The sequence below is a fragment of the Microchirus variegatus genome, assembly GCF_963457635.1.
Source record: "Microchirus variegatus genome assembly, chromosome: 4".
Lineage (NCBI taxonomy): Eukaryota > Metazoa > Chordata > Actinopteri > Pleuronectiformes > Soleidae > Microchirus > Microchirus variegatus.
In genome coordinates this window covers 7950175-8238532 of record NC_139805.1, presented here as the reverse complement: position 1 = coordinate 8238532, position 288358 = coordinate 7950175, and the positions used below count along the sequence as shown (strand labels likewise).

Sequence of the window (288358 nt, the reverse complement as noted above, 5' to 3'; positions counted from 1 at the left end):
GAAATATACACCCATAAAAGCGCGTCATCGTGCGTACAGATAAACATGCACACATAGAAGTACACTGTACACAGAAACAAGCGCGCACACACACACACACACACACACACGCGCATACGCAGATTGATGGTTGGCAGGAAACCATATAGATTAGGAAATATATATTTGGAACTTTGTAGGGAAGTTAATGAGGAACAAATTCCAGTGGGGGCAGTAAGTGCATGCACGCACGCACACACACACTAACCCCTAACCCACACACATACACTGCAGTCGTCTCCATTGGCTTCCATTCAGTTGGATGACATAAGCAAAGCATTATCCCCTACCTTAACCATCGCCAGTTAATGCCTAACCCTATCTGTAACCTAACCACAATTCACATCGTACCTCTCAACTTAACTAGTCCCTCAGAAATGATGTTCTGCCTCATTAGGACCAGGTTTTGGCTCCCATGAGGACTACTGACAAGGTCAGTATTTGTGCCAGAAGTGGTCCTAAAGCTGGAACACACACACAGTTTTAATTGGCATGACAAATGTCGAGCTTAAATAACATATCAGACCTTGTGGCCTAGAAAAGCCCCCCCCCCCCCCCAAAAAAAGTTTTCTAAATAATTAGTTCTGTCTTCATCTTTATCTGTGTCTCCTTATCTTCCTCCCTCCTCAATGTCCATTGGGACTTTTACTGTTACCATGGGCCTTTAATAGCATAAAGGGGATCAAGAGGATGTCATGTAGCCTTAAAAACCTTAAGTAGTGTATGTCATTCTTAAATCACTTGGCTGAACACTCTCTCTGTAAATCAGAAATATAGTTCCTGAAAAGTGCAAATTCTTTTGAAGACCTTTTGCACAACTCTGTGGAACTGTTTATGAATTTCCCTCTTTATCTCTGGCCTGGCCTTGTAAGGATTCCCATTAGTTCTTTCATTGACAGTGAGTCTTCCAAGAGTCCTCCTCCCACTCTTTTTCCTCTCTCATAGGTAACCTTTCAGATTATTCCAGGAGGCATCGCGCTCTGAGCCGCTGAGTCTGGCATTTGAAGGTCAGTCTTACAGAAGCACAGAGGAATCTTGAACCACTGATCAGACTAAAGAGCAATCGGAAATGGAAATTAATGCAAACACTTAACATGTGTGTCTCAGCATTACAAGGAAAGGAGTCACATTTAATGGTGAAAAAAAAACACACAACTTTTTCTTAAACTACTTTCTTCTCCCGTGGGTGATCCAATAATCTTCTACTTCAGAGAAGCATGATAAGATTTCAAATTGCAATTTCATTTCAAATGTATCCCCTCATGGCCGGTGACTCAATGAAAAGACTGCTCGTTCCCCAGTCACTTGCAGTTCCACTTTGATGAGCAATAAGCTGCAGTTTAGAAACAAGAAGAATTGTCTGAGTGACGAGGGCGTAAACTGTTTTCACTGTTTTCAAGTTAATCCCAAACTGAGCTCCAAAATGCAACCAAACCTTCATCTTCCAGGTTAAGCATCTAAAACCCCCCAAATCTGTATGTTAAGGACCATTTGGATTGTGAAGATAAATGATGAAATTTGTATTGATCATAGGGTAATGCTTTAAAACCTAACAACACAACCAGTTACATACAGTTGTCATGATGTGGTGTCTTTTTTTAATCACAAGAATAATAGAATCACAAGAAAAACAGTTATTGTTAATGTTTAATATATTTTGAAGTCATTCACAGTGGAACGACTTCAAAACTCTCACTCAGTTTTGACTCATGGTCAAATAAGTGGTAAAACAGTAGATCAATAAATGAGCAGGATCTGTTTTGGTTGATTGAACTTGACAGAAATGTCATCTTCTTATCAGCATGGTACTATTGCTTCATTTTTCATCAGTCTGTTCTGAAAAATGGACTTCTGTGTTTGGATAATAGTCAACTTAAACGCCTATAATGTCCTCTTGCATCTCAAATAATCTTCTATCTTCTTGTTGCAACTTTTCCTCACGTTGGTTGTTTGTCCAGAACTATCATACATCTGCTGTCTGTTTGACACTGATCCGGAGTATGGCATGTGTGCCACTGACTGGGATAATTAATTTCCCTCTTATTTTTCCCCCCTCTCCTTTCTTTTCATTCCTCAGGACACTCCTCCTCCGTTCCTGTCTTCTTTCATTTATGTCCCGTTATGTTCCTTTCCTCTTACCCTGCTGTTTACGCATGGTTCCTCTCCCTGCTTATTCCTGCCTGCGTGACTAATTCAAAGCAAACATGAGCCCTTTTACCTCAACTGATGCATGATGTACAATTGTTCAACTGTTGCAGAGGTGGAAAGTAACAAAATACATTTACTCAAGTTTTTTTGTGTATTTTGTATTTTTTAAGTACAATTTAAAATCAGGATTTTGTATTTTACTTGAGTATGTATTGACTCAAGTATTCTACTTAGTTACTTTATACATACAATACTTTTATACAGCACAATGAAGACCTACAGTGGGGAAAATATACACCAGAACCAGACGAATGATGATGTGATTAGCACCAGCACTGGTGCGTGAACATAGAGGGCGCGCGCCAAAAGTGACGTAATATCCCGTGTCGCGCCGGGTGCGTGAGCTCCATAATTTTGTGGGATTTCTGACCCCTTGTCATATTTCTACTACCCTCACACCCCACGCAAAGTAACTAAGTAACTTTTACTTAATGGTGAAGTAAGTAGTTTATAGTGCCATCTAGAGGAGAGGCTGAAATTTACAACAAAGACCTGCTGCTCTGCTCACCCCCTCCCTTCCCTGAGCGCTATGGTTTCCTCAGACGGTCAAATGTCGTCCTCGTCGTCTTTCTCCGTGTCAGCAGATGAGGTTCGTGAGGTGAGGGAGAGTAGCAGACGAAGCGGAGAGAGAGGAGGCGGGACCTCTGCTACAAGTAAAGAGACGCTTGATTTGTTCTCTCGCGTTTGTCCTTACAGGCTCCGGTAGAAACATGGCGTCTCGCTGCTAACAGTGGCTATGCAACCGCGGCCCGCGACCATGTTATTTTACATGACTTTTTGAAACACTACGAAATGAAACAAAAACTATTATACAGCGACTAGACAATGCAGGAGCACATGATATGTATAAAAGAGTGGATTTTGGGTCATATAAACCCATAAATACTACACATTGTCCCTTTAAAGTTCATTTCAAATGAACTACTTTTTACTTCTGCTCGAGTACATTTTCAGATGACTACTTTTACTTCTACTTGAGTAACATTTCATCAAAGTATGGGCACTTTTACTTTTGAGTACAATATTTTAGTACTTTTTCCACCTCTGAACTGTTGTCAGTAGTTTGTTGACGACAGTTTGGTGCGACGTCGTTGACGTGCGAAACTAATATAAGGGAGCATGGAGAAATGAAGTGAGGCGATATAAGGTTAAAACTCTTTTTTGTACTTACTGAGACTGCTACAGGGTCCAGGAGACTGATTGTCACTATTAAACACATTACATGCTGCTGCTTTGCTGTGGCGCTGAGAGGATATTTCATGTAATCTCCCTCTCTCTCACTCTATTTCTCTCTTCCATTTCCACCTCCTGCCCTCACAGCAACAATAAGCTTTGTCCACTAGACTGCATTTCACTCCAATCCATCAGTTCACAACAATTGCTCAACCTCTTCATTGACTTTGTGTCGTGCATGCTGCCTAATAGTTATCTTAATTGAAATCGATAGAGGGATAAAGGATTGGCTGTGGCCAGGAGGGACAGGGTGGTGGCGCCTTTTGTATTTCCTGTTCCATTACTGCTTTCTTTGCGCCTGTATATCTCACAGTAAGTATTATCCCCAATCTATCTGTCTGTGTGTGTGTCTGTCTGTCAATTAATCTCAGACAAAAACAACACCTCTGATTGTAAGATAATATGAAGAAATGGTGGTTGTGGTATTGCTGTTATTCAGCTCCTCTGCACTTGTTTTTCTCTCGGTGTTTCTGTTCTCGTTGGTAACTGACAGAAGAGACAGACAGGAAAGATGGCAGGGAGGCGTGATGACATGCGGCAAAGGTTGTATGCCAGATTGGTGGGTACACAGTATGTGTCTGATTCATCTGAGCTGCTACGACACAATCACACCCCATGGATTAAAAGCACTGGATGCAGCTTCAAGATGGAAAAAAATCATTCGGTGAGGTGTTGGAGATGCATATCGCCGCACCTCTTTTTTTGTACAGACACGATAACTTTTTTTTCACTTTAAAGTCTCCATGACTTCAAAAATCATTTTACATTTTAGTGCTTTCATCTCATATATGCCCCGCACACAACTTACAATAACATCGAAAGTGCTGTTTTTTCCAATACTGCTAATTGATTTTAGAGGAAGCAATGCTCTACTTTGAGACATTTAAAGGTGCCATATGTAAGAATGTGGCCAAAAACGGTTACTACATTCAAATTCAAAATACCAAGGTCTTTTAGGTTTTGTTTTTTGACGTAACTGGCAACCTGTGATTGCTACTGACTGCAATGATTGATAGACGGCGGTAGGTGGCACCACATGCCAAAACATAAACATGATTTGCAGTCTGCAAAATATATTTTTTTAATGCAAATATTTTGTCTGTACTGTTGTTGTTGGTGAGTTCAGTTTGTTATATGAACATAACTCCTGAGTCTCTGTGACACATTAGGAGGATTTTATGGCCAGTTGCTTTAGATTTATTACATAATGCACCTTTAATGACTTAGCTCCAATCAGGAGTTGTATGTTCCATTCGATGCCATGCCCAAACCTGATATAACTTTCCAATGTATCATCTTTATCATTCTATTAGTCTCTCCTTCCTCAGCAGTACCTCTGCATCACATATTGGTCCAAATATATCATCCTCATCTCCCTCAGAAACGTCTCTCTCAGCTTCTACACGAGTTAAAAACACACGTATAAGTGACGGGAGTGACGAGCGGTCCTCAAAACAGAGCGTAGGCTGTCTTCCATGTTTAGCTATGTCATCATGCTGCATCGTTGTTGTTACACCCATTCAGTGATATAGAGACGTCACATGGCTGTGTTCGTTTACACGCCATGGTGGCAGAGAAAGCTTTTGCATAAATGAACAGCTCTAGTGGTATACTTTGAAGCCGTCAGAGCTCACTGCGCTCTTAAAATCCACAGAGATTGAGCAATATATCGCAAAACCTGTCAGACTGAACATATCTAACCCTTGTTGTGCCCCCACAATGCTTTTCACAAGTCTGTCTGATAAACGTTCCCTTATCCTACTCTGGACACTTAGACGTTGCAATAAAAGCATGTCAAATAAACACGATATTAAAGCTAAGTGTTTGATTCTGTTCCTGAAAAGACGCGATACCTACACAAGCTGAATTCATTGCCTGGGGATTTCTATTTCGCTGTCATTTTATGGCAGTGATCCAGCTCTGTCGTCTCTCCGGATCCTCGGGGATCCTGAAAAACGCTCTCCCTGTTGCTTGTCCCCAGCTGTTTTCTTATCTCCGGGGCACAACAGCGAGCCGTCATCTTCACTTTGGTATGAGTACAGGTGGCAAAGACCCAAGTTGCTTGACAAATTGGCTGGTATTGGTTGTTGCCTAGCATACACGTCTATGGATTTGAACCGTGTGGCTTCCTGCCAAGATGGTTTTCCAACTGTTGCATTAAGGGTTTGCATGCTGTCATCTACCAGAGCTCTCTAGGCCACTCTAAACACCCGTCCTCATGGCTCATTCATCAAGTACTTTTAAGTTGTTGAATCTACAGCATTTGCTCTGATGTAAGTGCCACTTATTAGCTTCTGGCTACTCAAACCACAACTGCTGGGAGCCGCTGTTTGCATTAAGACTTGACTAATTACCCCGTCATTGGAAATTACGAGTTGCTATACCGTGTAGTACCTGATTATTTCATAAATGCATGCAGAATATTTATTATTTTAAACCCCTTAATGTCGACAGTCGCTCAGACAACTTACCTTATTTTAATCCTGGGAGAATTGCAAGCAGGGTGATTTTTCACCCTGTGTTTGTGTGATTATCCTGGTCCTAGTGATGGCCTTTATTGTCTTTTGCTTTTTAACAGTATTATGCAGTGTTTGCTTGTAGGACAAGTAAATGCATGGTTAAACCAATTAAAACAGACGAGACAAAATTAAAGTTAAACAGAGAGGACATGTATGCTTGTGTGTGGGACACTGCAGAGTCATTTAGTGTCTGCTGCTCTGTAGAAGGTGTTAATGACTGTGCAGGGTGGTAGCTCCCTGGCAGCAGGCTGAAGGCATCTGGAAGACAGGCTGAGTGATGATAATGGGCTGAACAGTTAAGCAATCATGACAACACTTTTTTTTCCCCCTCTCAGACCTGCCGCAGAGAAGTCAGTGCCAGCCTAGCATCCAGGTTGTGCACTACGCGTATATGTAGTAGAGACTTATTAATCCAGATCGTTACTGGAAGGAGTTTGGTTGACATGTGTGAAATGAAGTGTGAAATCCCTGCCGATGATGGGGCTGTTGATGGAATTTTTTTCCATCATGGACTTACAGTACATACCCTGATGCAAGTTAAACAGCATTTGCTAAACGTTGATACTTATAGTACATGCAGTGTGCAAAACACAGGTAAGTAATATGAGATGTGGGCCTTGGATGCTATGAGATTCTGAAGGAAGAAAATAGGGATAGGTCAAAATATGGATTTTGGTGATATATCGTTGTCTGTCCTGGTGCAATATGATAAATGATACACAAGGGCAAATATCAATATTTTAATAAATAAATGAAGGCGCTCTAAAGTAAATAGTCCCTGCCAGTTTCACTCACCGGGCATCGCTACCTATGTCACCAAGTTCTCTCTTTCTCTCTGTCTCTCGCTCACTCGCTCGCACTGTATGTCACCGCATGGGTCTTCACACAACGTCAGGGAAATTTGCATTCTTTGTGAGTAGTGACGCAGGAAGTCTCCGGGATTTAGTTGATGTAAATTTGCGGGGAGGCGTCATTACCAGTATGAGGTGTGTGTGTGTGTGTGTGTGTGTGTGTGCTGCTCCATTTGAAAGAACGCATGCACGCGCTCACACTGTAGCACACTTTAATAAGATTACTGCCAGAGCAGGCATGTCTTGTGAATTCTGCTCAGATTATAGGGCGACATATTTTAGTGAGTGTTTACTTGGTTTTTAACGTGTTAGAAAATGTAGCTGCTGTAAAACCATGAGCACGAATAAAAGGAACGATTCGCTTCGCTTCACGTGTCAGTTGGGATCTTTAGACAAACTAACGCACTGCATCTAATTTTTACTAATTTCCAGATCCTGGTTTAGCAGATTAGGGATCAGCTGCTGGACCCACTACATTAAAATGTATTCACTTAAGTTTATAGTGGGACATACATTAGTTTAGTGTAGTGTACATTTCTATACACAGTATGTGTATGAACAAACCAGCTCTGCTTATTACCTGTTTTCACAGATGACTTTCTTTCTAAATAATATTGACGGTCTATAAAAGAGTCAGAATTAAGGCTTGCATATCAAGTGATTTGATATTACACTGGCTGGTGATTTTTTCCCTTTCATTTGTGTCATAAAATGCAGTGATTACACTTTTAAAGTTGAATCATAACACTTTATATTAAGAGGTAAACTGGTGTCTGATTGTTGCAGCCACGTCACAACATGTTTAGATCAGGGCAATCAGCGCGTGCACATGCAATACATGTGCCTCTTTATGAATATGCATTCACTGGTGTATTTGTGTAGGACATTGTGTGTACAAGTGTGTATGTGTCTGCCCGGTAATGAGGCGTAAAATCAGACACGGCTGGTTCGGAGTGGCCATGTGTGGAGACTTGTTTGCAGCACATACAGCCTTCTATAGACTGTTCATTCTGTCACTGAGGTGTGTGTGAATGATATGTTATGTTCTCTCTAAATTCTCTCTTTTTATGCCTTTTTAAAATCTTGTCAACGGAAAATAATAAAAAAATAAAATAAAACCTACCTTATAGGTTAACTTGGCCTCATTTAATTCGCATATTTGCTCTCTGATGGTGGCTGTTTTCGTTTAAGAAATATGGACTATGCCAAAATCAGACAGGTCAGACATATTTGTAATATATAAATCTTTATAGATTTCAAATATCAAGTGTATATCAAATATCATGGAATGAGACCTTGTTTTTTCCCCGCAACGGTGCTCCCTCACTCTGCCATTAGTCACTGTCTCTGTGCAACAGGTGAGATGCAGTGGTGTGTAATCAACAGGGAATCTGGCGGGTGATGGGATGAAGGTGAGAAGACAGATTCAGTTTCACCTCCGTTCACAATCCTCCTCGTGACCTTCTTGGCTGCTCACGGAGTAATCATTGAACAGCAGCATTTTCTGTGTTTGTGCGACAACAAACTTCATCGTGTGTTCTGTGCAGGCAACAGATGGCAGATGCATTTGCATGTGTGCTGTGCGCGTGTGTGCCTGTACAAGGGTGAAATGCCAAGGGAGGGACCGTCTCCTTTTTAATTCTGTCCACGGAGATGGCTACTGCTCTATCTCCATGGTAACGTAGGGAGCAGGAACCATTGGTTTTATTGCGTATGTGGGGGTGATATGGTCGAAATGGATGGAGGTTAGCATGAGATGTGTCATGATAACAAGTTGCCAGGTATAATTTAAATTTCTCTCGACTTCTATTTCCTGCTGCACTTCGACCATCGCCACTGTCATCAATCTCCAATTTAGGTCTGTGAAGGTTCTCAATCATCCAGGTCATAGTCATCTTCAGGAGTTACCTGCAGGACAACCTCCAAATCAGTTCACACATACTTAGATAAACCCCTAAAATTATCCGTCAACATAAGTGAGTGTCCTCCTGTTCTTCCACATTTCATTATGATGTTGATAGTTTCCTTCATTTTCAATGTAATTCATTCTTTGAAAATCAATGTTCAGTTCGTGTGTCCCATCCATCTGCTTTAGGCTTTGCTCCAGCCTGAGCTGTATCTGCTCTCCTAAGAAGAAGCTTTAGAGTTTGATTACATACCTGACACATCTCCACTGAATTATCTCCGCAGTGCAGAATTAAATTGTTTTTTGCACAACAAACATTGCACGACACACTTACGTATGTCACTCTAGGAAGAAGCAAATAAGCATTAAAAATGCACAAAGAAAAACTTAGTTATTGTTATGTGACAAAACGGAGTAACTACCCAAAAATAACAGTACAACTTAATCAATAAAGTGGCTTTAATTTGCGAGCATTAGGATCAATCAAACAAAAGTCCTCAAGTAATGGCAGGAAGAACACAATGGGGGTTGATGTATTTTATGAACTGGATAGAGCACCGGCCCTTTGGGTCCGTTCATTCCTATCAAGCTGTTCGCCCAGCGCATATGCCCAAAAAGTTTTTGACTTCCGTGTTTATTTCCGGGTTATGGGGCCCATAGAGCGCAGTACTGTCACTACCATAATGCCTCTCGGCTAAGTGAACGATTAATACATCGATAATAAGTTTGAAAATAAATGCGATGAATAAATAACTAAAACCTGCTTATATTTTTAAAAATGTAAACGAAACCCCCTTATTGTCTTAATTTATTCACGTTTCTCGTAAAAAATGTTCATGTTGTGCGGTCCACTGACAGTAGCCGCTCCCGAGACGCCACATGACCGCGTTTTGCTGTGCTCGTAGCTGTTTTCCCTTCATTCTGGGAAATATGATTTGTCTGGGCTTTCTATGACCTTTAGGGATGTTTTTCAAATATGAAACTCCATGATTTAAACATTTTGATTATAAAGATCTATAAAAGCCAGTGTCCATGTCTCGAGGTGTCCTGTTGACACTTTTACAGGAGGCTCTTTTACTATTGTGCTCAATGGGAAAATAGGGCCCCATGGGATTTTTTGTTGCAGTACCCACAGTGGCCACCATGTAAAAATTGTCTTCAAGGCAGAGGGGGCGGTGCTTCATATAATACATCCATGGGTCGATGATCCAAGTTCACAAACTTCAATAACGTGCGTGTCCACCATTAGCCTCACGCAGAGCGGTACACCGGCGACGCATGGACATCACCAGGTTGTCGATCGTGGCCTGGGGGATGTTGTCCCATTCCTCCTGCAGAACCACTTGAAGTTGTTTGGCCGTTCTGAACCCGGTTGGCTGTTGTTCTAGTCTCTCTGAAATGAGTCCACAGGTGGCTGACAGTGGAATGATGCACATTCAGTTGTGTTGCCACAGCTGTAACGCTCAACCCAGCACTCAGCATGCCAATGGCACGCTCCCTCGTCATTTGTGACATCTGTGGCATATTGAAATTGAAATTGACAAAAGTCCACATTTTGGTGTGCCCTTTTATTGACCAGACCATAAGGAGTGTCTGTGTACTGGTCACACATATTGACCACCACTCTGCCATGCTCCATGAGTTGAAATACTCAATCTGAGATTGTAGTCAATAGGAGTGGCCAAGTGACACTGGACTACTGGGTTTGAGCAAAACAAATCATTCCATAAACAAATGCATCAAGAATCTGAGCAAATGTCATGACATTCTATTTCTGTTCACCATTTCAAGTTTGTACGTTTACATTTTTGTTGAATATAATAAGCGCTATTTATAGAAGAGCTCTGCGTGTGAATTGTAGATGTCACTCGTTGTGTAAGTAGTTTTAGTGGCCATTGTGACCAGAATAGCTCTGAATAAATGCAGTCCATTAGCAAGCTTCTAAGCCATCACAAGTGAATACTTAAGGTATAGTTCAAGTTCAGTTGTATGAGGTATTGATTGACACATAATCAACACTGGAATTGCCAAGCTTCACCGCTGTTTCCCCGGGAACCAGCCTAGAACCAAGACACTGGCTCTCACTCAACAGTGCGTTTACATGCACAGTTTAATCAAGCTAAGGCGGTCTAACTAAGCTGTAGTCTGACTAAGACTAACAGTTGTCCAATGGCCTGTGTGAAGCTTATAGAAATGGCAGTGTAATCAGTGTCATTCTCAGCAAAGTCTATAATATGTTAAAAGTGAGCTTTTACAATTTCACCCCTTAACACTTACTGGAGAAGTACAGTGAGTTCCCACTTTTCAGCCCCCAAAACTGTTTTGAAGCATATATCCACACACAATTTCCCCCTTTCCCTCAAAAGCAGGTTTCCAACGCTTAGATTATCAGAGGAAATTTAATTGGCTCTTGGCTGTTTGGCTCTTGTACCCTGAGACTAAATAAAACGATTCTGTTTCCAGAGCAAAAAAAAAAGATCAGCTTGACATCATTAGTGGCCATTTCATGTCAAATCTTAAACACATTTCCCCAATCATAAAATGATATAAAATGAATCATAAAAACATATTTTTTTTGCTTTTACATACATTTCAAAGCTATAGTTGCCCTTTGATGATTACTAAATATGTTCAGTTTTACAATAACACACCAGTCATCCGTGATAATATATGTTGAAGAGTATCATATATGATAACCTGTTTTCATTTATATTCCGGGTCGACTTTTTCCAGGCTTTATAATATTTTGACCTACATGCGGAAATTATTTATCTTGTGAATAAGAGTTGGGGAACTAGCCCATGATTCACTTTCCTGTAGAGTTTGAAATGAATTAACTCAAACTAAGTAGTACTCCTCATCTCTCTTCCTCCATTCACTCCTGGGGGATCATAGACTCCACTTTTAAAAAAGAATGGCCTAGAAAAGTCACAGAATAAGTTATGATACTGCAAATGTTTGCAACCTCACACACTGGCCTGCCAATATATGCATGTGTAGTAAACAGTCTGTTTACATCCATGTTAAAAGTCCAATTTTAGTTAGACTAAGAAAATTATTTGGTTTTCTTAATGTCGTGTAAACATGTTAGTCTGACTAACATCCAACTAGTCTAAAGGCCACATTATACTTCTCCGACTGCGTAATGCGTTATCTGTCTGCGTCACCACGTAGACCACTCGAGCCTTTATACTTCTGCGTCGTGGTGATGAATAGGTGCTGCAATTTCACGCCCGATCAGTAGGGGTCGCTGCGCAAGGTTGTTGTGCTTTTGGCTACAGTGAGCAATGGCGTCCGAGGGAGAAAGACTGTTGTTGTTGAAACAGCGGCCGTTTGTCACTTTTCTGTGTCCCGGAACGCAGTTTTAAGATAATTTGAGGCGAGAAATTGGCCATTTTGAGTCTAAACATGTGGTGTGTGTGTTAAGATATGACGTATTTATAGTTCGGCAGCGACGAAGTCGGCGGTCTTCAGCTCCGCCCTCTGTGGACGCTCGCTGCTCACTGTGAGCCGGCACAGAGCAGCTTCGCTCGGCCTGTCCTGAGGACCAATCGCAGCTCTTGCCGTCTCCGTTGTCCCTTGACGGAGTGACGGACACTTAAAAAATATTCCGTGCACCCGGAGACAACGCAGAGGCTATTCGACAGGTTCTGCGTCGACGCAGAGGACTCTGCGTAGCCTACGCAGAGCACTTTACGCAGGAGTATTAATTGGGCTTTAGTCGAACTACTATATCTGGATAATGCTATTTATAGTCCGATTACTCCAGCACATCAGACTGCCGGAATAATGCGACGGCGGCATCTCAGACAACACAGCAACCAAAGGAGCCATGCTCCATCTAATTTGTACCACAGCACGATCCATCTCACCATCCATCTCTCTGTTCACTCTTTGTTTTTCTGTGACGTAAAGGTCAACAGGAAACTGATTCAACACGCACTAACTTATAGAGAGATACAGCACCACCTACGAAGGCAGAGTCAGACGGCATCTAAATAGATTTTCTCACCCCTTATCTTAGTCAGACTATAGCCTTAGCTTGATTAAACTGTATGTAAACATGCTGACTGTCTGCCTGTATATAAAGTAAGTGCTCCTGTGATGTGGGTGTTTAAAGGTGACCAGTCTGCCAGCGACTTGTGTGAAGTATGGCCTAAAGAGCCTCCTCTGTGGTAGTGTTAAGCAGTATGTATGGCAATGTGGTGCAAGCCCCTGCCAGCGCTCACCATCTGCCTCCTCACCAGCCCCCCCTTGTGTTGAGTCCAATCTTAAACATGCAGGAGGGAAAAAGAAAAAACAAGACTCCTCTGGAACACGAGCACGCACAAAGCGAGTCAACTCACGACTCTTACTCATCAACATGCAAGCACTGTTGATGGAACTGGTGAGGATGAAGATGATAAATGCCAGTGACTCTGATCAGCCTTAATGGTCTAATGATGGCTAATAATAATGACTATGACAATAAATTCGGTGAGGTCAGTGAAGAGGGTCATGGCAGTAAGTGTGATGCAAGTGGATCATTGCCATTTTGCTTTAACAAAAAAAAAAACTGTAGATTTTCGTTTAATGGTCTTGTCTGTAATGTTAAGAAGGATTTATTTAGTGACACTGACTACTCTACAGTTAAGTATGGAAGTATAATCGCTTTAAAATAAAAGTTATTTGGCTATCATAGCCTTAGAATAAGCTTTTCATGTGTACTTTATCTTCTACTGCCATGTTTCGACAGAACAGACAAATCAGCCAGAGTGGGCATTTTGTGTTTTGAATCCGTAGATTACTACATAGAAAATCCATCATAATAAACATAAACAATCATCCTCTCTGGTATGTGAAGACCACTGTTGTTCCCAGGGGTGGTTTTAGCATCAAACGTCACTAGTTCTCACACACTGGACCCTTAAGTGATGACACTGTGAAGTCTGCATAACATAGAAGACAAGCACTAATCAGCATGACGGAATCTCAGTAGACATGGACGTGAAGCGCAGCAGAGAAATTTAGCACATCTGCCGGTGCATTAAGGAGCAGGAGACTTCCTCTCAGCTGCTCTGAGTAGCTGGAAATGTTAGTGGCTCTGAAGCTCTTAGGGTAAATCATCCTGACTCGTGGAGAAAACAATCCACTTCCTGCCACCAGGGATAGAAAAAGAGATGAGCTTTTAATTACAGACTTGTTTACTGTTGTCATTTCTATCACCTAAATGTGTCTCGGAGGGGTTATCTGCCTGCCTCTCTCTGTGTCTCTCTGTGTCCCTGACTTCATTTGTCTTCACAAACCACTCAGCCTCGCTGGGCACCGTGTTTTGCTAGAGCCACAGACATGAGTGTATCCACTTGCCTCTGGCTCATGTTTTCCAGTCCATGTTGGTGCAGTAATGTTTCTGATGAAAAAGGTGACAAATGTATAAGAGGGAATCTGGTGAGCAGTGAAGATGACAGACAGTGAGACCGTCTGTGCTGGTGCCTGTGTCCTTTATGCTCATCTACCAAGTCTCCGTCTCTGTCTGATTTTCATGAGTTTGAAGAAGGCTGTTGACCAGCTGCAGGCGCAATGACTCATGCATCGTATCCTTGACACGACAGACTTTTCATCTGAAGAAGACACTGACATGATATGCTTCTAAATGCATGCATGGGTCGCATACTTTCAATACGATCTCACAAGATTGGATGTACTTTTAAAGATATAGCACACACTTGTGCTGTACACAGATTTTCTTTCCCAGTTTCCTGCAATGTTCTTGGCGTCTGATCGCATTACGCAACAATTACTGTCGCTTTTCACGAGAACATGTCCCCCCCCCCCCCCTTTGACGGGCAGCTTTTGTTACACGTGGCTTTTCAGAACAACTGTTAACACTTATGATTTCTGACGAGCACGCGATGCAGCACGTCACATAAAACAACTTTTTTTTTTTTCGAGTGTACTGATACGAAGGAGGGATGGCAATGACGGAGGGCTAAGAGAGGAAGTATGATCTGCAGTAATCTTGAAGGAGAATAAAGAAAACGACATTTCACTTGTACCCAAATGTGTCTGAATATATGTATAAAACATTCAATTATACGTTATAAAATCATAACAGTTTATAGTGATTTACATTTAGTCACATAGAGTTCCAATTTGTCACTATTAAATTTAATGGATTAATGCTGGATCTTGCACACAACACAACATATGTAATCAGAGATCCACAATCAGATGATCAGTTCAAACACCTCCAGTGTAGATGAGACAATGAAACCAATTTCAACCTGTGGTCCTTTTATTGTCTGGTGTAATGGTGGTGGGGGGGGTGAAGGACTCCTTCCCAAAGAAAGGGTTTTTCAAGGGTTCTTGGTAAAACTAATGGTTCTAGTAAGAACCATTTTGATCCAGAACCCTTTAAAACTCCTTTCATGAATAAAGGCCATATTATACTTCTCCGACTGCGCAATGCTTTATCCGCCTGCGTCACCACGTAGACCACTTGAGCCTTTATGCTTCTAGGTTAGGATAGGCGCTGCAATTTCCCGCCCGATCAGTAGGGGTCGCTGCGCAAGGTTGTTGTGCTTTTGGCTACAGTGAGCAATGGCGTCCGAGGGAGAAAGACTGTTGTTGTTGAAACAGCGGCCGTTTGTCACTTTTCTGTGTCCCGGAACGCAGTTTTAAGATAATTTGAGGCGAGAAATTGGCCATTTAGAGTCTAAACATGTGGTGTGTGTGTTAAGATATGACGTATTTATAGTTCGGCAGCGACGAAGTCGGCGGTGTTCAGCCCCGCCCTCTGTGGACGCTCGCTGCTCACTGTGAGCCGGCACAGAGCAGCTTCACTCGGCCTGTCCTGAGGACCAATCGCAGCTCTTGCCGTCTCCGTTGTCCCTTGATGGAGTGACGGACACTTAAAAAATATTCCGTGCAGCCTGAGACGACGCAGAGGCTCTTCGACAGGTTCTGCGTCGACGCAGAGGACTCTGCGTAGCCTACGCAGAGCACTTTACGCAGGAGTATAAATTGGGCTTAAAGGGTTTCAAAAGGGTTCTAGGTGGAACCTTTATAAAAAGGTTCTACCTGGAGCCAAACAGGGTTCTCCTATGAGGACAAGCCAAATAACCTTATATGGTTCTACTTAGCACTTTTATTTGTGTAGAGCAGTGTTTTTCAACCTTTTTTGAGCGAAGGTAAATTTTTTTCATTGAAAAAATCACGGGGCAAACCACAAAAATGTTTAAAAAATGATAATCTGTAGCCTATATTAACAATTTAGTCATTCTTATCAAAGTGTCTTGAACATTTATATCCATATTATTTGCAAATAATTATTTGTTTTCAAAAAATGTTTTTAGACCAAATTAGGTGAAATTGGATAATTTCCCACGGCACACCTGACAATCTCTCACGGCACACTAGTGTGCCACGGCACACTGGTTGAAAAACACTGGTGTAGAGTGTAGTGAAGCAAACCAGGCACGGCGAGAGCTTGATTTGTAGTGTTTAGGCTTAGTACTGTACTGTGGGTAGTGCCATTAGTATGTGGTTACTAGTGTTCAATTTTACTTGTCTTTACACACCACACGAGTCCCATGGTAAACGTTTTAGTGTTGTGGCCGTGTTTGATAGCGCTTCTTCATCTCTAAGGCTCATTTAAGCTCAGAGGCTTCGGGAACGGAGCCCTCGTTTAAATAGCTTTTATGTCAAACTGTTTCTGCTGCATTACAGTACAAATGGGTCTGAGCATTATACTGTCCACACCACTGCACCATGGGTTTTAAGGGACAAGTGCAAACATTCAGCCTTATACTGAAGCAGCTATTGTGCTAAACTAAGTACTGACATAGGTATTATCACTCAGTGTGTGTGTGTGTGTGTGTGTGTGTGTGTGTGTATGAGAGAGAAAGTTAATTTCAGCTCTTGTCATCATCAGATGAAGAGATAAAGTCACAAGTCATTTGTGTCTCTCAAGCCTCGGAGCTTTGTATATATTAGCAGGTGGAAATTGTGTAACTAGTATGTTGACTAGATCAGACCTGATGAGGATCTTTAGTTCTCCCTCATCCATGTGCTTTATAATATCTGATACATTGGAAATCACTGTTTCAATCAAAGAGAAAAAAACATACAATCTGATACATTCCAAAAGCTCTCAACATCATGTAAATGGTTCATTAAGCACGGGCTATAAAGTGATGAACACCAACACCTTGTAAAAAAAGTGAGTGAGAAATGAGGTAATCATGTGGATATGATAAGTACATTTGTAAAAAGAATGTATCAGACAGATTTTAGTATCAGTAATAACGTATGAAATCATCTCTAATCATTGAGACCCCAGAGATGACATTTGAAAAACTAAACCAAAAGTGTTTGGAGGCTGTAGAAACCTCTTAGATGTTGAGATGTACAGGAGTTGTGTACAGCAGACAGTGAGAATCTCAGTTCAGTGTTTTTTAACTGACAATTAGAACCCTAAAAAGAAACATTATTTTAATAACTCAACTCAAAGTTTGTGTACTGGCCATCAAATGGAGCTTAGAAGTCTGGCCTGCTCATCTGTGCAGCGTGCCGATGTAGTATGTCGCATTAGCATGTGCGTGCAATCTGCAACGGTGTCAATGTTGGCTTAATAGTGTCTGTGCCATCCTCACAGGTACTGTAGCGACTGTGACTGTGTTTGCTGCTTGATAATTTATCAAAGGCTGCGCTGTGAAACGAACGCAGGGCAGTCCAGAGGTGGCTCAGCTCTGCGGTCGCTCTGCAGTGCATGACTCAGCTGGACCAGTTTCTGGAAGATGATACACGGTCTTTCTGTTTCTTCTTTGATCCTCTGAATGCTTCAGATCTGTTGAGACTGTTGCTCTATTCTTGTCTGCATGCATTCTTTTGTCTTAACTACGACCTGCCAAGCCACGGTGTCTCTTGTCATGTAGGGCTAAAGACACTGGTGAAGGCTGTGTTTTGTCACAGAGTTGAGCAGATCCCATTGCAAAGTATACAGACATGAAGTCAGCAGCAAACGATACTCTAATGCCGACATTAAGCTGAGCATCCTCTCTTTCTCAGCCTCCCCTTGTTTGCAGGACTGTTTACGGGTATGCTGAAATGCAGCATGCATGTGACACCTGTGTCGTGCTGCAGTGTGAGTGTGTTTAACCATGATGAGAGCCAACAGGTCAAGGGTGACACCAGTCTTATTTAACAAGACACAACAGTGTCTCTTTCTGCATCCGTAGTTTCTAACTTTCAGTCGGACTGTTGCCGAAAAGTTGCGTGCACAACAAGCCGCCCTCCTTATTGAATAATACAGCAGGAGAAATCCTGGAAGCTGGTAAGCTGAGAGGACGGAATGGATGATTAAGTGACAGGGGAGCAATAAGAAGAGTGGATGAGAGTGCAGGAGAAATCGAGAGGTTGAGGGTGAAAGAAAAGAAAAGCTGTCTGTTCTTCTGTGAGATGATGCTGCTAAAAGGACTGACTGCTCTTTGTTATTTGAAAACCAGTATGACGTAGGTTTCCTTCCAGTCTGCTCCCATGTGGTGCTGGTGTCATATAAATTATATGGTTCTCTGTCAGTGCTTCTCAGGCTTATTGTGGAATAGAGGCCTCTGTGTGTGTGTGTGTGTGTGTGTGTGTGTGTGTGTGATAGGGTAACAGGGTACATAGTGTTTGTGTGTGTGGATAGGTTGAAATCTGATTACTAGAGTCAGGTTCCAGACAGTACTGTGTGTGTGTGTGTGTATGTGAGCCTTCATACCCTGACGGCTTTGTGGGGCCAAGCGTGTAGAAACAGGAGCCCCTGGAAGCCCCAGGAAGTACCTTATTACAAACACACATAGGTCGCTTAACATTCGAGTCACCACTGACGTCACTGGTCCATGGGTCCATGACACAGGATAACTTGGCATCTCCAGGTTTGGTGCTTGGCCAGAGCCCGCAGCTTCTAATTGTATCCTCTGGCCTCAAGTCTTGTAGGTTAATGTACGCTTCTGCTCCTCTTGTCTGCATTTAGTAAATTGTGGAAACACAATAGCCCGTTGGTGTGGACACACTTCCTGGTGCGAATGTCAAACAGCAGTTTTATGTATGAGCCTTCCCTGCCGGCATTGGGTTAGAATGGAAGTACATAGTTGTGCTTGAGCACTGAAGTGTCCTTGAAATGGACTTACCTGCTTAACTTCACCCAGTGGGCCTGTTACACAGCAGCCATTTTGTCAGACGGGTTCACAGTCGGGAAATCCCAGATGAAACTCAGCAAATTAATGATTACCGAGTTCCATTTGTCTTCCTCACTTTCAGGGTGCATGTTTGTTCACTGTCACACTGTCCAGACTCGCACAAACTGAACAGAGCCATTGTCTAGTTGATCAGCAACACATGTTAAAATGGCTGCTGTGGAAAAGAGCCCAGATACTTCTGTGCATGTCACTTTTAATAGTGTGGAAACACTAGGTGCAGTTAGTTTAGGAGGTGCACTTTGCCTTCTGCATGAATTCAGTTTGCACATGGGTCCGTGGAAGTATACCAGGGTCTTTACACAGGACATGCTGGGATTGCCCCTCTACATCTTAGTGCAGAATAATGAAAAGATTATTAAAGAGGGGGATGCATGTTAGAGCCAAGATGGAGCAAAGGAAAGAGGCAGGTGAGTCCAGTGGATAATGTGAAAATGCCCAATAATGTAATCTGAATATGACACTCAAAGTGCTGTTTGTCAATTCAAACAGACTGAACAACATGTCAAAGAAAGATTCCTGCGAGATGCAACAGCATCCAAATAAACTCAGACAAGACAAACACACAAAGAGGTTGGAAGCCATCACATAATATGCTACATTGTTCACTTCAGACACAAATATAGACACAGTTAGGAGTACTCAAATAGGAATGTTGATATAAAAATAGGTAATGGCATGGCATGACACTGTAAGTACTGAAATGAAAATGGGAGGGAAACTAGAGATAAACATCATTTAGTTCTCAAAAGTAAAGATGAAAGGCTGGAAAAGAAGAAGGGATAACAGAAAAGAGAACAGCGGAGGGCGAGTGATCAGGTCAAGACAAAAGCTGTTTCAAAACTGGAGCATGGAGGGAAAGCAGCAAGGGAAGAGAAAAAGACTGAGGGGAAAAAGGGGGGAGACAGAGATGGGAAGGAGATACAGGAAGCTATTTGAAGCGTGGCTTTGTTGAAATTGTCGGCCTTGGCAACCAGACCCCGTTTGCTCGTAACTATGTGCGTCATGCTGTCACACGCTGTTGTAGTGTATGCACACAGTTTGTGAGAACACACACAAGTCTTCGTACGCACCAGACTCGCACAGGCACAGATGGACAGACACACAAACACACACACACACACACACACACACACTCGGTCTGTAATATGTGCAGAGACCTGCGCACATGTTAGAGATGCACAAACACACAGATAGTATATGTTAGGTGAGACGAGGGCAGAGCCCCCTGGGGCCTTTGTGATAATTAAATTAAACACGGTCTTGCGAGGTGTGGTGATGTAAGTGGTGGCCTTGGTGGCATTTTGTTTTGTACTTCGGATCTGTGGCTTATGTCGTGTTTGTATGTCAAGGACATAAAGCTTCGGGTCCAGATTGTAATTATGTTTACAAGCTGTCTGCGATTTTGTTTTGCAAACAATTGAAACCCTCCATAAATACACCTCAGCATCACACAAAGGAGAAACATATTTGTTTTGTTTTTTATTGTTGTATCTATCATGTATTTATTTTATATAATATTGACTGACTCAGGTAGTAGGTGTACAAATTGTGGCTAAAAGTTGTGTGTCAATCCCCTGCCAAGCGTGAAGCCAGTGAGAGCGAGAGCAGCTCAATGCAGCCCCTGATGAGCAGCCGTGAAGTAATGGAGCCCACAGGTCAGTGCCAGGGTGGTGCCGGTGAGTCATGAGGTGCACCACTCCACAGTGGTGGACTGGTGGTGGGTGCAGGAAATGGAGCAGCGTATTTTTATCCTTTTATGCAGGTGTCTGACCTGCCAACAGTAATACAGATTCCTTTCAACGCAACTCATGTCGTGACAGTTAAGATAAGGATAATACATAATTAACCTGCATTTCCACATTATGTGAATGTACAATATAGAAAGAAATTCACAATATCAAAGTTAAAGGTGCCATATGTAATAATGTGGCCAAAACGGTTACTACATTCAAATTCATAAAAATACCTGACGTAACTGGCAACCCGTGGTTGCTCGACAGCTGAGACTCTACTGACTGCAATGATTGGTAGACGGCGGTAGGTGGCGCCACATGCCAAAACATGATTTCAAAACACAAACATGATTTGCAGTCTGCAAAATATTTTTTAATGCAAATATTTTGTCTGTACTGTTGTTGTTGGTGAGTTCAGTTTGTTATATGAACATTATTCCTGAGTCTCTGTGACATATTAGGAGGATTTTATGGCCAGTTGCTTTAGATTAATGCACCTTTAAAATAGAAAGTACATTATAGACAGTTACCAGATTATTTACTGTATGGACTTTCTATTTACAGTATAAATAAGGATTGAACATAATATCTTCTTATTTAAAGTATTTTTTTAATATATATATGTATATATATATACATATATATATGTATATATATATGTATATATATATGTATATATATATGTATATATATATGTATATATATATGTATGTATATATATATGTATGTATATGTATATATATATCTATATATGTATGTATATGTATATATATATCTATATATGTATGTATATATATATATATATATATATGTATATGTATATATATATATATATATGCATATATATATATATATATATATGTGTATATATATATATATATATATATATATATACATACATAAATATATATATATATAAATATATATATATATATATATATATATATATATATATATATATATATTTTGCAGGTGGGATGAGTAACCTGTTACATGTGGTCCACTGAGAGCAGCGCTTGTTGTAACAGTTGCAGGGAGGAACAAACTGCGTTGACGCTCCTTCAGACATTTAGGATGTTGTTGGAATTCCACTTGATTTATTCAGCAATTTCATTCACATTTGAAGATTGTTTCTCATGCTATATACTTTTTTTTTTTCCACAAATTTAGAAAACTGGTGTATCATTCATTTCTGACTCCCATAGTGCGTTAAAGATTACACACTAAGATTAGCTGTTGATAAATGTGTTTGTACAATAGTGACCCAAAGTCTGATGAACATCTATTTGAATGAATTTAGTTACGTTGTAAACAAGTTGCCACATAGAAAATGCATTCCCCACAAGCACCATGAGGTCGGTACTTATTTGTAGAGAGGCACATTTGGTCGTGTGTTAATGTCAGTTGGAATTGAATTTGCCTTCTTGCAAGCAATCATCTTTTTTTTTTTTTACATTTTAACACAAGCGACAGTTACATACTGTCAATTTCATTCCACCACCTGCACAAAAAAAACACTTGAGATGTTATTGAAAAAATCAGTGTTCTTTGGGTCATACACCAACTTCATTCTACTGTCAGACAAAAAGGACTGCACTGAAATCAATGCCAGGACAACAAATGAACAAAAAACTCAAACTAACCCCCTGTTGTATTGCTGTTCTGACTGGCTTTGTTTACCATTAACCATTCATGCCAAGCATCATTTCCTCAGCATCTAATCCCACTTCACAGCATGCTCCCTTGTTTGTCTTTACCACACAAACTACACTCCACTTACACTTTCTCATGACCGGCAGACACACACTCTCAATACGCCTCATTCAAATCATCAGACCAACTTACTGTGCCTGCTGTCGAGATTCTTTTTAAAGTTAGTGTGTGATACGACAAGGCTGACATGCCCCTGTGAAGTTATTGTCTCGGGTGTGTTATGAATCCTTTGGCTTACTCTAAGGTCAGAGCTTATTTGCGGAGTCAGGCTTACTAGTATGGTTGCCATGGAAATGTCTCACCTCAGTGATTTTGTCTCTGCTCCCTCCCCTCATGTTTGTGAAAAACAATCCCATCTGAAGGATGTTTTCAAGACAGCGCGTGTGTGTTTTGTGTGCATAATGTTTGGTTGTAGATATTCAGACTTAGTCACATTTGTGTCAGTAATACTAATGGCTGGTCTTTGTTTCAAGATAAGTCGTCGCCGCCTGGTTTTAACAGTGTCCGCGTGTGAGACTACATGTGCGCATATGAGTTAGCTGAACTTTGAATCACACTCCATCTGTGAGGGTTTTTATTTTTTTCACCAGTAAACAGGAGGTGCAGTTTTCTGCTAGGACAGGGAAAAAAAACAAGCCCACAGCATTTTGTTTATAATGTTGAGTGTCGTGTTAGTTTGTTATAAAAGATGAGACATCTAGTCATTGTTGAATTACAAGTCAGAAGTTGGCGTTGGCTAGTATTTACCTAAGAAGGGAGAGTATACAAAAACACATGCGGAATAGGGAACTTTGCTTGTAACCAGAGGGTTGCCAGTTTGAGTTCGGGTTGTCCTTTCAGACCCCACAAGGTGAGATGGCTGAGCAAGGTAGCTAACCAGCATTGCTCCCAGACATGCTCAATGGTAAATGGTTTTGTATTTATATAGCGCTTTTCCAGTCTTGATGACCACTCAAAGCTGCTTTACACTACAGTTCCCATTTACCCTTTCATACCCACTCACACGTTACGTGGGGTTAAGTGTCTTACCCAAGGACACCTTGGGGGTCACCAGTCGCCAGTCCCTCACAGGGACACACGGAGACGAACAACCATTCTAGAGTGTCCAATTTACCTAATATCCACACACACACGGAGAGAACATGCAAACTCCATGCAGAAAGGCCCTCGTTCCGACTGGGTCGCGAACCCGAGTCTTCTTGCTGCAGACCAAACCAACTGTGCGGCCCTATGTTAAAATATAGTTTTAGGTTCATTATTGTCTTGCTTTATACACATCTTATTCTACAGACTGAAGAGAACATCTTTGTTTCTCACAGATCTGCACACATTTCACACAGCAATCATTTTAATTATGTTTTTTGAATGAAAGGGAGAAGAATGATGTTAAAATGACCATTCCCTCTAATATTGCCAATCATATCGCAATAATCGTGAATTTGGCCCTAGTTTGTGGAGAGGACGGATTGAATGCAGAGAAGAAATTTCCCTACAGGGATGAATAAAAAGTACACACATACAGTAATATTCAGTCATTTCTAAATATACCACTGTCTACTTTTTTCAATCATAATCCTCTTATTGAAGCCATGTCTTTATTTGTAATTCATGAATTAATCATACATAAAAAGAACTGCTCCAGTCATTTGACTGACACTTGACCATTTGATTGTTTCACACTTTTTTTATACCGGAGAAAAATGCTTTTGTCATTACATCAATGGAATTAGTGCACTATAAATGATATTTGATCCATTAGTGAGTTTCTCCAATGGAAAGGTCGTCCTGTTCTGACGGTAGCAACCACACACACACACACACACTGACTCACTCAGTTTTTCAAAAGCCAACAATGGCCCACCATGAACCACGAGTCAAATCCCTCTGAACCCACATGTTGCCAGGCAGTTTCACGTGCTGCATTGTGAAGGTTTCTTTGAACGGACAAATGAGGCAAAAAGTGGGCATTGGTGCAAAAACAGATTCAGCTGCAGTTGTTTGTTTGCTTGATGCCCTTCGATACATGCCGTCTCAAGTGTCAAGGCACACATCAGTACTTTACGTCCACGCGGCTCTCAATAGTAAGGATTGTGTGTCTGTGTTGTTGCTGTATAGTATTGTCCTAATTGCTTTGTACCATGTGCTGCTGCTGCAGGAAAACCAAAGATAATGTGATGTTTTTTTTTACTTTTTGCAAGTGGATCCCAATGGATATGAAAAACCACAACTGTGAGAAAAACATTTTACACTGCTAAGGAGCGGATGACGTGATATTCACAGGTTTCACAGAAGGCTGTGGTGAGATACAGTAGATGCTGTAGTTGAAGGTCTATAGTGTTGAAGCTAGTTAAAAATGGATGAGACCTTCTTGTTAATTCAAAGCAACGACTAAGGAAATGTCCCACATCCGCTTGTACTGTAACCATCAGTGATGTGCAACAATGGAACTCTTGTGAATTTTGTTCTCAGTTAAAGTTGTTGTTTAACCTAAACCTTACTTGGAGTTCCTTTAACGACCAGGATGAGACCGTACAAAAGTCATGAACACATGGACGGTGACAAAAAAAGACAAAGATGAAAATCTAAATGGAGTCGTAGACTTGAAAAAAATCCCCTGTGCCATAGTTGGTACTTTATTACAGGGTTGTAGTTTATGTTCTGGCTACCTGGGAGTCCTCTCATTGACTTACATTACAGTATTTGGATTGCATGCATCTTTTCACACCTTAACCTCATGATTCCTGTTTTGTCTTTGTCATAAACATGCACCAAAACCTAGTTTGAATCTAGTTTGGATGTTTGCCCGCTCATTCCCGACTGAAAGAAGACATTCAAGTCAATTAAAGTTCATGGGGTTAAGTATTTCTTTCATTCAGAGCTCAATCAAAAATATTCTTTAATAAAAAACCTAAGCCTGAATAATTTGACCAGTGGATGTTATTCTTGTTGTCAATGTAGCACAATTGTTTATGAGCTGTTATGGTGGCCCGTGTACATATATATATACTTTGTTTACTTGGGGCTGGGGGATGAAATGTGACCTGTATGGTCCAGTAGACCTGAACTGAGACAGAGACAGAGGAACAGCATCAATGTCGGCAGAACAGCCACAGACAGAGATGTGCTTCATGGCTCTGGAACAGAAAACTGTCATGGAACAGATGTCATGTTCATCACTGTGGCTTATGAGCATTTGCACATATGGGACACTTGTTTTCATTTGATCTGATTGTTCTGTTCTCGTCTGGACGCAGGATGGTTTTTGGCAGTGCTGCTGATTTTCTGCTCTCTTCTGAACAACACACTGAGGATTGTTTTTTTAATTGGCTGAAACCCACTTTTTGTCTCATCTTGTCTGCTGAAAATGGCTGACGTGCTGTAACCTCGAAGGTGACTGTCATGAGCATGAAGAGTGATTTTCTCTGGGCCAGTCTGAGCCGGTGAAACTCAGGGTAGTTTTCTAGTGACACATGCAGAGATGGCACATTTTCTCAAACTGTCCTAAGATGGATGACACTGGGATGCAACATCTGTTTGTTGGCGACTTCTTAAACAGATTGCTGTGGTCATAACCAGTCCTAACACTTTCCTCATTGATGAATCAAAACAAGTAAGTTAGTGACTTGGGACTTGCAGAGAACAAATGGGATACATTTTTCCCAACACAGTCAAGGTCTGGAAGGTCCCGTCAACCCGTTCTGTTAGCGCCATCACTCCTGGGTTTGGTATGTGAAGAAAAGAAAAAGTTGTGACCCAGTTTTGTTACCACTGATCAGCCTCAACATGAATACAACTGTTGCAACTCCAGCTCCAATAAATTGTTTATATATTATTAAAGCGGAACTAGACCGGAAGTTCCTATTATCGCTGTTTTTTTTGGTGTGTATCTGCGTCATTACCTTGTTTATGAAGCCTGACGGTTCGAAACAAACAGTTCAGCCATTGCTGAGAACGTTGTGTTTTATTGTAATCTAGGGGCTCAACGAGATCACTGAAAATCCCTTAATAGTTACGTAAGCAGCGGTTCTCCTGAACAACCGATCGTCCTGCTCCGGGGCGGTAGTCCGGGCACATCCGGTTGCGTACATTGAACCGCAGAAGAAGAATAACGTCCGTTGTGGAGGTGTTTCACGAGCGACAGTGTCTTCTGACTCTGGGTCTGACTCCGGTTTAAAGTCATAAAAGGGACTGCGGCGGGGAGTCGTGAAGAAGCTATTTTTAAACACTGTTAAAACAATGTTTTGATAATGAGGAGCAGTGCATCCGCCGTTCCAGAGGGGGGCGCTGCGCTTCTGAGAACGGATGTGCTGGATAGTACTGGCCAATCACAAGACTCTGTCTTCTGGGGGTGAAAGTTCACTCTGAAACATCGCGGCTGAAAAACACTGTCAGAAAAGAGGATTTATATCTGCTAGTTTACAGCAACTAGGAGGTTTTTGACCATAAAAACAAGTTAATATATGTAAGTAGACCTCCATAACTAACATATATGTGCAACAGGACCACTCTATGTGACCTTTAAATGATTTCCCCCTAATTGCGTTGTGTGGCGACAAACTTAATTGCTGCCTGAATTATGTGCAGAGGTAACATTTTTCTTCTTGAATTAAGTGCTATATACATGATTTATATGCCATCCATATACGAGAGTGATGTTTGCATATGTGGATGTGTTTTACTGCAATGTAGTCGAGATTAATGTCGTGATTTAGTTTAGTCACTGTAGACTCTCTATTAAAGCAGACTACAGTCTTGTACTAACCTGATTTAAGTGCCTGAAACACACAGTCGTTTGACTGATATATTCAGTATGGACATTTCTTGTAAATTACCAGATGCATTTGTATTGGTGATGTTCCCAAATTACCCGTGCAGAGATTGTAATCAGGGCAGCATTGTGTTTTCCTTCAAAGGTATAAATTGTGTTGTATATGGATGTCATTTCTAGGAGACGGGGTTGTCTATTCAGACTATTCAACCTGTGCTGATGTCTGTGAGAGTGTGCAGTTTTGCATATGAATATAATTGCTGTTGGGACACAGCATGTCATTCTCATTAAACTCCTCTTTCCTTTTGTAGTGTCAGCTCAGTGGTTTACTCTGTGTTCGACCACAGCTGGAAATACTCTGTCTCCCATTTCCCTGTCGTCGTATTCACTTACAGCCATGTCGGCTCACGAATGTGCATATCTGTACTCAATCGCTGCAACGTCTCTGCACACTCGTGTTTACATTGTGTAATGGGGGTATTTATTAGACATTTAAGGAGTGATACTCTTAGCTGAGATGGTTTCTGCTTCTCATGTTATTTTACAAGTGTAATGTGATGTTTACAAGAGAAGCATGTCCTTTTCAGGGGTTTCAGTCATTTTATGCGAAAAAGGCTCATCCTGTAAGAGTATTATGTTTTTGATTATTTCTTGTGCAGCAAATCCCAGAAACATAATTATGTTCCGATTAATCATATCTACAACCCAAGTTCAGTTTATGTGGTGATTCAGAGCTGCAGTGGAGCCTCTCATATGTTCAGAACAAATTAAGTGTTTTCAAAACTCGTTGAGTGATGAACATTTTCCTTTTTTCCATTCTCCTTGACCTATGAACCTAAAGTGAATCAGTGTTTTTGAACCACTTTATGGATCACACTCCTACAGATCCTCTAGCCTGACCAGTACAGAGCTGTGCACCTGATAAAAACAGTAAATAAAAACTTTCACATGTAGATATTTTAACTCAATGATTCCCAGTGTCAGTCCCTTTTACACCAAACATCTTGTTCCACATGACATGTACATAAGATTATTCACATGTGGACTTATGGGTTGCAAGCATCCAAGATCATCAAGGTGTTCAGTTCACTATGATTGCACATTGTTCAAGTACTTGTAGTCAAGCTGCAGCATGTTAAACTGTGGATCCATTGGCAGCATTTGTTTTTTTGGTGGGTTTTACCGCAGTGCTTTCTGCTTAAAATTCCCACATTTTGTTTGAGTATGGCCTGCGGCTATCACAGTGTGAGTGCTGTTGACGTCAAATATGGTATGATGTTGGCACTGAATGGAGACCAACTCTGTGACTTGGGATTAGGTTAATCACAGGGGAACTGGCATTGCCCTGTTTTTCAGAGAGAATTAGATTTACGAATGGAGGGGGAGGGAGAGGGGAGAGGGGGGTGGGCGATAAAGCTATGCTGTGTCAGAACCAGCAAGACAGACACCTGCTGATTTTACATTCTCCCATAATCTGAAAATCAAATGTAGCAGCTTGTGGATAAGCGTTTGTTTTGCCGTGCTATCTTCCCATTTCAATTTCTTTTCCATTTTCTTGAATGCATGAGCATTGAGGTTGTTGGTTTTTTTTTTGTCTCAGATTATATTTTTCCCTCTCTCTTCACTCTCCAATATGAGGTTTCACTGCCTCATCTCAATAATCACAGAACTTTGAATTCTTTTACATGACTTTAAACTAATCCAGACTGTGCAAGCTGTGATTTTAATGATTCTTAAGCGACAAAGCCACTTTTATAGACATGACAAACCCTAACCTGCTGCTCGCAGTACTTAACTCATGCAACAACACTCATTTTTGCTGCTAAACTATTGACTCATCAAATTACCTCAAGATTTATTATAACCCTGAGAAGTACTCATGACAGCAGTGTAGAGGGAAACAAATGAGGGAATGAAGCATTACAAAAAAATTGTAATTTATGCCAAATAAAAATGATTTCACCTACATTTTACCACGGCGATCACCATCCATAGCAACCAACCAATCAGGCCTTGTTTACTAATCTTGTTGTATCAATTGCCTTTTATTCAAATCCAACAGATTAGTGGTTCTCAGTTTGAGTGGCAAAACAAACCGGTGTTTACATTTCAAAGAACACAGCTACTTATATGGAGAGAAAGAATATCATCACATCCCCGATACTCACAGTACATAACACCTGGAAAGCAGCAGTGTGACCACTGGCTTTTAAATTAACTGTTGCATTATGGGTCGTGTCTTGACTTGATGCTGAGTATATTCCAGTTTAATTTGAACTAGAGCTGCAACTTAATGATCATTTTTTCATAATCTATTAATCCATCGGTTACTTTTGCGATTAATCTAGTAATTGGTTGGTCCATAAAATGTCAGAAAATGTCGATCAGTGTTTGTTAAACCGGGAAATGATGTTCTCAAATGTCTTGCGTTTTTCCATAAACCAAAATGATTCCGTTTTAATGATTTATTTGCTATGTGGAGCAAAGAAACCAGAAAATATTCACATTTAAGAAGCTGAAACAATCAGAAATCTTGTTTTAAAACTGAAAAAAGCTTCAAAACGATGAATCGATGATCAAAATAGTTTACAATTAATTTTGTGATCCATTAATAATCGAGTAACTGTTTCAGCTCTAATCTGAGCAGGAGTATCTGAACAGTGGAAACAAATGTCTTTGCAGCTGAAATGAACAAGGGAGGAAAACTGTGAAACAGCCTACATTTAAATCTTTCACACAGGATGAGCTCAAAAACATAGTCTAAAAATATCCACATAATGCATTGAGGGGGAATTGTAGTGAGAGAATGAGTATAGCTTCAGAAACTAAGCCAGCTGAGCACAGGCCACTGAGAAAGTGAGCTGTCTGTCTGTTGACTTGGTTTCTGTGGGACATTGAACCCTTCCTTCAGGGTCAGAGGTCAGAGCAGTGAAGTCTGCTGTGAGGTCAGGAGACGTCAAAATCTCTCTCTCATTTTGACTCCATTGTGGACTCCCAGCATTATTTTTTTTATTGACGCACCACGTTCAGATAGAGAGCATATTTTTTATTCGCTAAGCGCAGTGAATTTGTCAAATTTGTGCTGTATTCTTTCTATTGTTATCTTTGTATTTCTTTCATATCCTTCCCTCCATTTATCTCCCACCAACGCGATGAACTCCTTTTATCCGTCTGCCCTTCTGAAGTCTGTCCTGTTATTCTCACAGTTGTTATTTTAAAGGCTTTCAGGATTACGCCTCGCGTTTGATCCTGATTTAACGTGATTGTGTGTATATTTGAGAGAGCGCTTACACGTCAAAGGCGATGTGCCCGTCGAGTTTTGTCAACCACATCTGAAATTCTATTTGCAGTCTTTGTATTGGGCTCACTGAGACACCTTCCCACCCCCCCTCTAGTTTCTTTAAATGGAATGATTCAAATCAAAAAGACATGCTACAAGACAGGAGCTGCAGTGTGCCACTGGCTATGTGACAGGCTACACTTAAGCCATCAAGAGCAAGTCAGATCGATGTATAATTACAGTTTCTGTTTCTTTGTGACACCCTGTGCAAGCTATACATTCACAGAATGTTTTAGTATTATCCTGGTGTATATGTTTCAGGAGTTTTTTTGTTTTTCAATTTTTTTTTCCCATCCCACACATAAGAGATTACTGTAATTAAGAGTTTCCAATTATGAAATGACTTAACCCCACATCCCCTTAACTTGGTATTCAAATGATATTTGTTGGTTTTAATTTGTAAGTGCTGTACCATGGTGAATGAATTAACATTTGAAGGAACAGTGTCGGTCTGTTTAATAACCACATCTGACTGCTTCACACAGGGCAGAGCTTATCTTTCATGACATGTCCTGTGAGCTTCATGTCCACTGTCAGTCACGGGACAATGCTAAACGGTTGCATGCTGCCACCTTGTGGATGTGAGCTTGAACAAACTTATCATTTTTATGTGAAAGGCAATTGTGCCCTCTGGTGTTTGCAGAGTGATCCTACAGTACCAACATTTCTTTTAGATCTTGTACAGGTGCCCTGCCCATGAGTGAATAGTTTCAGTGGGTGGCTGTGATGGTGGTGGTGGTGGTTAGGTTTCACCAACAGGTTTTTCAAAATAACAAAGGCTTCTGTTAACACGACACAGCAGTTAGAGCCAGTGCTGTTTTCATCACGTCACAAGGGTTTTGTTTTTACTGCCCTGCCAGTCTGTCTTCAAATAGTGTTTATATTACATCTGATGGACAATTGAAACACAGGAGGACCTGACCTTATAAACACAATCCTTGTTGTCATCCTCCAGTTTACAGTGTTGTTCACTGTTTACTCAGCTGCTCCTGTTGACCTCATTTTCTGTTGCATCAGCATGATGTAAATCATGAATTTGATTTACCTAAGCATTATTTAACAACAAAATGTCCCTTACCACATTACCCCTTTTCCTTAGGAATTCATGAATAATGATGATAATCTTAAAGGTGCCATATGTTAGAATGTGGCCAAAGACGGTTACTACATCCAAATTCAAAATACCGAGGTCTTTTTGGCTTCGTTTTCTGACGCAACTGGCAACCCGTGGTTGCTCAGCAGCTGAGACTCTGCTGACTGCAATGATTGGTAGACGGCGGTAGGTGGCGCCACATGCCAAAGCATGATTTCAAAACATAAACATGATTTCAAAACACAAACATGATTTGCAGTCTGCAAAATATTGTATTTAATGCAAATATTTTGTCTGTACTGTTGTTGTTGGTGAGTTCAGTTTGTTATATGAACATTATTCCTGAGTCTCTGTGACATATTAGGAGGATTTTATGGCCAGTTGCTTTAGATTTATGACACAATGCATCTTTAACTATTTTCACATTTGCACTACCGTTCTAAAGTTTGGGGTTACCCTATACAATTTGTTTGTGTTTTCCATTAAAACTCACACTTTTATTCATCAAAAGAGTTGCAAAGTGAATAGAAAATATAGTCAGGACATTAGGAATTTCTTTCATTAGACAAGATTAGAAATAATTATTTTTATTCTAAATAATAATTTTGCCCTTCAAACTTTGCTTTTGTCAAAGAACCAGCAAAAAACAGCAAAACTGTGCTAACATCATTGCACAAGGGTTTTCTAATCATCCAACAGCCTTCTAACGTCATTAGCAAACACAATGTACCATTAGAACACTCTATACACCTATGTACATATTCCATTAAAAACCAGACGTTTGCAGCTAGAATAGTCGTTTACCACAATTTAACAATGTATAGAGTGTATTTCTGATTCATTTAATGTTATATTCATTTAAAAAAAAGAGCTTCCCTTCAAAAATAAGGACATTTCTAAGTGACCCCAAACTTTCGAACGGTAGTGTACACTGATGAATATCATATTACTGTAGTTCAGGGAGGAGCTACATGTTGTTGTTCTGCAGTTCACCCTCAGGAGGTCATATAGAAGGGGAGGCCATTGCCATTGTTGTGAAGGACACGTACACGTACCACGTCTTCCACTTCTCCCATTTCTCATCTTTGTGTCTATTGTGATGCGGTGGGCTGAGCCGCAGAGTGCAAGCACAGTAGTAGTGATTCGCTTCTGTGATCCTCCTCCTCCTCCTCCTCCTCTCATGTGTCTTTCATGTGTCGGTGTAACGTGTCGTCTCACTGAATCGTGTCCAAGTCAGTGACGACAGAGCTCACTTGTATCGTCCTCACCGCGTTACATAGAAGCTCCTTCCTTCTGTCTCAAAATGACTAAAGGAAATCCTGAGGAAAAAGGGCAGAGTTACCCACACTTCCAGTATCCTCCTTTTTTACAAACATCCCCTAGTCAAATTACATTAGTTCCTGAAGACTAATAGAAATGCTGTGTTGCTTAATTGCTTCAAAGGTGTATATTATGGAAATTATAACATTAAAAGATTAAAAGAAGTTATGCATTATTGCAGTTAAATCAAATAATATCAATTACATGATTAAACAAGATGGATAAATGAGATGGTTGAATTATTATTACTTATTTATTTTAATGCACAAGTAAAGCTAAGTACATATTTGTATTAAAGCTCACATAGAGTGGTCCTATCGCACATATATGTTAGTTATGGAGGTCTACTTACATACATTAACTTGTTTTTATGGTCATAAACCCCCTAGTTGCTGTAAATGAGTCGATAGAAATCTCTCCTTACTGAAGCTCTCGTCAGCATGGATGTATAATAAATCCTGGATAGAGCACCGCCCCTTTGCTTCCGTTCATTCCTCTGAAGCTACTCACCCAGCGCATATGCCAAAAAAGTTTTTGAATTCCGCGTTTATTTCCGGGTTCCGGGCCCATAGAGCATGCGCAGTAGTGTCACTACCATAATTCCGCTCAGTTATGTGAACAAGCCGTCCACGTTATCGACTTGCTCGGCGCGTACATGAACAGCGAAAGGCATGATGGGAGTACGCTAATGACGCGCGCTATAGCGGATTTCATAAATACCAACGTGAAAACCATGGATTTGTAAATAAATGCAAAACCAACGATAGTGAAGTGAATACAGTAAGCTGAAAAGTACAATGTGCGCAACCGGTTGTGCCCGGACCAGGAGGATCCGCTGTTCAGGAGAACCGCTGTTTATGTAACCGGACTGTTTTTTTTTTTGAATCCCGCTGAGCCTGAGATTACAATAAAACACAGCAATCTCAACAGTGGCTGAACTGTTTGTTTCAAACCTTCAGGGCTTCATAAACAAGGTAATGGCGCAGAAAATAAAAAGGTTTTACCTGGAGCCAAAAAGGGTTCTCCTATGATTACAAGCCGAAGAACCTTATAGGGTTCTACTTAGCACTTTTATTTCTAAGAGTGTATTACATAGTTGATGGTAATTAGATAAAGATGAAGTGTATTGACACTGTTTGCACTTCCTCCTATATGTGCAATCATTTCTTACAAAACTGTCACCTCAGTTGTTGTGATTTAAGCGCTTGGAATGAGATCCATCACACGGATTGTGCTGCACAGAGTCATCTGGCACGCTGGCATCCTGTGATGGTGCCAGATGGCACCTTCTCCTCCCACTGACTCACACTAACACTTAAGGTAGTCCTGCATTTCCACTGAATCCACACTCGCATGTTTCTGTTTGCTGTAACAAAACTCATTTCATAAACTTTGAAGCAGCTCTATGCAATACTACTTGAATATTTTGTGTAAATAAAGTAGGTTTTTAGAAGGCAGTTTTTATTGGAAATTAAAGTTATGATCATATGTTAATCATGCACTATACTTACTTAATTTCTTAATTATTACATTGTTAGTATTTAATAGATATTGGTATACATTGTATAAGGTAAGGCATATATTTGTATAGCACTATTCTTACACAGGGAAACTCAAAGTGCTTTATGTTGAAGGGCATCGAAATACATTAAAGGAATACTTTAGATACTAGAATAGCAGAAGTATTTAAAACAAAATCTGTTTTCCCTTCTCCAAATTTGCCCTACTGTGAGTCGAATGATGCGGAAATCACAGATAAACACAATAAAAGCAAGACATTGAAATTAAAAACCAATTAAAAAGTCCAATAATTGGTTCACAATCAAATATCTATTGTCCACATCAAAAATGTAAACTTATTTTGCAGTGTCTCTGCACTGGAATATTCTGTTCTTAAATCCACTTACTGTTTTCTGTGTGCTCTTGTGTCTTGTTTTCCACAGAAACCGTAGTGATAAAAGTTCACTAAACGCTGACTCTAAATGATGAATGACTTAGTACTCCACTCCAGTGACTCCATTCCACAGCTTTCGTGTTCCTCCTTATACTCTGCTGGGCTGTGCTGAAGGGAACAGGGCGCGCGCACGCACACACACACACACACACACACACACACACACACACACACACACACACACACACACACACACACACACACACACACACACACACACACACACACACACACACACACCAATGGGAGGAAGTATAGCCTGTGACGAAGAGACAAACCTGAATAGAAAGCACAGTGAGAGAGCCACTGAGTAGAGAGAGAGAGAGAGAGAGAGAGAGAGGGAGGGAGTGAACAAGGGTTTGAGGAGTTCTTGATGTGACGCATGGACGCGTGTTGTTGTCATAGTTGTTTGTGATTTGATATCAAGTGTGTTTGGATACATGTCTGCTGCTTTTGGAGGGAGAGAGAGAAGTCTGATGGAGAATCTGCTGAGTAACTTTTAAACAGAGCGTTTAGGTAACAGTCATGTAAATGTATGACTGTGACAGCTGAGTGACTTGAATGTGTGTGTGTGTGTGTGTGTGTGTGTGTGTGTATGATGGTGCTTTTTTAATTTAATAATAGTAGTAAAACATCTTTTAAGGGGTTTTGCTTGTGTGTCTGAGTCGCATGCACTTATCACAAATGCTGCTGACTTGATATGATGTTGTGTCATTCACACGTTGGTCAGTGTGTGTGTGTGTGTGTGTGTGTGTGTGTGAAATGCTGTGCTTTCGATACTAACACTCAGGGTGTGTTCTACTCGAGGCGTTTGTTTTTGTGGTAACACATGCGACAGTGTGTGTGTGTGAGTCGGGTAGTGTGTGCATGCTTGTGTCGGGGCGATGTACCGGCATTCACCTTGTGCCAGAGGAAGGGTTCATTTCGACTTCAGTGAGGAAGTCATCAGGAGGCTCCATGCTGCCAACCACCGCCATGCTCACAGGTTTGGACCCTCGGATAACTACACACACACACACAACAATCAGAGACTGGTTGTCATTTGACATATTTCCTGACTTCACAGCTGATGAACACCTTGTTTCTCAGTCCCTGTAAACTCCTCTTGTTCTATAGTTTGCTTCCTTATTTTAATAAATGAAGCACTTCTCATGGGCCTATCATCATTATAGTAATTATTATATGCTAAATTATGGCTACATGCATTGTAGACTGGGTGACAAAATATGTTGTTTTTTGAGTGCAGCAGTTGTGTAGAGAAAGAGAGAGATCTGCTTTATTATTTTGCATGACAAAAGAGTCAAGTAGCCTTTAGTGGTCTGAAGGTATGATTCATTTGTACATTATCACAAGATTATCACGTCATTTATAGTTAACCGTTAGAACACAGAGCATTTCAGCTGCTTTTTTCCATTACTATGTTAAAACATAGTATTTACAGAGATTATAGGAATGTGTAATATAGATTGTCTTATATCCTTTTTTAAAACCACAACCTGAGCAATCTGATGTTTGTTTTTATGAACAAGAAGAAAAATGGTGTCATTTTTTGACGTCTGCACAATTATTGCTACTTTATATCACTACTGAAATTGCAATATAAAGTTAATCCTAACTTTGACTCAACAAGACGTAAGAATATGCAAAAAAAACACATTTTTTATTAAAGCCTGAATATGTGACCTATAAAAACACACCCCCGTGATGTCCATATAAGGAGTTGTGTATTATTCCCACGGCAATTTGCCACGGGTGCACCTGCGGCACAGATCAGTGCCGCTAATGGTTAAGAGACTTTGTGGCTCCAATGATAGCCAGACAAGCCGTAGGATGTGTCTTAAAAAAAAACTAAACAAAAAAAAACCGTGACATTGAACAGTCTGGAATCATCCCAGCCTTTAGCAACTCTTCATGTTGTTAATTTTGACTCTGTTGCAAAGCAGGGCTTCATGTCTGAGCATAATGCATTTGGTTTTTAACCACCAGTGACACCACGTTTCATTAGTTTCTACATCATAAATCATAGATCAGGGCCTCAAATATATACTTGTTAAGTTTCTCAATGATTTACAAGAGAAAAGAAGAAAACAGTCTTTGCCATGTTCTTGTTAATTACTGGAGAAATCTTAAATCATACTTGTATCATGTCCCTACCCACATCACAAATGAAACATCAACAAACCAATGCTTATAGCGTGACCCAATAATAATAATAACAGCTTTTTAACCCATGCATAAAACCCATCATTCAGATAATGTCAGGTCAGTAGGCTGGACCATAGCCAGCTGAACATACAGACTCCCGGAGACCCCGACCCTTAGTTGCTGTATTTTTCTTTGTAGGTTCACATGATTGACTATTTTCAGCAGCATGTATATTTAATTAAATGATCAGAATTCATCAGAAAAGTAGCTCAAAGGACAAATATGCAGAAATGTACTTGAATTTACCCAATTACTGGTGCACTTTTCTAAATATTGTACAGGACAATTACATTTTATTTATCAGTGAATCAACAATACATTATATATACAGTACTGCAATATAGTAATAGTAATATGACAGTAGATATTCTCTTATGTGATGATTTTTGATGGTACTTTATTGTCTTTCCGACGGGAATTTGGAACTCAAGGCCTGGAGAAACACAACAAATAAATAGAATAAAGAGAATAAATAGACACAAAAGAAACATGTAGTACATACACGCACATTTACTCCGAGAAAAAGAAGTTGAGTTTGAGAAGCCGCTGCGCTGCTGTGCGCCACCATAATCTACTGGGAGTGATGTCACCCCCCCGAGTTCAGAAGTCAGAATTGACAAATACTGTACATATAGACTGCTCACACTGTCAGTGTGTTGCAATGTTGCTTGAAATACAGTCCAGGATACAGTCGCCGTAATGATGATGTGTGCTAGAATTTGAATCAAGTAAACTATGAAGTGACAATGTGAGTGGATATAGTGTCACTACTTATTAAGTCCTGGTACATCGACCTGAAAAAGAGGACACGCGCACACACACACACACACACACCTGTTTGTTCACATGTCGTGTTGTGGCTGTTGGTTATGGATGTAAGAGCATCGACTGTCCTCAATCCTGCACGATTGTTAACAAGTTGAACCACTTGGGTTACTATAACACACAAAAGTGTGTGTGTGTGTGTGTGTGTGTGTGTGTGTGTGTGTGTGTGTGTGTGTGTGTGTGTGTGTACTTGCTTATTTTTTACCTCTGGATCTGGTTAGGTTCAGGTCTAAGATTTGAATTGTGGTTAGGTTAAGATTGGAGATTATCTGGTTTTGGTTAAGGTTAAGGGTAACACTTTGTTTAGGCAGTCAATGCAGAGTTTATACATAAGAACAGCAGCCCAACAGCATTAAATCATCAAAGTTACTTTTGAGAATTAGGTGTGATACTTACTGTCATGTATTAGTTGTTTTCTCATCGTGCCTTATGCTGAGTTTTTATTTCTGTAATTATAAAATATCCCGTGGGACGCAGACTTAGTTGTAATCATGGAAGCCTGGAGACGTTGAAAGGTCAAGAGTCGCCAGGCGTTCACCTCTGGCTGAGGTTGGGTCCAGCCTCTGTGACTGAGGCTTTCCTGTGGAAAGTACTGGACTCTGGTGAAGAAAGCAGATGTAAACACACAGATGGAGCACTGTACTGTGCGGCATGTCTGAATCATTAGACAGGTGGATGAGACTAACGAGAGTGCTGGGGGGTTAATTACTCCATGACCTCTTCCTTAACCCTGGTGTGTGCGTGGTTTTGTACATGTACATACTGGTGTGCTGCTCCATTGATGGTTTCTGGGTTGTGAATGAAACAATACACTTTGTGTGTCCCATGCAAAAAGTTTTGTTTTGTTGGATCAGATAATCTAGAGATTTGCTTAACCAAATATAGTGACCTGGATTCCTATGGCATAATAATAACAAAGCTAATTCCGTTTATTTTTCCAGTCTTTTCTGTCACATCGAATGCAGACGAGTGTAATTTTCAAGACTGTAAACTTCATTAAATGGGACAGTGGTATTTATACATATCCATGTTATTTTGTACACTAGTTGAGACTTCAGTAAATCCCACGTGACTTGCAGCTTCTTCACGCTCCTGTCAGACTATTATGTGGAGCCTTTCATCTTAGAAAAGAGCAGCAATTCGTGCAATACGGCTTGAATCGGTAATTGAACCTAAACCACCTCCGAATGCTACCCACATCTGCTTCAGTCCAACAAAAAGTATGACAAAAATGAAGCAAACTAACACTGGGCTGCTGTTTCATCCTCGTCTTATGTTTTGTTAAATGTTAAAAAGTCCGTCAGCGTTTTCAAAACCAGGTTTCTCTTCAATTTGCTGACCCGTTTTTTCTTTCCAGGACTTTGAAAAAACAGCGTTGTGTTTTTGCATGCCCATGGGTGGGGTGCGTCACAGCGTCTGTGGCTCACTGGTCATTTATTTGCAGTACAATTTACCTATAATGTAACATGGTGTTATGGAGATGGAAACACATAGAACTGTGGCAACGACTCCTTTCGTCTGTTTTGATTATGTGGTTGCGGCTTTTGATTGGTGGGTGTTTTGCCAGCGCTGAGATTCAAACCGCAGCGGCCGCCGTCACTGTGTGTTTGATGATGATAATGGTGATTATGTCAGTTGAGATAATGACTTTAAGATATAGATAAGAATGATAAGAATGCTGGTGGTGTGAGGGTCGCTCAAGGCAATGATGATGACGATGATGATGATGATGATGATGGTTAGGGTTGGGATTATAGTGCCAAGCATGACAAACATGTGAGAACAAGCATTCAAACTTATGAAAGTGTAAAGTGTACAATGTAGTTATAAGATAACTGGTAATATATAACATTGTTACAACTAATACAGATGTATCAACACTTAAGAGGCGTTTTACTCTTGTGACTTGTCGAGGATTAGCTGGATTAAACGGATTTGTTGTGTTATTCCAGTGACTTCCAGTGTCAGGACATGAATGGGTGAAGAGAAAAAAAAGTATAAAACCATGATCTAATGTTTGTAGTTATTGTGTTCACTTCATCATTTAGATATGAGCAGCTGAAAAGAGATAACATCTCATAGATGAGAATAATTTGGGTGAAATATGTAATAGAAAAGAATATAGAATAGTATCGATGTACTTTATTAATCCCAAACTGGGAAATTAGCAGTGTAGCAGCAGCCAGGCACACAATACACATTATATAAAATAAAAATAGTATGCAATGAAATTGTTTGTACACAATGTAAAGAGGAGGAGTGTAATAAATAATACATGTAGTAAGTAAACTGTACATCTCTGAACTTTCTAAGTGCTTAAAAAACACATTTAGGATGACCCTAACTATAATAACAAATAAAAAATAAAGGTTGAACTGCAGCCTTTGTGATTTGATTTCAATAGGTTATAAACCCTTAGTGTAATCCTCAATAATACCTGTCACATAAAATCCTAATCTGAGACCCAACAGTTAACTACAACTGTCAGATTATGGTGCAGTTAAAAAGTAATTTTACAAAAAAGTAAAAGGGGGATTTAAAAGAAAACATGAAATGGAAATATAATCGAAGTACTTCAAAACTGTGTCAGTTTGAGTGAATCTACAAAACTTTCCACTTCTTGTTATCTGTCGGGCTCACCTACAAATTCTATACTAAACAGAAAGTTATAGCTTTAATTCGCATTCACACACACGCACGCACACACACACACACACACACACACACACACACACACACACACACACACACACACACACACACACACACACACACACACACACACACACACACACACACACACACACACACACAGGCTGACTGTACAGACCAGTGAATGTAATGGAAAACACTGCAATTTAAAGTTTCCTAGTCTGGCGTCTTTCAGATAAAATATCTGTAGTTTCAGTTCAAATATGTGGTAATAATCATTCATAAGCGAGCTGTCTGTAGCTGTTGTCCCTTCCTCATAACCATTGTCATCACCTTCGGCCAGTTCTGCTTTGTGTTTCCTCCTGTGTCATAGTGACTACACTGTAAATTATGGTAAATGAGAGCATATTATTGCTAAATGACTCGTGGACATTAAAAACGAGTGTATACTTGTGTACTTGGATTCTGTGACATTTTTATCCTGCTCGCTCAAGGCCAGATGACAAACTGAGGTTCATGTTGTCATCAGTGTGCTTTGCAGGGACAGACTAGATGACAAACCTTTGTATAAAACTTTTTGGGATGATACAGTTTGTTATATCTTCACAATGCATCATCTGAATTGGAGCTCTGTTAAACTGGGTTCAGTGTCATCAGAAGATTTGTTTTTACAGGGATGATGTTTCAGTGTTTCCCCCCTTTTGCCTTCCTACACGTTCACATGTTTCACACTAAACTCTGGCACTTCACCATTTTCCTGCTGCAGATTTATGTAGGGAAAACGTGCTGCTTTCTCTGGAGCGTCTTATCCAGCTTCTATTTTTGCCTGACCTGATGGGACCACTCTGTCAGTTCATCAGTCCTTCTGGGGGCATTTCAGGACTCTGGCACATTTTCAGTGAGCTGGTTTGACAGAATCTCTCGCTCCCTCTTTAGTCCCAAAACATTTTTCAAAAACATTTTTCTCCAACATTATGTGCACATGATGTCAAAGATGTGTTGTTTTTTTAAATCTATATGATTGCCCATGATGTGGAATTTTGCTCTTTTAATAACAACTTCAATTCCAGTGTGCGTCTAAGAAATAGTGTTTAAACTTTGTGCAACACTTGGGACAAACACTAGGTGTTACCAGGGCACTTTTGTTTGCACAACCTGACAGACAAATGGTCACTGGTTTCCCCCTCACCATAACACACAGGACGGAAGAGATTCATTCAGAGTATAACAATATCTTCTCTCCCTGTCTGTGACGCTCCACACTGCTTTCTGCACCTATTTCTTTTGAAACTTCAGGGAGAAGTGAATGATGTTTTTAAAAACACTGACAACAAAGTGATTGAAGATTGAAACATTTACTTTTAATCAACTTTAACTCCTCAGACTTCGTCTGTACCAAAATAGTCTCTCAGAGATGAAGCTATTTCATGGGCATAGGAAAAAAAAATCAACACTAGAATAAAACATGTCAGCTTAACTCTCTACCCTTAAATGAGACAGACCACTTAAATCTCCAGATTAGGTTTGGGTGATATATGTATGACATCTCCTGTCAAATATTTGAATTATTGTGACTTGATTTAGATCTTAAAGCTGTGCTATGTGAGTTCTGCTCTAAACACATACTGCAAGTGCACACATACCAGACACGTCGTATAAGTGAGTGACACGAACTATAAAACAGAGCCGTTGGCCTTAGACTCATGTTTCGACTGGAGACTTCACTTAATTGATTTTAAAATATTTCATGTCAGTTCTTATGTTTACGTTTATGCAGATGAATTCAAAATGAATGGTGCAACACACTTTTCATATTGTTAATATAGTATTTATGTAAAAATATCAACAGCGATTTCAACATCCACTCGTAAGACAAATGAAAACGACTGAAACCATAAAGTAGAGGCAGCCTCTGAAGATGCATCTGTTCTGTTTCATATCAAATTCAATTTCAGCATCAGTAAATCCACCTAAAAAAAGTGTCACTGTCACTGTGTGTGGACATGTTTTCCCCGTCACTGAGCTCAGCAGCAGACAGGATACCCACTTGTCCAGTCTTACCAGTAAATGAGAGCCAGTCTTCACAGCTGCTTACTGCCAACCTGAAACAACACCATTGTCTTAGAACTTTAGGAAGCTGAGCAATTTCCACGGAAAAACAAGGATTCAATATTTGTCACTCACCTTTAGTTCCAGGTTATCTGTGTGGTCTTTCCTCTGTGTTGCTTTTATTATATATATATTCTTACTATCTTCCTATTTGGTTTTATGCATTTTTTTGGAATTGCTAGCTGTGATTTCACTTGGATCATCGTTTACCTGTGGATTTATAGAAATGGTCATCCCAAGTGTATTTTCAAACAATAAAATACAATATTTTTGAATGATTAAATCATTAATTACATTTTATTTGCTTTGTGAAAAGTGTTTTTTTTTATTCAATTTTTTTTAATATTGACACAAATCTAAATCCATACAAAGACACCTGCTGTGGAAACAAAACTGAACCAAATTACAAAGAAAAAAAACAAAAAAAAAACACTGTTAAAGGGGAAATAAGTAGTTTATAGTGCCATCTAGAGGAGAGGCTGAAATTTACAACAAAGACCTGCTGCTCTGCTCACCCCCTCCCTTCCCTGAGCGCTACGGTATCCGCAGCTGGTCAAATGTCGTCCTTGTCGTCTTTCTCCGTGTCAGCAGATGAGGTTCGTGATGTGAGGGAGAGGGCGAGCTACCGCGGCCGTAGCAGACGAAGCGGAGAGAGAGGAGGCGGGACTTCCGCTACAAGTAAAGAGACGCTTGTTTTGTTCTCTCGCGTTTGTCCTTACCAGGCTCCGGTAGAAACATAAAGTCTCGCTGCTAACAGTGGCTATGCAACCGCGGTCCGCGGTCATGTTATTTAACATGACTTTTTGAAACACTACGAAATTGAAACAAAAACTATTATACAGCGACTAGACAATGCAGGAGCACATAATATGTATAAAAAAGTGGATTTTGGGTTTTATAAACCCATAAATACTACACATTGTACCTTTAAGTCAATTGTGTTTATAGTATAGCCCAACATCACAAACACAATGTGCCTCAAAGGACTTTACAGTCTGTACAGCAAGTGACATCCTCTTTCAGTAGACCCTGACATTGAGGGAGGAAAAACATGATACAGGGAATATAAATATGGGAGAACCCTCTGGAAGAGCCACAGAGGAGGGATCCCTCTCCCTCACGTGTAGAGAAACAAGCTGTTATTTGGTCATTTTGTTTTAATCCAAGTGGCTTCTCGCTGTGTTTTCTCTTTGCTTGAGTTTGGTTTGGAGCACGCTGTCGATGTTTCACTTTGATTCTTTTAAAGTGGCAAGAGCAGCAGCAGCAAACAAAAATTGTGGTTTTCCCGAACACCAAACAGTGACCAAACTTCTCGTCCCCTGTCACCGAGTCTGTCATCCTCGTAGCATATTCATCGCGCAGTCAGTCAGTATATGCTCATCCGTGAGACGGACGCATCCGGATCATGGGAAAGGAATGTCATGTCACCAGAGCAAATGATTTCAGGGTCAGAGTGAGGACTTCCTGATTGCTTTAGTGAAACGTAACACCACAGACACGCCTGAATAACCCCTTTATCATTATTATTAGAATTGGCTGGAGACTATGTCCATTATCAAGGATTTTCCTGCGTCCACATCCCCATTGGTTCCCGGTGTCACACGCGTCATAATACCCTCAACACAAATATGTGCGTCAACCCGGTGACGTTTTGACCTTTTTCCACCTCATTCACACAGTGTCGGATTCCTTTAAGTCGAGCCAGTTTGACAGATTTTTTCCTCCCCTAGCTCGGCAGCTCATAATTGCATTAAAGTATTTAGCCTGTGGATGTTTTCATGTCTCGGTAGTTTGGATAAACAGTCGTTGCTCTCACGCTGCATTCAACGAGGAGCCTCTGCTGCTACTTTACAGAGCAATGACTGGAAGTTTTCATCTTGTGTGTGTGTATGTCTGTGACATTGTAAAAAAAAAAAAACTATTAGAGATATGTTGGATCAAAGGGAAAGCATGTGAGAATAGACTCCCAGACAAATACGTTGTAATGCTTATGTTGTAAGCATATCTGGGCTAAAAGACAAAAAAAAAACAATTACAGAGACACAAACTAAATGAAAAGCTCAAACTTCTGTTGGAGGTTGTTGTTGTTGTCATTAATCGTTGACCAGTTAATAGTTTGAAATCACAATTGGAAGTAACATAAGAAGCAAATCACTGCTGCAATGTAATTATTCTGTCTTTGATTGTTCCTTGTTATGATAATTAATTGTAGGCAAAATACAACATGCAATATTTGTCAGAAAAATGTAGTAGCAGTCATCCAAAGGAGTTAGTTTTGGTCACAGGTATTCACAAATAAATGCAGATGCATATGTATATTGACACATATTAAACACAGATTCCAATACATTAAATAGCAGCATTCTGCACATAAAGAAACAGAGTGTAAAGGTGTAGGTGTGAGCTTATTTTGCCTACCCTAAGTACCTCTGTTACCTGTCAGTGTTTGGATTTCTAAAACAAAACCCCTTAGAACCAAAACAGTGTTTTGTAACATGACATGACTCATCTTCAGTTCATTTTGATTTATTGAAATTAGTGTTCAACTTAGTACTGAGGTCACATACTTAATAAACAACAGTTAGGCATCAAAGTGCCTTTTATATTTACAACCGCAAAACGAGTAAGAGCATAATGTGTAATTCAGAAAAAAAAATCAAATGATGGTCTTCTAGCTGTAGATGGTGCTTGAGCTTCAGGATGACAATCTGTGCTTACATAACACAGTAGCCATCACGCTCCTTTGTGTGTGTGTGTGTGTGTTATGACGCAGCTGTCCCTATTTTTCCATTTTGTTCATGTTCTGGTGACACCTGCACTCCTGCTGTTCACTTCATACATGACTCACATGACTGTGTGAGACCGACATGAGGATATGACACAGCTCGTGGTCAGCGGGGAGCTGATGTTGATTTAACAGCAGTTAGTGGCTGTTCATCTAAAAACACATCATACTGATGACAATTCAGTCAGAGCTGTTTTGGGAAGAAAAGAAAAACAATTGTGTTTTTTTGTGGACAGAAAAGGCATTGAGGACATTTCTTGACCTTCTTAAAAACACCTTCCATTTCTGTCCTAAGAGAAAGTTGAGCAAACCAGTTAATTGAAATTATTGATGGACAGAAAACGTGACGACATGAAGTTACCTTAATTACGCAACAGTTTGTGCTATCCAAAAAGGTCTCTGAAAGCTGAGAATTTGCAAGTCAAATTCAACGTGTGGTTATTATGGTATTTTCAATCGTGCTGTTGCAGGCAGACCACGAATTAGTGTCTTTGTCACCAGAGAGGAGAGAGTTGGAAAAACACACCTGTACATAGTTTCCATTTTTTGGCCTATTTCTGAACATTGAGACAAAAACTCAAACAAATGTTATTATAAATATATTTTATACTGTTCATATTTCTACGGAGCCCCCGAAGTGACATGAGAAAAAAATTAATTCAAATACATTTTTTTTTTTTCTTAATTTTTTTTTCTCATGTTACTTCTGGGGCTCGAGATTTCAAAAAAAAAAAAAAGTTTTCATTAATTTTTTTTTTCCTCTGTACATTTCAAATTTAACACACAAAATACGGTGTTCATGTACAACTACAGTGTTTTTCTTCATTTTAAATTGTTAATACACTATCTAAACATGCAGTAAATTGTAAATAACTGCCAGAGATTGAAAGGAAAAATGGCAAAAACACTTACTCACAGGACATTTTATGGCCCTTTTATGGTTAAAATAAGCAAAAATAAAAGTCCAGATGGACATTTCAAGGCTTAGGTGTTAAAGGGTTGACATAATTCAATTACTGTAATATAAATTGTTATTGAAGTATTGCAATTTCCCTAAGTAGCCAAGTATAATTATTTTCCACAGAGGTCTTTTCAGTTGTTAGATGTGTAGTTGACCAGACTCGCCTGCTCTGACTCCAGTATGAGCCGCCCCGACACGTGATGATCTTTACACACAAAGCAGTGGATTGACCTGAGGCCAGAAGAAGCCAAGCATTTAATGTATGTTGCATAGTGCAGGCATGCATGAGAATGCGTGTGTATAACTGGTTTTACACATTTCTTATGCAAGAAAATATACATATATAATAAAATATAATATAATATAATTATCTTTCACAGTTTTCTGTAAAATTTAATTCAGCACAAATTCTTCTTTAAAATAAACGCAGGGGATGTAGCAATGGAGAGTGGTGCAGGCCCTGATGTGTGGACGCTTCAACAAACATTTACACTGTCAGGATTTAGGTCATGTTTTAGCCAGAACGTTATTTGTACAGCTCCCACATTTCTGTTGGTCGATGACAGCAAGGTTTTTTAAAAAAAAAACAACATCACACTGGTTCTCGCTTCTGTCTGTGACACAGTGAACAAAAGTTTAACTTGAAACATTACAAGGAATTACGTGGTGTGGAGGTTTTTTATTCTCTGAAAGTTTTGTTGATCAGGTTTTTATTGCTCCTCGACATTTTTCTCAGCATCTACAGTACATGCAGCTACATAGAAGTCACAAGCGTCTAATATTAGCTTGTTTCCATTGGAATATATTTGCATTTCTTTCCTTATATGTCTCCCTTTTTTTGTAAATGTATTTGAAAGGTCATTGTACATCGTTTATGTCTGTTGAGATGAAAGTGATGGAATTCCTCATAACATAAAAAAAAACAAGACATTAATTTTACCCTGAAATCCAGATGAAAAAAGCGTGCATATTTCCTAAAAATCTAACAATTCCCAAGTGTCCTACAAATACTTGAAAGCAAAAGCCCATGTTACTTGTTTGCCATATTCATAAGAACTGCATTTTAGTCAGAAATCTTTGTACATTGATAGATTGAAGAGAGGTGCAGCACAATATGACTTCAATGAATGTTTGTTTTTGTTTTTGGGTTTGCTGTGTCATCAGGGTTCATGCTGCTGCTGCTGTGTATTTACTATACAGAGCTGAGCAGTGACGTCAGAACAAAGTAGTCAAAGAGAAACCACTCACACCTGACACTGGAAAATCCACAAAAACAATGTTGTGCTTGTTGTTTATTTTGAAAGTGATGTCTGGAAAGATTCAAAAAAAATTTTTTTAAATTAAAATGACCATCATAATGATTCTCCTCTTTCTCCTTAATGATGAGATTCCTTCACTGCCTCCTTCTCATGAAGGAACACTGTGCACTCTCACATGTCACTCTGCCCCTTGTTGCCCGGTCATGCCAACTAGAATTGTGTGTGTGTGTGTGTGTGTGTGTGTGTGTGTGTGTGTGTGTGTGTGGGGGGGGGGGGGGGGGGGGTGTGTGTGTGTGTGTGTTGGATGGATGGATGAATAGAGAGTGGAAAAGACTTCCCTCTTCAGGGGATGTTGGTGCACACAGAATAACTTGCCTTTGCCTTTTCTGATAATGTACACACATATTTTCAGAATGATTTGACAGATTTAAGTTTATTTTGTAAAAGGTCACAGAGGCTGAGGTTTATTGGCCAAAAGCTTTTTGCCGAAATTACAGGAAAAGCCAGTTATTACTGTATCATTTTGAGGTTGTCTTATGATTAAGTCCAGATCTGATGTTTTCCTTTCTGGAGTTCATCTCATTTCTCTCTGATTTATTGTTTTAAACTGCACGCGACTGAAGCGAATGACAGAAAATAATCTCAGACTTTGTTCTGTTTTTTTTTCAGTTTTGATGTGGAGAATGGTCCGTCTGCCAGCTGCAGCCCGCTGGACCCCCAGGCCTCCCCGGGCTCTGGTCTGGTCCTCCACACCAACTTCCCTGGTCATAACCAGCGCAGAGAGTCGTTCCTCTACCGCTCTGACAGTGACTATGATCTGTCACCTAAGTCCATGTCACGGAACTCCTCCATCGCCTCTGAATTGTGAGTAAAAAAAAAACACATGAAAACTCACAGTTTTCACAAGTGTGCATAAGATAGAGATAGACTAAAATTGCTGACAGAAGGATCTGCATTTTTCTATTTCAGTGCACTCTTGCATGAAGTCGGGCCACATAATTACAGTGAGATTATACGTATGAGCTTTGTAATTAAGTAACATGCTAACATGATTATGCTGCTGTGATATAACGATGACGTCCCTAGAGTGCAGTGTTGATGGATTCAGACATTTATTAAATGATCACCACTGTCATTAGATCCCAGATTTATTTTAAGTTTTATATTTTAAGTGTAATTCTATTAGTATTCCTACTTGAACCAGCCTGGGACCAGGACAGTGACTCTCACAGATAGCATGGCTTACAGAATAAATGATGTGTAAATTAAGAAAATATTTCCCACTTTTTCTCACTGTAAGACAGCTTTACCTTTTTTTTACTGGAAAGTCTTTACCAAGGTAACACATTTAACAGACGAGGCAGCAACAGTACAAACATGAGCTGTTGTCTCATCATGAGCAAAACTGACTTAAAAGACTTTGTGGTTAGAATCTCTAAAATTCTTTCTTTTCTCTCCTCTGGCACGTTATCAATAAGAGCGAGTTTCTGGGCCAAAGTTTGGTTCATGGAAACGAAAGGTGTGTTCAGTGAAGTCGGTGTTAACATTGTGCCATCTCACTTTATTATGCCTCACATGGGCAGATTCTATCAAACCAACCAGAGACTTGAGTTTTTGACCCACGCTGACCATCCTCCCACACGCTGCTCTTCCTCTTTAATGTCTCTTTATTTTTGTTGTTGTTGTTCACATTTTTTCTTTCATCGTGACCTCCTGCAGTAGAAGTCAGAATTTACAACAGCTCTAATCTGGTGTCGTTTCAGACATGGTGATGACCTGATCGTAACGCCTTTTGCTCAGGTAAGAGCCTTTTTTTTTCTGAACACTTACTTCTCAGAAGGTGTGTGAGAGAATGCTGAATAACAGAGATTGAAAAAAAAAAATATATATATACCTTCATAATTATATGATCTTGTATTGTATATATAGTTTATAGAAACTTAATAGTTCATATCAGAAAACAAATGATTTTATGGAACAATAAATCCAAAAACTGACTTTGTCTTTTCTAGGTTCTGGCAAGCCTCCGAAGTGTAAGGAATAACTTCACTGTGTTGACCAATGTCCAGTGTGCCTCCAGCAAGTAAGAAAAACAAAACATTCTGATATAGTTTTCCTGTTTACATAATATTTTTTTAGAAAAAAATTGGCAAAACGCTACTGCCTGATGTGAACTTTATATTTTATTACAAATCATGAGGGAGCCTCAAATTGACGTCACCCTGACATTCAATCGTATTTTTTCCCCATGTGACAAACACATAGACACGTAAATATATGAAAAGCAAAACACCGTCAATTTTAGTCATTAATTTAACTCATAAGTCATAAATTTGACTTTTCATAGCTCTTCAAATGCAGTGGGTTGGACGTGATATCTTCTCACTGCAGTACCATTGTTTGAACACAAGATGGCGATGCTGACCTTTAAACAGACTGAGGTGCTGCCACAGCTGAATAGCTGAAGCGACAGACAGAATAGAGACCATAAATACTGTGTGTGTCTATTGAAAGTATTGCATTGCACCTTGTGTTTGTTTGTATATGTTGGCATCGAGATGCTACGAGGTCTGAAATATTTTGTAGATTTTAAATATGATTTACTAGTAAATCTACTACTAGTAAAATATGGTATATTCAGGCAGCTCATGGCCTAGTGGAAAGGGAACTTTGCTTGTAATCAGATGGTTGCTGGTTAGAATCCCGACAGTTTAAGGGCTGGGCTGCCCAATGAAACCCTTGATTTGGTTAACTGGACACTCTAAATTGAACCCAGCCACGGGGCACATCCATTAATCCAAGCCCAGATTAAGGGAAGGGCTTTGTCAGAAAGAGTATTTGTAATAAAATTAAATTAAACATGCATATTATTGCAGGTGATCTGCTGTGGCGACCTCTCAAGAGGGAGACACAGAAAGAAAAAAAGATAATTTATTATAATTTATCAAAGAAAATAACATTAAATGATATTTTTCTGCATGTTTTAGGATGGATTAATCCAATGTTGGAAAACAAAAGAACAAAGCAACTTCCTACTCTCTATACAAATCATGTTGCCATCTTTATTATTAAGAACAATCATACATTGTTGGTGACTTTGTCCTGGAGCAGACTTCTCACAGACTGGCCCTGAAGTCATGAACCTCCAACAAAGCTGTAGATGCACAACATTTATTGACTTCTGAGTTAAAAGAAACATTCATGTGCAACTAAAATGTTAGTGCAAGTGGAGGCTGGATGGACTTGAATGACTAATAACAGCAGTGAGGATGCTGATCTTAGCAAAGGTGAATGTGAACAAATTGAACATCAAACATTTATCAGTACGGCCTCTTGTTTAATGGAGGCTAACATCTGTATCTATGGAACAACATTAACAGTACGATAAATGTACTTGTGCTAGAAAGAACTTGGTTTTACTAAGTGAGTAATAATTTGAGTCTTTGATATTTGAACTCTGCCATGAGAGCAAATGAGTGTGTTCCGTCCACATTTCTCACCCTTTGAGCTGTTACTTTTAATAATTTGCTTTATTTCCCATCAGATATTCTTCATTTTACAACCATGTTCTTTTTTCCTCCTTATTTCAGAAGGTCTCCCGCAGCAACAACTCAACCTCCAATCACCAGAGTTTGTCTCCCAGGTAAGAGTCTTATTACTGCGATGTCCTGGGAACATGTTTGACATCTGTAAAGCTGTTTTTGGTTCAAACATTTGTCCTTGTTGTCACTATTCTCGGCCTCCCTACTGTCCTCGCCTCCCGTGTTTAGTCCTCGTCGACTTGTGTACGTGACGGCGTTCACTTTTTTTCTCTCTCACCATCTCTCTTCACCTCTATGGTTGCAGCCCAGACTGTTATGTCATCGAGCTCATTAGCCTCGTTCAAACACAACCGAACCTCGTTCACACACACATCTCAACCGATGATTCAGACAAAATCTCGCTAAGGCGTGCACATGTGGCCACACACACACACACACACACACACACACACACACAGTCACACACACAATAGACAGCATATGGTCAAATAAAGTAAGTCTTTGAGAAGTAAAAGCAAACTGCTCTTGTATGTTACAGTTACATATTGTTTTACATTCACTTTAATAGTCATTTGAATCTCTGCTATGCATTTCTGGACATTCTGTGTGTTTTGAGGCGTCCTTATGTACGTGCTGAAGAAACAGTTATGAACAGTTGTGATGCAGAATCATATAAAATTGATACTGAAAAGACAGTGTAAAGGAATTTTCTCGAGCACGTTTATGCACAACAAAACTCTTGTGACCTCCTTCATGACGATTGTTGCAAATTCACCTCGAACTGCGAGGTGGAGTATGTGTCCCACTAATGCTGGTTCACGCATATCCCAGGCATGCCAACTATGATCATATTGAAAGCACTTTGCCGCCACCTAGCTGTTGGAGTGTAAACTACACCTGGTGGATTTTGGCTGCTAATTTCGGGAAATTGTCCAAATGTGTTGTGCTAAGACAAATACATACCAGCTTATTGGTTGCTTCTGCTGCTGATATATTGGAATAGACTACACGTTTGTTGTGTTTCACTACATAAGGCACTAATGGCTGTATATGAATGATATCTGGGCCTTGTGTCCAGGAAGGGGAGTCCCTGCCTGGATTGGGTTGGTGTCGCTAATGCACGTGCTATATTCAAATTAACAATCCCCACTTAATGTAGCTGGCCACACGGTTGGTGTAGTAGTTAGCACTCTTGCCTTTGCAGCAAGAAGACCCAGGGTTGTTACCCTGCTTGGAGCAAGGGTCTTTCTGCCTGGAGTTAGCATGTTCTCCCAGTGTGTGCGTGGGTTTTCTCCAGGTTCTCAGGTTCTTCCTCCCACAGTCCAAAAACATGCAATATGGGGATTAGGTGAACTGGACACTCTAAATTGACTGTAGGTGTGAGAGTGAGAGTGAGAGTGGATGGTAGTTGGCAAGTTGTCCAGAATGTGACCCCGTCTATCGCCCTGTGTCAGGTGAGATTGGCACAGTGCCCCCTGTGACCCTCATGTGGAGGATAAAGCAGTAGATGATGGATGGACTTAATGTAGCAGAAACATCTATCTATCTATCTATCTATCTATCTATCTATCTATCTATCTATCTATCTATCTATCTATCTATCTATCTATCTATCTATCTATCTATCTATCTATCTATCTATCTATCTATCTATCTATCTATCTATATAATAGTAAATCATTTTAGGCATTAAGGGGCTAAATCAAATTAATGTAATTGTATTGCATCAAATCATTAAACAAAAAAGAGGTTTGAGAAATAACAAAACATAAAAAGGGACTTTCTAAGTGTGCTTTTATTATTGATGTTTGAATTCATCGCTGTAACAGCCAAGCATGAAAAAGAAACAAGTCGAACAAAAATAGTTTTGTGTTTTTACTGAAAAACATCACTTTCCTACCGTTTGGGTAACGAAACATTGAGGAAACATTTAGCTAAACATGTATTATGTGGATTCATATCTGAAACTGCACATCTGTGGGCAGATGTTCCCACATTCTCTCGACCGCACACAGAAAAACAGTGGCATGTTCGGGGAAGAGAGGACAGAAACGAACAACAAAGACACTTAAGAAGAGTGAGCATGTAACCATCCATTAACCGACATCTTTCACATAGTCAAGTCAATCGTGACTGTGTTATCAAAGAAGCCTATTGGTGTTTTCTTTTGTTTTTTTTCTTCACAAGTTACTGCACGTGTCATCATTTTTCAAGCAAAACACTGCAAAAATAACACCCACAAAAGTTGTATACTCTCCACTGTGCTCTTCACAGATAATCCTCTTACAACTCCAAATAATATAGTTTGTTTGACCGTGTTGTGACCTAGTTAAGCCACTAATTAATCGATTCAACAAGTTACTTTACAATTGAATCTATTATTTGCGTGTGTGTGTGTGTGTCGGTGTGTGAATACAATCATCACGCAACAGCTGACTTTTATGTAATGTAGTATTCCGGTGTGTGATATATTTTTCATTTATTTTCGCTTTGTACAGTTTTGCAATTCTGGATTAAGGTGTTCGCTGTGACTTAGTGTTTATGTGAGTAATGCAAGTGTGTGTGTGTGTTTGAGGGAGTGTGTGTGTGTCACTGTGTGTGTGTGTGTGTGCGCTCTAGGGAGGTGTTCCTGTGGCTCTGATTGACGTCAGCATGCCTGTATGTGGCTTCTGTTGACTTCCTGTCAAAGCAGATGGACCGAGTTTTCACTTCCTTCTTCAGAACCGCAGCTCGTCAGGTGTTTGTGTGTGTGTGCGCGCGCGTGTGTTAGAGTTTAGGAAATAATTGTGAGCGTATCTCGTAAAACCTACTCCGTAATGTGCCTCTAGACGTTTCACTATGAGGGTAAATAGGGTTTTCTCCAAATTATGTGTAACATACGTCAGAACCCTGCGTAAGAACTGACGTGAAATAAGGTCTTTACTTTTAATTCATGTTTAACATAGTGCATCTCTTCGTTTATTTTAAGAGTGTGTTATGTTACAGAGCATGTTTTGACGTCAGAATGAGTAGTTGTTATTGTCGTTGTTAACTTTCATGTCTATTATTTCTCTTAGTATTACATGAGTCATACATAATGAAATAGAAAAATGGAATAGTGTACTCTAGAGGAAACACTGTTATTTCTTATTTCAACAGGAAATCAATCAATACATATATTAATTTTTAAATGTATATATAGATTCTAGAGAAACCGAATGAGATAAAATCTAATTTAAAACTTTGCATTCATACTCAACATGTAAACTAGTTTGGTTTCTGGACTGTTGGTTGTACAAAATAGATGAAATATACCCAAAAAAGGAAGAATTTGTTCCTGTTTTTTTTATATATTTTATCAAATAAGTGCTACAGTATTTTTAGAAAATAAACAAAACGCCAGTCAATAATAAAAGCTATTGTTTTTTGTTGCCCAAACCTATTTATGTAATGTGTGTGTCCCTCAGCACAGACCAGGGGTTTTCACATTTTGAAGGGTCAGGGAGAAACTACAGATTACTGCCATATTAATTTGATGCAGTGTACACTATTTAAAAACAAACAAACAAAAAAAAAAACACAAACATAAATCAACAAAAAACAAGCAAAATTCTTCTGATGTTATTTTTCTTATCCATTGCGTCATGCTGTGAAGCTCAAAGACCTGCACTTGCAAAAGTGTGCAAACACACGCGATTACGTCTTTCACTTCACAAAATTAACTTCAGTCACAGCTGTGTTTGCACGCAGCAATAATCTGAAGGTTTGTAGATTTAAATCCATGTAATGACACCACTCGTTCAGCCCAGTCATTTCTGCTGCACCATTCACACAAATAGTATCTTTCTTCTGAGATGAAAACATCCTGACATCTGAATATATATATATATACATATATCCTCACCTGATGTTTATAGCTGATTTATGTCATGGACCTCACTTTGAGATCCACTAGCACAGACCTATAAAGATCACAAAGGCACGTGATTTATTTGATTGTTCCAAGTCGCAGGGATAAATTATTAGTTTTGGTCTTTCTTGTGGTCTTTTTAGGAGATATGTTGATGATAAAAAGAGGGATAAAAAGAGCCCTTAGAGTGTGTGTGCAAACCTTCACCCAACAGTGTCCATACATAACGTACATACATTCTTGAATCTATGTAACCTGATACAAAAACTAAAAAAGAAACTACCTAGTTTGAATGATATAGGATGTTTTATTTTAAAGTTGGCTACATGTGTGATTATACATATTTGACTTGTGACTGTTTTGTATAAAATCTCTGTGGTTTGGTAGTTGACACCTGTCACAGCTCTCGCAGTCCAACTCTTCCCATGATCTCCGACCACATCCTCACTTACCACACACACACACACACACACTCATACACACACAGCCAGTACCAGCCACAGCTGCCTGTGTCTCACGCTCTTATTCACTTTAGTGATGTTCTCTTTTCCTTCCCATCGGTCTTTACTCTTCCTTTGAATGACTACATTAACGTCTCTCCATCTATCAGAGCTGAAGGAGGAGGAGGCAGGAAGTGCGAGGCAGGAAGAGAAGATCAGACTGTTCCTGTTTTGCTGTCTCTAAACTGTTGTAACTTGAAGGAAGTGTGTAGATGAGGTCTCTCTCTCTCTCTGTGTGTGTGTGTCAGTCCACAGGAGAAAAATAGGATATAGAGAGACAAAGGCCTATTGTCTGTGCTCCACTCGCTGCACAAATATGCACATGCTGACACACTGATATAATACGTAAATGCCAATTTACTCAGCAGTCACACAGGTGAACCTCTTTCACTCGAACCAAAGCAGAACGAGAGACAAAGAAAATAATCCAAAACTACATGTTGCATATTGTGAAAACCATTTATGCAAATAAATATTATTGACACTGTACAGGTGCACACCCTCTGCTAACCATTTTATTTCATATAAGGAGTTACTACGTCCTGTTTTCAAATTCTTTGAACTGCAGTGTGAGGAGAGGCTTTTTCAAGTTTAATTTTCTTGGACTTTTTTTATTGTATACTAGGGGTGAGTCAAGATATTGATTTAGTGATATATCGTCCATCCATCCATCCATCCATCCATCCATCCATCCATTATCTACCGCTTCATCCTCCACCAGAGGGTCGCAGGGGGGGCTGTGCCTATCTCAGCAGACATTGGGCGATAGGCGGGGTACACCCTGGACAGTTCGCCAGTCCATCGCAGGGCCACATATAGAGACAAACAACCATTCACTCACACACTCACACCTACGGTCAATTTAGAGTGACCAATTCACCTAATCCCCATATCGCATGTTTGTTCGGGGCTCGAACCCAGGAACCCGGGTCTTCTTGCTGCAAAGGCAAGAGTGCTAACCACGTGATATATCGTATATATCTATAATATATATCTATATACACCACCATCACAGATGAGTGAAATATTGCTTTCAGTACACAGACCTTAGGGCTAATCTTTAAGTTCCCATCTTGTGCTTTTAGCTTCACCACTGCACAACCGGCTGCCTGACGAGAGCTCGATGACCAGTTTGGCCGAAGCAACAGAGCAAAACTTTGTTATGTGTCAGTGTCTGACAGTGACATCCAATTTAAAGCAGAGTTTAAAATTGGAAAAGCATGTATTGCATGAGAACATAAATGACAAACAGGCTTTTTATAACATCAGGCTTTTAAGCAACAGCAGTTTCCCACAAATAACCAGAATGCACAAAAGCTTGGATGGGAATTTATTTCTAATGACAAACGTCTGGGAGGGATGAGTGCATTTAGGTTTTTTTTTCAAGGCATGCATAGGGAATAAGAGAAAAATTGTAAACCGTCCACCAACTGCATGTTCGTTTTTATTTATTGCCATTAATCACAGACTGAAGTGTTTTGTCGTTGAAGTTATCCAGATATTTGGTGTTTGTTCCTCACAACATTTTCACTCATAGGTGTCAAAATCAGGAATAGAGAAATAGGTGTGGAAACAGTGCCGCGTGGACCTGTGTTTACATTGTGTTATGTAACATCAAGCGTGTCTCAGGTTCCACCCATAACGTATTCTGCTGAGTGATTAATGTAAATGTGTATAGAACAGTGTGTGCTTTGAGTGCACACTGTAATGTTGTCAAATCTATATTTTATTCTTATTCGTGTGCTTTGGAGGAGAACTACAACACAACAGTATTGTTTTTCTCATAAAGGCAGAGGTGGTACAGATACATTTAGATGAATCTACAGTTTAAAAGTGATGAATTATCTCCTGAAAATCCACAAACTGCTCCTCTTAACAGTTGTCAGACACACACACACACACGTGGCAGTGCTGTATGCATGTTATAGACCTGATCACAGTTTGATCCTCAGATTGTGCTCTCTCGCGCGGCTGCAGTGGTTCGAGAGCAACAATGAAAACGGTAAAAGGGCGGCTCATTGTTCCCCGCACATGCGTCGCCGCCGTCACAGTCGCAAACGGGTTAGCGAGGTCTGCTCGCACATGTGCTGAGCATTTCCACATAATAGCGAGCCGCCGACCCACAGCAGCTGTTTTGTGTTGTGGCGTCACAACAGAGCCAGGAAATATTCGGTCCCATTTCCGAAGCGTGGAGCTGTGAGAACCTCACGAAAGGTACGACCTTACTTCCTGGTCAGGTCGACCTCTGTGATGAAACGCTGTCATACAGGATATATGTGAGGCAAAGGGCTCTTGAACTCCGCGACCTTCTTCACATACACTGTGTGTGTGTGTGTGCTTGGCTGTGGGGCAGTGTGGAAAGGTGTTAAAGAGTTTTTAAATCCCATTGTGCCTTTTCCATTGTGTGTGTGTTTTTGCACAAGGTGGACCCCCCCCCCCCCCCTCCCTCTTCTGTGACATTTTCCAGATAAGAAACTGCTGTTTGGTCAACACTAAACAATGAGTGTTTTTAAGCTGCACCTCCGCCGACATTGTGAGCCCTAGAAGCAGCCGCTAGGCATTTAAGGCCAGCGCACGACACGTGTCGATATGGTCTACACCGCACAGTGGCATACAAAAGAAACTCATCTGGATGAAACGGGCAGTTAGTGATGTTTGAAAACACTGTGGCCTTCTACTTTCCAGTTTCCTTTCCACGCCTAACAGAGCTACATTAAAGGTAGGGTTGGTAGATCCTGGAAAAACAGTTCAAGCAGACTGCATTCTGAATTCAAAAGTCACTTTGCAGCCCTTTCTGAGCTTTCAGCTTTCAGCACCGATGTTCACTCGTAGATCGCTCTGCATCAGCCTTTTTTCTGGCAGTAGCTTTCCCCGAAAAACATCTTTCATTTACAACCAACACCAGCATCATAACGTTGCTGCAACTGTCTTGTTGGATTTAGCAAGGTAGCACAAGCTCCCTTGTTGTCTTTTGCGCATGCGCGATTAGTGTGCAATGGGTTAGGGTTACCCTTAAGGCCACATTATACTTTTCCGACTGCGTAATGCGTTATCCGTCTGCGTCACCACGTAGACGACTCAAGCCTTTATACTTCTGAGTCGTGGTGACAGATAGGCGCTGCAATTTACCGCCCGATCAGTAGGGGTCGCTGCGCAAGGTTGTTGTGCTTTTGGCTACAGTGAGCAATGGCGTCCGAGGGAGAAAGACTGTTGTTGTTGAAACAGTGGCCGTTTGTCACTTTTCTGTGTCCTGGAACGCAGTTTTAAGATAATTTGAGGCGAGAAGTTGGCCATTTAGAGTCTAAACATGTGCTGTGTGTGTTAAGATATGACGTATTTATAGTTCGGCCTGTCCTGAGGACCAATCGCAGCATGGGGGGATGGGGGTCACATGGCAGTTTGATCAATGCATCACAATCCAATTCATTATTTAGGGCCGTTCAATATGATTGGATGATGTTTTAACAGGCCTGTCCGCTCCACAGCTGACTGACATTTTAAATGTTTTTGACAATGCATAATTGTTTACTATCAGGGCATTTATATAGTAAAAAATATACTCTCCCATCCCACCTTTAAAGCAGTAAAAGATGTGTTTGGTACAGTGTACATGTCACATCCTCCCTGTGTTGCTCTGTAAAACGTCTCCATATAAACTCTTCCCCAAGACCACAGGACCATGTAATCGTCTCTTCTGTCTTTATAGCATCTTTTTTAACTCGGGGCCTAACTCGCTGCTGGTGTTGTAAATGGTAAACGGTCTGTATTTATGTAGCACTTTTCTAGTCTTGATGACCGCTCAAAGCTGCTTTACACTACATTCACCCATTTACACCCATTTTCTCACACATCTTTCTAGCTCATTCACACGCTGTCGGCACACAGCCCCGCAATCTGGTGTTAAGTGTCCTCCCAAGGACACATGGGGCATGTAGACAAGTGGAGCTGGGAATCAAACCCACAACCATGCAGTTGAAAGACAACTCGCTCTACCTCTGAGTGACTGTCGCCACTGTTGTCATGGCGAGCTGCAGCCAGTAACCAGGCTTCTGGTTCTTCTGGGAACACTGGGTTCCAGTTCATTTTAGAATTGATTTTAAGGCCCCTTTAATTGCTTAAAAAATCCACTTGATGGTCTGGCTCCTCTTTTTACTGGCAACCTTTTATATTCCTGTTTGTACCCAGAGATCTTCTGACAGAAGCCTCTTAACTCTTCCAGATTCTGAGATGAAAACAAAGACACTGCCAGAGGAATTTTGACAGGCAGAGGTTTTGTTTTCCTTTAAATCAAAACTTAAAACATACTTTATATGTTTGTATTTTCAAGTTGAACCTAACTCCAGTTTTTGGTATTAGTTATGGTTGGTTATGCAAATGTTTTTGTGCTTTTATGTCTGAAACAATTTATACAATTGGGGATGATTTTGGAATGAGTATCTTCTTTTTCTGCCAAATGAAAATAATGTAAATTAAATGTTACATGTTGGAATTTAAAGTGTGAAAAGAAGGATACCTTTTTCAAATTAAGTTCAACTTTCAATAATATTAAACAGTGTTGCATACCCAGTTCCTTTCTGTTACACTGGGCTGCAGTTAAGAACGTGTCAATTCATCTTTTCCACATAATTGAATAGAGTCACAGAAAGATGGAGGTGATTTGTGTCAGCTGGACTCCTCTATCTACCTGCAGGAACTTGCAGAGAGTAAAGGGCAATGAATCATGCATACCTCATCAATTCTTTTTTTTTTTTTTTTTGTTAAAGTGCTAGACTTCCCTTCACTCCCTGCAACAAGTACTTGGTCCAGCGTGTGCAGGAATGCACTGAGGAGGTCACAGAGAAGAGGACAGGAGAGGCAGAGCAGTAGGAGGGATGAAATGAGGAGATGAGGAAGGATGAGGTGAGAGGGCAGAGATAAGGGGTTGTCTCCGGAGGGGAGGAAGAATATGCTAGAAGGTTCGAGAGAAGATGCAGGCACACGGGGGGGGAAACAGGAAAGATGGGTATTTTATCAGGCTGGTTTTGCAGAGATGAAAAAATGTGGACTTTAAGTATTTCAATTTTTCTTTTTTACCCCCCCCCAAAGCTTTTGAAAATCATAGACTACAGTATATAACTGTACAAAAGGGATACTGTATTTGTATTTGTATTTGTTATTTCCCCCCACCAGGCTCTCATAATAGGTTGTAATGTGACCCCCCCTGGCCCGACTAAAGTCTGAGGCTTGAGGAGCAATAACTCTTCCACAGCGGTGCACCTGTCTGCTGCTTCTCACTGACGCAGCCTCGTCTCCAAATAGAGACGACGATCTGTCGTGGCGACCACCAGTGTTTTCATCTAACCGTATGTTCACATGCGCACTGATGTTGAAAGGTTTTGCAGTGATGCTGTTCATTTAAAACCTGTTCAAACATGTCATTGTTGTCTAAGTAGAATGGGCTCTCTCGTCTGCTCTCCCTCCGTCTCTGCCGGTACAGGCCGTCTTGGGTCGGTGAGGTAATGCCGGACCAGCGCCAGCCCTGTGCTCTCGATGTGTGGCATTAGCTTAATATGGGATGGTGTGGCTGGTGCTATGCGTGTCTAAATGTCACAGATACTGTATCTGTCAGCGTATCATTCTGCCTCTCGGCTCACACGTCCGCAAAATGCCAACATAAGCTGTTGCCACGACAACGGCTCCCCTCCCTTTCCCAGTAACACTCACTCTAATCTGGTCGAAAGCTCAGTCTGGTCTTTACAAGTCCACTTAACTTCTCCTCTTTCTACATCAGGTGTCCATGTTTCCAGAAACACATATTCTTGGCCTTGTTTCCCCGTGTGTCAGTAGCTAATAGGTCCTGGTATTTCTGTCGCTGGGCGTCTTGTGTTACCTGCCCTGTTTACTGCTTCCCGCACAGGACTATACCTTAATGCCCTCACATGGGGCTGACCCAAAAATACTATGTTTAAATCAACTCTACAGCGTCAAACTTAGTTATTTATGAACATCTGAGGCAGCATTTAAACTGGCTAACCCTTCCCAATATTCTAAGATAACATGACGGATAATATTGAGTTAATAAAACCATAATTTATAATTAAAAAAAACACTGAAAATCTAAGATAGTGGACTGTTTCCAACACAGTTAACACATTTTTATTTGCTAGTACACTATGATAATACTGTCTTATTTCTGCTGCAATTTCCAGGTTGACATTAAAATAATATTACATTAATACCATGTTATTTCCAGTAAAGTAATATCCAGGTAATATCTTTATAAAAGTAAAAGAGCATGTTGTCACTGTGCTTTTCCCATGGTTTGTTATATAACCCTGTAGAAAACCCAACCCCATAATCAAATTGTTCCTTTGCATAATCAAATACTTACATTCCCATGCAAACGATTCACGCAATTGTTATAACTACATCATGTTCTAATTTTGTATAAAGTATAATTATGATGCAGAATTATACTGTTTAGTCACATCACATGTATATAATATTGCATTTGTTTTAGCTATACTGTATAATATTGCACCATAAGATACTTAATGTAATATCAAACCCAGAATCATCGTGCTGCGAGGCAAATCACTGAACCCCATGCATATATTATTATAAAATCAACTGAAACCTAAATTTCAAACACTATATGTTGAGTGATTTACTTACCAGCAGCTGTTTGTATGTGGTGTAATTGAGGTTGAGGTTTTTCTGGTTTGATCTGGGGATACTATTATCAGTAAGTCTGTGTTAATGAGAATCCAATATCACAAAAAAACAACCTCCAGTGAATTTAAATTTACTCTCTGTGACTTTCTGTGAACAAAGAGACGAGAGATGAAGTTAATTTATCCCACAAACGGGGTGATATGCTGCTTCAAGAAGGGTCCAGCTTGACACTTTGGTGTTTTCAAGTTAAATTAAAAGGAACGGCACAGATTTAAATAGTTTCTGCTCTGTTTACGTCAATGTGCTTCACTTATGTCTCCCATGTTGTTTGGTTTTACGCATATCAGATGCTTCTCTAAAGTCCTGACATCCCAGAATGTCTCTATTTTACATGACAGAATGACTTCAACTAGAGGACAGATTTGCGTGTGTGTGTGTGACACCTCTCTGACCATGGAGGGAAGTGCATGCTGGGCAGGATTGTGACACTTATGAGGAAACAGGGCTGTGGGACAACAACAAAAAAAACACACACTGGCCCAGGTGTTAAAAAATCCCCACAGGCCTCGTTTTTTTTTGTTGTTTTTTTTTCTACAACAACTCATCCATCCTTTTTTGCAGGGACAAATTACTTCCTCTGACGTAACAGGGAGAGACAAAGAGCAGACGGGGTCTGACCTGCGTCATAGACCTCAGCATGAAAACACTGCCACTAATACATTCACAACTCTCCCATGGTTTGTTTTACTGGCTGTTTTTTTAACAGTTTGTTGGTTCAGTTCACTTGTGTGTTTTGTCTAAAGGACTGAACATAACACTTAATATACCTGTTGAGACACAATACCATGAACAGTGCTACACATTTGGCACTGTCACTATGAGATGATGCAGCTTGTAGCTCTTATTTTGCATTATTGTTATAATGCACATTGTTAATTAAATTAAAAGAAAAATTAAAATATATCATATATTTTTTGTTTGGCAGATTTTCCAACAAATATTTATTTTTTATAGATTGAAGGGGAAATCCACCGAAACCAGTGTTTTCTATATTGTTTTATTCTTTCTTTTTTAATGCATTTAAGTTTGTATAGCCTAGATTGCATCTTTGATTATAGTGTCTGTATTAATTGTTAGAAAATCTACTGAGGCTCTTGATACATGTAGGTGATCCCATCTCAGTGTGGTATTGTAGGTGTGGTCGAGAATCGCTTCAATATTTGGAAAGTAATTTGGCAAACATTAGACATTAGAGTACTGGAGCAGTGGAAACACTGTTGGTATACTTAGTTAGTACTTAGTAGTGTTTGTTTTTGAATGTGACTCATTGTCCATCTTTACATCAGTAAATATTGTAGAGTACAGAAGGTACAGAATCATGTAGTAAGTAATTGTAGTGTTTTCATTAACTGTACTGTACTTTTTGGCTGTGCGTGTATACAGTATGTATCTAAAGGGAGGTGCACTGTTCCCCTGCTCTGTTTAGCGTCTTGTGTACAGTGTGTCCGTGTATTTTAAAAGGTCTAGGCTGATCAAACACTGCTTTTGTTTTTTGTTTTATTTTCTCCCCAATTAAAGTAAAAACTGGCACAGTAACACATTTCTTTTGTCAGCAATTTGAGTAGAATACATCATGGGAGTAAGTCACACATATGCAAGTCTCAAGTCTTAACCTTCAAGTCTCAAGCAAGTCCCAAGTCATTTTTGTGAGGGTCGAGTCAAGTCACTAGACTCGAGTCCCCCATCTCTGGAATACGTCTGTTGTGTTCCCCTGGACTTTTGTTATGTTATGCAGCATGTTCTGTAGATTTTCTAGAATAAACAGGATCTTGTTTACGAAAAGTAAAGTATATTTTTTTCCTATTTCCATGAGGAATATCTGAAAGAACTTTTTGGTTTATGATGCAAAACGTTATCTGTTTAAAAACAAACTGCGTCTCCGTCCCAGTTTCCCCATCTCGGACAAACCAGCTAAATGTTAGCAGTAGAATAAGTCTGTTGTGGGGCCACCTGGTTGGTGTAGAGTTTAGCACTCTTGCCTTTGCAGCAAGAAGACCCAGGGTTTGATCAAGGGCCTTTCTGCAAGGAGTTTGCATGTTCTCCCTGTGTGTGCATGGGTTTTTTCCGGGTTCTCCGGGTTCCTCCCACAGTCCAATAACATTCAATGGGATAGGGTAAATTGGTCACTCTAAATTGACCATAGGTGTGAGTGTGAGTGTGAGTGTGAGTGTGAGTGTGTGTGCGAGAGTGAATGGTTGTTTGTCAAACTGTCCAGGGTGTAGCCTGCCTGTCGCCCTATGTCAGCTGAGATTGGCTCAGCACGACCCCCCCACGACCCTCACTGAGGATAAAGTGGTAGAAAATGGATGGATGAAGTCTGTTGTGTTTCCCTGGACTTGTCTTATGTTTTTTACTGGAGGGAAAAAATGATGGCAGCATGTTCTGGAGTAATCTGGACATTTTTTGGTCTATGATGCGAACGGATATCTGCGTGTCCGTCTCAATCTCCTAAGCATGTCTGACATAATGGCTTCTTCACTGTACTAAATAGCAGGTGTCAGTATTTGCTGGTCTCTGCATGGGCAGCACTCTGTCTTGTTCAGGAGAGGCACAGTGTCAGACTCATTAAGAGGACTGTAGTTGTTTCCGAGGTGCTTGACCCGGCCTCCTGCATTCTCCTCTCCAGCTTTCTATTCTCTTCATCTGTCTTTCTCACACCCTTGTCATAATGTGTAGTCACAGTCAAAAGGACACTTGCTTTTCACTGATTAGAGGTTTGAATCGGGACAATGGTTCCACTCACAGTTGTGTCCTCGGATAACTCCTCTACACACTTTGGCACAATGCTGCAAAGTGCAGGACTAATTGGGCTTCAGCAAATTGGGCTGCAAAAGAGTGTGAATAGTGAACGGTCACATTTGGTTGATGCATGAGAGACAAACACGCGTAGAGAATTCGATAATGGATCACTGTTGTTTGCAAAGGAATCTGCTGTAGGCTAAGTTAAGAATGTTTTTCTGCACATTATTTTTTATTGTCAGTGCTGACACTCCCTCTCTCCTATTGTTCACATTTGAACAGAATAAATAAACACACTGTAGACTGCAAATGATGCCAAAATCGATTAGCATATTACATTACATGATTGTTACAATTATGTCCAAATGATAATGTTTTCTTCTGACTGTTTATATACATCAGTCATTTAATAATTTGCATATTTGCACCTGAATGCTTTCAGACAAAGGTCAAAAAGTAAGGTTTTAATAAAGCCTGGTTACATTTTTGGTTGTAGTAAATATATTCTAAGTGCCAATGCCTTTTCTTTTAAACTGTTACAAAACGGTGATAAACTATGATAAAACTGAAGCTTGTTTTCCGTGAGTTTTGAAGAAAAGTTCCCTCGTGTTGACCTTGAGATAAAGGCCGGGGGCTGCTGTGCCAAACTGGAATGTGGTTCATTCCCAAACAGTGCTTGATTTATTTTTTTAATAACTCAAGATTTCCATCACACTATGGTAATGAATACTGTATTTATGTTGTGGCATTTTCCATAAATCTGCTTTCAATAGTCCTGGAAACTGATTTGCCTGCTACACTTGATGATTTCACTTGTTTGTCACGATAGTCAGAGCACTTTAATTTAATTCCTCTTTTTTGTTAAATCCTCATTTTTGGCCGGAGCTGTGGCGTGGTGGAATACGTCCTAAAAAATGTTCCTCTGTGAGGGTTTGTTACTGAGCTTGACAGAAGTTGCCTGTGCTTTTTGCCTGTCCATATTTGTTTGTTTGTTTGTTTATTAAGTTGTGATCAGACACCCCAAGTGGACTTAATGTACCCATGTGGAAACATCATCATCTGCGTAGTGTCCATGTAAACAGATAAACCGATGCTATTTGACTCCCAACTTTATTTAAAGACACAGGACTACACTTGATGATTTCACTTGTTTGTCACGATAGTCAGACCACTTTAATCAAATTCCTCTTTTTTGTTAAATCCTCATTTTTGGCCGGAGCTGTGGTGTGGTGGAATACGTCCTAAAAAATGTTCCTCTGTGAGGGTTTGTTACTTAGCTTGACAGAAGTCGCTGTGCTTTTTGTCTGTCCTTGTTTATGTTTGTTTGTTTGTTTATTAAGCTGTGACCAAACACCCCAAGTGGACTTAATGTACCCACGTGGAAACATCATCATCTGAGTAGTGTCCATGTAAACAGAGAAACAGATGCCATTTGACTCCCAACTTTATTTAAAGACACAGTACGTTCTGAATAAAAAAACACCAACTGCTTGGTCATGGAGAAACATGTTGATAATATGTTGTGATTTGTAAGGAGGCTATGTTGTCACAGGTATGGGTTTATATTAGGGCTGTCAAAAGATTAAACATTTTAATCAGATTAATCAAAGGGTAGTTGTGGATTAATCACGGATAATTACCATTCGTAAATATGCCAGAAGAATTCAAATTTTCTCTTTATATTGTAGGAACGGAGAGATAAATAAAGTTGGTGAAAATATAAATGTAAAGAACAACAAAATACTGTAAATAGCTTTTTAAAAAACCTATACAAACTTAAAAAATAAGTATTACATTGTAAAGAACCCACATTATAAGACAATATAAATAAGTAGAAAAAATAAAATACTGTAAATAACGTTAAAAAAAAAAACTTGCACTGTTAATAACTCACATTATAAACAAAATATAATGTATAGAAGTTAAATAGTTCTCTTGGGGGAATTAAACCTACAGCAGGAAATTCCTCATCAGCACCTTTGAACCACTGCTTCTACTAGTTAACGTTAGCATCAGCTAGCATTCTGACGCTAATGTTAGCCGCTGTTCAAGTCAATTCAAGTGTCCCCCTTCAGCTTCATTTAGAACTTGCAGAACGATAACTTGACACAGGTTAAGGTGAGGTGACGTGGGGCCCCTTTAGGGAGGTTTCCTACTGAGATGTCATTGTTGTTTAAGGGGGACGGGGATGCGGCTGCTCACTGAAGCATTTAGGCAACAGCCCTCAGGAGTGTCGGGTGCCCCCTATCGGCTCGGGGCCCCAAGCAGTTGCCTGCCTTGCCTGTTCATAAACTGCACGTCTACCCGTAGCGCAATGAAAGTGAGAAAGTTAAAAGTTAATGCGTTAATTCCACGAATTAATCATCCTGCGTTAACGCGTTATTTTTGTCAGCCCTAGTTCATATGCTTTCTGTCAATGATATATGACGGGTAAAGGTCTGTCTTCTGGATCCAGTCGGTCAAAATGTAAACAATTCAGGTGCCTTTATAACTGTAGGTGAAGTGTTTAAACCCTGGCGGAGGTCTGCGCTCATTATTGACCTGTTTTGTGATGTTCGTTGAATGCACTAAAGAAGCTGAGATGTCTGCAGCAGATCTCTCTCTCCACTGTCCTCTCTTTTTCTTACATTAACCATTTCACATCAACTCTACATTGAGCATTTCCTGCCAGTGACACTGATTTGACACTTCGTGTGTATCCAAGCCTGGCGACGTTGACAAATGCTCACCCCACACTGTTTGTTCACGTCCACAAGTGTGTGTTGGTTTACAAAATCCTTTCTTTTCTTTTTTCTGCTTAAACAGCACCTTGCGTCATCAGGTGAAGTCTACTTGTTTATGTACTGTATGTAAGTGAGAGCTGTCATCTCTCTCCGTGTGTGTGTGTGTGTGTGTGTGTGTGTGTGTGTGTGTGTGTGTGTGTGTGTGTGTGTGTGTGTGTGTGTGTGTGACAGATGTGGACAGCTATATGTTTGCTCTCAGAGAGGAGACGAGGAATATCGCGGCCCTCCTCTAAACCGCCTGCGCTCCCTCTCAGCTCAGATCTGGCCGTTGTTTATATTATCGGACTCTTGGAGACAAGCTGACGTCATGAATAATATTTTCTACCCCGGGCTTCTGTGTCACACAGGCCCCAGTCAGCGTTTGTCTGCGAACGTGTAACAGTGTACGGTGACTGCAATTTCAGCCGTCTTACTCACATCCGCACCTCGTCATTGGAGATAAGAGAGACGTGTTTTGTTTGTTGTGGAGACCATGTTGTTGGGAAAAATCAGTGTGTGTGTGTGTGTGTGTGGGGGGGGGGGGTTTGGACACAAAAACATCAAGTGAGCTCAGGAGGTTGCAGACAGAGCTCAGTTACTCCTTGATCCAATATTCTTTTAATTACATTCAACTGTCTCCATGTTCTCCGTCCACATTATAACACAGGCTTAAAAAATAATCATGAGGGGGCGAATATTCAGGAGACAAAAGATCACATGAAATGTCTAGTTCTACCAAAGTCTCACCCATATTCTGTCAGATGTAATATCTTAAAACCAAATTTAAATAAATATCAGTATAGCCACCCTATGGTTGGAAAGTAGCATGATTATCAACTCCCTCAAACACTACAATGTGATTTTAATGAGCAGGTAGTAATGTACTGTCACTTTAGGATCGATCAATACATCAGTTTTAGTGATATACATTTGAACGTGTGAGTTTACAGTCTGCAAAATTGCTACATTAAAGATGAGTTTTTGAAGTTTAAACTAATATCAATTCATTATTGACAATTTTTTCCCCTATAATCAGTTAAAAGTTCATAAAATGTCAGGATTGGCGGTAGAGGATGGAGAGAGTTGGAGGGAAAATGGGAGGCCCATCCACATTCAAAGAATGTGCACAGCATCTTAACAGAGCTCTGTCTGTTTGTTGAAAAGAAAACACAACGTCGTTCCAGACTGAAAAAAAAATACAACTGCAACAAGAGGCACATAAACGCTTTACTGTTCCTCCGTAATCTATTTTTGTCAGCACACTGCTCATCCATTCATTCCAGATATTAGTCTTTATCTATTTCCTTAATTCTGACAGTTCAGCCTTGATTTTTTAATGAAATGTAAAACTTAAAAAACTCCTCTGCCTCTTTCCGGAGATGTTGTGTCTCTTCTGAGAAAGACTTGAGTAAGGGAAGGACAAGGTAGGGAGGGATGTGTTTGCTTATTTGTATGCTGGAAATTTCTTGCATAAGAGTTCAGCCCATTACCACATTATTATGATGGAAAGACACGCTTGTGTGTCGCTGCCATTGCTAAACTCTCTTTGTCCTTTGAAGCTCCCTCTTGCTCTTATTAGCACTTCTCAGTTTCGCTCCACTTGCTTTTATTGTCATAGTTGGACTAAATAAATAAAAACAAACATTTGTTGCCAGTGAGCCGATCGAAGATGTGTCACTAAAGTCTGAGGGTGTGAAAGTGTCTTATGTTGACCTAAGATCTTTGTTTGGAACATCTGTTTACTGTTGTATGTCACAGAGGCAAGAGTGAAAGGAGCCTACCTTTTGTACATGACTGCTCTCTGCTTTCTGCTTGTGCCGTTTTTTGACCCTCGTTTGATGTTCTGTAAGCGTAATGCTGGGTTTAATAATAGCTGTACAAATGCAAACTAAGACGTGACTTATCTGGGACAAAATGTGGTTTGGATTTGGATTCACAGGGAAACGTTGGTAGCAGGAACTCATCAAGAACAGTTAGCAGAGTAAACATGTAGTTAGTGACAAGCTGTTACACAAAAAGGTTGATGACACGCTAAAGGTTTGTGGAGCCAAAAATTAATCTTGTACACACACACGCACGCACACACACACAGGCATCATCAGAATATTAGGGATGATATAAGCCATGTTTCCATCATGGTACATGTCAGTTTGGTACAGTACAGTATGGTTTGGAAAGGTAAAGCCCTTTACTTGGTAGGCTGGGTGTGCGACATGTCTGCGGAGTATGTTGAGTGACGATAACAAACAACGACATGGAACCTTAAGCCCAATTTATACTCCTGCGTAAAGTGCTCTGCGTAGGTTACGTAGAGCCCTCTGCGTAGACGAGCCTGTCGCAGAGATAAATTTGACGCTGGGTCAAATTTAAGATAATTTGACCCAGCGTCAAATTATCTTAAAACTGCGTTCCGTGACACAGAAAAGTGAGAAACGGCCACTGTTTCAACAACAACAGTCTTTCTCTCTCGGACGCCATTGCTCACTGTAGCCAAAAGCACAACAACCTTGCGCAGCGACCCCTACTGTTCGGGCGGGAAATTGCAGCGCGTATCCGTCCATGACGCAGAAGTATGAAGGCTTGAGGGGTCTCCGTGGTTACGCAGTCGGATAACGCATTACGCTGTCGGAGAAGTATAATGTGGCCTTTACACCACAGACAACAATGTAGGACATCCAGCAGCTCATTTTGTCTGCTTGGTTTGTGGTTGTTTGTCTCAACAAGACATCACACTATGTATGAGAATAGACTGTGGGCGTTGAAGAAACTGCAGTCGCAAAGGGAGTGACACTTTTCTATCGCCCCAGTCAGCTGACTGTCATTTCTAATGGAAACGGAAAAAGAAAATGTGTACCGAACCAAACCGAACCGTGGAAACACTCAGTGGAAACATGTCAATAATCAAAACATAAACATGTTGATATTGTGGGGAGACAGGTGAGCGAAAAGCAGCAGAGACACAGCAAGTGTGAAAACCCCCACACACACGAGCTTGACACAGTAGACGTGGAACACAACCAGTACACTTACAGTTTACCTGCTGTGTTTGCAGAAATTACTAATTACTTAACTGGGCAGAATGTTGTCATCCCCAACACAAATAACTGGCACAACTAGTACTAGTAAACTGGTATTTTTGGGTGAAAAAACAAGGTGCCAGCTGATTGTCATGTCTAGTCTGGTCACTCCATCCCGCTGCCCTCTTGAACTCTTGAAGTGTCAGTCAGGCGTCCGGCACGGGGTTAAAAGGGGGTTTGAGGTTTCCGCTCAAGACTTACTTTCAGCCACTGGTGTGTGAACAGCAATAAGGAATTTATTTCTCTGAAAGTGAGCTCACAAAACCCTCCTGGTGTCTCAAGCACTGGAAAATATCTGATTATAAAAGTCCATCACGAGCTGCTATAATGGTAGTGGTGAGTTCATCGTTTAATTGAAAGTAATCCAAGTGTTAAAGTGGGGTGAGAAATGTCAGGCATGGCTTTGGCTTCACTCATGTCCAGTGTCATAAACACGTCGCGGTTGCCAAGTATTTACCCTACTCACAGCTCTCTCTGTATCAGCTGGCACGGACACTCGTGGCTCCCTGCCAGACCATATCAGCTGAGATTTTGGAAAAGACCTGCTTGCATGTGCATGACGGGATACAGTATGTTTATGTTTTTCTACGTCTGTGAGGATGTACACAAAGGCAGGATGTAGTTGTTGGTGAAGTCATGATGAAGTCACAGGATATGTCACTACTTGTGGTCATTAGTTGCTCATGGGTTGATGATGCAGACAGAAGTTCCAGACTCTGAGTGGATCATATGAAAATATCATTGGTGAATGACAGTAAGAAGGACTTTGGTTCAAACATGGCCTTTATATGTGGATGTTTGACCTGTGTCCAAAGACATGCAGGTTAATCCCAATTTATACTCCTGCGTAAAGTGCTCTGCGTAGGCTACGCAGAGTCCTCTGCGTCGACGCAGAACCTGTCGAAGAGCCTCTGCGTCGTCTCCGGGTGCACGGAATATTTTTTAAGTGTCCGTCACTCTGTCAAGGGACAACGGAGACGGCAAGAGCTGCGATTGGTCCTCAGGACAGGCCGAGCGAAGCTGCTCTGTGCCGGCTCACAGTGAACACCTAGCGTCCACAGAGGGCGGAGCTGATCCCCGCCGACTTCGTCGCTGCCGAACTATAAATACGTCATATCTTAACACACACAGCACATGTTTAGACTCTAAATGGCCAATTTCTCGCCTCAAATTATCTTAAAACTGCGTTCCGGGACACAGAAAAGTGACAAACGGCCACTGTTTCAACAACAACAGTCTTTCTCTCTCGGACGCCATTGCTCACTGTAGCCAAAAGCACAACAACCTTGCGCAGCGACCCCTACTGATCGGGCGGGAAATTGCAGCGCCTATCCGTCACCACGACGCAGAAGTATAAAGGCTCGAGTGGTCTACGTGGTGACGCAGACAGATAACGCATTACCCAGTCGGAGAAGTATAATGTGGCCTTTAGGTTCACTGGAGACCCTAATTTGACCTCATGTGTGAATGTTTGTTTGTCCATGCATTGGTGGCCCTGTGATTAGCACCTGTGTAGGGTGTAACCTCTTGTCCAAAGTCAAATGGGAGTGGCTCCACATCCCCTCCAGACTTCAAAGTGGTCAAGATAATGGATGGATCATTTTTGAATATGATAATACAGCTCACGAGACATGAAAACTATTTTTTTTTTCATCCTTTTTCTCTTGAAATTGCATTTTCCAGCTCCATAACAAACCTTCCAGCAGTATCTCTGTGTCCTCTCAGTGACAACCGCTTGGACTGCGCTCAAGGCCGACCACAAACGAAATGACCACAGATGTCAGTGCAGGTTTTTGTGCAGACTTTTACACAAAGCAGATCGTACAACCGTTGTTGATTAAATTCAACTTCCTGCCGAGGTTTATTCCTCCAATGTAAGAAAATGAATCATACCACATGTCGGAACAGAACTGGAGTCTTCCTAATTCACTGTTATGTCCGAGCACTCGTCGCCTGGTTTTTGTGATTGTTTATATGCGGTTGTTTTGTTAGCTGCCTTGCAAACATTTACATGTATATTTATATTACGTTTTAAATGCACATCCATGTTACTCTCCTGTGTGGAGTCTTGACTGTCAAAGTCTGAACATCCAATCATGTCATCCTCAACGTACTGGTTCAGTGTAAATCACAAGACAAAATCATCCACAGCTGGTGTCTGGACTTGAAAATCTTCACTGTACAGAAGTGTCTTGTATGTTTTTTTTTTTTGTTTTTTTTTGTATTTGGTAATTAAGGTAATTTAAGCTTTTCCGGGCATGTTTTGCTGATTTGTTCACCACAACACACCACCCCCACACACACACGCGCGCACAGACACACACATTTTTTTACGCTAAATCAGTGTCACTTCTCTTTTTTAATAAATGAGAATGACTCTTCACAGAAAGTGGCTTAACCTACTGTTTTGGTTGTGTGTTCTTCTTCCCTTTTCAATCACACAGTCCAAACTATAAATACTGAAACACTTCTTGCAAAGGGAACTTATTTCTCATTGACTAAGTTCACGTTCACAGTCTGTAAGTAAATGTCCAGCAAATTTCCAAAGATGTGTCGATCTGTCAATCGGCTCTGTGAGGGCTGAAAAGCCAGCACATGAACACCATGTGGTTTTTTTTGTGCTATGTAAGCCTTACATGACTCCGCTCCAGTTGTTGTTTGATTATCTTGCTCTCATGGAGTCCTGTTCCATGCCAGGTTTTAGCTTCAGCTTGCCACAGAGAGAGAGAGCAGGTTCAGAAAGCTGGAAGCATGCTCTCTGCAAGTATTTGAATTATGCCATTGACGTCAGCACAGTCATAAAGTAGACTGCTGCTCTTCCCCTGAAGTATTCCCTTGCCAGAAGGCCTGTTTAGCTCAATGCAGATGGATTCAAACGCTCTCTGCTTCACAGACAGGCCCTTTTGTTTGGGTATTTGGGAAGCATTAGGACTCCCACCACCAACAAAAACACCACCACCACCACCGTGCCATCTTTGTGGAACGGGACAGAAAGCAGCTTTCTCAACGGATGACAAAATAGCCCACTTCAATAAAAATCCTCTCGATTATTCACAACCAGAAAACAAAAACAGCCAAATCATGGTTTGGTACTGATTACTCTGTGGTAACATGGCTGATTTTCTGGCATAGATATCTTAGTTTTTTTCTGAAACCACTGTCAATGAATGTCAAACGTCTATTTAGTTGTCATGAGGTTTTATTTAGCCAGTGGACACACACACACACACACAACCAATCTGGTACTCACTACAATGCACACTTGGTTACACACATAAACACATGTACACATGTGTGCTGATGCACTGAAAACCCTCAGAATGCCAACCCATGGTACGGACATGCCATTTAAGGTAATATGATGATTGTTTCAGCTGGTCCTCATATGTTACTGGAGACACTGATCCTTCATCGCACGCAAACCCCCTTCGTCATAGAATCCCTCTGGTGACTTTTTTTCACCCTGCTCATCAAACCTGTTCAGTCCCGACCTCGACTCGTCTAACCTGGCCCCGTTTCAAAGCCGACGCGCCAAACATGGTGAAGATAATGTTAATAAGGCAGCTGGAAAAGTATCGGGTCCAACATTTTTTTTCCCCCCTCTGCTTCCATGTAATGTTACATAAACATCAAAGAAAACCAGAAGAGGCTTGATACACGAACTGAGTCTGTTCTAGTTATTATGTGTGTCTACTGAGGTTGTTTACATTCTAATTATTTGAAATTAGACATGTGAGCCAGTGAGTCCAGGTTTAGGATGCTGATGGAGGCTGTCACATATTCTTCATCATTTCTAGCTGTAAAATAATGGAACAGCCTAAGAGCACTGACATAATTGTAATGCTGTTGTATTGTACATAACTCTGTATCTGTAAGGACCCTGGTTATAGAAAACAAGTGTCTGAGGAACTTCCTCTGGATTCCTCGTGTTCTTTGGCTGGTCTTGTGACGTGCCCGCATGTCATTAAAGTTCTTGCTCCATGTAGGAAACCATTACTCAGAATTCCAAAAAAATTACGCAATTCCTACATTGTAGGTTAATTGAGAACGCAGGTTCTCGTAAACCCTGTCTGCTAAACATATTACAGAAGAATCATGTCCCAGTTAGTCTTTAACTTTTTACATGTTTGTTCCCGGCATTGTTTGTTTGTTTGTTTGCTTCTAATGTTGTTGGCCTAAGAATTTGAGGACTAGTTCTGCACTTTTGGAAATGCACTTACCTTTTTTTTTACTTGCTTGTAGTGTGGTGTATTTGTGCTGTAACTTTATTACATTGACATAATTATTGTAAACCTTGTTATGTAGGCCTTAAAAATCCACCTTTAAATCAGTCAACTGTAATCTCTTTCTAGGAAGAGGTTAGATAATCCTCTGCTGTCTAAAGTCCCAAAATAAAAATAAAAGTATCTTTATTTGTGTGAGCAATATTTCTTTTTTTTATGATAATACTGGTAAACCAACTCTTCATGTGCGCTTGAAAGGAGCAGCACACTGGGCTAAGATGTATGGACTTTTTTGGAAAATAAATCACAGTCCGACAAATCACTATGTTTCAAATTAAGTTTGAGCCCGTCTGTGATCAAACGCTTTCCTTTCTGACTTTATAGAAACTGAGCTGGATCCAGCTGGAACAGCTGCACGCCGGCCTGTTCTGATTATGTAAAAGTTTTTCCTGATGATCGCAGAAATCTCTCATCATCCCTGACATCAGATGTGCCCATGCACCGACAGAAACCTCTGTAATTTTAACTCTAGATGCAGCTTTGAAAACCGAGAAAATCGGCATCAGTGACAGAAGTTTGGCTTCTCTGATCCACGCTCATCAACCCGAGGGGCCGATGCCAGTCAGCGTGACAATGGGGGCCATTCAGTCCACTCACTACCATTGCTACTAGTTTACCTCAGGTACGACAGACAAAGCCTGATCTGTTTCTCTGTTTTACATGTGTGTGGACATGTTTGACTGTATGGGCCAATTCCAATTCCTATCTTAACCCTCAATCTTAACCCTCAAGCTCAACCCTTAATCTTAACTGGCCCTCAAAACCAAGTGTTGAGGGTTATTTTGTCTCTTAGAAATGGGACACCCCTTAAATGCAGATACGTCTTCAGACTGTAGGGGGCAGAATAACGCGAAAGCTGCGTCCAGTCTGTCAAATCCAAAAAAGAAGAAGAAGAAGAACACATTTACGTCAGGATTATTTGTTACGATCCGTTTGTCAGTCAAGTTATTAGGTTGTCAGTTAGTTATAAGATGATACTCATACTGACAGTTACCGCACACCACGGATTATTGAAAAGTAAACGATCACTTCGCTTGTCCGCACCGGCCGGCTATTGACAAAAGATCGCAACAATGACGTCAGTAATCCATAATATGAGCCTAAACTAAGATAATACAATGGTTTTCATAATGTTTATATCTCTATTAACAAAGAAAATACTTAACTTGTAGAGTACCGTTTTCGCTGCTTACGGCGCCATCTTTGTTATGTGAAAACACGCAATGCATTCTGGGAAGCCCTTGCTCCCAAGGGTGGTCTCGGAAAATCTCAATATTGAGGGTGATGCAGCCCTTAAACTCGCCCCTCAACTTAATTTTTCTGAGAATCGGGACAGCACTTGCACTAGAGGGAGCGCGCATTTTTGAGATTGAGGGTTAAGATTGAGGGTTAAGCAAGGAATTGGAATTCACCCTATGTATATAAGCTACTTATCAAGACAGCAGAGAGCGAAAATTTCCCAAAAAGGATATGTGAGTTAATGAGAGAAGGGGCCAAAACAGATGGAGAGCATGAGGGAAGGTGCAGCTCAAGGACAAGGCCTCGTTACACTTACTGGTCCCATGAGCAGACTTATTAGGACAGAGTGACTCAGTGACGCATTAACTTTTTTATCAGAGGGTGAGAGAGAGAGATAGAGCCTGGGAGGAGCGGAACAAAACATTTAAGATTGTTTTATACCACAACATAACAGCTAATAAGATAGATGAGAGTGCTGTATATAAGATGCCTCAGTGGCCCTTCAGACAGTGTGATGTCAGACTGTCTCTCTCAGCTCGTTTACTTTTTACAGTCACTGTGTGTAAAACACTCTGTGTGAAGAGCATTCATGAGCGTGAATAATGTTGACGCTATAGTAGATACAGTGTAAGGCAGGATTTGGTCTCAGAATAATTGGGTTTGTTTCCAAGCACAACATTTTGAAAATATCAAAGGCATCACACACACACACACGTGTCTGCATTGACTTCCGTCTATTTGGAGAGTTTAAAAAATGGTATTATCCCCAGTCATAACCAGTAAATGCCTACGCTTAATCTTAATCTGACCACAATTCAAATCTTAGTCTTAAAGGGGAAATAAGTAGCTTATAGTGCCATCTAGAGGAGAGGCTGAAATTTACAACAAAGACCTGCTGCTCTGCTCACCCCCTCCCTTCCCTGAGCGCTACGGTATCCGCAGCTGGTCAAATGTCGTCCTCGTCGTCTTTCTCCGTGTCAGCAGATGAGGTTCGTGAGGTGAGGGAGAGGGCGAGCTACCGCGGCCGTAGCAGACGAAGCGGAGAGAGAGGAGGCAGGACTTCCGCTACAAGTAAAGAGACGCTTGTTTTGTTCTCTCGCGTTTGTCCTTACAGGCTCCGGTAGAAACATGGCGTCTCGCTGCTAACAGTGGCTATGCAACCGCGGTCCGCGGTCATGTTATTTTACATGACTTTTTGAAACACTACGAAAATGAAACAAATAATATTATACAGCGACTAGACAATGCAGGAGCACATAATATGTATAAAAAAGTGAATTTTTGGTAATATAAACCCATAAATACTACATATTGTCCCTTTAAGTAACCAGTTCTTAAGAAATTAGATTCTGCCTCATTAGGACCAGGTTTGTGTCTTCATGACTTTATCGGCTACTAGTCCTTGTAGGTCCTGAGCACATAAACACTTGTATACACTCATGTTATTACTTACGTACATACATACATAAATATCTAATCAGCCAATCACCTGTCAGCAATGTCATGGGGAAGAAAAGAGACAAAGTGATTTTTTCATGCACAGTCATCTCAAGGGTTCACAGAGAACGGTCAGAAAAAAGAGGCAAATATCCACTGAGCGGCAGATTTCTGGGTGAAAATGCCTTGTTTATGTCGGAGGTTAGAGAAGAATGGCCAGACTGCTTTAAAACCAATGACGGGAAACAGTAACTCTCTGATGCAGATGGCCGACAGTAGCTGCAGACCGTGTCACCCCCGTCTCTTTATTAGGTGTCCCGTGTACCTAATAAAGTGGCTGAATGAGGAGAGATAATATCAACAAATATCCAGCAGTAATCAATAATAATCATTGGTTACAGTCTTGTCCAGCCTCCTCGAGAGTAATGAGTCCTGTGTACGTCGGGTGACTTTATTTATGTTCTTTCAGGCTTCAGTTTTCTCTTTTTTTGTCTGCATTCAGACAGTTTGATTAACACAGGGAACCTTTTTTTTTTTCTTCCTACCAGTACTCCAGTGATCCTGTGGGAGATCTATCCGTGCTGCTGAGATTTATTGCCGACTGTACTTTCCCATTGAGTTCTATAGTAAATCACATAGGAATGTGTTCTTGTGTATGTTATGGGGAGGACAGGGAACACTGTGTCCAAGGAGAGATGGGGGAGAAGAGCAGGCAAGGGCATGGTGGGGGGGGGGGGGGGGGGTTGTCTAACAAACACTCACACACACATGAACACATGCATGGCAATTACATGTGACCCAGTCAAAGCCTTTTTGTTCGAGGTTTTGTGGTCAGAGCTGACTGTATGTCAGTCGGAATGCAAGCAGATGAGCCGGAGTCACATGAATATGACACTGAAGGAACGTCACTTTATATATACGTGAGAATATTTCCTGCTAGTGCTGCATGTAAACAGGTTTTTGGTCTCTCTTACTGTGTTAAAACCTGTCGTTCCACCAAATTAGATACAAAGTCAACACAAAGATGCAATAAATGCATCGTCTTTGCAGAGGTACGAGTTTCGAATAATTCAAATGGGGCCGCAATGACGTCACTGACATCACGATGTTGAGAAGACTGTGGTAGTATGGTGTGTGGTCACTCAGAGATCTAACACACATGAACACTGACGCAGCCTCTACTTTTAATCATCCGAGTTACTTCATGGTTGATGGTAAGAACAAAACAGTCACTCTTCCTGTCATCTCTTTCAGTGGAAATACATAACCTTCTGGTTTTCAAATCAGACTCAATAGACTCAGATTACACAGAGATTATTTTGAGGCATCTGGTTGATTAGCACTCTTGTGAATTAGTGTGTTACAATGTGCAAATAAGCACTTCTTTTTTTTCTTTTTCTTTTTTACCTTGGATGAGGCTCAGCAAGATCAATGATAAGATAAAATAATAACACTGTAGTTACTACACTACAGTGTGTAACTAAAATATGAACAAAAACACAATCAAACCATCGTCACCTGAGTTCTCACAATGCTGATTAAGCCTGTAAGCAAACAAAATTATAATAATACATACAATAAAAGCCCAAATGATCTAACTTAATGTATTTATTGACAGGATTACACTAGAGCTGCAACAAACTCATTATTTTCATAATCTATTCATCTGTCGATTATTTTCTCGATTAATCGAGTACTTGTTTGGCCCATAAAATGTCAGAAAATGTTGATCAGTGTTTCCCGAATTAGTTTTTCAAATGTTTTGTTTTGTCCATAAAGCGAATCAATTATTTATTTTGCTAAATGGAGCAAAGAAGCCAGAAAATATTCATATATAAGAAGCTGAGAAATCAGGAAAAAGTTTGAATTCTTTAAAAAAAACACTCAAGCCAATGAATCCGTTATCAAAATGATTTTGTTTTCATTAAAGGGGAAATAAGTAGTTTATAGTGCCATCTAGAGGAGAGGCTGAAATTTACAACAAAGACCTGCTGCTCTGCTCACCCCCTCCCTTCCCTGAGCGCTACGGTATCCGCAGCTGGTCAAATGTCGTCCTCGTCGTCTTTCTCCGTGTCAGCAGATGAGGTTCGTGAGGTGAGGGAGAGGGCGAGCTACCGCGGCCGTAGCAGACGAAGCGGAGAGAGTGGAGGCGGGACTTCCGCTACAAGTAAAGAGACGCTTGTTTTGTTCTCTCTCGTTTGTCCTTACAGGCTCCGGTAGAAACATGGCGTCTCGCTGCTAACAGTGGCTATGCAACCGCGGCCCGCGGTCATGTTATTTAACATGACTTTTTGAAACACTACGAAAATGAAACAAAAACTATTATACAGCGACTAGACAATGCAGGAGCACATAATATGTATAAAAAAGTGGATTTTGGGTTATATAAACCCATAAATACTACATATTGTACCTTAAAGTTAGCGAGTTAATTGAAATATCGATGAATCAAATAATTGTTTTACTAATTTATTCATTTTAAATATTCAAATGGTATAATTCTATTGTGTATTTCAATGGTCTGTGTGAGCTTGTGTCAAATGTTGTTTTCCTTTTTTAACAGGCCTGATTATAGATATTAGCTTACCCAATGATATCTCCTTTTACCAAAGCTCTTAAGTGGTTCAAAGCAGAAACAATCATGTTTTATTACTTATCAGTTTCTGTTTCTATCTCAGCAAATATCGGGCTTGTAGTTTTCATAGATGAGGCAATTTTGCTTTGGCCTAATTTGCCTCAGTTAAAATGAACAAATCAGAATCCAGAGCATCGCAGTGTCGCAAATTCTGAGAGTTTCCCCTCATGAAGGCGTCACCACCAGTATGTTTTCCTCATACTGTGCCCCAGAGACATAAATTTACCCTTTAAAACTCTGCTGCAAGTTTCGTAGGGTGAGCCCATATGCAAATTCTTCATTACCACAGAATGTCCACTCGTTGTTTCTCTTTCTCTTGTGCTTGTAAATCACAACCGCAGGCTAACAAAATCCCGATGCCCTCTATTAAGACATCATTTATATTCCACCTCCCCGTAAATCGGATAAATCACGCTAACAAAGCGCAGGCCCATGATGTCATTTTGTCACTTCACAGAGCCTGGTTCCGCAGAAATGTTTTAATCAGCCGTCCTTGTAGTGCCACAGAACACGCTCAGAAAACCACAAACTCCACCATCACCCCCTTCTTTTCCTCTTTTTCGTAAAGACTCGTCATTGACTGATTTTGCAATGTTGCTCATGTGAAGTCGTAATTCAGCGTGTCAGAAGTGGCCGGGGCAGCAGTGGAGCAGCCCGCTGCCTCACCACCGTCTCTGGTCTTTGTTAGTGAGCGTTGTGTAACCGCACGGAGGGTTTCTGATCAACTCAAGCTCTGTTTCTTGTAAAGCAAGAGATGCCATTAAAGAATGCCCACCCCCACGCTCTCTTTATTTCTCTGTGTGTGTGTGTGTGTGTCTCTCCGGGACCTGGCAGAGCTGCCAGTCAGCCCCGCATCAAAGTTTGGCTTTCTCTTTATGAGTGTGTGTGTGTGTGGTCTGTTTATGTCAGGTTCACAGGAAATGTGGGACGTCACCCCCCTGAAAAGTCTGGATGTTTACATGATGAGTGCTTGGTCAAAAAAAAAAAAGTGAGTGCAGAAATTAGCATCAGAGGAAAATGAGAGCTTGTTTGCTGCGGTTTGACCTCTTTCACTGTGCGTTTGTAAGTGTGTCTGCCCTTGTGTCTGTAGATCTTCCCGCTATACACTGTAGATGTTGGCAGCTGATAACGCGCTGTAGTCCTCCTCCTGCTCTGTTGCTTCTACCATCATAACAAAGAGTACGAGTGCCTTCAGCTGTTTCACTCGATCACATGTAGGGTCGACTCTTCTGCTCTGATGTCCCGCAGAGTTCACTTGTCCTTAAATTACCACACAGCACCTAACTAAAGAAGTAAATTGGTAGGTTTTCAAGAGGTATGCATTTTATTTCAGCACGGACTCGAAAACAAATACACACAATAAAAAGATATCAGAAAACCAAAACACAGCAAAGGTCGCTCGCGCCTGCAATAAAATCAGTTGATACAATTCCTATCTCCATGTCTTTATCCTTCATTTAATCTGCATATTTACTGGTGTGTAAAACTATAAAGAGATTTCTCGAGGGTGACGATGTGCACCGTTCTTTTACTACCCTTTAATCTGCTCCGTTAAACCTCATGAACTGAACAAAATATTCAATTGAAAGAAAGACGACCACGGTGCTGACCTTTTCCCTCTCCGTGTCCCTTCCTGACATTTTACTGTTGGCTCACCTGGAAATGGCATGTTTGTGTGAGTGGACTCGTGAGAAAATACAGCTGATGTTTACATTTACAGGACATTTGATAAATTGATATTGACGTGTGTCAGACGAGGCCAGGTCTGGACACTGATCACAGAAAGGCCAAGGTGGAAGTGGTGGTGTTGTTTTGGTGGTTCCCTTAGTCATTCAGGGGTCAGGGCTGGAACAGTGAGCAGAGCAATGCATCAAAGACAAATTCATTCTTTTTTTTTAAGTCTTGCAGCATTAAAAATCTACAGCTCAAACAAACAGAGTGAGGCTGTCTAGATTAGGAGGATTAGAAGGAAACTTTTCATGGGCGATTCTTGCCGTCTTTCATACATACTTAAACTGTTTGCAGCCGTCTTGCTTTACCAGAGCTATGTAGCTGTTCTTCTTCAGCCTTCAGTCTGTGACACATCACGCCGTGTGTGCAGCTAAATCCACTGGGCAACACAAAGTCATTGTGTGGAACTCATTTGCCAATGGTTTGAATGTGAAGACATTATATTTAAAATGTTTTAAGACTTTATGGAAGAATTAGTACTAAAAACTAAGCCAATATTAAAATAAAACTATTTCTATAATAGACCTCCAGGCACTTTACATAATGAATCAGAGACCTTACAGTATTTCGGCGATAAGATAAAAAAATCTAAAAGCATATAAGCATTCATATAAGAATTTGGCATCAGTGGAGAGAAAAACCTCTGGCAGACCTGGTATTAACATCTGTCGAGAGTAATGTCATCACAAGAGAACAACCCTGATTGGGGATGCATGTGGCCACTTTTTCTTTTTAATAAAAATAAGGTCAATCCATCCATCAGACAGCTTCTTCTGCTGATGTCTGCTCACCTGCTGTATGCAGTGTAACACGTCTCCACTGTGGTCCCACGTGTTCATTTATTTGCAGCCACAGTTTTTCTAATGGTTCAAATCTTATTTCATTTTAAAACAGTATAGTATTATTACTTTGATTCCTTTTCATTGGTCCAGGACAGACCACTGATGGACAGGATTAGAATGAGCACATTAGAGGGACAGCTCAGGTTGAACAGTTTGGAGATTAAGTAAGAGAGGCAAGGTATAGATGGTAGAGTAGGAAGAGGTGGAAGATGGAGCTCTTGGCCAGGAGGAAAAGAAGAAGACCACAGAAGCATTTGTGGATGTTGTGAAAGAGGACACGAGGACAGTTGGTGTTAATAACAGAGGATGCAAAGGATAGGACAACATGGAGACAGATGATCTGCTGTGGCGAGTAGTAGTGATTTGATTCACACATCTCCTCCCAGCTCTCTTTTTCTCACTCTGGACTGGTCCTTCTACTAGAAACAAAAACACACAAACTTCTCAGTAAGGACAGAAATGATGCAATTGTTGGCCTCTTGTCCTCACCTTAAACCTCACACTAGTACTAATGTGTTTGTTTCTCTACCATAAGTTACCACTAAGGAAAACTCAGGCGCTAGTTCATGTCTAATACTAATGTTGGTTGGCTGGTTGCCTTTTTATCTGCAAATGAAATCAGACATGCTGTGCGTTATGCTTCATTTGCACCCCCCCCCCTTCCTCTGAAATAATTTTTGTATGTATTTATATGTGTATTAAAACACACGGACGTGGGTTTGATGGTTGCTGCAAATATCACGAAACATTGTAAAACAGCTGAGTCAATGCCGAATGCTTCAATGCGTACCACATAAATATATATTTTTTTTCATTTGAATGATGGTGAACAGGATCCAGCCCTGGAGTTAACACTGGTGGGATTGGCTCTGCTTGGCAGCAGGGCAAGGATCAGAGTAAAACTGTTGTACAAGCGTTATAGTTAAGTGGCTCTGGCACCTATACCTAGAGCTTGGATTTAGTGTGTGGGGACCCACAAGGAGCTGGCCTCGAGACTAGTTTTAGGTCCTGACTCGCTAAACCAGAATGCTCTGGACCCATTTATGTGTGTTTTGAAGTCAAAGTCATGAAAGCGGTTAAGAGCTACAACCGTCATTCTGGCAGTTTACTTTTCCTCCTGTTGCAACTTCTTTGCCACACACATAAACAAAGAAAAAACGGGCATATATTATTGTACATGTGGATTGCATCTGCGCACCTTGACCGTGACCTTTTAAAATGGATAATTGTTTGTCTGCTTGGTAGCCAACAGTAAATAAGACAATTCAGTTTGACCCAGACCTCATAATGATTGAATCCAGCTTGTTTACAGTCTTAAAGACATGTTTACTGCCTATGTTTGCCCGTTGTTGCCTTTCATGGACCAATGCCAACCTGCATATCAGTGGAATGATGTCAAACATTAAAGGTGCATTGTGTAATTAATGTAAAGCAACTGGTCATAAAATCCTCCTAATATGTCACAGAGACTCAGGAATAATGTTCATATAACAAACTGAACTCAGCCAAAATATTTGCATTCAAAAAAATATTTTGCAGACTGCAAATCATGTTTATGTTTTGAAATCATGTTTTGGCATGTGGCGCCACCTACCACCGTCTACCTGCAGTCTCAGCTGCAGTTACGTCAGAAAACGAAACCTAAAAGACCTCAGAATTTTGAATTTGAATGTAGTAACCGTTTTTGGCCACATTCTTACATATGGCACCTTTAAATGTTTGAATACATGGTATATGGTATATGGTATTGTGTATGTAAAATTTACATACACAATCTTGAACCTGTGACCTTTAACTATACCATGCATTCTAACATTACAGTCGCACAGTTGCTTAAATGTATGTCCAGTAATCCACAAACTAATCAAAAATGTCTACTTCTCAAAACTTGTATGTCCTGATGGAGTTAATTCTTATGTGTGTGTCTTCCCATTCTCATATGTATACAGCAGAATGACAAAAGAAACATCCTTATCCACATGTTACAGACCAGTGCTGTATTCTGTGCTGATGATTGTTTGTTTTTCAATACTATGCCACAACCTAAAGATATATCTTTTGACATTTTTCTTTGCATAGCGTGACAAAATTGGGAAAACTTATCCTTAGCCAGAACAGTTTCTTGCTGTCTCGGCAGGGTTTAAAGTTCAAATGTGAAAAATGTAACCAGGACAAAGGCTTTTCTGTGCAACTCAAAAAAAAAAAGAAAGAAATGAAATGAAAAAAACGCCTCAAAAGTTTTAGGAATACTGGAAAAAAAAAAAAGTGAATAAGTAAAACCTGTTTCAACATCAAATGCTGTTGGAGTTGGAACTAAACAGATACACACTCCCTGTCTTTTTCTCACAGCCCTCGTCAGCATGAGGGCAGGCTGTGGGCAGAGGGCCAGGTGCCTCTCATGTTTGGGAGAGCAAACAGGCTCGTGTCTTTGATGGTGAGGAGATCAGAGCAAGGGACACATTCTACGTGGCCGTGCTAAGGTCGCCGCAGTGCACACCCCGCTACCATGTTGTGCTCTGCAGCTAGGAGACCTGCAGTACACACAATACTGGAGCGGCAGACGTTTTTTGTGTGTACAGTAATGTGTGTCTTTTGTGTGTTTGTCCGATGCCAACCCCTCTGCTTTCCAACCGAGTCACTTTAACCTTGTCGTACAGTTATTCGGTTGTTCAACAACAGGGCTGAAATTTTGAGTATTTTAGTAGTTGTTACAGCACTGTGTGTTTTTTTGTCATCATCCACATGCTGCAGTGTTGACCAAAATCTAAAAAAAAAATTTTAATCGATAATGTTGACTTGTGGAAATCAAGTTGCTTATTTACAGTATATTATACACTTTGACCCTGTTCAGACCTGGTATTAAGTTCCATCCTCAGGGATCCAATGACGTCAGTACAGGGCTGAACGTGCCCTCGGATCTGATCACAGAAACCACATTCGGAGGTGGTTTGCGAATGCGTGTGCCCACAGTCCTGAGATTTGCCTGCCATTTATCCTCGGGGCACATAAGAGCCTCCTCAGCTGACATTTGCTGCGGTTTCACAGTATTATTACTCTCATCACCACCCGTATGTTGATTTATCCATTATGATTGCATTTATGCTACATTTACATTCTTTGACTATCCAAAGAGACTTACAAGTGATGGCCACAATGTAATTGGAACAGTGTTGGGGAAGTTAAATGTAATATATTAAATATTATTGTTTAGTAATAACGGACATTGCAATATTGCTTTTTTCCAAAGTAACACATGACATTGCTATTGCATTACTTTCATCAAAAGCTCAGGCAGAGGGTGAGGCTGAAGTCAGAGAGGTGAACTACGAGCCAAGTTCTGTGAACTGGCTCTTCTAGCTGGAAGAAAATGCTGAGCATGTAAATCCATCGGTGATTTTTTCAGTTCAGTTCATTTCATAAACAAAATGCATTCATGTGACGACTGTCGACTTTTAAACAGATATTACATTATAATCGCCAATAAAAGATAAAGGGAAATTCAGAAGGTTTGGAGCAAATCAGGGTTGAAAGAATTTTCATGAAACACTGTCTGTAGTACTGAAAATACAGAGACAGTTACAGAAAAACAAGGCCATGAACTCATCGTCCATAGTGTTTTATACTTCTGTTCATACTTGGTTCATTCTCAGGCGAAAAAATATCTACCTGGTTAAATGTAAGAAAATATCGTTGACATCGTTTCACAAGGACACGAATGACGGCGATGCAGGAACATGTTCTGCTTCTATCTGTGATCAAAGCCCTTAAGCGCCTCATATCTGCAGTTCAGCACACAGACAAGGACGGCACATTAAAGTAATATATTACTCTTTTAGCCCCTCGCCTATATCGCCCTATGTCAGCTGATATTGGCAGAGCACCCCCCTTGACCCTCATGTGGAGGATTAAGCAGTGGAAAATGGATGGATAGATGGATGTTGAATAGGATTGAAAACTACTATGTGATCAGAGATATTCTTTTGAGGGACCATGCAGTAAGAAAACATCTGGAGAAAAGAAATACATGCTAGTGAAGTTTAAGAAGGAAAGTAGAGGAGTAGAGAGTGCTTTAGACAAGGAAGGGTTAGTTCGTAAGTGGTGTTGAGAGATTTTAGAGCAAAGATATTCCCGAAAGACACGAGTGCTCAACAGTTTCTTTAAGACAGAGAGAGAATCTGCTGTTTTTGATAGCATTAGAAAGCTTGTTCCACTATCGGGGGGGAAAAAAACCACAAATGAGAACAATCTGGATTGAGATTCCCTTTTGTGCGGGGAGTCTAGAGCGAGACAGTGAGAGGAACTCAGTGGGGAAGAGGGAGCATAAGAGTTCAAGCACATGGGTTCAGACCAAGAAGTCTCTCTGTAGGCAAGACTCAGAATCTGTTACAAAGGATTAGCTGAAGGTGGTGTTCCTTCATTCATGTAGCTACATGTATGTTTGTAAGTCAAGCTGAGGTGTGCACACAAGACTGGAATCATCTGGTGGAAAATGAGAAATAAAGTTCAGCATAGCAGTGGTATGAGAAACCATGAGAATGTATAACTGGACCCAAGTCAGTAGTGTATTAACACTGATCGCCTTTTCATTTTCTTTTTCTAAATGGTTTGACTCTTCATTATTCATGTTACAGCAGCCCGAGCAGCGCTTTTTATCTCTCTGTCTCTCTTTCTGTCATCTGCACTAACACACATATGCAAACAATGCTGACAACAAACACACATCTGTACAGTCAGACACTCATTAAAAACATTATTTTGTTCTTGCAAACAGACATGATCTCAGTGCGTATTTGAATACAGGGTGGAGAAGCCAGGTCCGCTCTCATGTGGCCACGGCAGATGCATCCAGGACGGATGTTAATACCAAGTCTGAACAGGGCCTTTGCAAATGTTTGCTCATGTCTTATACTCATTATTTTCACTCTCGCTGCTCAACTGCCTCTCATGTCACATTGAGTGTGTGACAGAGCGAGCTCAGGTCCAAGTTTTACTTAGCTCTGCTGTGCTGACAGCTGCCAGTCCCACCTGCTGGGTCCACAGTTACATCTCCTCATGATGAAGGAGCACAGCAGTCGTGTGCCACCCCCAGCTTTTCCCCCTGCTCAGCAGCAGGAGCAGCCACAGGCCCCCGGCGTGGGACCCTTGGGTGGTGGATGTTGCCTGGGAGTGGCAGGGCAGCGCTGGGCCTCCATGTGCACCATCTGTTCTGACTGTGTGTCCGTGTGTGCTGGCTGCTTCTTGACAGATGACGCGTACCAGAAGCTGGCCACGGAGACGATGGAGGAGCTGGACTGGTGTCTGGATCAGCTGGAGACGATCCAGACCTACCGCTCTGTCAGTGACATGGCCTCCAATAAGGTAGGATGGGCTGCAACTTTGACAGTTATATATATATAAAATGAAATAACAAGCGAAATCTTGAAACCGACCGAGCATTTTCTTCGCGCAGAAGAGGTTCTGCTCTTTGAGGGAGCGCTCAAAGAATCTAAGCAGCTGCTTGGAGAACTAATATCCCAGCTTATGAACACATGAATGACAGTTTTACAGAATCCAGAGATACTGTAGCTGCATGGCCTGACCTGACCAAAGTTTTTTAGAGTGCAGTGCGAGCATGAGCACTCACAGGATGTTACCCCTAATCTAGTTAGTTATCCTAAATCAATAGAAATTTTCATTAATTCTGTAGTTTTTTTCTTCTCTTTGGTGCAAACTTTGAGAAAAGGCTGTGTGTGTGTTTGTCTCGTCACCTCTTCATCTTTTCCGTCTATCTCATGTCTACTGTACTTTGTGTCTTTGTGTGATATACAGCACACACGCAGACACAATACAGTCGCACAATCGCTTCCCTGGTTTAGTTTAATTTGTGTTTTTATTGTGTCGTTAGGTAGAATTTTAGGTTAACTTTTAGGTTAAATTCAGACATTGACATTGGGATGATGTCAAATAAAATCAAAACTTACCTTCCTGGTCTTAGGGACAGTTTTACAAATAAAATCACATATAGAAATTAAAATAACAATTTTGTCGGAGGAATCCTGGCTTGCAGATGTGTGGTCTGAAGTGATAACACTTCAGGCTGCGGGGGATATTTTGTTGCATTTCCACAAATTGCCACTGGAGGAAACAGGAAGAGCACCTGTTGTAATAAATCCATGCACTGAACGCTTGGCCGTTGTTGTTGTGGATATACCATACTGAATGAATCTGCTCACTGTTGTAGACAAAGTTACTGTGTGAAGTCAAAGTATTGTTTCATAAATTAAAGTGGTTTGTATCATGCTCTGCTCAGCTGCTGGCTGGGTGAGTGGCAGTCTGTAAGTGTGTAAGAGCCTGAAGTGAGCCAAGAGGAAAAGCTTGTTATTTCTCATAAAAGTGGACAACAGGATGCAAGGGCTCCTGCAGTGGGTCAAACACAATAAACTCAAGAGGAAGAGAGCGATTGTGTGTGTGTGTGTGTGTGTGTGTGTTTATGTGTGTGTGCGCGCGACCCCTGGTCAAAGTGACTCTCACTTCCTGTCTCCTTCCTGATCCCCCTGCTCTCTCTCCAGATGACAATAGACATCCCATCATCGCCGTTTGGTTTTGGACGTTTAATGGTCATGTTTATTCATCCCGTTTTCTGTCGTCATGTGAACAAAACATCCAACGCTGACACTCACCGGGTCTGGTTTCAGTTGAGACGAATGAGTCACAGACTCAAAGTGACAGAACGTCTTCAGACAGAAAAGAACAACAAAGCAGTCGGAGAGTAAATAGGAGACGCCGTCTCTAAGTGTGTCCGTTATGATACAGTGAGACTTCAGGCTCTAACCTCACACACACACACACACACACACACAGCCTGAGCTAAAGCGATGAATGGCTAATGAACAGCATTTTTGCCGTCCACTATCCATGTAAATCTAAAATGTTACCTGACTTGTGTAGCCAGTTGTCACGGCACTTTTGACCGCCAAAAAAATCCTGTAATTTCGCTATATATTTTTTTATTTTATTCTGAAAATAGGGATTATGCACAGTCACCAGCTCGGGAATTCCCTCCCTCCCTCCTGACCTCCACAACACTGACTCCCTCCCACATTTCAAATCCATCCATCCATCCATTATCTACCGCTTTATCCTCCACCAGAGGGTCACGGGGGATGCTGTGCCTATCTCAGCAGACATTGGGCGATAGGCGGGGTACTCCCTGGACAGTTCGCCAGTCCATCACAGGGCCACATATAGAGACAAACAACCATTCACTCACACTCTCACACCTACGGTCAATTTAGAGTGACCAATTCACCTAATCCCCATATTGCATGTTTTTGGACTGTGGGAGGAAGCCGGAGAACCCGGAGGAAACCAACGCACTCACGGGGAGAACATGCAAACTCCTTGCAGAAAGGCCCTTGTTCCAAAGATGTTCCAAATGGGGCTCGAACCCAGGAACCCGGGTCTTCTTGCTGCAAAGGCAAGAGTGCTAACCACTACACCAACCGTGGGCCCCACATTTCAAATCCAACCATAAAATCTCACCTATTCAGAATGTTATAATCCCAATGACCACACTGCCCCATCCAATGTCATTGTCTTTTATTATATTTTATTTTTATTTTGTTCTATTTGTAACTTATTATCGGTTTGCTGTGTATATAGGGTGATCTTGAGCGTCAAGAAAGTTGAGTTAATTCAACTTTATTTCTAGAGCACTTAACCGGGGGGGTGTACTGGGGGATTATAGAATAGTAAAATGGTAAAAACTACAGAGAAGTGTAGCAAAATTGACTATTTTTATCCTGAAGTGAAGGCCAAGGAGAAGAGGTGGGTCTTAAAAAGGCTCCAACAAATAAAATGTATTATTATTTGTGTTATTATTATTATTATTGTTGTGTACACTCTGCACACACCCAGATGTTAAGCTCGTGTGCTTTTATTTTGTACATGAGCAGATTTGTTTTTTTTTTGCAGACTCTTACTATCTGGCAAAAGTGTAATAAAATTATAATAGCAAACCACCAAAGTGTCTGTGAACCTGTGTTTCACTCTAACTAGTTTATTGCAGCACACACCCATGATTAATTACAGAGCTAAGTACAACTCATAAGCCTGGCTGATTTTATGTGCTATAAAATAAGCTCCTGTATGAAAAACGTGATTAAGCTCATTTTGTTAGCTTACAGGTCAAATTCTACTCATCTCGCTCCAGAGTGTGATTTTAGCACTTTCACAATCACGGACAAAAAAATATATTGAGCCAAAAGCTGTCTGCAGGTGGTGATTGATTATAGGAGCCTCCAGCTGTGAGAAATTCCAAACTGTCTTAACTGTGGAACAAAGAAAGAAAGAAAAGTTTTACTTTGCTTTTTCCAGGAAAAACACAGTGATGTCAACATGACTTAATCCTTTATCATCTTTGGATTATTAGAAAGCCTATTTATCTTCAGCAGATCAATGTTGATAAGGTTTCACATTAGATAATTGGAGGAGAATTCTCTCCTTAAAAAGTTCATTTAAATCTATACGTGTGATGTAGTGAAGACTGGATTAGCAGGACGTGACCATCGAGCAGTGTGTGCTACGTCAGGTGGCACAATGCGCTTTTTGTGTGTGTGTCTTATGACACTTCGCTGATGTGACGATGGCAGCGGGACGTCCTGACACGTAACCGTCTGTGGATCAGATCTGATAAGCAATCGTCTCACACACACACACACACACACACACACACACACGTGCGTCTTGCATACAGTCTGTGTCTCCCTGTGTTTGTGGCTGTGTACATATCAACAGTAGGTTAATCCCACTGACATATTAATGATCTTATTTCTCAGCTTGTTTATGCAACAAACCAAAAACTGTCATCCCTTTGTCTGGTGGACACCCACACATACTTTACCAGATTTTAGTGGGGATGTCGTGACCCTCGAGTACCTGTTGTTTTTAGGACAGAAAAAAAAAATGTTATTCAAGCCACGGGCAGAGTGTGAAACCTGAGTATGAGGGAGGTGAAACGGGAGAAGTCGCTGCTATGGCTTCAAGGTGAAGTGCATCGGAGGCATTGCAGTCTCAGACCTATAGTACGTGACTGTTCTGTTTGTGTGTGTGTGTGTGTGTGTTGTACTTGCGACCAGTGAGGGTTTTTAACCAACGAAATGAGGTCATTTACACGGAGTGAGGACATTTTGGCCGGTCCTCACTTTGTTTTCATTGAAATCACTTCCTTAGGTTGCTATAACATGCTATACTCAATTTGTTAAAAAAAAAAAAAAAAAAAATTTGGACGACAAAGTGTAGTGTGACTTTTTGTCAAATTTTGGACCAACATTTTTTGGCAAAGATTTTTTCAAATTTTGGACATTTTTGAGTATAGTATGACTTTTTGTCAAATTTTGGACCAACATTTTTTGGCAAAGATTTTTTCAAATTTTGGACGACATAGTATAGTATGACGTTTTTATAAAATTTTGGACCAAAATTTTGGGTCAATTTTCTTTTTCAAATTTTGGACCAAAAATTTTTTGGCAAAGATTTTTTTTTTTTTCTTGGACGACATAGTATAATATGACGTTTTCGTCAAAATTTTGACCAAACATTCTGGGTCAATTTTTTTTTTTCAAATTTTGTACCAAAAATTCAAAAAAATCTTTACAAAAAATCCAGCCCTTTTTGCTCTGGGGCTCCACCTACAGACATTTTATGGTACTACACCCAGTAGTTCTTTATAGATGTCATTCATTAAATAGATATTTGTAATTGCGTTGATTTATAAAGTGGAAATGATGGTCCTCACTTTGTCAGCAACCCAGTCCTCAGTATGCAGCAAGTACAAGAGTGTGTGTATGTGTGTACCTACAGACTCCGTGTGAAGTCTGTCTGTCTTTTGTTATTTGAGCCTGTACACTGTGTTCTCAAAAGACACCGCAAATTAACTTAATTATCGGACACTTTAAATTGTATTTTTGCAGGTTTTCAGGTCTCTCAGTTCAACACAACATCACGATTGTATAAGACTATACTACTCTACCAGTAGAAGTTTCACATAAACATAAATCTGTTGAAAAGAATATACAAGTTTGAAATAAATATAAGGAAGAAGAGCAGTTTAATCCAGGACAGTGATGGAAATGGTCGAGTTTAAAGCCAGACATGTTGTTTGTGTTGTACTGAGAACATTATATGAGATAGTGTAAATATGTAAATATTTGGTGATGGAATAAAGTAGTCGTATAATCGTATAGTCAGTATAAATTGAGTTGTGTGTAATAGGAATGGGGGACAGGTACATATATGTTTATACTTCTGCCGATGAATTGGAGCTTGAAACTAGCCTCTATAATAATAAGATTTTCAGCCCCCCCCCCCTTATTTATTACACTATAATATATTCCATCAATATATTAATATATATATAATATTTTCATCAAATATCAAACCTGCAGATGAAAACATCCAAACTTTTACAGTTACAAGTTTACATAGCAAGTAAAGCAACATATTCTCAATATTTATTCTTTTTTTTGCTTCAAAAATTAATCAAAATGATAACTAATTTTAGAAAATAACTGTTTGTTGCAGCCGTATTTGAAACCCAGAGTTTTTAACACTGAACTCTTTGTGTGAATCAAACAAAAATATCACCGTTTGTTTACAGAGTGATGCTTTTTGCAGTGACCATATTCAGTCCTCTCTTCCTTGAGGGCTTATTATATTGACTCTATAGTTTCACTAAATAGTTGATTTACTAAAAAAGCAGCTCAGTGTAATACTTTGCTTCCACAGCGTTCTGCTGTGAAACTTTTTCGTGAACTCTTCTCAACCACATTTGGCTTTACATTTACCTACACACGTTTTAAATGTCAGGAGAGAAAAAAAAATCAATTCTGAAGTTAGAGGAAATCCACCACGTTCATTGTAACAGGAAGCTTTCTAGTCATCAAAACTATTGACAGTGTAAATGTGAGCTGTGACTGCAGCTGCAAGAAGAAGAGCAGCAGGCTAGAGGCGGGACTACCCCTATGAGGGAGTGAGTGTGTGTTGGTGTGTGTGTCTCTCTTAGCCATTGCTCCACACACAGACACACACAGAGTGTGAGGTAAAGCCGAGTCAGACCTCGAAGCCCAAAGTGAGTCACTGTGAGCTGTGGCGTTTCCCAGCGTCAGAGAGCTGAGGCTTGGTCCTTTTACTCATGCTATAGTCAGACTGAAAGAGACACTCAAACGGACAGCAGCCCCACTCTGCTCTGCGCTTCACACACAGAAACATGGGAGCCTGCTGCTTTGACAAGAAAGAGAGGAAACTGGGGAAGCTGAATGGTTGGAGAAAGGTGAGCTTTCCAAGCATTTTTATCATCAAGTTCATACACGCTCGGCGTCACTTTTCTCGCTATACTTTAATCGCTCTTTAGACTTGTGTCGACTTGAGTTGTGGCTGGAGTAGATGCTTTAGGGGTTTTTTTGGGGGGGAAAGTATGTGGTGTTTGTGTTCTGCAGCTGTACATTACTGAAGTGGTGTGTGTTGTTCGTGTTGAATTTCATACAGCATCTGCCTTTGAGAATCCTTTTACATCCCTACGATGAGGCTGTTGAAGTTAAAACACGTTCACATGAGTGATTTCAGATGTGTCTCTGGTTCTTCGTGATGTATTTACCTCACTAAAATTAAAAAAAGTATGATTTCAGGGATGGGTTACTGTGTCTCAGACATAATGTATGTCTTTTTTAAACCACCAGATGATTAGGTGATGGTGCTTAATGAATGCTAATATGTTTTCTGAGTACGGGGCATACTGTGCAATTCTGCAAAGTTTGGATATTAATATAATTGTACTTATTTTAAGTTTTTGAGTCAGCAGAATTCAAGTGCAAAAAAGTTCTCGTAAGCAGATGAGCTGAGGTGATTTTTGACAAATTTCAGCATGTTTGTCTTTCTCAGGTGGGAGAAAAGTTGTTGTTTTTTAAAGCATAGCAGAGAAGGACGGAGGAAAGTGTGATGTGGTTCGTTGCTGCTTTACAGATGATTTGATGAAACGGGGGATAGGGAGTTTGATGGAAATGATCTTGAGACTTCTTCCCAAAAGTTACATACATTCAGTACCTAACATTAAGCATGTAAGAGCTGGATTATGTGAAAGATGTTCACAGAGCACTGACCCTGTGCTGTTGATTCCTGTTTGGAAGAAGAGCATGGACGAGTGCAGCTGTGATGTCCAGAAAAACGGTCTAACCGATCACATCTGACTTTACTGATGCTGGTATAGTAACGTGGGAATGATTCACTCGCTTTACAGCTCGCCTACTTTATCTCCTTCAGGTTTTTTTTTTTGCTTCCTGTTTGTGTTTAATACAACTTACTTCACAGGTTTATCGGCAAGAAGGCATACTTTCTCGTGCATGAGTGTGTGTGTGTGTGAGTCAGAGGAAGTGAGAGGAAGTCAGGCCGCCTGTGTCTCTCCCTGACATACGCACATATATACGTAGATAGACACCCTGACTTTTGCAGTTGTGTCAAAATCACGTCTCAGCCGTGAACATGGATGTTACTGCTCTTTACCACGTGTTAAAGAGAGGCCGCAGATCATCTGCTGACGTATGTCGGCAACGTTGGATTCTCTGAATATGAATAGGCTGATAAAAATGTAACTACTGATGGTACGTGAGGGCCGTTGGTGGTGTTCTCTGGCACACACTGTCCTTGAGCAAGAGACTGAACCCCCAAATTGTCCAGTTATCTAATATTGGTTTGTTTGTGTCACAAACGTGAAGTGTGAGGTGATTTCACGGGTCTGAAAGATCATCATTTCTGTGAAATTAGGATTAATTTCAGTTTAAGGCAATTACAGAGTAAAATATCCATTAGTGAAAGTGTCACATCCTTTATCCAAACATTTTACACCTTCTCCGTGTCAATTGTGTCAGATTCGTTCCAAGATTCACTATTTGCACAAACCAAAGTTCTGCCTCTGCAGTCTTCCAGGGTCAGTGCTCCCTAAAACACAGAGCAGCACACTGAGCTTAGTGTGCCAACTAGTGGCTCAGAGGAGCAACTTCATTCTGAAGCAGCTTCACTCTTGTGATTCAAGGATTATTTGACATTTTATTATAGCCAAGAAAGAAGTAAAAAATGGTGTCATGATGCAGGACATTTCATAATATGGAAAAAAGACGTTACACGTTTGCACACTGTATAATAATAATGTTTGTAATCAGATTATAATCGTTACAAATGCAGTACACGACACAAGATCGAGTGCAGATGTGTGAAGCAGCTGGTCAGATCATAGAGGCACGTTGCTGTGAGTACAAAAGACCAGAGTCTTGTGTCAGAGGGGAAATCTGTGTCTTGCCTTCCTGCCTACCTGTCTGCCTGGCTGCCTTTCACAGTGAGCTGTCCGATTGGATCACATCTGATTGGAGGAGGCTCGGCGTCGTGTGTGTGTGTGGTGTGGTGTGTGCGTGTGTCCTCCTTCTCGCAATGAAATACCACAGACTCAATTCACCCTCTCGTGCCTCTGTCGTGCAGCTCTGTGCCGAATCCGCCCGTACACGTGCAAGCAGAGAGAAACAGAAGGAGAGGCAGAGATGATGGCAGGAAAATAAAAATAATTGGAATAAAAATGTAGTGCCTCTGTGGGCATGTGAGGAAGAGATGCCTGCAGAGCTTCTGAGAGACTAATCCTCCAGTCGTGTCATGATGTGAGTCGCGTAGCTGCATAGGTTTCCCCCTGTGAATGAACAGTCAAAGAAACAGACAAACATATGAACCGGAGTGTGTAAAATAAGTATGTGACATGTCACCGTAAACTGTGCTTAACTGCAAATTAACGCTTTTGTAGGCTGCTGCTGCTGCTGCTGCTGTTTGTGCGTGAGGCTTTTTTCCCAGCCTCTGTGGAAGCGAAGCACTTCAACACATTGCAGAGAGACATCCCCCGCTGTTATTTCTGGTTTCTTATATATTATGCAGTAAGCTATTATATAAAAGCAGTCTTCTCTTTTTTATTTTTTTATTTATTTTGTGCATCCTGCCTCGCCCCCCCCCCCCCCCCCCCTTTTTTTCTGGTTCTTTCCCTCAGTGGGAGGATAATCTGGGAAGCTTTCAGCCCACCACCCTCTTCTTTTCCCCAATTTAGTGTTTTGTGTGTGCATCGGTCTGAAGGGGTTTTCTGGGAAATCTGTGCCTGCGAAGCGACAACAACTGCAGATATCTCCATCATTACGAAAGCATCGCTTCCGCCATCAGGACGCGTAACAATTGACAAAAAAAGCACAAGGCTCGACACAGACTTGGCCGGTGGCACTGATGTAACAGTGTATTCCAGTCAGGTGGCCCGAGCCTTGTACACTGCAGCAGTATCAACACCTGCTCCAAGGACAGCCCATTGATTCTGGCAGAGAGGCAGACAGACACAGAGATGGATGACTGTGTTGGCGAGTGGCAGTGGGGGGAGATATTGACATAAGTGGTGGAGAGTGAGGCTCTGCATTGGCGGATGCGAGTGGAGGCGATGTGTGCGGTGTCCTCGTGACAGCTCAGCAGCTGCACCACATGTCTTCCTGCGAAAGGAAAAAAAGAGGGAAACCTCTCCTCTCCTCTCCTCTCCGTCTTACACTGACCGACTGATGCTGTTGCTATGGAGTTGGGATGTTCTGTTAATTAGTGTATACACACTTACCAACAGGCAGTGTGAGAAACTGTGCGTTGATGTCGCCCTAAATTGGAAAAGGATGCAATTACCTCCCCATCTCTCCTTTTTCTCTCTCTCCCCCCCCTCCCTCTCTTCCCTTTCTTCCCTTTCCTCCTCCCTCTCTGGCCATCTCTCAGCTGTTAAAAATAGCCTTCCACAGACACCCTGACAGCATCTAATGTTATTATGGGATGCAGATAATGAACAGGCTTTTGAGTACACCACAATGGCTGCTGCACTTTGGGATGTCAAGAGACAAAGGAAGATTCAAAGGGGGGTGGGGGGGGGGGGGGGTAGAGGAGCGGATGATAATAGAGATAATAGAGATAATGAAGATAAAAAATACTGTCATTGTGCGTTCACATACTTTTAAAATATCCCTGTCCCTTTCTCAGCCCTTATTGTTTTACTGTAGTGAGAAGGAATTGCTACACAGCTCAGTGACATTCCTTCACAATGGCTGACTTGGTAAAAAAAAAAAAAAAATCCTTTAAGAGGTAATTACAGCTGGAAATTGAAGTGGATGGGATTTATCCACAGCACATGCACAGCTGGAAATAATAGAATCTATGTCTGGATATTAAATATTAATTACTCAAATGTCCCCCCCCTACGTACACTGATGCAAAGCTGTAATAAGGGTTCCCCCCTTTTCTCCCCACTTTCTGTCAAATCATGTGTACAGAACAGTGTTGCTATGGCTGGCAGATTACAGCAAGGGGGGAAAAGAGAAAGATGAGGGAGGGAACGAAAAAAGAGGAGAAACATGGAGAGAGAAGCAGGGTAGGAGGGGGGAGTGAGTGCTACATCAGTGGGAGCAGCAGAGCAAGACAAATCCAGTGGAGGAACCCCCCCTCCAGTCAGATGAACATCGCTGCCTCACTCCCTCCTCCTTCTCCTCCTCCTCCCCGTGTCTCCATCGCTGTTTTTTTCCCTCCTCCCTTCCTTGGTTCTTCTCTATTATTCATCAGTGTGCTGAGAGTCCCCCCAGCTCACGGCTCGAGCTTCTGCTGCTCCGGTCGATCCACTCTCATCAGCTTAGCCTGGCTCGTGCACCCACTTTACCCCCGCGCATCCATCTTTCCCTCCATGCCCCGACATGGAGCCTTGGACCTGGACCTTTTCTGCTGCTGAGAGGGAGAGTGAGCCATCATCCAGCTGCTCTCTTAGCTTCTGAGAAGGGGGGGGAACAACGAGGAGGAGTGAAGAAGGGATTTTTTGGGGCTTTTTCGGCATTGAAAGAATCCTTTTCATCCGCCTCTTTTTAAGATTGGATTACAGTTCTGGCTTTGTGTAGGAACCAGAAAACGGGGTCCAAAATGCCTGAAGCCAATTACCTGCTGTCCGTGTCTTGGGGTTACATTAAGGTGTGTGGCACTTATCTACGTAGCTGTTGGGATACCGCACTCATTTCATTGCACCTCCAGTAGTCTTGTATTAGAGGAAATGTAGCATTTTTATGTTATCACTTGTTTATTCTGAGCTTTCTAAAACACTTGTGTCGACCCGATTACACCAGTAAATAGATCATAGTGACGGGGGGGTTCTGACAGGATGGGTGTGTTGTGGTTCAGACTCCATCTTGAGCCCTCTGCAGAGCTGTGGGTCTGTTTGGATGTGTTTCAGTGTGTATGTGTGTGCACGCGCATGCATCAGTCTGTCATAAACAGCTGCTACTGCAGTGCCTGGATCACTGTGTTCTGTCAGCTGCATATGTCCCCATATCAATATTATGGAAATGTATGTGGAAATGACCAAAAATGTGGGAGTGGAGAACAGTGTCGGGTACAGCGTGCACATTTTCCGTTTGACATCATTGACATTCTTGCACATTGACGCAACTAAGACAGCGAAATGATGTGATTTAGTGTGATTAAATGTTTGCAGGGAGTGAATTGAGGGGTATTAAAATGCATATTAAACTGGTTACACAAATAATGATGCACACTAATTATTGCAAGGGAAAATGGAGGGGAAAATATATTTTCCCCTGCACCGATTATACAATGTGATTGAGCTGTTTAAGAAAAACTGGGCACTGTTGTATTTTCCATGAAATCTTGTAACATCATTTCTCCCAGGTTTTCCTTCAGTGGAAACTGACATTTCTCTCTCTCTCTCTCTCTCTCTTCGTCTCCCTCCTCCTCTTCCCTATTTCTCTCTTGCAGTTCAAGAGAATGTTGAATCGGGAGTTGACGCACCTATCTGAGATGAGTCGGTCTGGGAACCAGGTTTCCGAATTCATCTCCAACACCTTCCTAGGTAAATAAAGACATTGTGTGCCCTCAGAATCACACTGACACATTTAAAAATGCATTTATAATTCATTTATTTAGTATCAACTTTGTGTCATAATAGAAAATGACAGTAGCCTGTATATCACAATACATTAAAAAAAACAACCAAATACACACAAATATTTGGTAGTTCACACAAATTCCCACTTCCCTGCATTTGCCGCAATGTTCTCCTGCAGCTTCAAGTGTTTCAGTGCATGATGTTGAAGCGGTGCAAGTTGTTCTGGCAGGCTTTTCTGCGGGGGCGTTCCATAAAACACTGCGCCACTGAGCTTTTTTCTCCATATCCAGGGCCCTGGGCTCAAAATGAAAATAATGTAGATAAATATGGTCATGAAAAACGTGTGAATAAATGGGTTTTGCTACATTTATATAGTCTTTAGAAACATTGCTTCTGCCGTGGGATATGTTTCATGAGGCCACTCAAGCAAAAGAAACATATTGTAACCATTTTCCCAAATATTGCTTTGAAAGTTGTTAAATATCTGTCATGATGACTAGAAGATGGAAGCCAAAAGCTTTCGAGTAGACAAGTAAATGAGTGAAAAATATGGATTTACATACAAAATTTATATTATAAAATAGGATGCACGTTGAAGGTAGTCAAGAATATTTATAAAGGCTGCTTCCAATCGATTCTGATTCTGGCGTCCTGGTGTGGTGTAGTGCTGTTGGCAGATCCCTCACCCCCAGATCATACACGGCGAGAGGAGGGGGTGAGCAGGGGAGACGGAGGAGAAGCAATGGAGGGAAGGGAGGGGAGGGGAGGGAGCTGACTGCAGTGAGGGAGAAAACAGAGGTATAGAGGAACCCCCTTAGCTGGCAGTAAGATGAGATCGGCAGATTGGGTGACTCATCCCCGTCTTAATGCATCTTTGTCAGTGGGGACACCTTGTTGTGCCTCCTCCTCTCTCCCCACATTCTCTCACTGCCCTGAGAATCCAGACGGAGATAACTATCACTGTGATAAAGAAATCAGGATTACCCTGCTGGTGGTAGAAAAAAAGATCAGGGGAATATTAGGAAGAGGGGGTGAAATGGCTGACGCAGCAAAGTTGACCTGGATTGGCCTAGTGCTGCCATCCTCTTAGATTAGTATGACATTGGTAATTCTTTTATTTTGCCTTTTTATGAACAGAAAAATCTGGATAGATCCCAGTGTTTCTCATCTAGGGCAATCTGAAACTAGGATTTGGGGGCTTTCCATGATTGGGTTATTGGTCGACAGCATGCCTTCTGCCTTCCAAACCACGTGCGTCCTCGCGGCATGCTGCTGTCATAATTCCCTTTGATCAAGGTCCCTAAAATGTCCTCATCCACCTTTTCCCTCTGTGTCTCCAGCTCTCTGAGCATATGGAGGAGGATGAAAAGGAATCAGGAGTGAAAAACATGTGGGAGGGGACAGAGGAGAGGAAAGAAAAAGCTAGAATAAAGATGGAGAGAACCAGAATGAAACTGAAATGTTGGTTTTGTTTGTGTCTGTTTGGGAGAAAAGATTGAGAGCACTCAGGGCTTGATTGATGGACAATCCATGCTAGTGAAATAAAGAGATCCAATCTGAAGTGATAAAGTAACCAGGGTCATAACTGAGCTACAAAGCTGCACAGCAGTTTATCACACACTGGCACTTACTTATGTAGAAATGAGCTTGTCTGTCCGTCTCTCGCTCTCTGTGTCTTTTTCTCACATACAGTTTATGTACAGGCCACACACAAACACAGCAGCAGTCGTTGTGGTAATGATGGATTGTAATAAATTACAGGGTAATACATTGTTCTTCCCCTTGTTTCCCACATAGCACGTGTCTCAGAGTGTTTAATTGCCTGTTCTGAATTACTGATGGTAATTGAATAACCCTCCACACGGGAAGGGTGATAGGCCAGAGATGAGCTGAGTCCAGGCATGATAGATGAATACAAAGATTGCATACGTACAGATGGAAGTTGTTTCTTTTTTTTCTTTTTTTGTATTTCTTTTTTTGGGGGGACTAAAAAGTCAGAAACCAGAATAAACCAGACATTAATGTCTGTCACGTCTAAGAGATTTGATAGCCTGACTGATTGAGCCTCACAAGCTGCAGGTTATTGAATGACTAACTTTAAGGGACCGTCTTGACTGTTCTTGAAGCCCCGGCTCTCCATCTGTCAATGCACTGACCTATGAAAGTGAAAAGAGCAGGAGATGAGACGTGAGTCACCTGCAGTGAGACGGAGGGAGTAAGTGCCACGAAGGAAAGACAGGAACAGAGACGGATGAACAGTGGGGGGTTCAGACGGAGACGGCAGGTGGAGGGAAGGGAGCATGAATGAAGGGACAGATGTTGAATAAATAACTGGATTGATAAATGACATCGGCATTCATCTACTGTAGGTGTTCATTAAGTGCACCTGGGTCCTGGGGCTATAACCATAAATCACCCCTTTGTTTTCATCCAGTGTCGTGTTACGGCAGACTCATGTTTTATGGGCTCCAATGGGTCTTTTAATCCTCCCGTTGTCGCTCCCACAGACAAACAGAATGAAGTGGAGATCCCGTCGCCGACATCCAAGACACGGGAGAAGAAGAAGCAGCAGAAGCAGCAGCTGATGACACAGATCAGCGGTGTCAAAAAGGTCTCGCACGGGCCCTCGCTCTCCAGCAGCAGCATCTCCCGCTTCGGTGTCAAGACCGAGAAGGAGGAGCAGCTGTCCAAAGAGCTGGAGGACCTGAACAAGTGGGGCCTGAACATCTTCACGGTTTCAGAGTTCTCCAACAACAGACCCCTGACCTGCATCATGTATGCCATCTTCCAGGTACGGAATATAATCAGCATTTTAATCACTTTAGTTTGACTATGTGATCCTGATATACTAAATATGTTTGATGTTTTTTTCCAGGAGAGAGATCTTTTAAAGACATTTAAGATCCCTTCGGATACATTTGTGGCCTACATGATGACATTGGAGGACCACTACCATTCAGATGTGGCCTACCATAACAGCCTGCACGCTGCTGATGTGGCCCAGTCCACACACATCCTCCTATCAACTCCAGCCCTGGATGTAAGTCACAATATGAAGAGTCACTTTTTATTCTGGGTGACTGGAACATTTGCATTCATCCTTTTAAAATTCAAAGTTTTCTCGCTGAGACAATGTTCTGGTAATTAATAATAAGGGACAAACTTTACAAATAAGAAACAGAGTTGTTTTTTTTGTTTTTCCTTGCCTCATTCTTCCTGCCTCTCTTTCACAGGCGGTCTTCACAGATCTTGAGATCCTAGCAGCCATCTTTGCTGCAGCTATCCATGATGTTGACCATCCTGGAGTTTCAAACCAGTTCCTAATCAATACCAGTAAGGAAAAAAATATTACTTGACATATGAAACCAAATCAGATTAAAAAAAAAAAAAAATGATATTCTGCCTATAAAATGATATAAATTGTTGTTTTCCTTTGACCTCTGTCCAGACTCTGAGCTGGCGTTGATGTACAATGATGAGTCTGTGCTGGAGAACCATCACCTGGCTGTGGGATTCAAGCTGCTACAGGAAGACAACTGCGACATCTTCCAGAACCTCACCAAGAAACAGAGGCAGTCACTGCGCAAGATGGTCATCGACATGGTAATGTATCCCTTGTTCATATTTCAGCTGTCATCTGCCACAACCTGTGTGGATTCTCTTGATGCTGAATGAGTTACTTATTGTTTTTTTGGCTCACATTTATCCAGGTCTTAGCCACCGACATGTCCAAACACATGAGTCTGCTGGCTGATCTGAAGACCATGGTGGAGACCAAGAAGGTGACAAGCTCTGGAGTGCTGCTGCTGGACAATTACACCGACAGAATACAGGCAAGTGCTCAATATATTTGTCGCTGAACATACGAGAAACCTTCTACTTCTCTATTTCCCCCTGCTTTTAATAGCACTGATCAATAGCCAATGTCGGTTACTCAGCCAGTGGTCATTAGCCAGCCTCTATCGCTGACCTCTGCTCCCACCATCACTCCTTCTCTCATCCAATCCATCTTTTTTTTTGCTTTAAAGTGCTCACTTTACACTTCACCCTTTTGGTATTTGTAGGATTTCGTCTTTATTACACCATTGTGCCATAAAAAGTGCCATTTTCTTGTTAAGCTCACACGTTTAAACCAATTCTAAACCATAGTGTGTGCATTTTTTACTCAATAGAAATGTTGTGTTATTTTGTGTTATAGGTGCTGCGTAACATGGTGCACTGTGCTGACCTGAGTAACCCCACCAAGTCCCTGGAACTGTATCGTCAGTGGACCGATCGGATAATGGAGGAGTTCTTCCATCAGGGAGACAGAGAGAGAGAGAGAGGGATGGAGATCAGCCCGATGTGTGATAAACACACAGCCTCAGTGGAAAAGAGCCAGGTGAGAAAAAAAAGAAGAAAAAAAAAGAGCAGAGACACTGAATTATGCACAAACAACAAAGGGTGAGCATGAAAGAAAACTCAATCCTAACCCATAATTATCTCTTTCAGGTGGGATTCATCGACTACATTGTGCACCCTCTTTGGGAGACATGGGCTGATCTGGTCCACCCAGACGCCCAGGACATTCTGGACACTCTGGAAGACAACAGGAACTGGTACCAGAGCATGATCCCCCAAAGTCCCTCCCCTCCCTTCTATGACCAAGGCCCGCACGGACACAGTGGAGGCACTGGAGGACAGGGAGGTGGGGAGAAGTTTCAGTTTGAGCTGACCTTGGAGGAGGAGGACTTGGATGGAATAGAGAAAGATGGCGATGTGGAGGAGGAGGAGGAGGAGGAGGAAGGGGAGGAAGATGAATTAGAGGAGGAGGAGGAGGAGGAGGAGGATGATGATAGTAGAGGAGATCGTGAATCTCCTCCCCCGGACTATTTGAACTGTCAGGATCACGAGGAGGGCAGAATGATGGAGACCACGACAGCAATAGAAATCGTGACGCATGAGGCCTCACCCACAGATACATAGGGTTTCCATCGCCAGGCTCACGTGGTGATTTGAGAGTTTTTTTGGAGAAAAACGAGGGGGAGAATCCTCTTGCAGCTGTGCTTTTTAAAAAGCCCACAGAGGCAAAGGCTTTGTTTTGGCCCGCACACGCGGGCGTCTTGCACTTGGGTGTTTGAAGCCAGACGTAGATGGACAGTTTCAGTGAAGCGGCTTCAGAGTTCTCAGGAAATAATTGCTGCGAACATTTAGTCTTGATGGACAAATGAGACTGGTGGGCAGAACTTGAAGGATGTTGGCCAGTTTGGGAAATGGTTACGTTATATTTTCAGGACTGGCATTAAATGGACATTGACACTACTGAGAGAAGTTTTGTACCTTAAGACTTTTTTTTTTTACAGATGACCTAGAAGTAGCATAGAGTAAGATCTACTGATCGAAACATGTTTGTATAGCAAGAGAAAGTGTTTACTTTTTTCCTGTAACATTTGTCAAAGGACTTTTGTGTGCCTTTTTTACAATTGTCTTTATAATAGTTTTTTATTTATTGAACACTCTAGTATGTCTGTGAAATGTTTTTTTTTGTTTTTTTTTCCTTCTTATCTGAAAGAGCAAAATCCTTTTTTTTTGTATGTTAAAGAGAGAAGAGTCTTCCATGTATTGGGCAATAGAGAAATCCAAAACAAACAACTCTTGGACAAATTCATGAACACACACACCCTACGCACATTTGTTTCCTTCACACATGGAATTCAAACTCATGTATATTTGTGGTTCATGTCCTTGTTCGTCTGTTGCGTTCTATATTAGAGGTCAGTCAACAAGTGTCACAGTGATATGCACCACATCTATTTTCATACTCTATCCACTTCATAAAAATTTCGGTCTGCAGACCATTTAATGCTTCCAGCCTTTTCACACCAAAACTTGACTTCATGTTAAACCTGTGTGGTCAGGTATTCCTGCTAAATGATTTACATATTAGGCACATGTTTGTTTTTTGCAACAGTGCTTCGATGTCTGATAAAATGAAGTCTGCCAAGGACAAAATGCACAACAGCACTGAGTCTATTCTTAGCCCACAGGTATGCTGCAGTCCTAATAATCCTGTTAGTCGGAACGGGTCCTGACCCCAAACCTGTCTGATGTAACGACTGCTGCCCCCTTTGCATTCAGGCCCAGACCAGAGGATAAAGGTGCTGGTATGAAAGGCACTGATCTGTGGCACTATTCACAGTTTACAAACCCTTCACAGCTTCATCGGCACAAGCCCAAAAACAGTCAGGCTGGTTATTTTCCTTCCTTCTGAGAAAAAAAAAACTCCCTCCAGAGCTGCTTCTGCTCACTGACGTCAATTGATTTTTTTTTTTTCTTTTTTCATCATCCCCACTGTATCAGGTTTCCAGGACAGTTAGGTTTGTAATAATATGATAATATGGAGCTGGGAAAAAGCACAGCAGACAGTACTGTTCTCTCTAGTTACAATACTGTTTATATTCGGGAAACGCTGGGTTAAAAAAATGGTTTGCAGACCTCACTTTTTCTTATTCCTGTGGCTTCTTCCATGACTGAAACTCGTGGACGTTTAAATTGCATCTGTCGTCATTTTCATGTTAGTTTACTGATATACTCGAAAAAGGTACTTCATCTAATTTCACCCCAGCATGCTTCTAAGTGGCAATCGTTGTGTGCAGTATGTATGAATGGATGGTTTTGTGTGCGTGTGTGTGTGTGTGTGTTTGGATGTGCTGACTTTGTCACCAGGCCTTACCCCCCCGACCCCCACCCACCACCCGGCACTCACTTCACATCTTTGTCGCTACTGCTCAAGTCGGTCCTTTTTGCTGTTTATAACAGTGTGTATTTATTCTATATTTTAAGCTTGTAAATAAGAAATACTGTGTAAAATCTATTTTAATTTATATGCACTTGCATTACCTGGAAGTGGTGGTGTGTAACGTGTAGAAGACTCTGGATTAGAGTCTCTTTATAGATGTATTACTATATAGATATATGCTGTTCACATATACATATATATATATATATACATATATATACATATACATATATATATATATATATATATATATATATGTGTGTATACATATATATATATGTGTGTATATATAGCAGAGCAGCGGCTTGACATGATGTTGTCACATGGGAACCTTGTAACTCTTAAGCAACCTCTTTGTTTCCTGTAATGTCAGACACAAATGAAAAGACTTAATTAATATTATGCATGAATATAAAACCAAAAAGGTTCTCACTTACAGTAAGCATCGTTTTTGAAAAATCTTTCCGTATAATATCTGAAAAAATTAAATTCTCCTTCTTCTGTTGTTTAAATCTGTGTAAGATAATAAGTAAGCTCAGTTGCATTTCTTGAAAACAAAAAAAGGAAAAAAAAAAAACTGTCCTCCGTTTTTGCGATTTAAGTAAAGACCTCCTGAGTTTTTTGAAGGTACAAGGTTTTCATCTGACAGCAGAACTTTTGGTGACCCAGAGGAAACATAGAGGACGTGTTAAACTGCAATAGGATATTGGAAATAGGATAAATAGCTTCCTTCCTCTCAGCGTTGGTCACGGATTCGAGGCCAGACACAGATTAGACTGACAAACACAACACTCCTTTTACACTTTAACACACGTGATGTAAAAGTGGGCGAGAATGGACAGCGCTGGTAGCATGCTACCACACAGACCTGAGTCGTTCTGAATTAGCGTCATGATTAACACATAATCTTATGTATCTGATTGTGATAACGTGTGAACTCTTTCTGACCAAACTTGTTAGCGGTTTTGAAATTCAAATTTGTCAGTATTAACATTGTTTATCTATGTTCAAGCTTTTATTGGTCCTAGTTGTGTCCAAAATGGATAGCCAGACTTAGCACTATCTGCATGAAAGATGGAGTTTTGTTTTTATTTTGTTTTCTTTTTTAAAAATCGTCAATAATATGTTCACCAGTCCACCAGTTATTGCAGGTGGGTTATTAAATGTTTCACACAATGTATGGTATTATATTGTATATTGTGTTCAAAAATAAATCTGAAATACCTTTTCTATGAAGTGATTAAAAGTAAAGCATGAATATACCTCTGCCGTTTCTGCTGTTTTCTCCTCATAGCTCAAAATGTGGTTGACGTCACGCTTCTGCTGGGTCCTCATGTGTTTGTCGTGTTTCATTAGGCTGATACAACACTCAGCACCTGGGTCTGGTGCCTGGGTCTAGCATGTAAAACAGTATCAACATTAAAAAAAAAAAAAAAAATCACTGCTTCAGGCCCTGAGAGGCTTGTACTGTCAAACATAAGAGATGTGAACATATTTTTACCGACCGTCTGCTGTCCCACAACAATGACAATTTATCAGATTGCAATCCAGCAAAGTCAGCTTTTTCCATTTCCTTTTCCTACCTGGCATCTCTCTCAAGTGACTGTTTTATTCAGAGAAATACTAATAGTGTTATAGAATTCAATTCAATAATAATAATAACCTTTGTGTCTGTCAATAGAAAACTGTAAATAAAACAAGGACCTAAAGTTTCATTGCACTCTTAAGTAGTAGTAGTAGAAGTATGTTACCAGTAAATGACTTTGGTATAAGTTGAAGTCACTTTTTCAAAATAATATTAGTTAAAGGTGAAGTAAGTAGTTTATAGTGACATCTAGAGGAGAGTCTGAAATTTACAACAACGAACTGCTCCTCTGCTCACCCCCTCCCTTCCCTGAGCGCTACGGTATCCGCAGCCGGTCAAACGTCGTCCTTGTCGTCTTTCTCCGTGTCAGCAGATGAGGTTCTAGTATTTATTCAGATGTATAAGTGTGTCTTTTGTATATCGGGTTAGGGTTACCTCAGACTTCCTGCTCCGTCAGTGGAGGCGGGACTTCCGCTACAAGTAAAGCGACGCTTGTTTTGTTCTCTCGCGTTTGTCCTTACAGGCTCCAGTAGAAACATGGCGTCTCGCTGCTAACAGTGGCTATGCAACAGTGTTATTTTACATGACTTTTTGAAACACTACGAAAATGAAACAAAAACTATTATACAGCGACTAGACAATGCAGGAGCACATAATATGTATAAAAGAGTGGATTTCGGGTCATATAAACCCATAAATACTACACAGTGTCCCTTCAAGTATCAAAGTATCAAAAGTAATTTGCTGCTATAAAATGTACTGTAGAAGTAAAAGTTTTTTTTTTTTTTAAAAGTGCGGAGTAAGGATTGAGCCATAGGGAGAGTTGTCTTTCAACTGTAAGGTTGTGGGTTTAATTCCTGGCTCTGCCAGCCTATATGTGTACTTGAGCAAGACACTTAAACCCATGTTGCAGCGTGTGAATGACATGAATATAGTGCAAAGCAGATCATCAAGAGGAGAAGCTCGATATAAAGAAGACAAACATTAAACTCTTCTTCTTCTGATTTTATTTGCTAGTATTGAATGTTGTATAGTAACAAAGTAAAGTATTTGTACTTTGTTACATTACAACACTGCACTTTCCCCAATGGCCGTGCCGTGCTGCGTAAGAAGAAGATGTGACTTCGTTAAATTCTTATGTTTGACAACTGTGATAATCCCGACATTACAACATCGCGGTTGGGTAAACTCCCACAGTAAAGTTCCCACAGTTATTCAACCACCAGCTAAATTAATCAAGTTCAGTTCTGTGGGGGGAAAAACCCACCGAACCTCCAGTCCGTCCTGGAGAGAGAGAGAAGAAAATGAGATGATATCATGGTGTGTGTGTGTGTGAGCACATCTGTACTATGTTACTCCTCATTCTCTTTGATGTGCCCCGTGTTTGCAGCATCATCATCACAGAGGTTTGGCTCTAATGTGCAGAGACAAGAAGAACACTGTGTGACACAGACTCGGCACAGGCCACACACACACACACACACACAACCTGACACGACTGTCCTGATGCGACACGAGGCGCTTGCAGGCGTGCGAAACAAACACACACAAACACACCCACACAAGGCCGGCAAACACAGCTCCTTCTCGCATATGTTGAGAGATTTATGTGCAGAGACACACGAAAAACACCTCCTCCAACTGGATATCATCATGGTCCCAGTGCAAATGTCACAAAGGATTATTTTCCCCCCGCACACACTCAAATTCTATTTCATGCTTCGTGTTCTATTTCACTGGAGGCCTGGGAGAAACCTCGACTGCAGTGAGCTGATGTGACTATTTTTCAATGGGCTTTAAAAGACAAACACTTTCCAAACAATTTCCTCATGGAAGAAACAAAAAGCCTCGTGCTCAGCAGGAGAAACAATGTTGTATGTTGTCCAAAGTTGGGGTCATTTTGACCATACAGACAGCACCACAGCTAAACTGTAAAGTCTAACGAATTAAATCATTTATTGAGTGTCTTGGTTTTTTACGTGTATTCTTGTGTCTTGTAATGTGAGGGTTTGTGTTTTTGCAATGCTTTTATTTTGTAGTCTTTCCTCTGTTGGTGTTGGTTCATAGACTTCCTGGCAGGTGCAGTGATTGCTGGCTGATTTATTCTCATTCAACCCACCTGTGGCAGCTGTTCCTGGCTCGCCGAGTACTGGAGCTCCAGTCTTCTGCTTGTGCTTCAACCCTGGCCTGCTGTTGATATAGAGATGTTTCTAGTACTAAGTCTATGTGGTGTTTTTTTTTTGCCTTCCTACAGAAGTCTTGCCATTCATGGAGTACACAGACGTGTTGGACCACCACCACCTCTGCCACCGTCGCTGCCTAAATCCAGCCCTTGTTTTATCACAACACTCGACTGGTCAGTTTTTTATTTTCTCCTCTAAAGGATAAGTCAGGCTTAAGGACACTTAACTCCCTGGACAAACCCGCGTGTCCTCTCGCAGATGCTGTGAGATTACTTCCTGAGTCAGTGTTTTTTTTTTTTGTTAAGCCTTTATCTGTTATCTTTGACCCATTTACTTAAACTTGATATGTGTATAAAATAATCTCCATACGGTTCTAATATTTCTCCAAAAATCAATAACACCATCGTACATGAAGCTAGAACAAATATGTATCAACATTTCTGGAGAAAAATAAAAAATATCTGGAATCTAAGTGGGGTTGGAGGTCATGGTGTTTAGTTTAGGTCCAATACTAACCATTAGCTGTGGTCTTCAGCTCTGTCTCCTGGGGCTTCCCCTTAACATTATCTGTAAACGATGTGGCTGCTAAGTTGCTTTCTTATTGCGACACTGTTATGGTGGTTTGTTTAATATGTGGGGAGCATGTACACGGACGAGGTGAAAAGGCAACGATGGTTTATGAAGCAATATTTCCAAAGAATGTCCCGTTTGCCTGCTTTTTTTTTCTCACCAATGACTGGATTGGAGAGACTGTGGGCTAATGTACAGTGGAGCGATGAAATACAATATTGTCCAGTTAGTCATTTCTGTTTTTGGACTTGTGGTTGTTTTTCGAAATCAGTGGTTAGCACTCTTGCCTTTGCAGCGAGATGATCTGGGTTTGGAACAAGGGCCTTTCTGCATGGAGTTTGCATGTTCTCCCCTTGGGTGGGTTTTCTCGCACAGTCCAAAAACATGCAGATGTGGGGATTAGGCAAATTGGACGCTCTAAATTGACTGTAAGTGTGAGTTTGTCTGTGTCCTTGTGATGGACTGACAACATGTCCAACGCGTACCCCACCTTTCACCTCATGACAGCAGGGATTGTCAGTATAGCGACCCTCCGTGACCCTCATGTGGAGGTTAAAGTGGTAGAAGATGAATGAATGAGGACACAATATTGAGAGACAATAATCAAACCTAATGTAAAAAAAAAAAAAAAATGAATAAAACAAAGTCATGCTTGTGTAACGTCCATGCATGACCCTCCATATCCAATGTCATAGTGATCCATAGCAGATTACACGTAAATCCACGACAACCTCGTTTTTAAAGGAGAATCATGAGTGAATTATATTAACATGGTCTCTTTTAATTTATTTATTGCCTCTCATGATCTATTTTCATCTTTTGGCTAGATGAGTTGTCATATAAGCCCACGTAAATATATTCCGGTCTCCTCTTGACACCTTTTTAAATCTTATGCATGTGCACTTAAAATGTTCTTTATACAAAAACACTTGTCTCCTTCCACCTCTCTGCCCCACTATCCCTGTCCTATTTCCCACTCCGGATGTCTCTGCTCTTCGCGCCTGTGACAAAATTACTCTTGATTTGATTTCACTACTTGCGTAAATGTGACGAAAGACCAACCAACATATGGGACACCAGGCCTCCGCTGCCGATGGCCGAGTTATCTGAAAGGTCTAAAAATGGAGCACATCATTCCCACTAGTACTACTGAAGTAAATGACACCATGAAGATCCTCCCCTGTGTGGCACAAAGGAAAGGATGAGGGATATTTTGGGGCCAGGAAAGGAAATGTTCGCTCATCATATCATCTATACGTGAACGGATGAGACGCAAGGGAAAGAAAAGGAGGAGAGTGTAAGGGTGAAGAGATTGATCGCCAAGTAAATTCACTTCAAATGCCGTACATAAATTTGTGATTGATTCATCAGCTTAATAAATATGTATTGGTTTATGGCTGGAAATGTGTTCTGCACAACTGTATTATACTAAATTATACTGTCTAAAATGTTTTGCAACGGTTTTTAATTTTTCAAAATCTGTTCCCTGTGAGATGAAACTATGCTTGTAAGTAGGGATGGGGATCAGTATCCGTCCAATACTGGTCAAAATCACTGGAATGGATATTGAACAGATAAAAAAATGTGGAATCTGATCGAACCCGAAAATCCTATATATATATATCATGCTTCACTATGCACACTGTGAAGCATGATATATGCTGTTAAAATGTAAAGAATAAATAAATACAATAAAAATCAGTATAAGTATTTTAGCTGAGTCATGTTTGGGTCGTTTGTTTCCTTTTGGGAGAACAATATTTGTTACACAGTTGGAGAATTATGTCTTTGAAATGTAAAATAATGTCTTAACAGCTTCATAGTTCATAGATGGTCTAAAATGACTGTATTGGAATAATATCGGCATCGGGAGTTACTAGTCCCAAACCCTAAATACAGTGCACGGTTATTATAGAAAACAATAATAATAAAAAAACTTAATTAAATAATAAATAACTAAATTCAACTAAAATAAAAACTAAGTTTAAATAACCCCACAATTAACTGAAACTGAATTATGTGTTTATAAATCAAATTAAAACTAACTAACTTATCACCTTTTTGATTCCTGCAACTGGCAAAATTAAAACTAAGCACTTACTTTCGCTCCATTCTTTTTAACAATGAAAATGGACAATTTTATCAGCCTATAATTGTATCACCTACGCATGTGTGGCAAACCATTGTTTTTGTTGTTTATATCAGTAATTTTATTTCCACCCCTGTATTATTTTTATCTGCATGCCATATGTAAGAATGACAAAAACGGTTACTACATTCAAATTCAAAATACCGAGGTCTTTTAGGTTTCAAAACATAAACATGATTTGCATTCTGCAAAATATTTTTTTTAATGCGAATATTTTGGCTGTACTGTTGTTGTTGGTGAGTTCAGTTTGTTATATGAACATTATTCCTGAGTCTATGTGACATATTAAGAGGATTCAATGCCCAGTTGCTTTAGATTTATTACATAATGCACCTTTAACTTTGAAAACCAAATAAAAAGAGTTAAAAAAAGAAAACTGAGTTCATAACTTAGCACAGAGTAGCTACATAAAGAACAGATCACACATGGGGTTCAGTTCAGTGCCTAATCTTTTCAGTCTTATCGTACCCTTGTTATGGCTGTGCAGGGTTAAACATCTTCTCTTTGAATGCAAATGATGTGGCCCCTGCTTCTGCGTCACTGTGGTTTCAGAGCTGTCTGTGGGAGCAGCTGGGTCAAAACACTGCGGCAGCTTTTCTCAGAGGAGTACACTGTTAAAAATGACAGGCCTGCCTATTGATTTTAGGCCACAAAATATTGAGCTTTTATTATTAATACACTGATGTGTCTTCCAGGTTTGTCATTGCAAAAGCTAAACTGAGCGGTAGAAACAAATAAATTAGCACAAGGCTAAAAACTTGTCCGTTTTGGTTGTTGCTCCAGTACGTGGCTTCTAGGATAAAGGCAACTTGATGCCCCTCTTTTGTCCCCCGAGGCTACATTAACTTGTAAGTGAAGCAAGTAAATCAGCCTCACATGTGGCTATTTATACCCCCTCGAGTCAATTAGAGGTGAGATGATGAAGTGGCTGAGGGTTCAGAGAAATGCCACTGACAGCCTGTTTAAAGAACCTCGTCGAGTACTCGCTGTACTCGCCACAGTGATGAGGGCACAGGTATAGACACGGCAACACTTCCGCGGTGTTAACAGTGCGAAGACAAAATCTCAGTGTTGTATCTTACAAAGATGAGATTGTGATGGTCTCAAGCATGTTGATGTACAGAACCAGTGGTTCAGGTGAGGTTTAAAGGCTCAGTGTGTGACATCTAATGGTGAGACTGCAGAATGCAACAAACGAGCAAAGCTCATCAGAGAACTACGGTGGCCTGACCATACCAGAAAGTCATCAATAATCATTGTTGACTTCATCCATCTAGTACATTGGTTCTCAAAGTTCGGCCCGGGTGCCAATGGTGGCACGCAGAAACATTTCTGGCGGCCCGCAATGAATTACAGTTGATAGTTTTAATCCAGGAGCTACTAAGCTTGTTAAATGTTTATTGGACATTAGTGGATACAGACCAATAAGTGTAACCTGTAGAACTGCAATCTGGTCATTAAAATTATTACAAATGGGATTTCTTTCAGTTTTTTTTCCCTTTTTTTTCCTTTGGCAGCCCTCAGTCCAACGTTGGGTTCCTAAATTGGCCCTCAGATATAAAAACTTTGAGAACCCCTGATCTAGATTATGAGTTTCCCATTGATACAAATGTTTTAAAGTTGCTATGGAATAAGCTCCCGCTTTAAAATGTGAAATGTCTGCTCTCTGTTTCTGTTTTTCCGTTACCGCAGTATTAAAATGACAGTACAAGGTGGCAGCTTTCATATTGCAAAGCATATAAAAGGCCTATACCAGTGCCCACTGCACTAAGACACAAGGGAAGCTCAGCTCCCTCTAAAATGTTGTTTTTCAAATGTCACTTCCTCGGAAGCTCAGCTTCTCTGGGAGTCAATGGAGCAGTGGGTGGGCGCGGATGCTGGACTTTTGCATAATTATAGGAGGAACTGTCTGAAAAGTGGGACCATTTTTTGACTGATGGCTTTGCAGAAACTAACAGAGCCTTTTCTGCCTCAGTCCTGTGTGTATTTTGTGAGTGAAGTCTGTAGACAAATAGCTGGTCGTTGTGTGTCGTTGCTCAGTGATACAGATCATTTTCATTCGTACTTATACACTGTAAATAAAAAGACTATTATAGCATAAATAACTAGGACTGAAATGAGATTCCCCTTTGCACAAACCTACTCATCCTAAATATTACACAGTGGGATTCACAGCTCCTGGAAGTTGGATATAGCAGTTGGGTTGTGCTATATAATGATACATGACAACAGTATTGTATTTATTTATAGCCAGATTTTCACACGTTTGAACAGCATCTTGCATTCGTCCACATAACTTATATGCTGGCAGGAAATCTGCATGAAGGCAACACAAACTAACATGGAAAATGAACATGTGGGGTAATTCTGTACAGGACTAAGATCAGCCAAGTCAATACAAGGAGGTTGTGAAGGGGCTTCATCATCATCTGACAGAAAAATAAAAACATACCACAGACAAATCTCTCACCACCTACACGAGAATCGTGTCAAAGATAAAGAAGGGAGAGCCACAAAATCATGACCTGGTACTCAAAACAAAACCCATACTTGGATGTTGCAGTGGTCTTTTCCTTGCGGTAAACCATATGTTCATAGATCAGCAAAGACACTGCCCTAATTTACATACAGTAGCTGAGGAAAGGTATAACAATGATTGTCATTATGTGTATATAGATTTTTGGTGTAGCACGACTCTACTTGGAAACTGTCCCGAGTCGACTTGGTTGAGAAGCTTTGGAAGGATGATTCCATTCAACGTGTTCTCAGTGTACCTGTGTGTTTACTGCAGCACAAGGATACACATATAAACAAATATTACTAAAAGTGTTATGAACTATACAGAGGTGGAAACAGACGGAGCGAAGACGGGGATAGATATTATAGAATTTGCTCCGAGTGTTTCCAGAGGCCACAAACATGAGCCAGGACACAGACAGAAAACAGAGACTTTTGTATCAGGTTTTAACTGCGTCCAATTAAACGTGTCAACTTTTGTTTGAGTTGCTATGTTTATCGAGCACAAACTGCTCAATGTGGTTAAAGATAATGCGATGCTTGCAAAAGAAAACAGAACTCATGAGATTCTCTATTCTCTCTATTAAATTCCTTTTAATCACTGATATACAAAACAGTGGTTCCATTGCTTTCTATAGAACAAGTGTGAATGAATAATCTTATGGGATAGCAAGAAAGGGGATTGTGTGTTGTTCCGTTGTGTGACCACTTTCACAGTGGTTTTCTGTTTACCTTCTCGCTGCTTCTTCCACAGCTGTGTCACTGAGCCCTATGGGTATATTAATCTAACCTTTACGAATCATGTGTTGCTCTCACGCACTCCTCCCAAATCACAGAGGTCTGCAGCACATGGGAACAATTCTTGGTTTGCGTGAGAGTCTGTGTGATGACACAGGCCTGTGTGTGTGTGTGTGTGTGTCTCACTCATTGTTCCCTCCATCACTTCCAGTAATATGCTGTACTTTTAGAGCAGTTATTGCTCATGGCAGTCGTATACAGGTCAACTACAGGGCTTGAACCGGGGCTGTGCTGTTTTAGAACGTTTTGTGCTGTCCTAGCATCACAACTAAAAAATGTAATGGCTTTTTTAAAAAAAACAAGATCCTATTAAAATTAGAAAATAAAAACAGTGATGCTCACAGCATTGCACTGGTGGTGGTGTGAGCCATAACAGGAATTGGTCTGCATTAAAGTAAACATATTATACCCTATATAATATAGGGAACTAGTTTTTTACCCCAGGTTAAACTAGTTTCTGATGACCTAATGAACATGTCTGTGACATGCTTTAGTCAAAATACCATGGAGTTTGTTGGTTATGGTTGCTGTGGAATACTCTTCACATGTGAATATACACCCACCAGCCACTTCTTTAGATATCATATGTACATGTGTAGACGTCTGATGCTGTAGCTCATCTGCTTCAAGGTTCAACATGCTGTGCATCCAGAGATGAGTGATTTCTATATCATTTCGAACCAGTCTGGTCATTCTCCTCTGACCTCTGGTACGAAGACGTTTTCACCCACAGGACTGTCTGTGGCTCACTGAATATGTTCACCCTTTTCAGACCCTTATCTGTAAACTATAGAGATGGTTGTGTGCAAAAAAATCCCCAGTAGATGTGCAGTTTCTGAAAAGCCGGTCTGGCAGACACACTTATACAGCATTCAATCTGAATCTGATCCTCAGTTTGAACTTCAATATGTCACCTTAATATGAGAAGATGCCAGGTTGGCACAGTGGTACAGTGGTAAACACTGTTGCCTCACAGGAAGAAGGTGCTTGGTTTGGTCAGATCGGTTCCTTAAAGGTACAATATGTAGTATTTATGGGTTTATATAACCCAAAATCCACTTTTTTATACATATTGTGTGCTCCTGCATTGTCTAGTCGCTGTATAATAGTTTTTGTTTCATTTTCGTAGTGTTACAAAAAGTCATGTTAAATAACATGACCGCGGACCACGGTTGCATAGCAACCATTAGCAGCGAGACGACATGTTTCTACCGGAGCCTGTAAGGACAAACGCGAAAGAACAAATCAAGCGTCTCTTTACTTGTAGCGAAAGTCCCGCCTCCACTCTCTCCGCTTCGTCTGCTACGGCCGCGGTAGCTCGCCCTCTCCCTCGCCTCACGAACCTCATCTGCTGACACGGAGAAAGACAACGAGGACGACATTTGACCAGCTGCGGATACCGTAGCGCTCAGGGAAGGGAGGGGGTGAGCAGAGCAGCAGGTCTTTGTTGTAAATTTCAGCCTCTCCTCTAGATGGCACTATAAACTACTTATTTCCCCTTTAAGGCAGTGTGCTCTGTCCACCTCAAAATTTCATTGTGCGATTTTGGTTGTATAATGACAATAAAAATGATTTCATGTGATTTTTTTGTGTTAGCAGTTGAACTGGTGTACCTAAGGCTCGGACTCAGTAACTTTAAAAAGAAAAGCTGACTGATAAACTCACTTGTAACTCGTACCATTACCTTCAAGTTTAAATACTACAAACATTAATGGGTGCATGTTAAACTTGTCCTATCAGGCCAAGAGGTTGGACTGCACATTCTGTGACGCAGATTTTTAGGTCAAAGGCCCTGATTTGTTTTGCTCAGTTGAGCTAAGAATGTGCAGCATCTCAGTCTGGACGCTGTGGCCGAAGACATCTTGAACACTGTTTTGATAATATAGGCCCGTTCACACAGGAAGGGATTGTCCGGTGCACGGGAGGGAATGTGAAAGAGAGAGAGAGACAGAGAGATGCTGTGCATTAGAGTTTTTCTAACCTCGGCATTCTGTGGAACAGGTTTCCATGACAACTGTGCTGGAGTTGAACACTGAGACGCATTCTCTAGCCTCTTGTGGTATAGCTGTTTGATAACATCTCCACACAATACCATGCAGGCAAAGTCTTGTACGGCAGGTAGCGATACTGATAAATCCTGACAGACACGTGCAGATACACAATATGAAAGCTCATAAATGCACATAGCATTGGCCCCATGTGCATAAAAAAGGACAAAAAAGAGGGAACAAATGGAAAAGATTACTAGACAGGAACACCAATAACTCAGCAACTACTCAGATTAGAAATTACTTAACAATTACATAATCATTTAAAGAGAAACAAAACATCTCACAAAAATATTTGTTCCATGTTACCTTCTCTTTCATGTATATTTTATAGTCCTTTATTGATTATTCTGATATCATAAGGAAGATAATCCCAGCAGCCCTCTAATCCCTGACCCTGCGCGTGTGCATGCACAAACACCCAACAGACGAAAATGTGACCGCCATGTCCACAGAAACCGTACATTAACATAGAGATCATTCATAAAACATTGCTTAAGTTTGGTTTAATTCAGATTAATTGGCCTCACAACATGCTGCTGCACATCTCTTGGTGGAGGAAATCAAATGTGAGTGAACAGGGAGAGGCTTCCTTGTTGCGCAGCAATGTTGGACTGCACGTCAAAATATTGTGCTTAGCTGGAGGAAGCTAGTTTCCTGGACTGTGATGATGAATTATCAGTGAGTTGTGTGAGTGGCTGCGTAGGCAGGTGTATGAATCAGTGAAAAAGTCAGACGTAGCATTTATTCAGCCATTTATTCTCTGTAGGTATGAATAACTAATTGCCTCATAATGACCTACAGATATGAAGGATATGAACAAGTTATGTCAATCTTTGGTTACAGAAGAGCTTTTCTTTTATGCTTTCTGTCCATGCTGTTCCCAATACACACCTTCCTGCACTTTCTTCTTTTTCTGCTAGTGGTAATAGTAGTAATAATATGAGTAGTATTAGTTGTAGCAGTGGTTAGTAGTAGTACTTTTACTAGTACTAGTACTGGTCCACATTCCAGTCCAGTAGGAGACGGTAATACTATCTGTAACCTGGTTATCTAACGCTAATATACCAAAAAGAAGAAGAAATAATAATAATAATAATAATAATAATAATACTGAAAATTAATCCAAAAGTTAAGAGACATTAAATAAAGTTTGAGCTGATTATATGTCAATTATTTAAAGCAACATATTTGATGAGGGTATAGATTAGGATATAAGTTTTTTTTTTTTTAATAATAATAATAGTATTACTATTATCATTTTAAGCAGTAGTAGAATTGCTAACATTTTGATCCACATGCCATACCAGATGGTGGCGGTAATGCGCCAAATCGTTGTTTGCCAAACGCCATGAAATCCTCAAAAAAGAATGTTGAAAATGGGAGGAAATTTTGTGATTGTTCAACGTCAAGAGATAAGTTGGAGTATTGTTGTTTATCGCCGAGAAAAACGCTTGGCTCTAGCTCACTTTAAACGGCTTTAAACTGCTTTAAACGGCTTTGATTCAAATGTAGACACCGTTGCAACAAGCTAAAACTGTTAAACTGTTATACCAGTCTCAAGTTCTCCTACCACACCGAGCCTTAGTGTGTCATTATAATATATCAACCCTCGCTTTAAATGCTTTTACCCTAAATTAAATTAGTACTTAATACTTAATTAAATGAAGTATTTCATACAACACAGTCGTCCAATATCTGTGGATTTGTTCAGGTGCAGGCACAAAATGACAGTTATAGTATAAACAAAAATCATATGAAACTGTCAACTTTGTAAGTTTGTAGATTGTAATGAATGGATATGTTTTCCCATATATTATTTAGCACAAGCTGAGCATAATGTTAAAATCATGGAGACTGGACCTTGGTTGTGTGACAATTCAGCATTGAGTCACTTGTGTATGATGATCACACAGGAACTGATATCATACTGAGAGATTTAATTTATGAAAGTAAATAAAATGACCTATCAGGAATTTACAGCAAATGATGTAACTACTCTCCCCAGAGCTGGCCTGTTCTTGTAACCATGGAGACCTGGCACATTATGTCTTACTTCCCTAAAACTGAAACAGGAAACAGAAACAGGCTTTTTTTTTGGTCTCAGGAGTCAGTCTTTATTGTACATGTATGAGTCAGAGAATTGGGAGAAGATTAAAACCATGTTGGTGTGTTGTTGCTGCTGCTGCTGCTGCTGCTCCATCATCTGACATCATTTTTATGAGCTGAGATAGACGCTGACAGACTGTGTCCTGCTGTGTTTTACCGTCATGTTTAGCCAATATCACGTCCAGTTAGGGCCATTTAATGAAATAACATTCCATCATCCAACCATGGAACGTTATTAATGTAATCTACTGTATGTTAAGTGTTTCTAAGCTGCCTGTGCTGCCCAGGTGAAAGTGCTGTGCAGGAAATGAAACAGCATTGTTTGCAAAACAGGAAGATTAACACATTTTTATTTGTTTATTTTTTAATCCAAACATGTTTCTGTTGGTTCGAGGGCAATTTAAGTGACTTTATTAGCCACCTGACTGGGCCTGACAATTGTACAAGCACCTGGCAAACTGTTGTAGCAAGTCACAATTTATTCCAGAGTGTTCTAATCCAAACGGTCGAGAATGAAGTAGTGAGGAGAGAGAGGAGAAGAGGACACGAGTGGTTTTCTTTTGTCATCTGGAACGGCATCCGAGTAATTACGTGTCATGTCAGTGTGCTTCAGTCGATTCATTCAGGTCGAGTGGTCCTGCTTATTTCATTAGGAGGTTTGACACAACGGTTTTGTGCCTGGGGAAGCTTGAAAATATTGAAAATATTAAAAGCCAGATTGAAAGCTATCCTCCACACATCTGTTGGTGTGTAATGTTTCCTCGTGTTACTTAAACTGAACAGGTTTTTTTTTTTTTGCCTGTGATAACTCACACCTGAAGAAACACCTGAATTCTGGTTCTGGCTCCCATGTCAGTACTTCCCTGTGTCAGTTGTGGTCCTGGCATGGAGCAGCCAATCTCATTTTCAGCAAATGTATGTTCAGTCTTTTATTTTAGATATTGTAGGTTCAGGTTGTTTGAAAACACATGTTTTTGACATTAATTAGTAAATCTGCTTTATAATTATTCAAACAAATCACGAGGAAGACTTTAGTGTAGATTAAAGACAGAGCTCTCTGGGTTTTGGGGTATCTTGTAAGCAGCTGTGTACAGTATATACAGTGCTTAATGTATTAGACTACCATCAAAAGCCACAGCTGCCTTAAATTAACAGCACTGGCTCTGGTTTCTGTAATGGTAAAAACACCAGTATGTAGAAAATTATGTTTTTAATGCTACAATATAATTATTATAATTCACGTTTTACTAAAACCTGAAAAAATAGTAAAGGACACTATTATTTATTGATTAAGATGTCAAATTATAGTTATTTACTTGCATTCCCAAACAGAAAGATTTGTTTTAGTGGTTGAATGTTATGCTTGATTCATTTCCGACTTAATCCCAGTGGGTATAAAACAGGATATCTAATAAATGTGTTAAGCACTGTATATCCAGGAAGAATATTACAAGTGTGAGAGTTAAAGGCAAGTGAGGTCAGATATCGGTTAGTGATATGTGGGAAAAGCCGTTGCGGACTTTGCCTGGGAATTCAGCCTGGGAAAATTCCTGATCCTATATTCCCGTGTTGATCTGTGCAGCGTCTGTTGAGACCTGTTCAATGTGTATAAATGGTGTGACATAAAACATTTGGAGGATTGGGATCTGTCCAATCAGGTTTGCTGAGCAAAAATTATCTAAGATGCAGAAATAACATCATGTAACTTATAAAAAAAATCACCTGGGACTTTCCGTGATTAAGCCATTGCTGTGAGAGTCTCCCCTGAATGTTTGAGCAAAGAGGTCTAAATATAGGAGTTTGAATGTGTCCTCTGTGAATCTGTATGGTTAAATACAGAAAGTGTTGTTGTTGTTGTTATTGGCGATGGAGTGAGTCATCCATGCAGTGTATGCCATAGATTGTTCATGGGGGAAGCCTTCTGTGCATTTGCGGAGGAGAAAGAAGTATTTCCTCGGAGTATCAGTCATTCAAGCCTGTCTGCGTGCTCGGGAAAACACCAGCCATATGTTCATTGTTCAGCCTACACATCCGTTGTCTAACAACTTTTCTGTCTAATAATTACTGTCAAGAATTAGACATGAATAGTGGAAAACGTCTAATCCCAGTTTTTTTTTGACAGATATTGTGATTGTGATTTGAAATGCGGTATAATTAGGGCTGGAATTAGAGATTACCTTCATATTTATTTATGAAGCCATGATGTATATTATATATACCTACGTTGACTGTGATTCTTTTTTTTGATTCCTTTTGTGGCATTGTTGCATTTAAGTTACTGTTGTAAGTTACTGTTTTTCCTTCTGTTTGGCACTTTGTTGCATTTGTCTTACTTGTTTATTTTACTTTATTTTTGTTTTATTTTTATTTTTATTTTTATTTTTATTTTTATTTTTATTTTTATTTTTATTTTTATTTTATTTTATTTTATTTTATGTATCTTTTAACTCTTGTACATCTACACTTTTACCTCCCAATTGTTGCACAATAATTTCCCTCGGGATAAATAAAGCATCTTGAATCTTGAATCTTGAATCTTGAATCTTGAATCTTGAATGATGTTCTCAAATGTCTTATTTTGTTCACAAACCAGAATTTTTCCGTTTTAATGAGTTCTTTGTTGTATGAAGCACAGAAACCATAAAGAAAAATCATGTTTAAGAGGCTGAAAAATCAGAGAGAGAGAGAGATAGGCAGAGAAAAGAAGAGAACAAAACAAATCTACAGGTCGAACCTACTCACGAGTTGGTGGATTACAAGTTGTCTATTTTTTTGTATATGTGTTGCATATGCAGATGGATTGTTGTGTCTTTATTATGTATAGAATCGTGTATATTTATGTGTCTTTATATTATGTGCCGTTTTCATTCTGGCAAAGAAGTGCCAGCTCCAGCATAGACGGTAGAAAGGCCTTTTATGTGTCAACCCCAATACTGTGTGTTTGTTACTGGATGAGTGAGTGTGTGTGGGAGTGCCCTACATACACATGCTCCCAAGTGGGTCCATGAGACACCTCTTACACCTCAAGGTAGCACAGTGCAAACTACTGCAGCTGCTGTGCTGTGACTCTCTGATTTTATTTTTCGACTTTCTCGAGATTAAACTATTTGTCAACTGGTCTGTGTAGGTTTCCAGTCATCAACATTAAGAGCACTTATGGTATTAGATTAGGGCGTGAGTGTGGACTATAGCTGTACTTTCTTTAGGCATATTCTTGTAATCACCAAAGAGAATGAAGTCTAGTTTCAAATCCTGACGTAATTTATAAATTTAATAAAATGGACAAAAATATGAAGGAAAAAGAAAATCTCTTGTTTCATCTTGTTAGTCATCAGTTCTTGGCGTATCCTCTCCATCCAATCTGAACTCTGACAGTGACTGATTTATTTAGGTCAGCCTTTGTGAGCTGCTTAGTCTCAGTTAGTACGTAAAGTAAGAAAAAAAAAATGTCCTAAAAGAATGTCATCCTCTGCCAATTACCACATTACCTTGTCATTTAACAAAGCCATGTCTGCACATGGTGTACTTGACTCTGGCTGTTGTTTAAAAAAGAAAATCCCTGCTGAATTTTTTGATGCGTGTATCAATGTTACAGAATCCGTTTGGCAGCAAATGATGTGATGTTGGTCTTAAGACACAATTATCACATAAGTTGCTCCTAAGGTCAATAGACATTATATGATATATAGACCATAAAATATACATTTAAAGGGACAATGTGTAGTATTTATGGGTTTATATTACCCAAAATCCACTTTTTTATACATATTATGTGCTCCTGCATTGTCTAGTCGCTGTATAATAGTTTTTGTTTCATTTTCGTAGTGTTTCAAAAAGTCATGTAAAATAACATTATCGCGGGCCGCGGTTGCATAGCCACTGTTAGCAGCGAGACGCCATGTTTCTACCGGAGCCTGAAAGGACAAACGCGAGAGAACAAATCAAGCGTCTCTTTACTTGTAGCAGAAGTCCCGCCTCCTCTCTCTCCGCTTCGTCTGCTACGGCCGTGGTAGCTCGCCCTCTCCCTCGCCTCACGAACCTCATCTACTGACACGGAGAAAGACGACGAGGACGACATTTGACCAGCTGCGGATACCGTAGCGCTCAGGGAAGGGAGGGGGTGAGCAGAGGAGCAGGTCTTTGTTATAAATTTCAGCCTCTCCTCTAGATGGCACTATAAACTACTTACTTCACCTTTAATAAAGCAGCTCTTGTAGTTCTGCATGACGTTTGCATGGTCTCCCCGTGTGTGGGGGGGTTTTCTTCCGGGTTTCCTCCAATAGTCCGAAAACATGAAATATGGCGATTAGGTAAATTGGACATTGACCGTAGGTGTGAATGGTTGTTTGTTTCTATATGTTGGCCCTCTGGTGGACTAGCGACCTGTCCAGGTTGTACCTCGCCTTTCGCCCTAAATATAACATCTTCTACCACTTAATTATATTATAATAAAGTGGTAGAAGATGAGTGATTCAGCTCTTGAAGTAAATTCTGCATAGGATATCATTGTGATTCAAAATAATAGTCATTGTAATGTGTATCGTATTATCGTGGCCCCTGTATCATGTATGTATCCTATCATGAGGTTGTAGGAAATACCCAGCCCTCTTTTACATTGTAACAGAACATTTCCCTCAGTGTTAGTGATCATCTTATCCTCCTATTCTCCAACTCTGATGCAGGAAGTGCGGTGAGTCCTATACTTGGGCTCTTGGCTGCCATGAGTTAAGGCACCTGTAAAAGGTGTGAGGCCAGGAATACCACATATCCATGAGTCACTGAGCATTGTATACTCCCCACATTGAGACTTTGAGTCTGCCTCCTGATATAGTGTGTGTCAGGGACTAGGGTTCATCTTTCTTGCTGCTCTGGGAGTTGTCAAATGGAGAAGATCTTAAAAATCTGCACCTCTATTTTAAGATGTCTCATTAATTATTGGTCCAGTATTGCATGCGTCATTGGAAGGCCCATCCAATACATCATGTCGACACACACACACACACACACACATACACACACCACACAGACGTACATAACCTATATTAAAATACTCTTGTGGGTGCCCAGCAAAACTACAGTGAGCCATTAGAAGCGTAGGCATGAGGCACTTCCTCTTTCTGTGCAGCTCTAAATAACCAGTGGGGTTTTCCTGTCTGAGTTGACTAACTACTCTTGTTTGAACGTTCATCCTGTTTGATCTGATCATGGACACATCACGTTAAGTACAGGTCTGAACATTCTCAAACCTGTATGCATCTTCAGATCTGTTCACAGAAACCAAATTTGGAGGAGGTTTGAGGATGCATAAGGCTTCATTCCTCGGCAATGCATCCTATATTGCGATATAAGTGCTCCAAAATGCTCACTGGAGGTATCTTGGATTTTATGACAGTAAAGGGAAAAGATAATCTAAGTAGAATGAATCTCACCAATTAGTGCTCAAGCACTGATTTTAGGGATGCAACAATTAATCGATTACTAAATTAATAGTCGACTAATTTTGTGATGGATGAATTGTTCTTCTTAAAAGTGGATATTTTCTGGTGTCTTTACTTGATATAACAAAGAAATCATTAAGGCTTCATCATTTTGGTTTGTGGACAAAACAAGAAATATGTGGACATCATCGTTTTGAGGTTTTTCAATATAACATTTTATGGACCAAACAATTACTCAATTAATTGAGAAAGTGATCGACAGATGAATTGATTATGAAAATAAGCTTGAGATGCAGCAGTAATTGATATATTTACAGCCACTGCCACAATATAACCTATGATTGCCATATGATTTCTGGTGGTTAAGTGGGTGAAACTTATTTCAGGTTAAATCAGAGGAGCTTTGATTCTCTCTCTCTCTCTCGTCAGTTACTTTTCGTCATTACATCACTGTGTATTTGAACAAAGGGTGAGGACATCAGGTCTGATCATCTGTGGTCACAGGGGACACATCCAGGACATTTTAATGCCAGGTGTGAGCAATCCTCATTCAGTCAGATGTTAACACCAGGCTTGAACGTCACCTGAGACAGACTTATTTCAAACCTTTGATGACTGCTACCCTGTTAAATACACCCATTATGTTAAAGTCTCATCGAAACCATTTTCTTTTTTGAATTACTGTAGTAAGCTGTATAGAACTCATGCATGTGCTATTTTTATTGCCTTTAAAATATCTCCTTTGAATCTCCCTGCAGTAAGTTCATCTGGCTCCATTCTGTCATCCCAGCCTGGCTGTCCAAGCAAAGACCCGTACTCTTGGGAGTGGCCTAATTTAAACCACTCCACTGTTTATAGATTTAAGCTGATTGTATAGCAAGTTTTGGGCTGTGTTTATTTAGGCTTCGGTGCTGTGTGGAAATGGTAATTGGTGTGAGTAAGAGGGACATGTTGGGCTGCTGTTGACATCCTGGAGACCATTAGGGAGACCGCAGAGCAAAGCAGTCCGGTGCCGTATCAGAGGGATGAGCTCATCTTTTCCATCCACTATTCAGAGGATTGGAGTATCAGAAGGGGGCTTGTAACAGGAACTTGACTCTTGACTGGCTTTTAGGTGTGAGGGTAATCCAGGCTGACAGTGTTTGTCATTAAACGTGTGCTACAAGGAAGGAGTGGTTTGGGAAATGAAGTTTAAAATCATTAAAAGTTGGTAAAGTTAATTTCTTTACCTAGTTGACAAACAAACGCTGACTGAGTATCAATTCAGTGACCAATAGAGTGACCAATTCACCTAATCTTAAAGTGATCAGCTGCCACATAATGTTACCTACAACACCTGCCAACAAGCAAATGAACTGACTTTGACTGATCTTCTCACCTGGCACTGAAATAAAACTGGTGTAATTTTTGTACATTTTTAGTACAGTAACCCTTATCCCCTCAGACTCATCATGCAATTAGTGAGTGGTGATGAAAACATTGCTGCTTCATGTTTCTTTGGCGTATGTGTGTTTGTGGTCACCTGAACAGGGCAGCACATCAGGAAATGATAGAGCACTGTGTCTAGCTGGCAGACAGTGAGCATCACGAGTGGCTGGCCAGCACGTAGGCACTCGACATAGCACCCTGCCACTGCCACGTCTTATCGCGCTACACGCCCTCCCCCTACCGCTGAGTGGAATGTTGTTTTGGTTTGACTGCACTCACTACCGCTTAATCGGTGGTTGGGTGTTTGCCTGTGTGCATTTAATGACTGCTGTCTAATCATCATCCCTCATCAGGTACTTTGGGTCTGGGGAGAGATGAAGTAAGTTGGGTGGAGGTTTGCAGCGACGTTGCTTCAGCAATACGCAGGAAATGGCACCAGGCCCTGGGACATGAGACGTGACAGTTGCAACATGAGCCCAGGGAAGTCCCGGTATAGGGATGACGTTTACTGAAGGAGCAACAATCTGTATATCTCCAGTTGCCCACATACTATAATCTGTGCTTTAGTTCTGAGAAACCTTTCCCCAAGTGGGGAGAAAAAAAGGAAAAGGTGTCATGTATATGTAGACGTACAGCTGGACAAAATGACCAAAACAATCAGAAGAACATAAACTCTCTCACACATAGTAGTATACTCGCATACACTGCATATCATTGTCTCATACATTCACTATCATGTTGTTGCATCCATAATAGCGTGAACGAGAGTGTGATAGTAAATGTACTCGACTATAGTACTGTTTGTGAGAGAGTATGATAGTAAATGTACTCGACTATAGTACTGTTTGTGAGAGAGTATGATAGTAAATGTACGCGACTATAGTACCGTTTGTGAGAGAGTATGATAGTAAATGTATGTGACTATAGTACCGTTTGTGAGAGAGTATGATAGTAAATGTACTCAACTATAGTACTGTTTGTGAGAGAGTATGGTAGTAAATGTACTCGACTATAGTACCGTTTGTGAGAGAGTATGGTAGTAAATGTACTCGACTATAGTACCGTTTGTGAGAGAGTATGGTAGTAAATGTACTCGACTATAGTACCGTTTGTGAGAGAGTATGGTAGTAAATGTACTCGACTATAGTACCGTTTGTGAGAGAGTATGGTAGCAAATGTACGCGACTATAGTACCGTTTGTGAGAGAGTATGGTAGTAAATGTACTCGACTATAGTACTGTTTGTGAGAGAGTATGGTAGTAAATGTACGCGACTATAGTACTGTTTGTGAGAGACTATGATGTTACGTGAGCGTAAGACTGAATTATTTCTCAAATGGCCTCTCATATGTATGTGTCACTCTTAGTCCGTGTTCTCGCTGTTTGTTGTTGATTTACAGTGGGGGAACTGAAAGGTTTGATGAGACAGAAGTGGTTGTTTTAGCCAGATTGTCTTGACTCCCATCACTACCTGGGCAGTTTCCTGGTGTATGGATTGTCATAGTGCTCACTTCTTTAAACGCAAGAGACATAATCACATTAGATGTAATCATGTTCGTGCAGCTCAACTTGATCCGATTGCTTATAGTCACAATATTATGAGGTCATTAGGATGGATTTTGTTGATTGTCTAATCGATTAGAACACGGGAAGAGCACAAGCTGTGCTACATTGCTATTTTTGTTTTATTGGGAGATTGTGGATGGAACTAGAACACCTTTGATAAATGATCAGTTATGCAGGGGCCTGAAAGTGGCATCACCATACCTCATTCTTACAGTATTTCCCAGTGGTTCCACACGTGCCACATGGTAAATGCAGTTTTCATCTGCAGGTGCGACACGCAGCCTTTTATAGTATTCATTCATACAGAAACAGTTCATGACCCATTTCAAGTTTTGCTGCTGGTTGGAAACAGCTGGTGATAAGAACAGGTTTGGACTTGTAGCCGGATGATGAAAAAAAGAGCCAGATTGGAGCAACACTGCACCCCACAGGCAAAACACACCAACAGAGGTTGAGAGAAAGTAGGTTAGAGGGAAAGAGGTGGAGGAGGGTGTAAGTGGGTGGGTGTTCGGAGGGAGGTTTTATAGAGATGGATACAAGGTAAAAGTGAGGAAATGTAGTGGGAATTGAGGAAATGTGTTGTTGTTTTCTTTTGTACATCATCTGCTTTGGGAAAAAACAAAAGGATTAGAATTGCATTGAACCAGTGTGAATACAGAATATATATAGTGTTTGGACACCCCTCTAAATTTTCATGATTTTCCTTTGTAAATCATTGGTTGTTTGGATAAGAAATGTCAGTTAAATATATCACATAGGAGACAAACACAGTGATATTTGAGAAGTGGAATAAAGTTTATATGATTTACAGAAAGTGTGCACTAATTATTTAAACATAATTAGGCATGTGCATACATTTAGGCACCCTTGTCATTTTATTGATTTCAATACCTTTAGCACTAATTATTGGAACTCAAAATTGGTTTGGTAACCTCAGTGACCTTTGACCTCCATACACAGGTGAATCCAATCATGAGAAAGGGTATTTAAGGAGGCCATTTGTAAGTGTTTCTCCTCTTTGCATCTTCTCTGAAGTGTGGCATCATGGGAGCCTCAAAACAACTCTCAAATCACCTGAAAACAATGATTGCTCAACATCATGGTTTAGGGGAAGGATACAGAAAGCTATCTCAGAGATTTAAGCTCTCAGTTTCAACTGTGAGGAACATTGTGAGGAATTGGTTAACCACAAGCACAGTTCTAGTTAAGGCCCGAAGTGGCAGACCAAGAAAAATCTCAGATAAGCAGAGGCTAAGGATGGTGAGAACAGTCACAGTCAATCCACAGACCAGCTCCAAAGACCTACAACATCATCTTGCTGCAGATGGTGTCACTGTGCATCGTTCAACTATTCAGCGCACTTTACACAAGGAGATGCTGTATGGAAGAGTAATGCAGAAAAAGCCTTTCCGCCACAAATGGAGTCGCTTGAGGTATGCTAAAGCACATTTGGACAAGCCAGCTTTATTTTGGATTAAGGTGCTGTGGACTGAAACTAAAATAGAGTTATTTGGGCAAAACGAGGGACGTAATGCATGATGCATGAAAAAGAACACAGCTTTCCAAAAAAAACACTTGCTAACTACAGTAAAATTTGGTGGAGGTTCCATCATGCTGTGGGGCTGTGTGGCCAGTGCAGGGACTGGGAATCTTATTAAAGATGAAAATGAGTTTGACACCCCTGGTTTAGAGGCTGTTGTTTCTGCAAAAGGAGGATTCACAACATTTTTCTTTTATGCACATGCCTAATTTTGTTTAAATTATTCTTGCACATTTTCTGTAAATCATATAAACTTTATTTCACTTCTGAAATATCACTGTGTTTGTCTTCTATATGATATATTTAACTGACATTTCTTATTAAAAAAAAAACATTGATTTATTAAAGAAATTGATAAACATTTACAGGGGTGCACAAACTTTTGCATACCACTGTATATGTAAATCTGTTACTCAAACATTTGGATGTCGCACCTGCTCATTTATGCCAGGATTATTCTTTCTTCTGTCCTTAAATTAATATTTTTTCATCTGATGAGGCTGATGCTGTCAGTGCTCTGTTCTTGGAGAGTGAATTTGAGAGCAGCGTGAGAAATGGATCACAGATGGAAAGGTTGGAGAGCCACAGAATATAGCAAAGAAAAACAGTGTATTCAAGTGACCAGAAGGTGGCGCCATCAGCATCCACTTTTGATGCACTTCACCTGTAACTGAAAATGTCCTTGTCATAGTTGGAAATCCACAATTTAGTATGGATTTAGAATGTTTTGAAAAACAAAAACGTATTTACAACAGACATAGTGTGTAGAACAGACAGCTGTTGTTGGACATCTTTAGTAAAAGTGTTGCTTTCTGAGACATGTATAGTCACGTCTAGTCTTAAATATTTGCCCCGTTTGTCATGATTTATGCGTGATGAGGTAAAATTATTCACACTTAGCATAGATCTGTGTGTTTCAGCCTGTACTGCAATAAAACCCATGTTGATCCACCCTGCCCGACTTGTCTGGATGTAAAGCGCAAAGTGTATCCTTCATTTGTCACGTGTGTTTATGTCTGAGTGTGTAGTCATGTTTATTCTCTGGCCTGTGGACTTTTATTTTTAAATATATGCGCATGTATCTGCATCGGTGTGTGTGTGTGTGTGTGTGTGTGTGTGTGTGCATGTGCATGTCCTCTGAGCAGCTCTGTCTGGCAGCATTTCGAGGTCACTAGCTAGCCATCCTTGTCTCACGCTTCTCTTTTCCAGCAAAACTACCTTTGTTTCCTGTGCGTTCTTCTCCCTTCCATCTGCTGGTCTGGGCTGAGAGCAGGGGCTCCATGGGGAGAGCTGCAAATGGCTGAGGAACTGTGTACTGGCTGGTTTCACATCATCGCAGCTACAGTGGGTTAGTAAAACACCTTCCTTTCTAAGCAGTGCATGGCCTCCTCTTTATGTTTTCTGCATTGTCTCTGTGGTCTGAGTCTTGTAAGTCCTTGACTTTTATTCATTTAGCAAAATGCATAACTTGGTGTAGGTATTCTCCTTTATATTTCCCTCGATCTTACTGATATGTATTGCCTTCACTGCGTCGTGTCTCAGATGTTGCATTAGGAAGGTGATGCATGCAGACAGTAAGGGAGGATGGACAAGATTAAAAAAAAAAAATCAAAGATAAAGAGAAGATGTTGGATGTATTTCTATGCCATTTAAAGACCCCTCTTTCCATCAGATTAAACAGCACGCTGGAGCGTTAGGCTCCTTTGTTCACCTCAGGAATTGGGTGTTATTTTGGACCCAGCAATGTCTTTTGAAATTCACTCAAGACAACTAGTGAGAAACTGCTTCTTCCAGCTGAGGAACATTGCCAAATTAAGATCTCTGGTGTCTAAGGCCAAACATGAAATGATTCTTCACGCTGTCATCTCTTCTTGTTTAGACAACTCTAACAGCCTTTTTTACTTGTTTTTAATAAGAAAGAGCTTCACTGTCTCCAGGCTGTTCAGAACCATGCTGCACAGCTTTAAACTAACACACGCTAAAGAGATCACATCACACCAGTTTTATCATCCCTCCACTTGTTATTCACTTTAGAGTACATTTGAAAAACCTGATCCTTATTTTACAGCTTTACTGTACATGGACAAGCTCCTTCTTCCATCTCTGACCTGATCCTACCTCACACACACCCTGAAGTCGTCTTGTTAGTTGGGAACAGCTAACAAGGCAGTGGCTCCCAAACTGTGGAATGTGCTGCCTCTGTTCTTATATTGTTTAATTTGTGTGGATTCTTTTAAAAGGCAGCTAAAGTCTCTTTTATACAAGCAGGCTTTTAGCTAGATAAAGGTTTTTATGGCCTTGAATCTGTTTTTAATCCATTATATTTTATGTCACTTTTAAAATGTATTTTATTGTAAAGCACTTTGTGGTTTTATATCTGTGAAAGGTGATATATAAATAAACTTTAGTCACTTACTCATTCATGCTCCTAAAGCAGGTCCAATTGAGATACAAGATCTCTTCTTCCAGGGAGTCCTGGTAAATATAGCAACATAGATGGTACAAGTAGTTGCAGAAAAGAGACATGACTTTTGAGAGTTTCAGTGTAGATGCCCATACAGTAAATAGCAGGGGAGGTTGTCTGTTCCTTTTTCTCATAAATGACACTAGTGTGTGTCTTTATTCAGCCTACTACACTCCTGCAACTCCAAAAACGGAGCTTATAGGGCATTAGGCTTTATTTAGCAAATCCCAACCCTCCCTTCCTCCTCCCTTATTCGACACTCCTCCACGAGCTGACAGGGGAGCATTAGTCAGCTGCATAATCACAATACATAGCTCTATATTTATTCAAGGAAATGGCCAGGGATCAGCCTACAGTTGTCACTAGGCTTGCCCACAACAATATTGAAAATACAATACATGAGGAAATAACCAATATTCTACCCCCCTCAGCTGCGAGGCCTCAACTGCAGCACAGCAGGTTTCATCGTTTGCAGTGAACACTAGATGGCAGTGCAGGAGAAGATGTTGGTTGTTTTGTCACCAAAGGAAGGAAACGGGAATTAGACAGGGAATAAAAAAATATGAGAGAGAGGACATTTAGAATAGTAAGCAAGAATGTATGTAGTTTAGAATAGTAAACAAACATGTATGTTGAGCAGAAAACAAGGGAGATGTGAAAGCAAGAAGAAAAAGTGGCAGCAGAAAAATAAAAAAATATTGGGGGAGAGAGGGACAATAATCACTGAGGGGGATGGATGAAAAATAATGGGGTAATGGGGTTGAAACAAAGGGCAGGGTCTGAGGGTGGGGACCCCCCCTTTAGGAGCATCTGCTGGTTTTTAAAACAAGAGGAGCTGGGCAAGGAAAAACAGAGGCATGAAAGGAGGGAGGAGGTGAGAGACAGAGTGAGCTCCATGGAAGCAGCTTGACAAAAATGACTGCATGAAAACAAGAGAAATGGGCAAATCAGTGAAAGAATGCATGACTTTGAAGGATTCAGTGGGCATGAAGAGGCACACGGGCTGATCTGGTTAAAGCATAACCAACAACAGATGTATGGATAGATGGAAAAAAAAAGGTACTAAGAGGTACTTCTTTGTCCCCAAGGCCAACCAATAAAATGCAGTGTGCTTTGACTGACTGACCAGTCATAGCGACAAATAAGAGATAAGAAAAAGAAAATACACTGATATCTTTTAAAAAGTCACCACAAACTACATTTATTTCATTCTCTCTGTGTTTTCACATAGATTTCTCCCATTTATGTGTGGAAGTTTCAACTTAACAAAGATTTGTCAAACAAAAACTGGTTCTTATTGCATCAGCTTCATTTATTGTGTTGTTATTTGGCTTTGAACTCATCTACAAGTCTTTCTGAGTGTATTCAGTTGCTTCAACCTAACTGAATAAAAAGTCATGTTTTATTGCCATTTATTTTCTCGATAACAAAAGATAAAAAAAAAAAAAACAATAAGCACAACTTAAATGCATTAGAACATGACAAACATTGAGTAAAAATAGAAGCAATCATCAAAATACAAGAAGAATACAAGTTTAAAGGTGTTATAAAAAGTAAAAAATTAAAGGTGCATTATGTAATAAATTTAAAGCAACTGGCCATAAAATCCTCCTAATATGTCACAGAGACTCAGGAATAATGTTCATATAACAAACTGAACTCACCAACAACAACATAAAAAAAACCTTACATGCGCCATCTACTAATCATTGCAGTCAGTAGAGTCTCAGCTGCCGAGCAACCACGGGTTGCCAGTTAGGTCAGAAACGTAACCTAAAAGACCTCGGTATTTTGAATTTGAATGTAGTAACCGTTTTTGGCCACATTCTTACATATGGCACATTTAATTAAAATGTGCAATTTACAATTCGTATTATTTACAATTTAAAATGTGCATAACAATGCAGATGCCTTTTCATTTTGAATGTTTGCAAAGTTGTCGTTGTCTTTTTTTGTTTTTACTTTTCTGCTCCCTTGTGAGAAAAAAACAAGAACAACAATCAAAAAAATTAAATTGAGCTTAGGGCCCCATATAGACTTGGGCTGGCCCTGAGAAATATCTTGTCAGATGAGAGCACACACACACGCACACACACACACACACACACACACACACACACACACACACACACACACACACACACACATTCTTGTACTTGCTGCATACTGAGGACTGGGTTGCAGACAAAGTGAGGAACAGCATTTCCACTTTATAAATCAACACAATTAAAAAATATCTACTTCATGAAATGAAATCTACAAAGAACTACTGGTTGCAGTACCATAAAATGTCTGCAGGTGAAGCCCCAGAGCAAAAAGGGCTGGAAAACTTTTTCGATGTTTTTATTTTTTGGTGTAATTTTTGGTCCAAAATTTGTCGTCATACTATACTATGTCGTCCAAAAAAAAAAAAAAAATTGACCAAAAATGTAAGGCCCAACATTTTACAAAAGCGTCATACTATACTATGTCATCCAAAATTTGAAAAAATCTTTGACAAAAAATATTTTGTCAAAAATTTGACAAAAAAATATTTGGTCCAAAATTTGACAAAAAATATTTGGTCCAAAATTTGACAAAAAATATTTGGTCCAAAATTTGACAAAAAATATTTGGTCCAAAATTTGACAAAAACGTCATACTATACGATCGTCCAAAATGTGAAAAAATCTTTGACAAAAAAATTTGGGTCCAAAATTTGACAAAAAATATTTGGTCCAAAATTTGACAAAAAATATTTGGTCCAAAATTTGACAAAAAATATTTGGTCCAAAATTTGACAATAAATATTTGGTCCAAAATTTGACAATAAATATTTGGTCCAAAATTTGACAATAAATATTTGGTCCAAAATTTGACAAAAAATATTTGGTCCAAAATTTGACAAAAACGTCATACTATACGATCGTCCAAAATGTGAAAAAATCTGACAAAAAAATGTTGGTCCAAAATTTGACAAAAAAATGTTGGTCCAAAATTTGACAAAATAAATTTTGGTCCAAAATAATTTGACAAAAAAAATGCGGTCCAAAATTTGGCAAAAAAATTGGTCCAAAATTTGACAAAAAAAAATCAGACAAAAAATTTGGTCCAAAATTTGACAACAACGTCATACTATATGATCGTCCAAAATTTGACAAAAACATTTTGTCCAAAATTTGACAAAAAAAATGTGGTCCAAAATTTGACAAAAAAATTGGTCCAAAATTTGACAAAAAAAATTCTGACAAAAAAATTGGTCCAAAATTTGACAACAACGTCATACTATATGATCGTCCAAAATTTAACAAAAACATTTTGGCCCAAAATTTAACAAAAACATTTCGGTCCAAAATTTAACAAAAACATTTTGGTCCAAAATTTAACCAAAACATTTTGGTCCAAAATTTGACAAAAACGTCATACTTATGATCGTCCGAAATTTGAAAAAAAATTAGGGCCAAAATTTGACAAAAAAGTCATACTATACTATGTCGTCAAAAAATGTTTTTGACAAATTGAGTTTAGCATGATTATAACCTAAGGAAGTGATTTCAATGAAAACAAAGTGAGGACCGGTCAAAATGTCCTCACTCCGTAAAAATGACCTCACTTTGTTGGTTAAAAACCCTCACTGGTCCTCAGTATGACACAAGTACAAGAACACAAACACACACACATAATAATAATATGTCCATATACGCACATATACACATATAACACACACATACGCGCGCACGCGCACGCACAATATGTTCGTACAAACACACAGGCCGCGCTCGTTGACCGCAGTTAGCATTTTCGTGACGTCACATAGAGCGATTAAACGTCCTGGAGTCGCGGGGAAGCGTGGACACACACAGAGAGAGAGAGAGAGAGAGAGAGAGAGAGAGAGAGAGAGAGAGAGAGAGAGAGAGAGAGAGAGAGAGGTGGGAGGGGCGGGGTGTGTAAAGGAGGAAACGAGGCAGAGCCGCACACACATTAGCAGCCAGTTACACTAGCAGTTACCACAGGAACGGTCACTGTGCCGGAAGGGAGCGGTGGGCGCTAATTATTTAGTGCAGTGGCGGCGTGTTAATGTAAAGAGAGAGAAACATAGAGTGTGTGTATGTGTGTGTATGTATGTGTGTGTGTTTGAGTGTCGTCAACATGAACATTCACTTGGCGCACACCTGCACCAGCAAATAATTAATGTCACTCGCCGCTGGGCAGACTCGACACACAGACATAAGGTAGGGTGAAGAGGAGGAGGGAGGGCATGTGTTTGCGTCATTTTATTTTGTGTGTGTGTATCCTCGGTATTTACTCTGTTCACGTGAGTTGGCTTCATCTCCACCTCTGTGTGCATATGTAAATGTGTGTGTATATGTAGATGTGTGTGTGTGTGTGTGTGTGTGTGTGGTGTGAGTTTAGAGCATGTGCACAGTTATTACAGTCACGCAGACAGAGAGGTCACTAACGCAGCACAGGACTCTCTGTTGGTCTGTACTGTCAGGAGATTCAAGCTGTCAGCCATGTGACTGCACACAGGCCTGCAGCGATTGGCTTAAGCCATTTGTGACCTCAGCCAACTACCTCCGCCCCCCCTCCTCACTCCCACCCCCTTGCCAAACACACACACACACACACACCCTCCCTCCCTCTCAGTCACTCCTCCTCCCTCCATCTTTCTACCCTTCCTCTTTTATTTATTTTTTTCCCCACCTCTCAGCATCTGAGGCTGAATGTGTAGGTTAGAGCTGCAGCAGCAGCAGCAGCAGCAGTAGTTGCAGCATCCATGGCTTAAGCCACAGCTCAGAACGGCAGCCATCCTGACTAGGACCCTACCCTTCCTCTCTCTCACTCTCTCTCTCTCTCTCTCTCCTCTTTTTCTGTCTATATATCTCTCTGCATCTCTCCCTCCTGGGCTAGTTGACAGACAACTGACTCACAGTTAGCCAGGGCGTTAGCCACACACACACAGCTGCTGTGCCTCCCATCATTTCTGCTGTAAACGGTGGACTCCATCTCCTGCTCCTCACAGCACCTACTTTCATTTCAGGATCCTTGGAGATAGAGGAATGCAAATCTGCAACCATGATGGAAGGTAAGCTGAATTCTTATTGTTTAAATGCAGTGTAATCCTCCTTTTATGTCCTTGTCCTACAGCAGTTCATTTGCTAGAAGGCATGTGTGTACGAAAATATGTGTGTGTCAGAGTGTTGGTGTGTGTGTGTGTTTGTTTGGGAGGTTCAAATGTCAATAGCTGCCATGCTATTTTGAGTGTATGCATCCCAGTGACTTGCGTGTTATTCCCAGGAAAAGGGCACAGCCACTGAATGTCTATCCACAGAGGCACAATGGCGAGGTTAATTGAACCATGTGCACCTTTTGTGAGTGTGTGTGTGTGTGTGCATATGTCCGAGTACCCCCCAACCCTCCCAACCCCCTTTCTCCCGCTTCCCATCGCAAAGGATTATTTGGATTTATGGTGCAAGAGGGCTTATGTGCCCAGCTGGCTCACTTGTATAAATTCTCTTTGTATGGTGCACTCACACACACACACACAATACACATACACATACATACACACAATCTTTTTTTCCATCAAGCCACTATAGAGGTTGGGTTCATGTGTCCGCACACATGGTTGGAAGGAGCCATGTATGTCAGTTTTAAGCATAGTGACTAAAAAAAATGATGTTTGCTTTAGTGTTGTGTCCCTTTAATTGATGACATCATCAGGGGGAAGGCCAGTGACGGAGGGATGAATCCCTACAGCTCTGCAGCTGGCACGCAAAAGCGTCCATCCATCCATCCGTACCTTTCATAATGTTGCTCTCGTTCCTTACTTGTCATCCGAGGAGTCATTATCTTATGATTTCAGTAATGATTTCAATGAAGTGACAAGAGCAGCTGCATCAACCTTAAAATAATACAACATTTCCGTGAAAACATCAATAGCTTTTCATCTGAAAAGATATTGTTAAGAAAATCTACCCCAACAATATTAATTTAATTTCAAATTGTTACTTCTTTAGCTAGATGATTTTGTCACTCGAGACTTTTTATTCCAGTCGGTGCCTTAAGTAAAATGTTCTTTGCCAGTGTGTCCACTGCTAATCGCATTAGCTTGTGTTTGTATGTCTTAAACAATGTTACCCACTGCCTTCCTAAATGTTAGTGTTACCTAAAACATAATTACTTTAATGTTTTACCTCAGATTCATGAAATGTTTTTTTTTTTTTTTACCCAATACGACCATTACCATCCACGAGCAGATGTTTTTGTTTTTTCAACTTTCCTCAACTTTCCAAAAATTAAGGCTGCACCTGATTATAATTTTCATAATCAGTTTAGTTGACTATTTTCTAAAATTGCTGTTTTTCAAACCTTGAAATTACATTTTTTTGGTTTTTGTCCACCCACCAAAGATGTTTTATTAAAGCCCCCATAGAGTGGTCCTATCGCACATATATGTGAGTTATGGAGGTCTACTTGCATACATTGACTTGTTTTTATGGTCAAAAACCTCCTAGTTACTGTAAATAAGCCGATAGAAATCTCTCCTCACTGAAGCTCTCGTCAGTCGCGCTGTTTGACCGAAATCTCACCGGAATCTCACCCTTCTTCATGCGGTTCAACGTACACAACAGGATTTGCCCGGACGAGTGCCCGGAGCAGGAGGATCTGCTGTTCAGGAGAAGGGATCCTTACGTCACAATTCCAGGCTTTTACAGAGCGCACAAAGCCCGAAAATAGAATAAAACTCAGCGTTCACAGCAATGGCTGAACTGTCTGTTTTGAAACATTAGGGCTTCTTAAACGAGGTAATGGTGCAGATACACACCAAACAACATCGTTAATTGGAACTTCCAGTCTATGGGAGATTTAAGAAAAATTTAAGTAAAGAATATCATTGCCTGCTCCTGACTGTATTCTCAATTACTAAACTGAAATCATCAAGGTTATTTTAATTGATCAATTATCGTAATAATTGTTGACAGGCCGAGCAAATGTCAGTCTTTAATTATCTGGTATTCATAACAAGTATCAATATTGACTGATTTGTATCATATTATAGTCCTCCGTTGTAATTGGTAATATGCAAGAAGGTCGCTGCCGGTTTCCCCGTTCGACCGAGAGCCTTCGTGTGAGGAGTTGACATGTTCCTGCCGTGGGTGTGTGGGTTCTCTCCAGGTACTCAGCCTTCCTCCCACAGTCCAGAAATCATGCAGATTAGGTTAATTGGACGCTCTAATTTGACCATAGGTATGAGTGTGTGAGTGAATTGTTGTCTGTCTCTGTACGCCTGCCCTGCAATGAACTGGGCACCTGTCCAAGGTGTGACCCACCATTCGCCCCAGCTGGGATTGGCTCCAGTCCCTCGCGATGTTGAGGTGGAGCAGACGATGAATGAACCTTTTAAGAATAGCAAACCTTTCTTTAAAGATGAAGTGGATGGTGCTCTTATAGGCATGTCGTTGTTTGATTAAGTTAGAAAGAATAAGCTTTTCAAACCGAATTGTTAAAGAGAAAAGTTGCAATGACATCAAACACAAAATTGTCAACTATTTTGAAAATCATAATGATAATTTCCAGGATCAGAGGTTTTTCACCATTTTAAATAACCAACAGATTACTCAATTACTGCATAAACGTTAGTTGCAGCCCTGCTCCCAGTTGTATGATTCCCAAATGAATAAACTGTACTGTATGTGATTACTGACCTCCATGAAGTCAGGCTAGGTCTACATTTTTGTACGTCTCAATATTTTATTTTAGGTACAATTGGGCAGTGTGGCACACACATAGTGCAATAGCAAAACAATGTGATCCCACAACAAAATTATGATTCTACAACTTTTCCTCAATAGTAATAAATGAGAAGCTAATCTCCGTTGCTCCCTCTCTCCTGCTGGTGTGTCCTGTCATCGTTCGCTTTGACATGAACCAAGCTGTTAGGTAACATTGGCAGGGCGAAAACCGTCTGCAAACGGCTTCCCCTCCATTGACATGGCTAACACAGGCTTAGCATGGACTGTGTGCGGGCGGGATTACAGTCAGGTGTTAAAATTGGATGCTAATCCTTGTTAGCTCTGCTTTTTAAAGCCCAATACTGCAGCCAGCATGGCTGTCCCTTTGGTTACTCACTGAGAAAATAACACGGGGTGATTAATGCATTTTACACACACACACATTATTAATGGCTCAACAACCTTCAATGTATACCATGTACATGCTCAATGTATTATCTTGAGATTATTAGTTCTGTCAGATATGGATCTGTATTGACTGTACATTTCGGGTCCTCAGAGAGGATGAATTCTAATGCATAGTAAACTCTCTGAACATAATTGTAGCACTACTATTCGGTCTCAACTCATGTTCAGCTAAATGGTACCCGAATGGAAATTATGTTCACTTGAAACAACATCAAAATACAGGAGCAGACATCCATATAATTTTCCCCTGCTTCCTAAACATTTAGCATTTTGGACACTGTTTCACCCGTGGTCCAAATTGTAAAACTCATACAAAATGATCTCACAATCTTAGCAACATTTCTGTTCCTCATGGGAAAACCCTCTCAGATTTGAATTACCCTGTGGCATTTCCTGCAGCACCACTATCGGGACAATATGACCACGTAGTTCCTGTACTAATGAGACTCTGAGTTTATAAAAAAGACGTGCATGTTGTTGTCAGTCAGGCTTCAGTATGTTTCATGAATGTTATTGACTCCATCCAACAGTCTTGTGGGTTTTAGTGAGCACTGCAGACTCCTGTGACTACTTGTAGTCTTCCAGACGTGTCGTCTTGTTAATCCTCGTTACTTTACTGTAGAAATCACACCGTCACAGGGAGATCCTGTACTTAGGGTTTGCCTGGATAAACCCTTGACTGGAATGCTGTGGAGTTGAGGGCAGAGAGGACATTGGGCCATATGGTGGGATCCATTGCATTCCTTAAATGGTCCGTTACTTAACTTCATACCAAATGATAAAATGATCATGATTAGCTTCTGTTATTATGGTCAACCAATGAAGAGACCATTCTCAAAAAGTGAATTATATAATGATAATTTCATTGGTTTTGCTATGATACGATAAAAACTGAAACTTGGGGTCTGAATGCCTGTCTGTCTCAGCTCATGGCGCACAGTTATGTACTGTAGGGTTTTAACTACTGACTCAAATCGTTGAAATGATTGCAGCATAATAAAATAAAGTTGAAATGAAAGCCTCATGAGATTTGCTGCTGATATCTCTGTGGACTAACCACGGGGATCTCAGTGTGTCAGTTCAGGTCGTGAACCAGCACTGGGACTGCAGCTTAATATTAATATTCGGGGTCATTCACATGCACAATTTTTGCCCTCGTAAATGCATTGGTGTCATTGGAGGATGCGCCATTTTTGTCTGGGCAAGTCTGTGTCACAACGTGATGAAAATATATCGCAAACTGCTCTATGTCTACTCTGAGCCGCCATCATCCAAATAAAGATCCTGAATCAGTAAAGGATGCAGTCAGACACCAACTTCACACACATATTGAAATCTGCAGTCAGGGAGAAGCGGCTGGGGTAATCTGTTGTTTGTTTATTAGTTTTCCTTGATTTAATTAATTAATTTGGTGAAGCTGCAGCAACTTTGGTGATCTCAGCAGCTCCAAGGTCTTGGTTGCTTAGTTGCTTGGTAACGACGGTTGGGACAGAAAGGCAATCCCACAAGTGCCTTTGCATGCAAAAAACCTCAGGGTTCATCCAGATGTTTTTCAATCATTTTTAGATGCTGCGTGTAAATGGTCCTGTTTGTAATTAATGTTGATAGGCGTATGTTCCAAGATTAAGGTACTGCTCTAGGACATGATTAAAGGATGTTTTTGTCACACTAACTCAAACAGAAAATATTATAACGGAACATTACCTTGTTAGTTGAAAGAGGTAACCGTTTGTTTGATCTTGTCATATAATATATGCTATAATAATATAACTGTTACAGCCATACACAGGGACATACATTCATTACCACAAAAACGGTGACCTATTTCATCTGGGAGGCTTTGGATAATGATCAGTATATTTCCCGTCAACTCTGCTCTTATTTGCCATCACAACCAATGACTTCTTACTCTCCCTCCAAGGGACTGACGTATGGTTTCCTCGGTAACGACTACGAGGCTGACTAATGTCATGTCTGTTTCAGTACAGTTAGGCAGAGGCTCCGGGTTTCTGAATAAATAAGCCTTTGATGGCCGCACAAAAAACCTGGTGGCCATCAGGCCTGTACCGTTATTGTGGAAACGTTGTTAATGGTTATTATTTTCTCCTAAAGACAATTTTGAAAGGATTGCTACAGTGCTCCATACCACAAAACCAAATGAGCAGTTTAATTTCTTGTCATTGGACCAAAAACATAACTCATGTGGGCTGATGCTACGGAAACAGTCCTCAGTGATCCAGGAGGAATGTTATGATGGTATTGAACAGAGCTGTATACTGTCTGTGAACGCGAAATGCAGAAATGCACAACTGTATCTCTCTGCCGTGCCTGCGTCATAGTTTGTCCTTGTAACAATCTAATCTCGTCCTACTTAGACACACATGTACAAATGTAACCGTTCACCGTCGTAATTGTAAGCATGGCACATAGTAGGGCTTAGGTTGTTGTAGTCTTGTAGCCTCTGTGTTGCATAATTAATAGAACTTTGTTTTTATTCAGCCATCATCAGACTGACTGAGATGGAAGGAGGTGCAGTGGATCAAAGCAGTCATGTCAGTGCTGCTGTTGGTAGATGTTTAGGAAATCCCTGCACTGGAGCAGCTTAGGAGTGGCACCGCTTTGATAACATGTGATTATCATAGGCGTGTGTCCAAACATTTCTGTTTACGTTAACATGTCGCTTAAGTTATGACTAATTTGCAATTACACGATATACTTACAATCGAAAACAAACTAAAAGCGTAAATAAAGCAAAGTGAGCCAGCGTATGTTATTGGGGGGTGACAGACGAGGCTACGTTTGACAGACATTTTGATCTGCATTGAGAATTGACAGTCTGCGTGAGTCATTTTCTTAACTAAGTTCTTATGGATGCACATATGACAAACTGTGCAATCATACATGTTCTTCAAAGTACATGTTTGTGTTTCTTCATTACAAGGAGAGGACACGGAGGACAGTGCATGACTGAATGCATCGCAGTGGAATGGGTCCACTGTGGCTGTGTTTGACACCGAGTTTGACAAAAACCTAAATGACCTTTCTCACCAATGCATTCAGAGACAGAGACTCAGGAGAGGAAGAGGAACTAACTAAACAATTCTTTCATTCGTGTTGTCCTAGTTCATTTAATTGAAATGTTACACATAGTTCGACAACAGAAAGGAATTAGGAGGAGATAGATTAAGGTAGCTCACTGTTGGTAGGTGATATGCGGTCATGGATCTATGGTGAAATCTTAAATCTGGAAATATGAAACAATTCAAGTCTTACTGATAAAAAGTTTTGTGTAATGTGTCTGTTTGACTGACACGTCGAGTTAAGTGTGTAACTTTCTCATGCTCATAATTTTACAGAGTCAATACCAGTGCAGATAGGAAAACTATCCACAGTCCCCAAGTAGAGATGGAAGATACAAAATAAGTCTGTTTCAAGCTCCGACTTAGAGGGGAGAGTGAACAGTATGCAGCATGTAAGCAAAATGAGGAGTGGTAGGGATGGAAAAGTGGACGAAAGTGAGTTAAAATGTCGTAGCGTGAGAGGGGAAAAGATACAAGAAGAGCAGCAATGTGTGTCAGAGCCCCAGAGGGAGAGAACAAGACAAATAGATACAGAGGGAGGGGAGAGCAGAGACATCATCATGAGAAGCCAGTGTTTGGTTAAGTAAAGTTGCTTCTTTGTGTGTGACCGTTTTTGGAGGGCGATCAGCTCATGTGGTGGGAAATGGTGATTTAGAAGTTAATAGAGGTGGTTAGACATTGGTATCTGAATTAATATTTTGTTTGTTCATTAGAATGTTACTCTTCTTTAATCAGTTTCCCATTTTGGTTCAAATTGAATGACGTACAGTACGTCCATTTTTGTCCCTATACACATCTTTCATGGTCAGGTAGAACCATGTCAGTTGCTGTATAAAATGTTATCACCTAGATTATCGATGGATGTAAATGCTAGGCCATATGACCCAAAGGCTCTCGTGATTAACATTTCCCTCTAATTTTGTGATAAATGGAAGATGATTAGAAAAAAATTGTTGTTTTTGAGCAAAAGTTCAGAACCCTGCAAATGGTGGTTTTAGACTTTTTTTATGGGCAGAAAACAACAAACATCTGTTAATCACACATCTGAGGTAAACGTTTGAAGAGATTACATGTGTTGTACCTCAAAGAGTGTCGACATCATATTGATATATTACAGTACCACTGAAGAAGGTTATATATTCCCATTGAATTATTTCCCAGCCCTGTTCACTGGTGGCCATGATCCTTGTGTCATCGCTGGCCTCAATCTATTTCTGCACTTTCCACCATTTTGGCATCACATGTCACATCTTCATGTGGGAAACTTTCTTTTGCAGGAAGGATATTTCAGTCCCTCCAATCCCCCGAGTGTATCTTCTCCTGTTGTCAATCTGAAGTTAATGTCTCCCTCTTCCTGCGCTGACTTTGATACTGTTGAAGGAGTTAAAAGACATGGTGGCAAGGAAGCCCTTGGGAAAGGGTTTGGAATTTATTAGACCATATAATATTAATGTGCTTCTCTACATAATGTATTTAGCTTCCAGGCAGACGGTTAGTGTTTGGCTTGATCTGCTTTCACTCTACTTAATTAAAAAAAAAACAAAAAAACGTTTTTGCTGTTAACATGTCTGTTATGGTTCTCAGTCATCCAGGTCAGATAGATAGATAGATAGATAGATAGATAGATAGATAGATAGATAGATAGATAGATAATATGAGTGTTGTGTTTATTTTTGGAGCACCACCTTCAACTTGTGTCGTCTACTTCAATTAATGATTTTCTTAGTTTCCCAGAATACCTTTCTCCAAGCTCAAGGGAAATAACTTAAATTACCCGGCAGTGGGTGTCATAGGATGCAGGAATACTCCAAGGAGGGAATCCGAGGAATATTTATGCTGTTCAAAAAGCAAAACATTTAAAAATTGATTAATCATGACCCACCTTCTCAAAACATAATGGTGCCTGCATTTAATTTCAACTAAGGTGAAGAAAACATCTTTTGAGCAACATCTTTTTTTTAAGCATACCTTTTCTGGTAGTTGATTCTCTTTGCTGTTTAATTGTGTGCTCACATAACATCATTGATATGTCAGCTCTCAGTGTAGTTTTGCAACGGAAGAAGAAAAATATAGCAGCAAAAAAAAACAACCTGTGAAATACAAGATTAACTGCTGACATCAGTTTTTTCATATTTTTTCATATTTCTTTTTTAGGCATCAGCTTTCATTTCTTCCCAACTTCCTCCATTTTAAAACACTTCCTTTCAGTACGGTTTTAATTCTGAAAAAAAATGCCATTGTATCCATCCATGTGCAGCACGTGTGAACGTTTGCTATATATGTGGATTTGTCAGGGTCAAACTATCTGCGTGTTTTTGTACTGCGTGGTTGTGAGCCAGACCAGTGCAAACAGATGTCAGCTTCAATCAGTGGAGGATGCACTAGCACCATGAAGCAGGGACACAGCTACAGGAAGGGATTAGCAGCATTGAGATGGATAACTGGTTTGGATGAAAGATGTAGTGATAAGGGGAGGCTAGAAAGATTGGAAGGCACAGAGGGAGAGAATGAGAGATGTTGAGAGTGAGGGTGACGGAAATGTTTTAGAAATGCATCGTGCGTCAATGCATCTAAGCTTTGTGTGACATGTTTTTAGGATGATGTTTACATGGGAACATTCTGATAGTGTGGATGTCATGCTCATGTCTGCATTCTTACTGTATACGCCTGGTTTACATCCAGGCTTAAGTGACGCAGCTGAATGAAAAATCCCTCGGTACACTTGCCTCATTCATTCTTGCCTTCTGGAGTATTTCAAAAGGGTGTTTAGCACATGTAGACCACACTGTGTGACTAAAAATAATCCTTTGCAGAATGTCTCTCAAATTGATGTCACCCTCAGTGCCTGTGTGTGAATAAAATATTGTGAAACTCTTAAGACTGTTCTGTCTTAAAGACAAAACTCACAGACTGCGATGACGTGAAAGACAAACGCCTCACACACGCTTATAATATTTCTCCAGCCTTGTAGATTAGGTTGTTTTAACATCAGTGTTCCTGATAAATGTTGATGAATATAGGGACACTTTGACATAACCTTTAGAAACCTGACTTTTTATCGGCTCCCTTCAGTGTAATCTATCACAGCACTGCGGCTTGGTTTTTAAAGATTGTTGGTTTGTCTGACTGAATGTGGGTTGTTGCACAGATTCTCTCTGTTGACAGATCTGTTTCAGTATTATCTTGTTCTTTATATTCAAGTAAGGACCATTGAGTCTCATGACTTCTTAAGTGACTTGTTCAGTATGTACTCATGCATTATTTTATATAATATGATGCATTACCGAACTGTCCAGGGTGTACCCCGCTTATCGCCCAATGTCAGCTGAGATAGGCACAGCACCCCCCGCGACCCTCTGGTGGAGGATAAAGCGGTAGATAATGGATGGATGGATGGACGATGCATTACACAGTGTGCATAACAAGTATTCGTGAATGAAGGATTAATAAAATCAACAATTAATATTGTCTGTATGTCTCTCAGACTTATCCAGATCTATACATCCATTTTCTGCCCGTGGTGACAGCAGGATATTGCTGATTTTAGTCATTAGTCCTTGGTATGTTGTAGCTTTATGAGACATTAGAGAAGACAGACAAGACAGAAATTAAAGTAAGAAAAAATGCGGAGACAATTTACATTTACATTTTTATCCACAAATACTACACATTGGAGTAACACAACTTGATAAACATCTTGACTGATTTTCATTTGTAAATGTTGACAGATTAGAGTGGCCACACTGCCACACGGCTCTTTTTGGGAATACAATTTCCACTATTTGCTTCCTTTTCCACAGTTTCTTCATTATCTGTTGTATGTTTAACAAACGAAATTCTGAACCAGTTTCAAAGTAGAACAGCTGTATTCTGACATCTCTCGAGAGTCCTGACCTTTACATGAACCAGTGCAGTTCTCGTGCAAAATCTGTTTTTGTGTGTGTTTTTAGTAATTGTTGGTTTGGTGTGTTTGAGTGCTCATTGTTACTATTACACAGCAAAAGTCCAGTGAAATTTTTATTTGTGTATGGTAGAAAGCAAATACTGATACTGTTGTCTGTAGCTGGTTGTGCTTTGCATGTGTGGGATTCTGAAAAGTCCTTAAATTCAGAACCATTATTGATTGTTTAAATTTGAGACCTTGCAGTCAGACTTTGTTTGTTTATTCAAAGTCTAAAGACTGTCCAAAGTAGACTGGGCTATTGGAAGTATCAGTTTATTGCACATCATGTTTTACATATTTTTGAATAGCCAATGCATACCTGTGTTTGTTGGCGTGTTGTCGCAAAATCCGCTGACTCATTGTAATGCAAGCAAACGGCGTTTAGCAAAATCCGCTGACTCATTATAATGCAGGCACACCTCATTCAGGGAGTCTTTATTGTTGAGGTCAGACATAATAATCACCCACACATCTTGCACTTGCTTTACCTGCAAATTCAATCCTGCCAAAAGGTCCGCTTATCCTCTCAGGTAGCCCACAGTGCCGTGTGAGTGAGTGGGGGAGTGGCTACAGTAGAGCTGTAGCCACACTGCAGTTACTCATGCCCGTAGCAAGACACGGGTCAAGTTTGAAATCAATCAGACCATTGAGAGATATGTGAATAACACACACACAGACAGATGTTCCTGCCATTTATAGATAGAGACCGTCTTGGTGTAGTGCATTTAAATCAAAACCCTTGTGTGTTTTTACACTCTTAGTACAGTTCCTTTGGGTCAGTGTTGTCTGGGACCTTTTTAGGTGGGCACTGGAGAATGTGGATGAAACCACCAAGGCTGTAGCTGCATCACCACGCTGCCCACCCTGCCAGCCCTGAGGGCGCTGCTCATGAGTGGTGCAGCAGGGCAGATGAACATTAACCTGCTGATGCTCCATGATGTATCAATTGCAAAGGATTTGTCTTTTCTACCAACACTTCAGTCTCATCACATGACATTTACAGTGCGTTTGTAAACAATGAATCAATTGTATATTATGATAGATCAGCAATGAAGCTGTTGCACACACCTGATCTTTGGCACACCAAAATTAACAATGATAAATTGGAGATATTAAAATATTTTGTTGATACAAACGGGAACAAAGGGCTGTCTATGTCACATTCATTTTAATATGGACTGTGGAGTGACCCCAATAGTCAGTGTTTGCTTTTGCAGGCAACACATTTATGTGTGGTTGGTCGTTGAGGCCGTCGTTGTCCCAGCAGCCATCAGATGGATGACTCACAGCAGATAGGATTTCATTAGCAGACATTAGACCTTCCACAGAATAACGGAGCCATTGATTTTCATATCAGCAGTGGGAGAGGCAGAGTGGGGCAGAGAAAGAGGGACGGGTACAGAGAGAACTGGAGCTGAAGCAAAAGTGCACATCAGTAAAACTAAACCACATGGCATAAAGCACCTGTCACATGCAGGCTGAGACGTTCTGAGGAGGATAGTGAGGGAAGTGTTGGTGCACAGCTCAGTATCTATGTATAGAAAACACGAGGTAGCTCTAAAATTTTCTGTTTGTAAATCGTTTGTTGATGTCATTCAGCTAATTGTGAATATTCACCCAGAGAGGATGGAGACGATGTGAAATTCTTCTTTAGTGAAAATGTTCAGAGACTGCATGAGATTCATATTTTGTTGTTTATTATTCTTTCCAAAACCAATAGGCTGGACAGACACATTGGTTCAGAGCACAGTGAATGAAATATAACAGAAAGACTGGAGGAAAAGGAAGTTGAGCGCCCTCAACTTTACCACAGAGTTAACCAGTATAGTGACAGTGTAGGAATAGGAATGTATTCCTGTAAATCCCGCTCAATGCTGAGGTTTCTCCACAATCACAAGATTATTTTTTTGTCCTTTTAAAGTGGGAATATTTTCTGTTGATTTTGCCCTGGAAAAAAAAGTGGAAAATTAAATTATTCCATCTCTGGGTTCTGAAAAAGACATTGAGACCTGAGGCATCAGTTCTAACATTGTGTGCATGATTCACCTGCCTGGATTTAAGTTCCTCTGTTAGTTGTGTGCATGGACATTAAAACTAAGACATTCATCATCACTGGCCATCAGATCTTCCTGGTCTCTGAAATGTTTCTTTCTTCGAAGTCAACCATGTGCCACACCCTCGAGCAGTGCCAAATAAGCTCTTTTGCGTCATCGCACATTGCGATTACATTTCTTTTTATATCCTCCCCATATGATTGAATGTGGGCAGCTCCAGGTGTGACAGTTAAGCTGAATCTGAAGCTCATGCATCTGGATCTATGGGAATGTAATCTATCCTCCTGACCTGTGTACCTTGTCATTCCAGAGAATGCACTACATGCATTGTTCAATCATGGCAGCATTTATTTTACACTTTTCCTTGCAATTACAAATACTGTTATGCATGAGTATCAGTCAAGCAGCCAAGTATTTTGTTTTTCTTGTTGTGATCAGCAATTATTGAATTTGTTTTTCACAGTGGAATCATTTTAAACTGCTTCTGGTTAGGAGGAGAAGCAGGGTTTTTGAACTCTACATGTCTCATAAACATGGTACAGTTAGTTTTTATGTCACAGGTATTCACATATAAGTGCAAGTACATTGGTGTTGTTGACACACATTAAGCACACATTCCTATAAATTAAATGCCAGCATTCTGCGGTGCAAGCGCATGCAACTGTTCCTCGATGTATAGTTATTTTTATGTTGCTTGAGTAATTCTGTTCATCGTAAAGGCCACACTGTCCTCCATTTTGCATTAGTACAGCAGTTCTAGCAGGATTTCCTGGAATGGCCCCCTTTGTTGTTTTAGAAGTACCAGCATGTTACATAACACACACACAGTCACTAAGAACAAAGTCTTTTTTTCAGTAGCTTACACAGCATGGGTGCACAATGTTGGCAGCTCCTACAGACGAGTGTCACAAACGCAAAATCTGTTGTCCATAACTGAGACACTGTATCAAGACGAGCAGGTCGCAATCAATTTGGAATGCTTATGAGTCAATGAGTGAGTGAGTGAACACAATGACAATGTTCTTCAAAAGTTATTGACTGCAGGTGTAAACTTGTTAAAATATAAAGTCTTAACTGTCAAATATGTCATGTCTTTGTAATGATCGATTAACAACCCAGATCTTGGAATGGAACTGAAAACCCACCTCGTCTTATTTTTCATAAAATTTATGAAATGCTTCTTGGCTTAAAAATTATGTATTTAGTGGCAGTTTTAAACCACGTGCATAACAACCAATTTGACTCTTAGTGCACATTGTGCAAGAGGATAGTGCAGTTAGGGATGTGGATGAATTAATTTACTTTGAAAGTATGTCTGGGACTCCAGAGATGCGTCATGTGTGACATAGAGGTTAAATTTCATTAACTGCAATTAGGGTTTGGTTTGGATAGGATTTCATGCATTTTCCTTAATCGTTTTGATTTTGATTTAAATTTGAAACATAGTACAGTATGGGCCAATTCCAATTCCTATCTTAACCCTCAGTCTTAACCCTCAAGCTCAACCCTTAATCTTAACTGTCCCTCAAAACCAAGTGTATTTGGGACACCCCTTAAATGCAGATACGTCTTCAGACTGTAGGGGGCAGAATAACGCGAAAGCTGCGTCCAGTCTGTTAAATCCAAAAAAGAAGAAGAACACATTTACGTCACGATTATTTATTAGGATCTGTTTGTCAGTCAAGTTATTAGGTTGTCAGTTAGTTATAAGATGATACTCGTACAAATACCACAACCACATACATATTCAGCTGACAGTTACCACACACCACGACTTATTGAAAAGTAAACCATAGCAAACGATCGCTTGTCCGCACCGGCCGGCTATTGACAAAAGATCATAAAATAAAAATAAATGTTACACAACAATGACATCAGTAATCCATAATATTAGCCTAAACTAAAATAATACAATGGGTTTCATAATTTTTATATCTCGATTAACAAAGAAAATACCTAATTTGTAGCGTACTCATTTCGCTGCTTTTGGCGCCATCTTTGTTATGTGAAAACACGCAATGCATTCTGGGTAGCCCTTGCTCCCATGGGTGGGCTCGGAAAATCTCAATATTGAGGGCGATGCAGCCCTTAAACTCGCCCCTCAACTTAATTGTTCTATGAATCGGGACAGCACTTGCACTAGTGAAATGTGATGTGTTTTCTTTCCATCTTTTTTCATTGTTGACATCCAGAGAAGAGAGTTTATCATGGAGTTGTTCGCTGTCTCTGTGCTGTGAGATTAAAATACAAAATGTAGTGATCCACAAGCAGTAGCATGATAGCGTCATGGCTGTAGCTACACTGTTCTATGCCAAAGTTATGGTGTTATGTCCTGGTGAAGGTGCAGCTCAGAGGATGCCTCACCTTTTAGGCAGTTGAGACTTTTTCTCCTGCTAATAATGTTAGTGCATTGAACCTCTGCTGGTTTCAGAGGGAAAGAAACAGTCATTGTTGGTTAATTAATTGATAAACTCTAAACAGCAATTAATCAACGAATGCTTAATCATTAGCATTCCTAACTGCAGTCTTAAAATAGACATTCTTAATTTTTTAACTCGTTGAAACCTACAGAAAGTCTGTATACATTGTTGCAGCATGTATGCAGCAGTGTTGTTAAGTGCAGTATGTGTGCGTTGCCTTGGTTAACCTGGGGGTTTATAAGCTTTGGTTGTATAGCTGGGCGTCAGCTTGACACTTGAATTGATGGTGTGTTCACTTTAAGTGGTTCCAGATTTTGTGGTTCATCATGGTTTCTTCACATCGCCTCTCTCATTTTGCCTCTTTTCCTTCTGACACCCCCTCCTCTCTCTTCGTTGACCAACAGCATTCCACCTGATGCCGGCGGTTCTGTATTTGAGGACTGTGGTTTTTAATAGGTCCTTGAAAGCAGTCAGGACATTCCTTTCCTCACCAAAAATTGAGGAAACCTGTAATCTGGGTGTGAACTGCAGAGGGGTGGAGTCGGTGGTCTGCTTTAACCAGCACGGGATTAGATTAGATTGATGGGAGTCAGTATGGAGATGTAATCCACAGGAATTTGAGCCAGCTCTTTTTTTGGATCCTGTCAAAAATCAATGATCCGTAATTCGTTTGAATACATTTTAACATACTCCACACCACAAATGTCACAGTTTTCATTACTTTATTAACAATAAGACTAATTATTACTTTAATAACAGAGCTGCCAGCGTTAAGTATCCACAATATGGAACAGCTTTTACTAAAGGGTAATAATATTACATCAAGGCAAACTTAATTTTTGATATTGGGGGCGATGGTAGGTCGGTGGTAGAGCGTCGTCTTTCAACAGGAAGGTTGTGGGATTGATTCCCGGCTCTGCTAGTCTACATGCTGATGTGTCCTTGGCATGTGAATGGGTTTGAAAGATGTGATAGAAAAATGTGCTGCACATAGATGTGCTGTTTGAATGTGTGAGTGAAAGGGTGAATGGAAAAACCGCAGTGTAGAGCAGCGTTGAGTGGTCATCGCGACTAGAAAAGTGCTATATAAATACAGACAGACCATATTATTTGCCAGAAACACAAGACTGTCACCCTGATCGAGATTGACTGAGGCTCTCTTTTAATTTAAAATATTACCTGTGGATGAGAACACACACACTCAGAGCATACAGATGTCTCTGGCAGACGCAGATATTTATGAGCAAGCTTACAGACAGTATTAGGTTATGTTATAAGCAGGTATTTGATGCAAACTGTTTTCTCTTCACTAAAACAAGTTGGGTACTATCTGCAGAAAGAGGAGTCTCCCTCGTGTATTGTAGGCTTGCATTTCAAAGATGTTGCTGCTGCTGTGGTCATATGATGGTAGGAAACCATGCACGGTTCTACTTAAATGGGTGCTTCAGAGATGGCAACCTGCATTTCGAGCATTTAATAACAGTTCAAATGTGAACTTTACATCCCAAGAATGTAATAAAAAGTGACAGCCAGCATTACTTTTGTTGGAAATCTCATTCAATAGCATAAACTAGGGGTAATATAAACTTTAATTTTGATTTTTTAAGACCACAAGAGGCTCTTCATTTTTATGTTTCCCTGTAGTTGTCTTCACAAAATTATTATTTTCCATTATTCTGTTTTGTAAAATTGATTCATCGGTGACTCATATCAAATGGGGGATTGTGTTGGCTTAGTGTAGGTGTGTGTTTGTGTTAGCGGGCGTGTGCGTAGCCAATGTTTTCTCATCACAGACCCTCCATCCTTCCTACATCTCTCAATACAAGCATAGCAAACACAGATCTTCCAGATTTAGGGAGAAAAAAAAGCATCCTTTCATCAGTGAACCACACATCATGGTCCTCCCACTCTGGGTTCCTTTTTGCCTCATGGCTCAATATCTTTGAATGATAAACAAGGAATACTCTCTGGACAGTCAAGTCTTTAACAATTTATGTATTAAACATATTTGCTCTTCAATAATCTTAGTCATAGCCTACGGTGCAAAGCAACCCTTTTTGTTTTGTATCTTAAGGCAATCACAGATGGCACCCCATTCACACAACAAGCCTCTGTTGGTCATTTTGGAAAGTGCAAGTGTGGAAGCACAAACGGACACACAGAGCCCCTAAAAACAAAACTTCACTCCCACTCTGTTGGATGAAGTGATGATGTCAAATTCATAGGCAAACGCTGATTGGAGGAGAACCTCAAATAAAATATGTATACCACGATTCATGTTGACAAATTATTTCCTATAAACACATCCAGAGTAAATACATCACATTGGTAACCCCAATAGAAAACCAGATCATCTCTCATTTGGAGGATTGCTACTGTTCAACTAGCTTGTTTGAATCTTGGGTGTCATATGAACCATTCTTTTGGGGGTTGCAGAATAAATGAATGTGTTACTGTTTGATTTACACGAACACCTTTGAAGGCACAAAATATTAATTTTGTAATGTTTTCAGGTCTGATACTGAAAAGTTCCTCATTCCTCATTTGCGCTGGTTCTGCAGCAGACGGATAATCCCGACAAACATCCATTGCCTCACAGTGAACAAGCCTTGCATGCCGGATTTTGCACCTTTTTTATGTTTTTAAAACCCAGTTTGATATTTTTATACATTATTTAATTATTATCTATTACCTACCACCTAATCACAAACACTACATCCAGGAGATTTGTTCATAAATGTTTGGATCATCACTGAGTCAGACTGACGACTTCACACTGTCATTTATGAGACTCACATTAAAACTTGGAGCGAATATAAAGGTCTGCACTGTTCAAGCCCTGAGCCATCTCACAGATCAGCAGAGACCTTCAGGAGAAAGAAGAAGCATGTCCTGGCTCGAAGATCAGTTAGAAGATCAGAAGATGCATCGGAAAATCTCTTAGTACATTTGGATTTTCAGGCGCTTGCAATGAATAGACTGTGACTGTCTTGCTCGGTCTATGACGACAAACCCTTGAGCAGTGTGCTTTTGTCATGGCTCCTCTGTTGTTAACAGAGAATTACCCTCTACATTAGACACAAGAGGAGGACAGTAATTCTGGCTGTGTTGCGTGTGCTTTCTGTCGGTTCATGAATGCACAGGTCAGTTAAGGTCCTATATAATTGTGAAATATAATATCTATAGATGTGGTACTCCTAATTTCCTCCCTATGCTTGTTTGATCACATCGTCTGATACTGAACTGATGTGGATTGAGGCAGTATCTTCAGTCTTTTGTAGGGAAAGATGAACCTACCCCGCAGGATGACAAATCCACTCAACTCTAGATGATGTCTTAGTTTTGTTGTCTAGCCAGCAGCTAAAGCTACTCAACCACTGTAACCTTGAAAAACAGACAATATTACACTAACAGACGTCACACATGGCCTCGGTCTCCAATATGATGTTGACATGCAGCCAAATGAACACCTCAGTCTGGCATCTTACCTATAAGCATCAAAAATACTCTTTTCCTGTCCTGTTTTTTTTTCCTTATCAAGGCCTTAAAAAGTTTGGACAATTTATATAAATCGAGAATTTTCTTTTGATAGTTTTGTTTTTACTTCATGTTATTGTTAGTTTATTACTTTAATCCTCAAAGGCGGGCAGGCCAGACTGTTGGTGTTTGTCCTGGCAGAAAATGTTGCAAGCGTTGTTAACACTGCTTCAGTCATACATGTGATGTTCGTCATTGTTGGGTATAATATGGCACAACCTTGTCTGAGAGCTTTGTTTGAGCCGAGTATTGAGCCAAAAGCTGAAAGGTGACTTGATTGTATCATACTTTTAAATCGGACATTGGTCAACTCTTGCCGCGCGCTACCTTAGCAAAGCAAAGCAGAGCACAACATCCCACTGGGCAGTCCTTGGTGCTTCTTTCTTCAAGGAGACTGAGAAGTATTTAGGTTGATGCCTTCATTTCCTACGTATGAGTTGGCCATATGGACGGTTTTGTCCTGCTTACTGTTAGTGTATCCTCAGTTGCCTCTTAGCTTTTCAAATTAAAAATAAGTCATACACAAAACTCTCCAACTGGTATGATAGCAGGACCGTTACAATGAGAAATTATGAACATTAGACCGTTTTACCGAGCGTGCAGCCATTCTGGTGATAGTGGCCCATGTGTACAGTGAGCATCCATTTATGGAAGACACTTCCATAAAGACCAATGGCCTCACTTTTACCCGATATCTGCAGCAAAAATGTCTGCTGCTGCTCTCACCAACCTGACTGTCGAGTAACTGCGTGGATGAATCAAGGAGCCAGGTGTGTGTGGCTATAAAATGCAGCATGCATAAAAGGAGGATATTTTCCTCACCTTGCTGTTTCCTGTGGTAATGGGGTTCAGTGAGGTGGCTGCAGAAGGCATTTCACTCACAGATTAATGTGGCTGAAAAAGGAAGGTAGGATTTCTCCACATTTCCCCTCTCAGTAGTGACTGTGGTGATCTCTTTTGATGGAGTGTCACATCTTCAGGGGAGTACCATGGGGCTTACAAGGTGTTTTGACAACTCTTATACATATATACACTGTAGACATTTGAAGGGGTCTGTATATCAAACGTTTAGTTGGGTAAAGTCTTACAGCTAAAGTACAGGGTCTTTAAATAACTTTCAGTATATGCAGAGGCAAACCAAAGTGATGATCTCAACTAACTAATTTCAGCATGTATCTTCAATTGAATCTTCCAAGAAACCACCATTTACTTTCTGTCCTCATGAAACAAGGGGGCCCACTTACATCCCTCGTCTCTCTTTGCTCGTGGAATTCTGGTGTCGGTAAATATCAAACTGGTGGAAAATGCATCTTCTCCTTGTGTCATTGTGGCAAAAATCCCTGTGTTTATAATTGTGTTGGTTCTGCAGCAGGGTCATTTGCCACCCAGTCCTTGGTGCAAATGCTATTTGAAGCCCAGGGATGGGAACCATGGGTACCAAAGCTGTTTATAGAGACACAGGGAATAAGGGGAGGAGATGAGGGATAATGGCCGTGGGTGGACGAGATTTTTCCGATTGGTGATAGATAACGAACACAAAAACATACTTGTTACTCAGTGATTTCACCTGTTACAATAATGTCACCTGCGCAATCATTTGTTTTCAACATTTAAGCTGCAGTTAATCATTGGTCAATGTAAAGGTAGACCTATTAAATAACTGAGAGTGGAAAAACCTTCATAGAAAAAGTGAATATTAGAAATTAAAAAGGAAATTGAGAAGTGCACAGATGAATGCATCACTTCCATCTTTTGTTGATCTCTGCTCCAACTGCGGGCTCGCTGCTTTATGGTTTCTGGCCCTGACCCACTTTAGTTAGAGGCGGATTACGTCACTCGGTGAAACGGCTCTTTTTCTTTCTTTTCTTCTACTTTCATTTTAAAGGCTGCAACAGACATGCGTGTCATCCAGTTTGTAACATGTGTGTGCATGCCTCTGTGTGTGTGTGTGTGTGTGTGTGTGTGTGTGTGTGTGTGTGTGTGTGTGTGTGTGTGTGTGTGTGTGTGTGTGTGTGTGTGTGTGTGTGTGTGTGTGTGTGTGTGTGTGTGTGTGTGTGTGTGTGTGTGTGTGTGTGTGTGTGTGTGTGTGTGTGTGTGTGTGTGTGTGTGTGTGTGTGCTTGTGCTTGTGTGCTCGGGGTACATTGCTAATGAAAGTGCTACAGCGCATGGCTCACAGTGCAGCCACCTGGACAGTATAGTCCAAGTCTAATTTTAGCATCCGTGGGCACAAACGCAAACTGACACTGGCTTTGTCTTTTCTCTGTGCCACACTGACACACACACTTGTTCACTCAAACACACATGTATACACTGGTGTACAGCTGGTTATGGCTGTCACTGGCCTGGTTTTTTTGAGGGGTGTTAGTGGGTTCTGTTAATTATCTTTCTTAGTTTTCTGTTTCAGGGAAGTAAGAGCATAAATTCTGAGGGTGACAGATTACAGACAGGAATGTAAGCGTGAATAATTAGGGCCCGAGCACGAAACTTGCCAGGGCCAACGTGGCGTGCGAGGAAGTGCGAGGAACCTATTGTTTCTGTTCAGTTGGTAATTTTTCTCAGAAGTTGCGCTCAATTTTGAGGGGGTTAACATGCATAAAAACTCTTGAAATTTGGCATGGAGGTCAGGTAGGCAAAAAATGCGATAGTGGCATAAGGCACTAACCTGTGCCTAGCCTTTTTGGGAATTTTTGACGCAAGATAAAGTGGTAAAATTTGCATGAAATGCCCAATTTTTAATTTTTTCTTTTGTGTATAAGTCACACATAGTTGTTCCAATTTGTTTTTGTGTCTCTCTGTGACCCTGTGATTGACTGAAAGTCACATTTACGCAATACTTGACACGCAAATGAATTCATGGAATTTGGTACAAAGTGTGTCCGTAAATGAAAATATATCGAGATGAGGGAGACTGTGAGGTCGGGGAACTGCTGCGCTCCCCGAGTTGCACGGTACGAGGGCCCTTTCATGACTGCGAGTGCTAGTCCTAGTTGTCTTTCTTCTTGATGAAGTAGTTGATGTCAGTAGCTACTCAAATATTATGTGACATCCCTGCAAATAAAATCTTAAATCAAATATACTGCTCCATATTTAAAGGCATCTCAGGCTGTGCTGCTGATGAAGAGCATATGTTAGCACATCTTTAGCATCGTACAATATAGGGCTGCGAAAACCTACTTACAAAAGTGACAGCATTATTTGTTATTACTCTTCACTTGAAATGAATCACTCATTGCAATGCTCAACTGTGACGCCTCCTTCGCTGCATCAAAGTGAAGCCAAGACGTGCTTCTAGACAGTATTGTTTTAACCTTGTATGGTTTTTCAGGTTTGAACTCACTTAACCCTGACAAGATTGGAATTTTTTTTCGACCTGAATGTCAGTATTGTTAGTTCATTGTCGGTGTGTCTGTCAGTGTTAGTCACAAATCACCTGCGTTCACCTAGGATGGATGAGTCACTTCAAGAAAAGAGCCTTTTAAACCTCCTGTTTACAATATTCCCGTCTACCTCTTAGCTTGTCTGCTCTATGACAGCATGCCTGTCTCACATAGTTTTCTGTCTCCTTGTGTGCTTGCAGCTTCTTTCAGCCTCTGTGTCCACTGGCTTTCTTTCTTTCTTGTTATTGCACCTACCAGCCCATGGACGGCTACACTAATTACACGTCACCTTGTCTGTTAACTGACTGCCTGTTTGCCAGTACGTCCACATGCTTCTCCTTGTGCTAAGTGAACAGATTCACTCAATGCCAACAACAACCCGACTCACCATCTTCATACACTTATCACAGGCTCCCAGCTGAACATGCTCTGTCATGTTTACCATGCAGAATGGAATGGTAAACAACATAACCCCAACCCCTAACCCTCAACAAATAATTATAAATGTGTTTAAGATGCAGATCTAAGTGTTTCAAAGGTTTTTTTTTTCGTTTTTTTTTTTCGTTTTTTTTCCGTCTTTTAACCAAAAACCCTGAACCCTCCTCGATCTCAGTGCTGTATTATCGTCCTTCCTACTTACTATGCATAGCAGCACAGGTCCTCCATTCAGAGTTTGAAGTGGCCAAGCTTGGTGCTCTGCTGTGGCCGGAAGCACAAGCTGTGTGTGTGTATGTGTGTTTTGTTGGTTACTTGGCCAGAGCCTCTTCATCGCTTTCTCACCCCCTTTTTGATGCAGCTTGTTGAACAGCTTCCACTTCCCCAAACCAGATGTTGAACACTCCGATTGATCATGCATTGATAAATGTGAATATCACTCCCCTATATATGCATGGTTTAGAAACAACACTGAGATGCGAAATACGACCATGAAGAGAGGCTGAAACTAGATATTATACTGTTACATTTTTAATAGAACAAGGTGAATCTGTTTCACAGACTGAAAAGTCTGATCAAAGGAACAACATACACAGCCATCTGTCATTTAGAAGCCCAGTGCAGTGCTCCTCTGTCACCAGTGTGTGTAATTGCATGCTGAATTCATGTAAAGTGCTTATGTAACCTGTATTCTGGTTCAAAAATTAAAGGGAAATCAATCCTTCACCTTGAGATATATATTGTATTAGTCCTGAATATGTGGCTCTAGATTATTAGTATTACTATTATTATTATTGTTATCAATATTACAATAGTCCACAACAGTCTTCACTACAGGCTGTGATATACCCAGTGATGCAGATGATCCTGGCATTTAAAGACTTTTTTCACTTTTTATTCTTGTCATTGTGTATTGTATGTTTTGGGTGACATCTACTGCACGTCTGTCCGTCCAGGGAGTGGATCCCTCACCTGTGGTTCTCCCTAAGGTTTCTACCCTTTTTCCCATTTACAAGGGTTTTTTTTTCCCTGGTAGTTTTTCCTTACCCTGGTCGAAGGTCTAAGGACAGAGTTACCAACCCTGTGAAGTCCGTGAGACAAACTAAGTTTTGTAAACTGTGGGCTATATAAATAAAGATTGATTGATTGATTGATTGAATAGTAAAATTAAACTTTTATGCAATATCTAATTCAACTCTATGTCTGGGAACCTCTGAGTGACTGGACATTGCATTTATCTAATAGCAATTGTCCGATTATCCAACACCACTATACACTGCAATGTGAGTCCATGCTGATTTCAAAGTTGCATACACTTGTCTACAGTGCTTGATTGTATGCTACACCAATATACATATTGATAAATGCCAATCATGCCCATTTCTCATGTTTCATGAGGGCCACTGTATGCAAGTTGTCATTTGCATAACAAGAATCCTTTTGTTTTGTGCATTATGTTGAATCTGTGTAAAGTACATTCTGTAACATAGAAAATAAAATAAGTTCACCAGTAAATCTTTAAAAATATTAATGATCAACTATGACTCTCTTTGGTATGTAACTTTGGTATTGGATCAGTGTTCCAAAGTTACATTTCTCAGTCATAAAATGAAGCAATAATACCTTTTGTTGCTCTTGCGTCAGGTCGTGACTGTACGTTATAATTGCACTATTCCCATGTCCACATGCTGAGTAGGAAACCTTGACATAAGGTATTGTGCGTGTGGACTCCATTTAATAATGGGGGGAAACGGGTGTGATTGCAGTGTTTCAGTGCTGGCTCTTTTTTTATTATTATTACTCAGCATTCTAGGCAACCACTTCCTGCAGGTTAAAGGGTGGACCTCATAGAACTATAATAATACTAATAACACACTTTCTGCTGCAGTGGGGTGTGTTCCTCCTGCTGTAAGTTTGTTTTCACTTGCCTTTTTTATTTAAATTTAGACTCCCACGTGTCCAAGAAAATCCTGAACCCAGGATTCCAAACTATTTTCAGAGCAACCCACTATCAGAAAAGTTATTTCCTTGTTTTATTTTTTGGCAGTGTCCTGGCACGTTTGGCTTCATGTTCTTTGGCTTTTCCTGGTATTACATTATCGTGTCATGAGAGCAGGTCACAAATTACGTTAGCACATTTGCTAGCATCCCTCTGAACGGAAGCTATTAAGTCATTAAAGCATGCGTGCAGCACACACTGTTATTTCCCTCTCCGTTAATTAAACTCTGCCGTGCGTATTCATGTATACCTTCACATTCATTTTATCCAATCAAATTTCGGTGCTGCTGTGCTCTTAACATGGAAAACTCATCTGTTGCTCTTTAAAACGAGCGTAGAGTCACTACATTGTAGGTGTGTTTGTACAACAGAGATTAAAACTTATTATGAAATGCTCTGAAGCCAAGTTATTCTGATTATTTCTTAACTATCGTTTCTGTCGGCTTTAGCTGGTCTCTATTTTGTAAAAACAGATATGCTATATGACGAGAAGACATGCTCCCACATGCTGCTTTCTGTCTGCCACAATTTCATACACACACTTTGATCAGTACAGCTGTAAAGCTGTCAGCTCTTGCTTGGGGGCACCAGTCAATATACAGGCCAGTGAAACACATCTTTAAGTGGAAAAAGAGGGGAGTGGATTAGAGTGAAGTATTAATTTAAGAAATCAACTTCAGCTTAGAACAAAGTAGCTGCTTAAAAAAAATGTGCCTGTAACAAATTGCATTAAATATGTCCTGCTGTAATGAAGTGCCACCCTAAATCCACACACTGCGCTGATGAACGGCATCAGGTACAAAGTAAAGAAGTGGACGGAGGCTTGGTTTTATATCGGATGCGTTCAGATGAGACCGTGTGTCAGAGCAGCAGTTGAATGTGTCACTAGGTTTGGATGAATTATATTCACAAAAGTTGGCTTGACAAAGACAGCATGTGTACACAGCGAACAAGTGCACATGTTTCACTCCTTTGATCAAGACTCTCATGTGGAGCATAAAGCGGTAGAAGATGAGTGAGTGTTGCATTGACACCCAAGCAGAACCAGAGGTAGAATTTACAGACTTCAAATACATTGTTAAATAAATAAAATATATAAAGATAATGTTTTCTACACATTTTTATCACAACATCACACTCTGTTTGTCCTTCTCTCACTTTGACAACATTTACAGAAATGGGTGGTTGCTGCATCCTAACTCCTCATCACCTAGTGCACCCATGAATATTCATTAAGCTCTATTTTTTTCTAATGCGTGCGTGTCTCTGCATTGTGGTCTTAAAATTACATTTGCTTAAATAGGACTTTGAATTTGAGCTTGTGAGCACACCGGGACATTTATTTGAGCCTTGACAGCAGATGTTTTGAGGAAACGAGGCCAAACACGTTTGCAGGATCAATCAGAGTGTATTTCTGGGTAAGACTAAATGGCCAGGAGGAGGCCTTTTTGGATCCATTCCTCATTTTGGTTACTGCCATGCTGACACACCGAGATCAGCGTAGTGAAGCAATGTCTTAACCCAGGGAATATCATGTAAAGAGTTCATTATTGCATTTCTGTTTTCTGTGGTATTATGTGACTCTCCTAAGAAGTGGATATGTACCGGTAATTTCTATTTGTTCGGATGATGACATTTGTTAGTAATTCACGAGTGGAGTCAGTGGTGTTGAATTTGGTAACAAACAAAGCATGATACCGTGTCCGTGTGTCTGTTAGTGAGAGGTTGCATCAGGTTACTGCTCTCAGCCTTGGTGTGTGTCTGTGGCACCAGGAAGAGATCGGCTATAGTCATGAGATGATATGATGAGTCTGCTGCCACACGAGCGAGCAGGAGAATGAGAATCAAGGAATTATCACAGATGAGATGGAGGGAGACCACTGGGCATTCATCTGGGGTAAGAAAAGCACAGGGACACTTCAGATCAGGCTGCTGTTCAGCATAGTTTTAGTATATTTTAGCAAGTCAGCTGGATGTAAAACTTTTCATACTGTATAGAGGGAAGGAAAACTTTTAAAGGGGGGTAATTACAATCAGTGGATATTATGAGCTCAGGTTGATTTTGTAATGCGATTTTTCTTTGAGAATATACAGGCAGTGCATTTAAAATTTAAGCTTGAGTCATTGCTGTTCTGTTCTAATGATGTTCAATGTAATCTGGAAATTTGTGCCATGAGCAAAATTTCTGCCAAATGAATAGATAAATAAATAATAAAATCGATCAGCTGCAGTGATTAATCAAATCAGCTGACATTCTTGTTGTGACACATCAACATTTGACTATGAATTTATTGAGTTTATTTAAAATCAATGTGAGGTGAGTTTCTTAAAAGTTGAATATTTTTAAAGCAGACCTAGACCAGAAGTTCCAATTAACACTGTTTTTTAGTGTGTATCTGCGTCCTTACCTTGTTTAAGAAGCCCTGAAGGTTCTAAACAAACAGTTCAGCCACTGCTGAGAACGCTGTGTTTTATTGTAATCTCAGGCTCAGCAAGATCTCTGAGAAAACCTGGTCCGGTTACGTAAACAGCGGTTCTCCTGAACAGCAGATCGTCCTGCTCCGGGCACTAGTCCGGGCACATCCGGTTGCGTACATTTAACCGCAGAAGAAGAATAACGTCCGTTGTGGAGGTGTTTCACGAGCGACAGTGTCTTCTGACTCTGGGTCTGACTCCGGGTCAAAGTCATCAAAGGGACTGCGGCGGGGAGTCGTGAAGAAGCTATTTTTAAACACTGTTAAAACAATGTTTTGATAATGAGTAGCAGTGCATCCACCGTTCCAGAGGGGGGAGCTGCACTTCTGAGAGCGGGTGTGTTGATTATGTCACTTTCAGGTACTGGCCAATCACAAGACAGTTGGGAAGCCTCTACGATGGCTGGCCAATCACAACACACTCTGTCTTCTGGGTGTGAGAGTTGAGTCTGAAATATTGTGGCTGGGAAACACCGTCAGAAAAGAGGATTTCTATCGGCTCGTTTACATAAACTAGGAGGTTTTTGACCATTAAGAAAAAGTTAATGTATGTAAGTAGACCTCCATAACTTTAAGTTCCCTTCTTCACTGGGATTTGGACTATTTGTTATTAAAAACAAGACATCTGAAAACAACCTTTGACAATGGCGATATTTCCATGTTTTTTGAAATGAGTAAACTAGAAAATAAACATGTTGCTACTTTTAAAAGCTTGCAATGTTGCTTTGTGGACAGAATACAGTGTCTGTACTTTGCCTTTGAAGACTTACCTGTGTCCTTCAGCGACACTCAAATTGGGTTAGATGCGGTCAGTGTTCACTTTCTTTTCAGGACAAGTGTGTCCGTTTTTATGGTTCAGAATTAGTATTTAACTCCAACAATTCACTTACCTTTTGTTTTGGCAGTCTGTCGGTGAGCTGCTTCATTGGAGCAGCAGGAGATTTGACACTTTGTTCAGGGACACACTGACATGTCGATGTAAAGTGATGAGAGAAAGAGAGAGAAAGTGTTTAATTCTTCAGCAGAGTTTTTTAGGCCAGGCATTCAAACTGGCAACAGTGACATTACAGATCTGACATGCTGCAGCATAATGGAGTGAAGATTCTTTTTTGAAATGATTATTTACACTAGGTACCTCTGTGCTCCATGGCTGACCAAGCTATTCTTGTTATATTCTCTGTGCATTGATTTTTACAGTGCTAATGAAATTTCTATTCCTAAAAGAGGCCTTGAGGAATCCAAGGCAGGCTGTCGTTTCCATTTGCGGTGCCCATGGACACACATTTATTCCTGAAATCCAGTGTTCACCTTCACACCTCCAGTTTCTCAATAATACATAAAGATGTTGCCTTTTATCTGCTGAATGATAGATACCAAACTGCTGACCTCGCCCACCCACAGACACCTCTTTTAGTCATGCCCTTGGTGTCTCTTCTTCCAAGAATTCACCCCTTTTTTTTCTATTCTGTCTTTGTAGGATTGAAAAAACGTACCAGGAAGGCTTTTGGGATACGGAAGAAAGAGAAGGACAATGATTCTACGTAAGTACAGTTTCTAATGTGTGTTCCAGTCACAGAGCTCGTTATTGTTTCACTGCTGAAAGAAGTTAATTTATGAAATTAGATTGGTACACGAGAGTAGCTCCTACTCGTACGTTACAGTAGATTGAAGCGATTAGAAATGGGCAAAACAATCATGGCACACAAAGTACAGTCTCTGTTTGAATTTGGTTGAGCTATTCAAAGTCAATGGAGCTGCAAGTCATGAGTTGCAGTGGTATATTGTGCATTTTATATAAAGTATATATACAGGATGATTTGCCAAAAACTTCAGATATAATTGTGATCAACCCCAATCCACAAGTTTTGTCCCATATTTTGAAAAATGCTTCTAGGAACATCCAGATAAGAACCAGCCTACAGTCTTATACACCATGTATCTGAAGTGTGCACCACTTCCAATTTCTCTAATATTTCAGTCAGTGACACGTTTAACTTTATGTTCTGGAACCTTATGAGATAAATCTGCTTTGGGCTGTGCTAAAGCCCATGTGTCTTTTCTGGTGTTTCCTTTTAAAGCTTTTAGATTAAGATTAAATAGATTTTATCGTACCACCTCTGGGCGTGCTGACCGTTGTCAGACGACGTTCACTGACAACTTTGATTTGAGAAATGATCTTTTTCCGGACAGCAGCGAGGCCGACAATATAATTTGGCCCAGTCGGCACAGACACCCTGCAGGCATTCATTCTGTTGGTGTTTGAATGTAGCGTGGATCCTTGTTATTTGGGGAGGCCAAGTCTAAATGTCATAAAATGTCATAAACGACATCTCTTGTAGTATTATGTTATTGTATCAGTGAAACTGCCAGTTTGATGCCTACATGACTCAGTGCTCAAAGGTGCAGTGTGTAGGATTCAACAAAATCTATTTATGAAGTTGTGCGTTGCAGCTGAAGAGCTCTCTCCTCACCCTTTCCTTCCAAGCATGTAGAAAGCATATGGTATCCTTCAGTTATCATTTAAACAAACAAACAAACAAAAAGGTTTGTCTATTAAAATTATAGAGGCTCATTCTGTTCTAATGAAATTCATACATTTAAGTGGCTGACACAAAAGTTACATTCTATTTCTGCCAAAGGGAAATAAGTACACATAAATCTTACACACTTCCACATTAAGGTCAACATACTGGGATGTAGTGTTTGTGTAGGTGGAAAGTATTGTGTGAGGTTATATTTTCACTGAAAACTTCGACTTTCACCAATTTCAATCTAGTTCATATTTTACATTCGATGTCATTCTTTGACTCTTTCTTTAATTCCTCACAGGGGGTCCCCAGAGAGAGAGAGTGGTGTAAGTAATAAAGGATTTTTAATATTTATCAGTCATTTTATTCACTTGCAAATTAGCCTCATTTATTACTGGAGGAAATCCACACTGGTGATTGATTGGTGCATCGTTTTTTTGTTTTTTTCTGTGTCTCTTTCTTACCTACTAGGAACCTGAAGAGGTTGAATCGGTACTGAGTTTGGTGCTATTCTGTTAGAGCATTAGTAAAGAGATGTAGTGTGTAGATCTTAGATGTGTTTGAGACACCACAGTACATTCTTGAGTTAATTAGGCAGCAGCCAGTGCTGCTGTTTCAGCTATCTTTTCATAAGTAGGCCGTAAGTGGAGGGTTTGAGGGGAGAATCAATAAAAAGGGAGATGGGATATTTCCCCATGATATTTGGTAATGAAGAAACCTCAATATCGTAATATTTTACTTCACTACTTGCTATATACAGGGTGACGGACTGATTTAGAAATGCCCTGTTATGATTTATTGACTTGAGCTTGGAATTGTGAGAAAACAGACATAGAGAAAAAAACACTGTCTCACATAAGTTGATTTTCTGGTCAGGGTTTGAAGGCCTGCATTAGTTTCCCCAGAAGTTTCACTGTACAATAGTTATCACAGAAGTACATCTGGTAGTTGTGCAGTAGGGCAGATTATACTGAACCTCCAGTGTCTGGTGGCTTTTTAATAATTCTCTCCTTTCAGTCTCAGAAGAGGACCAACGGGGCCCCAAATGGCTTCTACGGAGATATCGACTGGGACAGATATGTGAGTAACATCTCTAATGTAAGATTGTACATGATGATTCACCTGATTGAGTCAATATCAACTAAGAATCTGTTTCAATGTTGTTTTCAGTGGTGCTGATTTATGATATGGAATTGATCTTTATTATAGTAAAATCCATATTAAATTAAATCGGTGGTCACAGATAGTGAATCAAGTCGAGGCCTTTTATTACTACTATTTGCCACATTTTACTGCTTACATTGATTAGTACTTTTATCAATATGCTCAATATGTCACGTTTCATTTAGCAGAGGATCAAACATCTGCCATTATAAGATTTACTAAATCTCTCTGAACCTTCCGTAGACTGTGAATCATCTGCTGTTTCTGTGTTAGACTTTGTTTCTCGTCCAGCTAACGTCACACAAACGTGTTTCTACACATAACCTGACGTGTTCACTGACTCACTGTTTGTTGCAGAACTCTCCTGAGGTGGACGACGAGGGCTACAGCATCAGACCTGATGACGAGTCAGAAGAAGATATCCTGAAAGATGCTTGCTATGTTCTTTTCACTGCCAAGTCACTTGAGCTTACTGTAAACAGAGTATATGAATTGTTAGTACAGTATTAGTAAGATTATTGCACACTGATAGTAAGAAATCTTCATATATCTACTAAAAATTTGATGTGGCTGCAGCAAACAAAAACACACACCACTTGACATGGTGATAAAGTGCGTCAATGGCATGCAATTAACAGATGTCTAAATAAAGTTTCATAGACGCATCATACAAAGGAGTCGCAGAAGTATGAGTCATCCCTGCACATTAACAGGAGGTTGCAGAGAAGTGAGAAAACCTCACAACCTCTTTGTGAAATCAATTTGCTGAGTTTCTGAGCAGGGGGTAACAGCAGTATCTGATTTGTTCATATAGTACTAGTATTAATATAAATCTATAGTGATTTAGGAAGATTATTCATGTTTGTAGTGCAGACGCAATGCAAAATAAAATGATTTCAATCTAAAATTCTAAACCATGTCACTTGAAAACTGACAAAGCGGTATAATAAGTATGTAAACGCATACATTGACAAGAAGCCCCTACACAATTGCATGGGTCAAATATTTGTTTGGTTTCTTTAAAATCCTGGTCTATTTTAGGAAGGACACTGCTTTCCTTGACGCTGCACTCTCACTTACCACCAAGAAGAAGAAGACTCACTTTTTCTCCTCTGATGAGTCAGAAGAAGATGAGGAACAAAAAAAAAGGTTCAAAATCAAGATCAAGCCACTGCCGTCCGATTGCGTTGTATCAGCACCCTCGGTCGACGAGCTCAAAGCCTCCATAGGCAACATAGCTCTGTCTCCATCACCTATGGTGAGTAGCTCTGCTGTTACTGCTCTCTCACTGCTGGATTCATTCACAGAGGGCTTAGTCTAAGTGTTACGATGTTAATACTGTGCATGTGCAGAAAAGTCGCCCCTGCTTCTCATCTTCTTTAACTGCCTGCACAGATAGCAGTGTTGTTTAGATGTTGTCTTACATCCTGATCATTTTTTTTTTCCCCATAGTAATTTTGCATGATTTTTTGTGCTTGTATCTACTGAGGCTCTTTTCATTTCTCGACCAAAAGTATGTGTTCTTTCCTCGACTTTTTTTGTATTCCACAGGGGTCGCTGCTTCTCTTTCCTTTGGTCTTTACATGACAGAACTGGTTCGTTATAATGAGCCAGTGAGCAGGAGTACGTTGTGTCTGCGGCTCGAGCCCTAGATTTAAAACCACTATCCATGTCGTGGTAATGAGCAGGGTCAACTGATTATATGATTCCATACAGTTAATTTGTGTTGCCAGTGACCTCGATGCTCTCCCATTCAGACCAGTGTCATTTAACACAAGGGCAGACATCCCAACACAAGAGACACCATCTGAGGATGTGCTGCAAAGCAAAGAGTAGGGTGTAAAGGTCATGTTTGAAGTGATGCAGCTTTGTGATGAGTCCAAACTGAAGTTCCACTTCCTATAGACACCCTGTAATCAGCAACAGGACTCTAAAGCAGATATTGGCCTTCAGTGCATTTCTAGCTCCATAATTCGTATGTCCTCCACTGAGTGTCTTCCTTAAATAATTCAGGTAGGAAAGTGGGCTCTATGAACCTGTGTGTCGGTCTGCCTCACTGTGAGATTGTCTGTGGTCATTTGAGCTTTGGTCCTTAATAATTCAGTCCAGACTCTTTGTGTTGAGCCTGTAGATCAGGTGTGATGTTGTTCTGGTGTCAGTAATGGTTGTGTCCATGTGTGTGAGCGACATCAGGGGACACTAGTTTTGGCCCTTTTTGAGTTTTTTTTTTTTTTTTGTCCTCACAAATGAAACAAAATATGATGCACTAGTTTTCATAGTTAGACTGGATTTCTGCCACATTAATTATCTTTTGTGGGTGTCGCATATCTTTATTAATATAGAGTGACCATTAATCAGGCTGTCGGGTGGATTCAAGGCAGTTTCTCCACAGATATTCTTAAAACAGTATAATATAGTAGAATAGTATTTTACGTGTTTCCTTCATTTTTTTTTTATCTCAGACTCCATATTTTTTATTTTTTTTGCTTTTTTTTATAGCAGATTGCACACACTGGCTTCATTTTATATACAATAATGATCGCAGATTAAATGCACTATTAATATGCTCTCTCCCCTTGAATCATCTAACATGTCCACCCATGTCTTTTTCATCTGTCTCTGTCTCTAATCCTCTGCTGACTCTAATGATGATGCTGACTCTGTAGAGGAGTCCGGTAAGCCTTTTGCTTTGCATGTTGTTGTGAAATATATGTTATATATATATTTCATGACTGTTAACTTTTCAATCTTTAAAATTGACTTAAAATCTGCCATTTGTTTTTAAATGTCTATTTGTGGTTAGATATTAAACCGGTGTGTAATTACCAAAGGTTTTATTATTGGCCCAGTATTTATTAGACAAAATGGCCAATATTATCGGAGTTCTCTGTTGGTGTGAGTGCATGTCATTGTGGTGTTTAATAGTATATACACAAATGCATGCATGCAACTATTCAGGGTTTGTATGGTACATGAAAGTTGATTTGTTCAGGAGGACATCACTGTCTTTGTCTTTGTTTTGGAGTTTCTGTCTTCTTTTTCATGTTGCTTCCCCTTCTGTTGAAAGATGTACTATAATGTGGAAGACGAGCGTTTTACTTGGATGACTAATTCCTCACGTCTTCAAGTATTAGCCTAAAGTGTTGGCAGCCACATTGCAGTTTGAACTCACCTCAGGCAAAATCACTCACTGAGTGTAATGAACTGTCACAGTCACAAAATCCCTGCCATCTACAGAAAAGAATCTCAGAAATGGAACTAAAAAATAAGCTGCTTTCTTACATTGTCTGATCTTGCATTCACACGTGTTTGGAGTGGTCCATTTTGACACTGACATTATTTGCAAAGTGCACAAAACAGTTTTGTAATAATAAAGATCAATATCAGCAGCTGATCGAGGCTAAAAGGTCACAGCGCGTGACTCTGAGAACTTGTTTTTCCTGTTTTTATACAGCAGGAACACACAAATTAGTGAAGACAAACAGTTGTGCTGTATCCTGTAGCATCAAAGCAACAAAGCATCCAATGAAATTAATCCTTGCTACCAACATGCCCCACCCCTTTGTTGCATCACTTAAATTAATCATGGCTCACTGCACAACTGGAACAACTGTAAGAGTGAGGAATAATGGAGATGGCATTGATGCAGAGTGGGTTGAATACAGTGAGATGGAGACATTTTGTCAGATTGCAGTGGTCTCTTAATACCCTCGTGCTTTGCTACACGGGGCTTATTGATTTATTTGCATTCATAATAAAATATATTTAAGCATGAATAATTGTATTATTATTTTTTAATAATCATGACATCTTTGACAGGTGAACATGTTAATAACCTGTCCCCAGATCTGACCCAGCAGGGCAATATTCTTCCTTTTCTCCTGATGCATACACTATGATGTCTGCTTTACTGATTTGTCACTCTCTGACCAGGTGTCTCTTCTCTCTTCCTTTTTGCTGGTCACAGAGACGTAGCCCGGTAAGTGTCTTTTTCTTTCGTCTCCTTGGGTTCAGACTAAATATTTCACTTTTTGGTTCGGAGCTCCTCCTCGGTGTCGGTGTATGTCGATGGTTCAGTGGCTGAATCAGTGGGTCGCTATTGTTGGCTAATTTGTTGTGATGTTATCGTATTTAAACACACACATTAATGCATTTACACATGTGCAGTGTTCTTCTCTTATTATAAAATTCACTGGTGTACTTGTTTACTTCTTTTTGATCTTGAGTGGCTTCATACTTAGTCTGTATAGTGGGAGAAAATGTGCACTTGTGACAGATGGAGCTTTGATGTCTCACTTCAGTTCCTCCCCATCATTGAGTTTTCTCATCTGCTCGTCTCGTCCTTTCCCTCTCTCTCTATCACTCTCCTCACCTGGCCTCTTCAATTCTTTGTCTCTTGTGACACTTTTCCCTCATGGTGAATTCATACGAATGGTCACATTCAATACACTCAGGATTTAAGTTTCACTGCTGGGTCACTTAACATTTTCTCGTTGTATGTCTTTTATGCTTCACTTAAATCACCATCACATCTCTTCTAGTCCTGAGACTAAGACTACAAAACTGAGATTTTTCTGGCTATTATTATACTAACACTCAATGTTAAAGTTACTGAGTCATATAGTGAGTAGTTGTAGAACGCCTAATGATCTATACCAGGGGTCACCAACCTTTTTGAGACAGAGAGCTACCTTAAGGGTAAAAAATAATATGGAGGGCTACCATATAATATTTTTTTGTTTGTTTACCATTTAAATGATTAATATTATTCATTCAACTGCATACACATTCATTCCAGTGCTTACTACTAACGATTACCAGTTTTTATAAACAATATCAAAGATATTTTACTGAGTGATCATATGGATACATGCAAGAGAGGTAAAGTGAAGTGAGCCCACGGGCACCGTATTGGCTGCCTGCGGGCTACCAGGTGCCCGCGGGCACCACGTTGGTGACCCCTGATCTATACTATTGCTGTCACCTGGCTTTTATTGATGATGATTCCAGTAACACTATAATCAGCGTGACAAGAACCATACAGCGCAGCTATGTGGGTTATACTTTTGGGGGATTTAACATGGTTATAGTCAATATGTTGATTTTATAGAATGAAAGTTGTCAAAGTGTTATTTTTGCACTTGCTTGAAGCATCTTAAACATTAACAATAACATTCTGAGAGTCAATGTGTTTGTGTTTTCACATTTCACTGTTTTCTTCTGTTTGTCTTTTGTCAGGGTTTGAAAAGAGACACATCTAGTAAGTATGAACCCTGCTGCACCTCAGACCAGGCTTTACATTTTAATCATAGTGAATGATAAGATTTAATTTGGGGCTTCAGGTGAGGAGATTGCCAGACCGAGACGTGTTGTTCCCACTGTTCCCACTGTGGCCCCCACACCAGCTCCAGCACTCCAGCCCCCCAGGTATGTTCATCACAACAAGCTACTGTTTTACACTACTGTATATTATACTTCTCAATTCTTGCTTTCTATCACTTGCAAGACTACGTTTTCTTATTCAGTACACAAGTTGAATAATATAAAAATGTGTGTGTGGTCTGCCACTTCAAAATATGATGCCACAAATTGACTTGTATAACTGCTACTTAAAGATGTTTATATCGACATCCTTCCCTGCACTTCCTCTGTTGCAGCAGTCAACAAACACCAGTCCCTGAAGACACCACAGCCTTATTCGGGCCTCCTTTGGAAACTGCATTTGGAACAGAACAGAAAGTTGAAGGTAGCCCTCTTACTGTAGTGTTGACACTTGAATGTTTGTCAATGTGTGTCTTCATGTGATTGTCTTTGTTGGTTCGGTTGACATGTCGGTGTTGACATATTTTACCAACGTTGTTTTAGTCGGCCAAAAATGCTCTCTAAACACGCTTATTATCCAAGGCTGCCAGCGAAAACCTGCTCGACTGTCATTGCAGATGCTCTTCCTTCCACCCTCCCTCTCATCTAGTTCTGTAACATCATTGTTCTTCCTTCAGGTGCACTGTGCAGTTGTGGATTTTCTCCAGCTGTCTTTGCTAAGGGCAAAGTTGAAACTGGCAGTGCATGCTCACGTGAGCACACTGCAGCTTGTGCGTATGCATATTCTGCCATCACCCACTTTCACTTGATCGAGTAGGATTTAGCGATGCAGCTGCAGGAGAGTTCTTAACTGTTACGCTGTAACAGTCGTGTCAGGCATTACTTTGACACTGCTGACTCATGATGTTTTACTTTGTCCGTCATGATGCTTCTGTATTCACAGGACATATACACACTTAGGTTTGTGTGATTATTATTTGTGATGTTGACAATGTCCCATCATGACAAACTGAAACAGTGATTTTATTTTATGAATGTGCTCCTGCCTAGTCACAGTAAACATTGAGATTAATATTAATTTGGCTGCTATGCTGATGAAAGTAGCTGTAAGGCCAACTCCTAAACATGCTGCATTAATTTTTAATCATTAAACAAGTATTACGATTTACTGTTTGCTTCAGACAATAAAATGTAAAAGTTTACTTATTTATTTTATCTCCGAGTGAATAAAATATGCTGATCAGTCACCATTTCACCAAAGATTTGTATTGTCCTGATTGTTAATGTATGATATTTTATTGAAATGAGAGTAAAGACTTATTGTTCATGCTCACTTGTTCTTCACTAGTGCTTAGAGGCCAATACTCGACATAAAAAAAAAAATTTCGTCACTTTTTGAAATCCATGGCAAAAAACTGTTTTTTAGCCACATCTTCAGCTGCTTGCCTATTAAGTTGAATTGTTCACCTATCATATATGCATTGGCAAAACTAATGAGGTCTCAGTATGTAACAACACATTCTAACTCTTTATTGACGTATTGATCTTTGCTCTTCTCCCCCTTAAACTTTCTTTTTTATCCTTCCAAGCCCATGACAGCGAGAAAACATGATATGTTCCTGTTGTAATGCTGCTGACTGGGCTGTTCTTTCCCCTCCCGAACTTAGTGGTTCTGTCAGAGTCAGATGTGTGGGGTGTTCCTCTGTCAGGGTCTGAATCCTCTTTGACAATGTCCTTCCCAACAGGAAGTAAGTTCTATAAAATCCCGACGTGTTGTGCCGTACTTCCTCTTCTCCCTGGAATGACTGCACTGACCCATCAGCTCACCTCATGAACATCATCCAGATTGTCAAACTAACGGATCCAGACATCATCCATTGCTCAACTAACTGGTTGTAGTTTCCTTAAAATGGGAGACCTTAAGTACATTAAGTCTCCCATACTACACCAACCCCTCCTCCCCCATTGCCACTCCCTGCATTTGGCATGGTGGTGACTGAATGTACCAGTGTTGCATGGTGGATGGTTTGTGGGTTGAGCCCTTACCTCAACTTGTCTTCATTGTATTTGGCAGGTGGAAATTATACCTGTCATTGTGCGTGGATTTAAACGTACAGTTTTTGTGATAGGTTTTGTTGTTACAAGTTTATCTATTATTCCTTGTATTGCTTTATTTTTTTGCCTTGTATGCAGCCAAGCATAATTCCCAATGATTTGAAAAGGCCATTTACTTTTTACACACACACACACATGCTAATGAACATGTCACAGTTGATTAGGCTCAATATTTGACTTACCATGACTATTTATTATTGCACTCGTATCTCTGCAGCACCACCACCACTTCCACCCAAGAATGTTCCCATCTCACCCCCAACGACTGGCCCTCCCTCTGCAGAAGCTGGTAAGAAGTCTTCTTATCTATCCTTGCCTTTAGTTATATCACACCAGCTTTTACATTTAATCTCAGAATCTTCTTTATCTCCCAACTGTCTGTCTCTATGTTTCCGTCAGTCTGTTTGCTTGTCTGTCTGTTTCACTTGATCTCCCTGTGTAAATTTACTCTTCACACACAGACTATGTTTGGTCACTGGTTGTTTGTCTTTCCATAGTGACAGTGGAAGAAGATGGCAAGAACCCTTCCATAGTAGACTTGGACAACATTTTTGGACCAGAGCAAGACCTGTCTACTGTGGAGGATACAAATGACACATGGGTCTGCTTCAGTGAAGAATCGTCTAACCAGCCACCTCTACCAGATGAACCTGCACCTCCACTCCCTTGCTCCCCACCTCCTCCAGAGGAACCAGCACCTCCTTTACCAGCCTCTCCACCTCCACCTGAAACTACTGCACCTCCATTACCTACATCACCACCTCCCAGAGAAGACCCTGTGCCACCGCTCCCTACGTCCCCTCCCCCAAAACTTGACCCTGCTCCCCCTATTCCTATTTCCCCACCTCCCTCAGAAGAGCCTGTTGCACCTCCCATCCCTTCAGGTCCTCCCACACCAGAAGACAGAAATCCTCTCACAAATGCCACCACTCCACCCCTTCCATCACCAAAAGATCTTGCATCTCTCACGACCTCCTCTCCCCCTCCTCTCGACTCGCCTGCCAATGTCCCACCAGCTTCTGCTCCCCAAGCAAGCCTCTCTCCAGCAGTGAGTCCTTCCTCTGAAGAACTTGCACGTCTTGTCCCATCATCAGTTTTCCTGTCTCAAGAGGTGAAGCCCAGGAACACAGACACCACCCAACTCAAAGAGGATGTAAGTGAAACAGCCAGCTCACCCAAAGATGTCAGTCAGGGGAGCAGGAGCACGCCTCCTCCACCTCCTCCTCCCACATACCGGACAGTGGTGTCATCGCCAGGTCCCACATCTGGAGCTTCTGGAACGAATAGTGGTGAGTGATGACTGTTTTTAGATGTTAAATTGGTGGGAATAAATGTGTCACGTCACAAAGATAACAGCATTGTCACACTGTCACAATTGAAATTATGATAATTTACTACTTATGATGTCAGTAGGAGGACTAGTGACATGTAATTTAATATAATATTTATGAATAATGTTCACAGTATAGGTATTTTACATTTGTGACTTGTTTAATTTGATGGTAACAGTGGGAGACGGGACAGGATGAGGTACCAGTGCACCCACATTGCTTTGATTGGAATTGAAAAATATTTTTTATTGCCAAGGGCCAACTGCCTCAGTTTTTTCACTTTAGATCTCTGTTTGTTAATTTTGCACAAGCTGAACCATGTTTCTGCATTTTTGTCCTCAAAAGATGTCACAGTCTGTTCTGCTAGGATGAACAGTAATATGTACCGTGCTGCAGAGCTGTGTTATTTTTAGAGTTTTTTGTTCTGATCCTATTGCACTTGCAGTGTCTTTATAATGTTTTTTTTTTTTGATGAAGCTGATAATTTGAGGCCGTAGTTCCCAGTGTTTTTCTCCAGGGCCTCTCATTGGCAGATTGTGTGTGTGCATGAGTTTGTGTCTTGGCACAAATCAGAGCAAGCACAGTTGGGAAGGACTGATTGAATGAATATAATACTATAATAGTCTATTTGTAATGCTGTAATGCTTTAAATAGCACTCGACAGGTTAATTATTTAGTAGAATTCCCCAATAGGCACCGTAAAAACAACAATAACAAACATATTCATGCATTGCTGGCAGTACAGCATGCATCATTTACATCTGCGGCTGCAGTATACTGTGCCGTTGTATTCTTGTGTATTTTTCCAGACTGAATGAGTGTGATGTGATTGAGCTGCTTTGTGTTTCTGCTCTTCCCACGCAGGTTCCTCTTCTCCAGTGCGACCTGCTACTCCTTCATCAGTCAACCCAACCCCACCACCTCCTCCACCTCGCCCTCCTTCTCGGCCCAAACTTCCTCCTGGGAAACCAACCATAGGAGATGCAGTAAGCTCTACAATTTATTTGTGCTATTTTATTGTTGCTGCAGTTTTTTTCTGTTGGGGAATGGGGGAGTTCAGTCATTACTTTGCTAAGTCCAGTAACTTAGAGTGTCATAGTGTATCATAATAATAATGCATTATATTTGAAGGGGCCTTTCAAGACACTCATGGTCGCCGTACAACAACAAAATAATAATAACAAAATATAACAGCAGCGGGTAGAGGGTTAGAGAGTTAGAGAGAGTAGGCCTGTTTAAAAATATGGGTTTTCAGATGGGATTTGAAGATGGGGAATGAGACAATGTTCCTGATGCCGGGGGGGAGGGAGTTCCAGAGGCGGGGGGGCAGAGCGGCTGAAGGCTCTGGCCCCCATGGTGGTCAGACGGGCAGGAGGCGCAATTAGGCTGATAGATGAGCCAGATCTGAGTGTCCCAGAAGGGGTGTTTATGTGAAGGAGGTCAGAGAGGTATGGGGGAGAGAGGTTATGGATGGCCTTGAAGGTGAGAAGCAGAATTTTGAAAACGATGCGGAATTTAACCAGGAGCCAGTGAAGCTGTTGCAGAACAGGTGTGATGTGATTGACAGATGGGATCCTGGTGATGATGCGGGCGGAAGAGTTCTGAACCAATTGGAGTTTATGAATGGACTTGTGAGGCAGACCAATAAGAAGGGAGACAATAGTCAAGGTGGGATGTGACCAGGGAGTGGACCAGGATAGCAGTGGAGTTGGGAGTAAGGGATGGGCGGAGACAGTTGATGCTGCAGAGATGGTAATAGGCTGACCGAGTGGTGTTAATGATGTGGGTTTGGAGTGAGAGAGTGCTTAACTAGAATATTTCAGTCGCAAATACGCGTAATTTAACTCCACCTTTTCTTATATTTTCTTTAGAGTCGTCCCTTCAGCCCGCCAATACACTCAGCCAGTCCTCCTCCCATCGCTCCTCTGGCACGAGCTGAGAGCACCTCTTCAATCTCGTCCACCAACTCAATGAGTGCTGCTACTACACCCACCGTTGGTAAAGAGCTGTCCGTGTCTGTCTCAGGTGTGTGTGCCCCATCAGCCGTCGCTGATCTGTTCAGTCTGGGCTGTTGCCATCAATGGCTGCTTAACTGAATCTGAAGTTAAAAGCTAATCATTGATTCCTTGTACTGGCTCTTACTTTCACTTAACTCATTCTGTGTGCAAGGAATCATGCACTTTTTTCATTCATTTATTTGTTTATCTATTCTTTTTCATGTCATTATAATAGTTTTATTTTCCCTTGAGGTTCTGAGGTTTTCTAGGTTTCCAAGCAGTGTTGGTCACTGATGAAACTATTATTGAACTTCATTCATGTGAGCCATTTCTTTATATAGGAACAAATATATTAGAAAACAACAATTTGTACATTGATTAGTCTTAAAGGTGCATTATGTAATAAATCTAAAGCAACTGGCCATAAAATCCTCCTAATATGTCACAGAGACTCAGGAATAATGTTCATATAACAAATTGAACTCACCAACAACAACAGTACAGACAAAATATTTGCATTAAAAAAAATATTTGGCAGACTGCAAATCATGTTTATGTTTTGAAATCATGTTTTGGCATGTGGCGCCACCTACCACCAATCATTGCAGTCAGTAGAGTCTCAGCTGCTGGACAACCACGGGTTGCCAGTTACGTCAGAAAACGAAACCTAAAAGACCTCGGTATTTTGAATTTGAATGTAGTAACCGTTTTTGGCCACATATGGCACCTTTAACAGAAAACAAGAATTGAATACTCCCAAATATCATTTTGATTGGTTACTAAACTGTACATAAGTGTTGTTTCTGGCTGATATTAACACACACACACACACACACAGCCTGAGTGGGAGGTGAGAACATGAAGCAGGGTGTTAATTTTAATGCACAGACGTAGTGTGCAAACCTTTCATGAACTGATGACACAACCTCCATCTTTACTCCTCAATCTAGCTATAGCACAGTTGGTGCCGATGGACCCCGGAGTGTCGAGTTGTGAGTTGATAATAGCAAATCTCAGTAGACTGTAACATGGCTGAGTCATGGATTTAAAAAGTACACACTCTGGAGGCGGCAGCAGATAAGAAGGGGAATATAGTCCCTGGTTGGAGTTTTGCTATTTTTTAAACGGATTGCAGGAACAAACAATGAAATAGCTTCACTCTGCAGACTGTAATATTAGAGAGAGTTTTATCAGTGTGGTGATTTTGCTGATGTTTTTGCTTTTAGACAAATATAATAGGTCATACAGTGCAATATTTATTCATTTTGACTTTGCCGATGCAGCAGGTTTGTTTCGACATTTTGAGTCTACACTGAGTTTGGAGTGATTTTATTTTTTGTTTAATGTTTGTCCATTTAATAGTTTATTCATTGGTTTAATTTATTTTTGTTTTGTTTTGCCACTTGTTTTTTCTCTCCATTTGTCCTCTGGCTTGTCAGAAGACGATGCTTATGTAGAGAAACTGCCCACCTTTGAGAGACACATTGATTCATTAGCAGGTATAGTAACGTTCCTCTCAGAGGAGGGGACCGATTGTGGAGTGTTCCTGTGTCTTGTTTCAATCGAATGCTGCTTACCCACAGTGTATTCATTGAGGGATAAAAGATTTTGAACGTTCTTGACAAAGTTGTCCAAGAGTGAAGGTGTAAGGACAGTGAGACCTTTTATCCCTTGAATTTTGGTTCAAAGGAAAAATATATTTAACATTATGTGATGCATTAAACATATTGAAAGGTCTTTGTGTATCATTGCCCTGATACCGACCTATTTGACCATAGCTATAGTAACATAGCATACGTTCATTTTTCTCTTTATTTTAAAGCAGCAGCATTTTCCATTGAAATCATCCTGTTTGTTGCATTGTTTTGTGCTCGCCAACTCAACCTTCCCACACATTCTCTCTCTCTACCCCCCCCCCCCCCCCCCCCTCTTCTATTTGCATATCTTCCGATTCTCATTATCATTTCACTTGTTTAAAATCTACCAGAATAAGTGAAAGTCGTGATGAGGCAAAACAAAAAACAAAAAACAAAGCTTCCCCTTCATTCATCTGCTGGCTTGTGAGACGTTTCTCTCCGTTTTATGACTCTGCACCACTGGTTGTCTTGCCACGCCGCCATGGCAACCTCCCATCTCTTTTCCCGGTGGCATATATTGTGTTTGTGCTGTGCAGTCACTCCCAGATGCCTCTGCTCCGAGTCTGCACCATGAGCCTGCATTTAAATGTCTGTGTGGTGCGAGTTCATTGAGCATGTCTGAAGAGATCCTTGTGTGTGGACTCTTGAGGTTCATATTGTCTGTCTTTCTCTATCTGTCGCTCTCTCTCACACACACACACTCCTGCACACAGTCAAATCAGCTATGATGCTTAGAGTTTGTTTGAAGTCTGGCGTGAGAATTGGGCCAAATTAGGCAGCCAGCAGCTGTTTGTTATTCATGCCATCCTCTTCTGTACTTGCTCGTGGAGCACGACACAGCCTCAAGTTCAACCAGTCTCCACATCGGCCGTAATGCATCCGTCTGTCTACTCCCACACTTGACCCATGACACCCACCTTTCACACCCTTCACTCACGCACTCTGAAACCCCAAACCTCGCTGTTACCATCTTAAAAAACTTGCCCTTTTGTTCTCTTCATGAAGCTTGGCATTGTTCTCATAGTTCACCTCACCCAGCAATCACTCAACAACACACCTTCACTGACAAAACAATAATGTGGACTGGAGCATGCACAGCCTGCTTAAAGTGCTCATTGTGGTGTAAGGTGAAGTGGGCAGGATATTTTTCTGCAATGATTCTGATTTTGAAAAAAAACTTTTGTGAGAGCATTCTTATTTACAACATTTTTCACATCTGTATATACAGGTGCTGGTCATATAATTAGAATATCATGAAAAAGTTGATTTATTTCAGTAATTCCATTCAAAAAGTGAAACTTGTATAATGTATACATTCATTCTACACAGACTGATATATTTCCAGTGTTTATTGCTTTTAATTTTGATCATTATAACTGATAACTATTTTGAAAACCCAGAATTCAGTCTCTCAGAAAATTTGAATATTGTGAAAAGGTTCAATATTGAAAACACCTGGTGCCACACTCATCAAATAATTAACTCAAAGCCTTTAAATGGTCTCTCAGTCTAGTTCTGTAGGCTACACAATCATGGGGAAGACTGCTGACTTGACAGTTGTCCAAAAGACGACCTTTGACACCTTGCACAAGGAGGGCAAGACGCAAAAGGTAATTGCTAAAGAGGCTGGCAATTAATTAAAAAAAATTAATAGAGAAAAATGTGGGGGAGATTCACAAAGAGTGGACTGCAGCTTGAGTCAGTGCTTCAAGAACCACCATGCACAGATGTATGCAAGACATGAGTTTCAGCTGTGGCTTTCCTTGCGTCAAGCCACTCTTGAACAAGAGACGGCGTCAGAATGGTCTCGTCTGGGCTAAAGACAGAAAGGACTGCACTGCTGCTGAGTGGTCCGAAGTTATGTTCTCTGATCAAAGTAAATGTTGCATTTCCTTTGGAAATCAAGGTCCCAGAGTCTGGAGGAAGAGAGGAGAGGCACGGAATCCACGTTGCTTGAAGTCCAGTGTCAAGTTTCCACAGTCGGTGATGGTTTGGGGTGCCATTTCATCTGCTGGTGTTGGTCCACTGTGTTTTCAGAAGTCCAGGGTCAATGCAGGAAGTTTTAGAGCACTTCATGTTTCCTGCTGCTGACCAACTTTGTGGAGATGCCGATTTCATTTTCCAACAGGACTTGGCACCTGCACACAGTGTTAAAGCTACCAGGACCTGGTTTAAGGACCGTGGTGTTCTTAATTGGCCAGCAAACTGGCCTGAAGTCTAGAAAGTCTACAGGGTATTGTGAAGAGGAAGATGAGATACACCAGACCCAACAATGCAGAAGAGCTGAAGGCCACTATCAGAGCAACCTGGGCTCTCATAACACCTGAGCAGTGCCACAGACTGATGGACTCCATGCCACGCCACATTGGTGCAGTAATTCAGGCAAAAGGAGCCCCAACTAAGTATTGAGTGCTGTACATGCTCATACTTTCCATGTTAATACATTTCAGTTGGCCAACATTTCTAAAAAAAACTTTTTTTGTATTGTTCTTAAGTAATATTCTAATTTTCTGAGAGACTGAATTTGGGATTTTCATAAGTTGTCAGTAATAATCATCAACATTAAAACAAATAAACATTTGAATATCAGTCTGATGATGAATATAAAATAGTTTTTAAAAGTTTCACTTTTTGAATGGAATTACTGACATAAATCAACTTTTTGATGATGTTCTAATTATATGACCAGCACCTGTATATTATAGAGAGAGAGAAGTAGAAACCCTATAGGTCATGTAAGGAAGAAGAAAAGGTGTGAGGTGAGTTTTGGAGCTAGACTGGTGAGATGATGTGTCTGGTCTCAGGGCCTCTGATGGCTCCCACCTTCATCGACTGTTCCTCTCTCGAGGGTCCAGCCCCTGAAATTGGAAAACATGAAGCTTTTTGCTCTGTGGTCCCAGTCTCATGACTGCCCCCTGCTGTGTGTCCTCACACATAGCATTTCTTTCGTCATTCAAAAAAAAAAAAAAGTGCAGGCCTGGAAGAAAGCTGCAAGCTTGTTAAGACACTGAGTATGAGGAAAGAAGTGCCAATTGGAGAATCAGCTGGTGTAGAATTACCAAAGCAGTGACTGCTGCCTCTGAACCTGGCAGCCTCCACTGTTTCCTTCAGGAACTCTTTTCAGTCCCTCTAGCCTCAAGTCCCTCTCTCCTGCATTATACATTACAAGCTGTACTACTGCCAGCATCCAGCGGCAACACACCTGGCCCTCACTGCAGCTGAGACTTGCACCTTTCCTCACACATGCAAACACTCATCAGAAACATGCCGTCTCGCCCATGTTGTCAAAATGTCCTGCCAGTGTCTCCAGCCATCCGTCCCTCTTCATCCCTCGGCCTCCACCTCCACCTCCACGTTCCTCCACCTCACTGTGACGTGTGATAGACCTACCATGTGAGACTCACACTGCTGTCCTTCTCTCCTTCCCCTTCTCACCCACTCCCCCACCCCATCATCCCTTTTCCTCCTCGTCTTTCTCTCCTCATCCCTCAACCCCACACAGAGAATGACCAGCCATCCCTTGTATGGTTTGACAGAGGGAAGTTTTATTTAACCTTTGAAGGTAAGTTTCCTCTGCACCAGGGTAGCGTGCACACACACACTCTTCCGAGGCTCATTTGTGCAAGCTTCGCCCCCTGCCCCTGTCCCTGTCCTGCCCCTTCTGTCCTTCTCTTCTTTGCAGTTGCCCCTTTCACCCTAACCCTACACCATGCTAACCCTTGGCTCAGCCTCCTCATTCATGGTCAACTGCATACTGTTGTCATACGCTGCCTTCTCTTCTTGGATTTGCTCATTTCGTCTGAGCTGACTGCCTCTCATTCCCTGAAAAATAATCTTTCTTCATATTCTTTACTAATCTCTTTGTTGTGACTATTTTTCTTATTGGACATGTGGATTCTTTGGTTTCCTCTTTGGGCTTTCTGAACGTCTTTGATCTTGCTTCAACAACATGTCTCGAATAAGCATGCCATGCATATTGTCTCAGTCTTTTTCCTGTGTCTGTCCTTTCTAATACACATTTGCTCATTCATGTAAAAACAGATCTTGGTGTCTTTTGCAACAACTAAAAATGGGAGGCTTTTTGAAATATTTCCTCGTCTTCAGTCAGAGCAGAGAGGAGAAAGTATCTTCCACTCACATGACATACTGTTTTCATGCCATCTTATTAACACAAAGATTGTTCACAAGGTTTATTTTCATTTCATCGCGACAGTTTGCACATCATGTTTTGTTCCTCATTTCATTCCAATAATATTGGTTGCAAAGAGTCTAGGTTCTTGAGTAAGAAACTGAAACATGCAGAATATGTGCTATTACACTATTTATGTGGTATTATTTTATTGAAACATTTTGGGGATTTAACTGAGAAAAAAAATAGAAAAGTTTAAATTAATGGGCATTATTTGAGTGTGTTTTCCCCCCCCAGTATTCTTAAGAATATGCATGTGTGTGTGTGTGTGTGTGCAGGCTGCTCCAGAGGGCCCAGTCCTCTCACCATGGGGGCTCAGGACACTCTTCCAGTGGCAGCTGCATTCACAGAGACGGTCAATGCCTTCTTTAAAGGAGCCGACCCCAGCAAGTACGTTCATTAGATGCAATAGTTCGCTGTGAAACGAATAACAGCAATGCATCAGTGATGCATGGAAACGTTTAGTTAGATATACAAACATTTTAAATATTCTTGTCTGTTTCTGTGCACAATCATGGGATGACTGATGATTGTATATTTAATGGAATTTGTCCAAAACAAATTATTTGAAATGTGGATACACTTAATAGATTTCTCCCTGAGCTCATGGACTTAATCAAAGGCAGTTCTAGGCAGTTAGTGCACATTCCTGAAGCATGGAAAATAAATGATTCTAATCAAATTAACACTTAAATCAATCATGACTTTGGTTTCCCTTGATCCATCATGTACAGACGCATCATTGGTTATAATGCAGTCGTTAACAAAGGCATGAATACATGTATTTGCATCTATTTATAACTCCATTCTAGTGTGTAAAAACCAATAAAACAGGCAATAAAAAAGCAATAAAGTGGCACTGAATATAATGAATGCGTCTGTGTAAAACTAAATGAAAAAGGTTGTGATTAAGGCACAGTAGAGACAGCCGCGTGTAAAGAGACAATCAACAAAACTATTTAGTGTTGTATTTTGTTCACCATCAAACTCTCCTCCCTATTTTTTTTAATCAAACTGCTCTTCTCCTCCTCTTGCCCTCAGGTGTGCCGTGAAGGTCGTAGGTGAGATGGTTTTGTCGTTTCCGGCGGGAATTACGCGACACTTCGCCAATAACCCGTCCCCCGCTGTGCTAACCTTCAGCATAACCAACTTCAGCCGACTGGAGCATGTGCTGCCTAACCCCCAGCTCCTGTGCTGGTAATGACACAGCCGTGGAATCACCACCTCACTCTCACATCATCAAATATTGTGTCTCACTGAAGAAGAAGACAGAAAACTGAACTCTTCATTTTTTGTGACACTGATAGCATCCTCCTAACATACATAGTTCAAGTCTGAAAGCGTAATGTCTAATGGGAATGTTTTCATACTTAAAGGTGCCATATGTAAGAATGTGGCCAAAAACAGTTACTACATTCAAATTCAAAATACCGAGGTCTTTTAGGTTTCGTTTTCTGACGCAACTGGCAACCCGTGGTTGCTCGGCCGCTGAGACTCTACTGACTGCAATGATTGGTAGACGGCGGTAGGTGGCGCCACATGTCGAAACATGATTTCAAAACATAAACATGATTTGCAGTCTGCAAAATATTTTTTTTAATGCAAATATTTTGTCTGTACTGTTGTTGTTGGGGAGTTCAGTTTGTTATATGAACATTATTCCTGAGTCTCTGTGACATATTAAGAGGATTTTACGGCCAGTAGCTTTAGATTTATTACATAATGCACCTTTAAATCATTAAAGCCAAATTACATATGTCATTCTCCAAGTTTTCATACAATAATGTGTATGTAATGTTCAAACAGACCTTGCACAGTACTGAAGATACTGTCTATATGCAGATATTTCCAAATATTTGTCTCTACTTTAGTTGATGTCTCATGATCATCATCACCATCATAACATTTGTTCAGACACAGTAAATCCTATTTTTTGAGAATGTTTTAATAGTACATTTTTCGGACTATTTCACAGTTTTTAACCTTTAAAAAGTTCAGAGACCTGGACTTGTGACTGATGTATTATCAGTGATGACAAACGAGGATGAGTAAAGAACAGTGAGATCATTTCAGACGCTGATGCAGACTGTGTTGAGTCACTATGAGACCATTGGAATCTTCACACCTAACTTGACCAATGGTCAGGTTTGTGCTTTTCTGAGTCATAATTGCATCTGTTGTAAAATACTAAAAAACCCTTCATTGGCTCATATTAAACCAACCACAAAAAAACTCCCTGTTAGTCATGTACGATTCGTTACTAATTTAATTTAATCAAAATTTATGTCTTGCGAAACAAGACGTTAATCCAAATTGAGCTTTTCCTGTGTGTCACGTGACCTCCTGTGGCTTCTGATCAATGTCTGTCCAATGTTACACACACTCTTACTCTGAAATGTCCTCCTTTACACTTCACACAAAATAGCCATATTTTTTTGATGATTGTGATTTTCTACTCACTTCTTCACCAGCGACGCCACCACAGAAGCCCAGGCTGATACCAAGGATTTCTGGGTGAACATGCCAAACCTGATATCCCACTTAAAGAAGGTGGCAGAGCAGAAACCGCAGGCAACATACTACAATGTGGACATGCTCAAGTATCAGGTAAATGAGCTGTAGGGCTGAGTTAAATTGTGTTCGACTCCCCACACAGCAGATAAAACCATTATGTCTTTCTGTGTGTGTGTGTGTAGGTCTCGTCACAGGGCCTCCAGTCCTCTCCTCTGAGCCTGGCAGTGAGCTGGAGGTGTGAGCCCACCAGCACTGACCTGAGAATAGATTACAAATACAACGGAGAGGCCATGACGACACCAATGGCGCTCAACAATGTTCAGTTCCTAGTTCCCGTCAACGGAGGGGTTTCAAAACTACAGGCTGTCTTACCTCCTGCCGCATGGTACAGTCCATACATGTTCTACGTCTGATTCGATGTGATTAATAACTAATAAGGCTAAACAGGCTGATGGGGTACGTAAAACTGCAGGGCGTAACTTCTTTATGTTGTTGAAGTTACTTTTCCCAGGGTATCCGCGGGGTCTTAAAAAGTCTTAAAGGTACTATATGTAGTATTTATGGGTTTATATGACCCAAAATCCACTTTTTTATACATATTATGTGCTCCTGCATTGTCTAGTCGCTGTATAATAGTTTTTGTTTCATTTTTGTAGTGTTTCAAAAAGTCATGTAAAATAACATGACCGCGGACCGCGGTTGCATAGCCACTGTTAGCAGCGAGACGCCATGTTTCTACCGGAGCCTGTAAGGACAAACGCGAAAGAACAAATCAAGCGTCGCTTTACTTGTAGCGGAAGTCCCGCCTCCTCTCTCTCCGCTTCGTCTGCTACGGCTGCGGTAGCTCGCCCTCTCCCTCACCTCATGAACCTCATCTGCTGACACATTTGACCAGCTGAGGATACCGTAGCGCTCAGGGAAGGGAGGGGGTGAGCAGAGCAGCAGTTCTTTGTTGTAAATTTCAGTCTCTCCTCTGGATGGCACTATAAACTACTTACTTCACCTTTAAATCCAATAATTTGAATTTAAGGCCTTAAAATGTCTTAAATCCTCCTAAAATCTAATACAAAACGTGCATTAACTTCAGTCTCGCGTTGTTTTTGAGGATGCGATAACAGAACTGCAACACGGAACTAAAGTAGGCCACCTGTGCTGCCCGGTGAGAATTTATCGAGCACCACTAGCTAGTGTGCTGTGCGCGCGCCTTATTGTGTTACAGCTTAGCGTAGCCGCGGAGAAAACTTAATGAAAGCCCACAGCTAAGCCGAACGAGTTATGGCTCCAATTTTCCTTCATGTCTTTTGTACTTTTTTGTACAAAGTATGGATTTGAAATTGGTCTTAAATTTTATTCATTATGGTCTTTAAAAAGTCTTAAAAAGTCTTAAATTTGACTTGTTGAAACCTGCAGAGACCCTGTTTTCCACCTCTGCTGACATCTGATATAACATTTTATGCTGCATCCTTCATCTGAGATCAGTCTCAGTCTCTTCTCAAGGAAAACTGTTTACCTGACAATTCCAACAAGCCGCTGAACTACCAGCAGTCGAAATTCACTTCTAACACCGTCTTTGTGCCGTCAGTCAAACTCAAACATGCTTTACTAGCACAATGTTGCTGTTGCTTCTGTCCTTCTTGACATAAAATGAAATGACTTCCTGTGTGCAGCACTGGAATGTCACGAGTCGAAACACCACTATAGTGAGAAGCAGAGAGAGTCATGTGGAGCCCATAGATTTATCATTTATCAGCCTCGTGTGAACTCATTTCACAATGGTTTGAAACTGACATTGTGACATTCTTGTTACAGGCGAGTTCATCGTATATATTTAAGCTTCAGTTTTCAAGTGAGACACTTAATGATGGATTGGCAGGTATTGGTGGTTTTTGTCACAAGTTTTCTTCTTTTTTTTTTATCCTGACAGGAACGCAGAGCAGCAAAAAATCCTTTGGAAGATTCCTGATATCTCACAGAAATCTGAAAATGGAGGTAAGTACATTATGACTTTGGACTCCCAAGCTTAAACATTAGTCTGAATACACTGGTTTAGTTATTACAAGTGTGTGTACATGCATGAAATTAGCCACAGCTCTGTAAAGTATCAGTTAATGCTGTCATTGAAGTAAAAATTGTAGAAAAACTACAAAAGCACGACCACAGATGTTAGTTAGAAGGTTGAAGATCACTCTTAAGATGTTTCATGCAGACCTGAGCAGACCTTACTTGAACCTGCACCAGGATCCATGCAGATGAGCACAGGAGAAGGATAGGTCTCATGTAGACATTGAGTAAAGCAATGCCCTCATCTGTTCAAAACTGGTATTACACCAACACTTCACCTTATTTGCCAACCAGAAAGCTGTTACCAGACTGATTTGACAGTTTTTAGTTCTAGGATCAAACGGGGTCACTTTAAACTGACTTCTAAACATCTTAAACAGTTGAAGAGTAATATTCTCTCTCAATGGTATCATCCATCTTGTTATTTTGAATCATTTCAGTGGCCTTTTACAAAAAGTAACCCTTTGATTAAGCTTTATGTTGAATCTCATTCAGTGCTTCTTTGAAATCTGTACCCAGCAAACAATTTAAGAGATACAAAAGCCTCTTCCTGCTCTGAGAATCTCAATATAGCGACAGCTGTAGACATCTAGAGCCGCTATGTCCATTTATTCTTTTAGAACTATTTTTAGAAATCTCCAAAATAGTTTCCAAAAGTTTTCCTCTATTTGATTTTTCAACGATACCCACACATCACTCTCTGTGAAACACCCTGAAATCCTTGCCTGCGATTTGCAGACATGACCCTCCCTCTTCACCGTCTTTCCCCAGGTGTGGGCTCACTGTTGGCACGCTTCCAGCTCACAGAGGGTCCCAGTAAACCGGCTCCACTGGCCGTGCAGTTCACCAGTGAGGGCAGCACCCTGTCGGGCTGTGACATCGACCTGGCTGGGCCAGGATACCGCTTCTCTCTTGTCAAGAAGAGGTTTGCTGCAGGTTAGTTTGCGGTTTTGACTGAACTCTTTCACTCTCATCGTTGACGTATTAAAGTTCTAACCTAATCCTGCACCCAACTAGATCAGACCTATATACGTGTGATTTAACTGGAGCGCTTGTTTTGTTCTCTATTAATTACGTATGAAAACTGTGATCTTGTTGTGATCAAAATACCAATATACAGTATGTTAAAAGTAGTATTTGTACGATTTTTTTGTTGGTTTTACATTTGTTTCATAAATGTGTCTATTATTATCTATTAGTTTATTAATACTTATTTTGCTTTACATGTATTTGTTTATCAGATTAACTGTCATTACCTCCATTATAATATAATTAAGTAGCCTTTACTAGCTGCTGTAGCTTTATGAGAAGTTAACAAATGTGTCTTTCACAGTCTGAACGCGTTACAAATGCTATATGCTGTATTTCCTTTTCCTTAGTTCCTGTTGGTGACGTACCCTTGACTTAATTCTCATATTACGACTATGTACTCCGTCGTATATAGTATTAGTTTGCTCTTCTTACTTCTTTCCTTTAAGTTGGACTCTAAATCTAAACATTTTGTGTGTCTTTCAGGAAAGTATCTGGCTGACAACTAACCTACACTACTGATAGCAGCATTGTTGAGAGAATAAAAAACAACAACAAAACAATAGCAGTGAACTGAGATTGACACCGAGGACAGAGGACAAACCAACACCAGACAGGCTCGACATGAACCTTTTCTGAACCCACACAACACATCTGCAGCCCACCCAGCAGTATTGTATAACTTGCATATAGCATTGTGGAACTGTTTTAGGTCATGTAATTATTGTATTTGTATTCATTTCATACAGTCTATATTGCTGCAGTGAGACACTTGGGTTCTCCCTTCCTCTAAAGTCTGTCCCTGTCTCCATCCTTCTCTGGTCAATGTGTGGTGGTGTTTTTTTTTAGTTTCACTGCAGCTGCCTGACCGACCACGTGGACAGAGAGCGTTCCAGCCGCATAGTAAACTCTTGATGGCATTTGCTGTGCCCAGTCCAGAGAATCCTGGCAGTAAAAAAATATACCTGTGAGTAAAATGTTTTTTTTGGGTCAAACCTATGGCTCCGATATGCTGAGACGTGCAGGTCGAGGACACGACGTAGTAAGTTATTCGCATTCATTCGCACATAAGATAATCACAGCTCGACGAATAATCTCTGAGACATCTGACCTCAGCACAGACGGCAGCCATTTTGTCTGGATTCTGCCGGCAGTTACATTGCATTTACTGATGCAGTCGTGACACGTGTTGTAACAAAGATGGTGTTTTACCCTCCTGTTTGTGCGCAAACACAGGATAAATAGATTTACATGCATCATATTACTGGTACTACAGGGTCACACATCTTTACATCACTTCCTCTTTTTTTATAGAGATGCACTGATCAGTCAAACTGGTTTTTTTTTTCCTGAAATCTACACACACACGGAGAGGCTTTTAGGACGTTAGGCAGCTGCAATGATCAAGTCAATGTACTTGTTATGAAACAAGAACTTTTTTTTGTTTTGTTTCCCGTCAGAACAAAAAGAAATGTACAAAGTGTCATTTTAAACAATAATATATATATATATATATATCTTAAAGGGCGTTTGGTGTTTTTCTCGTACTGTCAGATAGCCTTTCTGTTGTTCCCGGGACAGCAGTGTTAGACTCCAGATACATGACAGCATTCTATTTTTATTTATTGATGACGATGATTTGTTGTATAAAACGTGATTCTGTATATGAACTAGAATTTGAATGGTATCACACAACTCAGAACCCTTAAAGGTATAAATATTGGAATTCTCTCTTCTTCTTCTTTTTTTTGTTATCTGTGTAGTTGGGTAACCTGTGTACAGTGTAAGGTATCATTTTTTTTGAATTTATTTCAGATATAATTTTTTTTAACTCAAGTGCAACAGAAGATTTGATCTATATATGGGTGTGGGGGGTAATTTAAAGAGAAATATCTTCCTGGATGCCGCGTTATGCTTTGTGAAAGCAGTGTTAATGTAGAGTTGGCTATACCATGGGCAAGGTCATCACTGAAAGAATATTCTTTTTTTATTTTATTATTAGTTTTAGTAGTAGTTTGTTCTTTCTAAGAATTAGATGTGAAGATCAGCAGCACTCCTCTGTCTGAATGTTAAAAAGGACGATGGAGAAAATGAGCTGAGCATAAAGACTGGAAGAAATTTACATTGGGACTAACAGATATCGTCATGGTAATGTACTAAACTCATGTTTAGGGGACTACAGTGCTGTGTCGGCGGCGTCTGAATGGCTGTGAAAGATGAGTGATGGGGAAATACACCGCGCATAAATGAGACTGAATGTGTGAGCGAATGGCAAAACTGTAGTGTAAAGCTGCTTTGAGTGGTCTGCAAGACTAGAAAAGCTCTTTATAAATACAAGCCATTTAGTGTATGTTAAGTAAGCCACAGTTATTAATGATAATAAACATGCTGACATTAATATAACATCCCTGTATCAAGCACAAGCTCATAGAGTTGCTTGAAAGTAGAGTTAACGCTACCAACTATATTCTAGTCTCCTTTGCAAACCTAAACAAACTCCAGCTTCACATTGACTGATGCCCTTCACATCTAATTCTTGTTATACGTTCCCCTAAATAACAACAAAACAAAAGCATTAGTTTAAATCCCAGAAAGAAGGTGATGAAGTTTGTTGACCATGGTGCCACAATTGAGACATGATTTCATTACTGGGACCATCTTGTATTTTCTCCCCCTTTTTATTGTAATAAAAGGAACCTCAGTTCATCTGTGAATTCATTCTCTCCCTCAGTTTAACAGAGTTTCACCTCCGTGGCACCTGAACTCCACCGGTTATGTCACGCGCATCTCCCCAACCATCCAACCCTGCACTCTAACCCATGGCTTTATTTTGCATAACGGTAATGGTCTCTGTGAGATGACATGCGTGGAATGAGGTTATGGCGTGAGGTTAAGTCGACCAAAATGCTTAATTTGTTTGTTTTCTTTTGTATTTTATGTCAGTCGGTTCCTCTGTTAAGGAGAATAAGCTGAATATTTTTTAAAGTGGATAAAAAAAACGACAAAAAAAATATTCTATTGTTTAATGTGAAAAAACAACAACACTGTGCTGATGATGTGGAACTTCCTGAATGCTCTGACTCAACATGAAGAACAAAGTGTGTGTGAAGTGAAGACTGTATTCTCTATATATCGGTATTTTTGCTAAATGCAACCAATCATAATTGTAAAAAAAATATATATAGTCTGGATTTAGGACAAGGAGACTAATTTTCTCATATCAACAGTATTTTAATACATTTAGCCTCTGATCAGATCTGGGCCGTGCTGTTAAAGTTGAAATCCTGTTCTTGAATCCAGGTTTTTAATTTCTTTGCATGCAGACCTAGTACAAGTGATCTTTGTGGCTGCATTCTGTTTGTGTGAGGCGATCGTGATTGGTGCCATTTAGCTCCGCGTAACTCGTTAGTTTGGTAACATTTTTCTCCCAGTCGTGTCACTCTTTTCGTCGAGTCGACTGGAGGCGTCGACATGCCTGGCAGAAAGCTGTTACCTTCTGTGTGAATCCCAAATCTGTCGGTGCAACAGTCACTACAGCATTATCTAGAGAGAGGGGTCCACGTCCTCCCATGATGCCTCTGTATTTAAATGACCACTACATCACAGCTTGAGCTGCAAAAACAAAACTCAGTCTACTGGTTGCTAGATTGTTCCTTGTATTCTCTAATAAAAAATAAAAAAAAGCATAAAACCTTTCTGTTTCCGGATCCTCATCTCCGTGGGGAGTTGGTCCTGCAGTAAGTCATTATTGCATGCAGAGCATGCAGTAACATGTGGGGCATCCATGATGATAGATAGTACTGAAATGACATGTTGTGCTGAGTGTCAGTTAACCTGTGTTAATGTTGAGAGCAGAGCAGGGAGTGTGTTTTATGTGTGTGCTATAAGCCAGAATGCTTTTTGGTTCTGTACCGTTAACCTCAAACACATGTGCAAGCTGTTTGTACAGTACATAACAACGCTAAGATGAACTGAGAAACTTAGTTTGCTTCTTTCCAAAACCAATAAAAGTTATAAATGGATGCCTTGTGTTTGCAGTGTTCTTCTTGTTATTATTTAATATATTTATAATAATATTATTATATTATTTGTGATTAAAGGAGTCTTATTATATCCTATTTCTCCAAGTTAACCTAGTTCCCTGGTGTCCTAATGAACATGTGACATGCTTTGGTAAAATTACCATAAGGATGAAGCACCACAGCAGTTCAATCACCCTGAACAAAACAGCCCTGTTCAGAATGCTTTGTTTAGTAATATCTCTTTAGGTCCACTTTAAAGATCCACCTTAAAAAAAAGTCAAACGAAACTTAAAGGGTGAAGTAAGTAGTTTATAGTGCCATCTAGAGGAGAGGCTGAAATTTACAACAACGAACTGCTCCTCTGCTCACCCCCTCCCTTCCCTGATCGCTACGGTATCCTCAGCCGGTCAAATGTCGTCCTCGCCGTCTTTCTCCGTGTCAGCAGATGAGGTTCGTGAGGCGAGGGAGAGGGCGGCGTGGAGGCGGGACTTCCGCTACAAGTAAAGCGACGCTTGATTTGTTCTCTCTGGTTTGTCCTTACAGGCTCCAGTAGAAACATGGCGTCTCGCTGCTAACAGTGGCTATGCAACCGCGACGCGCGACCATGTTATTTTACAGGACTTTTTGAAACGCTACGAAAATGAAACACAAACTATTGTACAGCGACTAGACAATGCAGGAGCACATAATATGTATAAAAAAGTGGATTTCGGGTTATATAAACCCATAAATACTACACAGTGTCCCTTTAAGGGACAGGAAATGGCATCAGCCACATAGGCTACTGGGAGCTAACAGCAGTTAGCATTGGGAAAAGCGATCATTTGCAGGTTCTAGCAGGCACATTGCTGTCATATATAAAATGTATACTGGACAGATAAATGCTCTGAGGCTGGAAGTTTGTGTAGAACTCTGTGCTGCACTGTGGAGCCAAGAATAGAACTTTTCGCGGACTTCCGGTTTTCGGATACCCTTGCCCTCGCCAGCACTCTCGCATGTTTTACGGAGAAAGTGGAGCTCCGCGAGACAACAATTCCAGGAATTTAGCGCATTGTGACGTCCCGTGTTTTAGACTGAGGAGGACCACAAAAACCTGAGCGAGTCATCTTTTTCACACTTTGGCCTCCAGAGTCCCAAATATAAGGATTTAAATGATTAAACAATTGATAATATATATATATAATATAATATAATATAATATAATGTGTAATATTTCCCCTTTAAATAATACTGTATAACCAGGGTGCTTGTGGTTAAACTCATAGTAGAGTGCGTAAAAGCTTCGCGGTAAACATCTCACTTTTTAAAAGGATTTTTGTGAGTTAAAATGATCATATAAAGAGAAGTCTTGTTAACGACAGGAAGAAAGGTGCGAGTACAACTTTCTAATACGTCCATCCATCAGTTCCATCCATCCATCAGTTTATTCATTCATTCACTCACTCACTCACTCATTCATGCTTTTATAGTTCTGACCGTGCTCTTGGTGAAACATGTTTTGTGAAATTGACGCACTTTTGTTGTTTTTAAAAACATTTTTTTCAGTGAGATACAACAGGTGCAATCTCAGCACGCAACATGAAGTCAAGATCTTGGGAAAAAAGTCACTGACTAATGATATCACACATCACAGGAGTTCATCTCTGTGCAAGAACATTTATTTGACAAAAAAAAAAAAAATAATAATAGGATACAGCTTAATTTTCCTATAAATGGATCAAAGCAGTGATGACGTGGTCATGTGCTGCATATGACTCACAAGCTCCAATTGAATAAAGATAAATGTTTTTAATATTCAGTTGGAGCGTTGGTCCAGTACATTTGTTTCAACTGAATATGTTGTTGCGTGGTTAACTGCTCTGCATTTAATCAAGATCCCCCCTAATATCAAAAGCAATGAAAAAAAAAAAAAAACAACAGCAAAAAACAAACGTACACTAAGTTGTGGTTATAATCATTACTGCAGATACAATGTAGTGACCATATTGTTTTTTCAAAACACCAAAGTTGTGATTCAGGATTGAAAGGCAGGCGGGAGAGAACCAGTCATTTTGGAGAATGAGAGAAGAAGAAGAAGAAGAAGAATTCTTCATCCTCAGCAGAGGAAGGCGAGGTCACTCTTCCGGCAGCCCACCTGGCAGCACACGGTGGTCAGTATGTTATTAATGTCTCGTCTGGTCAGCTCAGATCCCGAGTTGTTGCTGATGCTTTTGCTGCTGCTGATTCCGCTGCTGCTGCTGCTGCTGCCGCTGCTGCTGCTGAGGATCTCCAAACTGTTGTGTTCCTCTGCTGGCAACACTAGAAAAACACAACCAACATGAAAGAAAAGCAGCTTCTCACGCACGGTTCCTCTGCACGTCTCTGCTGTGACTTTGTGGAAGAGGTAATGTGAAGTAATTCTATCATAATAATATTCTTAATTATGACTCTACGTATAGTTTTTCTTACTTTTGCCACAGTTGTGTCCCTAAAGGACGGACAAGTGTTTTCAGATGTCCAGTCTTTTAGTCATTTATGTCCATGTTCTCATTAATAAGGAAATTCTTAATGACTGTGCTGCTTAACGCGGCACAATTTGTCTTCTACAGTGTCACTTTACTCTTTCTAATCAGCACGACTGATTGGCTAACTGGGTTTGTTTGCCCGTGGCCGTCGCAGGAGTCTGCCCCTGGGAAAAGACTGATGCAGCGTTTAATCTTCATATGTGGCCTCTGGCATAATCAGGCCCTGACAGCAGCTGACGATGTGTGGTCCGTGTGCTGCATGCTGCACCTGTCTGTCTGTCTGTCTGTCTGTCTGTCTGTCTGTCTGTCTGTCTGTCTGTCTGTGCACCCACTGCAGTCCGAAGGGTCAAGGAACATATCAAAGTAAAGTCACTGTGTTGTGCGTTAATAGAGAGGTGTGTAATTAAAAGGGAAAAGAGGAAACAGCGAGGCTGAGGCAGGGAAATATGAACCCTCTTGATTCTCAGAGCTACTGCTGATTTTTTATAAAACTGTTTCTCTGACGGAGTAAAACTAATAGAAAATGTTTTGGTACAAGGTTATAATAGTTTGTTCACAGATGTTTCATTAGTTTTAGTTTTAGTTTTGTTTTGGCTTTTTGTTTTAAAATGAGTTAGTTTTAATTGTTTGTTTTTCATTTTTGTTTTTATTTTTTTTGTAAATGCTCAGTTTGAGTTTAGTTTTATTAATTTTAGGGTTCGTTTTTTTGTAATATGGAGTATTTGTATGAAATACAACCTTTCAAAATACACTTCATATGAACCCAAAAAGTGAAAACTAAGCACATTTTCACTGCAATTTTAGTTAGTTTTATAAACACACAATTCAGTTTCAGTTAGTTATCGTTTGGTTTTTTAACTGAGTTTTTTTTTGTTGTTTTTTTAAGTTAACGAAAATGTTTTAGTCTTCGTTATATAATAACTTTGCTTTGGTATTGTGGAGAATAAGGTGAGATCTTTTAGATGTCAATTATAACATACATAACCCACTCTCACCCACAGTCATCTTTTTCAGTATTCTGCATTTTTTTTCTTGTATTATTTTTTTTAACCTCCATCTACTGTGTTGATCTTGTCAGTTTTATTTCATCTTAACTTGTGTGTGTTTGATTTATCTTCTTATTTAATATGTAAAGCAACCTTGAGTCCTAAAAAGGCGCTAATACAAATAAAATGTATTATTATTTCATCATTATGAAAGACATTTTAGCAGACTTTTTCTAAGACGTCCTTTTGACCAAATTTGCTGCAGAAAAGGAACAGGTCACCCATCTGTGTGTATTTGCACGTATGACCACAACATTTTATATTCAACTGGGAACGTTCTAAGTAATCAGAATCCACCCAGACAGGTTTTTTAGAACATAATTATATTCAAATACAGTTAAAGTAATAATTAATCAGTGAAACATCGTGCACATAATTTAACCTGTGGAGACAGGTTACTTTAAATCCATATAGAAACAAAAATCACGTTCTATGTTACTCTACATTATTCTATTTCTGTATACACAAACATATAAAAGCAGTGGTCTCACCCTCCATGTCTGACTCTGTGAAGAATCTCCTCCAGCGAGAGCCTCCACACGTGTAGACCACAGCCCTCAGGAACTCTCGGCCGCACAGCTTCACTGCCTTCACCTCTGATCTCGCTTGCTGCACACTCACCACTGCGCACAAGAGCAAAGGCAAAAACACCAGCGCCCGCATAGTTGATACCTGAGCGTCTCTCTCTTTGGTCTCTGTCGACAAAGCTCTGTCCTGAGTTTCTCTGTCTCTCCGTTATCTTCACGTCTGTCCTTCACTTTTCTGTTTGTCTATTAATGGTCTGTTAAAGTCTGCAGCACAGTTGACCGGTCATTGATTCGGTCCCTGCATCTCTCCTGTGTTATATAGCTTCCACCTTTCAAGACATCAATACTGAACATCAACATCTCTCCACCCTCAGCCCATCCCAGTCTCTCTCTCTCTCTCACACACACACACACACACGCAGATCGCCCACTCAGTCAAGTCATTTTCTGTTTCCGGTCATCTCCACCATCACCATTTTTGGCTCTTTAAGAGTGACTGAAGTCCCATCAGACCTTTACGAGCCTCAGCCCACTCAGACATTAGGAGGCTCGGCCTCCTCTGCCTCTCTGATGATGTGATTTAAGCCTGTGATTGCACTGACCGCTCCCTGTGCCACATGGCTAATGAAGTGATGCAAAGTGATTCCCCCTGCCGTCGGACAGATGTTTGGTGTGTTTACAACTCTGTGATGGCCTGGTTGTCTTTGGCTTTACGGCGGTCCGGGCCATATGAGAGTTAAAGAGTCAATGTTGACTGTCCCTAATGCGGGTCATTATGAAGCTGCTGATGGTTGCGACGGGACATTTCGGTTCAATCATTAACGGAGGAGATCCCTTTTTAGGAGGTCTATGAAAATCTACTTTGTTTAGGCGGGAAATGGCTGTTTCTGTGGCAGCAGAAGACAAAGAACGGTGTTTTTGACCAAAACTTGCTGCCAGCCTACAAACATCTTCTTCTATATGGTCACATGTACAGTGTTATACTACAGACCACTGAATGTCCAAAAATCACATTCCTAGTCGGGCTGAATAAGTATTCAAAATTTTATCGAAATCACAATAAGGTCTAAAGCAGTTTTCAAATTGAGGCGCAATATTTGTTAAAGCCAAAATGTGTCAAAATATCATAATTTTTGATGAATTATTGTCTCATCTTATTCTACAGAATAAGATGTGTTTTTCTGAAATTAAAAGGAGAATAATTAAAAGGAGAATAAGGTTGTAAAAAATTACCATTCCCTTTGATATCGTGAAACATAACGCAATTCCTATCAAAACAAACGCAATTAGATATTTATTCAATATCGTTCAGCCTAAATCACATGTCAAACACGAGGCCCGGAGGCCAAATGTGGCCCGCCACTTGATTTTATGTGGCCCGCAAGGTCTATGCTCCCTTAATGCATGTGTTGACCATGAACTACTATTTCCCACAATGCATGGCGATTGCGTTACCCGTGAAGTCCTGGCATCCCGCCACAAGATTGCAGTGTATCATTGTATATGCATCATGCAACGAATGAAATTGAAATCGAAATATCCACAAATGATCCCAAAATGTCCAGGAAGAGGAAGATTGATGCAGTTTAAAGATAGATGGGAAGGCGAACATGTTTGTGCTTCAAGAAGAAAAAAACAGTATGTCTTTTGTGTTACGAGGTGGTGTCGGTCGTCAGAGTACAATCTACGTCGGCATTTTGACACCAAACAAGGAGCCAAGTATGTCAAAGTTTAGCCTTGAAGAAAAACAACAAACTGTCAAAGAATTAAAAGGCAAAAAAAAGCGATAACCAAAAACAATGCGGCAGTGAAAGCTAGCTTTATTGTGGAAAGAAAGAAATCAGAAATTGTGGCTGAAGAAATCAGCCACAATAACTGAGGGTGTGTTTGCATTTAGTTACATTTATTCTGTAATGACAGTTACATCTGGCCCTTTGAGGGCAAACCATTATGCTGATGTGGCCCTCAGTGAAAATGAGTTTGACACCCCTGGCCTAAATCCTCTGCAAATATTTTCCAGCTGGTGCTTATGTCTCCTTATAATAAAGCACATACGCACAGACTGTGACTTGGTATTTCTTAATTCAGTGATACTGTCACGTCAGGAGAAGTGATTCCCAAACTGAGGTACTTGTACACAAAGTTATGTAGGGAGTAAACAAAAAAAAAAAAATAATATTGCAAACAACACTCTCCGATCAATCAGTCTGTCAACTTCAGACATTTAAAGGGATATTCTATTTAAACTGGGTCATCTATGCCTTCTTGGCCGAGAACGGCAGAACAATTTATTTTTGGCTCATGTACGTGAATGACGACACCTCCCAGAATGCACTGCGCTCGCTGCCCCGCGAGAGTCTTGCTGTCTCCAGTGTCACTTCTTACCGTGTGAAGCAGACAGCGTCAGTTGTATAAACACACAAATTGTTGTTGGCGAATCCATTACGGACCTGTAAATTACACAGGGCTTTTGCTGTGGTGCTAAATTGTACCGGGATGTGCAGTAAAAACAAGGAAAGGACAAGCAGTAAGTTCCCATTATTTACCGGTCAGTCTTTCTCCAGGCCCCAGTACCCGGCTCTGGCAGCAGGCACCACTAAAAAAGAAGGTATTTTCCGTTCCAGCCATATCAATTTGAAAACTGCATTTCGTCATTGTCTTCTCAGTTTACAAGGCCAAATTAAAGAGAGCCAGAGCCGGTCGTCACTGTTAGCAAAGATGGCGGACACCGTGTTTACAATCTGGGAATGAAGTCTTGTCCCCCTATGGATGAGTCTAAAAAGTGCAGAAATAGTGTTGTAGTTTCAAGCCTTGAACTGATGTTTGCCCTACTAGTAGGATTTAGTATTAGTATTCGTGTTAGTATTTTTTAACTTAGTGAAAAACTAAGGGAGTACAGAGCCCCCGAAGTGACATGAGAAAAAAAAAAATTCAAAGTCGAGATCTCGAGTTTCCCAAAGAAATATGAAAAAGAAAAAAAAAATCTTTTTTTTTTTTTTTCACACATTTAAAAATAAAAATACTACTGTTATTCTAGCAATACAAAGCTACATGCAAATCTGAGAAGTATCCCTTTAAACATTTGCCATGGTGAGTCAAGCCGTGCCAGAACTGTGTAGTGGAAAAGCACCATATAGGTGCCGTCATTGTCACATTTTAACTAAACACAAGATCCTGAGCTTTTTATCGTTTTATCGATTTTCTCTTCTTGTTTATAGATGCTTAAATGCCCTCGCTCCTCCTCCTCCACCACCTCAGTAAACACATGCAGAGACGACAGTGCTGCAGCAGAGCAGCAACAAGTGGAAACTGTAAAATCCGATTCTGTAGAACAGGGGTCACCAACCTTTTTGAGACAGAGAGCTACCTGAAGGCTAAAGAATAATATGGAGGGCTACCACATTAACATTTTTTTTTTGTTTACCATTTAAATTATTAATATTATGCATTCAACTGCATACACATTCATTCCAGTGCTTACTCCTAACGATTACCAGTTTTTATAAACAATATCAAAGATATTTTACTGAGCGATCATACGGATACATGCAAGTGAGGTGAAGTGAAGTGAGCCCGCGGGCACCGTATTGGCTGCCTGCGGGCTACCAGGTGCCCGCGGGCACCACGTTGGTGACCCCTGCTGTAGAACATCTGTAGCTCAGACAGCTTTTTTTTGTAAAAGAAGAAAACATCTTGGAAACTTCTGTTTTTTTTATTGTCCGACTTCTAATTAGTTTACTTTAATATAATCCACATCTATCTCTGTCAATTCCTGCCATGAAGGCTCTTCTAGGGACTTGGAATTCTGAGTTTACTCTGGGTGTAGAAAGATATTCCAGTTCAAGTAAAAGTGTTTGTTTTGACATGAAATCATACGTCACAATACAAAGAAACAAAATAAATAAACAACTGTTTATAAATATCATTTAATGTTGGATGTAATACATTTGATAATGCAATAATTACAACTAAATGTCTTATAATTATTATAAAACTATAAGTGTTATATTATATGTAGTGTGTTTACAAGGAAGAGGAGGCCACAGGTCATGTTTTCATTATAACATGATATGAAGTGGTGACACCTGTGCCATCAATAAATAAATAAATAAATTATAGACATTTAACTTGAGTTGTTTTCCTATTGTATTCTTTTGTGTGATTTTTAATTTAAAAAACGAAAACCTCTGCAATGTCACCTGTCGGAAATAGAGACATTAAGATTAAAACAGTAAAAGGATGGATGTGGTTTTGGTCTAACAAGAAGCATTAATCTAAAAAAAAATGTGTTCCTTTACTCTCACTGTGTCAGAAATAACCACAGCAATATTGTAGTTTCAGCCAATAATACTACTACTACTACTACTACTTCTTCTAATAATAATAATAATAATAATAATAATAATAGATTGGTAAATCTCAGCTGTGCTGATTGTAGTCGTCTGTTGTCAGTAAACATCATGATTTACCAGTTGCAGCTTGTTCTATATAATACGGACAAAAGCTTGGAAACAAAGTAAATTAGCGTGCAGCATCTGTAGCCACAGGTTTATTCATTTAGCTTGGCTTTGCTGTTTGACTAACATGGTTACAACCATTATAACTCATGCTCATTCGTGACTCAGAGACCCTGTTTTCTAGTGTTTTCTACACAAAGGGACGACTCCTCTCTCTTTAAAATGTACAGTGTGATGCAGTTGTCATTGTTTTTTACGTCTTTAATTATTTTTTTATACATACTATATTCAAAGATTCAAGATTCAAAGTGTTTATTGTCATATGCACAGTAAAGAAACACGTTTCCCTGTACAATGAAATTCTTACTTTGCTGTCCACTCAAAAATACCAGCATAAAGTAGAAAGAAATGTTTTAAAAAGTATAATATACATAAGAAAAAATAGTAAATAAATATTACCAAAAAAACTAAAATAATATATATGCATGAAATAAGTATAAACATGTGCATGAGTAAGAAAAACTGTACATAAAGTGCACACTGGTTGTGCAAGATGTTGTGCAACAGATTTAAAGTGACATGTGTCAGGTTTAAAGTGTCAATTGTAGTCCTGCTCAGCTGTTCAGGATATATATGTATATATAAACAGTGCCATCATCCTAGATCCCATTTAAAGGCAATAAATCAAATTCATCCGTATACCGCAAATTGAAACATCAGATATGATACATAATATGAATTTTTAATATAAATCATAATATAGTATCATATAACTGTAACTGTAGAGATGTGATGAGCTGTGTGCATTGATGGCTGTAATCAGAGCTGATTTTAATTTTGTCTGATTGCTCTATTTACTGAAGCACAAACCTGAAGAGGCTAAAATGACCCATTGCTGACTGACCTGAAGTAGAGACACTCATCTACCCAGGTAAAAGACACAGATATACACGGTGATGTGCATTAAAAAAAAAAGCAGTCCACGCTCAGCTGTTGATCTGTAACAGTTGACTGTGTGTCGAGCCAAACTGGTCACATTTGATTTGTAATAAAATAGGAACAGTGTTAATGCAATAAAGCAGAGAAGGTTTCCTGCCATCATGGTGGGAAGTTATTAGTTATTCTATCAAATTAAAACGCTCCTACACATTTTTCCATCTAGTTTGAGAACATAATACCATGACACTGACAGTGATCATTTTATTCCACATGAATTAGCCTTTTAATTCAATACACCTTCACATACAACATGCAAAAGACTTTGGAAATCCAGTCATTTCTCATTCGTTTTTTTTATTCTTAGGACAATATCCTTTGAAAAAAATAAAATAATAATAATAATTGACCAAACAATTGATCAAATGTCAAATAATAATTTATGGCTGACAGTTAAGAAGCAACAATATATACTTATGTACCTTTACTTATGGGGGCTAATAAAATAGTTTATTTAGTTACTTTATTCAGTTTTTCAGATACTATACTATACTATATACTATTCTGTTCTATGCTTCGCTATACTACACTATACGATACTACTATGTAATACCATACCTTCATATCATACTGTACTTTACCATACCATACCATACCATACCATACAGTATCATATTGTATCGCACCATATCTTATTGTATCGTATCGTATAATATCGTATTGCATCGTACAATACTATACTCTATTTTACCACACTACACCAAACTATATGTAACTGCCATGCCATGCTATGCTACACTATACTCGGACACTATACTATACTGTACTAGACTAGACTCTACTATAATGTACTGTACTAGACTAGACTAGACTCTACTACTAGACTAGACTAGATTCTACTATAATGTACTGTACTAGACTAGACTAGACTCTACTATAATGTACTGTACTAGACTAGACTAGACCCTACTATAATGTACTAGACTAGATTCTACTACTTGACTAGACTAGACTAGACCCTACTATAATGTACTAGACTAGACTAGACTAGACCCTACTACTAAACTAGACTCTACTATAATGTACTACTAGGCTAGACTAGACTAGACCCTACTATAATGCACTAGACTAGACTAGACCCTACAACTAGACTAGACTAGTGTATACTATAATGTACTGTACTAGACTAGACTAGACTCTACTACTAGACTAGACTAGACTCTACTACTAGACTAGACTCTACTATAATACTGTACTATACTAGACTAGACTAGACTCTACTACTAGGCTAGACTAGACTCTACTACTAGACTAGACTCTACTATAATGCACTGTACTGTACTTGACTAAACTAGACTAGACTAGACAAAACATTAATATACTAGGTGTGTTTCTTTATGTATATTTGTACACTATGAAGTGTACTTGTAGGTAAAACTTTCAAACCTATATTTAGTATAAACAGACGAACACGACGTTCGCTGATAGAATCTGCCATAATGAGATTGTTTGTATTTCAGGGAGACATCCAGACGCCAAGAACTTAGGACAAGAGCTTCCAGATAAATGGATAATATTGCACAAACCTAATTGGCTCGTGGGTACATCATTGTGTGTGTGTGTGTGTGTGTGTGCATGCGTGCGTGCGTGTGTATGTGTGCGTCTTTGGTGGACGTGAAACTGTCCACTGTCTTCCGTCCACCACAGTGAAGCCCATCTGTGTCTCTGCCATGTGAGCTGACCATCAGGTGTGTCTGCATGTCATTGACCGACGGGGGAATCATGGTCTAAAGGTGCTATAAAGCCAGGACGAGTGCATTTAGACAGACGGTAGAACAGTATAATGTCAACAAAAGGCAAAGATTAGGTGTGATAGTATGATGCGTTCAATAAAAACTCATCAGTTGTGGGTCAGAGAGAGTGTCAAATTATTTACCTGCTACTAAGTAAGGGCAATTGTCATTTGTGTTGTTGTAAAAGCAAAATCTCTTTCCAAAGCACTTTTCTCAAAAAGGTCACGATGTGCCTTGTATAAAAAAGGACAATAACATAATGAAGACTGTACTTGCCTGCTTGTTTCCCATCGTTCACCTCAGCATAATGTGTGGAGGCAAAATTCAAACTATATATTATGGCATCCATGTCATGTGAATACTAAATGACTCATTAAATATGTTTTCAGAACGTGTCAGCCCTGTCCTTTCACAATATCCTGTTTTCATCCTGTTTCCATGTTCATCTGAGAGTGACGTCTGTCTTTTTACTTTTTATTACTTTTATAATACAGAGCAGAGGAAGGTGACGGCGCCGTCTGTCTTCCATTCATTTCTTAATGTGAGACATGGATCTGTCTCATTTCTACCAATATCTGTTGCATGTTCTCGTCCAAACAACGTTGGCACTGGGGATGCTCTACGGTATTTCAAATGCCAAGTTTAAGCCATTCCAAAAAACCGTTGGACAGTTCCTCGAATTTATAGAGACGTGGATTTATGTTTATTATGGCTGCTTTGAAAAATGCATGTCAAGAACATTTTGTATGCTGTCAGGACATTTACAGAGAGTTTTTTTAAGTTAAATATTTTTGCCTTTTTTATTTCAAAAAAAAGAACACTAATTTGTAAGACATTCTACAACTACAAAAAATAAAATGTTAAATAAATAATAATCTTAATATGATATGGCCTATAAAGCCTTATTTTACAGTAACTTGGCCTGGGAAAGGACAAGCATTAGAAAAGGAAAACACCTGGGAGGCCCTTTAGCGCCACCTGCTGAACATAGAGGATGATCATGCTGGATGAATTGATAACAATATAAACACCCCAAACACACAAGCACTAACAACATAGTATAGTATAGTATAATATAGTATAGGTATAACTATAAATACTATTTCTGGATATATACTATGTCATACCACTGACTTAAAACAACTATTACTATCAAACGACCAACACCATATAGCTGCAGCAAAGGCTGTGACTGGAGATAATATGAATTAATATAAATGAAAGGTAAATAACTGAGTTTGTGTTTCCTGGATCCACATTTACTGTATGATCAGAGCAAAAAATACACGTCGCACGACTCTGCTTTAAAATGAACAGGGTTTTAGATTTACTACCAAAATTACAGCAATTTTAGTTTCCTTCATAAAAAACAACAACAAATAACAAAGAGTAGCTTTTAATAGCAAATTCGGCACACTTTAAAAAAAAATATATATATATATATATATAATATGAGCACTATTGCACTGCACTGCACGATGTAACAGGCTGCGCTCCTGCTCCAGTCCAGCTGGCGGCAATATGACGACTAGTCTCACTTTCTACACACGGAGAAAGAAGAGACACAGGGTAGTGCTCATGGTGCTAAGAACCGGGCGGACCTTCGATGTTTTTCTTGTTGTCCACTTCACAGACTCATCGGCTTCTACTGATTTACTCAGATAATCTACTCGGGACAACGGGGCGCAATCATTTGTCGTAAAGTGAGTCTCACTCGTTCATCTTTCGTGACGTTGTTGTGCGTTATCTGAGGAGGCTAACGGTAGCTATAGCTAAACAGAGCTGGGGAAACTTGTCTGATAAACCTGTGACGACCTTCACGTAACCTGTCAAAAACTATCAGGTAACACTTAGAGTTCATTATGTGCATTGTATCTCGGTGATTTCCCTTTTCCCAAATAATAAAATCCAGACTTTTGCAAAGCTGACAGACCTTGACTTTATGTAGTTTTGCTACTTTCCTGTTGAGAGAGTGCATCTGCTGTGTTAAGTGAATTAAGTGCATGAATTAATGCGGAATTTACAGTAAATGATGTTGTTTTTAAAAGCATACATTTCACACAAACATGTTTCACCTAGTGCACCGTAAGAATTATAAAAGCATGAATTAATGTATATAGAATTCACAATTCTGCAACTGCAATCCCTTTATAATAGCACCTATAACATAATGAAGCTGGTTGATGCACAAACATTTCAAAACTCTCGACAACATTCTTCAGAATGTACTTTTTTTTAAGGTTAGTTTTTGGTCTGTGTCTGACTATTCTTAGGAGAAACATGGGCTAAAGTTCTAACGTGTTGAGTTAAGTCCCCTGGACAGTCCAAAGCCAAAACATGAAGGCATTTTCAGTCAGTTTCTGAAACTACTTTCAGACATACAGTAAGGGTATTCTCTGGAATATTGGAACTTTGGAAAATTTCTTGCTGTTGATTAAGCATCTGACCCACACACTGTCCTGCTGCATTATGTCTTATATGAACAGCAAACTCAAAAAAGTCAGAAACCAAAGTCTATAAACATTACCTAGATTTTGTGCTTCTAGTTTGTTATGTTTACATGGACACCTAAATTAAATCCTGCCTTCATAAAAGTTTTTTTTTTTTAATCTTGACTCAATCAGCTGTTGATAAACATTCTGGTGCTCTGCTCTCATTTCACCAGTTCTCAGAGGCACATGTGGATCTGTCATGGAGCCTGTCGTTCATCAGGTGTGGCCGAGAGTCTTGCAGCACCTCCGCAGGACTCGGATCCTTCCACAAAGGAGCCACTCAGGCTGTGTTGAGCACAACACTGTGACAGCCACCTCTCACTCCAGGCCCGTCAGACCCACACTCCTGGTGTCACGCCTCTACCAGCCGTCAAACCTGCGTGATGTGTTGCAGGATGGCCGACTGCAGGTAGAGATGACGTGTAAGAGCCAGAGGCTGATGCAGCAGGCCGGACTGATCCATCCATCCAACCCAGGGTGTTATTACTACCTTCCTGCTACTGTCCGTTCCATGGAGAAGCTGGTGAGACAACTTTTTGTTGTAGGAATGTCAAATTAAATGTAATCTTGTGATAATGTGTCAATAAAATGGGGTCTTAGAGCTTCTTCTGTCAGGAATATTTGACCACATAAGATATGATGACTAAACAAGAGAAAATATACAAATTCAAAGACTAATCCCTAATGATTTTTTTTTATGGTGTGATTTTATAGCTCACTTACTATTCCTTTTGTGACAAAGTTTAAGAGTTGTCTCTTTCTTTGTCTTTGTGTATACTTTATTTACATTTTTGCTTAGTTATTTAGAAGACAAATAATTGCTTCAGAGAGATTCTTTAATTTGGTTTATAACAAGTTCATAGAATCTCAGATTATCATGATCTTGAAATAAAGTTCTCCAAATCTTTTGGCTGCTGAGGTGGTGAACATGTAGCCAAAGGGTAATTTTCCCACTTCAATAATCTATAATAAACAAAATGAAGCAAAGATTCTAACTTATTTTAGTAAAATGTCAAAAGAAAAGATGTGTAATTTTAGGTTGTACATCCTGTAGATGATGTTTATATTAGAAAAGAATAGAATCACTAATACTCGTATCCCAATATATTTTGGCTGTGTTTGGATGGCTCATTTTAATATCTGCTGTCTTTGAACAACAGGTGAGAGTAATCGATCAAGAGATGCAGGCGATTGGTGGGCAGAAGTTGGACATGCCCAGTTTGTGTTCGGGTGATCTCTGGAAAACCAGTGAGCGCTGGGATTTGATGGGGAAGGAGCTGTTTCGCCTGAAAGACCGCCATGAAGGTGACTATTGTTTGGCTCCCACACATGAGGAGGCTGTGACGACTCTGGTTGCTCACCAGACGACTCTATCCTACAGACAGCTCCCTTTGCTTCTTTATCAGGTAAGACTCCATCCTGTTAATATCACGCAAGCATTTGTTCCTGTAATTTGCACTTTGACATCATGATTTTGTTTTTGTTTGCTTTTTATAAAACAGATTACTCGCAAATTCAGGGACGAGCCAAAGCCGAAGTTTGGTCTTCTTCGAGGGAGGGAGTTCTACATGAAAGACATGTACTCATTTGATGTGAGTGAAGAGGCGGCGTATGAGACCTATGAATCTGTGTGCCAAGCGTACACTAGACTCTTTGCCCGCCTGGGCCTGCACTGTGTACAGGTACAGGCGGACACAGGAAATATCGGAGGTACACTCTCCCATGAGTTTCAGCTGCCGGCGGACATTGGCGAGGACCGTCTTCTGGTATGTGGGAGCTGCTCCTTCTCTGCTAATGTAGAGACCGTATCATCAGACGGAACTGACTGCCCACAGTGTAAAACTGGCACACTGTTAGAATCGAGGGGCATAGAGGTTGGCCACACCTTTTACTTGGGGAAGAAATACTCCCAGATATTCAATGCCACCTTTAGCAATGCTCAGAACAAACCTTGTGTTGCTGAAATGGGCTGCTATGGTCTTGGAGTTACACGTATTCTGGCTGCAGCCATTGAGGTGATGTCAACAGAGGAGAGGATCCGCTGGCCAGGGCTTCTCGCCCCTTATCAGATTTGTGTTTTGCCACCAAAGAAGGGCAGTAAAGTGGATGGGGTGGCAGTCTTGGCTGACGACTTGGTTCACACTTTGGAAGAGGCTGTGCCATGTTTGAGAGGTGAAGTGATCCTCGATGACCGTACACAAATGACTGTTGGAAAGCGGCTGAAAGATGCCAGCAGACTGGGCTACCCATACGTGATCGTTGTAGGGCAGGGAGCTTTAGAGGAAACACCCAGGTTTGAGGTGATCTGTCAGCAGACAGACGAGATAATGTTTCTGAGTAAAGAAGGACTGGTAGATCTATTGGGAATAGTGGAAACTGTATGAATCACAAATCAGAAATAAATGTTTTTATTATATGTTTTTGTGTTCTGTATTTTGTGCAAAATGTGGTGTGAAAAACACTTATAGTTTTCAAACATATTAAATGTGTGTTGACATAACTGAATAAACAACCAAAGCTTTGTAAAGAACGTAAGAATATGAAAGTTTATATTATATCCATCAGGTAAGAATTTAACTTTTACTGCTCTGTGGCATTTAATGTTAATATTTAGGTGATTTTATATAATTAAAGGTTGGCTTCATAATTTCCCTCATCTGATGAAGAGGAGAGATATAACGTTTGAATGCAAATGCACAATAAGTGAATTCCTTTGGTCAAATTTAAGCTAGGTTAAAGTGATTAAATGGTGTTTATCTCTAAAAATGTTATCAAGGATGTCTTATTATTTAAGTTAACGTAATTATTAACCATTTTTATTCGTGTTAGTTTGATGACATTACCGTTTCTTACGAGCTAAGTGGAACCATCGGAACGTTGCGAGCGTCATGTTTCTGCACGGATCGTTTTTCGTGTAGTACCAGTGCAGTACACATGTTTCCGTGGACGTCTCCTGTAACCAGGGAGTGTGAATTCTTTCAAAGTTAGAAAGGGTTGCTTTATGTCACAGTGACCCCCAAAAAAGAATCGATTTTATTTTGAGGAATACGTCTAAATTTTGACCAAAATGGCGTCTCCGGCGGAGCAACACGACAGCGACGACGGCTGGGACGAGTTTTATGACAAATTTAAGACCATGGAATACAAGGGCGCTTTTCATCCAGACACTTGGGAGGAGGTAACACTAGCCTGTTTTTGTGTTGTCTTTCAGCATAAAAAACTGTTATTCTTTGTGAAGTGAGCAGTTATATCTCCGCCTACGGTGTTGTTGTTGTTGCGAAAAGGGCCGTGCGCAGTAAACTCTGAATGTGTGTCTCCTGCAGGAGTTTGATAAAATCCCCATGTTCATGAAAACAGCCCCTGAAGAGTTTGACCGGCAAGAATATCCTGAGTTAGCTTGTATCCAAGCCATAATCCATGATGAGGACATGTCTCCAGAAGGTGAGCAGACTACAGCACAACGCTTTTTTGGCTTATTATGATTATTGTTTGTTTGTCTGTATGTCAAAAGAACATACAAGCAAACGGTGAACAAAAGACTAATAACAGGCCAGTCAACATGAATAAATGACAGAACACAGAGTGTGTGTGACAGTGAAAGTGTGTTGTTAAAACGATATAAAGAGTATCTAATTATAATATTTAATAATTTACTAGTCATGTTTTCTTCTATTAATAATACTAACTGTTGTCTCCATGGTGGTGCCCGGGATGTTGAGGAGGAGAATGATGAATATTCTTATACACTTCTACTATATTTAAGTTCCTGTAGCTGAAATAGATACACATACATACATTCAGATTTTAGAAATTGCAGCTCATTGTGTTGTTCATCTCTCTCCAGAGAAAGCCAATAGCCTGAAAGATGAGGGTAACGCTTACTTCAAAGAGAAGAACTACAAGAAGGCTGTACTGGCCTACACCGCAGCTCTGAAGAAGGACTGTGGGGACCAAGAGCTCACCACTGTGCTCCTCACCAATCGTGCAGCAGCTGGCTTTCATCTGGGTAGGGACTTCTTATTACTTGCATGCCGCACACATACAAAAACCTCTTTATAGTACATTCATGCTTTAGATGATATGGCTTGCTGTGACATTCGTTGATGCGTTTCTTCTTTTATTTCACACAGGTAACTTGCGCGCTGCACTGAATGATGCTGCTGCTGCAAAGAAGATTAACCCGAACCATCTTAAGGCCTTGATCAGGGGTGTGTATAATACACACACACATACACACACTACTGTAGTTTCCACCTCTAATGCTGCGTTAACATGTACAAGAACATGTTCAGTATTAGTCATGTACTATATCAATAAAGAACATCACACTGTACTCTTGACACATAGCATCATAATTATTAAAATGGCATTGGAAATGACACTTTATGACTATATGATAGAGCCCCTCTCCTGTTGGACTGCAACTTGAGACGTGCATTGTTAGGAGAATTGCTTGGCATGTGTGATGGTGTGTGGCTGTGATTATATGTACGGGTACAACTGTTTAACTACTCATTAATGTAAATATCTAATCAAACCAATCACATGGCAGCAACACAATGCATTTAGGCATGTAAACATGGTGAAAATGACCTGCTGAAGTTCAAACCTGTTTACAGACAATGACAGTATGATAGAAAGGCAAAAATAACATAAATAACTAGTCTTTAAAATAATGAAGGTATGCAGAAGACCATCTCTGAACGCACAGCAGCAGAGGACACTATAATCATTTACAACACGGTGAGGATACGACTATACATATTATGTAAACACCTTGTTGATGTATCTGCAGGAGCTCAGTGTTGTATAGAGCTGCGTAGCTTTTCAGAAGCCATCCAGTGGTGTGACGAGGGGCTTAAAGCACATCCCACTGAGAAGAAACTGCAGGATTTTAGACTTACTGCAGATAAACTCAAGGTACAGTCACAACCAAGTTTAAGAAAGGAGGCTGTATGGCATCGTGTTTGGTATTCAGTTTCATACAAAGCCCTGTTAATTCTTTTTTTGGTCTTTAGAGGGCAGCAGAAAGAGATGCCAGAAAGGCCAAAGCCAAAGAAAAACAGTTGCAAAGTGAGAAAGAAGTTCTTCTGGCTGCTATAAAGGTATGTATCTACTCTGAAACTGAGAGATCAGTCCCAAGACTCCAGTCTTCATCTCAATAAACTGTGTAATCACTGTACTTCAATTATTTAAGGAGCCAAAGAAGCTCTGTGATTTTCACACTTTTGTGTGTCTTGTAAACAGGACAGAGGCATCAAGCTTCTCCAGTCTGAGAAGCCTCGTCAGGGTGATTCAGACAGTGAGGACGAGGACGGAGGTTCCTCTGCAGGGATTTCAGAGCTGAGTCTTGACGGCCTCAGTTCTCAGGAAGTCGTTGGGGCTCAGGTCTTCCTGGATGAGCAGGGCTCGTTGCACTGGCCCGTTCTCCTCCTCTATCCTGAACATCAGCAGAGTGATTTCATCTCAGCTTTCTGTGAGAGCAACTGGTAAGCCCAAATGTATCTAATACTAGGACTACTTATTATTACTATTAGGACTGCAAGGAAGCTAGAGCTGAAACAATTACTCGATTGATTATTAATATGTTACTAAATTAATCGTCAACTATTTCCATAATTGATTAATCGGTTTTAAGCTTTTTTCATTATTAAAACAAGATTTCTGATTGTTTCAGCTTCTTAATAGTGAATATGTTCTTTGTTTGTTTTCTCCAGATAACAAATAAATCATTAAAAGAGAATAATTTTGGTGTCTGGAAAAAAACAAGACAACAAAAACATCATCATTTCGATTCGACAGATTAATCGACTATAAATATAATGGTTAGTTGCAGCTCTAAAGCCCAATTTATACTCCTGCGTAAAGTGCTCTGCGTAGCTACGCAGAGTCCTCTGCGTCGACGCAGGACCTGTCGAAGAGCCTCTGCGTCGTCTCCGGGTGCACGAAATATTTTTTAAGTGTCCGTCACTCCGTCAAGGGACTACGGAGACGGCAAGAGCTGCGATTGGTCCTCAGGACAGGCCGAGCTAAGCTGCTCTGTGCCGGCTCTCAGTGCGCTCCGGGCGTCCTGACAGAGGCGGAGCTGATCCCCGCCGATAACGCCGCTGCCGAACTATAAATACGTCTTATCTTAACACACACAGCACATGTTTAGACTCTAAATGGCCAATTTCTCGCCTCAAATTATCTTAAAACTGCGTTCCGTGACACAGAAAAGTGAGAAACGGCCACTTTTTCAACAACAACAGTCTTTCTCTCTCTTTCTTTCTCGGACGCCATTGCTCACTGTAGCCAGAAGCACAACAACCTTGCGCAGCGACCCCTACTGATCGGGCGGGAAATTGCAGCGAGTGTCCGTCACCACGACGCAGAAGTATAAATGCTCGAGGCGTCTCCGTGGTGACGCAGACGGATAACGCATACGCAGTCGGAGAAGTATAATGTGGCCTTAAAGGAAGCTGATGGTGCCAATATTTTTACCTAAAACTCTAACGCTGAAATAGACACGTTGCCTTAAATCTATCATTATGACGTTAAAGAGGACATCTTATGCATGTCATTCAGATTATAGTTTTGATTCAGGTGACTGTTTGAAAATGTTGACATGTCAAATGTTTTAGATTACCCAGACACTTGTTTAACACACCAGAAGAGTGTTCCATGTCCATGTTTACATCTAATCCATGTCCTGTAAGCCACTGGTATTCTGTTGGAACAGGGTTTTTGCATAAAAATGAAGGAACTTTTAAGATTCTGTATCCAAAACTATGAAGAGAATAGTTTTCACACAAATCTTATCTGTTTTTTTACACATAAATGTTTACACAATACACAACACTGGCTGTGAGTTTTTATGACATTCACAAATTAGTAATACACCTGTTACTGTGAGGGAAAGCAACTCTGTTGCACCATGCGTAGACAAAGTTTTTAGATTTATATCCACACAGAGATACACAATTAATATGAAATCAATAAGTTAGGAAATAATTGTGATTTTATAAACACACTAAGAATAATGCAAACTTTCTATTTTCTCTTGATCTTGTTCAGTTTCATTGATCATTTGGCCGTCATGTTTGGAGAAGAACTTCCATCTTGGGACGTGGATAGAAAATACAACACACAAAACCTGCAGGTTTGTACTTACTGTACATACAGTGTGTTATAGTTTTGTAATCATTTCTTTATTGTGGTTTATAAACCCATTTGTTTACGCTGTATATTCTGTTATGTCTTAAAAATTTATTAAGTACGACTCATGCATTGCTAAGAGTGAAGCTATAAACAAAGGTTATTTAACGTGATTGAAAACTGAACATTGTTGTCATTAAATTAATAGATTTTTCACTCAGTTTAACCACATTTTTCCCCTCACCTTCTAGTTGTACTTTGAAGATGAAGAGAAGGGCATAATATACCAGATAAAGCTCGAGTCATCACTTTTAGAGGTGTTGCAGCATAAAAGGTAAGTCAAGTGCATTTAGGAAAAAATAACAATATTTTATATATATATATATATATATATACATATACATATACATATATATATATATATATATATATATATATACATATATATATATATATATATATATACATATATATATATATATATATATACATATACATATATATATATATATATATATATATATATATATATATATATACACACACACATTTTGACCTGATGCTGTTTCTGCATCTTTTCATGACTTAAATGACTTTTACATGTTGCTAAATGTTTACATTTATATTTATTAGTTGCATGTCCCTGCAACTTTGGAGCCTTAGCTACTGCTTTAATGTTGTAATAGATATTAAATGATCTAGCGTCATTCAGCAGTTTAATGACAGCATATGCCACAGTTCCAACAAAGAAAAAATAAATCCTTTACTGGATGTTCAACATAATCTGTGGCTCGGTGTCAGAGCGTCTGAATACCTTTGTCACACTGGTTTGTTTTGATTTGCTGTTTTTTCTGCTCTGTACACAGGTATTTTGTTAAAGCAGGAACTCCCAACTTCATCGTTTTGGTACATGATTCATCGTTCAAAAAGCACTTTTTAACAGGAAAGAAAATAAAAAGACTGTAAAAACAGGAACCCTGAAGTCTGATTTTATTTAAATACTTGAAATTTTCTTTACCTCATTTCCAAAATCATGGTCACCTTGAGTGACACCACATTTCATTGTAAATCCAAATAAATGAATATAATAAACATATGTAGATTTTTAACGTTTGCCTCCACTGATTTGGTGATAAACATGCAGGATGTATGAGTCTGTAGAATTGGAACAAATCACTTGCCACACGTGAGGGTGTGTAAAAAGTGTGTTTGGTTTGTTCTCTGGATAGGAAGCAATGTTATTTTCACTGTTGAACCCAGTTTCACATACCACACGTGGGTTTTCCTGACATGACTCATGGCTGAAGTTGCCGGTCTGGTTGTCAGATGTTGCAGTGACTGTGCACAAAGCAGCTTTTCCAGCTCGGTCGGTGTGGTTTCTCACACTGGTGGATATTGTCTACTGTTAGTTGCAGTGAACTCTGTAATCAAAGGCAGGGATAAGATGCCCTGAAGATGTATTGTGTCAGTGTTTGTGTCATAAACACTCGCAGTGAAACATCGATAATCTTTAACCCAGCACTATATTGTGTCGGATCTTCAAGTGTTTTTTAATGTAAAATATTATGCTGCTGTCCATAACTTCAGGTGATTTGAATGAAAAGAGGAAAAGCTAATGACAGGAAGTGATTAGTTTTATGTCGAGAGTATGAACAAACACAAAGATGCACCAACCAGGGCCTTGTTTAGACTGCAGCCCAAATCTGATTGATTGTATCAAGCTTCAAGTTTTTGAACAGCTAAAAAACACGAGGTCTGATTTTTGCAAAGCTGATTCGAATGCGGTTCTGATCAGATTTGAACACATCCGTTTCATTCTGTATGTCTCGATCGTGAAACGTTTTCTGCATCAACAACAACATTGACGTTAATGCGCAGAGACTGAGTTAATTGCAGGCGTTTTAAGACCATAGTACAACCAAACCCAGCTTCAAACTAGTCTGGAATAAAATGATTGAATATTACTGTATTTGGTCTTAACTAACAAGTTACTTTCTGCACCACAGGCAACATGGAAACAGTTCTGTTCCAAATCAATGATTATTTAACTTACTCCACAGAAACCTGCACAGATTTCTGTTGTCCATTTTGTTTATTTTGTTTAGACAACAGGGTCTTTTCCATGTGACACTGGACTAGATAATCAACAATGTCAATATGGAAGCACGCAGAACAGATCTGATCACTTGTAATATATACTGTGGACTGTTTGTCAGGAAAATCAGATCGAGATATGCTTACAAATCTGATTCCAAGGCTAAAATGTCTCAGAACTGTATTCTACTGATGGTAATCACACTTGACGGGGCCTTTTTTTTTTTTTTTAGATGAAGGACGTGTCATACAAATAATCTTTTATCATTTGTGTCTACAAACGGTAGCAGAATAACAAAAGCTTTAAGAAGAATAAGCACACTTAAGTTAAGTACACAAAATGAACCGCACTGTGAAAGATGAATTAATACAACATGGGGCCCAGTGTTGTGGTATGAATGATTTAATTTATGAATATATCAGTTATAGATATTTGCTGCCACAAAGTGCTTCAGACAGAAGGGCAAATAAAGAACACAAATCAGTAAAGACAGCAAATTGTTATATGATACAATTGTCAATTGCCCAACTTTTTTTCCTTCATTTTCTTTTAAATAACATATTCACAAGATTAGTTATTTTTTTATCATCATAACATTAGTCACGAGTATATTTAAGAAGCAGAAACCACACACACACACCCATGCCACTGCAAATAATTCAATGATTATGATTATATTCATATGTTCCACTGCTGATTGTATGGTCTAACTAAACAAAAACGGGCGTCACCATGTGAACTCCTCGTTAAGACAAATCTCAGTGGTGAACGACGAACTGTGGTTGGTTCATCACCGTGGCCGGCTGCATGTTGACAACCGTGGGGTTTTTCTTGCGGTATTTCAACTCGCGGTGCATCTGACACCAGGTGCACCACACACAGAAACAGGACGTCGCGATGTCCTTACACATTGAACCCTGCACAGACCAGAATAAAACAATATATGTCAGTGTTAAAAATCATCATCGTCATCATTAAAAGCTTCACTTCTATTTGTCAAACAAAGAAATAATGAGCAATGTGAGGTGAAAATTATAACGCAATATTTCCTCATGATATAGCAGTTAAGATACTCCCGATGATATTTCACAGAATTCCAAACTAAAAGTGCTTTGTTTTGATATGGAATTATGTATAGGAAAAATAAGTCTATTATTGTCAACAACAGAAATAAATCTAGAATAAAAAAAAAAACACAACCAAGATCATATATATATGTGTATATGTATATATACATACATATATATCTATAGATATAGATATATATGTATATCTATTTATAGATAGATATACATATGTATATATATATATACACATATATCATTTAATGTTGAATGTAATACATTTAATAATGCTACATATAAAGTAACTACCAAATGTCTAATTGTTACTATTATAAAAATATTAGTAATAAATATATTTAGCGTGTCATGTTTTCATTATAACATGAGAGGAAGTTGTGGGCCGCCAGTTTGACACCTCTGATTAAACATGTTAACGTGAAACTGCTGATAAATCACGGTCACACGTGTCGTACCTTGATGTGATATCTGTTCCTAATGCCAGAGCGTAGGGCGATGGCAGCAGGAGGAGCAAACAGAGGGACCCCAAAGGCCGTCAGTATGGCAGGGCTGCATATGTCGCACATCGGGAGGCAGCGGTTCTCTCCGAATTTTCCTGCAACCGAGCAGGCCAGGCATGGACAGCAAAAGAAGCCGTAGCAACCTAAAATGAATCAGTGTTAGTACAGAAGAGAGATTTTTGAACCATCGCTAAAAGGTTTTTTGACAAATGTGTGATTGTTTGGTCCTTACATGTGCTCTTGCTCTCACAGCAGTCGAACACACCAGTGTTCCACTCGGTTAATTGAGCGGACGCCATTGGATAGACTTGGACTTAACCAACAGATGGTGAACAATGAACCTGTTGACACAAACACACACACACATCGCACATCAAAAGTAAAATAATCCAGATATTAATGCATTGGATGCAACACATGAAATCTGTGTGTGCTGTTCTTGTACAAATTATTTGAAAAAACCCTCCACAGACGGAGTGAGAAGAAGCTTCTTTGGTTTCAGATGTTTCACTGTCTTCATTTCATACAACATCACGAAACAGCATTTAAATAATGACAAAACTGTGATATGTGTAAAACAGATGTGCTTTGTGGGGGGGCAGGCATTTAAATGGTTACAATTTCTAAAATATTGCTAATATTTGACATGTATTGACAATAATTCAGGCTGAAGTAGTTTTAAAAGATTGACATTTAAAGTGTATATATATATATATATATGTATATATATGTGTGTGTGTATGTGTATGTGTTAACTATGGCCTTTAAAAGATTACAATTTCAAAAACATATTAATATTTTGATATGTGTATTTCAGGCTGAAGCAGCTGTAAAAAGATTGACTCATTTAAAGTGGAAAAAAATATGAATATATATTATTTTTACAGGAGTTTTTGGAAGGTGCCATTTTCTGCAGATTTTTTAAAGGAACTACAATGTAGTGACTAATCAGTCCTGATTGTAACCACTCCACTGGGTGTGGGCTTTTTAACGCGCTTCAATTGAATTCCTTTTGTCTATTGTTAATGTGTTTCAAGGTGGATAAACTGGTGATCAAGGTATTCGTAAAAACTTATATGTATATATATATATATATATATATATATATATATATACATATATATATATATGTATATATATATATAGCGGTAAAAACCGTGCATTCTCCCTGTCACCTATACAGTATGTGATTGATGAACCAATGCAGCCACTCCCTGCACCATCACCATCACTATAACAAACAATCAAAGTGTGAACAAACAGATAATCAGGATGAATGATCAGAAATGCTCCTACACGTTCATTTACATGAAAAAAAAACAAGTTTTTAGTTATCCGGACTCCTCAGATTAGACCAAATTAGAAACCAGACTCCTTTGATATATATTTCTACAATGTCCTTAGATTAAACGCATCATGAGCCCTCTCTCTAATTTGCAATTTTTAGAAGGATTGTGTGATTGTAATTCAGCACTAGCACAGAGTGAGTTTGACAGATTTAGCCAACAATAACATTTAGAGACAATCAGGATGTCACTGTTAGCAGAAGGAAAAGGTCTTACCTGGACACTGTCTCGACTCCTGTGAAGCGACATATGAAGGAAACATGTACTTGGGACTAGGAGTGTCATCTTGGGCAAGTCAGGCTCAAACAATGCTGCAGAACCTGAATGTTTTTTCATTAAGACATGGACTAAAAAGTTCCAAACATACTACATAGAACCTTTGGCTGAAAAGTTTCCATTGTCAGTGTGTGTGTGTGTGTTTCATCACAGAATGGTCATTTCTTTCTTACCCATAATATATCAGAAGATTCAGTCATGAATCAGAACAAAGCTCACACTTTGTTTTGTTTTTTTCTTGACTTAAAAACATAGAGTCAAAATGATCTTCTTATAAAAAAGTTTTGGGTATTGATCTGGAAGCTGCATAAGAACTGCAGAGTCAAAGGTTCAGGTTTAGGTTCAGGTTTCCTTATTTATTAACTTACGAATAGATGAAACAGATAAAAATATGATCAATCAGGTTAATTAGGAACATAAGCAAAGGAATTAAATGTCAATCATGGAGAGAAAACATTGAATGAAAATGTAACAACTGAATAAAAATAATTAAAAAAACAAACCTTGTCTGCATAAACAAAATAAAAGCCAAATGTAAAACCAAAAATGAATCAATACATCTCAGAGGCGCTTGGAGATACTTTAAGAATCTTAAAGTTACTGTGGTTCTCTCAGTGATTTTGAAAAAAATAATTTAAAAGAAATCCAGCCAACTACTTGATTTTATATATTATTAATTCATTTATAGAACCAGTCTGTGCCTTTTTTATAGTCATAATCGAATGTTTGCTTTGTTTTCTTAAACTCACAGCAACAGTAATAGTTCACTGTAGCTCGAGGAGGAAACTCAAAGCAGGTCGACTGGTCTGAGGCGTTTCCAGGGCGTGTCCCTGATTCAACTTCTGATGACATGAACTTCACCAAAACAGTCAACATGTTGGGATTAAGAGCATCCACCATCACCCGAGTGTTTTCTCTGTGTGACCCAGATTACAAGGCCGGATTAACACAAAAGTGTTCTGCACACAGCAATGGCAACGTGAATTAATGACTCTTGGTTTTCATTGTGATCATGAGAGTTCATACAAATGCTGACGGAAAGATTTACTCATGTTTCTGCCAGAAAAGAAAAGAGGTGTGAAAAGTCATAATTAGGAAATAAAAAAATGTAAATGATGAGATTTCATAATATATGAGATTAAAAAAAAGTTTGAAAAAGGTAAAAATTATGTGATTAAAAATTCATAATTATGAAATAAAAAAAGTGATAATTATGAGATTGAAAGCCGGAATTATGAGATTAAAAGTGATAATTATGAGATAAAAAGTCAAAAATATTAGATAGAAAATAAAAAAAAGTTTTTTTAAATAAATTATACCTTTTTATCCTTTTATCCAATTACATTTGACTTGAATACCACATTGACTTGTTTCCTATTTTTCATGCTCGTCTAACTCAACTGCAGCTGTTTGTAGCTCTTCAGTGTTGGGATGTTAAGACATAAACGTGTTCCTGTTGCAGCAAACACACTCATTTTGGACATATTCAAACGACATGACAATAAACGTTCTTTATTCAGTTTAGATGATCCGTGTTTAGGTCACTGCGCCTTCTAAATACCATTGTTGTTCACTACTTCACTTATGTTTCAGCCACTCCCACATTTATACTAAAGACCGACGAACAGCTGCAGTTAAAGTCAATGAAGCAGCCTGCAACCCACACACTTGCTCTGCCTGATAACACCTGACAGCAGGGACAGCCTTTTATGAAATGGTTAAAATAATTTCCTTTTCCTTCTGTCCCTGCTGGTAGCCATGCTATGAGTGAGAATGAGTGTCTGGAATACGGATAGATAAAAATGGTCACATTTTGGACAACATAGTATAATATGACGTACTACATAGTATAGTATGTCGTTTTTGTCAAATTTTGGACCAAATTTTTTTTCACAAAATGGTCAGATTTTGGACGACATAGTAAAGTATGACGTACTACATAGTAAAGTTTGACGTTTTTGTCAAGTTTTGGACCAAAAAGATGTCTTTCAAAAAAATTCTCCAATTTTGGACGACATAGTATAGTATGTCGTTTTTGTCAAATTTTGGACCAAATGTTTTTTTCAAAAAACTGTCACATTTTGGAATCATAGTATAGTATGATGTACTACATAGTATAGTATGACGTTTTTGTCAAGTTTTGGACCAAAAAAATGTTTTTCAAAAAAAATTCTCCAATTTTGGACGACATAGTATAGTATGTCGTTTTTGTCAAATTTTGGACCAAATTTTTTTTTTCAAAAAATTGTCACATTTTGGACAACATAGTATAACATGACGTACTACAAGTGTAGTATGACGTTTTTGTTTAGTTTTGGACCAAAAGTATGTCTTTCAAAAAAATTGTCCAATTTTGGACGACATAGTATAGTATGTCGTTTTTGTCAATTTTGGACCAAATTTTTTTTCACAAAATGGTCAGATTTTGGACGACATAGTATAGTATGACGTACTACATAGTAAAGTTTGACGTCTTTGTCAAGTTTTGGACCAAAAAAGGGTTTTTCAAAAAAATTGTCCAATTTTGGACGACATAGTATAGTATGTCGTTTTTGTCAAATTTCGGACCAAATATTTTTTTTCAAAAAATTGTCACATTTTGGACGACATAGTATTGCATGACGTACTACATAGTATAATATGATGTTTTTGTCAAGTTTTGGACCAAAAAGATGTCTTTCAAAAAAAATTCTCCAATTTTGGACGACATAGTTTAGTATGTCGTTTTTGTCAAATTTTGGACCAAATTTTTTTTCCAAAAAATGGTCACATTTTGGACAACTGTTGCGTGTGGCCATGACTCACTCACTCACTCACTCACTCACTCAGACAGTCCTTTAATTGTTGCATGTTCTTTCTCTCCTCATCAGGCTGGCTCACTCAGGCTGACACACCTGCAGCAGATCCACAATCATTGCCACCCAGTTACCAGCCTGCTATATAAGCCAGCAGCTCAGTTTCTCACGAGGCTCAGACCCAGCAACATCTTAGTCCCACCGTATGATTTGTTAAATACTTTTCTGTTTAGTAATATTTAATTTAGTTGTTATTTTCCTTTGGCTTGGAGATGGCCGGTAGTCTTACTTTTCGCTTAGCTTTAGTTCATACTTTGGTTTTGTCAGGGAGGGAGAGGGAACCAGCTTCGACGTCCCTATAGGGGGTGGCCTGGTCCCCCCTCCATTTTGCTGAGTTTGGCTGGCATCTCCAGGTCCTTTTGGTTTGACGATTCTTTATTTGGTAAAGTATTTATAGTTTTCGTAAAATATGTTTATTTCCCTGTGGGAAAAGTTTGTGAATAAACATGTTAAAATGTTCCATTTTCTGGTGTCCTTCTTTTATGTTGAGGTCTCCAATTTGAGCCACTGATTTATTTATTTAATTGTTTGGAGACCGTAACATAATGGGGGCTCGTCAAAACATTTTTACCTTTTTCTCTCCCTTACCTTTAATTGAAAATTGGTAAATTGTGCTGGTGTTTTCGCGCTTTGCGATAAAATTTTCTTTAATACGAATGAGTTGGTAGCCATAGTTCAGGATGGAGTTTAGTTTAGAAGAGTTTGTTGAGCAGCCTTCTCTTGAGGTGTTAAATAAATGCACTAAAGATCATTTGACTTCTATTGCTGATCATTATAGTATCATCGTCTCAAAGACAAAAGCAAAGAAGGTGATAAAACATGAATTATGGGCTGCATTGTTTGAGAAAGGCATGTTGCCTGACCCTAGCATGGCCGTTTCGCCAACAAAACAGGTCTTTCCCGATCAAAGTATTAGGAAATTGGAATTGGAGCTCGAGCTGCGGCGGTTAGAGTTGCAGGACAAAGCTAGTGAGAGGGAGGCCAGGCTTAAAGAGCAGGAGTTCAAATTCAAACAGATGGAATTGGAAGAGCAAACTAAACGAGAAATACGTTTAAAAGAGCTAGAGCTAAACCAGGCCCCTCCCCCACAACATGGCAGTGGTGCACAAGCTGATTTTGACGTAAACAAATGTATCCGTTTGATTCCTCCATTTAATGGTAAAGATGTTGATAAATACTTTATTCTGTTCGAGCGCACGGCTAACACTTTAAAATGGCCCATAAAGGTTTGGCCGTTACTATTGCAATGTGTGTTAACTGGGAAAGCCCAGGAAGCATATATATCGTTGTCACCAGCTGACAGTCTTGATTATGACAAAGTCAAGGCTGCTGTGCTCAGAGCATTTGAATTGGTGCCTGAAGCCTATAGGCAAAAGTTTCGCCGTTATATAAAGTTAGACAATCACACCTTTTCTGAGTTTGGTCGGGAGAAAGAGGCTCTGTCGATGGTGTCATTCATCTAAAGTAACGGAGTTTGAACAGTTACGTGAGCTCATCCTGCTAGAAGAGTTTAAAAACTGTTTATCAGATAGCCTGGCAACCTATATTAATGAGCAAAAGGCTTTGACACTCGCAGCTGCAACTGTCCTTGCAGATGAGTATGTGCTCACCCATAGGGACAGTTTTGAGAGGACTCCTGTGTCAGAGCGTAGTTATTACTCATGGCGCAAGTCTAACATTCCTCACTCGGACAAATATAGCTCTTCTCACTCAGACAATGTTCAGATAAAAACCTATGTTCCATTTGTTAAACGGGAGGGTGAAGAGAAGCCCGAAAAATCAGACAGTGGGCAGAGTGTAAAGGAGAGACCAACTTGCAGTTATTGCAAGAGAAATGGTCACACCATTAACGAATGCTTTACTCTTAAGAACAAGTCTCAACCACCGAAATCTGTTGTGTTAATTAAAAGAGAGTCTTTGATTTCAACTTCAGCAGAGCCGGTGCGCAGTCCTGACCCTGAATTCCAGCCCTTTTTAATGAAAGGTTTTGTCTCTTTGACAGAGGGGGACACTAAAGTACCAGTTCATATCATCAGGGACACTGCTTCCAACCAATCTGTAATCTTGGAGCATGTGTTGCCATTTTCAGAAAAAATCTGCTGTTAAATCAGATGTGCTTGTTAGAGGTTTTGATATGCAAAATGTGGGCCTGCCACTTCATAACATCTATCTTGAGTCAGATTTGGTCAAGGGGTGCGTTAAGGTGGGGATCCGTGCACAACTCCCAATCGAGGGGGTGACTCTACTCTTGGGCAATGATTTGGCTGGTGGCAAATTGCTCATTAATCCAGAGGTAATTTCTGTCCCTCTGCCGGAAAACTCTGACGATTTGGCATTGAAATTTCCTAAAGTGTTTTCTGTCTGTGCTGTGAGGCGGGCAATGGCCGAGCGCCAAAAACTGGAGGCTGAGGTGGAATTGTCAGACAGTTTTCTGGTTGACTGTTCAACTTCTCCACCTGCCTCTCCAGAGGTCCCTGTCCGTTCTGTTTTGCCTCAACTTGACTCCAAGGTTTGCATGTCACGTGAGCAGCTAGTTGCCGATCAAAGGCGGGATGTGTCACTCGCTCCCCTCTTTGAATGTGTGACTTCAGAAGAGAAGTTAGATGACTTGCCAACAGGGTTATTCCTAAAAGGTAACGTGCTCATGCGCAAGTGGACACCTCCACAGTTATCTGGCCATGATAGTTGGGGGGTGGTGGAACAGATCGTTATCCCTCAAACATATCGAAGTGAGATTTTGAAACTAGCACATGATAATCCACTTTCTGGTCACCTAGGAATTAATAAGACTTTTGATCGTATCTTGCGGTACTTTTTCTGGCCGGGGCTAAAAGGGGACGTGCGTCACCATTGTAAAACTTGTCATGTTTGCCAGATTGCTAAAACTCAAGCCATCTCTCCATATCCACTTTATCCAATCCCTGTTATTGGTGAGCCGTTCGAGCGTGTGCAAATTGACTGTGTTGGGCCTTTCCATCGCACCAAGAGTGGTAACAAGTACTTGTTAACTATAATGTGTACAGCAACTCGCTTTCCCGAGGCCATTCCTTTGCGTTCTATTACAGCTCCAGCTGTTGTTAAAGCCTTGGTCAAGTTCTTCTCTGTGTTCGGCCTTCCCAAAATTGTCCAATCCGACCAGGGAAGTAATTTTATGTCGCGTGTTTTTGCTCAAGTTATGAAAGAGCTTAACATCACTCATTTGTGTTCGAGCGCTTATCACCCAGAGAGTCAGGGAGCCATCGAGCGTTTTCATAGGACATTAAAGTCTATGTTGCGCACTTACTGCCTTGAGTTTGACAGGGACTGGGACGAGGGTGTCCATCTCCTTCTCTTTGCCGCTCGCGAGGTGGTACAAGAATCCCTCGGCTTTAGTCCCGCAGAGCTGGTGTTTGCACACACTGTGAGAGGGCCCCTTAAACTCTTGCAGGAGAAGTGGTTGGGTAAAAGCAAACCACAAAATCTGCTCGACTATGTGTCAAAGTTTCGTTTCAAACTTCAACGTGCTTGTGAATTGGCAAAGCAAAACATGACCGCTGCACAGAGCAAAATGAAGAGATGGTTTGACAAGGATGCAAAAAGCAGGAGTTTTAGTCCTGGCGATAAAGTGCTGGTTTTATTGCCTATTCCTGGCTCTTCTCTGCAGGCGCGTTATAGCGGCACTTACCAAGTCAAAAAGAAGGTGGGCGATCGAGACTACATCATTGACACCCCTGAACGTCAGCGGTGTAGTAGGCTATGTCATATTAATATGTTGAAGCCTTATTTTGACAGGGAGTATATGTCCGTTTCCACCCCTTCTGATGGTTCTGAGGTCAATGTTGCACCAGGGCTGGCCAGCGTAGGAATTGCTGATGGTGACAAGGTAACTCTGGCATTGTCTAGCAACGCCAGTGTTCCTTCTCTTGAATCTCAGGATGACCAAGATGATATTGTAGGTATATCCAGTGATGTAATTCATGGCCGACACATTGTCACGCTCCTTTTCTGACGAGTGAATGACCTCACGTTGCACTCCCGGTATTCGCCATCATAGGGTGGGGGTGTTGCGTGTGGCCATGACTCACTCACTCACTCACTCAGACAGTCCTTTAATTGTTGCATGTTCTTTCTCTCCTCATCAGGCTGGCTCACTCAGGCTGACACACCTGCAGCAGATCCACAATCATTGCCACCCAGTTACCAGCCTGCTATATAAGCCAGCAGCTCAGTTTCTCACGAGGCTCAGACCCAGCAACATCTTAGTCCCACCGTATGATTTGTTAAATACTTTTCTGTTTAGTAATATTTAATTTAGTTGTTATTTTCCTTTGGCTTGGAGATGGCCGGTAGTCTTACTTTTTGCTTAGCTTTAGTTCATACTTTGGTTTTGTCAGGGAGGGAGAGGGAACCAGCTTCGACGTCCCTATAGGGGGTGGCCTGGTCCCCCCTCCATTTTGCTGAGTTTGGCTGGCATCTCCAGGTCCTTTTGGTTTGACGATTCTTTATTTGGTAAAGTATTTATAGTTTTCGTAAAATATGTTTATTTCCCTGTGGGAAAAGTTTGTGAATAAACATGTTAAAATGTTCCATTTTCTGGTGTCCTTCTTTTATGTTGAGGTCTCCAATTTGAGCCACTGATTTATTTATTTAATTGTTTGGAGACCGTAACAACAACATAGTATAATATGACGTACTACCTAGTGTAGTATGACGTTTTTGTCAAGTTTTGGACCAAAAAAATGTTTTTCAAAAAAATTGTGTGATTTTGGACGACATAGTATAGAATGTCGTTTTTGTCAAATTTTGGACCCAATTTTTTTTTCAAAAAATGGTCAGATTTCGGACAATATTGTATAACATGACGTACTACATAGTATAGTATGACGTTTTTGTCAAGTTTTGGACCAAAAGTATGTCTTTCAAAAAAATTGTCCAATTTTGGACGACATAGTATAGTATGTCGTTTTTGTCAAATTTTGGACCAAATTTTTTTTTTCAAAAAATGGTCACATTTTGGACAACATAGTATATGACGTACTACATAGTGTAGTATGACGTTTTTGTCAAGTTTTGGACCAAAAAGATGTTTTTCAAAAAAATTGTCCAAATTTGGACGACATAGTATAGTATGTCGTTTTTGTCAAATTTTGGACCCAATTTTTTTTTCAAAAAATGGTCACATTTTGGACAATATTGTATAACATGACGTACTACATAGTATAGTATGACGTTTTTGTCAAGTTTTGGACCAAAAGTATGTCTTTCAAAAAAATTGTCCAATTTTGGACGACATAGTATAGTATGTTGTTTTTGTCAAATTTTGGACCAATTTTTTTTTTCAAAAAATGGTCACATTTTGGATGACAGTATAGTATGACGTACTACAAAGTATAGTATGACGTTTTTGTCATGTTTTGGACCAAAAAAATGTTTTTCAAAAAAATTGTCTGTTTTGGACGACATAGAATAGTATGTCGTTCTTGTCAAATTTTGGACCAATTTTTTTTTCACAAAATTGTCACATTTTGGACGACATAGTATAATATGACGTACTACATAGTATAGTATGACGTTTTTGTCAAGTTTTGGACCAAAAAGATGTCTTTCAAAAATTGTCCAATTTTGGACGACATAGTATAGTATGTCATTTTTGTCAAATTTTGGACACAATTTTTTTTCACAAAATTGTCAGATTTTGGACGACATAGTATTGTATGACGTACTACATAGTAAAGTTTGACGTTTCTGTCAAGTTTTGGACCAAAAAAATGTTTTTCAAAAAAATTGTCCAATTTTGGACGACATAGTATAATATGTCGTTTTTGTCAAATTTTGGACCAAATTTTTTTTCACAAAATTGTCAGATTTTGGACGACATAGTATTGTATGACGTACTACATAGTAAAGTTTGACGTTTTTGTCAAGTTTTGGACCAAAAAGATATCTTTCAAAAAAATGTCTCCAATTTTGGACGACATAGTATAGTATGTCGTTTCTGTCAAATTTTGGACCAAATTCTTTTTTTCAAAAAATTGTCACATTTTGGACAACATAGTATAATATGACGTACTACATAGTATAGTATGACGTTTTTGTCAAGTTTTGGACCAAAAAGATGTTTTTCAAAAATTGTCCAATTTTGGACGACATAGTATAGTATGTCGTTTTTGTCAAATTTTGGACCAATTTTTTTTTTTCAAAAAATTGTCACATTTTGGACAACATTATATAACATGACGTACTACATAGTATAGTATGACGTTTTTGTCAAGTTTTGGACCAAAAAGATGTCTTTCAAAAAAAAATTCAAATTTTGGACGACATAGTATAGTATGTCGTTTTTGTCAAATTTTGGACCAAATGTTTTTTTCAAAAAACTGTCACATTTTGGAATCATAGTATAGTATGACGTACTACATAGTATAGTATGAAGTTTTTGTCCAGTTTTGGTCCAAAAATTTTTTTTTCAAAAAAATGTATCCAATTTTGGACGACATAGTATAGTACATCGATTCTGTCAAATTTTGGACCAATTTTTTTTTTCACAAAATGGTCAGATTTTGGACGACATAGTATAGTATGACGTACTACATAGTAAAGTTTGATGTTTTTGTCAAGTTTTGGACCAAAAAAATGTTTTTCAAAAAAATTGTCCAATTTTGGACGACATAGTATAGTATGTCGTTTTTGTCAAATTTTGGACCCAATTCTTTTTTTCAAAAAATTGTCACATTTTGGACAACATTGTATAACATGACGTACTACATAGTATAGTATGACGTTTTTGTCAAGTTTTGGACCAAAAAGATGTCTTTCAAAAAAAAATTAAAATTTTGGACGACATAGTATAGTATGTCGTTTTTGTCAAATTTTGGAATAAATGTTTTTTTCAAAAAACTGTCACATTTTGGAATCATAGTATAGTATGACGTACTACATAGTATAGTATGAAGTTTTTGTCAAGTTTTGGACCAAAAAAATGTTTTTCAAAAAAATTTCTCCAATTTTGGACGACATAGTTTAGTATGTCGATTCTGTCAAGTTTTGGACCAAAAAGATGTCTTTCAAAAAAATTCTCCAATTTTGGACATTATTGTACATAGTATGTCGTTTTTGTCAAATTTTGGACCAATTTTTTTTTTCCAAAAATTGTCACATTTTGGACAACATTGTATAACATGACGTACTACATAGTATAGTATGACGTTTTTGTCAAGTTTTGGACCAAAACATTTTTTTTCAAAAAAAGTGTCCAATTTAGGACGACATAGTAAAGTATGTCGTTTCTGTCAAATTTTGGACCAATTTTTTTTTCAAAAAATTGTCACATTTTGGACGACATAGTATAGTATGACGTACTACATAGTGTAGAATGACGTTTTTGTCAAGTTTTGGACCAAAAAGATGTCTTTCAAAAAAATTGTCCAATTTTGGACGACATAGTATAGTATGTCGTTTTTGTCAAATTTTGGACCAAATGTTTTTTTCAGAAAACTGTCACATTTTGGAATCATAGTATAGTATGACGTACTACATAGTATAGTATGAAGTTTTTGTCAAGTTTTGGTCCAAAAAAATGTTTTTCAAAAAAATGTATCCAATTTTGGACGACATAGTATAGTACATCGATTCTGTCAAATTTAGGACCAAATTCTTTTTTTTTTTAAATGGTCACATTTTGGACAATATAGTATAATATGAGGTACTACATAGTATAGTATGACGTTTTTGTCAAGTTTTGGACCAAAAAGATGTTTTTCAAAAATTGTCCAATTTTGGACGACATAGTATAGTATGTCGTTTGTGTCAAATTTTGGACCAAATTTTTTTTCACAAAATGGTCAGATTTTGGACGACATAGTATAGTATGACGTACTACATAGTAAAGTTTGATGTTTTTGTCAAGTTTTGGACCAAAAAAATGTTTTTCAAAAAAATTCTCCAATTTTGGACAACATAGTATAAGTATGTCGTTTTTGTCAAATTTTGGACCCAATTTTTTTTTCAAAAAATTGTCACATTTTGGACAACATTGTATAACATGACGTACTTCATAGTATAGTATGACGTTTTTGTCAAGTTTTGGACCAAAAAGATGTCTTTCAAAAAAAAATTCAAATTTTGGACGACATAGTATAGTATGTCGTTTTTGTCAAATTTTGGACCAAATGTTTTTTTCAAAAAACTGTCACATTTTGGAATCATAGTATAGTATGACGTACTACATAGTATAGTATGAAGTTTTTGTCAAGTTTTGGACCAAAAAAATGTTTTTCAAAAAAATGTATCCAATTTTGGACGACATTGTTTAGTATGTCGATTCTGTCAAATTTTGGACCAATTTTTTTTTTTTTTTAAATGGTCACATTTTGGATAATATAGTATAATATGAGGTACTACATAGTATAGTATGACGTTTTTGTCAAGTTTTGGACCAAAAAGATGTCTTTCAAAAAAATTCTCCAATTTTGGACAACATAGTACATAGTATGTCGTTTTTGTCAAATTTTGGACCAATTTTTTTTTTCAAAAAATTGTCACATTTTGGACAACATTGTATAACATGACGTACTACATAGTATAGTATGACGTTTTTGTCAAGTTTTGGACCAAAACATTTTTTTTCAAAAAAAGTGTCCAATTTAGGACGACATAGTAAAGTATGTCGTTTCTGTCAAATTTTGGACCAATTTTTTTTTCAAAAAATTGTCACATTTTGGACGACATAGTATAGTATGACGTACTACATGGTGTAGTATGACGTTTTTGTCAAGTTTTGGACCAAAAAGATGTCTTTCAAAAAAATTGTCCAATTTTGGACGACATAGTATATAGTATGTCGTTTTTGTCAAATTTTGGACCCAATTCTTTTTTTCAAAAAATTGTCACATTTTGGACAACATTGTATAACATGACGTACTACATAGTATAGTATGACGTTTTTGTCAAGTTTTGGACCAAAAAGATGTCTTTCAAAAAAAAATTCAAATTTTGGACGTTTTTGTCAAATTTTGGACCCAATTCTTTTTTTCAAAAAATTGTCACATTTTGGACAACATTGTATAACATGACGTACTACATAGTATAGTATGTCGATTCTGTCAAATTTTGGACCAAATTTTTTTTTTTTTTAAATGGTCACATTTTGGATAATATAGTATAATATGAGGTACTACATAGTATAGTATGTCGTTTTTGTCAAATTTTGGAACAAATGTTTTTTTCAAAAAACTGTCACATTTTGGAATCATAGTATAGTATGACGTACTACATAGTATAGTATGAAGTTTTTGTCAAGTTTTGGACCAAAAAAATGTTTTTCAAAAAAATTTCTCCAATTCTGGACGACACAGTTTAGTATGTCGATTCTGTCAAATTTTGGACCAAATTTTTTTTTTTTTAAATGGTCACATTTTGGATAATATAGTATAATATGAGGTACTACATAGTATAGTATGACGTTTTTGTCAAGTTTTGGACCAAAAGGATGTCTTTCAAAAAAATTCTCCAATTTTGGACAACATAGTACATAGTATGTCGTTTTTGTCAAATTTTGGACCAATTTTTTTTTTCAAAAAATTGTCACATTTTGGACAACATTGTATAACATGACGTACTACATAGTATAGTATGACGTTTTTGTCAAGTTTTGGACCAAAACATTTTTTTTCAAAAAAAGTGTCCAATTTAGGACGACATAGTAAATTATGTCGTTTCTGTCAAATTTTGGACCAATTTTTTTTTCAAAAAATTGTCACATTTTGGACGACATAGTATAGTATGACGTACTACATAGTGTAGTATGACGTTTTTGTCAAGTTTTGGACCAAAAAGATGTATTTCAAAAAAATTGTCCAATTTTGGACGACATAGTATAGTATGTCGTTTCTGTCAAATTTTGGACCAAATTTTTTTTTCAAAAAATGGTCACATTTCGGACAACATAGTATAATATGACGTACCACATAGTATAGTATGACGTTTTTGTCAAGTTTTGGACCAAAAAGATGTCTTTAAAAATTGTCCAATTTTGGACGACATAGTATATAGTATGTCGTTTTTGTCAAATTTTGGACCAAATTTTTTTTTCAAAAAATTGTCACATTTTGGACAACATAGTATAATATAACGTACTACATAGTGTAGTATGACGTTTTTGTCAAGTTTTGGACCAAAAATATGTCTTTCAACATTTTTTTCCAATTTTGGACGACATAGTATAGTATGTCGTTTTTGTCAAAATTTGGACCCAATTTTTTTTTTCAAAAAATGGTAACATTTTGGACGACATAGTATTGTATGACGAACTACATAGTATAGTATGACGTTTTTGTCAAGTTTTGGTCCAAAAAGATGTCTTTGAAAATTTTTCCAATTTTGGACGACATAGTATAGTATGTCGTTTTTGTCAAATTTTGGACCAAATTTTTTTTTCAAAAAATGCTCACATTTTGGACAACATAGTATAACATGACGTACTACATAGTACAGTATGACGTTTTTGTCAAGTTTTGGACCAAAAATATGTCTTTCAAAAAAATTGTCCAATTTTGGACGACATAGTATAGTATGTCTAATTACTGATAATGTATTATGTTCATTTTTTGTCTGTATTTTAATATAATTTTACACTAACTTACTTTCTCTTAATAGTTATATCTGTATATTTGTTCTGGTTCAAACTGAAGAGTCAATAAATAATAAAAGATGTATTCATTGCAATACTATCACATAAATATCTAAACTGTAACAGAAAAAAAACTGTCTGAGAGGCTCATGATTCATGGTTTATTGTTGTGAAACAAAAGTGTGGTGAACAGCTGTTTTCAGTCCACATCAGCATCAGTCAGGAAGTCAGGTTCTGTTGAAGATAGTGATGTCACATATTAAAATCAACTCAGTGTATGGTTGTTGTTGATATGCTGCAGTAAAGACAGTCAAACGTCTGTCACTTTCCCAGACCTCTCCTGACTTCTGTCTCCATCAACACTGATGTGGACGGTGCAGGGCTGGGTTGAACTAAACCAGGTCGTCCGTTGTCACCTGGTGCCCGTTTCAGAAAGCAGGTTTAGTGAAAACTCCCAGTTAGTTAACCCTGAGATGATGGAAAACTCCGTTTTTTTTTGGTTTCACAAAGCCAGTTCAGCTTAACTCTGAGTCAGTTACTCTAACCTTCACCTAACTTTTGCAGACTGAAGGCAGTGACAGACATGGCGTGTCATTTTCTCGAAGAGGCAGTCGATGTCGAGGCGCAGATCCTCTGCAGAAATCTCCGGCGGGAGAGGATTATTAGACCCCGATTGGATGTTTTATCATTCCCCAATGAGTACCTGTCCGAAATGTGACACTTGAACTGAAACGTTTACACCTTTGTCGTCACAGACCCACCGGACTTCTCAAAGAAGAGTTCCACAGCATTGCAGTTATCAGTCTAAGAAATGATTAATTTAGGTCATAAAGCTTTGAGACTTTGAGCACTAATCTGTCAATTTGATATATTTCAGGGTTTCCAGGTGTGATTCCGATCAATATTGTTTCCTCCTATGGCAACTGAAACATTAAACTGTATCTTGTATTATCATAGGAGAGTTCTATGGTTACCTACTCGGAGACAGAGGGTACCCCTGCCAGTGCTGACACCTTACCCTGACCCTGGCCCACAGCAACACTACAACTGGGCTCACTGCAGGACACGAGCCAGAGTGGAGATGACCATCGGGATACTCAAGGCCCAGTTCCAGAGCCTTAGTAGGCTCAGGGTCACCCCAGAAAGGCCTTGTGACATTATAGTGGCATGTGTGGTTCTCCACAACACTGCCTCTACCTACTCTTTCCCCCAATGATCCAGATCATAATCCTGACCCCCCTGCTGATGCACGAGATGGAAGAGCTGTTAGAGACATGATATGCTTCAATCATTTGTAACTGACCCATCACCTCCCCAGTGTCAAAGAATGACAATATGCCTCTCATTTTAAGAAGTCTTCTTTATTTCCTACAAGGACAAATGTTGTACAGTTGTTAATCCTTTGTTGTTGAAACAATTAAAAATCATCCACCTGTGGGCACGTCACGCACCTTTAACTGATGGTCCAGCATTTGTATTTCCATTTGTGTCTTGGTGATCTGCAGCCTTGTGTGTTCCATTTCTAGATGTGATTTGATGATTTGTGATTCTAAATACACCTTGTAGAGTTGTTTCACAGGGAGCTGTAGGAACATAAATGATGTTGAATTTTGCCATGTCTACTTAGTGTCATTGTAAGTTGTGTGTCAATACTGAACAACATCTTACTGAGGTTAGCTGTGCTGTGGAGGTTGATGGATCTTCTTCCTCATTGTAATTTTCAGCATTGCTCTGTAAGAAAGAAGGTGCAAGTTGGGTTGTAGAACAAAATTATTAACTGAAACCAAAGTTATTCATCATAAAAAAGGGGGAAAAAAGGTATAAACCTCAACAGGCCTCTCTGTATCTTCCCTCTCTGTGGCAGACGATAAAGTGTCTTCATCATCCTCCTGTAATGAAACAGAATGTTTGTGTTATATTCTACCCATTATGACAAATCTGTGGAATATTATATAATATAATATAATATTATTGGAGTACTTACAAAAGCATGAAGGTCTGTTATGGCAGAAGGCTCCACCAGACAGATTACACCATCAGTAACTGGTAGAAGATGATTAAACAGTTGATGATTACCCCAAAAAAGTATTTTTTTAACAATAGTGTACAGGCATTTTATACACCACAGATTTTTCTAAAGGTGCCGACTGATACCGAAGTCACACTATTAAATGAGTCATTATTACGTTTACATTGTTCTTGTCAATAAATACGATATATTTAGTGATGCACCGATAACTCGGCTGAAACACAGCGAGTACACTGTGGAACAGCACCTATTAAACGCTGGAAAATCTCTTTGCACAAAGGCGAAACTTGGCTGCATACGGCGCATCTGATGCATCTGTTATTCCCTTAATTACAGCGCTAAAGCGTCTTCTACGAATAGATTGAGACCAAAGAGTGAAAACAATGAAAAACGCGCTTCACCCGCACTTCATCGCAACTGTATTATTTGTATCTGGTGATAAAACACGTAGAGAAATGATCCAGGCTGTGTTGGATACGGAGAGGCGCAGGAGAGGGAGAAGAGAACAGCGCAGGGGCGGTGCACAAAAATAAAAGGGGGGTTTGTCTGCACCAGATGAGGCAGATGAGGGGGGGCACTACCACATTTTTTTGTTTATGTTGATTTATTTTACTTTTAAATGTGACCATTGCATGGCTTGTTTTAAGATTCACTGGCTGATTATTAGTAAAAATTATTAGTATTTAACTTAAGTGAAAAAAAAGTATATTATTTATTTTAATTTCAAGAGTGTGTATTTTTGTAAGACTCTATAGTTGGTGTATAAGTATTGTTAATAACCAGGCTTAGCAGGTTTTCTGGGTGAGTGCTACAAGAAAAATCAGTGTGCCAAGTTGTGTCTAAGATAATTGGATGGCCATTACTGAGCGAACACTAGAAAAAGGATTCAAGTGCATGCCAATCATTTGAATAACTTACCTCTTATGTAGGCCCCTGTGTCCAGGGACGTGGCTGTGTCAGAAGAGCTTCCCCCAGAGATGCGCTCAGCGACAGGTCGCCCACTGTTCGGACTGAGGGCCATCTCGTCAGCTTCTGTGAGAGGTGGTGGTGTTGGACCGCCACCTGTTTTGCGGGCCTGAGCCTTTTTTCTGTTTTCTATAATGGAGATCAAATTTAAACATATCCAGAAAAACAAATTTGGAAACATGTATGTGTAGAAGGCATAGGTATCACATGTTGAATAGCCACTAAATGCTGTATAATGAGGGCAGGCTAAACAAAATCAAAATTGCTTGTACTTAAATTGTACCATACCTGATTGAACTACATTTTTATATTTCATCTTTAGTTGCTGCCAAGTCCGTTTGGGGCCTGTTGGGTTGCACCTGTGCACACAAGCATTATACGGAATATAATTGTTGAATAAGTGGAATAATCGCGACAAGACAAACATTTTTTTTTCTCCAATTAATACTCACGCATTGACTCGGTCAGCAATTTTCTGCCACACAAGCTCTCGCTCTTTTGCTGCTGCTGCTGTATTGCTTTTTTTTAGAAATATGTGTGCACTTTCTGCATATGCAGTCATTAATATATCCAGCTCCAATGACGAGAAGTAGGAGGACCTAGTCTTCTTGTCGCTTTTTTCCATAGTGAATGAAGTTATCTGTTCCATCGATGAGGGCTTTTTATATCCTCATGCACAAGCTTCACTCAGGGTTATTTTGACTCGGAGGTGATTGAACTAACTGTTATCACCTCTTCTGAAACAGAAAACTCAAGAGTTTGACAGCTCAGAGTTGGTCAACATAGAGTTAAGGTTTTAACTCAGAGTTTGTTGAACCTGCTTTCTGAAACAGGCCCCTGGTCAAAGTCTCTGATGTTGTTGTGTCCTCACTCCAGTGTTGAGTGCTCTTCAGGGTTCTTGCTTGTAGCTCAGGGACGAAGGTTTCGGCCTTTTCTTCTTTCAGGACATACACACTGTATCTGCTGGTGTTTTTCTTCTACAGCATTCTGAAACTGTAATTACAAACATTAAAATTCAATATCTGTTACCGATCATGACACTTAACACTGAGTGTCAACAAATATCACTTAAATATCACAGAATTCTGTCCTCATACACTGCACAACTAAAGAAGCAGTTGATCTGAATGAGACAAAAGAACACAAGAAAATATTTAAAGTATAACAACTAAATGATTTACTATAGCTATGTAAAACATAGCCATGATTCACCTGAAGAGCACATTTTTTCTGTCAGTTCTGACTGTGACTGTAAAGACTGATAACATAACTTACACTGTTATTGGTGGAAGACGCTCCTCATCAGAGCTGTCATCCTTCTCATCATCTGGGTTTGAAAGTGAGGTAAACCTTCATCTGTTCAAACAGTTCTGTAAACAGGATAAACAACAAAAGGACATACAGTGTTCAGAGAACTATATCCGTAAAATAACAACAAACTGTAAGAATTGAAAAGTTCAACTTACACATGGTTTACAGAGTCAGTAAACATAGTTCCCTCCATGTACAGCTTTACAATGTCCATGTCATATAAGCTGCAAAAAGAAGGATATTAAAAATAAAATACTTGTGAATAAATAAACAGTGCCATAACGTGCAAAGACATAATAGGTTGTTTGTTCAACACTAATGCCTCTTTGATGAACTTCAAACACTCATCTCTCAGTTTGCTTTTCACAGCTCTACTACAAACACTGTCAGAGCTGTCAGACAGAAGAGCCCACAGATTAGTCAATTTTTAGTCAAAATGTCAGTTCTCTCTCCTGAGCTACAGCCTCAGTGGAACACATGAGCACAGAGGAGAACAAACACTCCTAATAATCCACGGGTCCATTTCACAAAGCTGGTTTAGTGAAAACTCTGAGTTATCCCTAAAATGAGGGAAACTCTCAGTTTTCCGTTTCACAAAGGGAGGTAACTCAAACCAGAGAACGCCTGTTGTTTCACAGAGAGGTAACTTAAGCTCTCTGTCAGTTACCATGGTAACATGCTCTATGAACCAACAAACCTCGAGTTTCTCTCTGTCTCCACCCTCTTTCAGCCACACATGGTATTTGATTTTCAAGACTAAAAGACTTTAAAGACTGCATCATAGTTCAACATCTGTCATTCTCTGCACTGTCAAGATCGTATGTGATGCTGCACACATCATTTCCCTAACACTTACCCTTGGAGGCCAAGTGGCCTGGGTCTGTTCATGACTCAAGGATTTATTGGGAGTCGAACCTGAGCGACAGACTGCAATGTGGTAAACAGCCTAAAGATTTGCACAATACTGTATCATTCACTTGTCTCCCTCCTTTTAATATACTCTAATGTATCCACTACACATTACAGGAGAGTTTGATGGCCATCTGCTGGGTGACAGGGGTTACCCATGTCAAACTAGGCTGCTGACCCCTTACCCTGACCCTGAACCAGGCTCCCAACATAACTTCAACCGGGCTCACTGCAGGACGAGAGCCCAGGTTGAGATGACCATAGGCCTGTTGAAAGCCAGTTTCCAGTGCCGATGTCACCTCAGGGTCACCCCTGAGAGGTCATGTGACATTATTGTGGCATGTGTTGTTCTTCATAATATTGCCACTACTAGAGGAGAGCAACACCCTGCCCTGCTTCTTAAACATGTTCTTCATTTCTTTGCTCCACATAACAAAGAAATCATTAAAACTGAATCTTTTTGGTCTGTGGACAAAACAAGACGTTCGAGAACATCGTCATTTCCAGGTTTAACAAACACCGATCAACGTTTTTTTAACCTTTTCTGATATTTTATGAACCAAACGATTCATTGATTAATCGAGAAAATAATCGACAGATTAATCGATTACGAAAATAGTCGTTAGTTGCAGCTCTAGATAGAACTACACTACGCCAAAACTCACCTGCTGACTGAATGAATGAGGAAATCAAATATCATGTGTGGCTGAAAGAGAGTGGAGACAGAGAGAAACTCCAGGTTAGGTTCATAGAGAGCATGTTACCATGGTAACTGACAGAGAGCTCCAGTTACCTCTCTCTGTGAAACAGGCTACAGTTACTCCTCTTTCTCTGGTTTGACTTACCTCCCTTTGTGAAACCGAAAACTGAGAGTTTCCCTCATTTCAGGGTTAACAGACTCGGAGTTTTCAATAAACCTGTTTTTGATAAACGGACTCCAGCAGCTTAATGTTACCTGCTAAGTGGGGGAGGGTGTGCTCACCAACACAAACAACAGTCAGAGTAGAATATCTGAGAAGTTTACGATGTTTCCATTCAAACAGAGTTGAAGTGGCTCACGTTATGTACATAAGTAAGTAACTACAGTCATGAAATACAAACAATGCCCTATGTTCTAGTTACAGATATAAAATACACCGAACATTTAGATACGTATGTGTAATGACCTGTTTAGCATTACCTGTTAGCTGTTCAGCGTCAGTTTGTAAACGTGTGTCCCTCATCAGTGACTCCACTCGGGAACAGCGATGTTGACGCTCGTTCTCTCCCGGCGTCTGCCGCGAACACGTTTTTCGGCGCAGTATTTCCTTTTCTTTGGTGACGTAGATTCGGGGGCTGGCGCTCTTTCATCAGCAACACAATAAATGTGACCCTCCATCCGCGAGAACGCTAAAAACATGCTAACTCCTCTCTGTCTGCGCCTGCATCGTCTCCACTGCAACTTCCTCTTTGGTCACGTGACACCATTTCTTCTTCGTGGCCGGAGTTGTCTGTCAACATTCCCATTCCGCGTGAAGAAAATACACACAAAAGTACATTAATGTTAAATACTGTACATTATACCCAAACACCGCACAAAAGATGTATAATGTATTATCTATTTAGACATTTTTTTTCATAATTAACGCTTCAGATACGAACAAAAATCTCAATATACAGGTAAAAGAACTTAGTTTGTCCATCGAGGGCAACTGAAAAACATGGTGATCCAACATGATGGTCTCTGTACATTATCTGTACATTATGAACAGTGCTCAACACATTTATTAGATCATGAAAATGAGAAAGATAAAACTTAAGAAATCTTTCAAAAACTTTTTTTTACAATTTATTTGGCAAATAAACTGAATTCACCTTTTTTGTTATACCCACATTTGAGCTGGCTCACTGTTGTCAAACACAACATTCAACCAACTTAAACTAGATTTTCTGTTCAGGAATGTAAGTAAATAACTATAATTTGACATATTTTTGTAAAACAGTAAATATTAAAAATCCTTGTATAACAATAATAATTCTATTTTAGCATTAAAAAATATTGATTTTTCCGGGTTAAAGAGGATCTACACTGGTGTATTAACATTACAAATACATAACATATCCATCCATCCATCTTCTACCACTTTATCCTCCACATGAGCTTCTCAGGGGGTGCTGTTCCAATCTCAGCTGATATAGGGTGATAGGCGCGTGGTCACACCCTGGACAGAATGTCAGTCCATCACAGGGACACACGTAGAGACAAACAACCACTCTGACGGTTAATTTAGAGTAAAATTTGCCTATAATCCATAATATTGCATGTTTTTGGACTGTGGGAAGAAACCAGAGATCCCAGAGAAAGATGCAGACAGACCCTTGTTTAATAATTTAGGGCTCATTCTGGGGTAATAATATTATATATATATATATTATAGGTGATTATATATACACCGAAAAGCACATCAATACATTTTTGTACAATTTCTCCCAAATAGAAATAATTTCACATAAAAATGAATACCCTGATCCTTTTAAGTATTTTTAAATCAATACATACAGGACACAATACAGGAAACTATTGCTTTCAGAAGTTAAATAAGATGTGATACACAGTAGTAGTAGTAGTGATGATTGTTTTCTTTGGATGAATAGTCAGTATGAAGCGAGTATCATCCCTGATTCGCCATTCTGTCCCCTGGGAGGTGAACTTGCAGGAGCCATCCTCAGTGGAGCAGGCTGCATGTTAACCACGGCCGTTTTGTTTTGTTCAAGATGTTTTAACTCGCGGTGCATCTGACACCAGTTGCACCACACGCACATGCAGGCGATGGCGATGTCCTCACAGAGAGAACCCTGCAGGGTGGAAACAAATAAAGAATTCTGTGTTTTTTTGTTGTTGTTTATTTTTTAACTTCCTGAGCTCCACATTTAAAGGGAAAAGAAAGCAACAGATCCATACTTTCATTTTCGAAGCTTTCACATTCCTAAAGCTTTTCTTTCCGCATGCATGACTACAATGTAATTAGACCAGGTTTAGAACAAGTCCCGAATGCAGATCTGATCACAAAAACACATACAGCTTTTGTCTGGGAGAACAGTGTGTGTCCATTATAGAAACTGGATGACTCTGGTTTCTAAGGTTATTCTTGGTTCTTAAATTGTTACTGCAACCGTAACTCCTGCATCTCCCTGTTTTTTATGAACTACGACGTGTGCTGCTGCCTTTCTTGGCCAGGTCACCCTTGTGAAAGAGGTCTTGATCTCAATGGGTCTTTTATGTGGTTAAATAAAGGTTAAATGAAAATGAAAAAATGTCCTCTGACCCTCCACAGTGTCACTGAAAACTGAAAATCATTTATGTAGCCACTGCCATAATAATAACACATGGTTTATTACATGTTACAGCTGTGTGATTAGAATCATCAGCACATGTGGTAAAATAAGCTGTGACATTTAGTTGTGCTGTTTTATTATAATAATACATCTTTGAATTTACATCCTCTTACCTCGAGGCCATGCCTGTGTCGAATGCCGACCCTCACGGCTAATCCCGCAGGAGGCACACACAGAGGTATTCCACACGATGAGCATATGGCAGGGCTGAATATGTCACATAATGGGAGACAACGGTTATCGCCAAACTTTCCTGTAACTTCACAGGCGAGGCAGCAGCAGCACCAGAAACCATAGCAACCTACAATAAAGGAATACACTGTGGTGTCAATCTACATTACTGCAAAATGCAAAAACAAAGAAACAAGTAATTATTTGCATTTGTTTGCACGACTTTGTTCTTACAGGTGCTCATATCCTCACAACAGTCAAAAGGACCGGTGCTCCATTTCGCCAATGGATGAGCCATCAGCTCTTGAACTGGCTGGAACCTGTGAACACAGTCCTGTTGATTAAGTATACTTCACTTAATTATGAAATGAAAACACTTTCATTTAATAAAACACACAATCATCCTCAAGAGGAATTGGTGTAAAATACCAGTGTGACTCTAATGAATGGCTTTAATGTTGCACTTGAAACAAATATGTCTTTTTTTAATTTGTCTAAAAAAGCTATTCACTCTTACCTGATTCTCTTGAAAGCCGTGTTGACACAAGGGGAAGCAAAGAAAGACTAAGAGTGGAATCTCATACACGCTGAGAAAGCTATGCAATGCTGCAGAACCTGACGCGGGCAAAGGCAGTCGGCTACAGTTGCATGAATATGACATCACAGCTTTTTACTTTAATAGGTGTGTCTTATTTAAAAACCCGTGCAAAGCAGCACGACACTGCCACTTAAAAAAAAAAAAAAACATTGATATCTATTTTAGTAACTTGTGTGTGGGGTATTTCATCGTGGGCAAATATAAAATATAACATAAAATAAAAATAGGCCTGTGTTTTTAATGTGTTACTTTGATTTAAACAGTTTAGTTTTTGTCTGTTGTAATGTATTGTTTATAATGGGTCTTGTATTTATTATGATACGTGTTGCTGACCTCTTGACCAGGTCACCCTCGATCTCAATGGGACTTTACCTGGTTAAATAAAGGTTAAATAAAATTAACGAATTGTAGATATCTCTATTTATAGTTTCAGAAATTGACAACAGACATCTTTAATTACCCTCAATTGAAGATACCTACATTGTAGAGGTTGTATATACACATATAACAAGCCTTCATTCGTCATGTGGGTCAATGAGATGTTTCAACACGAATATACCTTTTTATTATTATTTATCTTAACCAATAACAAGAGCAAACAAACACATAGATGAAGACCAACTGCCTGCTGCACAAATATCACAGATAATCTTATTTTACACTTAAGTAACTCCAGTGTTCTAAAATATATTCTCTTAACGTTTGTATCCCAACCATAAGTCAACAAGGAAATGCTGTCTGAGGAGACGCTTTTACTGTAAACTGTTACACCCACTAATTTCTTTGGCAGTAAATTATGCACACGAACGCACATGCACACATACACACACACGCGCACAACATTCTTAGCATTCCGTAGCCCTTTACCCCAACCTTAACCATCACAGCAAAATTAACCCTAACCCCAATCCTAAATCTAAGTCTTATCCCTCAGAAATATCCTCTAAAACTGTGTCCTCACAGACATTTTATTCTGTTGAGGTGGAGCAGCAACATATTACCTTATTAATTCAGTTAAGAGTATGAGCATGTGAGCAGTCTTGTATAAAGTACCTAAAAGATGATACTTGTACAAGTATCTTACCAGACTTTGGTAAAAGTTGAACTTAAATGTTATGATATTATTTAAGTAAAAATCTTAAAGTATATGACATTTACTGTACTTAAGTATCAAAGTGACTTTCTTATTTAAAATGCACTTAAGTTTTACAAGTAAAAGTACTATGGTAGCTTAGTGGTAGGGCAAGTTGTGGGTTAAATTCCTGGCTCTGCTAGTCTATATGTGTTCTTGAGCAGGACACTGTGAATGACAAAACTGTAATGTAAATCAGCTCATCAACACTAGAAAAGCTCTATATAAATACAGACCATTACTAACTCTTCTTCTTCTGATATTATTTGGTAGTAACAAGTAACACAGATAGTTACAGGAAATGTAGAGGAAGTAAAAGTAAAAGTTGCAAGAAATACAGATGCATGAATTTTGCACTTGAGCACATTACAACACTGCACATGTATGAATATATACTCGGGTTAAAAAAAAATATAAAATATTTATATATTTTTTTTAACCCTAGGAAGGAAAAGTAAAAAGTAGCTCATTTAAAATGTAGAGGAAAAGTTACTTCAATACTTTTTAACAGACAGTCTTGTTTAAATACTGTCAGTAAAGACACTTGAGTAAAAGTATCTTACTGGAAATGATTTTGGTAGAAGTCGAAGTAAAATGTCATTTACTGTACTTAAAGGCACCATCTGTAAGAATGTGGTCAAAAACAGTTACCTCCTCCTCCACCCCCTCCCCTCCAGACTCGAAGGTTGCCAGAACGGTTGGCGTATCTTCCGTCAGCAACGAGGCAACGAGCGAGGAGCGACCAGGGCGAGCGTTTTATCATAAATGAGTGGCTCTAAGACACATAATTCTGTTCTCTCAGTAAAGATCAAGATGTATTATAATTCATGGTAACATTAGCTGTTGACTAAGGATGGATATATCAGATGGAATAACTTTATGCATGATGTTTGACAGAACTTTATTTTTGCCTCCCCTTTTACAATGTTATATAGCACGGCTGCCAACTTCTGAGAAAAACTTGGAGTGAGACATCGTGGCATGCGGGGCAAATGTAACCTTGATAGGGCCACACACCCAATATTATTTATAGTAATATTTAAGTATCAAAAGTAATTTTCTGATATAAAATGTACTAAAGTGAACAATATAGTTAGAAAGTTGGTGTAAAGTGTATTTTGTGTGGTTTTTCTTCCCAAAAAAATCCCTTTATCATTAGAAATATGATAAATGGTAAATGATAAATACTTGATTTTCCACATTCATTATTATTATTATTTTCTTTAACCAGGACACAGATGAAACAAGTGTTTTAATGCACATTAACCACCTCAAAAATGACAGCAAGAACACATATATAATAATAATAACAATAATAATCTGAAGAAAAACAATAGGTTCCTGCATGGAGCCGTTTTGGCCCATGACATTCATGCTGGGGCCCTAATTATTATATTGCAGATAAGCCCAACTTCAATAAAGCGCTCACAGTTGCTGTATGTGATCATGGTGTGGATGAATCTCAGTAAGAAGCTACTATAATGCTTGCTGTGCTCATGCGGGCATCAGGAGGAGGTGCTGTTGCCTCAGGAGCCATCACCAGAGGACTAGGCTGCATGTTGACCACGGCCATTTTGTTTTGTGTGCGTTGTTTTAACTCGCGGTGCATCTGACACCAGTTGCAGCACACACATACGCAGGCAGTGATGATGTCCTTACAGAGAGTACCCTGCAGGGTGGAAAAAAATAAAGGATTGTGCTGTTTTGTTTTTTAGAACGATTCATAGTTTCATTTTCTTAGTTGTCACATTCCTAAAGCCTTTTTCCGCATAACTACAATGCTTGGTTCCTGCTTATTTATGCACTTTTCTTGGACAAAAAGACATAATGCCATATACGTTCCAATGAATTTTGTACCTGTCTGTGTTCAGACTGAAATGGAAAGGAAAAAAACCTTGTATTTCCACCCCCTCTGCCTATAGTACCCCCCAAACTGAATTATCAGCATTTATTTCTCTTGATCTTGAAAGACCGAGAACGGGAATCCATTGAACAGTGCCTGTGTTCTCCTGCACGTTATTTGTCTATTTACTTGCACTTTTAATGTTCAATGTTTGTTTTGAAACTGTTAATTCCCTGTTTTTTAGCCACTGCCATAATAATAACACAGAAGAACATGTGCTTTATTTCATGTTACAGGTGTGGTGATTAGTGCTTTAATTCATCTTTACTCAGCTTTTAATAAATGCACATTATACGGTAAAATAAAGTGTGAATCTCTCCTTCTAAGATGTGACATTTAGTTGTGCTGTATTATAATAAAAAAATGAATTTACATCCTCTTACCTTGAGGCCATATCTGTGTCGAATGCCGACCCTCACAGATAATCCCGCAGGAGGAACACACAGAGGTATTCCACACAATGAAAATAAGGCAGGGCTGCATATGTCACATACTGGGAGACAACGGTTATCGCCAAACGTTCCTACAACACCGCAGGCAACCCAGCCGCAGCACCAGAAACCCAAGCAACCTAAGGAAAAAAGTCAAGAATTTAAAGGTACTGTCAATCTACGTTACACTAAATGGCAAAAAAATTTAATTTGTGTGACGCCTTTGTTCTTACAGGTGTTTATATCCTCAAAACAGTCAAAAAGACCAGTGCTCCATTTAGCCGAGGCAGGATGAGCCATCAGCTCTTGACCCTGTTGATTAAGCTGCTGCACTTCACATCGACAGAAATCATTTAATTAATAAAACACACATTCATCCTCAACAGACGATAACCTGAATTCACACGTTCTTGTTTCCATGCATCAACTGCAGTCAACGTCGTATTTGAAAAGAATTGACGTAAAATACCTAACTGATAATGAATGGCTTTCTATTTTAACGTGAAAACTTGAACTTTTATTTGTCTGGAAAAGCTTTTAACTTACCTGATTCTGCTGGAAGCCGTGTTGACACACAGGGAAGCAAAGAAAGACTAAGTGGAAAGTCATACACACTGAGAAAATATGAATTCTGCAAAACTTGGCATGCAGGCAACGATAGTTGGCTACAGTTCAATAAGAACATTGAACTTTAATGCAGGTGTGTCTTATTCTTTTGTTTTATTATTATTATTTAAATACCCATGCAAACCAGCACTGCAGTATGTTTCCATGCAGTTGCAATTGTGTGGGGTATTTCACTGTGGTAAAATAGAAAACATAACATAAAAGAAAATTATGCCTGTGTTTTTAATTGTTAATTTGATTTTAAGCAATCTGCATATTGCCAAACAGTTTGGAACTCCTATATTTTTGTCCGTTTCTAATCTGTCTTGTGTTTATTATGATGTGTGTGTGTTGCTGACCTCTTGACCAGGTCGACTTTACCTGGTTAAATAAAATAAAATAATATAATAAATCAAAAGAAAATAATATCTGTAACTGAATTGTAGATTTCCCTAATTCTAGTTAAAGGTATCTAAAAAGACATCTTTAATTAGCCTCAATTGATGTCATGTGAAGTTTCAACATTAACATTAATTATCCTAAGCAATAAAAACAACAAACACATACTGTGCATGTATCCCGTAACTCTACAAGGAAATACTGTCTGAGGAGATGTTTTACTGTTACACCCACACATTGTTTTGGCATATTCTGCACACGCACACATTTTTTGACTTCTTTAATACACCTGAACATGCCACACATGCAGTCACTCTTGGGAATGACTGTGACCTTCGACCCTCAGATGGTGCCCAAACTTCACTGGGTGTTTCTACCCTTAAACGCGACACCCTCCAGTTGGCCGGTCAGCAGTGGTGGCCAAATCACTGCCCATTAGTTCCAGGTCTCCAGCCCTCCTCGTCCCTTTTGTGCCATAACCAACAAGAGGCTCTTTCTGCTGTGTCTCCAATCCTGCTTACAGCTGCCTTATGCTTGTTGCCTAATATCCCTAGTGTAGTGAGCACCGTACACACAGACTGTGCTGGGAACCCTCTACACGCCACCTCACCTGGAAACAGCCAGGACCGCCTCCCTCTCTCTGCACTCCATGACGAGGTGTTGGTATCTAAAGCCTTCAGTATACCCGCTGTAGTGTGGGTTATACAAGCCATAGCACCCAGGGCGCGTGCCCAAAATGCTGTCATATCCTGTCTTGCACGTTGGCTATGGCGCGCGCCAACTCTTCATTTTCAATGGAAGGCTGGCCGAGCAGGTCCGCTTGTACACGCATTTGTATGACTCTTCACACACTCTTCACATTACCTTATTTTCATGGAAGAAGATTTTTACAATGTTACAAAAAGACGATGGTTTTTGCTGTAGCACGTGAAAAAAAGAGGGATCGCTTTGTGAAGGGCAAAAGACGAGCCCATAGAAAGAGTGGTGACCCAGGGGGAAAAGCCTTGCCGGTGATTCTGGTGGATTATGGGATGTTTGTCCAATTACGTGAAACACTGAGAGATGGACGGTCATTTTGAGACCATCGTACGCTATATGCGGACAGTTGTTGTTTACTAGTGTTGCTAGGCAACGGACGTTTACCGGCAGTACAAGTTGAATCTTTTGGGTGTACGCCCCCTGCCGTTGCGGCAACAACCAATGCGCTGAACACGCCCCCTATAAACGCCCCCTTACATACTTCTATGGTAGCACTCCCGCGCGAGTATACTCAAGGCTTTAGGCTATTCTACTCAATAGCCTCGTCACAGCTTTTGTCCCACTGGACAGTCCGTTCCACCAGGATGATCTTCTTTGCCTAATCTGACCAGATGACTAGGCCTCAAGGTGGTCTGGACGATAGTGGGAAAGTCCAACTTCCTTCCCAGGTCAAAGTTCATCTCCCACCCTTGCGCCTCCTGAAGGATGTTGGCTCTGGTTCTCCTAGCAGAAGATGGCTGCTCCCCTCTCTTCTGCTCCAAGATATCTGCAATCACAGTGAGCACCTGGTCGTGCCGCCACCTGTACCTCCCCTGGGTCAGTGCAGTGTTTGACACCCAGCCAGGATGGGCAGGAAGCGTGCCTCTCTTCCCCCACAGCTTGCAGCCCCACCTCACCAGGTTTACTGGAGATGGGAGTGTGTCATACACAGACCTCAAGAGGAAGCTTATGCGGAACAGATCCAGCCTCCAGAGTTCCATCCATGAGACCCTCCATTTGGGTGGTCCCATGTGGTGTCAAAGAGTTATCTGTTTATTTTCTTGTCTTTCATATATTGCTGCTCTATGTCCTCACCACTGTACACTGCTGGAAATCTAATTTCCCTGAGAGATCAATAAAGTCAAGTCTAAGTCTAAGTCTGGTCCATGTTCCCTGGGTTGCTAGTTCAACAGCCTTTGCCTTGTGCACCCCTTCCTCCTGCTGCCGCAACTTCTGCCTGGACCATCTCTCTCCTCATCTCCACACTTGCTTCCCCCCACTCATTGAAATGGGAGGTTCCTAGCCCCTGCCGCCCAGTGCAGACATTGCCAGTGATGTCCCTCAACACCAGGGAGCTTTCGACCTGCCCGACTGCAGTGTCTGCTGCCCACTGACGGCCTGTTTTTGTTGTCACACCAGCATTGCTGACTCCTGAGCATCATTTCCACCCTATACTTGGCAACCTTGAATTCCCCCTGCCACAAAGGAGAGTGGAAGCTGGTGTTGGCCTGATCTGATATAGAGTCCTACTGCTGTGAGAGTGGGAGGGATGCCAAGCCACTGCCTCAGATATTTGTTGACTCTCCTCTCCACCCCCTCCACTTCAGTCATCGGTATCTCATAGCCTGCCAGTAGCCACATCAGCCTTGGTAGTAGCCCATGCTGGTAAATCCAAGCCTTGAACTTGCCGATTGGTCAATTCTCCTCAGCCACTCATGTAGCTGTTTTTGAGTACTAGAGGTTGTTCCTGTCAGTGAGGGAGTCATCATACCACTTCCCCAGGCATATAATGGATGTCTTCTCCTTGGAATTGCAACTTGAACAGCTAAGTCAGCCTCCGCTTCTTTATCACCATGCTCCGTGACTTCCTGGGCTTGAAGACCACCCTTGCCCATGATGCCACATCCCCCGGAGGCTTCAGGACCCACCTTGCCTGCACATATGATGTGGTTGTTATAGTCATCCATGAATCCTTCACAACATTCTTAGCATTCCCGTAGACCTTAACCATCACAACAAAATGAACCCTAACCATAATATTATTGCTTAAAGTCCTTATACATATCAAGAAAGATGGCAATAATTCACCAGTGATTGCAGTAGTTGATTCCACATGATTTTATTAGTTTTGAGTACTTGTATAGAATAAGGGATACTTGAGTAAAAGTACAAGTATCTTTCCAGAAAATTACTTTTGTAGAAGTTGAAGTCACTTGTTATATTACTTAAGTAAGTCTTAAAGTATCACATTTACTGTCCTTAATGTCAAAATTAAATTGCTCATAAAAAATGTACTTACATTTTTCTTGCAAAAAAGGTTTTATCATTAGAATTATTTGAATGTTAAATACTTAATTTTCCACATTCCCACAACCTGCTGACTGTGATTATGGTGTGGCTGAATCTCAGTAAGAACCCAGTACAATACTTGATGTGCCCACGTGGCCATCAGGAGGATGTGCAGCTGCAGGAGCCATCATCAGTGGACGAGGCTGCATGTTGACCAAGACGACATCGTTATTTTGTTCTCGGATTTTTAACTCGCGGTGCATCTGACACCAGGAGCACCACACACAGAAGCAGGACACTGTGATGTCGTTACACAGAGAATTCTGCAGGTGAACAAAGTGGAGAATCACAGATTCTTGTCAAAAAAAGCTGGATGTTTTGAAGTCGACAGAGAAAATTAAAGGGATAGGTTCACATTTTCAACTGCTTGGCCCCCCGTGATGGACTGGCGACCTGTCCAGGATGTGACCCCGCCTTTCACCCTATGTCAGCTGTCAGCCCCCCGTGACCCTCATGTGGAGGATAAATAGGTAGAAGATGGATGATTTGGCTGGATTGCTTGGTCTAACTCTACATGGCCACTACATGTGCCTTTTCTGTGATCAGATTGCAATAAGACCACCTGTAAGTACAGGTGTAGACACACGCAAGGACAGAATGTTACCCAATCTGCCAAACCACTTAGGGAGGTGGTCGGAGACACAATGTGACCACATTGAACAGAAGTGTAAATGCAACATCTCTGATGAGTCTATGCTCCACCCACAACAGCGTGAACGGAAATAGGTTAGGGGTTCTGAGCACAGCTAATGAAAGCAGTGACAAAAATTTGCCGTCGAAAAAGAGGATTCCGTACAATATTGTTGTTGTTGTTGTTGTTGTTGTTGTTGTTGTTATGGCGACGCTGTAGTCTGCTACGGGGAAATATTTTACAGAATAAGAGGGGGAGGTGACATCAGTGGGGGATGACCGTGATCGGGTAGCAATCAGATCTTGTTGTGGACACAGAGAGTCATGCTAATAACAGGTGTAAACGCAGTGGTATCTGATGATTATCTGATCCCAGAAAATACATTCTGATGCCAGTGGGCTAAACACTAAAGGGGGCTTACAGTATGTGGCTTTGATTATATAAATAAATTCCTGTATTATTTTACATGTATTTATATTATTTAGGAAATGTAGTGGAGTAAAAGTAAAAGTTGCTAGTACACATGCGTGCATTTTGGGTTCTGGCTCGATTGTGACGATAAAAGCCTGAGTCTTCTTTCTCTGCTGTAGTGAAACTTGCCACTGTCCAAATAAACTACAGTATCTCTGTGGTATTCAGATGATGCAGTGAAGTTGCTCTTCGAGTTCCTGTCATATCAATAGATCTGTGAGTGAAACTCACGCAAACAAGTGTGACAACACCTTCTCTCCTGAAAGTGGACGTTAGCACAGATATTAAGTATATCCTATTGAAAGTTTTTAAACAATATTCTAAAAACTTACCGACGTTGTATGTGTGTGTACAATACTGTGTAATGTAAACAGAGGTGGAAAAATACTGACCTTTTTACGTACTATTAAGTTTACTGCTTACTGCATTTTAAAAAGTAATGTGGCATACAAAGTTTAGGATTTAAGATGAAAAAAAGGATCAAATGTCTTGACCATGAGCTTGTTTTGAGTGATTATACGCTACGTGCACAATGGAACTTCCGCCTAGCAACCGTGGCTGCTAATCCGCTGGGCTACTTCCGGTAGGTTGTGTTGTCATTGTGATTTCCCAGAGACGGGGTACATCGGAGGACATCCGAGTTTATACATCCTCATCTGCACATTAAACGTTTCTTCATTTTTAAAAGCCGTACCGATATATAAGTAATTAATAAGCACTTGGTACTTCAAGTATCCAAGTATAAATATCAGGAACGACACCTTTCTTAAACCTCGTCAATTTCCCCGGCGTGACAACAAAATCGTCATTTTTGAAATGCCTGCTTAGCACTTCACTAGCGTTCCCGGGAAATCACAATGACAACAGGAGCGTAGCAGCAGCCACGGTTGCTAGGCGAAAGTTCCATTGTGCGCATAGCCTATTATCTTCCACTTTCCCCATACTGTACCTCAATGCCATATTTCTTTCGAATACCGACCCTCAGAGCCAAGGCTGCAGGAGGCACATACAGGGGCATCCCAACGGCTGTCAACATAGCATATACGCAAAAATCATTGGCAGGGAGACAAGGGTGCTCTCCAGCTTTTTTTGAGACACTGCAGGCAACGCAAGCGCAACACCAGAACCCAAAGCAACCTGGAAAAAAAAAAAAAAAAAACCCCAAGAGTTTAGGCTTATTTTAACCATAAAAGGACCACAAAATGTAACTAAGTGCGTTTGCCCATTTTTCCAGAATAACTTCCAATATCTGGCAGTTGCTTACAATAACTGCCGGGGGGAACAGACAATAATAACAATGACAATGTACATGTACAGATTATTTCTTACATGATTGTGAGTCCTCACAACAGGCAAAGAGACCAGTGCTCCACTTTGGCAAGGGCTGTGCCATTGGCTATTGAACTGAATGCAACCTATTAACACAATTAAATGACATTTAAAATGAATAATGACAATTTTTTTCACTGTGCAATTTGAATTCTATGTAAGGTCACAAATTCTTTATTTCATGCATCAAATCCAGTCACAAATGTGCAAAGACAAATGATGTAAAATACAAATGTGAATCTGACGACTGTCTTTCTCTCTGCAACACTGACTTTATTATTAGAGTTCATTCAGGAGCAGCAGATTCTTTAAGATTCTATAAACCAATCATCTTATCGTACTACTCCTTTATATTTCCCTATAACTTTTTGTATGGGAGTACAAATGTAGAAATACTTCCAAATAAAAAAAAATAAGAATGAAAAAGAATGATACAAAATAACAATAACGGCTGTCCCCCTCAAATTTAAAGATATTGTTGACCTCAAAACTGCACAAATTATGTTCAAATAATCAACGATGAACAAAAAAAAACATCTACATCATTAAATAAGTTCTTACAGCTGTTCAAAAATAACAAACAGGGTGTGTAGATGACCTTACTGGAAACTTCTCTTTTTACTACCTGTTTCCTGGTTTGCGTTTATATATTTTATATATATATAAGCTTTAAATAAAAGCTTTAAAGTGTTTGTTTAACATGTATATTTGTAAAGAAATGGTTGAAATGGTAGAGGGTAAAAGGTATCAGGTATCAGGTAAAGGGTATCATGCTTTATATATCTAAGTTATCATCGTTGCCTTTTCCATTTACTTTTTCCAATGCTTTTCTTTTAAAATCTCGGAATAAATCAATAAATCAATGACTTCAATGTAATTGGTGTCAAATGAAAAAGTTGCTTTCTGTTCTAACACTGATGACTTCATTATAGGATTATATGGCTCAGAGGACCTCGAGATTAGCAGCATTCAGGGTTTCAAGGGTCAAGTGTCATCCGTGTGCTACGTTCTACCTTTTACTATAACAGGTAAAAGTTTTTTAAAATTGAAAGTGAGAGAGCTCTTACCTGATGGAAGCTGTGCCGTCACCAAGAAAGTCTGCGAAAGACTATGCTTCAAGTGAGGAGCAGAATCTAATTCATGCAGGACAATAAAAATAATGCCGCCCAACCAGGATATGCATCAATCACTCAAAAGCAATTCAATGTGTGCCAGAGATGACTGACAGAAATGTGGGATAGTAAAGTAACCTAAAAATGATGTTTAAATCAACATGAGGCTAAGGATTTATGGATACATTTATGAAAAATGCATGTGGCACCTTTTTAATGAGCCAAGATAGAGCGATAAAGATGAAATCCATGTTTTATATTGTATCATTGTGTCTATATATAGATACAATGACCAGAGTGACGTCACAGCTGCGTACGAGCACAGCGAAGCGTGGTCATGTGGCGTCTTAGTAGCGGCGCTACTGTCATGGAGTCGTACGACATTGGCAGAAATAATGTTCACATATTGTGCTTCAATTTGATTGACGTTTATAGCTGCAGCTGCATTATTCCAAAGAGACTCATCCTGAAATGGCTTTTCTTTTTCAAGTCAACCTGAACTATTTTCAATTTTTTGTGTGCCATCTTCATTTACCCTTCACCAGTAACACATGTACTGATATTTACACATCTTAGCAAATCCCACGAGTGTTCCATTGACTATGACACCTTTACTATGAGTATTCAAATAGACCTTGTGGTTGCAGAGCTATACTATATTCATTATGAGAGTGCAATTTTCAAGCAGAGATCTACAAAATAGGCTTAGGGCTTAAAGCAGGTGTGTCAAACTCAGAGCCACATCAGCATAATGGTTGCCCTCAAAGGGCCAGATGTAACTGTAAGACAGAATAAATGTAACTAAATGTAAACACACCCTCAGAAAAAGACTTTGAAGCACGGATGATTTCTTCAGCCACAATAAAGCTATAGCTTTCACTGCCACATCATTTTTGGTTGTGACTTTTGTGAACACATTCTGCTGCGATCGCAGTTCTCTAACAGTGGCAATGCAACCACGGCCCGCGACCATGTTATTTTACATCACTTTTTGAAACACTACGAAAATGAAACAAAAACTATTATACAGCGACTAGACAATGCAGGAGCACATAATATGTATAAAAAAGTGGATTTTGGGTTATATAAACCCATAAATACTACACAGTGTCCCTTTAAGAAAGGTGACAATACGATTTGTTCAGTATCTTCTCCTTATTTTCAAAACTTATTACCAGACACCACAATGATGTATTTTTTCGTATTTTTTCGAGAAATAGAATTGTTTAAATAACAGATAATATCAAATTGTACCACGGCGTATAAGGGCCAAACTGAAGACGGAAAATATAATCTTTCGAAAATAAAGTCATACTTTTACAAGAATAAAGTCAAACTATTAAAAAAGTCATAATATTACGAGATAAAAGTCTTATTCTCAAAAGATTACAACTTTATTTTCCTAATATTACGACTTTACATATATATAATATATATCTATGTGAATATATAAATATCTCAGAATGAAGCAAGTATGACCCCCGATGAGGCTAAATGGCCATCAGGAGGTGGCTCTGCAAGAGCGTCTTTCATTGGAGCAGGCTGCATGTTGACCACAGCAGTGTTGTTTTCCACACGGTGTTTTAACTCACGGTGCATCTGACACCAGGAGCACCACACACAGAAATAGGCAGCTGTGATGTCCTTACAGACAGAACCCTGCAAAGGCCAGAATAAAGAAAAGTCAGCATCGTCTGTCTTGTACTGAACTTGGAATTCTTGTTAGGGGCGACATCCACCAAACCTTGATGTTGTATCTGTTCCGAATGGCAGCTCGGAGACCGATGGTGACAGGAGGAGCAAACAGAGGAATCCCACAGGCTGTGAATATAGCAGGGCTGCATATGTCGCACAGTGGGAGGCAAAAGTTTTCTCCAGATGTTCTTGAAACGGCGCAGGCGAGGCAAGGGCAGCACCAGAATCCATAGCAACCTAAAAGAGACAAACATTTGCATATGGTGATGATCTAAGTTACTTGGACTTACTGTTGAGTATTAGGGCCACATGTAAAAAAATGAAAGAAGGAACAATAAATAAAACAGAAAGAATTCTGAGAAAAAAAAGTCAGACTTTACTCTCAGAATTTTTACTTTTTCTTTTTTTCTCAGAATTATGACATTAATCTCAGAACTCTGACTTTTTCTTCCCCTCAGATTTCTGACTTTAATCTCATATTTTTTACTTTTTCATTTTCTCACAATTCTGACTTTAATCTGAATTTTGATTTATTATTTCCTCTCAGAATTATGAGATTAAACTCAGAATTCTGAATTATTATTATTTTTCACGTGGCCATAATACTAACCCCCTAAAAACGTAATTGCTATGACGTTCTTAAGTTCAGTCTTACCAGAACTAACATCCTCACAACAATCAAAGAGACCAGTGCTCCACTCAGTCCAGGGACTTGCCACAGCCATCCTGTGTGTGTGATTCATAAATCATCAGTCTTCCTCATCCCAGCCCTGCCCCCATTAATACAAGTGTGCCCCAAGGCTCTGTCCTGGGGCACATTCTTTTCATATATTCCATAAATGCAATGTTCACGTCCACTGTTACGCAAATGACATCCATACCAGCTTACCTTTTCCAGTAAACCCAACTCCACCCTCCCCCCTTATTCCCCCTTATTGTCACTACATCAAAACTGACAGTTTTTCAATTTCCAATTCATGACTTATATCATTTGTGCTTATATATAAATATACAAACATTCTTATTCATGTTTATTCCATTTCTGCCAATAAACTCTCCTAAATGTTACACACCTTTAATGTAGGACATCAAGATTAGTGACATTCATAAGTTAAGTCAATATTAAAATGACATCTTTTGTTGGGTTTTTATCTTGCACCTGCGGCAAATACTCCATATGACAAAAAAAAACAAACACAAAAAGTGAGTCAACCCACTCTTAAAACTGATTAAAACTAACTAATTTTAAAAACAAACACTAAAAGTGAGCAAACCCACTTTTAAAACTGATTAAAACTAACTTATTTTAAAGACAAACAGTCAAAAATAAATAAAAGCTAATGAGTAATCCAAAACTATTATAACCTTGCACATGCACAGCAAAGCAGCACAATATCTGAACAACGCTATACCAAACAACACAGGCAGAGTCTTGTGGAGCCGATAAGCTCGTTGTGCAAACTATTTTAAATATAATAGACATTTCCTTGTATTTAAAAGTTACACACCTATCTTTGAACTCGTCACATTTAAGATTGCTAAATATTTGTTTGTTGGTTTAATCAAAAGCTCCGATGGCTTACCTGATCAGGCTGGAATGTGTGCAGTCAATAAGGGAAGCTACAGGAAGGCTAAGGCTTTTTTTTAAAGGGAAGGCATGATCTCATACATCAGAAGCTCTGCAATGCTGCAGAACCTGACTTATGGGTACAAAGTGTGAAAACAAAAAAAGGCTTTGGGGGGAGCACAGCACTTAAACTTAAACTTAAAGATGAATGTCTATAACAGGGGTGTCAAACTCAAATACAGAGTGGGCCAAAATTTAAAACTGAACAAAGCCGCGGGCCAAGGTTGAACAAATTAACCTTTTAATAGGGACCCAAACAAGTTTTGCATTGAATATTGAACAAGCAAGGCTTATATAACTTTATAGTGACATGCAAAATCGAGTTTCAAATAATAATAATAATAATTAAAAAATATCAATGGCATATCAAATAAAATTTAAATAAAAATTGAATGCACCTTAAATTCAGGATAAGCGGTAGATAATGGATGGATAAAAATGTAATGCCTCTTTTCTATTTGCAAATAAATATCAACATTAACTTTTTCCACAAGCTAATAAATTTGAAAATAAAATAACAATGAATAAATCAACCATTCAGGCCTTTTTACTGCTCAGTTTGCGACACACTGATCTAATCTGATGTGCCCAAGACAGATACCTGGCATCTTTTCTTGGATGCTAGTTCATAAATGTCGGGGTTCAGGCTTTGAGCTGAGGCAACCTTCATTATCGAACAAAGGTGTTCATCAGTCAGACGTATCCTGTGAGACGTTTTCGTCATCTTCATTGAGGAGAAAAGTTGCTCACATAGATAAGTGTATAATAATACCGGCGGGCCAGCTCTAATGTTAATTTGATATTGCCTCAAGGGCCAAATGAAATTACACGGCGGGCCAAATTTGGCCCGCGGGCCAAATTTGGCCCGCGGGCCAGAGTTTGACACCCATGGTCTATAACATCTGGGTCATCTATGTAGTACGGCGCATTAGATAATTGGTTCTCAAAGTGCGGCCCGCAAGCCAATGGCGGCCCACAGAAACATTTCTGTGGGCCGCAATGAATAACAGTTGATAGTTTTAATCCAGGAGCTACTTAGCTTGTTAAATGTTTATTGGACATTAGTGGATACAGACCACTAAGTGTAAACTGTAGAACTGCAATCTGGTCATTAAAATTATTACAAATGGGATTTCTTTCTGGTTTTTTTTCTTTGGCAGCCCTCAGTCCAACGTTGGGTTCCTAAATTGGCCCTCAGGTATCAAAACTTTGCGAACCCCTGATGTAGTAAAAATATGTAGTAATATTTGGAGCAAGTGCCTTCTTTGCCGAGGAAGGCAGAAAATATTTTTGGCTCATGATGAACGACAACAACTCCCACAATGCACTGCGTTCGCTGTCCTGCGAGAGTCTCGTGGACCAAACATCGCACACAAATCCCCCGTGACGAAGAATTAGTTGGAGACTACATTACGGACCTGTAAGTTACTCAGGTTTATTTTTTTCTATAGGGCTATTTAAAGGCAGGTCTTTTCCCTCACAGCCTATCAGTTTGAAAACTACTTTCTGTCATTGTCTTCTCAAATTAAAAGAGCCCAAGAGCTGGTAAGCGTAACTGTTAGCAAAGATGGCGGACAGCGTGTTTACATTCTGGAAAATGAGATCTCATCCCCCTATGGGTGAGTCTAAAAAGTGCAGAACTAGTGTTGTAGTTTCAAACCGTGAACGACATTTGCCCTCCAGTGATGTCAAATGACAAATCGCATCACTGGTGGACAAGAAAAATATTTTTTACAACTCAGAGGAGCACAATTTAAAAACATATACTACTGCTATTCTGGCAATATGAAGCTACATGCAATTCAGTGAAGTATTCTTTTAAGCTTAACTTTAAACTTAAAAACATATAGGAAAGGGTGGTGAAAATCCCTTGAAGGCACTCCAGACTAGATTTGGGAGAAGTTACCTACCAACATCCCTAGGTGTGTACCTTAAGATCATGAGGAGGCCGGACCATCATCCATTCACTGAAACCTGACAGTGAGTGCCCCGATACATCTTGGGTCTCTATTATCTCACAGACTCACAGGCTCTCATCTTACAGAATAATAAATGTTATAATAAACCATTTTAAAATGTGTTTCTGCCTGGTCAGGATGAAGTGTTCCAGGGATGTTTATGGTGTTGTTGGTCCTTTTGTTTTTTTATTCCTACCTCTTAATTGGTGTAGCAAAACAAGACGGATAATCTTGATTCTTTATCACAAGAAGACACCGTTCTGATGGAATCAGTCACAAGACGGTTTTTAGACAACAGGAAAGAAACAGATAAAGAAGTGATTTTATGATATTTCTCATATTGCACCCCCAGTTAAGAACTTAAGTGGGACTGCTTTACAAAATAACAATAATATCTGTGTGTTTAATGTAAGTGGTATTTTATTGTTCTGCTGGTGGCAGGTCACAGAAATGACATTAGCAGTGGTTTCATTGTTTGCATCAAAGTTACTACTGTAGTATCACGCAAAAGAAAAGAAATGTGTTTGAGAACTGGGCGAAAACATTCAGTGTAAACGATTTATTACTTGCTGTACATGTTGAAGCTACAGCAAAGAAAGCACAGTAACATTCATATGAGATGTATGAACAGATTTGACCAAGCCACATTCTTTAACCCATCAGAGGCCCAGAGTGTATCTAACGTCACATATGTGGCTCATGTGAAGGAGAATGACTTGGTAACTTTCCTCTTGGACACTTGTTTGGGCACCACAGTCTCCAGTAGCCTCCTCACTAGATGCATTCGTCCTGTGCTGATCAGGGCCCGGGATAACTCTGTGACCTCTGCTGTCTGAGTCCTGTAAAGGTGCCTGAGCTCAGCCTTCACAATGTCCTGAGGGTACCGCTCCTCTGCCTTTCGCACCCACATCTCCAGCTGGGTGACGGCAGGACCGGGATCAGTGCCTCCCTGCATGAACAGACTCAGCAGGGCCTGTAGGAGGCAGCGCAGCGCTGTGGTGTCTCTGCTTCCTGGCCTTTCTAACTCCATGGCCTGTTTAAAGCAGTCTGCGGCGTTCTGATCCTCGCCCTTCAGCAGGAGGCAGCGTCCTCTGAGCACATGGAGGTCTGGTAAGCTGTCGCCCAGCTTGAAATGTAGAGCATGGGACAAACTCACCAATGCATTATTCACAGCTCCTTCGTCCACCAAGAGGCTCTCCTGGAGTGCATCGACACCCATGTAGTAGTACAGCTGGAGAGGAAGACACGGATCTTAAAACTGTAGTCATAAATAATAACAGTCTTTGTTTCTCTAATATTTAATGTCTTTACCTGAGCCATCTCAAGGTGAGTTCGCAGACATGGACGTACAGTGAGGACCTTGTCCAAGTCTTTTCTGGCCTCAGTTAGCCTCTGTCGGTCTGGGAGTCCACCTTGACCATGTTTTGCCTTTTCTAGGTCTCTGATGTAAAGCATCATATTTATCTAAAAGAAACACATTCATAAATACTTGTCTCGCCAAATGTAAACATGTAACCCTTTATGCTTATTTTAACCATGAATGTCCTGTAACTAAGTGCTTTTGCCCATTTTTCCAGAATAATTTCCAATATCTGGCAGTTGTTTACAATTGAATGCATGTTAAAATACTGTTTTAACAATTTAAAATGAAGAAAAAATTAAAAGGTTTATTAAGAAAAACACTGCAGTTGTACATGAAGAACAGATTTTGCGTGTTAAATTTGAAATATGAACAGCCTTTGTCTCTCATTGTGCAAAAACAGGCCAAAAAATGGAAACTATGTACAGGTGTTCTTCTCACTCTCTCCTCTCTTCTCACTCTTTGGCTTCCTGCAACAGTGTGAGTGAAATTACTGTAATAACCACATGTTGGCTTTGACGTGCAACTTCTCAGCTTTCAGAAACCGTTTGGATTTTTTTTCCAGATAGCACAAAACATTGCCTAACTACTGTAATGCAAAGTGCGCTTGTGCAAATGTGTCATCAGCGATACGCTCAGTTTTTCAGGGTTAAGCAATTTATACTACAGTTTTAAACGTAAAATTAGACTTTAGAAATGCACGTGTGCACCATTTCTCACACTGAAAGGACTTCACATGGCACATAAAACGACAGGTCACTCTGTGTTTTGGTGTTGACTTGTTGTAATTTGGCTGCAGTACCTTGGCGCGGGTGCAGTACGCCTGCCAGTTAAGCTCCGGATCTGGCAGCACGTTTAAGGCCATGTTGCTGATCCCGGTGGCCATCTCGTGTTTGCCCAACAGGAAGAAGACCTTGGCCAGAAGATTCAGGATGAATGCATCATCACTGGCCATATTTATGGCCTGAGGGCAGAGACAGTTGTATGTTACAGTAGAGAAGGGGCCTGATCTCACTGAGTGTCAGCAGAATGTAGAGACAAGGTACAAAGTCCCACGGCATAATTTTAGGTAGCATCGATAAAAAGGACATCTCAAACATATTATAGACATTCATCTATAACATTTAGGGAATTCTTTGCTAATTCCATTGGGATTTCAGTCTCGTACACTCACACTCACTCAGCAAAACAGCAACCAATGAGAATATGGTGTAAGTAAAAGAGATGGCCTTTGAAATGATGGCCATTAAATGTAAATTGTAGCTCCTGCAATATCACAAAATGAAAATTAACTGATGGTGGCGCAGCGACAAGACAGGATTCACAGTATACACTGTCAAATTCACCTGGTTACCGTGCATATCAAGTAAAAGTGATCACCAAAGAATACAAACAATGTTAAAAAACATTCAAAGAAGTACGTAAATATAAAACTAACAATGTAAGAGAAGTAGATATAGACATACATCTCAGACAGATAACAAATAATAGCCTATATCTTAATTGGACAGAGCTGAAAGGCAAAATATCTCATAATTTTGCTGCATCAGACCAAAGATGTCTGTCAGGAGTTGATCCTCTATAGAACTGACAGTTATTATCAAAACTTAAAGATGTCAGCAACTTAAACTACTAAAGAGTAGTAATTTTTGGTTTTGACAGGAGTTTTCTCAAGCAAGTACAAAATAGTTTCCAGTTTGTGTTTTGTATGTTATTATCATGAGATATTTGCATACACAGATGGACTTACAGTTCCGTAGAAGGACAGTGGATCAGAGGCAGAGTAGCCACAGTCGTGTATGGACATCGGCACAGTGGTGAACTCGTCTTTCCTCTCCAACAATATGCCAATGTAACACCAGGCTAAAGCTGGGGACAGAATTTTAGAATTCTTTTAAATACTCTACCGTAACACTGCCAAACAGATTACTAGTTTCAGTACAAGAACATTTTTGACAATAGTTAACACTGGCACTTGGGTGATAGTTCATAGGCCTGGACTTTATTTCCTTTTTATGCACCTAAAGGTGCAATATGTAAGAGATGTTTTATATTAAAGGGGACATTATAACCTATTTCTCCAAGATAACCTAGTTCCCTGGTGTCCTAATGCACATGTCTGTGACATGCTTTGGTCAAAATACCATAAGGATGAAGCACCACAGCAGTTCAACCACCCTGCCCTGAACAGCCCTGTTCAGAACGCTCTGTTTAGTAATATCTCTTTAGGTCCACCTTAAAAAAAGTAAAACGAAACTTAAGGGACAGGAAATGACATCAGACACAGAGGCTACTGGGACCTAACAGCAGTTAGCATTTGGAAAAGTGATCATTTACAGGCTCTAGCAGGCACATTGCCGTCATATATAACATGTATCCACTGGACAGATAAATCCTCTGAGGCTGGAAGTTTGTGTAGAACTCTGTGCTGCACTGTGGAGCCAAGAATAGAATTTTTCGTGGACTTCCGGTTTTCGGATGCCGTTGCCCTCGCCAGCACTCTCCGTGAGACAACAATTCCAGGAATTGAGCGTCTTTTGACGTCCCAGTGAGTGCGAAAGTCAACATTGTGTGTTTTATCTCCTGTACTTAGACTGAGGAGGACCACAAAAACATGACTGAGTCATCCTTTTTCACACTTTGCCGACTGATAGGGCCTCCAGAGTCCCAAATATAAGGATTTAAATGATTAAAAAGTTGTTTTTCCATAATGAGTCCCCCTTAAGACAAGGGGGTAGGTTTGTGTATGGACAGTGGGGACCAATATTTGGAGAAAGTCCGCACCAGTCTTGTTACCAAACATACGCCCTTGTATTAAAGGTACAATATGTAGTATTTATGGGTTTATATGACCCAAAATCCACTTTTGTATACATATTATGTGCTCCTGCATTGTCTAGTCGCTGTATAATAGTTTTTGTTTCATTTTCGTAGTGTTTCAAAAGGTCATGTTAAATAACATGACCGCGGACCGCGGTTGCATAGCCACTGTTAGCAGCGAGACGCCATGTTTCTACCGGAGCCTGTAAGGACAAACGCGAGAGAACAAATCAAGCGTCTCTTTACTTGTAGCGGAAGTCCCGCCTCCTCTCTCTCCGCTTCGTCTGCTACGGCCGCGGTAGCTCGCCCTCTCCCTCACCTCACGAACCTCATCTGCTGACACGGAGAAAGACGACGAGGACGACATTTGACCAGCTGCGGATACCGTAGCGCTCAGGGAAGGGAGGGGGTGAGCAGAGCAGCAGGTCTTTGTTGTAAAATTCATCCTCTCCTCTAGATGGCACTACAAACTACTTATTTCCCCTTTAAGGCACACACACACACACGTGCTGATAACACTAAGTGCCTAAAGGTCCTGTATACTGGTAGGAATGCGTCCTATTGCCTGCATTCAGACTTGTATCGCCACCTGATGGTGAAGTCAGATAATATAGGACCCTGACGCGTGAGTATACCTTAACCCTAATCCTAACCCGAGTATACCAGGGCCTTAACCCTTACCCTATCCTGAACCCAATTCTAACCCTTAACCTAAATGTTTGGTCCTCACAAAGATACCCATACAAGAACTCACACACTCTCTCACACACACACACACACACACACACACACACACACACACACACACACACACACACACACACACACACACACACACACACACACACACACACACACACGTTCTGCTTGTTCCCGACGTGAAAATGAATCAACGCTCAATTCCCTCTCTGTCCATATTACATGACCAGAAGAGAAACAGAAACATTTACCTTTATGTTGTGTTCTCTCAGATTCTAGTGTTTTTTTGAGAAGCCTCAGCCCCTTATTGTAGTGGGAAAGTCTGGAGTATTCAGAGTCATCTTTTGTCTTCACTATATCGTCTAGTCTGCAGGGAGAGAAAAACTTTGTCAACATAAAAACAGTGCAGAGGTTATTTTCTGAACACTAACACTGTTATGGCAGTTGTGTACCTTATGTAGATGGTCGCCATCTTAAAATACCAGCTCCGTTTTTCCTCAGTTGGTATCTGAAAAAAAAATACATTCGTATTTTGAGACGACATACAGTGCATGTTGATCAGCTCCGCTGTTAAACAGGCTTTTACATGTATAGTCTGTGACTTTTTCCGTCTCACCAGTTGTCCCCCATAGTCCAGGGCTTTGTTGTAAAACGTCAGTGCGGCAGTCAGTCTCTCTCTCAGGTCGTCCTCGCTGTCCAGCTCCACATCGTGAGGATAAACGTAGGCCTGTTCGGCCAGACAGCGAGCGGCCAGGAGTCTGGTCTCTTCCTGAGTGGCCTCTCCACCATCTAAACCCATGAGCTGGGACACTTTCTCCACACACTCCCCTGCATCCAGCTCTCTCCCCAGTTTGTCGTACACATAGCCTAGGTTGGCCCAGGCATTGAGGTTTCCAGGATCTTCTTTACAAATATTTCTAAAAATAGAAACATATACAGACTTTTCATCCATTTTTTCTACCGCTTTATCCTCCACATGAGGGTCACTGTGCAGCTGACATAGGACGATAAGTGGGGGGGGGTACCCTGGACAGATCGCCAGTCAAAGCCACATAGAGAGAAATATCCATCCACTTACACACCTGCGGTCAATTTAGAGTGTCCAATTTACCTATAATCCCCAAACTTGCATGTTTTTGGAATGTGGGAGGAAATGGGAGATCCTGGAGAAAACCCATGCACACACAGGGAGGACATGCAAACATTATTCAGAAAAGCCCTTGTTCAAACCCGGGTCCTTCTTTCTGCAAAGAACCACTTGACCCACAGACTTTTTTAGGTCCCCTAAAATAATTCTAACCTCCTTGACTCTGTGGATGGCCATTGTTACCCTACTGCCTTTGGTGATTCCTCAATTTTTCTCTTACCCACCACTATTTGGTTTAAATTGAAGCGTTCAATTATAATGACAACAAGATGTATTACCATGGCATTTTAAGTGCATGTATCTCTTTGTAAAGTGTAATTAGGATCAGTGTGTCAGTGTGTTAAAAAACTAATGGTGCTCCAGTCAGACTTGGCCTTGCCTTGTGCTTAGTACTAATTGGCAAATGTTTGTAATGCCAGTCAGCATAGTCTGCCCGTGTTCACACGATGTTCATAGCCAACAATGGAAAACTGTCATGTTAACTGTTTTAATGCAGCATTTCCACCGATCTTAGTGGTGGTGTTTAGATGCTGCAGGCTCACTATGAAGCACAGAAACAGCTGCTTAGTGGAAAAGAATCTAACAAATGAATCATTTGTTGTTCATGAACATTACTGTTCTTTATACATGAGTGAAGTTAAGGAAACATATGACAAAATCACTGTAAGTATACAGTATGTGTACACAAACAGCCAGTGTGTTAATCGTTACATTCAAATAAGACATTTCTATGTTGTCACTTTGCAAACATGATTCACTACAGCATACTTCACATGTGCCACAGACTTATTTACCATCTGGAAAAGATTCTAGGTTTGTCTTTTATTGTCAGTAAATGATTTACTGTACTGGGTGAAAGGGTTATTTTCCTTTTCCTGCCAATTTAGTGGTGTAGTCAGAAGGTGGAGGCTCTCACAGCTAAATGTAAAACATGCATTTTAATGGGTTTAAAGGTTTTTTTTTCCCCTAATCACCCATAGTTCTACAGAAACTACATGAAACATGTCTAAATAAGACAGGGACTGCATTGCCAGTGTCTCACTACTCACCTAAATGTTTCCTCAGCCGTGTCCAGCTGCTCCAGGTGGAAAGCCAGCAAACCCAGGAGATTTCGGACCGCGTACTGTAAATATCCGACTTCAGCCTCTAACTCTCCCCACAGGCTCTCTTGTTTCAGGTAAGTGTCTCTGTGCCGTAGGCTCGCAGGCCCATCGGGGTCACAGTTGAGGTTGAGCTCCAGGTGGAAGTGACCGGGGATATAGTCCATGTCCTCCATGAGAGACTCGATCTCGTCTGTGTTCTCCGCTTCCATGGCCTCCACCTGCTCCTCCTCCTCCTCCTCATCTACCTGTTTTTTAAAAAAAAAAATGTAAGTAAATGAGTGCATTAAAATTATATCTTTCAAAAGGCGATCGCAACACAAGAAAATACCTGTTCCTGTCTCTTCAGCCAACACTTCAGTCTACTGCGGCGTGATTCACCCACCCTCTCTCTCGTCATCCAGGTGCAGACAGGTTGAACAGGTTGGGCCTGGGAGTGACTGTGGAGTGGAAGAGGACAGTGTATGACTTAAGAGACATGGATGACTCTAGTTTTTGTACATTTTTGTCTATGAAATCTCTCATTTGACTCTTTTTAGATGATTTTAAATATGAACACATACATGTTAATGAAGGTTTATTAATTTCTTTTCTGTGCAGTAAAATGTAGACACTTCTTCATTGTCGCTCTTCGGCTCCTTCTCTCTCTTTGTGACTGATTTATAGTGTGACAGAAATACCAATGGACATTCCTTCACGTGTACCTTTTGTTTTGTTTTAAAAGTTGTGAATTCTTGTTTTGGAGGATGTTTCAGCTGCGTCTGCACCCTCTGTCCCTGTGTCGGCTGTAGCCAATCCTAAGAATCTGAACCATCAGGCTCAGTTTGATCACTGAGAGAAACTGAGGATGCTCGAAAATTCCTTCCAACATCAGTATCACATACTTACAGAAAAGCATGAAAAGGCAGTATGAATGAGTGAATATCTGCAGAGTTCATCACAGGCACACTCTTCCTTATCTTATACGTTACAATGCTGTCTTTGCACGTCTGATATACACATGAAAACTTTGGTTCTTTTGTCATGACAATATGTTCGAATATAGTGACAAATGTGGACAAAAGGAACAAAAGAAACAGAAGGAAGAAGTTTTGTAAACCCCAAATCACTTTCAGTGTCTCAGAGTGATTTGGGGTTTACAACAATTCTTCCTCAAAATTTGGTTGCTGTACTAATTATAATGGTCAGTGTAATGTAGTATTTACCAGAGAGACAAAGTATGTGCTTGGTGGAAGGTGGAGCGGATGATTATGTCGACTAAACACAGGACTTTCACCCGTCGTTTGCTTTCTGTGGTAAAGTGTTCATTTTCTTTTGTTTCGTCCAAGGGCCACACCAAGAAAATGCTGCTTATTTTAAACTAAACCACATTTCCTAAACGTGACCAAAACCATGAAACTTTCAATTATCTCAAACAATGGTCCTCAAACTGTGGTGCACGTACCACCAGTGGTATCCGAGCTTCCTCTGGTCGTACTTGGTGGGTAAATCAGAAACACTGTTCTAATGTATATACCAGGGTATGTATCGTAGAAAACTGTGCTGAAAATGATTCACATGATTTTGCTATAGTGTCTGAAGTATACATGAGGAAGAGGAGGATGATGTTACTAGGAATAAATCTTCCTCCTGCGAAAAAAGTCTGTGGCTGACTTTGCTGGGTCTATGTACACCACTGTATTTTAACTTGGTAATAATAATAATGGTGTTATTTTTAAGAGCGCAATATTTTCACAGGTGGTACTTGGTATAAAAAGTTTGAGAACCACTGATGTAAAATGTCATTGTTCACATTGCAACAAGAATTTAGAACGGCCACCATTATGCAGCGCTTTAAAAGGGTACCAATAAAGTGTGGACATTTAGGTTGTTAAGGGACTCATATTATACCCTATTTCTCCCTATAAGTTATACCCTATACGTTAACCTAGTTCCCTGGTGTCAAAATGAACATGTCTGTGACATGCTTTGGTCAAAGTACCATAAGGATGAAGCACCACAGCAGTTCAATCACCCTGCCAAAACAGCCCTGTTCAGAATGCTCTGTTTAGTAGTATCTCTTAAAAAAAAAGGTAAAACGACAGGAAATGACATCAACCACAGAGGCTACTGGGAGCTAACAGCAGTTATCATTTGTAAAAAGTGATCATTTGCAGGCTCTAGTGGGCACATTGCTGTTATATATAACATGTATCCACTGGACAGATAAATCCTCTGAGGCTGGAAGTTTGTGTAGAACTCTGTGCTGCACTGTGGAGACAACAGTAGAACTTTTTGCGGACTTCCAGTTTTCAGACGCCGTTGCCCTCGCCAGCACTCTCACGTGTTTTACGGACAAAGCGGAACGCCACGAGACAACAATTCCAGGAATTTAGCGCATTGTGACGTCCAAAGGAACGAGGGAGTCAATATCGCGTTTTATCTCCTGTACTTAGACTGAGAACGACCACAAAAACATGAGTGAGTCATTTTTTTTTCACACTTTGCCGACTGATAGGACCTCCAGAGACCCAAAGTTAAGGATTGATTAAGAAGTTGATTTGTCATAATAATATAATATGTGACCTTTAAGGCTTTGTTTCTCAGAATGAATTATTGTGTTTAATAGAAAATATTTCCAAATCCCATTTATCTGGGTTGTGGGATGCATGGCAGGACAATGGCTATTAGCTTTATAAAAAGATGGAGTAGGCCCATGTTTTCTCTTTTTGCTGTATTTTTTTATTTACTTGCACCAGTGACCAGAAAAAAAAAAGATTAATTTTGTGTACGTGGCTATAAACCCGATCGATTCGGACTCCGATTCAAATGCCTCAGTCAGATATGAGCCAGTGCTGAACCACCTCTGCCCCTGAAGTGCACACTTCCATCAGTGCGCTGGATAAAGTGTACTCTGCCTCTGAGTGGGCTGTTTTTCTTCAATTTGTACCACGAGGCGTGGGTGTGCAGGGATCTGAAAATGTTCTGTGCACAGTTGTTGCCATGCTGGTCTTCATGGATACACACTGATTACATGCTTGCTGACATTATTATTATTATTATTACAGATGCTTGATTATGTAGTAGTGTTTCCTCTAAGACAAAAATAGAATTTGATTAAGATTTTGTTCATAGAAGCTCCAATTTTAATGACAGAGAGAGAAAAAACATAGCTATTATGGAGATGATAACTCCTAATAATCCCTCTAGCATTCTATGAGTGCTCCCTAACTGTATAGTAGGATTAGTATAACCCACATATTGTTGTTTTGCTTTCACACTAACCTGTTGTTAACCTATTTCATTGTGTTGCTTTCAGATGACAAATAATAAAGATTTAATACATGGACAGAAAATATCACCATAAACTACATCCTATACTATAATTGACATTGATGCCAATACAGGTCGACTCAACCTTAGGAGCTTTCTTTCTTTGAAAGAAAATGCACACAAAAGGAAAAAGAGAATAAGAGCATTTCAGATATTACGTTTTGATTTGGGCTTATTGCTGACAGGAAAGTTGCTGATTTTGGGACTGAGCAGTTTCTGGACTTAACCTGAATGCAGGTTGATAAGGTGAGCAGAGACTCGGCATCAAAGTTCTCTAAATTCCATGTCTGCAGAGAAAGTTCAGGGCCACAGACCGGAACATCCATGACATTTGGGGCCCCTTATGAGAAGTGACACAGAATACAAAGGATCATAAGGTCACAGCAAAGCTCATTATTAACACACCTGTCATCTCCTCATCAGTGTTGTACCTGTACTCTCAGTGGCTACTGCCTGGTTGGAAACTGTTGTTTGGTGGGTCAGTATGAGTTCTTTATCACTGAACAGAAGACATAGACTTAATTTGGTATCCGGGCCAATCCACTTCAGATTCTAATCTGTTGTGTAATTTATTGCAGATGTTCATCTTCTTTTGTACCGCAGACGCATCCCTCTTGTTCCCGTGGGACGCACTCGTTCATTCAATTAGTGCTCGTAACTGAAAACCCCTCTATCGCAGCTGACTGGATTTAGCCAGTTTCTCTTTGGCACTCTGAGTGAGTGAAAAGCATCTCTTCATCTCTCTGGAAACATCTTCTGACTGCAAATCACACCACTGAATGTCTCACTGTTGTGTCTCTGTGTGGGATGGACGTTCAAAATACATTTTCAGGAGATTGTCATGCAGCACGATTAATGAAAATAGTGGCTTCTGTCATTATAAATGAGAATGAACAAAAGCCTGTGGAGAAAGAAGGACGGGGGATAATATGACACAGACAACCGTCTTACTTCAGTAAATACATCACTTGTTAAATTTAATTTCAGCTGCAGCAGAAATCTTGGAAATTGGAAACAGCTTAAAGTGAGAGCTGGTAAAAGATTTACTGTTGCCTCAGTGTGTCTGCTTGGCTTTTGATTGTAATTGTGCATTTATAGCTGCAGGATTACACGACAAGGTGTAATTCATTAACACATAAACAGCCAGGGTTTGTTTGTTTCGATATGAAACACAGTGTGTTCTGATGTGCACTATAACACTGACATATATGAAGGGAGAGTGCAAAGGGAAAGGCATGGGAGTCATTACATGTGTAGCATTTATTTTACATCAGCTATAGAACAAATGCTAAAAAAAAAAAAAAAAAAAAGATTTAATGTCCTCGTTGGTTCATAGGAGATAATGTCTTTACATGTGCATATCTGTTTGATTGTTACTGTTGAACATGAAGTTGTTAAACTTGGTTCAATAAGGTTCTGTTTTCTGTCTGTCTGTGAGCAGCATAGGTCCAAAGGTTAAGTACAGATTGTGATGAGGTTATGGTCCAAGGAGGAATTATGAGATTTCTGAAAGTGGTGCAGATGTGAGAAACACAGAGTTGTGTGAAGCTAATTTGACAACGGTTTGAACATAACAAATATTTAACGCTATGTAAAAGTGATTATAGACTGACATTAGTTGTGTATCAAGTTATGCCAATTATTTATTTACCTTTATTTAACCAGTTAAATCCAATTGAGATGAATAAAATAAATAAATAGTAAGAAATATATATATTTTCCAAAGGATGCCTGTATGCAGCATCACATAAAAATACAAAATCAGTTACACAATTAAAACATAATAATATATAATAATATATGACATAATAACTGCACCCTTCGTCCTGTTGGTAGAATACTATTCCTTGTCGTTTGGGTTTTGTTTCCATAAAAAGTATTATATTGTTGTGATTGTGTTATTGTTTTTATTATTACAGTGGATGTTTCATCGATATGTCCAGTGGTGTCCATTGATTTGTCCAGTGGTGCATGTGGAGGTTTATGTACTGTGTCAATGCTGATGATTAATATATATATATATATATATATGTACATATGTATATGTATATGTATATGTATATATATATATATATATATATATATATATATAAAAATAAATAACAGCATGAATTCTGACTTTGGCCTGATAATTCTAACTTTTTTTTAAAATAATACTCTTCTGTACCACACAGAATAACCAATATGACACATAAAGAAATCATCAGCATGATTTAGTTAAAAAAATAAAATAATATATATTTTTTTTTTAAACAAACAAAAAAACATTATTTTGTCAGGCTATCGCCAAGAACCAACGTCTTCCTCTGTATTTTATTTTGTAGGCACTAACCGGACACAGTATGATGTCATTCTGGCTCACATGACGGTCTGGCTCTGGTCGCTGTCATCATGCAGGTGGAATCTGCGCAACAACGTCGCTCAGTGTAGGGATCATCAGCAGCAGCAGCAGCAGCAGCAGCATCAGCAATGATGTTCAGGGACTAATCATCAAACTAACACAGGAAATACTCACTTTCACTTGTTTTTCTTCTGGGGAAACAGCGACTTTATCACTGTGGAGCAACACAGCCAACATGTATCTGCAGGAGTAAGATCACGCTGTTTGTTGATGCTGTCAGACCGTGTTTGTGTCTGCATCTCAGCTGGAGTCGCATATGATGCCAAGCATTCACACAGGACGTGAGTGCACAAGAAGGACGTAATAACAACATCTCTGTCCTGCGGATCTTTTCTGCTGCTGAGGAGAAAACACACACACACACACACACACACAAAAACCCCGGACAGGATGGATGATCTGCAGCATCAATGCAGCGAGACCATCCCCGATCTGAAAGACATCGAGATGAAAATCGGCCGGAAGACCCCCGAGGGTTTGCTCAGGTGTCTGCGGGAAGAGGCGTCCTCTCACCGGGGAGATGCCAAGCTGGCGAGCGCGCACGACACCAGCAAGGAGACAGGGAGGAGGAGTTTGGATGAAAAGATCAGGAAACTAAGGATGGAGATGGTAAGTGTGTGTGTGTGTGTGTGTGTGTGTGTGTGTGTGTGTGTGTGTGTGTGTGTGTGTGTGTGTGTGTGTGTGTGTGTGTGTGTGTGTGTGTGTGTGTGTGTGTGTGTGCGTGAGGGGACCTGTCTTCTTTATGGGGACATAACGTAAATGACTACATTTAAACGTTGAAGACATGTTTTAAAGTTAGGCTGAGATTGGGATTAGGCCAGTAGTATGGTTAAGGTTAGAGTAAATCTCCAGGAAATGAATGTAAGGCAATGCAATGTCCTCTGAGGTGATTGGAATCAGTGTGTGTGTGTGTGTGTGGGGGGGTGTGTGTGTGTGTGTGTGTGTGGGAGGGGACCTGTCTTCTTTATGGGGACATAACGTAAATGACTACATTTAAACGTTGAAGACATTAAAGTTAGGCTGAGATTGGGATTGTGTGTGTGTGTGTGTGTGTTCAGACCTTTTCACACTGAGACTACAGCCTGTCTCTAATTAAGCAAAACCTCATAAGGCTCTGGTTAAGGTTAGATTAAAGTTAGAGGTGTAGACAGTGACTGGTGATGGCTAAGATTAGGGATGAGATTTGGGGCTGTCCAAATGAGAGTCAGTGCAGGGTCCTAACAAGGAGACAGCTACCAAAACATGTGTGTGTGTGTGTGTGTGTGTGTGTGTGTGTGTGTGTGTGTGTGTGTGTGTGTGTGTGTGTGTGTGTGTGTGTGTGTGTGTGTGTGTGTGTGTGTGTGTGTGAGAGAGAGGGGGGGATTCTTGTTTTCACTGAAATCCTTCTGAAACCTTATTGATACTTAAGACTGCAGTGTGTAATGTTTAAATATAAACCCAAAGCTCCACACAACTCTCTGTGTTTCTCAGTATATAGTGGTGTTTAAATCTTTTGATGCTAAGACAGACAGAGGCAAAAGACAAGACTGAAAACATCAAGAAGTGACCAATGAAAAGTTTCAGAAGTGACCCTGTCGGTCAGTACTTTCATGGCATAGCTGCCTCTTGCCCCCACCCACCTGTGCGATGCAGGTCTCTACAACCAAAACGGATGAAAGCAAATAACCTTACGATAAAAACAGCTGCTCAGACTGATGCTTCATGTGCCTTACCTTAAATTACCCCTGGGGATGAATAACGTTTTCTTGAATCTTGAATCATTAAGATTATGATGGAGTATGAATGTTTAGGTTGCGGTTTCTAAGGGAACATCATCAAGCCCCTAGTTTTAAATGTCGAGAAAAGCGTTGTCGTCAAGATGCCAAGTCTCGAAACTCTTTTCCTGGTGGCTGTGGTTTGTCACTGTATAACTGCCAGTTGTTGAGATGTGAGGCAAGAACCTCCAATACTATGATGTGAGGCTTTTCAGTGTTTTAGTTAGAGCCAATGAACAACTTGTATTTGACGCACACAACTCAAGTTCAGGTTGTTTATTAGCCTCCTGTCTTAGGGCATTTTCAGAATATTGAGCTAAATAACAACATGAGCAGTTTAGACTAAGAAAAATCTGAAAATATGGCAAATATTACGAATCAGCTTGCACATAACAATGAGTCACATTTGACAGGGATACATAAATGTGGTTGTTATAGAGTGCTCTTTCTGGTGGACAAACTATGCAATGGTGGCATCCCATAAGACATTTAGACATCTTAAGCATTTCTTAACGGTCTCTTCTTGGTTTGGCTTTCGAGGAAATCCTCAGTATACCTCAGTAAATAGAAAGTTACAAACCAGAGAATTATGATGCTGTCGCAAGTGTTAGTTCGGTCATAATGAAGAATTCACTCAACTTTATGAACCAAATAATACATGACTAATAATGGCGGCTGAAAAAAAAGCTTAAAGGTCACCACTTGGCGTCATTTCTCCCCCCGAGTCATTCGAGCAGCTCCTCACCATGACAACGGCTACAGAGATGTGGTTGCTAGGAAATGACAATACATGACAACTATCAAAGAGTGGAGTCACCCTCTTTCTATTGTCAGGTTGTTTTCATCGTAATCATAACACTCACCACATATAAATATGTGACGATTTCATCATTTTCTTCATCACTTAGATATCTCTAAATACTGAGCCTTGATGTATTCCATCTCTGTGGAAAGAGAACAAAACAATTATTACAAAACAGGGGCTTTTATTCTGAAAATAACACTTTTAATGTTAACGGTGTTTAACTTCCTGTCCCACTCCTCATCCGCCAAAAATAGAACACAGACATTCAGCGGAATTCCTGGGTTAAAGCACACATCACGAGTAAAGATGCATGTACAATAATTTATAGTTATTCTAAGGGAAATTCAAAAGATTCGTTAAAAATGTCATGTTTAAAGACACTTTTTTGCATGCAATAAATTCAATGAGTAGTTGTCAATTTTCAATTTTGACCCGAATGATGATTATAATTTATAATCTTTCTCTGTAATCTATCAGCCCTATGACAGAGCATAATTCCCCTTTAAGAATTGATTGTTTTGGAGGTTCTTTTTTACGTTTTCTTGTTTACTTGAACCACACCTCCTCCAAACATGAAGGTCTGTAGTGGTGACCACGCACCACGCCAGTCCACAGTTGGTCATATCCCTCTGTGATCATGAACATCATACATGCCTGTGGCGGCTGCAGGCGAGCTCCCACACTGTGGTTGTGACATAGAGCACATGCGTTGCCACAAATGCCGTCCCAAACAAAGCGAGCTGTCCTCCGTGACAGTCACTCCAAAACATACTGGTTGCATCCAAGCGCTCAAAGACACATTATCCTCGTGGTCAAATGTTTGGAGTAGAAATTTCACTCTAGGTTTCTGGCAACTGAAATGCACTTTGGAAGACGCAGACTGAAGAGATTTAAAGAGGAAATGGTGCACTCCCCACTGTAACTGAGCCCCTTAAGGTATTAACATTTCAGCCGTAGTAGCAGTAGGAATGTAGAGCTATCAACACGCTTTTATACTCACAACACTTTCTCTGCATATTTCATCAATGTGTACACACCATACACCATGGGGGAACAGAATTGCTCTATATTTAGGGCCCTTGCACGAATGGCAGGGGCCAAAACATGTCATGGCACAAATTTGCGCCAAATTCGGACCTGAAAACAGAGGCAAAATTGAGTTCCACCGAATTTCCCGAAACTTAGTGGGAAGATGTTATAGCCCAAGATGAACAAAAAAGTCAATGGTAACCATGGCCTCAACTCAACAGGAAGTTGGCCATTTTGAATTTTGCCGTCCATTTTGGCTATTTTCATCTTATGTAAATGACCTAACTCCTTTGAGCATGTTCGTCTTAAACATAACATACAAAAAAAACATGTCAATTTGTACTCGCTACATCTTTTGATTAATGACTCAATTGATTTTTGCTTTCAAAAAGCAAACAATTAAGTGATTTTAAGCAGATGCATCTGCGTATGACGAATATGTTTTGGGTTTTGTTCTATTTATGTGATTTTGGGGTAAAGTCTACTTAAAACTTGTAGAGACGCAGTTTTACCTCTAATAACACCCAGACATGGATCAGACAGATAGATCATTTCAACTTATTGGAAAAACCTATAATATGAGAAAGTATATTACAGACATTGTATTTGTTCATTTTTCTCTGTGATTTCAGCAGGTTCACTATGTGTAAATGATCATTAGATTTATGAAAACACCAGGCAAAAACGTATCAAGTATATGAAATCAGCACTGTTTGTTTGGGTCTAGACTGGCTCAGTGACATGATCTCTTTCATCTTTCCTCAGCACTGGAGCAGACAGAGTTCGCTTCATCGGCCCATTCACTTAATAAGGAAAGATCAAATCAATAGGCTTTGATAAATTATCTCCACACACTGATGTCAGCCTGTTTTTAAGTGCATATTTGACCAACGTGGCCAGTTTGGATTTACAAAGCATTCAGAGGATTATATAATATATCTGTTGAGAGCTGGCCAGACTGATTTTTGTTTTCTGCTGCAAAGAAGGGAGGACTGAATTAGAAGTGATAGTGATGGAGAGCTGCTTGCCAACTGTATGTATTTGTGTATGTGAGAGAGAGAGTCTACAAGAATGGTAAAGTGTAAATCAGAGTGTACAAGAAGAATTCACAGCGTTGCACTCTAATCAGAGCTCTGCTTAGTAAGATTTACAGTAACACATGTGTGGTGTCTGCAGAGTAAATGGAAAAGCTCACTCACACACATACAGTAAATGCTGGTTTTGCATTCTTTGTGAGAACATTCATAGACGCAATGCATTCTCTAGCCCCTTATCCTGACCTTAACCATCAAAACTAAATGCCCAAGCTGAACCCTAAACCTAAACCTAATCCTAAAACCAGGTCTTAACCCTCAATAAGCCTGTTAAAGTTGCCTGGACCAGATACAATTTCCTCACAAAGATAGGTTTTCTTGACAAACGGTCCACACAGCCAATGAAAGACATGTACACATGTAGAACCACATAAATGCTTAATCTCTGGGTGTGTGCGTTTTCTCACTTTTTTTTTATGCCGAGAGGCAAGACTCCACCCCCCCCTCCTTTTCTTGTATGTGTGTGTGTGTCTGTGAGATGTACTTAACCTTCTGTTGCTAATACGTGTGTTCATCTAGTGCACGCAGCACACTAGTGATGACTGACGGTTTTGTGCCGTCAGCACTTTTGAAATGTTGCTCTTCTTGTTGTTACCCGTCGCGAAAAACGGGATATTGTTGCTGCGTTGTCGCTGTACTTCACTGTATGTAAACGTCAAACTAAAACATACTGATGTCTGCCTGAATTGTGGCAGTCAGACAGAATGGCCTTCCCATTTTAAAGATATTGTAGTTAAGATATTAAACCATTTGCTGAGTTCCTTTAAAAGGACTTCTTCTCTCTTTGAACTGAAAGAGAAAAAACAACATTATTTTTAGAATTAGTTTCTTTTTAGAGCTCAAGGGAATGTCTTCAAATCTCCCAAATACAACGATATAAAGCAGAAAAACACATTACAGATCTGAGAAGATGGAACCAATGTTTAACTAATGTTAAAAAAAAACCTGAATTATCAAAAGATTTAGCAGGTATTTCCCACATTTGACTAACTGATGGACAATTCATAGTATGTATATGTTCAATACAATATGGTCGGGATGTTTTACTGCAGATAAATCTCACTTTTGTGTTACATTTTGTCTGAAGGGAGACACTCTCTGCTGAGCTAAACAGATTTACTGGATACAGAGGCACTCCTTTAAAAACCACAGAAGACTGGAAGTCTGCCACAAACACATGCACGCACACATGCACGCACACACACGCAGACGCACAGCTTTACATTTTATTCGTGATCAGCACCTGCATTTTAAGCCATCAAAGGGCAAACGCTCCTCAGGGTGTGTCAATTCTCCCAGTCCTTTTCTGTGTTTCTTCCCGTCTCTCTCTTTGTCTCCCATCCTGTGCATTTCAGTGCAAAGTCAGCTTTGTGTGCACAGCTGAACTGTGGTGAATTGACTTCATCTGTCTAAAAGTTTGTTTAGTGCAATTCAATTTCCCCTCTCTGTCGTGTTTTGATGCATCTACAGTGTCTCAATTAACCTGAATGGACTTCTCAGATTTCACAGCTGCTGTAGCAGGAGGATTTATTGATTGTGTGAGAGGTTTCTGACATGACGCCGTGTCATCACATTTGTTTGGACTGGGAGTTTTTTCCTGAATATAGGTGGACAAAGGGAGGGAAAGAGCCAGAGTCAGCTGATAAGATAATCTTTATCAGTAATTGTAAAGCCTTTTTCAAACACAATCACCACACATTTTAAGAAGCCATATGAATGTTGTGCTAAAATACAGTCTGTGCAAGTATTTGCAAAGAAGCCCTTCCATTCAGCACAGGCATGAAAAATGCAAAATAGAATAAAATTGAGGGATTAGCATAAGACAGAAAATTTCCATCAAATTCAGAGGCAGAAAATAACTAAATATGACAGAATGTGATACCAACAAGGATAAGTGGCTTTTTTACACAGCACTCACAGATGCATGGACAGATGGAGCTGCAGGGACGACCTGCTGCTGCCTAATAAAGACGGGCAGGACTGTAAGGACGCAGAGCTGCAGAGCGATTGGGAAGGTGAAACTGCAGACTGTCGGTTACACTAGAGCACATGAGAGGAAGGAGAAGACTATGTTTATTTTGCTGTAATATGTAAAAAAAAAAAAACATGGTTGTGTGTTTGTGTTCCCCACTGCTGGCAGTGATTCAGCAGTCTGGTAGAAGACTGTGTGACATTGAGATGCTATTTTTGCCACATGGGAGAATCTGCGTCAGGGACCAGGCTTGAGTGGTGCATACGTCATCATTATGCACTACTGTATCTCATAGATACTCAGTTTTTTCAGAACATTAGTGGAGTCACTTTTATCTAAGACAAAAGGATAATTGTGCTGTATTTCAGCTTGTTTTTCATTTTAATATTCTACAAAAATGAGTGTCAAAAATAAATAATAGTAAAAATAATAACAAATAACACACCTTCATTTGTTAATTAAAATAACGATATCTGCCCTTGCGTATCAATTAACACATTGCACTAGTCATCATTGTTGAGAAGAGACACTAATGGAATAAAAAATCTGCATGTTTAATAATATGGTGCTGGTCATAATAGCTTTAACATTCATTTGTGTATATAAAACTAATAAATGAGGGCAGAGAAAAGGAGAATAAATGTAACTAAATGTAACCAAATATAATGTAAAGTAAAGGTAACTACTCCGTAACATATTGCTAAATACTTTTCTGTATTTATTACTTATTCAAGTTACAAATATGATGCATAATAGATGTAACCTGGTCCTCGATGGTGTTTCTTGACAAACTAACAGTTTTAAGAGTCTGTATCTGGTCAGGGCAGACCTGGTCACACACCTTCAACATGCACTGCTTCAAAAACACACCCTCAGAAAAAGACTTTGATTGGGTAATTTCTTCAGCCACAATAAAGCTAGCTTTCACTGCTACATCGTTTTTAGTTGTGGCTTTTCTGAACACATTCTGCTGCGATCACAGTCTCAATCTCAATTTCACTCGTCACGTGATACATGTACAATGATGCACTGCCATCTAGTGCCGGGATGCCGTCACTTTGCGGGTAACGCAATCACCATGCATTATTGGAAATGTAGTTTATGGTCAACGCACGCCTTAAAGCAGGATAGACCTATTTTAAAGCTCACATAGAGTGGTCCTGTTGCACACGTATGTTAGTTATGGAGGTCTACTTGCATACGTTAACTTGTTTTTATTGTCCAAAATCTGCTATTTTCTGCAAACGAGCTGATCAAAATTTCCCCTCAATGACGCTCGTCTCAGCCGTGATATTTCAGACATAAATCTCACACCCAGAAGACAGAGTGTGTTGTGATTGGCCAGCCAGCGTAGAGCCTTCCCAACTGTCTTGTGATTGGCCAATACCCGGAAGTGACATAATCAGCACACCCAGCTCTCAGAAGCGCAGCTCCCCCCTCTGGAACGGTGGATGCACTGCTACTCATTATCAAAACATTGTTTTAACAGAGTTTAAAAATAGCTTCTTCACGACTCCCCGCCACACTCCCTTTTATGACTTTGACCCAGAGTCAGACCCAGAGTCAGAAGATACTGTCGCTCGTGAAACACCTCCACAACGGACGTTATTCTTCTTCTGCGGTTCAATGTACGTAACCAGATGTGCCCGGACTAGTGCCCGGAGCAGGACGATCTGCTGTTCAGGAGAAATGCTGTTTACGTAACAGGAAGGGAGATCTCGCTGAGCCCGAGATTACAATATAACACAGCGTTCTCAGCAGTAGCTGAACTGTTTGTTTCGAAACTTCAGGGCTTCGTAAACAAGGTAATGACACAGATACACAGTAAAAAAACATTGTTAAATGGAACTTCAGGTCTAGGTCTGCTTAAACACATATTTTAAAGACCAATTAATCACTCGATTTAAAATGATGTGGCGGGCCACATCTGGCCCCCGGGCCTTGAGTTTGACACGTGATCTAGGCGTTTAGGCGCCTGCTGTCGCTTTCGACAGAAACTGAACTAAAACTGAATTGACTCGAAACAGGTCTGGCAGAGACCAGAACACACCTTCATCTGAATTCCCACATGTAGATGTGATCACTCGTGTTACCATCAGTCATTGTCTTTTGTTGGTGTTATTATTGAGTGTTTAAGCTCAGTAGACTCAGTTAACCAACTGCTAATCCCAGACAGCAAAAGTAAATATCTGCCCTATTACTTAAATACCTTAACAATAGATTTAGTGCAACCTTGTAATAATTGCACCTCAGAATGATCATTCGCATTTCAACTTCTGGAATTGGTTTGTCCCAAGAGATTTTGAAAATGAATCAAAAGTTATAGACTCCTAAATTAAGTCTTGCCAGTTTGTCTTAAGAAATATTCTGAACCAAATGAACTCTCACTCGGTTTGTTGATTTATTTTAAATCAATGAAGCCAATTGTTTAAATGATCGCTGTGATTAATGTTGTTCACTGTGCACACACAAGCTATTATGCAGTGAATATAAAAGGCAAGGAACTTAGCTTTCCAGAATGCTATGGGTCAGCCAGGAGGTGCCTGGCCTTGTGCCTGCAGAAGAATTGGAATATGTTTGGTTGTGCACTGGTGACCAAAAAATGATTGATGGTTGTTTTGGTCCCAGAGGCTGCAAAGTCCTGGACCGTCATCTCTGCTGTCACATAAAAACATTTTAGTCCCCAGTCTGATCTTTTACATTTGACTGGGTCCTCTATCTAAACGAGTATGTTTGAGTAAGTAAATAAGAGTAAGCAATGCAGGATTCACAGTCTGTTGAGCTAAGAAGAGCAGGCAACGAGACGCATTCAAAGTCCCTGGTAAATGTCATCACTTCTGCAGGATCTACAGCAAAGTGTAGTGTCAAGTTTGGTCAGTAGGGGGCTGGTCAGGTTAAAAAAAAAATGTATGATGATATTTAACATAATTTTGAAAAAAAAAGTAAAAAGTGTTTGTTTTGATATAGAACATCAAATAGTATAAAATAGTAATATAAAGGTATTTATCATAAAATAAAAGCAATAAATACAGAAATAACAAATTAAAACTTGATATTAATTGGTTAAGAATTGATAGGAAGGCTGCATGTGGCCTGCGGGTCGCGAGTTTGAGACCTCTGATCTACAGCTTGTTGAGTTTAGAGGAGTGGCTTCAAGAAACCTTTTAAATGTCATCACTTCAGTCCACTATAACTAAATGTTTGCTTGTCATTGGAGTTGACAGAATTGTTTTATCAATGCATTCATGGATAAAAACCTTTTTCAAAATGTTTATATTTTTAATACAATCATAAAATGTCACAAGGGATTACATTTGTATAATCATAAAAATAATAGCATGATGGAATATCAAATTGTATTTCCTTTATAATGCATATAATAATACAGGGCATAGTAGTCATATTTATTTAAAGAATATCTGTGTTATAACAGATTTGTACTAATAAGGACAACACGAAACTATGCTTATGACTAATGTACAAGTTCACAATTTAAGTTAATCACCAAAATGTTTTTTTTTATTATCAGTAACTGTATAGCTTAGATCAGTGAAGATGAACTCAAAAACCTAAAATTCTCATAATTGATCAACACATCGTCTTATTTCTAACTGTAGTACGTCACAAGTCACACCGACACCAGTCCAGTCATAATCCCTGTTGGTTACAAGTCTGTTTGACAGAGTGAAATACATCTTCCCTGCTAAAGAAGATTACACTACTCAAAGTGTAAGTTGTGAAAGCAGCACTGGATTCACAGGTCTGAGTCGTCAGCAGCAGCAGAATGAGCACAAACTGGTGGAGCGTTCAGGTTCATTAGCATTGTGCCACCTCAGCACTGACAGGCTTAGAGCGATGTTTACTGCCACCCTCATTAGACACTCTCTGCAGCAAACCCTCAAACCTCAAACCTGATCTCCACCCCAAACGTCTCTGTGGCAGGATACCAGTCACACAGACACATGTGCACATGTGAGAGAGAGCTGTGGTTTTTGTTGATTTTTTTTTTTTGCTCTTATTCATTTTGCTGTCTTTCATGTGGAGTAGGTGAGTATTAGTCGAGGTGGATGGATGTTTGTCCATTTACTGCCCTGTGAATATGATCCATGTTTCTGCCTCTCAGGTGTCCTTCAGCTTTGATGAAGTTGTAAAAATGCAGTAGCCAGTATCATATGTTCCAACTGTATATTTCTGCAAACCACAGATACATGTGAGCTCACATTACTTTGAATCATGTTACATATGTATTTGCATGTCAACAGATAATAATCTGACTGTATTTGAATGGTTTGTGGTACTAGTGGCCTATATTGACAACATCAGAGCGATTATAGCCAATTCCCAATAAGGAAACAAAATAATTTATGCCTTTTATCAAACACCATGTCTTTCGATGTGATTATTAAAGAACGATGTTGTTATTGTACAATTATGCAAATAATAAATAAGCCTCTTTTGTTTAATATTTTATGGCATGGGATTACTGTGACTAGCCTGTGGTAAGGTTTAACCTAAAGCTTGGGACACACTGCACAACAACAGTCTTTACTGATTTTAGACTCAGAGTTCACACTAACCAACTGGTTTCAGCAGATTCTTACATGCCTACTTAACCTCTTCTTCACGGGAGCATCCATTTACAGCGAGTTATCATACTTTTTTTTTTTTCAAAACAAATTCTTTTTAGACCTGTAGTGGCATATAAATAAAATTGAATGGGTTTTTAATAATTGGGTACCTAAGAAATCTCAAATGGCACAGATGGTGCCAAACTGTGCCGAAAGAGAGAACGCTTAGACATCTCTTTACTAAAACCTCTGTAATATCACTCTGCTTCATTTCAGCAGCATCAGACTTTGCACAGCTCATGTCCACATGTTGTTATATGACCTCCATGTGTTTTTAAGCTCCTACTGCATATTTTAAAGCTGATATTTGCTTTAAAATGCAATATTTCTTTAGGCAAGAGAGAAAAATCCTTCAGTTTGGCTGTTTTCCATGTACATTTACTCTGACACAGTGGCATCTACAGTGAAACTTACACCTCTGGTAGAATCTCACGTGTTATCTGTAGTTTGATACCAAGATAATCCACATAGAGCTTGTAACTGCAGAGATTTACTCTATTTAGTTTGGGCATGTCATTTTCGAGCAGGGACTCCAAAAAGAGGGTCAGGAAAGAAGTGGTTAAAGACAGACTACATGATTTGTCAGACCAACCGAAGCCAACTGAACGTATCAAACTCTTGTACAAACCCTGCGAGATAATCTACGAGAGCGACAGTTTTGATATTCCTGGTACTTTCTGTCGGTAAAATTGGGATTTTTTTCCAAAGGAGGTGAAAGTATATCAACTATTTTACATGAAAAAGCAAAATGTCACAGAAAATGTAATCCTGTTCCCATTTATCATCCCGTCACTCCTTGAATATCCTATCCTAAGGGATTTTAGGATCCAAATTGATGAGTACTGATCTAAGTCTATTTCCTACAGTGTGGTTTCCTTAACCACACTGGGTCTGCCACTGAGGAAAGATGAAGGAAAACCTCTGAATTGGAAAGGACTAAATGTGCTAAAGTGGTTTTTCCTGACTGGTGCAAAGTCCAAATAAAGGCCCTTGCACCACCTACGTGCAGACATGATATATGAGGGGTGTGTTCATTCTCCTGCAGAGTGTTGCTTGAAGATTATCAGGCTCATAAAAGCTTCTTTTTTTTTTTTTTTTTTTTTTTTTAAAGCACTGATTTAAAAAAATATATAAAATATCAGCAGTGATGTAAATCTTATGCACGACCAAGAGGTGAGCAGCTTTGAATAATCAATATGTCCATCTCTGTTTTATGAGCATGACCCTCAAAGGTCACAAGGACTATATGTAGGGAATAAATGGGATACACAAAGACTCTGAAGGGTCATTAAAGGTCCAACAGCTTGTGGTATTTGCACAAAAATGCTGCATGTTGAAATATGTCTAACTGTGAAATGCAAAAGAACAGCTTGGTTGGATATACAATATATAATATGCATGATAAAGTTACATAAAGAGCTCCTAAATTAAGACATAACCATACATTTTTTTAAAAACTCCCACTATAAACAAACAGGACAGTAAAACCTGTCTGAAGGCCACAAGGCAAAATTCACATAGTATAGAGGGATGGACATACAAAGTAAGTCAGAAAAATCATAACGTGAATGAACAGCTTTGAGAGAGAGTGGTTATCTGCAGAAAGAGGTGGAAACCATCAGGCTGTGCTTTGAAAATCGGTGCCATATATCACCTCAAGGCCCTGCACTTCACCGCAGACCTCTGCTAATGTATTCTGGGGAGGAATGTTCCATGACTGTGGCGATGTTTTTCTCTTCTCCTCCTCCTCCTCCTTTCAACCTCACACATCACAGTAAAAGACAGCAGTTGGCTGTTATATATGATTTATCATTGCTTTAATTGTGCCAGATTACTTTTCTAGTCCCATTTGTGTGTTTAAAGAAGATTCTCTCTGCATTTCTTTTCCAATGTGTCATACCTTCAACTGTATTAAATGGATGTCACACAGGAGCCTCTCAGTGTGTGTTATGTTTGGTCTTAGATCCTTGTTAAAACTTTCGCTTACAGTTTGCTAATCTAGACCGTCATCCCCCTTTTTTTAGTAGCTTTGCCTGTGGATTGCCAAAAGTTTTGTTTTATCATGTGTGCATGGGTTATGATCATGTGCACACACAACATCAAAAAAAATGCAGCAAGGAGGAAGCATGTTTCTCAAAGCTATGGAACCCGGGTAGGGTCATGGAACGTTTGCATTCCCTTGCAATAGTTTTCCAAGGGAGATCTGGGTAGCTCTGGGGAGGGAAACTATTATGAGGGGAAAGCAAATGTTATTATGAGGGAAAAAATATTTCCCACCAATGACTCCCCTGGCTCCGTACAAAGAAAATGGGTGTCCTTTGGAGCCTCCTACTACACAGAAACAAGCTTTTTCATTAGCACAGAGTGACATTTCAGAAAACAGGTAGTGGGAATACGTGTGGATACAGGCCGAGGCCAAGGTGTTGCCTGCAGACTACTGTTATACTTCTTATTATGGTGATCTGCTAGGGTTTATAATTATATCACTAGCACTAGCTAGTTATAGCATATTATATTATAATAGCGTTTGCACTTGTCTTAGCAGCCAATGTTCCCTGCTTAAAATAATTATACCTTGCTACCTCCTACTGCAGAGTCCAAAACATAAATAAACATAAGCAGAATTTTGAAAAAGACTCAATATTCAACTTTATTTTTATTCAATTTTTTTTATTTCTCCTCAGGCCCACTTGCGCTCTGTGGATGTAAAGATCTTGCAGCAGTTGCTGGCGGTGCATGAAGGTATAGAGGCAGTGAAGTGGCTGCTGGAGGAGCGCAGCACCCTGACCAGCCGCTGCAGCAGCCTCACCAGCAGCCAGTACAGCCTGGGCGAGGGCCCCGACACTTCCTGGAGAGGCTCCTGGAGCAGCCTGCAGGACCCCAATGACAAGCTGGACAATATCTCCATCGGCAGCTACCTGGACACCCTGGCAGACGACATGGATGAGTATTGCCCTTCCAGCTCAGAGTCGGTCATCTGCTCCACAACAAATCCACTGGTTTCAGAGGCTATTGCTGGGGGCCGGACAGGAGGAGGCCCTGTGGCCCCTGTCACAGCAGCTGGAGTAGGTGTGAGGTCTGATCCTGGGGCTGGGATTCGAGCTGGAGCAAATGAGAACAGAGCTGTAGCTGGAAATGGGACAGAGGTGAAAGGCAGACCAGGGGCTAGTATGATCCCTGGGATTGCTGGGACTGTAAGTGGAAAACCAGTTGTTCCCCTCAACAAATCTGAGGGCCCCAAGCACGACGCTACTGTTTGGACGAAGGCAACAGAGACAGGCAAGGAGCAAAGCCCTGTTTCTAAGGACAATATTCAGGCACAATCAATCAAAGTAAATGGCGTCACAGAGAAGCCAGGAGCACAAACAGGTAGCCCGACCCACATCAGCCTCTCTGAGAAACTGGGAACCAGCCAGAGCCCCAAACTCAAACCCTATAAAAATGGAAAGATCGAGTTGGATACTTGCAAAATGAATGGCAAACTACACCTGGAGTATGATGCTCATTGGCGGTGGGTGCAGTCCCAGGAAGATGTGACGTTTTTGTAACAAGGATAATAAGTGAGGGAAGTAAATTCAGTTGATCACTTAGAGGAAGAGTGAACTGCTGTTGTATAAGGCAGATACTGAAGCTTCCTGTGGTGAAAGACACTGGGCTTGAAAGACAAAGAGTAAGGTTTTTTTGTTTAATATTATCTCTCCCGTGACTGCACTAACCTTCTATCAAACATTGATGTCAGTATTGAGATGAATGCACATTACAGGATTTTAACGTTGTCGGCCAAACATGGAACATTTTAAAAAACCTGTGTCATAGTTTTCTCAGGGTCTTTCTTGGCATTCCCTGATTTTAATTGACTTTATTTTATTTCCCTTTGAAATGAAGCACAGCAAAATAATCTTCAGAAAAATGAAACAAGAGTTAACATTGCAATGTGGTATGCTGTATAAACCAATAACAATTACTTTCTCTTATGAGAAAAATAAGTTCCATACAAGAAAGATTTCCACAAAAAAGATTGCTAATTATTTTATAAAGTTGCGGTTGCTTTACAATGTTGTTCTCCGACCCATTCAAAGGAAACAAATGTGGCCTCACATTACTGATTATGGCCTTGTTATGGGCAGAAAATAGGCTTCTTTTTCTGGGGATCCTTTGAGGTGCCCTGAAATAATAGCACTGTGAGATCTCTTGGACTACAGTAATAGTATAAAA

General features: G+C 39.9%; 9 protein-coding genes across 11 annotated transcripts in view; 5 read left to right on the top strand and 4 right to left on the bottom strand.

Annotated features, from left to right (window-relative positions):
* pde4ba (phosphodiesterase 4B, cAMP-specific a) overlaps nt 1-105011 on the top strand; it is a gene marked incomplete at both ends in the record, with an annotated part of 141656 nt that extends 36645 nt beyond the window's left edge. The window contains 13 exons of the mRNA XM_083887613.1: nt 48363-48557; nt 49457-49493; nt 49706-49776; nt 51284-51336; nt 88329-88441; nt 99917-100010; nt 102554-102837; nt 102922-103086; nt 103280-103379; nt 103495-103649; nt 103757-103879; nt 104245-104427; nt 104538-105011. Of these exons, the coding sequence (XP_083743739.1) occupies nt 48363-48557; nt 49457-49493; nt 49706-49776; nt 51284-51336; nt 88329-88441; nt 99917-100010; nt 102554-102837; nt 102922-103086; nt 103280-103379; nt 103495-103649; nt 103757-103879; nt 104245-104427; nt 104538-105011 (2047 nt within the window). The remainder of the gene's footprint in view (nt 1-48362; nt 48558-49456; nt 49494-49705; nt 49777-51283; nt 51337-88328; nt 88442-99916; nt 100011-102553; nt 102838-102921; nt 103087-103279; nt 103380-103494; nt 103650-103756; nt 103880-104244; nt 104428-104537) is intronic.
* Nucleotides 105012-132050: 27039 nt separating this feature from the next.
* On the top strand, nt 132051-190520 carry sgip1a (SH3GL interacting endocytic adaptor 1a; the record flags this gene model as incomplete). The annotated part of the gene is made up of 25 exons (XM_083887620.1): nt 132051-132102; nt 138239-138283; nt 166199-166262; nt 167551-167575; nt 167721-167738; nt 168267-168329; nt 168771-168833; nt 169501-169671; nt 172381-172392; nt 173652-173673; nt 173756-173840; nt 174071-174159; nt 175403-175483; nt 176068-176139; nt 176348-177139; nt 178046-178167; nt 179053-179206; nt 180618-180677; nt 184318-184377; nt 185283-185394; nt 186046-186201; nt 187476-187611; nt 187701-187903; nt 189443-189507; nt 190351-190520. The coding sequence occupies 25 exons, from the start codon at nt 132051-132053 to the stop codon at nt 190518-190520; spliced, it is 2892 nt and encodes a 963-aa protein (XP_083743746.1).
* A 6205-nt stretch (nt 190521-196725) lies between these two features.
* On the bottom strand, nt 196726-198843 carry insl5a (insulin-like 5a; the record flags this gene model as incomplete). The annotated part of the gene is made up of 2 exons (XM_083887451.1): nt 196726-196928; nt 198672-198843. The coding sequence occupies 2 exons, from the start codon at nt 198841-198843 to the stop codon at nt 196726-196728; spliced, it is 375 nt and encodes a 124-aa protein (XP_083743577.1).
* An 8611-nt stretch (nt 198844-207454) lies between these two features.
* On the top strand, nt 207455-210769 carry pars2 (prolyl-tRNA synthetase 2, mitochondrial; the record flags this gene model as incomplete). 2 transcript variants are annotated; one of them, XM_083887551.1, is made up of 4 exons in its annotated part: nt 207455-207596; nt 208559-208908; nt 209546-209791; nt 209888-210769. In XM_083887551.1, the coding sequence occupies exons 2-4, from the start codon at nt 208585-208587 to the stop codon at nt 210767-210769; spliced, it is 1452 nt and encodes a 483-aa protein (XP_083743677.1). In that variant the 5' UTR covers nt 207455-207596; nt 208559-208584. The 2 variants fall into 2 exon arrangements, with proteins under 2 accessions (XP_083743677.1, XP_083743678.1); XM_083887552.1 differs by having other exon boundaries at nt 207455-207736.
* A 571-nt stretch (nt 210770-211340) lies between these two features.
* Nucleotides 211341-216488, top strand: ttc4 (tetratricopeptide repeat domain 4; the record flags this gene model as incomplete). The annotated part of the gene is made up of 10 exons (XM_083887488.1): nt 211341-211563; nt 211709-211826; nt 212230-212391; nt 212516-212593; nt 213181-213305; nt 213404-213490; nt 213633-213874; nt 215442-215526; nt 215774-215856; nt 216389-216488. Exons 1-10 carry the CDS (start codon nt 211453-211455, stop codon nt 216486-216488), a joined length of 1191 nt encoding a protein of 396 aa, XP_083743614.1. The 5' UTR covers nt 211341-211452.
* Nucleotides 216489-218154: 1666 nt separating this feature from the next.
* LOC310925527 (cornifelin homolog B-like) lies at nt 218155-220776 on the bottom strand. Of its 2 annotated transcripts, XM_083887499.1 has the most exons (4): nt 220762-220776; nt 219432-219540; nt 219155-219342; nt 218155-218534 (listed from the first exon to the last, which is right to left on the bottom strand). In XM_083887499.1, the coding sequence occupies exons 2-4, from the start codon at nt 219496-219498 to the stop codon at nt 218376-218378; spliced, it is 414 nt and encodes a 137-aa protein (XP_083743625.1). In that variant the 5' UTR covers nt 219499-219540; nt 220762-220776; the 3' UTR covers nt 218155-218375. The 2 variants fall into 2 exon arrangements, with proteins under 2 accessions (XP_083743625.1, XP_083743626.1); XM_083887500.1 differs by lacking the exon at nt 220762-220776 and having other exon boundaries at nt 219432-219554.
* Nucleotides 220777-234481: 13705 nt separating this feature from the next.
* Nucleotides 234482-240725, bottom strand: LOC310925748 (uncharacterized protein; the record flags this gene model as incomplete). The annotated part of the gene is made up of 14 exons (XM_083887764.1): nt 240678-240725; nt 238553-238633; nt 237730-238270; nt 237566-237636; nt 237230-237406; nt 236267-236325; nt 236109-236171; nt 235951-236013; nt 235734-235865; nt 235484-235545; nt 235278-235338; nt 235044-235086; nt 234618-234698; nt 234482-234516 (listed from the first exon to the last, which is right to left on the bottom strand). Exons 3-14 carry the CDS (start codon nt 237924-237926, stop codon nt 234482-234484), a joined length of 1044 nt encoding a protein of 347 aa, XP_083743890.1. The 5' UTR covers nt 237927-238270; nt 238553-238633; nt 240678-240725.
* A 19994-nt stretch (nt 240726-260719) lies between these two features.
* On the bottom strand, nt 260720-267360 carry ttc22 (tetratricopeptide repeat domain 22; the record flags this gene model as incomplete). The annotated part of the gene is made up of 8 exons (XM_083887763.1): nt 260720-261253; nt 261334-261486; nt 262185-262346; nt 263133-263251; nt 265153-265268; nt 265354-265409; nt 265518-265818; nt 267098-267360. 8 exons carry the CDS (start codon nt 267358-267360, stop codon nt 260720-260722), a joined length of 1704 nt encoding a protein of 567 aa, XP_083743889.1.
* Nucleotides 267361-273251: 5891 nt separating this feature from the next.
* On the top strand, nt 273252-287691 carry lurap1 (leucine rich adaptor protein 1; the record flags this gene model as incomplete). The annotated part of the gene is made up of 2 exons (XM_083887762.1): nt 273252-273470; nt 286828-287691. The coding sequence occupies 2 exons, from the start codon at nt 273252-273254 to the stop codon at nt 287689-287691; spliced, it is 1083 nt and encodes a 360-aa protein (XP_083743888.1).
* Nucleotides 287692-288358: the final 667 nt, after the last annotated feature.

Excerpts from the sequence above, each read along its gene's own strand:
- LOC310925527 (XM_083887499.1), bottom strand. The coding sequence starts at position 219,498 with ATGGCGTCCGCTCAATTAACCGAGTGGAACACTGGTGTGTTCGACTGC. Across the intron at positions 219,343-219,431 it reads CTGTGAGAGCAAGAGCACAT|GTTGCTACGGCTTCTTTTGC; the intron begins GTAAGGACCAAA and ends GATTCATTTTAG. Across the intron at positions 218,535-219,154 it reads GGAACAGATATCACATCAAG|GGTTCAATGTGTAAGGACAT; the intron begins GTACGACACGTG and ends TGGTCTGTGCAG.